This window comes from Biomphalaria glabrata, chromosome 9, assembly GCF_947242115.1.
Source record: "Biomphalaria glabrata chromosome 9, xgBioGlab47.1, whole genome shotgun sequence".
Lineage (NCBI taxonomy): Eukaryota > Metazoa > Mollusca > Gastropoda > Planorbidae > Biomphalaria > Biomphalaria glabrata.
In genome coordinates, this window is record NC_074719.1 from 1,864,033 (window position 1) to 2,107,825 (window position 243,793).

The following is a 243,793-nucleotide window of genomic DNA, read 5'->3' on the forward strand; positions in this document are numbered from 1 at the left end:
CGTTCAGAAACACACGAGGTTGAAATACCGGTTGATAGTTTAAAAAAAAACAAAAACAAGAAGTAGCCTTATAAAAGTGTGGACTCACCCTTGAGATTGGACATACGCCTGGACAGGATGCTGAGCCGGACAGTCAGCCATCCATTTTTATCAGCTGGGACATTGACCATGATGACGTGAACCTCCTGGCCGGAAGTGGAGGTACTGTTGCTCTCGCACGTACTGCCAGGCTTCAGACTCCTGAAGCTCGACGTCACGTAGCGAGACTGGAAGTTGTCGACAATCTCGCATTTTGCGAAATCAAAAGGTTCTGGAGAGGACAAACAAGATAAGCGTGAACAGGTTTTCAAATAAAACTTCATAAGCAAGGTTTAACACAATATTAGCACTCATTGCCAAAAAAACATGGTTTAACACATTAGCACTCATTAGCAAAGACATGGTTTAACACAATATTAGCACTCTTTACAAAAAAACATGGTTCAACACATTAGCACTCATTAGCAAACACATGGTTTAACACAATATTAGCACTCATTACCAAAACACATGGTTTAACACATTAGCACTCATTAGCAAACACATGGTTTAACACAATATTAGCACTCATTAGCAAAAAAAACATGGTTTAACACATTAGCACTCATTAGCAAACACATGGTTTAACACAATATTAGCACTCATTAGCAAAAAAAACATGGTTTAACACATTAGCACTCATTAGCAAACACATGGTTTAACACAATATAAGCACTCATTACCAAAAAAACATGGTTTAACACATTAGCACTCATTAGCAAACACATGGTTTAACACATTAGCACTCATTAGCAAACACATGGTTTAACACAATATTAGCACACTACCAAAAAAAACATGGTTTAACACATTAGCACTCATTAGAAAACACATGGTTTAACACAATATTAGCACTCATTACCAAAAAAACATGGTTTAACACATTAGCACTCATTAACAAACACATGGTAACGCAATATTAGCACGTATTACAAGCATATGGTTTGACACAATATTAGCCCTCATTAGCAAGCACAAGGTTTAACACAATATTAACGCTTTTTTTAGCAGGCACATTGTTTAACACAAAATTAGCACTCGTTAGCAAGTACATGGTTTAACACACAATATAACCATAACACCCACTCTTCCAAAAAAACACGAAAACGTCTGGAACCAAGACCAAAAAAAAAAAAAAGCACAAAATCAAGCGCCTATTAAGTCAGCGTGGCTTCATTAACCTTTTAAAAACAAGATTACAAAGACAGTTTGTGTGGAAACACAAACTCAAAATCGGCCCCCCGAAGTGGTCCACCCAGGCAGGCTTCAATATTTTCAGAAAGAACATCCAAATGAAATTATATCAAAGACAAATGAGAGATAAGAATAGATAAAGAAGGTTGACAGATCTTGTGTAGTGCCCCAACGGTACAGCAGATCAAAGGATAGGTGCAAGTGAATGCAAAGTTAGATGTGAACCTTGCCTAACTAGTTCCCCTTTCAGACGTTGTGGTCTATAGGGCAGATGATGTAAAGTTCATCTGTTTATGTGGCCTACGGTTAAGGGGGTGTCATGTAGCCAGCACAACGACCAACCGCCTTTACTCTTCCCCAACTAATATCAGGTACCCATTGGAGCTGGGTGGACTCAGAGGCGCCTAAGGATTCCGAAGTTGAAAATCCCAGTCTTCACCAGGATTCGAACCCGGGACCCCCGGTTCGGAAGCCAAGCGCTTTACCGCTCAGCTACCGCGCCTCTCCTGGCCTAACTGAAATCTTATAATAGATGTAATTGTTTTGAAAAGGCTCAATCTCTTATCAAATGCTCAAAAAAAAAAAAGAATGCATTTCCGCAATAAAATTTTTTTTCACGAAAATGACATTTACAAGATTACTATTCGTTTTAACTTAGGTTTAACTTATAATGCATACTAATTAGCTTTTTCTCTTTAAAAAAACTGCTTGCATAACTGATTTTAAAAATTAGATTTTTTCGCTTTCCGAAAAAAAAAAGTAGCCGTTGCATCAGAACTTTGAATGTTCTAAAATATTGTGATGTCGGATTTTCAATATCTTTTCTAGTTTACGAGATCTAAACGGGACAGACGGACAGACGAAAAGACATTTCGCACAAAACTAATAGCGTCTTTTCCCCTTTCGGGGACCGCTAAAAAAAAGTGAACTCATTCACAAGTTAAAAATCAGCCAACATTTCGCAATAATCAGAATCCAGATAGTTCTAGGTGTATTTCAATATCATGTTTTTTTGGTATAGAAAAACTGGAAGAACGAAGAGAATTCTTGGTCGATTGTGTTTGGTTCCACGACAATTCGTTCACTGACATTTCGTTCACCGACAAATCGTTCACCAGACATTTCGTTCACCAGACATTTCGTTCACCCGACCTATCGCTCACCGACAACTTGCTCACAGACAACTTGTTCACCGATTACTTGTTCACCGATAACTTGTCCACCGGCAGTTGGTTCACAGACAAATCATTCACTGGATTGTAATATATTGTTAATATTATATATTCTAGTTGCGTGTTTAATTTGTTTACATTAAAACTTTTGTAGCTATTATCCCCCCCCCCCCCAAAAAAAAAATTTTAATTGCTAGAGATCGGGCCTAATCTGAGTTTTTTTGTTAATTTTGTTATTTGTTTATTCTTTGTTAATGTAGTCTAGCAAGCAATTATTTTTTTATTTTTATTTGGAACTACAATTACAGCAACTACAGTTCCAACATGTCATAAGACCGGTTTCAGTCGCTCTCAATTTGATTCGTGCCCGTGGTTTAAATCCTTGCCAATTTTCCATGTTTCTGGACGACATTGGACACGAATTTGATTGTGTTCTCTACTACACAGAAGTCCGCTGGCTCGCATGTCATAAAGTATTGAAGAAAATTGTATCGTTTCTGAACATGAAAGGTGAACCTGTTGAACATTTTCAAACTGACGAATGGGTTCGGGGTTTGGCATTAGTAGTTGATCTCACTGGTCACCCGTAAGACTTGAATTGGAAACTTCAAAGTGAAGGCAAAATTGTGACAACTGCGAGTAATCATGAGAAGTGATTTCAAGCAAAATTAGGACTGTGGATATGTAGAGAAAAATCTTGTTCACTTCTCAACATGTCAGGAACTAAAAAGATTAAATACGGCTGCAACATTTGATATATATGTCTTACACCTGGAATCGTTAGTAGAAGCTTTCAATGACCGTTTTCTTGAATGCGTTTCATACGAGAAAGAATTTTTGAATGTGCAACTAGAGTTGATAGAATAGCAGAGTGTTTGTTGAAATCGAAGTACATAGAATTGGCTGTGCCAAACTTTTACAGTTATTTACCCTGAACGGTACGTTTAATAGCGGAAATTTGCAGCCAGAATTCTAGCTATGTTTGCAAGCAATAATCTCTGTGAGCAGTTCTTTTCCATAATGAAATCTACAAAGGCACCTCCCCGTCCAAGATTATCTGATCAAAATTTGTCATCAGTGATGAGAGCGTCAGTGGCGAACAAACTTCAACATGACATTATATCCCAGAAGGAATGTCAAGCATCAGGACAAAGAAAATAATGCGTAATCATTTTCAATTACGAAATAGTACTACACATTTAGCTAAGAGACAGATACACCATACATTATTGTATTCTATTGTATTATTTGTAATTTACATAAAACTAGTAGGCTGTTTTGCAACTGATTTTTTGGCTGCGGCCCCTCAGGTCATGGTAGGTTTTTTATGTGGCCCATACACCTTAATGAATTTGACATTCCAGATCCGTACCATATGATGTGCACGCTGCACATTTGAATGATTACATTATTTAAATAATTACATTATTTAGTTATTTTTCTAGTGTATGAAACTGTTTTAAGCTTTTGACAATCTCAACTTCTCCAATTCCCTCCCTTAGTCCTATGTCATTCTCCCTCGCTGTCCGATAATCAATACCCAAACCAAGCGCTTGAGTTTGAAAGTAAAAAAAAAAAATACAACAACATGAAATGATCTACTTTCAACTCAATTAACCCAGTTTCTCCAAACCACTCAACGCTTCAAGGCCACGGACTCGGTTGAGCCGGCACTGGCGTCAGTTATGTAAATAAAGAGATAAAAAAAAAAAAACTCGGGTCTTTCAGGGGACGCTATGATGGAGGAACGCAATACGTAGCTTTGTTTTGTTGGCGCTGGTTCATTGGGTTGCTGTTTTTGTTTGAACGGCCAACGGTCAGGTGATAGGGTGTTTTTTTTTCTGTGTGTTTGTGTGCGGATGTGTGTGTGTGTGGGTTCGCAGGTGTGTGTGTCACTTAACCTATCACGCAGTTACGCACCTAATTAGAAAAAAGGGGAGGGTATATTATGTACTTTACGATTGAGTGTATTGAAGTTTAAATTCTCGAAGACTTAGCTTTACTAGGTACCAGACATTGTATTGACCGCACAATACCTTCGTAAACTGTAAAATAAAAAAAATAATTATTAAAAAAGTAAAGTTCCCCTTTCAGACTTTGTGGTCTATAGGGCAGATGATGTAGCGGTCATCTGTTTCTGTGGCCAATAGTTAACAAGAGTGGCATCAAGGCCAGCAAAACGACCAACCGCCTTTACTTTTTTCCCCACTAATGTCAGGTACCCATTAGAGCTGGGTGGACTCAGATCCCGAAATTAAAAATCCCAGACTTCATCAGGATTCGAACCCGGGATCCCCGGTTCGGAAGCCAAACGCTCTACCGCTCAGCCACCTCGCCTCCTCTCGTATACTGTAGCCCAAGGGAAAAAAAATGAACGCCTTGTGTGATACAGAGTCTTTCATGCAGGGATAGGTCCCAGGAGGAAGAACAGACAGACAAGGAAAGAAATGGGTGGACAACTTTAAAGACTGGACGAACTGACCGTGGAAGATACTCTAATCATGGGAAGCGACAGAGCGTAATGGAGAGAGACGGTTGACAGATCATGTGTGTTGCCCCCAACAGGGAGGGGATGTAATACATGCATGTAGATGTCTCAACATCAACCGTATATTTGTTCTGCTTTTAACTCTTTCTCTCTGTAATTATTTTTTCCACGTTTTGAAGGAATTCTTCATTTTGCTCATGACTATTTCACTACCCCTGTTATGATTGGGCTTCAATAGCTTTGTTGTTTGTTATCGGAAAATGTTGTATTTGGTATAGAACTAATTGGAAATGCATGCTCTTTATTTTTATAATTCAAAGTCAAGTTTTTACAAATTAAACATTAATTTAATTTAATGAGGTCAAAATCAACGATGGTATCGTCGATTAGGAGAGAAAGAATTAATTTAATCTGTGAGGTACGTGTGCAAAGTGATCCAAGAAGTCGGAGAGAGAAAAACGCGAGGGAGTGTGTTGATCAAAGCTTCGTAAAAAAATGGACTGTAGTGTAATTACAAACTCCGTCCGGAAAAGTCGACAGCACTTGTCGGGCTTCCAAAATACAACCACTACAGTTCATTTGAGCGACGAGACTTTGGTTGATGTGGTGAACTGCTCACGAGAGTGTCGTGGAGCCAGCACAACGACCTTCCCTTTCGCTCCACTGCACATTCAATCCGGTTTTTACAAAAAAAAAGTAGGTCAGAAAAGAGTTATAAATGAATCGTAACTATCTTATCAACTAAGTCGTCCCTTCCTACCAGAAGATAATTACGTCCTACGCGTATCCGTGTGTCAATGCAGTCATGCATGTCAATTTCAGACTTAGAACTCATTGGTTTTTCTGTCTGATTCAGGCAAAGCTTTCATTTGAACAACTGACCAGTTGTGTAAATAAACAAGTACACTGACCAGTTGTGTAAATAAACAAGTACACTGACCAGTTGTGTAAATAAACAAGTACACTGATCAGTTGTGTAAATAAAACAAGTACACTGACCAGTTGTGTAAATAAACACGTACACTGACCAGTTGTGTAAATAAACAAGTACACTGACCAGTTGTGTAACTAAAACAAGTACACTGACCAGTTGTGTAAATAAACAAGTACACTGACCAGTTGTGTAAATAAACAAGTACACTGACCAGTTGTGTAAATAAACAAGTACACTGACCAGTTGTGTAAATAAACAAGTACACTGACCAGTTGTGTAAATAAACAAGAACACTGAGCAGTTGTGTAAATAAACAAGTACACTGACCAGTTGTGTAAATAAACAAGTACACTGACCAGTTGTGTAAATAAACAAGTACACTGACCAGTTGTGTAAATAAACAAGTACACTGACCAGTTGTGTAAATAAACAAGTACACTGACCAGCTGTGTAAATAAACAAGTACACCGACCAGTTGTGTAAATAAACAAGTACACTGGTCAGTTATGTAAATATAAAAAATAAACTGACCAGTTGTATAAATTAACCAATACAATGACTGCCAAAAAGGAATATTCCAAAGAATTATTTTTAAGAAATCGAGAATTATGGTAGTTTCTGGAAAGAGACATATCCGTGGTTCATCGTTAGTCACCTATTCAGGCCTCACGGAACACTAAGTTCCCGCGGAACACAGTTTGGGAAACACTGGTCTCTAAAGTCTACTTCCATTTATTTCTAGTAATACTTCAGTATATCAGGGCGTATTTCCGGTGACACGGTGCGTAGAGCCCTCATCTACGTCTTTTTATTTTCATCCAGTGTTTCCCAAACTGTGTTCCGCGGAACCCTTGAGTTCCGCGAGGCCTACGTAGGTGTTCCACGGACTACTGGAATGATTAACTAGTAGGCCACCACGTACATTAATCTCTCTTTAAAAAAAAAAAGCAAAGTCTGCTCCGCTAAATACTCAGAATGTGCGAAGTCTGTTATGGAAAAAAAAGGTTTGGGAACCGCCGCTTTCATAGCTCCGAGGAATTGAGTCAAAGCCCAAAATGAAGCCGTGTTAAATAAACCTAGATCTAGCTCGAAAAAATAAAAACAAAAACAACTTGCTTAAAGTACACCCTTATGTTTACGTGTGTGAGTGCGTGAGGTCGAGTGGGTGGAAGACAGTCGAATGAATTCTTTCAAGTAGATTAATGGCGTGCGCAGAACTTTGTGGGGACAGTATTTAGAGTAGGTCTTAATATCTTAAGTCGGCTAAGGTTCAGTGCACTTCCCCCGCTGTCAATGGGGCGTGACACCAAACAGGTCGCCGGCAAGGCTGGTGGGGGGGGGGGAGAGTCTCTTTCATCCTTCTCCGGCGCCCTAATGGTCTGAATGTTGAAATAGGTGAACCAGGATTAACAGGCGGTTTTGTGGTTCGACTGAAGCACACACACAGACACACACAGTCTCACCTAAATAGTGGCTTACTAAACGTCATGGTGACTGCTAAGAACCCACGCAAAGGTAATGTCAGTCCTCTACAGTCTTAGCTTGTACAAAACATGACTTATTCAATCTTAGCTCTACAGTACAACATTCCATTTGTACAAAACATGGCATATTCAATCTTAGCTCTACAGTACAACATTCCATTTGTACAAAACATGGCATATTCAATCTTAGCTCTACAGTACAACATTCCATTTGAACAAAACATGGCATATTCAATCCTTGCTCTACAGTACAACATTCCATTTGTACAAAACATGGCATATTCAATGTTAGCTCTACAGTACAACATTCCATTTGAACAAAACATGGCATATACAATCTTAGCTCTACAGTACAACATTCCATTTGAACAAAACATGGCATATTCAATCTTAGCTCTACAGTACAACATTCCATTTGTACAAAACATGGCATATTCAATCTTAGCTCTATAGTACAACATTCCATTTGAACAAAACATGGCATATTCAATCCTTGCTCTACAGTACAACATTCCATTTGTACAAAACATGGCATATTCAATCTTAGCTCTACAGTACAACATTCCATTTGTACAAAACATGGCATATACAATCCTTGCTCTACAGTACAACATTCCATTTGTACAAAACATGGCATATTCAATCTTAGCTCTACAGTACAACATTCCATTTGTACAAAACATGGCATATACAATCCTTGCTCTACAGTACAACATTCCATTTGTACAAAACATGGCATATTCAATCTTAGCTCTACAGTACAACATTCCATTTGAACAAAACATGGCATATTCAATCTTAGCTCTATAGTACAACATTCCATTTGTACAAAACATGGCATATACAATCCTTGCTCTACAGTACAACATTCCATTTGTACAAAACATGGCATATACAATGTTAGCTCTACAGTACAACATTCCATTTGTACAAAACATGGCATATTCAATCTTAGCTCTACAGTACAACATTCCATTTGTACAAAACATGGCATATTCAATCTTAGCTCTACAGTACAACATTCCATTTGTACAAAACATGGCATATTCAATCTTAGCTCTATAGTACAACATTCCATTTGAACAAAACATGGCATATTCAATCCTTGCTCTACAGTACAACATTCCATTTGTACAAAACATGGCATATTCAATCTTAGCTCTACAGTACAACATTCCATTTGTACAAAACATGGCATATTCAATCTTAGCTCTACAGTACAACATTCCATTTGAACAAAACATGGCATATTCAATCCTTGCTCTACAGTACAACATTCCATTTGTACAAAACATGGCATTAGAGCCATTAGAGAATGGAATGGGCTGCCTGAATCAATCAGGACAACCAACGACTATGCAGAGTTTAAGTCACTGATTACCATGCATGACTACATTAACACATGAAATGCCTAGGACGTAATTATCTTGTTTTTTGAAGCTACGTCTATAATATATAAGATAAGATACTCAGCATTAGAATATTCTATTTGGACAAAACAGGACACAGACCCTCAACTTCGCATAGCAGCCACAAAGGTACAAATCTAACTCTGATATGAACCGGGCCCCTAATACAGAACATTTCAACCAATAATAGCTATAGGGACCTAGTTATAACTATAAAGATATTGCTCCTACGCAATGATAAAGAAAAAAAAAAGTTAAAAATCAAATATAAAAAACAACAAGTAAGGCGTCCTAATGTTCTTGTCCAGTTTCCAAGTCGCGACTTTTTTTTTTTTCTCATCAAGAGAAATGACAATGGCCGAAGACGCTAAAAATAGAACAGGAGATGTGCAAGCCATGATAGCTCGCGCCTACTACTTCCGTTGAGTGCGCGCGTGTGTTAAGTGGGGCTAACACAAGAGATAGCCAGCCCGCCTTTAGACTGCAGCTCTTTAGTACACTAGTCCCCTGCGCTTTGGGTCAAAGACAGTGACCTTCTTCTAATCAGCCACTACTACACCAGTGGTTCCCAAACTGTGTGCCGCGGAACCCTAGTGTTGGCTTGAATAGGTGTTCCACAAACTACTATACTAATTAACTAGTAGGCCACCACTTGAAGTAAATCTCTCTTAAAAAAATAAGCAAAGTGTTCCGCTAAATACTCAGCATTTTCCAAGTGTTCCGTTATGGGAAAAGTTTGGAAAACAATGGATTACAAGATAGTTGTAAAGGCTTGCACAAAGTGAAACTCAAACCAAGCCATTTTCAATCGAACCTTCGATGAAGTTGGAGGCATGTTAGACTGAACACTATATATTATTATAGAGAAACAAAATGCGGATGCTCAATAGTTGATGATTACATGTTAATCAGGGACTTAAATTCTGCCCAAGTCACTGGTTTTCCAGACTGACTAAGGCAACCCATTCCATGCTCTAATAGCACTAGGGAAGAAGGAGTTTGTCCTAACGCATGTAATGCAGCGCGGTGTACTTTTTGTGCCTTTCAGAGTATTTTATTATATTTAGTTTTTGTATTTGAAGATTATGGTTCAGTGTTTTATGAATAATTGCTGCTTTCTTTTTGAGTCTTGTCCCCTGAAGGAAACACACACACACACACACACACACACACACACACACGACCAGCGCTTTATGAATCAGGCTTCTACGTACTTTTTGTTCCAGTGACGGCGAGTGACCTCGAAAAACCCTGACTGAAAGTTGGATAGAAAAACTTTCTTGACTTTTGACCCCCCGGTGTAACAGCACTACTACGCCATTCTCCGTTCCCTCAGCAGGGCCCATTGTCCATCCTGCCATCTTTGACTCTCGGTCTACTGATCTTCTCCATGTTCGGTCTTCCAGCCTTTTCCCCTTCCCACGAGGGTTCCAGTCCAGGGCCGGTTTGACGATGCTTTCTGTTGTTTCTCACTATGCATGCCCAATCCAAACCCCACTTCCGTTTTCGTCGGTTCTGGCGTTGACAAAGAGGAGTCGACCACTTCGTCCAGATCTGATCTAAATTCATCTTCGACCAGCGGGCAACTTGTATTTGACCCTTACTTTAGATTTGGAATCCAACCAACTTGACAAGTTCAACCATTGCAACTGGGAATCTAGCGTCCCTTCCAACCATATCAACTTTTTTGTTTTGTTCCAACAGGGGCTCAACCAGCACATCTGGTCACATCGGGGGGGATGGCTTCGTTACAAGGTAAATGTCATGAGAAACGGAGTCGAGGGCGAGAGAGTGCAGGCGCCAAGTTTACTCCCCGAAAGGTCAGAAGCAATATTCATAATGACAACTTTCACCGTGTGTACCCTGGACCCCCCCCTACACCCCCCTTCTCCCCTCCCCCCCCCCCAAAAAAATATTTGATACGCGCACTAAGACCACGTACTGTCGCCATGTTATCAAAGTAAGACGCGCCCCGTCAAGCCACAGATCTCCAACTGTCTGTCTTCTCTCGTTCACAAGGTTCGTTACCATGAAGAGGGACAGGGGGGGGGGGGGTTCCGAGATGGGCGGTGCTTACAGCGCTGGGTATTTTTAACTAGACTTGAGTATTTTTGGGACCTGTCGTGCATGTTATTTGTTCTATTGTTATGTGTATTTCTGTGACGTGTACTGTACATATATGAAGACAACTGTTGAGTTTGTATAGAGGACAATAAACAATTTAAATACGTTGTTCTTAGATTTCATTTTTAAACAGTAAAACACGAAACTTTAATATTGTAAAGAATTTAAAAATAAAACCTTATGTAAATGGTGTCAGATATGAAAGTAAAATGAATTAGTCATTTTTCAAACCAATAACAATATTTATTTTAAAAAAACAAGGCTAGTGATTCTTAGAGTATTAAAAATACCAATCTTCACAAGGTCGACACCTCATTTATTCATATTCTCAAACACCTATTTATATTCAGAAATAAGACGATATGAAAAAAATATATAACTAGTAATGCTGTATGGGCGTAATATAGTAATGTCCGTCGCCAAAAACACATGGGATATATGTTCACCATGGCACCACTTTGTGCAGACCTTATAATAATTGATTACGTTTCTATAAGGGCAAGTGCGATGAAAGTAATAAATAAGACAATTATTTTGTTGAACAGTTTATACAGATCTAGATTTAAAAGGAAAAACGTGTGTGTTGCGACCATATGCAGCTGTGGAGTGTGTGTTACTGATGTAACCAAGAGTAAAACTATGCAGGATAATTTGTTGCCACTAGCTCAACACATGCTGATGCAATCACGAGGAAGTATGTCGTAGTTCAGGTGTTAAATAGGAAAGTGAAAGTTGAACTTCCAGAAGACAAGCGAAAGACGTTTGACAGGAGGACGTGTGACAGAAAGACGTGAGACAGAAAGACGTGAGAAAGAAAGAATTGTGACAGAAAGAAGTGTGACAGAAAGACGCGTGACAGAATGACGCGTGACAGAAATAGGTGAGACAGAAATACGTGAGACAGAAAGACGTGTGACAGAAAGACGTGTGACGGAAAGACGTGTGACAGAAAGACGTGAGACAGAACAGAAAGACGTGTGTGACAGAAAGACGTGTGTGACAGAAAGACGTGTGACAGAAAGACGTGTGACAGAAAGACGTGAGACAGAACAGAAAGACGTGTGTGACAGAAAGACGTGTGTGACAGAAAGACGTGTGTGACAGAAAGACGTGTGTGACAGAAAGACGTGTGTGACAGAAAGACGTGTGACAGAAAGACGTGTGACAGAAAGACGTGTGTGACAGAAAGACGTGTGTGACATAAATACGTGTGACAGAAAGACGTGTGTGACATAAATACGTGTGACAGAAAGACGTGTGTGACATAAATACGTGTGACAGAAAGACGTGTGTGACAGAAAGACGTGTGTGACAGAAAGACGTGTTGTTTTATGTGCGTTGTCATTTGTTCACATGATCAATATTTGATGCTGAACGGTTGTATATTCTGTTAATAAAAGTTACAGTTTGGCTTATACAGAAGTTTGGTCGAGTTTTATTCTAGTTCGGCATTAAGAAACCTTTAGGAGGCGCGGCGGCCGAGTGGCAAAGCTCTTGGCTTCCGAACCGGATGGTCCCAGGTTCGAATCCTGGTGAAGACTGCGATTTTTTTTATTTCGGGATCCTCAGGGCGCCTCTGTGTTCATCCAACTCTAATGGGCACCTTGACATTAGTCGGGGAAAAATATGCGAGGGTGGTCGTTGTGCTGGCCACATGACCACCTCCTTAACCGCGGGCTACATCAACAGATGGCCTTTACATCCTCTGCCCCAATGATCGCAAGGTCTGAAACGGAAACTGAACTCTCTAGAAATCCCAACCACCTAAAATGGTTTCGACGGACTAGCTGTTCGGAGCCAAAGCTCTACGACCGGACATCGACACCAACGCTGGACATCTACGTGGACAACGCTGGACTTAACTAGATCGACCAGCCAAGAGGAAACACTAAAAGATCTGGCCAACACACACCAAAAAAAAAACACTAGGGTGCGGGATAGGAGCGTCCTCCTCCCGTTTCCAGCACTCAGATACTGGAGCGCATCACGGCAGCCATATTGGCCTCCCCGGTCCTTTGTGCGGAACATTAAACATGGCTGCAGCTTGTCAAGAGGAGGTAATTAGCATGTGTTTCTACGTCTTCTGGACTAGTCTCCCTTGCGCACGTGCCAAGAAAGGAAATTTAGGGGGGGGGGGGGGGGAAGGAGGGTGGGGTGGGGGGGGGGGGGAAGGAGGGTGGGGTGGGGGTGGAAGCAAGGGAAGAACGCCAGAAAACTGCGTTCAAGAAAATGGTTAAAGAAAAACAGAATCGTCGGAATTAGAGCCGAGTTCTAGGATAGATCAATATCGAGCAGCTAGACTGTAGCCAATAGTGAGACGTGTGCAAAGATGTCCTGTTTCCTAATGATTAGACGTGTGCAAAAATGTCCTGTTTCCTAAAGGTATCATTGTAATCAACGAATGGTACCGTTTGATCGTCTGAGAGCTGAGCCGAAGGCTCTTCGAGCTCTAAGTTTGAAAAAATGCATGTCAGAGCGCCAAACAGTAAAAAAAAAAAAAACCTGCGCGAACCGCTGTTCTGTCTGGAAGATACCCAAGTCAATGCCTATATAAAGCATTGCTATTTCCGACATAACTGGCCTCTGGACGCATGGGCTGGACATGGCCAAAGGGCCGAGTTTACCGTTAGCATCCGCCATCTTCCTATGTTATACCAAGCTAACCATGGGGGAACTCGCCATTAATGTAACGGTCCCTTTAGACATGCATGTTTTCACTCTTCAGATCGAGGCTCAGTCCACACACAGCACTTCCAAGCAGATGTTATGCACTTGACGACAAATATAGTTTAGTTTAGAGAGTAAGCAATCTATCGTGTGCAGCATGCTAGTGCATGGTGTGTGTTCGCTTTGAAAACAAAAAAATAAATGACGGCAATGTATTCAGACTCCCAGCTCCCTAAAATGAAACACATTTTCTAAATTGAAATTGTCCAGTTCACTTTCAGACCAGTCATGTGGATCTACACAGTTTGTAGTGATGTTTTGACTTCAATATTTTGTAGTGATGTTTTGACTTCCATATTTTGTAGTGATGTTATGACTTCTAAATTTTGTATTGATGTTTTGACTTCAATATTTTGTAGTGATGTTATGACTTCTAAATTTTGTAGTGATGTTTTGACTTCAATTTTTTTTTTTTAGTGATGTTTGGATTGTGAACAGATGTTTTTCAGGGCCAGAGAACACTGCGTCACGGCAAGATCTGGTCCGCGGGCCGTAAGTTGTTTTTCATCAATGAATTACGAGCCGTATTAGTAAGGTTCACATTCATCTTCAAGTGTGTACATTTCCTCTTCAAGTGTGTACATATCAACCAGTTCGTACAAGTTGACACAGATACTCACTAAAGGATCGAACGGTGGAATGAGTAGCAAAGGTCTTGTTTAGTCTACACACACACACACACACACATCTACCCCACACATCTGCCTTGACCAGGAGACCGCCTGCCTCACTGTTTAATGTTCTTAGCACCAAGACTTGACCTGTCTAATGAGGGGTCACCCCAGCTCTAGACCTGCACACCACCGACCTCACAGGTCATGGAGATCTCGTGGGTTCAACATGTGAAACAGTGACCTTTTTTTTTTTTTAACCACAGCAGGGGAGGTGAACGACCCGGAAAATACTGACTTGACACGTACAAGAGCGCTAGTGGGTTTTCTTAACAAAACAATTTGCCTATTAGCGAGTTAGTTCAATGGGAGGTTACTATAACATGCACTTATTTCTGGTGTACAGAATATAGAAAGTGTTGACACTCTATTTTAAAATTGCGTCATAGTTTTGTGAGCACTTTCCAGCAGTATAATAAATCACAAATCTAAGCTCTTTGCTTGCAACCATAGACTATATATATCTAGTCTATGCTTGCAACTGAAAAGTAATTTTTATCCTTCAGATAACCAAACTGTTTCTCTAACGGAACACTTCGCACTGAGTACTTAGCGGGACACTTTTTTGCTAATTTTTTTTTTTAGAGAGATTAATTCACCTGGTGGCCTACTGATTAATTATTCCAGTAGTTCGTGGAACACCTAATCAGGATGGTCTAACTAGTAAAAAGAATAGTTACCCTTGTAGACCTTGTGGTCTATAGGGTAGATGATGTAAAGGTCATCTGTTTCTGTGGCCTACGGCTAACGGGGGGTGTCATGTGGCCAGCACAACGACCAACCGCCTTTACTTTACTCCAACTAATGCCCAGTACCAATTAGAGCTGTGTGGACTCAAGAGGCGCCCAAAGATCCCAAAATTTAAAATCCCAGTCTTCACCAGGATTCGAACCCTGGGACCCCCGGTTTGGAAGTTAAACACTTTACCGCTCAACCACCGCGCCTTCCTGATGGAAAATTATTTTGACAACAGTTCTCGACTTCGGCATTACTACAATACTTTAAAAAAAAATGGAAGAGTTATGCAATTTGGTGCCTGGAGCTGGTTGTGTCGTGAGGTTGCAGTGTTTGCTGCAGAGAGCCTGGAGAGGAGAGAGAGAGAGAGTCGTCACAGCATAGCACAACATCGAAGTCCATACAAATGATTGAAGTCTTAACCTCCGAACGAAATACTCAAGTCATAACGTCAAGTCACAACGCCAACACACACAATATCCCACAGTGCAGCGCAGGAAATAATTTCTACCGAGCCTCTCGAGAATCAATGTACAACAGGGCCAGCTTTAGGCATAAGCAAACTAGGCAGCCGCCTAGGGGCTCCGCCTCATATATGTGGTGTTTGTGCTTTTTAAAGAAAAAATAGCGGAACTTGTCTTCAATTTTTTTGTTGAAGTACACTAGGTTTTCAATAATTGCATACTTTTTTTTTAAATATTTTTTTTTCTGTTTATTTTGTATTTTTCTATTTCATATGGGGAGCCACCAAATTCACTTCGCCTAGGGCCTACAATTATCTTTGGCCGCCCCCCTGTACACATATTTATATTTAGTGGATAAAACGTGCAATTAGTTCTGTTTTAAAAGACATTAACGTAACGACACTAAGAGGAAGTTCTTCTATCAGAGCACTAGGGCCCTACGTCTACTTGCCTAGCTCTAAGTCTCTACTATATCAGAGCAATAGGGCCCTACTTCTACTTGCCTAAGTCTCTACTATATCAGAGCACTAGGGCCCTACGTCTACTTGCCTAAGTCTCTACTATATCAGAGCATTAGGGCCTACGTCAACTTGCCTAAGTCTCTACTATATCAGAGCACTAGGGCCCTACGTCTACTTGCCTAGCTCCAAGTCTCTACTATATCAGAGCACTAGGGCCCTACGTCTACTTGCCTAGCTCTAAGTCTCTACTATATCAGAGCACCAGGGCCCTACGTCTACTTGCCTAGCTCTAAGTCTCTACTATATCAGAGCACCAGGGCCCTACGTCTACTTGCCTAAGTCTCTACTATATCAGAGCACCAGGGCCCTACGTCTACTTGCCTAGCTCTAAGTCTCTACTATATCAGAGCACCAGGGCCCTACGTCTACTTGCCTAGCTCTAAGTCTCTACTATATCAGAGCACCAGGGCCCTACGTCTACTTACCTAAGTCTCTACTATATCAGAGCACCAGGGCCCTACGTCTAATTGCCTACCTCTAAGTCTCTACTATATCAGAGCACCAGAGCCCTACGTCTACTTGCCTAAGTCTCTACTATATCAGAGCACTAGGGCCCTACGTCTACTTGCCTAAGTCTCTACTATATCAGAGCACTAGGGCCCTACGTCTACTTGCCTAGCTCTATGTCTCTACTATATCAGAGCACTAGGGCCTACGTCTACTTGCCTAAGTCTCTACTATATCAGAGCACTAGGGCCTACGTCTACTTGCCTAAGTCTCTACTATATCAGAGCACTAGGGCCTACGTCTACTTGCCTAGCTCTAAGTCTCTACTATATCAGAGCACCAGAGCCCTACGTCTACTTGCCTAAGTCTCTACTATATCAGAGCACCAGAGCCCTACGTCTACTTGCCTAAGTCTCTACTATATCAGAGCAGTAGGGCCCTACGTCTACTTGCCTAAGTCTCTACTATATCAGAGCACCAGGGCCCTACGTCTACTTGCCTAGCTCTAAGTCTCTACTATATCAGAGCACCAGGGCCCTACGTCTACTTGCCTAGCTCTAAGTCTCTACTATATCAGAGCACCAGGGCTCTACGTCTACTTGCCTAAGTCTCTACTATATCAGAGCACCAGGGCCCTACGTCTACTTGCCTAGCTCTAAGTCTCTACTATATCAGAGCACCAGGGCCCTACGTCTACTTGCCTAGCTCTAAGTCTCTACTATATCAGAGCACCAGGGCCCTACGTCTACTTGCCTAGCTCTAAGTCTCTACTATATCAGAGCACCAGGGCCCTACGTCTACTTGCCTAGCTCTAAGTCTCTACTATATCAGAGCACCAGGGCTCTACGTCTACTTGCCTAAGTCTCTACTATATCAGAGCACCAGGGCCCTACGTCTACTTGCCTAGCTCTAAGTCTCTACTATATCAGAGCACCAGAGCCCTACGTCTACTTGCCTAAGTCTCTACTATATCAGAGCAGTAGGGCCCTACGTCTACTTGCCTAAGTCTCTACTATATCAGAGCACCAGGGCCCTACGTCTACTTGCCTAGCTCTAAGTCTCTACTATATCAGAGCACCAGGGCCCTACGTCTACTTGCCTAGCTCTAAGTCTCTACTATATCAGAGCACCAGGGCTCTACGTCTACTTGCCTAAGTCTCTACTATATCAGAGCACCAGGGCCCTACGTCTACTTGCCTAGCTCTAAGTCTCTACTATATCAGAGCACCAGGGCTCTACGTCTACTTGCCTAAGTCTCTACTATATCAGAGCACCAGGGCCCTACGTCTACTTGCCTAGCTCTATGTCTCTACTATATCAGAGCACCAGGGCTCTACGTCTACTTGCCTAAGTCTCTACTATATCAGAGCACCAGGGCCCTACGTCTACTTGCCTAGCTCTAAGTCTCTACTATATCAGAGCACCAGGGCCCTACGTCTACTTGCCTAGCTCTAAGTCTCTACTATATCAGAGCACCAGGGCCCTACGTCTACTTGCCTAGCTCTATGTCTCTACTATATCAGAGCACCAGGGCCCTACGTCTACTTGCCTAGCTCTAAGTCTCTACTATATCAGAGCACTAGGGCCCTACGTCTACTTGCCTAGCTCTAAGTCTCTACTATATCAGAGCACCAGGGCCCTACGTCTACTTGCCTAGCTCTATGTCTCTACTATATCAGAGCACCAGGGCCCTACGTCTACTTGCCTAAGTCTCTACTATATCAGAGCACCAGGGCCCTACGTCTACTTGCCTAAGTCTCTACTATATCAGAGCACTAGGGCCCTACGTCTACTTGCCTAAGTCTCTACTATATCAGAGCACTAGGGCCCTACGTCTACTTGCCTAAGTCTCTACTATATCAGAGCACTAGGGCCCTACGTCTACTTGCCTAAGTCTCTACTATATCAGAGCACCAGGGCCCTACGTCTACTTGCCTAAGTCTCTACTATATCAGAGCACCAGGGCCCTACGTCTACTTGCCTAAGTCTCTACTATGAATCAAGGTTTATAGGCAAATGTTTAGATCTACTTGTTAGGATACTTATGTTATAAGACCCTTGTTTTTGTTTTTAAATGAATTGCGTAATTTTATTTTTTCGGTGTTTATTTCTCATTGTGCTAAATATTCACCAAATCATGGGCCTGCAGATACCGGGTTTTGAACCTCTGCCACTGTGCCACGACCAGTCGACAGCGATTGTTTAACAGCACCGAAATCAGCTAAGCTGTCCGAGAGCTCGTCTTTCAGGTCTTGTCTTTTCAATTTTGTTACAAACTGGTGTAAAGACTTCAGACAGTTGTCTTTTAAGATTTCCACCGCACAGTTCGACCTAAACGCACCGACGACAATGCGAGTTACCCCCCCCCCCTCTCTGGTAATTGTTATAACGTCCCGTGTCTTCTACTCCTGCAATGTCTTCTTCAATCAGATTGTATTTAAGCGCCCCAACTGAAAGCGCCCTATCTCGGTGTGAATTGATTGAATAAACGTTGTCCAGGGTTACACGGGGAACACAGATGTGCGACTACCTCCCCTGCCCCCCCCCCGGGGCCCCCAAACACACTGACCACACAGACGATGAGGTGTGAATTGATTGGGACAGCTTCTTAGATTGGGTCCAAACATTCGCTCAGAACACACACACAAAAAATATTTTGGCATTAAAGTGAATGTGTGGGATCAAACATTCGGCCACTGTCCATCTTCCCCCCCCCTCCCCCACCAGGACGCAGACCTGGTGAAAAGTTATAAGCAAACATAAAGAAATAAAAGTGACTATAAAGCGGCAACAATTCCAGTCATTTGTTTCAAGAACACTTATTAAGTCCGCCATGTTGATCTAGTCTAGTTCGTTCTTTTTTTTTTTGTTTGTTTAACAAAGCTTCTATTAACTCACTCCGTCCGTCTGTCTGTCTGGGTGGGTCCTTTTTTCCCCCACTTCCTATTCTCGGACCAAGTTGAAACTCTGCAACTATTTATTTTCGATGACTACCACAAGAATCAATTTTTTAAAAAGTAAATAATCAATTGGTGCTAATTACTTTTGTTTACTATAGAAAAAAAAAGGGAGATTGACATTGAAAGCCTGAGATAAATGGCTGCAATTGAACTCAATATACGCTTGGGTTTTTTTCTAAGTTTTTTTTAAACATTGAAATGCTGAGATAAATGCGGCAATTGAGCTCAAATATAAGCTTGGGTTTTTTTCTAAGTTTTTTTTTTTTTAATAAGGTGCTTGTTTTCTTTGACGTGTAACGTCCTAAGACTTAGCGTGAAATTGATCATGAAAAGTGAATGCTACGCTTTATGAGCAATTAGCGGAAGTCAGGAGTGATGCCTTTATTAGCATCACTAATTGACAGACGGATGCAGTTACCTGGCGGGTGGGTCACGTGATCTATGCAGCAGACGATAGGAAGAAAATGACAGCCGACTGCGCCAGGCATTCATTAAAACGGACTATCAGAAGTGATCTACTTGTCATGTGGACACGCTTTTTTACAGCAAGACACTTGGGAGCGCAACTAACAGTGATGGCTCTGAGACTGTGATAGAAATTTGTAAAACATCTGCCATGGAAAAGATCCGACTCCAGCCCCCCCCCCCCCCCAGTATAAATAAACCGATTTGAAGTTCTTGTCCAAGATGGTCGTTCTCCTAGAACAGGGGTTCTCAACCTGTGGGTCGCGACCCCTTTGGGGGTCGATTGACGATTTGCCAGGGGTCGCCTAAGACCATCGAAAAAATGGATTGTTTTTCTCCATTCTTCTATAGCAGTGTGTGTATGCGGAGGGGGGGGCGGTCGCGACAGAGTGGGGGAGGGATTGTAAAAAGGGGTCGCCGAGCCTAAAAGGTTGAGAACCGCTGTCCTAGAACTAGCTAATGAACAGCAAACAGTAAGCAATCAACTTTAGAACTTCATTGAAAAAAATAAAGTCAAGTCAACTTTTTAACAGTTTCACTGAAAAATAAAATGTTCCTGATATTTTTATTTTTTTTACTTATTTTCAACAGAAGGTCGTGTGGTATGCGCTCTAAACTGTTGTCTCGTTGGTTCCGGATTCGTTCCCAGTCCGCCATCCACTGTCGTCTCGTTGGTTCCGGATTCGTTCCCAGTCCGTCATCCACTGTCGTCTCGTTGGTTCCGGATTCGTTCCCAGTCCGTCATCCACTGTCGTCTCGTTAGTTCCGGATTCGTTACCCTTCCGTCATCCACTGTCGTCTCGTTGGTTCTGGATTCGTTCCCCTTCCGTCATCCACTGTCGTCTCGTTGGTTCCGGATTCGTTACCCTTCCGTCATCCACTGTCGTCTCGTTGGTTCCGGATTCGTTACCCTTCCGTCATCCACTGTCGTCTCGTTGGTTCTGGATTCGTTCCCCTTCCGTCATCTACTGTCGTCTCGTTGGTTCCGGATTCGTTCCACGTTCGCCATAAACTAGGACGTAATAGTCTTCATTTAAGAACGTCCGGGACGCGAACAAGTCGATGGTCAAGAAATACGATTTAACTAATGATTCTGATAACGGGTCAACTGAAACTTTGCATAAAATGTAACTTTCTGGCGTAAGGTTCACACGCCATGGTTGAGTGAAACTGGTCTCGACTTTTGTGTGGTACCGTACATCGTCTGCTACCATATATCGTCTGCTACCGTACATCGTCTACTACCGTATATCGTCTGCTACCGTACATCGTCTACTACCGTATATCGTCTGCTACCGTACATCGTCTGCTACCTTTCATCGTCTGCTAATGTATATCGCCTGCTACGGTATATCGTCTGCTACCGTATATCGCCTGCTACCATATATCGCCTGCTACCGTATATCGTCTGCTACCGTATATCGTCTGCTACCGTACATCGCCTGCTACCGTACATCGTCTGCTATCTTTCTATTTTATTTCTTCTGCGTACGCACGGCTGTAAGACAAAATCCTCAAGGATTAAATAAAAAAAAATGTTTCTTTATTTACAATTAATATTATTAAAGCGAGCAACTGCTAAACCTGGGCATCTTTAACTTCCATTGTCTCATTAATGAAAGGCACATTCCTCGTCCCATATGCTAGGACAAATGTGTACAAATACTCCTTCTTCCCTAGTGCTATTAGAGCATGGAATGGGTTGCCTGAGCCAGCCAGGAAAGCCAGTGACTTCGCAGAATTTAGGTCATTGGTTAACATACATGTCTAAATGCATGACGCGTAGGATATAATCAAGTAACGTCTGTATTTTATAAGATAAGATAAATTGAATGATTCTAAAATGTTTGCTTGTCCAGACACAAAACCTTTAGGAGAGATCAGAGAACTAAAACAATAACACTGGGGGGAGGGGGGGGGAGAAATATCTGAATTCAAAAGCAAGATTGAGTGTGTGTGAAAAAGAGGAAGATTGAAACTGAAGGGGAAAAAAGAGAGAAAAGAAAGAAAGAAAGAGAAAGAAAAAGAAAGAAAGAAAGAGAAAAAAAAGAAAGAAAGAAAGAGAAAAAAGAAAGAAAAAGAAAGAAAAAGAATGAAAGAAAGTAAAAGAAAGTAAAAGAAAGAGAAAGAAAGAGAACAAAAGAGAGAGGGAGAAAATGTAAGTGAAAGAAATCGATAGAAAGAAAGATTAAATGAAAAAAGAGAGAAAGAAAGACAAAGATAGAGAGAGAAAAAAAGCGAAAAAGACATAAAGAGAGTGTAAGAAAGAGAATGAACGAAAGAAAGCATGAAAGAAAGAAAGAAAAAGAAAGAAGGAAAAAAAATAGAGAAATAGAGAACGAAGTGAGTGACAGTTAACCACAAGGACCACTCCCTGGGTCGATCAGATGTAATGTTAGGAATGTAGGTCAATGACCGAACCACTGACCCAGGTGTCGCTAGGTAAATGCCAGCCCTGCTTGGAATGTTGCTGACAAGAGACGGGGGACAAAGCGGCGGGGGAGCCGCGAATTCCATAACTGTTTACTTTCGATCTTAATTCCCAAAAGTAGAAACCTAGAGTCCTATAAACAGCCTCAGAGAAATCGACCTCATATTTACAACGAAGACATCATCTGCAGCTAAAGGTCACGGTTGACGCGTCTAAATATAGCCACACAGGGGAGATAAATGAAGCGAAACGAAAGCCTAAAAACGACCAAAAAAAAAAAGGGTGAGGGCAGGATGAAAGAATAAAAAAAAACAACTGTTGGTGTGGCCATGAATGAACTGTGCGTATTAACCAGTGTGGCGCTTTAAACAAGAGACTAGTCACCATGAAATAAACATTAATTTGCGATACTTTAGGAAGATACATTTACAAAATTTTACAAGCAACAAATGATACATAAAAACATCGTACTGTAAAAAATCAATGGACATTGCATAACAGTCCCACTGTTCAATCAGCTGAAAAGGAAACTGAATCCCGATCCAAGGTCCTTGTTTAAAAAACAATAAACAAATTAAACAGTCTCAATGTACGGATGCATTATGGTAATGGCAGATAGCAGTCTGCCCCTCAGCTATTTAAAAAAACTAATATTCACTTCATGTTACAATTAGCTGACCACAATAGACTCTCAGGCAAATCTCCGTTAGTAACAGGGGGATGGTTCACTGTGTCCCGGCTATGGTAGCTCTGCCCTGTGTGGCCTCAAGCCAGAGTTTCGTCAACTGTAAATAATTGTATAGCAATGTCCAATTATATTGGTCCGAACAAATGGAAAATCAGTTTGACTACAATAGTCCACCTCAGCAGTACTGATGTAACAATAACAATATAGATGCAAACATGAACAATATTCACACACACACACACACAACCAGCGCTTTATGAATTAGACTTCCATGTACTTCTCGATAACAGTGCATGACCTTTCAACACCCTGACTGAAAGTGTTATAAATGAGAAGCATATGGTTCAGAGTAGCTTTTGGTATTAAGCTGACAAACTGACTTATTTTTAACTTCCGTTACAGAAGTGAGAACCACCGTAAATCCAAACACTTCCTTATTGTGCCCTCATAAGATATATTCTACAGCCACATTACCACGTGACCTTAGTGTATTTAAGAATCAAGTTCTTATCTTGGCCTGGATTATGTAGTGGGGCCAAGGACTGGCCCTTGAACCCTATTTGTTTATCCATTCATCTTGTAAGAAGAACAAGTTAACTAATATCTAACATATAAAGTAGACTGTAAGGTGTATGTATCTAATATATAAAATAGACTGTAAGGTGTATGTATGCCCTTTAAAGAAATCAAAACCGTCTGACCAATTTTGATGAAACTTGACATGAATGTTCCTTAGATAATAGCGGTGATCTTAGGATATGTTAAGGTGCTCTACAACAAGACAGTTTACTAGATTTTAATCAAAGAGGCATCTTGACATAGATTTCAACTATTAAAACAGCATATATGCATTTTATTATTTATATATATTGTTATGACTTTGCCATGCGCACCGCCATCCAAGATAGTGCAGAAAGAAGGTACGCACTATCAGTGACCAGACAAGTCGGATGTTGACATAAGAGACTAACGATTTCCGCCCAAGGCTAGAGCCAATATGGAGATGCTGTACTCAAGGCAGATGCCCTTTGTGTTTGTCATGTCTCTATGTAAATAAACGTCTATGTCCTCGTTGAGTTGCCTCACTTAAGTTATTACAATTGGTTGTCAGAAGTGGGATTATAGGCAACTCAACGAGAGGAGGTAGGATTTACAATGGCAGCTTTGAAACGATTAGACCAACTCTCAGTTAGAGAGCTTAGGAAGGAACTTCGTAACCGATATGAGATAATTGGTGGTACCAAGGAGGTGCTTACAGCTCGTCTCCGGCAAGCCTTGATAGATGAAGACGAAGATCCAGATACCTACTTATTTGAAATTGAACCGGAGATTTATGAGCTTATTGGCAAGATAAATGAAGCAATGTGTGAACAAATTAACAGTATGGGGAACAAGGTAGATAAAATGGTGTCTCAGCTGAAAGAAGGAGTAGACTCGTTGGTAAAGGAGCAGTTGCCTGTAGACTCGTTGGTCAAGAAGTTGCGTGGTCAAGACTGTGGTTGCACAAACAGTGGTGACGGAGACGCTGGGGATTTGAGCGCCGTCTGTGTCTGTGTTGTGGGCAAGTTTTCTGGTTGTGACTTTCAAGACGAGAAACGTGACAATGATTGCTGTGATGATCTCAACGAGATGTACCGAATCGAACGAAAAGTGACAAATGAAGAAACTGAAGACTGTTACGTGCCTGAAGCGTTTGTTCCTGTTGTACCTGTTACCAGTACCTTAACTGAAGACTGTTACGTGCCTGAAGCGTTTGTTCCTGTTGTACCTGTTACCAGTACCTTAACTGAAGTCTGTTACGTGCCTGAAGCGTTTGTTCCTGTTGTACCTGTTACCAGTACCTTAACTGAAGACTGTTACGTGCCTGAAGCGTTTGTTCCTGTTGTACCTGTTACCAGTACCTTAACTGAAGTCTGTTACGTGCCTGAAGCGTTTGTTCCTGTTGTACCTGTTACCAGTACCTTAACTGAAGTCTGTTACGTGCCTGAAGCGTTTGTTCCTGTTGTACCTGTTACCAGTACCTTAACTGAAGTCTGTTACGTGCCTGAAGCGTTTGTTCCTGTTGTACCTGTTACCAGTACCTTAACTGAAGTCTGTTACGTGCCTGAAGCGTTTGTTCCTGTTGTACCTGTTACCAGTACCTTAACTGAAGTCTGTTACGTGCCTGAAGCGTTTGTTCCTGTTGTACCTGTTACCAGTACCTTAACTGAAGTCTGTTACGTGCCTGAAGCGTTTGTTCCTGTTGTACCTGTTACCAGTACCTTAACTGAAGTCTGTTACGTGCCTGAAGCGTTTGTTCCTGTTGTACCTGTTACCAGTACCTTAACTGAAGTCTGTTACGTGCCTGAAGCGTTTGTTCCTGTTGTACCTGTTACCAGTACCTCAACTGATGTCTGTTACGTGCCTGAAGCGTTTGTTCCTGTTGTACCTGTTACCAGTACCTTAACTGAAGTCTGTTACGTGCCTGAAGCGTTTGTTCCTGTTGTACCTGTTACCAGTACCTTAACTGAAGTCTGTTACGTGCCTGAAGCGTTTGTTCCTGTTGTACCTGTTACCAGTACCTTAACTGAAGTCTGTTACGTGCCTGAAGCGTTTGTTCCTGTTGTACCTGTTACCAGTACCTTAACTGAAGTCTGTTACGTGCCTGAAGCGTTTGTTCCTGTTGTACCTGTTACCAGTACCTTAACTGATGTCTGTTACGTGCCTGAAGCGTTTGTTCCTGTTGTACCTGTTACCAGTACCTTAACTGAAGTCTGTTACGTGCCTGAAGCGTTTGTTCCTGTTGTACCTGTTACTAGTACCTCAATGAGCCGGACGGAGCAAGACAACGTTGGGTCTGCGTTCAAGCCTGTTGCTGTGGACTTTAAAGACCTCTGCCTATCTGCCGGTGCTCACGAGGGAAATTCGAAGCTTGACAACAGCATCCAGAAGTTTAGCATGAACTGTACGTGCGGCGCTTCACACATAGAATTTAGATGCCAAGAAAACCACCAACAGCGCATATGTACTTCTACCATCATCATCGACATTGGCATAGATGAATGTCAATCAAATCACTCTAAATCTGAGCTGTCAAGAGAAAGACATTTTCCACTTGAACCTGAAGAGACCTATCTTCTGGACGTAAGACTGTTGTCTGAGGATGACTTCGGTGCATTGGACTTTGCTTGCAACGTGGCTGCAAGCGAACCTGAAGCTCCCTTGAGAGGCGTCTGTCGGGAAGGTCTGCTGAGACAGCGTCTCCGATCAACGGCTGTGCTGAAGAAAACAGTGCTCGACCCTATCTCTTTGTGTGGCAAACGGCCACGTCATTATCGCAACAACAGCCTGGTCAACTGGAGAAAGAGAAAGCGGCACTGGAAGAAAACAATGCGGATGGCCTAGTGGGGAACACGCTCCCTGCCGCCTGTGGCTCCCACTGATCGACCTCCACCTGAACTGTCAAACCTCAGCTGCAGTGTTTCTTTTCGGGACGAAAAGTGCTAAGACGGGGGCAATGTTATGACTTTGCCATGCGCACCGCCATCCAAGATAGTGCAGAAAGAAGGTGCGCACTATCAGTGACCAGACAAGTCGGATGTTGACATAAGAGACTAACGATTTCCGCCCAAGGCTAGAGCCAATATGGAGATGCTGTACTCAAGGCAGATGCCCTTTGTGTTTGTCATGTCTCTATGTAAATAAACGTCTATGTCCTCGTTGAGTTGCCTCACTTAAGTTATTACAATATGTTGTAAAATGTTTTACATGTTTCGGATGTTCCTTCCTAGTCCAAACCTCCCGCAGGACGACGGGGGATGGTAGCGGGCAGGGTTTGAACCCTCGACCGTCGATAAATCCGAACGACAGTCCAGGGCGCAAACCGCACGACCAGGCAGCCACACTAGACATATGTTACCCGCGGGTCTTAATTTGCGTATCACTGTCGATATAGTCACTGAGAGTGTTTTGTAAACAATTAAACGAAATAATAATGTAAAAATAGTATGAATGGAACTATCAAAAAAGCTAATCAACTTAAATCAAATAAAAACATTTGCTTGTAGGCCTACATATATTTGATAAAAATTTGAAATGAATAGACTTAATTTTGTATGTTCATGTATTAAAGTATAAATGGATCTTAGTTAGACATAGGTCTAGATCAAGACTAATCTAGAGTAGATCTAGATCTAGACTAATCTAGAGTAGATCTAGATCTAGACTAATCTAGAGTTACGTATTGGCTTGGATGGAGTTCATTCTGTGCGTGTGTGATAGCTTCGCTCTGCGCATGCGTGACCTTTTTTTTTATTTGATGCTATTAATGAAGGAAACTATTAGAATATAGCGAACGAATGTATGAAAAATGCTCTGCGCATGCGTGACCTTTTTTTTTATTTGATGCTATTAATGAAGGAAACTATTAGAATATAGCGAACGAATGTATGAAAAATGCTCTGCGCATGCGTGACCTTTTTTTTTATTTGATGCTATTAATGAAGCAAACTATTAGAATATAGCGAACGAATGTATGAAAAATGCTTTAGAAAAAGAAATTTGAAATTGAAACTTGTTAAAATTAGATCTAGATCCTTTCGATCTTTTCTCATGTAAACATGGTTAAGGCCTAGATCAATGAAGTTATAATGCTTTCATTGCGTTGGTCAACTTTTTTTTTTTGAGGGTCTTAAGTTTGTTTTAGGGCTACAATACATACACTACGGTCTAAGTTAGTACCCAAGGTACATTTTCCTAAGTTTTATCAAGATTGGTCAAACGGTTTTGATTTCTATTCGGCAGATACATACATACATACATACGCCTTACTTTCTACTTTATAGTATAGATATATAAAACAGAACGAAAGAAGAAAAAAAAAACGAGCAAAGCCAGTAAAAGCCAATTGTACCCAATGACTACCAGACTGTTAACAGTACTGTACTCCATATTTTGTTTGGTTTGTCCCCCCCACCTTCCCCCCCCCCTTAAGTTGGCTTGACCTGAACTATGTGCACTGATGTGAGGACTGTATAGCTGGGGAAAACAATGTGCCCATCACATCAGAGACAGATGTCTTAGAGATACTTGGTGCAACAGAGAAACACAAGAGATGCGTCGAGATGTTTCTTCACAACAGCGACACACACAAATAGATGTCCCGAAATATTCGACGACGTCTGCTGAACCTGAGCACCGGAAGCCACGTGATAAGTGAACAAAAAAAAGGCGGTCCAATCATTTTCGTTCAACACCGACAGCCTCGCGTTATAAATACCAGCAAAACAAACAATTTACATTGTCAATTATCAAAAGATATAGTCCCACAAGTATTTAACAATTAGCAAGGCGACACATGTTATTTTATCGAAACTCTCCAATGGTAACAAAAACAAAAGTAACAAGTAATAATGTTGACATTGTGTTTATGTAGGAGTATGTGTTGTTAGCATGCAGAGTTGTTCCCCTTAATAAGAAGGTTCGTATTGTTGATGTGCAACCTGTGCATAGTTAAAGTGTGTTATTAAACAGTCTGGTGTGTCCAGCGTCTATTATTGGCGTCCCTTATTGAGTTTAGTGTTCTTTAGTGTAATTATTAAGCTTATAAGTGTATCATTATTTAAGCTGACAAACTTTCTGATATAATTAGATAACCCTAAATATTGTTACTATTTAATCTTTAAACCACCGCTACTTAGACATGGTTACGGAAAGAAAAAAGAATAAAGAAAAAAAAAGAACGAATGATTTAACTCTTTCCCACTGTAATTATTGTTTCACGTTTTGAAGGAATTCTCTATTTGCTTATTACTATTTCACTACCCCTGTTATGATTGGGCTTCAATAGCTTTGTCGTTGGTTTTCAGAAAATGTTGTATTTGGTATAGAATTAAAGGGGAATGCATGCTATTTTTATATAATTCAAAGCCAAGTTTAAAAAATTAAACATTAATTTAATTTACTGAGGTCAAAATCAACGATGGTATCGTCGATTAGGAGAGAAAGAGTTAAATCAAGAGCTAGTGATTCAAACCAAGAGCTAGTGACACAAATCAGAAACTAATGATTCAAATCACGAAATAGTGATTCAAATAAAAAAAAACTAGTGATTCATATCAAGTAATTGTTACCCAAATCAAGAACAATTTAAGTCATTGGTAAACGTGCAGTTTGATGCATGACGCGTAGGACGTAATTATCTTTTTTTTTTTTTGAAGTATCGTCTGCATTTAATAAGATAAGATGGTAAGACTAGTTACTCAAATCATACTGAAATCAATACCGCCTGTCAAGATCTATTCTAAATCTAGTTCAACATGTCCAAAACAAACACAAACAAAAGGCTCAAGAGAATCAACGATCACTACACAACAAAAACATATCAACAAAATACTACAGAACATTAGCAACGTCAAGATGTTTTCCTCCAGACTTTGAGCAGACGAGAGCGGCGCCCGCCCTAACTGCAACTGCACTTGTTAACGGTGCAGCTACGTCACAAGAAAGCGATCCTATTGATCCTATACATGCCAGTGCCGTCACCTTAGGACAGGGGTTCTCAACCTGTGGGTCGCGACCCCCTTGGGGGGTCGATTGACGATTTGCCAGGGGTCGCCTAAGACCATCAAAAATAAGGATTGTTATTGTCTATTCTTCTATTGCTGTGTGTGTCTATGGGGGGGGGGGGGTTCGCGGCAGAGTGGTATATTGTAAAAAGGGGTCGCCGAGCTTAAAAGGTTGAGAACCGCTGCCTTAGACTTCCATCCTAGCTTTCAAAATTTAATCAACCCCCCCTTTTCCCCCTAACAAAATGCTAAACAGAAGTTCGTATCAAAGCACTTGGTCAGACAAATGCTTTAAAAAAAAAAAAAAAAAAAACTAGCACATCCCCGCCCACACACTTAGAGACTGGACATTAGTAGGACTGCTGTCCTTAACCAGATGCGACAGTCACTTCTAAGTGCCTTGCGTGGGTTGCAAGGGGAGATGGAAGCAGAAGTGGCCAGGGAAAGATTGGTCTGTGTTGTCTCATGTCTCATCCTATGGTAGGCCAAGATGGCGTTCAATTTTTCCTGTATTCTCTTTTCATCATTTTTCCTGTATTCTCTTTTCATCATTTTTCCTGTATTCTCTTTTCATCATTTTCATCTATTCTCTTTTCATCATTTTCATCTATTCTCTTTTCATCAGTTTCATCTATTCTCTTTTCATCAGTTTTATCTATTCTCTTTTCATCATTTTCATCTATTCTCTTTTCATCAGTTTCATCTATTCTCTTTTCATCATTTTCATCTATTCTCTTTTCATCATTTTCCTCTATTCTCTTTTCATCATTTTCCTCTATTCTCTTTTCATGAGTTTCATCTATTCTCTTTTCATGAGTTTCATCTATTCTCTTTTCATCAGTTTCATCTATTCTCTTTTCATCAGATTCATCTATTCTCTTTTCATCAGTTTCATCTATTCTCTTTTCGTATCTTTTCCCTCTAATCTTTTCATAATTTTTCTTTTTTTTTTCTCTAATTTCTAAAAAAACTCTAATTTCATCAGAGAGCCAAGCTTGAGTGTAACAAATGACGGGCGCCACAGATATCAAGGGGGTGGTGGCAGCACCTTCTGTACACGTATCTGCACCTGAATTCCTTCCACGGAACCCATCCATGCAGGGGCGTAACTAACCGTGACCTCCCCGACCGTGACCTCTTGAACGGTTCGAACCAATGTACCTCCACGATCTAAATCAAGACGTTGCAAGAATTCAAATACGTGTGTATATTAAAAGGTCATTAGAGGTCATTAGTCCAGTCGTCCAGGCTGTGACGTCAGTAATTAGAAAGTGTTTGAAGCTATTGATTACTAAGAATTATTCTGAACTGAGCTGCATAAAATACCAACATCGTGATAGTATTTAGTATCATTTCAACCAGAAACAAATAATAATAATAATGAAGTGAATAATGATGATAATAATTCGCTGATGGACCAAAACATCTCAGGAAAAAAAAAATAGAGTTGAAAACTTAATTTTTTTTTTTTTTAATTTTAAAACTTTCATATTGTTTTGTTTTTTTTCTTTTTTTTTTAGATTACAAAATATATAGATTTTATCAAAAGTGAAGATTTTTTTCTTGACATCATCAGACCAAAACCAAATCAAAATGGCGTTCATCTTTTCGTTTCTCTATAAAATATGGTTTAATACAAAAAAATTCATTTTTCTCTCCTCTAATTACATTTAGTCACCTTAGGGAATAGTCGGTCACGTGATTTCAGCGGAAACACCTTAAAAAGAGGCATCTCGGGATGAGAGGGGGAGACAACTAGAGGGTTAAATACAGGAAACCAGAATTCAGAAGTTTTGAGCCCTGGTCCTCCACCAAACGGTTCCTAGAAACACAAGCTTCAAAGGTGGTCAGAGTATAACATGAAACCATGACATCGACGTCAAGTGTCTTTAGCACGTTTGAGGCAGTCTACATACCAGAGGCAAGGGAGCACGCGCAGAATGGGTCACCCAAAGAAAAGCTGGACAGCGTCAAAGAATGGGCCAGCCTCTTATTTGCTATCTTGCTAAGAACAGCTGCTGACCGGGACTAACATCCAAATGCCGAAAGTCAACTGACAGATGATGAAGACATATCATCTACTAGAAACACTAGTAGAAAAAGAGATTAGATAAGTGGACAGAGCTTGAAAAAAAAAAAAAAGCCAAAATGTCGTTCGCCTAATTCGCCAGTTTGCTGGAAGGGAGAGAAGTAATTGAAGAAAAGAGTGAAGAGAGAATGAAGAGCAGTTAAGAGAAAAAAGAGAAAAGTAAAGAAAGAAAGAGTAAAGAGAAGAGAGGACAGAAAAGAAAGCATAGAGGAGAAAAGGCAATGTGTCATAGTTCAAAGGCAACAGCTGCAATGTGTCATAGTTCAAGTACAACAGCCGCAATGTGTCATAGTTCAAGTACAACAGCCGCAATGTGTCATAGTTCAAGTACAACAGCCGCAATGTGTCATAGTTCAAGTACAACAGCCGCAATGTGTCATAGTTCAAGTACAACAGCCGCAATGTGTCATAGGTCAAAGTCAACAGCCGCAATGTGTCATAGTTCAAAGTCAACAGCCGCAATGTGTCATAGTTCAAAGGCAACAGCCGCAATGTGTCATAGTTCAAAGGCAACAGCCGCAATGTGTCATAGTTCAAAGGCAACAGCCGCAATGTGTCATAGTTCAAAGTCAACAGCCGCAAAGTGTCATAGTTCAAAGGCAACAGCCGCAATGTGTCATAGTTCAAAGGCAACAGCCGCAATGTGTCATAGTTCAAAGGCAACAGTCGCCATGGGTCATAGTTCAAAGGCAACAGACGCAATGTGTCATAGTTCAAAGGCAACAGCCGCAATGTGTCAGAGTTCAAAGGCAACAGCCGCAATGTGTCATAGTTCAAAGGCAACAGCCGCAATGTGTCACAGTTCAAAGTCAACAGCCGCAATGTGTCATAGTTCAAGTACAACAGCCGCAATGTGTCATAGTTCAAGTACAACAGCCGCAATGTGTCATAGTTCAAGTACAACAGCCGCAATGTGTCATAGTTCAAGTACAACAGCCGCAATGTGTCATAGTTCAAGTACAACAGCCGCAATGTGTCATAGTTCAAGTACAACAGCCGCAATGTGTCATAGTTCAAGTACAACAGCCGCAATGTGTCATAGTTCAAGTACAACAGCCGCAATGTTTCATAGTTCAAGTACAACAGCCGCAATGTGTCATAGTTCAAGTACAACAGCCGCAATGTGTCATAGTTCAAGTACAACAGCCGCAATGTGTCATAGTTCAAGTACAACAGCCGCAATGTGTCATAGGTCAAAGTCAACAGCCGCAATGTGTCATAGTTCAAAGCGTAGTTTGAAACCTGCTAAACTGAAGCGTCATCTTGTAACAAATCAAAAATGAATTAAAAGAAAAAAAAAAGTAGTATTCTTTACACATCCAATCAAACTAATTTTTATAGCAATGCATCCTTAGTGAATAAAAAAAACAACAACTCTAAATGCTTCATACACTATTGAATTGCGAATAGAGCTGAGCCAAAAATTGCACACTGAGAGTTTGAATATTCCAGCGGCTTTAGAAACAAGCGATTGGGGCAAACTAATCATGCTGTATCGGAGGTCCGCAAATATCGTAGGGCTTGAAAAGGGGGTACCTTAACTGGACAACTTTGAGAACCTTTGCTCTGATGCTAAAAATGATATAAATACACTTTTGGTATCTCATTACAGGTCTGCGTGGTGAGTGAAAGAACGGATCAGCACTGAATGAAAACAGGTCTCAGTTTTCCCGTCATTCAATGTCTTATTAACCTGACTCCACTGCGTGAGAGTTCTTCAATAGCTCTAAACTTCCGATGAGACACATCACAATTTCCTAGGGTTTTTATTGCAAACGAGAATTTTAGATTAAGGCAGCTATTATTGTCATATATCATCTTGCACAGGAAAACATAATATTCAATTTCAATAACATGGGCAGATCGAATCTCTTGAGGCATGCGGAGTTAAGCGTTGAAATCACGACCGTTTCTTAACGGCCAGACAATGGTTTTAATTCGATCACTAAAAAGTCGAAGAGCACTGGGCAACGGTCATGGACGTTTGTTTTGTTGGTAAAATGTTTTTGATGTATTTTCAGAGTTCAAGTCCAGGTCTGCATGACGTGACAGCGAGCTATTGGTCTCCACTGCCCACAGGTTACGACGTCGCAGGTCAGTGTTGACGCCTGCTATAACGGAAAAAAAAAATAAAAAAAAAAAATACAGACCTTCATCAACAGATGCCTGAGAAATATCCTAAAAATACACTGGTATGACAAAGTAGAAAACACCAAACTGCGGGAGATGAGTGGACAGAAAAATATAGAGGTGCAGCTCTTAGAGAGGAAGTGGAGATGGATTGGTCACACCCTTAGAAAAGATACCAGCAACAGAGCTAGGCAGGCCTTAGAGTGGAACCCCCAGGGAACAAGACGCAGAGGAAGACCAAAAAGAACATGGCGACGCAGTGTACTTGAAGAAGCAGAGAAGACCGGGAAGAGCTGGGACACCATCAAAAAGCTAGCAAGAGACCGTGGAGAGTGGCGTGTTTTTGTCGAGGCCCTATGTTCCATGAGGAACTCAAAGGAGTGATGATGATGATGACAACGATTGTTGGTCGGTTGTAGACGCCAAAACACTGAATTTCTGAGCTTCAGAATAAAAGAAAAGGCACTGATCGTAATGAGGCGTGACCTCCGTGACCTCGAATGCGTCGAATAGGGGGGGGGGAGGAGGGGGAGGGGCTTACAGCCTTTCGCCAGACCCCCTTTACCCCATATAACATATGCGAACGTATATTGTGTTGGTTCTATTAAAACATTGACTCTTTCTCTCCGTAATTATTTACCACATTCTGGTGAAATCAACGCTGGTATCGTCAGTTCGGAGAGAAAGAGTTAAGAAAACATTGCTTTAAGCGCTTCCGCGACGTGGCTTATGCAGCAAAGTCAAACGGAGGTAACTCTCAAATAACGAAATCCAATAAACACAGTCGAAAGGCCAACAATAGAAGCTAGTCGACGCTTGATGGCGAATGTCGAACAAGACGTTTAGTAATAACGAAGGGATCCGTCGAATGTCGTCAAGCTAAGTCTCTATGTCCATAAAAACCCGCCTATCTCTCTAAAACCTTCAGAAGTCGTCTGTTTACATTTCGCTCTTCTTCCTAAAATCCGAGTCTTGTTTTTTACAAGTCGCGTCATTTTCGCAAAGTCAAAGCTTTATAATCGTACCACAATGACAGCTAATTGTTTCTCTAATTTTAATTTTCTTACAGTATGCTAAGAGTCTTCTCAGAGTCCAGAGTCATGTGATTGGGTCATCTCGTCCCAGATTGAAACGAGCGACACTGGTGATTTCTCACGTCATCAAGCCACATCGCCACGGCCCAGGTCAAGGTTATAACGTCACACTATTTCTCAACATAAATGTTTTATAAATGGACAAGAGATATTCACCACTGACAAACGAAATGTCGCAAATGTCACAAGGCGATATCTTGCCAGCACTGATAAAAGAAATGTCGCAAATGTCACAAGGCGATATCTTGCCAGCACTGATAAAAGAAATGTCGCAAATGTCACAAGGCGATATCTTGCCAGCACTGACAAACGAAATGTCGCAAATGTCACAAGGCGATATCTTGAATCAATTCAACCTGACAAAGCCTTAAAGAAACGCGCGGGTCCACCGGCGGATCATGCAAGTGAGTACAAGTTCAGTTGAAAACTGCTGAATAACTTGTCAGACTTATACATCTGTATCTATACTCTTTTAGAACAGTGTTTCCCAAACTGTGTTCCGCGGAAACTTAGTGTTCCGCGAGGCCCGAAGAAGTGTTCCATGAACTACTGGAAGAATGAACTAATAGGCCACCACCAGAATTAATCTCTCTCGGAAAGAAATAAGCAAAAGTGTTACGATAAATACTCAGAATGTGCGAAATGTTCCGTTAGAGAAAAAGTTTGGGAACCACTGTTTTTAGAACACGACATTAAATATGTTGATCAGTGCATGAGTTAGATAGAGACTTCAAGAATCAAAGAGATGGGAAGACTTAGGATGGGTCTCAGTACAACGTTTGCGTTATAGCTTTCATTTCAATCCAAACTTACGCTTAAGCTAATCACGAGAGCAGAGAGCTGGCAGTGAAACTTAATTAGAAGACCAAACACAAATAATTGGCAGACGTAAGGAAATGTTTTTACATTAGTTTTAGTTTTATCTCTGTGACTCTAGTTGACAAGAAACATCGACTCACTAATTGGCAAGAAACATCGACTCACTAATTCACAAGAAACATCGACTCACTAATTCACAAGAAACATCGACTCATTAATTGACAAGAAACATCGACTAACTAATTGACAAGAAACATCGACTCACTAATTCACAAGAAACATCGACTCATTAATTGACAAGAAACATCGGCTCACTAATTCACAAAAAAAACATCGGCTCACTAATTCACAAGAAACATCGACTCACTAATTCACAAGAAACATCGACTCACTAATTCACAAGAAACATCGACTCACTAATTCACAAGAAACATCGACTCACTAATTCACAAGAAACATCGACTCACTAATTCACAAGAAACATCGACTCACTAATTCACAAGAAACATCGACTCACTAATTCACAAGAAACATCGACTCACTAATTCACAAGAAACATCGACTCATTCATTGACAAGAAACATCGACTCATTCATTGACAAGAAACATCGACTCACTAATTCACAAGAAACATCGACTCACTAATTCACAAGAAACATCGACTCACTAATTCACAAGAAACATCGACTCACTAATTTACAAGAAACATCGACTCACTAATTCACAAGAAACATCGACTCGCTAATTCACAAGAAACATCGACTCACTAATTCACAAGAAACATCGACTCACTAATTGACAAGAACCATCGACTCACTAATTCACAAGAATAATCGACTCAATAATTGACAAGAGACATTGACTCACTAATTGACAAAAATAACATCGGTTCACTAATTCACAAGAAACATCGACTCACTAATTGACAAGAGACATTGACTAACTAATTGACAAAAAAAAAACATCGGCTCACTAATTCACAAGAAACATCAACTCACTAATTCACAAGAAACATCGACTCACTAATTGAAAAAAAAAAAACATAGACTACCTAATAGACAAGAAACATCGACTCACCTGATGTTACGAATGAAAAACACAAAAATGTCGCCAAAATTGTTGACGCACAAATACTCCATGGGAAATACAACAATCGCATCATGGCCCTGATCTTTGGCAACACTAGGGCACATGGGCGTTCATCTTTTCAAAGCGACGACAGCTTCTGTGAAATAAAGGAAAGAGACATCGGATAAAACAATCAAATTAGAAATACCAAAACCAAAACTTAAATCAAATACATAGAAAGACACAAAGCTAAAAGCATGTTTCGTATTTCCACATGCTAGGACAGATGCGTACAAGTCTTCCCTAGTGCCAGTAGAACACGGCAACCAACGTCTAAGCAGAGTTTAACTCATTCTCTCCTAACTGACGATACCAACGTTGATTCTACCAGAATGTGGTAAATAATTACGGAGAGAAAGAGTTAAGTTTCTAGTTAACACGCACGATGCTAACATTTGTATATATTGCATTTGACATCTAAAAAAAAAAGGGGGGGGTGTCTTTGAGATTTTGTTTTTAGGTTAGGCATTCGTCACTTCCCTCAACAATGCTGAATGGGAAACTAGATTTAACCAATCGTATCGCTTCATTCTTACAGTGGCTGTTAGGCTTAGTGAGGGCCTAGCCCAGAGCTAAGGTACAGTTATACATATATATAGATCTCATAGCATTAGGATAACAAACTCGAGAAGAAAAAAAGTAACATTTTCATCTAAGCCCCTAACTATCCCAAAAAGTAAATAGATCGTGTGTGTCTGACTGATTCTAACAAACTGGTCAGTGTAAGGCTAGTCGAGATTACGTGTAGTCGGTCATCGGGTCATGACAAGTCAACCAAGCGATTGTGCTTGTTGTGTGTTGAGTGGTCAGGCGAGAAAATACACACTGCCATGATTAATCAAGCGTGTACATCTACTCTTAACACGTATTTTCTCCCTTTGCTTACGAGATCTAGATCTAACTGCATAGACCAAGATCTATTTCTTTGAAAACATTGTAAACCTTACTGTATGGTTTTCCGTTATACTGTAATTGCAATAGATTAAATTAATAGGTCTATGTGACGTCGAAAAGAAACCCGGTGAAAATCTGACCGTTATGGATGCGCAGAAAAAATACGTCAGAAAAACATCAATGACTAAGTTATTATTGAAAATAAAATAAAAAGAATAATAAATTCATTTTCTGTAAATCAAAACACATATCAACATGGTTACAAAGACAGTTTGTGTGGAAACACAAACTCAAAATCGGCCCCCAAAGTGGTCCACCCAGGCAGGTTATCAATATTTTCAGAAAGAACATCAAGACAAATGACAGAGAAGAATGAAGAAAGAATGTTGACAGATCTTGTGTGGTGCCCCAGCGGTCCAGCAAACCAAAGGATAGGTGAAAGTGAATGTGAAGTTGGATGCGAACCTGGCCAAACTGATATCTTATAATGAATATCTAATTGATCTAATTGTTTTGTAAAGAGCAAATATCTTATTCAAATCCTCAAAAAAAGAAAAAAAAAACATTTCCGTAAACAAAAAAATTATAATAAGTATTATTTTAGTTAAGAGTCCTATGATGTGTGTGATATCCTGCAGTTCACGCGATAATATGAAAAACTACTTATTAATTGTTGTTTTAAATTATGTTTAACTTACATGCATACTAAATAGATTTTTTCTCTTTAAAAAAAAGTAAACATCATTTTTTGGGTAAATGTAGTAGTTAGTAGGACAGAACTTACATAACGTAGCAATACAAATGTTAAAGAAAAATGTTTTGACAAAAATCTAAAACTATTTGCATAAATGTGTTAAAAATATGGAAAATGGTCGTCTCCCCTACTACAGAGCCTCCCGTCTTTGTCACTATTGATAGTGAAAAGTTGTAAAAGTGGTGTATTAAAAAAAAAAATACTTGCATAAGTGATTTTAAAAATTAAATTTTTCGCTTTTAGAGAAGAAAAAAAGTAGCCGTTGCATCAGAACTTTAAATGGACTAAAATATTATGATGTCGGATTTCACAATCTTTTTTAGTTTACGAGATACAAACGGAACGGACGGACAGACATTCCACACAAAACTAATAGCGTCTTTTCTCCTTTCGGGGGCCGCTAAACATCGTCAAAACCATCGGAGTTTCCCTTTAAGCAATATGTATTGAACAAATTCATCAACTTAAGATATGTGTTAAAACTGAGTTCCCGGTAGCTGTTATGTTCCAGAGGAAGTCTCCATCAACAAGATTTTAGATAGACAGTTATTTGATGTTCTTAAGCTAAGTGCTTGTTTAACGACATTGTAAAAAACAATCTATTTTTAGCAAATATGCACATACATGTACACCTAGAAAATGTGTTTAAATATCTCTATCCTCGAAGTATGCTCAGGGCGCTACGGTGTGCAACTTCTATCAGACCAATGGGGAAAGGGGGTATTCTGAGAGAAGGCTTTCGGGCTGCCTCTATGCGGTCAGCTCAGCTCGAGTCGGGATTTGAACTCAGCCCTCTCGATAGGTAGCCAAGCTGTTTTAGCCTCTCAATCGCACATCCCTCCTCTAGAAATTAGTCTTCACCTAACGCAGAGATGCAAAAGGAAATATCATTCAGTATATTTGTGTCGACATTTTGTTTTCGTAAGTCAAACCCTGAAACTCTAGACCAGGGGTTCTCAACATGTGGGTCGCGACCCCCTTGGGGGTCGATTGACGATTTGCCAGGGGTCACCTAAGACCATCGAAAATATGGATTGTATTTGTTTACTCTTCTATTGCTGTATGTGCATGTCGGGGGGAGGGGGTCGCGGCAGAGTGGGGGGGGGTTGTAAAAAGGGGTCGCCGAGGATAAAAGGTTGAGAACCGCTGCTCTAGACCGATGTTAAATAGAACGCGATATCTATTTATTTTTATATAACGAAATACATCGGGCTACTAGAGCATATAAATTAATTAGCCTGTAAACGGGCACATTTATTTTATGACCTACAATGTAACGCGTGGACACACAGCAGTGTACCTTAATAGATGTAGTAGACCATTGGAATTATCATAATAGATATTACAGAGAAAATGGACACGTTCGTTTAATAATTACACGACTATTATTAGCAGTAAGTCCGACAACTCTGACCCTAAAAATTGTATTTTAAGCAGTAAAAAAAAAAACAACAACATGAAACAAAATAAGAATTATAACACTGCAAGATGATTCCGTTTCCTATAACACAATATATAAGATAGGAGTCTAACACTTTTGTTCTCCGTGTTGTAAGTCAATTTTTTTTTCTATATGTTGTAAGTCATTTTTTTCCTATATGTTGTAAGTCATTTTTTTCTGTATGTTGTAAGTCAATTTTGTTTTCTATATGTTGTAAGTCAATTTTTTTCTGTATGTTGTAAGTCAATTTTTTTCTATATGTTGTAAGTCAATTTTTTTCTATGTTGTAAGTCAATTTTTTTCTATATGTTGTAAGTCAATTTACTTTCTATATGTTGTAAGTCAATTTACTTTCTATATGTTGTAAGTCATTTTTTTCCTATATGTTGTAAGTCAATTTTTTTATATAATATCATCTGCAAGCTACGACTCTTTTTTTTTTTCTAGCATCCAACATGTACATACTTTGTTTTCCTTCACAGTACCGACATTGAAATGACCAACTGACCACTGCTTGGAAAAAATGTAAATATATTTTTGAGCCAATCCCGCTAACAATTTCACTCTATGCCAGTGAACATCGCTACCTTGTGTCTCTTGAGACCGAGTGTTTCACTAATTATTTTTTTTTCAAACTGGCTGCTCTTGGTATGACATGACAACAGCATAGACACAACAACTGAATGCTCACAATTAAACATGTATACCACTTATCGAGATCTAAAAGTGGTTGTCCTTAAGCGAAACTTTGACGTGACAGACTCGAGACATACAGATTGTTATACGAGCGCTCGAGGCGCGGGATGCAATGCTAAGAAAGGCATCGGTCACAAAGCATCATGGGTGCCTTTTCAAATAATTAAGCGCTGAAAAGCCCAAGAATACACAGAGATTGGATGCAGGACTATTTTCTTGGGCGTAGGGTGGACGGAACAAGGGGTCAAGCAATCGAATTCACGAGCTAAAGTATGTTTAAAAGGGCGGAAGACGCATTATAAAATGGGCCCGCCAATTAGACGTAACAGATACTAAAAATCTAAAACTTTTTGCTTCAACAAGATGACGATCGACTGCGTGCTTCTAACAACTTACAACTTCGTATGTATTTGTTGATGGGAAAAACCAATGTTAACAACTGCAAATAGCGTATTCCACGGATTTTCACACTGGCATAGCTAGGAATTTGCCATCATTTGGGTGACCGGGGGGCTTGACCTCTTTGGGGATCCCTGATTTTTGCGTCATATTGAATGTGAAAAACAATTGTGAACACTCATTTGGGGGCCCGGGGGTGGGAATTTTAAAATTATTTCACCCCCTTCCCCAAACAGCTGCACAGGCATAGCTAGGAATTTGCCATCATTTGGGTGGCCGGGGGGGGGGCTTGACCTCTTTGGGGGGTCCCTGCTTTTTGCGTCATATTTAATGTGAAAAAACAATTGTGAACACTCATTTGGGGGCCCGGGTGGATTTTTAAATAATTTCACCCCCTTCCCCAAACAGCTACGCCACTGCATTTTCCACAAACCAGCGCTAAACATTTCACTGTGTTACAATATAGTCCAAAGAAGGATTGACGACATGATTTAGTATGTGATTTCTCAAAATCATCGGAATTTTTTCTAAACAGCTTAATGTGGACACAAAGCTTTTCTTTAGCTTATGCAAGATTTGCAAAAAGAAAAAGAAAATTCCAAGATTTGTTAATTATCTAACTATTTGTAAACCAATACGACAGGTGAACCGTTATTTACTGAATGAAATAGAGTCTCGTGTAAGCCATACTCTTTGATTAATTTCGTTTCTGTTGCTGCTGACACTCTGCTCCGAGCATGGTAGAAAGATACATAGGCTTTCGGGTAGTCTTAAAACAAGCTGTAACCAAAGTATATTCAGTACGGAGGCGCGGTGACTGAGCGGTTAAGCGCTTGGCTTCCAAAGCGGGGGTTCAGGGTTTGAATCCCGGTGAACACCGGGATTTTAATTTCGGGATCTTTGGGGCGCCACCCAGCTCTAAGGGGTACCGGAGATTAGATGGGGAAATTAAAGGCGGTAGGTCGTTGTGAAGGCCACATGACACCCTCATTAACCGTGGGCCACGGAAGCAGATGACTTTTACATTCTTTTTTGAAGTACCGTCTGTATCATATAAGATAAGAATAGATCACACGGTCTGAAAGAGGAACTTTACTTCTACTTAATTTTGTGTCCTTCATATTGACCATTTAGTGGCAAAAAAAGTCAAACTCTCTAATTAAACTAATATTTAATGTTCTAAAATAGGCCATCGATGGCCACTTTAAAATAATGTAATAAATGTAATGGTAGATTGATGAAATGAACTGATAACTACAAACATATATTATGAATAGCATAAAAATTAATAACATAAGACAAGTGGCTTCAATACTATGTACTAATAAAACTCTGGTATCTGTTAACATAATAAACAATAAAGACATAATCAACAATACAGCAATTAATCACCCATGCCAATCAGACCACCACGGCTACTCCATCCTCCATGCACTGGACCCAGCGCCGCAGACTGCATAAGAGTTCAGTACCGCTGTCCATGTCAGCTGATGCCAATCACTGCATGTCGCACATTGTCTTGCTGACTACGCCACTGTCGCTAACATCTATTCTGTGTCTCTACGCTTAGACTGCCACATGCTCAAGACTGCCACCCAGACTGCCATCTACCGCCTTCGGACTGTGACTGACATTGACTCTAACTCTGACTACGAACTGCCTGTCACTAAGACTGTCACTCTAAATTGACAAATAATCAAGATATCGCTAACAACTCGCTAAGCGCCATTCTATTTATTCATAATCAACTAACATCTAATGCTAGATCTATAACGAATAAAAACATTTGTTGTTACCCTGGTCCCTTAGAGTTAATTCACTACATGTTGTCTCTGGCAAACAACTCACACCCCAATGTTTGTATGTGTCGTTCACCAGAAAGCGCCTAGCACCCGACACACGCCCCTGCTAACACTACATGGCGCTGTGTCCCGACTGACCTAAACACTCTCTATATATAGGGGAGACCCTAACCCACGGCTAAACCAACGCTACTAAATCGTCCGTGTCTGTCCCGACCTACGGGTATCGAGTCGCCCTACAAGCTATACATCTAAGTGTCACACCATTCCTACCCTTTGTCTGTACTCTGTCAAGTCTGTCGGTGAGCCGTGGAAACACCTTACAAAATAATTAACTTTGCTCACACACACACACACATATCTGTGACAGCAAACATCTTTAATTTGCTTGGATTACAAGACCACGAGCAGTTAATACAATCAAAAAGGAAAGCCTTTAGTCAAAAATTATTCGCTTCACTTTGAATGGGCAGTGACGCAGTAAGTCGGTTATCTCATGGCCCACGTTTAAATCGAGGTATATGCTCTCTTGATTCAGCGAAATCGACGTGTATGCTCTCTTGATTCAGCGAAATCGACGTGTATGCTCTCTTGATTCAGCGAAATCGACGTGTATGCTCTCTTGATTCAGCGAAATCGACGTGTATGCTCTCTTGATTCAGCGAAATCGACGTGTATGCTCTCTTGATTCTGCGAAATCGAGGTGTATGCTCTCTTGATTCAGCGCTGGCATTTCCGGAAAACCAAGACAATGTTTGGCGACACAATTTGACTAAAAACATGGCATTGCCTATATTTCTGATAAATTTAGCAAATGTTACTAAGCTACAAAGTAACTAATTAAATCTCATCAAAATTAAAAGCATAACATCTGCGTTTGTTACAAAACTTAGGAAGAGGAGAATGTTCTCAGTTTCAGAATCTTCCGAAACTTCAAAACAAAGATGCAGATTGACTTACTAACAGACAGCACGTATTGGCTCTTCATGCAGACCTGAACCAAAGATTTGAGAACACTCTTCACTTGGATATTTCAGAATTTTGAACTAATTTGCGTGTGGACAAACAGAGTTCCCAAACACAGATGAACCCATATTAATACAGGAGTAAAAAGTGACCATTTCAGACCTTGCAGACGATGTTAAGGTCATCCGTTTCTTTGGCCAACGGTTAGCGAGCAGGGTGTCATGTGGCCAGCGCAACGACCAACTGCCTTTACTTTTCACCAACTAATGTCAAGTACCCATTAGAGTAAGCTTTTGCGGTATGAAGGGAGAGTAACCTGTTATGAATTACGGGCACGTAATGGACTAAAATGCGCCGATGCGCCAAAAAAACTCAAAACTCATGCTCAGAGTTGGGTGAACTCTGGGGCGCCCGAAACAAATTTCGAAATTAAAAAATCCCAGTCTTCAGCGAGATTCGAACTTCCAGACTCGTCCCCTGATACGGGAGTAGCTTGTTGGATTATCAACACATGATCAACTTAAAGTAATATTGAGCATGGAAACTATATATCATGACAACAAAAACATCTCCATTTTGTATGTTGCATTATGGGTTATTGTAGTGAAGCTGACTGCCTTACCGTCTTCGGATTGGGTAGAAAGTAGATTCAGTGTCGTAATGAACCTCGATCAGAAGAAGAAGAAAAAAAAAAGATGAATCCAGAGCATGATGGGATTTACAATTGCTAGTCACAAATACACTCATCACGCTCGTCCCAGACATTTAATTGTACTCCAAACAAACGTTTTAATTTCATGCAAAGGTTTTATAAAATGCTATCATCTAACTTTTTCACCGGGGAGTCCTTGAGCAAGTTTTGACTATTTAAAAAAAGGGCCCATTTATCAAAAAAGTTTGGGAACCACTGGGTTATATCACCAAAAAAAGGACTAACAACGATTAAGAATCCTAACAACAATTTAGATTACTAGGATGAGCCATACTGATATATGCAAATAGTGCAATGTTTTACTATGCTTATACCTGCAGTATTCTAAGTTTTAATATCACTGCCTAGCAATCTGAATATTACAAAAGACTTTATAAAATTGTAAATGCTGCTAGTTAGGTCATAACAACTGATCGAGAAAACTCTTTGAAAGAAAGTAAAAAAAAATAGATTTAAACATAGAGAGAAAACATAAAACTTGCACATTTTACCACCACAGAAACGAGTCAAAAAAAAAAACAGACACAAGGGCTCTTTTGTTTCCCCTGGCAATCAAAACATTGAATCCAATCCAACTTTTTGGTGAAACTTTCCCACGTAACGTCTGCGTGAGAACTGGTATGAGCGGTATATTTCATTTGCTATTTTTATCATGGTTTGTTATGTGTAAAACCAATGTCCCCAGGGACAATAAAGATATTATTACTTATATTATTATTATTTATATTGTTATTATTTATATTATTATTTGTTATGTTAGAAAAGAAGGCGCTGCCAGGGCCGAGTTTTGTTAAAGAGGAACAAAATTCATCGTAGTCCCTTTATCAGTTTCCACCGAGGAATTTTCTGGTGATGTGGCAGGTCTGCAGAAGTACCGCCCTCTGACAGGCAACGAGGATGTTCCTAGGAATGCCAAGGGCCTTGAAGGTATCTGTGAGGTCGGTTGTTATTATCCCCGCGGTTGATATAACAATGGGGTATATTGTTTTATTATTATTTATATTAAGAATAGTATTTATATTAATGAACTAGCCATATGTTACCCGCGGCCCGCGGGTCTAAATATGCGTGTCACTGATATAGTACATTAGAATAGTTTGTGGGAAGCGTGGTCGAGAGGCTGAGTACGCTTTAACTTGGCTTGGCTACCTATGAAGGGGGCTCGAGGCTCGACACCCGACTCGAGTTGAGCTGTGTTTACTGAGCACCTAAAGGAAGAACGGAAACAAATGCGATTGGACCATAATGCTCTGAGCTTTCTATACGCATGAAAGTAGCGCTATATAAAAGCTGTAATAATAATTACAAACAATTAAACAAAATAATAATGTCATAAGAAAAGCGAATGCGTGAATGTATAAATGGTTTGAATAGTGCTATAAAATAGCTAGTCGACCTAATTCCATTTTTGCTACAAAAAGATTTGCTTGCATATATATTGAGATCTATAGATCTAGAATCTAATATAGTTTTTGACCTAGATTAAACATTTGTTTAAATTAAGTAAAATAATCTACTATCACTAAACACTCATGATCTATCATTTTAAGATTGAATTTAAGGTTCAATAAGTTTATTAATTATTTTATGTTGGTATATTTAGATCTAAAAGCGCGCGAATGTAATTGTTTATATAACATTGTTAGTTTAATTTTATGCAGCTCTAGACTTAGAATCTAAACAATTTGAATGCCACAGTAGTCTAGTCAATAAATAAAAACTTTGAGCCTATTATAGTAAAAGACTATAAACACTGTGATGTGAGCTTGTGTCGACCTAAAGTTGACCTAAATACTTTAACTGTGTTTTATTCATCATTTCGTAGCTAAGTGTGATGAACTGGCCGAAGGATTGTATTAATAAGTTGATGAATTCATATGGAATGAGCCATAAATGTGACGATCACACTTGCCGGGGATTATATTATCAAACTTGACAATTCATTGAAATGAAGAAAGAAACATCTCTCTGTATTTTCTTAAAACTTCTTTAATAACTTCTCTAACTTTCACATAAAATTAACTTCTCAATTCAATAACAATTTGACTTGATACTTCATAAATAAAACTTAAATGAAACATGAAACTTCACTTAGTATAGCATTCAACTTCAACTAATAAAACTTTTACTAATGGACCCGCTAATATCACAAAACTTACAACCATTACTAATCGGGGGACTGAGCGAGGACCATCGCTCTACAAGAACCACTACTATGCGAGGACCCCCGTCAAACTGACTTTCCCCTAATTTATACTTTCTTTGATCGTACGTTCCAGAATCATGGAACCTTCTCAGATAATTATTTCAGTAACTTTGACCTTCTAGAAGCTGACCTGTGCTATTTTTTCCATTAACCCTTTTCTTTGAATGGATATCTAAAATTAACTTGTTTACGCTGGACACTTGCACTGGTTTGAACTCGCTTCTAGAAACTGGTCTAAATAGGTCACAGACTCGACTCGTGACACTAGGTTGCTAAGAGATCTAAATGCGTATAAGTAAATCTTTAAAAAAAAAAGGTAAATTGAAAATAAAGACTTAAAATTAAACCGAGTCGGTAACTGTAGGCTTAAATGCTTTAAAAAAAAAAACAAATTGGAAAATAAATTGTATTATGTAAGTAGTTTATCAGTTTTACAATATGCCTTTATAATGCGCGATATTATGACCTCTGACGATCATTTCGTTCGTATCACTGCGCGATATAATGGTGCCGCAAGTTACGGAAAAGTTTGTCAAGACGTTTAAAGCTATTAACATTTAGAGCGAACGATTTTATGTAAAAAAAAAAAAAATGTTTTGTAAACTCAAATTTGAAGGTTAATGTGCATCTAATAATGAAATGAATAGACACGTATTTGCATTTTCATGTGTAAAATAACAAAATAATGTTTTCTTGAATGATAGCTAATTAAGATCGAGAGATTTTCATCTCTGCGCATGCGTGACCTCTCGGTCTTGTCTCATCATTAAGACACAGCATGTAAACATGGCCTAGATTTATAAGATACAATACTTTTATAGAGTCGGTCAATTTTTTTTTTTTTTTTAGGGTCTTAAGTTTGTTTTAGGGCTTCAATATATATACACTACGGTCAAAATTAGTAACATTATCAAGGTCAATGAAACGGTTTAGATTTCTATACGGGGACATACATACATAAATACATACATACATACGCTTCACATTCTACTTTATATATTAAATATTATTTATATTATTATTATGTTAGAAATGAACGAGTAGTCATTCTCTGGCGCTGCCAGGGTCGAGTTTCGCTAAAGAGAAACAAAATTCATCGTAGTCCCTTTAACAGTTTCCACTGAGGAATTTTCTGGTGATGTGGCAGGTCTGCAGCAGTACCGCCCTCTGACAGGCAACGAAGATGTTATTATTATTATTATTATTTATATTATAATTATTAATATTATTATTATTTATATTATAATTATTTATATTATTATTATTATTTATATTATTATTATTATTTATATTATTATTTATATTATTATTATTATTTATATTATTATTTATATTATTATTATTATTTATATTATTATTATTATTTATATTATTATTATTATTTATATTATTATTATTATTTATATTATTATTATTATTTATATTATTATTATTATTTATATTATTATTATTTATATTATTATTATTATTTATATTATTATTATTATTTATATTATTATTATTATTTATATTATTATTATTTATATTATTATTATTATTTATATTATTATTATTATTTACATTATTATTATTATTTATATTAAGATTATTATTATTATATGTTATTGGAAACTGGTTAATGAAAGCTAGCACATTTTAAGTTACAATATTGAGTTATATAAAAAGAATATTCAAATATCTTAGTAGAATTCTACTGAAAAATGATATGCTCTGTTTTGCGGCCCCCGAATAGGCAAAAATCCGCTACTTGTTTTGTGCATGTCTGTCCGTCGGCCGACCGGTTTTTAGATCCCAAAAAAACAGAAAAAGATATTGAAAATTTGATTTCAGGATATTTTGAGGCTTGCAAAGTTTTAGTGGTTCCGCTACTTTTTTTTTATCTAATAAAGCCGAACGGTTTAGTTTTAAGACTTAGATATTGTAAGCCCTTATTTTAAATATAAAAATACACCTATTTCAAATCAATTTACAGAGCGCTGTTAGAAAACAAAATGTAGGCTCCAGGCGCTGTGATAACATTACAAACACAAACCCAGGCGCTGTGATAACATTACAAACACAAACACGAGAGTTGAAATGACAAACTAATTTAAAAGGGTTTTGAACAGATAGGTCTTCTTGAATGTAGTGAAGCATGTTGTCTATTTGTGATCCTTTTGTGGTAAAATAAATGTAAGGGAGATTATATTAACAAAGAAAATCATTGTGTATTTCTTGGTGGCATGATTCATGCATACATTTTTGTCAATTGTCAAAATAAATATATACGTACTGCTAAGTAATGTCACGTGGGTGTATAAGCTACTAAACGCGACACGACAAAATAGCGAGCTACAAAACAGCACCTGAAAAACACGCCAGCATAATGACACACAGAATAATACCCCGAGACCTGTCCGATTCGCGAGATGGACTTTCACAGAGTGATGTTGTAAGGCACGTCACGTAGAAACTCCATCCATTTCTATAGGGCAGTACTGGATTGACCTACATGCAACAGAAGATATAGTTTAGCACCCTCACTTGCTTGGGGGGGGGGCTCACGAATATGGTTCCAGATCATTTTCAACCTTTTTGAAGCGAGAGCCAAGGGAAAAAAATGCGTCACCAGTAGGAATCAAATCTCTAATAGCTTAGTGCAAGCGCAAATCCGGTCCTGTCCCTACGTTGTCAACGCAGCTGCCAGACCTCCAAGTTGGAGGTACCCTTGCTTGCAGTTTTGCACAGGGCCTCCCCCTTAATCGGGGGCCCCAACATTTCAAAAGATAATTTTTTTTTTTACCAAAATATGCATATTAAACACAATAAGGGAAATACGATGTTTAAGTTCTCCATTTCTTTACAAACATGGCTTACTTTTAGATCTATTCGTATTAAGTCGGGAGGATAGGAGGGGCCTTCAAAAAAAAATCCTGCTCTGGGCCTTCATTTGCAAAAACATATATATCACAAACGGTCAGCGCTATTTTGTAGACGCTATTTTCTCATTCGCTATTTGTATCTTATCTTATAGATTACAGACGTTACTTCAAAAAAAAAAAAAAAAGAAGATAATTACGTCCTACGCATTTCGTGGGCCAAGCTAAGTCAAGCATGTTAATCAGTGACTTAAACTCTGCTAAGTCGTTGGTTTTCCTGGCTGATTCAGGCTACAATCTAATGGCACTATCAAGTAACTAGCTACTAATAGTCTACAAAAAACATCAACGCGTTTTACTGTCCATTGTCTGTGTTGTTTTTAATTAAAATTAATTACTATTGATAGTCCAACACGTTAGTATCAAACACGCACGCAGTAATCCGAGGCGGCGCTATGGCGGCTGCTGACACTTTGATCGACGGACGGCGAAGAGCCAGAACTTGACTCGAGAAACACCGTTTTGATGTTGAAACGACATTCCAGAAGAAAAAAGTCATGGCAGATTGTTTGCCGAGAAACAAACAAACAAACAAACAAAAGAACAAACAAACAAACAAAAGACTAGAACAAATTGATTTTGAAATACACGCACATGATGTCATGTAATGAATGTACACTATTGTACAGAGGTTCTCAAACTGGTTTGACCCGCGGACCCCTTTATAGAGTCAAAACTTACCCTAAGTGAAAAAGTTACATAAATGCCTAGTATACAAATTATAAATGTAAAAAAAAATGTCTACTGTAGTGCAGATGTTCTCAAATTTTTTTGACCCGAAGACTCCTTTATAGAGTCAAAACTTACCCTAAGTGAAAAAGTTACATAAATGCCTAGTATACAAATTATAAATGTAAAAAAAAATGTCTACTGTAGTGCAGATGTTCTCAAATTTTTTTGACCCGAAGACTCCTTTATAGAGTCAAAACTTACCCTAAGTGAAAAAGTTACATAAATGCCTAGTATACAAATTATAAATGTAAAAAAAAATGTCTACTGTAGTGCAGATGTTCTCAAATTTTTTGACCCGAAGACTCCTTTATAGAGTCAAAACTTACCCTAAGTGAAAAAGCTACATAAATGCCTAGTATACAAATTATAAATGTAAAAAAAAATGTCTACTGTAGTGCATATGTTCTCAAATTTGTTTGACCCGAAGACCCCTTTATAGAGTCAAAACTTACCCTAAGTGAAAAAGTTACATAAATGCCTAGTATACAAATTATAAATGTAAAAAAAAATGTCTACTGTAGTGCAGATGTTCTCAAATTTTTTGACCCGAAGACTCCTTTATAGAGTCAAAACTTACCCTAAGTGAAAAAGCTACATAAATGCCTAGTATACAAATTATAAATGTAAAAAAAAATGTCTACTGTAGTGCATATGTTCTCAAATTTGTTTGACCCGAAGACCCCTTTATAGAGTCAAAACTTACCCTAAGTGAAAAAGTTACATAAATGCCTAGTATACAAATTATAAATGTAAAAAAAAATGTCTACTGTAGTGCAGATGTTCTCAAATTTTTTTGACCCGAAGACTCCTTTATAGAGTCAAAACTTACCCTAAGTGAAAAAGTTACATAAATGCCTAGTATACAAATTATAAATGTAAAAAAAAATGTCTACTGTAGTGCAGATGTTCTCAAATTTTTTTGACCCGAAGACTCCTTTATAGAGTCAAAACTTACCCTAAGTGAAAAAGTTACATAAATGCCTAGTATACAAATTATAAATGTAAAAAAAAATGTCTACTGTAGTGCAGATGTTCTCAAATTTTTTGACCCGAAGACTCCTTTATAGAGTCAAAACTTACCCTAAGTGAAAAAGCTACATAAATGCCTAGTATACAAATTATAAATGTAAAAAAAAATGTCTACTGTAGTGCAGATGTTCTCAAATTTGTTTGACCCGAAGACCCCTTTATAGAGTCAAAACTTACCATAAAGTGAAAAAGTTACATAAATGCATAGTATACAAATTATAAATGTAAAAAAAAAAAAGGCTACTGTGGTGCAGATGTTCTCAAATTTGTTTGACCCGAAGACTCCTTTATAGAGTCAAAACTTACCCAAAGTGAAAAAGTTACATAAATGCATAGTATACAAATTACAAATGTAACAACTAAATTTTGTTAAAGGGTTTATCGCAATCGTAACTTTTGTTTACAACAAAATGTAAACAAATTAATGACTCGGTAAAACGTGGTGACATTTGAGATGATTTCGATTACGCTCGGCTCAGTGTTTGTAAATAGCGACCGCAAATCTCTACGTGCACCAGTTTCTAGCCGTTTCAACTACGTCACTGAATCTACGTTCTACCAGAAGACGGGAAAGCAGTCAACGACTTCTGTACAATGACCAACAATGCCGGATATAAAATTGGAATCTCGTTTTCGTAACTATAAATTGCGGTCTCCTGGTGCAAACATTGCTTTTAGGTTCCTTGTTTGTTGTTTTTGTTTTGTTTTGTTTTGGATAGTTCAGCAAGCAGCTTCAGTATTAGTATGGGTTCATCTGTGATTGGGATCTTGAGTTTTGTCCACACGCAATTGAGTTCAAAACTTTGAAATATCCAAGTGAAGAGTGTTCTCAAATCTTTGGTTTAGGGCGACATAAAGAAGTACGTAATAGACATGTCAAATAGCAGTGAGGGGGCCAGTGGATTATTATTCAAATGATCCGATCGAATAAACTGGCTTTAAGAAAAAAAAAAAATTATACAATTTTCATCTTTATTCGGACCTCATACGGTCGTCACGCGGACCCCTGGACAACAGTCTGATAAACACTGCTGTTATATTTTCAGACTATGTTGACTTGTATTGTAGTTTAGTACATTATGTGAAAGAAGATTTCAAATGTTTTGTCATTTCGTAGATCAATGCATTTGTCTGTTTCGTCTATTGTTTACTCAAAACCCTTGAAAGTCTAAAAGAATAAGGTCTTATTACATTATAAATAAACTTGAGATAGAGGATTAAATTAGTAAATGAACAGCAACTGTACAGCCAACCCTATGGTAGTCCGAGGTTTTCAGTCATCAGACATCCCCCTCAGGTGCATTAAACGTCAGAATATCAAGAGTCAGCGGAAGAGGTCATTTTAAAAATTAGGACTTATGTGCATCAAACGAAAGAAGTTTTTAATTCTCTGACAATAATAAAAATAAAAAAACGCCAAAAGAATCAGCTATGTAGGGGGATCTATTAAACCAAGCATCCTTAGTTATATGTACTCAGTAACACACGAAGGGTGATTCTATTAAATCAACCATTACTAGTTGTATGTACTCTGTAACACACGAAGGGTGATTCTATTAAATCAACCATCACTAGTTGTATGTACTCTGTAACACACGAAGGGTGATTCTATTAAATCAACCATCACTAGTTGTATGTACTCTGTAACACACGAAGGGTGATTCTATTAAATCAACCATCACTAGTTGTATGTACTCTGTAACACACGAAGGGTGATTCTATTAAATCAACCATTACTAGTTGTATGTACTCTGTAACACACGAAGGGTGATTCTATTAAATCAACCATCACTAGTTGTATGTACTCTGTAACACACGAAGGGTGATTCTATTAAATCAACCATCACTAGTTGTATGTACTCTGTAAAACACGAAGGGTGATTCTATTAAATCAACCATCACTAGTTGTATGTACTCTGTAACACACGAAGGGTGATTCTATTAAACCAAGCATCACTAGTTTATGTACATTTGTAGAGCGTTTCTCTTAAACCAAGCATCACAAGACAATTTACTCACTGCATTTTCTAATTAGGCTTTCAAAAATTTTATAATTTTGCTACAATATACCCAAAATGTATATCCCATGACGTACTTAGTTTAAAAAAAAAATTAAAAAATAAATGCATGTACTTATGTTGTTGCAATTGAAATCACCGATACCACTCAGGTCTCGATACTGTGTAATAACGGTTTCGCGGGAAATACACGCTGAGTAATTAACAGGAGTAGCATACAACAGGCGCCTATTGTAGTCAAAGGCACACTGCATCGAACAAACACAGACAGTTAGTGCTATTCAAAATTCCTTTTCAATATCGCCAGTATTGTGCTAATGCAAAATAAATCAATCAATAGGATGACATTCACTTATGGTCTTCTGAAAAAACGAGCATTCCTTTTTCCTGATTTAGATATCTTGTAATACTTGTTCTAAAAGAAAGGTTATGATAAAGTAGTTTTCTGTAAAACAAACACAGAGAGAGAGAGGGAGGGAGAGAGAGGGAGGGAGAGAGAGAGAGAGGGAGAGAGAGAGCCCTATGAAACGTTCCTTCCAAAAAAAAAAAAAGCGGGGGTGGACTAGTGGTAAGACGCTTGGTTTCCGAAACGAGATGTCTCGAGTTCCAATCCTGGGACTTCGAATTTCAGGATTTTAAGGGCGCCCCCGAGTCCACGCAACTCAAGTTAGGTACATGACTTTAGTTAGGAAAAGTAAAGGCGGTCGGTCGTTGTGCTGGCCACATGATAGCTTCGTTAACCAAAGGCATCAGAAACAGATAAGCTTTACATCCCCTGTCTTGTACAACACAAGGTCTGAAAGGGGAACTTTTTTGTTTACTTCTAAACAACAACAAAAAAAAAACAAGATAATTACTCCCTAAACTGTTTTCCATGTCAGTACTGTGTAAGCGTGTCCGTGTGTTTATCTAGTCGTGCATGTTAATTGGAGACTTTAAACAGGCTCTAGAGGCACTAGGGAAGAAAGAGCGCTTGTAAGAATTTGTCCTAGCGTATGGAATGGTGTACCAGCTTTCTAGACCTTCGGAACTCTTTTGTGTTTCTTTTTCGGAACTCTTTTGTGTTTCTTTTTTCTCTTTGTCATATGTTTAAATATTGAACGCAAATATATCGGGCTGTTACGCTCCCTACATTGCTCTATGCCTCAAAAACGTGAACAGCATACACAAGACATGCACACACACACAAATGAACCACTTGATCTGCCTCTGAAAAAAAAAAAACTGAATGTTAAATGGCAAGACAAAATACCGATGAGCGGGCCTGCAAAGCACCCACCTGATGCAGTCTCAGTTGCAATGGGCAGACCACGGTATGGAAGACTACCACATCTTTAAAAGACTCTTTTGTGGTCAATTAAAGAAAATTGAAGCGATCACAGAGTGGACAAAGAAAACGCTTCAGGAACACCCCCAGAGCTTCTCCTGACCCGCACCTGGAAGACGGAAGCATATGATAGAGCAGTGATGCCCAGCCTAATTCGACCTGCGGGCCAATTTAATTTCCAACTCTCGTGTCGCGGGCCACATGACCGAAAAGATACCAAAAAGAAATGAAATGGAACTACAACTATTTTATTAGAAACACGTGGATCTAGCACTGACATTAATTAGTGAGATGTTTAAAGTTTATCTTCTTTTATACCCTTCGGAAAAATGGCTTCATTTCTCTACTTAAAATGTGAGCTACAGTATATCTAACTTAACCGTCTCTTTTTGGCAACTATATTCAATCCTATAATCTCTAGGCGTGGTTTAACAATATTTTATTCGCGACTCAATTCAAGAATGCTTCCATATTTGTTTCTTGTTTTTTTTTTAAACAACCATACTTTCTTTACAAATCAAATACATTGGCTTTTTTATCATGTTCCACAACAAAGTAAAGATCCGATCACTTTTCCTGTTAGATTATACATCTAGTCCCATTTCATAAACACAATGTTAAAGGTCATGGGACCAATCCATCAGAGAAAAAGTTAGGGCGCAATCGTATGTAAAAATAACTTTATCTACCCTTTGGAGAGGGGATTTTCTACACTTTGTGCCGTCGTTTCGGCGGGCCGGATGGAACCACTTCGCGGGCCGGATCTGGCCAGTGGGCCGTATTTTTGGCATCACTGTGATAGAGCATCAAAGCGTCGCGATGTGAAAACTGACGCACAAATTGCTGAGGAAAAGAGAACTGCGCTGGCAGAATAAAGGCGTCAGAGAAAAAAAAAAAAAAGCAAGGCCAATGACACTAGCTCCAGCTGGAATAACCTGCCCAGTGTGCAGCCGAACATTCCGGGCTCACATAGGTCTCACCAGCAACATGAGGAGGTACAAAACCCCAGTGCAAAAGCCCTCAGCCACCTGGGTAACAAACCACGTTGGACGAACTATATAGATCTATATATATCATTATTTAGATCTACTTTGGGTTTATACTGATTTGTAGTCTAAATTGAATCAATATTTTCGAAATTACACTATCATTGTCAAGAATCTAGACTTCATTCTCAATATCTAATCTAGATAATTGTAGAATTTATGCCTAATGCCGTAGGCCTAATCTACTTGACTAGATCTAGATGAAATCTAGTAGATCTAGATCGAAATAAACATTTACTGAACAGGTAATAATAATAATAATAATAATAATAATAATAAGTCGAGTCTACTGAACATCTGCTGTACTGGGATAGGCCTATTCTGACCGACAAAACGGTAGATTTCAATCGCCCGGATCTGCTGTTCATCGATAAAAAAGAAAAAACCGCTACCATTATCGATATCGCCGTACCACTGTCTCATAATTTAAGAAAAACTGAGATAGAAAAACAAAGAAAATATGGGAACCTAGGCTTGGAGATTAAGCGTCTATGGAAATTGTCCAAAATAACAATATACCCCATTGTTATATCAACCGAGGGGATAATAACAACTGACCTCACAGACACCTTCAAGGCCCTTAACATTCCTAGGAACATCTTCGTTGCCTGTCAGAAGGCGGTACTGCTGCAGACCTGCCACATCACCAGAAAATTCCTCAGTGGAAACTGCTAAAGGGACTACGATGAATTTTGTTTCTCTTTAGCGAAACTCGACCCTGGCAGCGCCAGAGAATGACTACTCGTTCATTTCTAACATAATAATAATCTTTATTATCCGTAAGGAAATTTGTCTTACAATTTGTGCATTACACCAAACAAAAAACATTATAACTATAAGAAACCAAAGTGTACATTGTATAGTATAGTATTATTTTCTTTTAGACGCTGAGTTTAGATTTAGAATATAGATTCTCAAGATCCAATCTATGAATAAGTATTAAAAAAAAATAATAATAAAAAAAAAATTACGAAACGAATCCATGCTAGATCGATCACCAAATTTATACTTTGGGTCAATTCTAGTTCTAAATTAGGTACCCTGTTAAAATAAGATTTACAGCCTATAGTCTAGAAGTAAATCTCTTCTGTATTTTTTAGACATGAAATAGGACTATATATAGAGAGATCTAGAGAAAGATCTATTTAAATCTAGAGAAAGATCTATTTAGATTTATAGAAAGATGTATTTAGACCTAGATAAAGATCTATTTAAATCTAGAGAAAGATCTATTTAGATTTATAGAAAGATGTATTTAGACCTAGAGAAAGATCTATTTAGATCTAGAGAAAGATCTATTTAGATCTAGAGAAAGATCTATTTAGATCTAGAGAAAGATCTATTTAGACATAGAGAAAGATCTATTTAGATCTAGAGAAAGATCTATTTAGACATAGAGAAAGATCTATTTAGAGTTTGAGTTTTTGGGACAATTTAGACAATGTCGTGCCCGTAATCCTTCAAGGATTACACTCCTTTACAAGAGCTAAATTCCATACAGTTAAATCATTAAAAACAAGGTCTATTCACAGTTAAAATAGTAAAGGTAGTAAACATTTAATAATTATTAAAAATCTTATGTAAATATTATAGGGTCACAATTTCACAAATCAGACCTTCGTAGTCAACCCCACCTCCCGGACAAAGCCCAGTATCTTCCCTGGGTCGACATTGTCGAAGTGTTTTTAAGTTGTGCGCTCTAAAAAAAAATTTCCCAAACATCCTGGTATCTGGGGCAATCAATGAGGATATGATCCACAGTAAGGCGAGAGTCACAGTACTATCTAGAGAAAGATCTATTTAGATCTAGACAAAGATCTATTTAGATCTAGATTTATTATCGAGTTCTTTAGATTTCTCTCAACAGGTGGTTGATAGAGTGTACATTGTATGTTTGTAGATCTAGATCTATCAAGTGGTCAAATGTATAATTCAAGTTTACCAAATTATAGGTCTAGTCAACAATAGATCTAGATATCTATATAAAAAGTGTAGATTATATTATTGTCAAATCTTATACCTGCCTTAAACTTAAAAACTAACACATGTGAATCTATTTGAATTAATTACTTAAGTCTTGTTACATCTCTAGATCTGTTTGGCCTTGGATCTAGATCTACTCTGGATTTAGATATAGAGATCTAGATCTAGATAGGTCTAGAAGTATTGATAACATTTCTAAAATCCTTGTCTAGAATATATGGACCGGTAACTCGAGGAGGTCTTAACAAGATACATCTCTAGAATCTAGATATATCCTTTCTAGCTAAATTATAGATCTAGATTCTAGATCATTTTTTAAAATTAAAAACTGGTCTAGACCTCTAGATCTAGTCTAGATCAAGAATATACATTAGATAAGGCTTAAATCCAGAGGCGTAGCTAGAAAGGGGGGGGGGAGAATTTGAAAATCCCCCCCTGGGCCCACAAATGAGTGTTTTTATACATAAAATATTAAATATTACTCAAAATGCAGGGGCCCCCAAAGAGATCAAGCCCCCCCCCCTCCAAATTCAAATAATGACAAATTCCTAGCTACGCCAATGATAAGCTCAAATCAATCTTAATGTAGAACTCTACTACACAATACTAATAATAGTAATATAGATCTACTAATATAGCATACATATATATATAAGATAAAACCAACATCAAAATCATTAAAATCTAGATTAGTTGACTCTACTTGTATATACATCGTAATTCCAACTAGAAAATATATATTATGAGATTCAATATGGATTTAGAAATCTAGATAGGCCTATATTATAGAATCTAGTAGATCGAGATGTAATAATAATCTATATCTAGATCTAGAATTAATAGTTAATAGTAAATCTACATCTAGAATTAAAAGTTAATAGTAAATCTACATCTACTAGATTCTATATGATGATGATCTAGCCACCCTCTATATTCTATGTAGAAAAAAAATAGATCTAATGTAGTCTAGATTTAGAATTTTTTTTAGATCAATGTAGATGTAGTCAATGTAGATTCTACATTTCTCACTTGTTCTAGAATTCTAGATCTAGAATAGACTAGATCTAGATTAGATTATTCTAGATTAGATAATTATTTGATAATAGATTATCATCTAGATATCTAGATCTATGCAAAATCTTTAGTGTCAGTTTAAAAACTATAAAACTAATCTCCAATAAAAAAAAAAAGAATCATACTAAATAACATAAACAGGTAGGTCTAGATCTAGATTTAGATATCAAATAGTCGACATACCAACCACGTTTTAAGGGAACTCCATCGCTTAGCCACCAGCGCAGTGAAAACGATGAACGAGGCACTGAGAAGGGATAAGCGAATCGTTTGGTGTTCAATGTATTTAAAAAATCCCAGAAATGCTAGAAATAAACCAGATCTAGACGAAACTTTCAAAAAAAGCAAAAACCGTTTTCTTCAGCCTGACGTTGATCCAGAGATTCTAATCTATATCCAGTATGAATGTACAAACACAATAGAAACACACACAAATAGTAAATCCACACAGAATCAATGCTTCAGTATGCAGAGACTAAAATGCAAACACGGGAATCGGAGAGAGCCAAACATTACAGTGTGTGTTGTCATTTCGCTGGGAGCTTAATTAACCCCACTCCATATAAGGGTAACTGACGTCACGACCTTCGGAAGCAGTGCCACCTACTGAATGTAAAAATAGGTCAGTGGGTTGGTCTATCTCGCGAGGAATGGGTTCTAAGCCCTGGTAAACAAAACACACTGCTAACGCAATAAAAACGAAGATCAATTTTATTTTGATGTACAAAGTTGACTCTATTCCAATGTGGATTACGCTTGAAATAGATTCTTCTCCGCCATCATGTATTTTTACTTAAAAACAACGCTCGCGCTGCCAACATAACAAGAGGGGGGGGGGGGAGGAAATAATTTGACCTACTTTTATCCAGGTAATTGGGTCTTGGCAAGCAACTTGTTCTGTTATTGTATTTTTTTTTTTTCCTTTCTCCCTTTAAAATTTGTGTTAAAAATACAAACGGATGATAAGGACTAGGAAGGGCAGATGGTGATCTAGATCTAAACACTAAAAAGTTAGTGGGAAGTGAAAGCAGTTTATTTGCTAAATACTTTCATAATTAAAATGGTTTTAATATTATTTTAATACTATCATCGTTTTTTGTAGGCAAGGGTTGTTGTTTTTCTCAAACAAGGGGTCACACGCGAGGTGTTCATGCGACCCGTATTTAATATTTTAGTGTTAGATTTGTTTATTTTTAATAAATTATTATTTTTAACAATAACCAGTATAAAAATGTTAATATTTTTAAAAGTTGTATCTAATTAAAATATTTTTTTTTCAAGTTACAATGGTCTTAATGGGTTGTTGTTTTTTTAAGAAAGAGTATGTTACGAACATTATATGCTAAACATTTATGTTTATGAGGAAAGTGACTCATTTTAATGGAAAAATGTAAAAAGAACGAACTTTTTTTTATTGCGCAATGCTTTACTGAACTAATGTTGGAATGAGGCTCGCGCACAGCTTGGCAGTGAGCCCACAATAAGCCTCTGTTACAGAAAAATGGCATAAATACACGTCAATTTTTTTTTTCTAAATTGGAGTAAAACACCTTAAGAATTATCGATGGAAGATGTTCACGGTTCAAAGGAATGAATTTTAAATGGCAAGCAGATAATTTACTGGTGCTGATTAGTTGTAACCAAATCTGTTCCCGAAAAACTGTATTATTAATAAATATTTGATGAATACAACAGAATGCAAAGTCATAATTCGTAAGAAAAAGCATTAATTATCAATTAATATACAAATTAGTCATTATATCTCAATCTGCTACGAAGTTAAATATTCTCATAGGATTAATCTTTTAAATAATTTGTCATTGTTTTAAATTCTTAATGTTATAAGCTATGTATTTTATTTTTAATCATTTGTACTTAAAGTATTAATAGCATGTATGGTGAAGCTTATAAGGATAGAATGTTATACCATGTTTATTTCCACGATTGATCCCATTAGAATTAATGTATTTTAAATTGTAACTACTTTAATTGTAACTTTTTTACTTATGAAAGCGGGTAGGGAGGGGGAGCCCAATAAAAAGGCAAATAGCCCCATAAAAGGAGTCGGAGCGCCCCCCCCCCCTAAAAAAAAGAAAAGAGGCAAAAGGCCCCAGGATTCCTAGGATGTAAAAAGCTCGAAAACTGCAAGCTAAAAAAGCTAAAGTATCCTTTAAAAAAAAATAACAAATAGAAGAACAAAAAAATGCACTAATTATCATTCTATAATGAAGCCTGTATCTTATCTTTATCTTATCTTATATAATACAGACGTTACTTTAAAAAATGAAGATGATTACGTCCTACGCGTCATGCATTTAGTCTTGCATATTAACCAATGACCTAAATTCTGTCAAGTCATTGGTTTTCCTGGCTAGCTCAGGCAACCCATTCCATGCTCTAATAGCACCAGGGAAGAAGGAGCCTGTAATGAGTCTAATGTGAGCCATACACCGAGCGTTGCCGGGCTTAAGTATGTGTTAGCCTGGGCAGGGCCTTTGTTGAGGCCCCAACACTATTTTAAAGACTTGATTGAACACGTAGGCTATTTAATTAACGCCAGAGTAAAAACACATTGAATTACTTGTCCATTTAATCTTACATTAATTCGTTTCGTTTTATTTAGCATCCTTATTTTTAAGTTTCTTTTTTTTTTCTTTTTGGTGGTGGTCCTCCTTGGAGGATGAGGCCTTGGAGAGGCTGCACTGTTTTGACTTAGGTTCTGGAGAGGCTGCACTGTCGTAACTCAGACCCTGGAGAGGCTGCACTGTCGTGACTCAGACTCTGGAATATGCCGATAAATATTGTCCCGAGTTCAAAGTAAAATACTGTTTTGACTTAGGTTCTGGAGAGGCTGCACTGTCGTAACTCAGACCCTGGAGAGGCTGCACTGTCGTGACTCAGACTCTGGAATATGCCGATAAATATTGTCCCGAGTTCAAAGTAAAATACTGTTTTGACTTAGGTTCTGGAGAGGCTGCACTGTCGTAACTCAGACCCTGGAGAGGCTGCACTGTCGTGACTCAGACTCTGGAATATGCCGATAAATATTGTCCCGAGTTCAAAGTAAAATACTGTTTTGACTTAGGTTCTGGAGAGGCTGCACTGTCGTAACTCAGACCCTGGAGAGGCTGCGCTGTCGTGACTCAGACTCTGGAATATGCCGATAAATATTGTCCCGAGTTCAAAGTAAAATACTGTTTTGACTTAGGTTCTGGAGAGGCTGCACTGTCGTAACTCAGACCCTGGAGAGGCTGCACTGTCGTGACTCAGACTCTGGAATATGCCGATAAATATTGTCCCGAGTTCAAAGTAAAATACTGTTTTGACTTAGGTTCTGGAGAGGCTGCACTGTCGTAACTCAGACCCTGGAGAGGCTGCACTGTCGTGACTCAGACTCTGGAATATGCCGATAAATATTGTCCCGAGTTCAAAGTAAAATACTGTTTTGACTTAGGTTCTGGAGAGGCTGCACTGTCGTAACTCAGACCCTGGAGAGGCTGCACTGTCGTGACTCAGACTCTGGAATATGCCGATAAATATTGTCCCGAGTTCAAAGTAAAATACTGTTTTGACTTAGGTTCTGGAGAGGCTGCACTGTCGTAACTCAGACTCTGGAATATGCCGATAAATATTGTCCCGAGTTCAAAGTAAAATACTGTTTTGACTTAGGTTCTGGAGAGGCTGCACTGTCGTAACTCAGACCCTGGAGAGGCTGCACTGTCGTGACTCAGACTCTGGAATATGCCGATAAATATTGTCCCGAGTTCAAAGTAAAATACTGTTTTGACTTAGGTTCTGGAGAGGCTGCACTGTCGTAACTCAGACCCTGGAGAGGCTGCACTGTCGTGACTCAGACTCTGGAATATGCCGATAAATATTGTCCCGAGTTCAAAGTAAAATACTGTTTTGACTTAGGTTCTGGAGAGGCTGCACTGTCGTAACTCAGACTCTGGAATATGCCGATAAATATTGTCCCGAGTTCAAAGTAAAATACTGTTTTGACTTAGGTTCTGGAGAGGCTGCACTGTCGTAACTCAGACCCTGGAGAGGCTGCGCTGTCGTGACTCAGACTCTGGAATATGCCGATAAATATTGTCCCGAGTTCAAAGTAAAATACTGTTTTGACTTAGGTTCTGGAGAGGCTGCACTGTCGTAACTCAGACCCTGGAGAGGCTGCACTGTCGTGACTCAGACTCTGGAATATGCCGATAAATATTGTCCCGAGTTCAAAGTAAAATACTGTTTTGACTTAGGTTCTGGAGAGGCTGCACTGTCGTAACTCAGACTCTGGAATATGCCGATAAATATTGTCCCGAGTTCAAAGTAAAATACTGTTTTGACTTAGGTTCTGGAGAGGCTGCACTGTCGTAACTCAGACCCTGGAGAGGCTGCGCTGTCGTGACTCAGACTCTGGAATATGCCGATAAATATTGTCCCGAGTTCAAAGTAAAATACTGTTTTGACTTAGGTTCTGGAGAGGCTGCACTGTCGTAACTCAGACCCTGGAGAGGCTGCACTGTCGTGACTCAGACTCTGGAATATGCCGATAAATATTGTCCCGAGTTCAAAGTAAAATACTGTTTTGACTTAGGTTCTGGAGAGGCTGCACTGTCGTAACTCAGACTCTGGAATATGCCGATAAATATTGTCCCGAGTTCAAAGTAAAATACTGTTTTGACTTAGGTTCTGGAGAGGCTGCACTGTCGTAACTCAGACCCTGGAGAGGCTGCACTGTCGTGACTCAGACTCTGGAATATGCCGATAAATATTGTCCCGAGTTCAAAGTAAAATACTGTTTTGACTTAGGTTCTGGAGAGGCTGCACTGTCGTAACTCAGACTCTGGAATATGCCGATAAATATTGTCCCGAGTTCAAAGTAAAATACTGTTTTGACTTAGGTTCTGGAGAGGCTGCACTGTCGTAACTCAGACCCTGGAGAGGCTGCGCTGTCGTGACTCAGACTCTGGAATATGCCGATAAATATTGTCCCGAGTTCAAAGTAAAATTAAAGATACTGGATTGTGGACGTCGTGTTTAAGGGTGATGTCATAGATGTTGATTTTTAGCGTATTATGATTTATTCCCTATTATTCAGGTCCATCATCACCAAGGAAAGGTACACATCGCATAATGTAAATGTGGATTGTACATAATGTATACCATTAGCTCGATACAGACTTCTCAAAGGTCTCTCTAGATCACACGGTATCTCAGACCTTGTCTACTCTGATTTATAGATATACTGAAAATATACGAACTGTGCAGCCATTGTCGCTGTTAAAATGTCGAAGTTTTTCGAATTACAAGGGGAGATTATCAAATAAATATTTTGAAACTTTTAACATACCGAGTTACGCGGCAATTTGATTGCTAGCTACTACATAAGACCAACTTAAAATTGTATCTTGACCTTGTCATTAAAAGAATTCATTAATAAAACATTTTTTTTTCAACTTAAGTCTTTTTATATTTGCAATTTTTCCGCGCCATCGATACAGTGTACAACTTTTAAGAGACCGCACATAATTATAATTTAAGCATACCATTAAATAATGTCAAAGAGTCATTATATGTATGAATGTGACCTATAAAAAGTACCAGACTCACCACACATAACACGAGCCACAGCCAACGGAGGTCACGCTCGAGCAAAGTTGTGTTTACTGAGGGCCCAAAGGCAGCACGGAAAACCTTCTTCTATATACCCCCTTTCCCCCACTGGTCAACAACTGAGATTGGACCATAGTGCTCTGAGCATGCTATAAGCATGGAAGTAGCGCTATATAAAAGCTATAAATTAATGTATAAATAAATATATTAGTATACTATATAGTATTCATAAAAGTGTAAATATATCTCACATTCAAGTTCACATCCGTTTCATTTTTGATTATGTTCAGACCTTCATTTGATATTTCATTAGCCATTCTGCACTACAGTTTCGAATGGGAAAGAAAGAATACATGAAAGTCAGAACATGCTCCAGCAGACAGATGCCTCATAACATAGTGCAAGTGAAAGATTCAAACTGTTTTACCTCAGTCTTTCACCTGTCACCTGTTTGGGACCCCCTCAACTCAAGAAAACATTAAGAAACTGGAACAGACACAAAATAAAGCAGTGAGATTCATATCAAACGAATATTCACATTTGACTAGAGTAACACCTTTAGTAAAATCACTAAATTTAGAACGCCTTCAGGATAGAAGACATAAGTAATGTAGCAATTATACATAAAACACTGAACCATAATCTTCAAATACAAAAACAAAATTTAATAAAATACTCTGAAAGAAACAAAGATAATGTCACATTCCTCGTTCCACATGCTAGGACAAATTTGTACAAATACTCCTTCTTCCCTAGTGCTATTAGAGCATGGAATGGGGTTGCCTGAGCTAGCCAGGAAAGCCAGTGACTTGGCAGAATGTAGGTCATTGGTCAGTATGCATTTTTAAGGAAGTTGTTTTGATCCGTGGTCAGTGTGCCTTCCATCCGATACTCCATGGTTGTGTCCAGTCTTCTGCTCAGGTCCTAATAAGAGTAGCTGACCGGAAGTCAGTCGTTTTAGCGCGGGCCAGTTCATCTTGACTCACTGATTCCTAAGATGGTGAGGTTGTACCTTTTCATTTCAGCTGCCACTTGCGCTGTCTTCCCAGTCTCATACATGGTCCGGACGTTCAGTATACTGATGGTGGTGGTGGTACTGGTAGAGAGGATGGTCATCTTCCTGTCGGCTTCCAAATGACTCTGGCTTTCACCGACATGCTTCATAAGCCTTCCAGCTGGAGGTCCTTCTTCTTCTCCCAGGCCCGTGACATCAGTTGATTAGCTGTTTGGTGTTGATGTAGCTGGTGGTTTTTCAGCAGGGTAGCTAGCTCTACGCCCAACCCTCTTCCTTTTTCAGCCGGGTTCGGGACCGTCATCCGCATACTTTTTTTGTCCTATCTTATGGATTAAGAAAATGTCCTTTATCTGGGTAATTTTTTTAGGTTATGTTTTATAGTAAAAAAAAATTAATAAATTTTACTTTACTTTTCCCTAACTAATGTCAGGTACCCATTAGAGATGGGTGAACTCAGAGGCGACCGAAGATCCCGAAATAAAAAATCCCACTCTTCACCAGGGATTCGAACCACGGTCCTCATTTCGGAAGCCAAGCGCTTAATCGCTCAGCCACCGCGCCTCCTAGTTTATATTTTGTAGTTTGCAGTTTTGATTGTTTTCAAATATTTTTAAAATCTGGGTTAATGGATAGCTAGGTACTTCCACCTAACAGCCAAATGCCAGTCACGTGTGACCATGCGAAACACTTTGACTCATCAAGCTTAACATAATCAAACAATGCTCACCAATGCCAATCACTGCCCACATAGTCAACCACTACCAACCAATTCCCACTAACGTCTCAACCACTGGTAACAATTGCTTACATTTTGGTAAAAATATATCAACCACTGGTAACAATTGCATACATTTTGGTAAAAATATATCAACCACTGTTAACAATTCCATACATTTTGGTAAAAATATATCAACCACTGGCAACAATTGCATACATTTTGGTAAAAATATATCAACCACTGTTAACAATTCCATACATTTTGATAAAAATATATCAACCACTGGTAACAATTTCATACAATTTGATAAAAATATATCAACCACTGGTAACAGTTTCATACAATTTGATAAAAATATATCCTAATTCTACTCTGGTTTAAAAGAAAAAAAAAGGGACAAAACTAGAAAGTGCATTTGTGTCTGCTGTAATGAAAGTTAGGTCACAGTGACCACGTCAGCACTTTAATCCAGGACTTTATATATGTGGTGGACATGTCCGATCAATTTATGTTGATGTCTGGAGCCAGCCCAGAGGCGTATCCAAGAATTGTTCAATTGTGATGGTTTCCTTTGATTATTCATACCTGTAGTTAAACGTGTGTAGGTGTTAAAAGAGACATCAGTATTGGAGGTGAAAAGCTAACTAGTGTTAACAACTTCAAATACCTCGGAGCTATTGTCTCAGATGAGGGAACAAAACCCGAATTATGGGCCCGAATAGCACAGTCCACAGCAGCCCTTTCAAAACTTAAAATAATATGGAAAGATAAGGCTTAGCCCTCGGCACCAAAATTAGACTGATGCGCTCCCTGGTCATGTCCACATTTTTATATGCTTGCGAGTCGTGGACGTTGAATGCAGAGCTTGAGAGGAGGATCCTAGCAATGGAATTGAGATGCTACAGAAGGATCCTAGGCATCACATTCAAAGACCGCATCCCAAACCAAGAAATCAAAGACAGGGTTACTGTAGCGATCGGAGCCCATGACGACCTGCTAACTATTGTAACAAGACGAAAGCTTAAAACCTTTGGCCACATTAAAAGATCTACGGGGCTCGCAAAGACCTTCCTTCTTGGAACAGTGCCAGGAAAAAGAAGAAGAGGCAGACAGAAAAAGCGATGGGAGGAGAACATTAAAGAATGGACGGGCCTGCCATTGAAAGAGGTTCTAAACAAGGCAAAAAAAAAAAAGGGAGGAATGGAGAAAGACGGTCGACAAATCTTGCCTGGTGCCCCAACGGTCCAACAGACTAAGGGATAGGTAACGGTAAAGGTAAATGTGTTACCAGCGTGGATGCGTCTCTCTATGTTTGAAACACTGAGGACACCTTGAATGACCTCTGATTAGGGTCAAGATTGAAAAAGACTCTTTCCTGGTAAGACGCTGGAAGGTTTTAGTCTAATGCCCTTTAATTCACGGACTGGTTGAGTTAATGGGCAGACAATTCTACATTGAGATAGTGCAGCACGGAGACGCTAGAAGGACAAATAATCCGATGGAGTTACCGGACGTCGAGTAGAGGGATTTGAACACCAAGACATGTGGGGCTCGCCCTATCTGCTCGAACCCTTAACCTTATAGCGCTCAAACTGACTATTAAAACACTTTCGGCACCCTACCAAATTACTTGTGGCGCCCAAACTGCCTTTTAAAACACTCTTGGCACCCTAGTAGGCTTAGTGTGGAGCCCAAATGACCTATTCAAACATTTTCAGCACCCTACCAAACGACTTGTGGCGCCCACATTGTCTTCTAGATTGCGTGTGGCGATCTGTCAGCATACTAGAGCAGTCCTGACGTCGCTTATAACTTTTTGTTTACCCCTAAACAGAATTCTAGTGGCTCCTCGTCGTCTTATGTTTAAATATTAATTTTGTAGAACTTAATCTATTTAAACTTTAATGAATTCCATTTTCAAGCTTAGGGCATGCTCAGAACGCTCTGGTCTAATCTCTTGTGTAGACTAGTGGGGGAAAGGGGGTGTCTGGGAGAAGGCTTGCGTGCTGCCTTTAGGCGCTCAGCTAACACAATTCAATAGAGTGGGTTTTCGGAACTCGAACCTGTTGTATAGGACGCCAAGCGTCTGACACATACAGCATCGTCTGACCAAGGCTGTTGAACTGTTGGACTGTTGAATTGTTCTGTTGAACTGTTGGGCTATTGAACTGTCGGGCTGTGGAACTGTCAGGCTGTTGAACTGTTGGGCTGTGGAACTGTTGGGCTGTTGAACTGTCGGGCTGTCGAACTGTCGGGCTGTTGAACTGTTGGGCTGTTGAACTGTTGGGCTGTTGAACTGTTGGGCTGTTGAATTGTCGGGCTGTTGAACTGTTGGGCTGTTGAACTGTTGGGCTGTTGAACTGTCGGTCTGTTGAACTGTCGGGCTGTTGAACTGTTGGGCTGTGGAACTGTCGGTCTGTTGAACTGTTGGGCTGTTGAACTGTTGGGCTGTTGAACTGGCTATGAAACATGTAGTAAATCAAATACTTACAATAAACACGATACAGCCATTAAAGGAATGCCAAATTAAAAATGGTAAATTGCAAAATCGTTGCGATTAAGTTTTTTACATCTAGATCTAGTTTGAATCTGGGACTTGCTGTCTTAGTCTGTAGGATTCAAAACGATCGAAAGCCAGTAGGTGTCGCCCTTATCTTGACAGGAAACCTTACAGTATACAAGTCACGCGTAGACTGGAGACTTGGCAGTAACTTGGCAGATGATGATTTAAGAAGAGAACTCTTATATAACAAGTTATACATTAGTAACCAGAGATACATCTTTAGTAGACTGACCTTGAGGGGAACAAACAAAAATGTCGTCACTGAGATATTTATAGTTTTTTTTAACTTCCTGCTGCCAGATTGCTCTTCTAGTCAAAGTAAATTTATAGTGAACTAAACATTTGCATGTTTGTTACATATTAAACAATAAAAGCTGTAAGAAAAAAAAATATTTATTTATTATTGGGAATTATTTTAAGTTAATAACTAGAGTGTTACAAGCAGGGCCGGATTTGCTACCTAGCACGTAGAGCCACACCTTAAAAACATAAGGAGCCTCTACCAATAGGAAAAAAAAAGCTTTTCAAATTTGCATACTCATTATGAATTAAAGAAGGAAAATGCGATAAAATGTAGACCACTTTAATGTCTCATTTTAGTATAATTAATTAAGATCATTTTCTTTGAAATCCAGCATATGTAACTTCAATCATAGACTTCCTTCAGTAGTAAAATAACTATGATTCAACTCGAAGAAACAACTGTTGTTCATCTAGTAGAAACGACTATGGTTCATTTCGTAAAACTGATTCATCTCGAAAAACAACTATGGTTCATCGCGAAAAACTACTACGCCTCGTAAAACTGGTTCATCTCGCTAACGACTATGGTTAATATCGTAAAACTGGTTCATCTCCAAAAACTACTTTGGTTCATCTCGTAAAACTGGTTCATCTCGAAGAACGACTATGGTTCACCTCGTAAAACTGGTTCATCTTCAAAAACTACTTTGGTTCACCTCGTAAAACTGGTTCATCTCCAAAAACTACTTTGGTTCACCTTGTAAAACTGGTTCATCTCGAAGAACGACTAGGGTTCATCTCGTAAAACTGGTTCATCTCGAAGAACGACTACGGTTCACCTCGTAAAACTGGTTCATCTCCAAAAACTACTTTGGTTCACTTCGTAAAACTGGTTCATCTCGAAGAACGACTAGGGTTCATCTCGTAAAACTGGTTCATCTCCAAAAACTACTTTGGTTCACCTCGTAAAACTGGTTCATCTCGAAGAACAACTAGGGTTCATCTCGTAAAACTGGTTCATCTCCAAAAACTACTTTGGTTCATCTCGTAAAACTGGTTCATCTGGAAGAACGACTACGGTTCATCTCGTAAAACTGGTTAATCTCCGAAAACTACTTTGGTTCATCTCGTAAAACTGGTTCATCTCGAAGAACGACTACGGTTCACCTCGTAAAAGTGATTCACCTCGAAGAAAGGAGATGAAAGCCTGAAAAAAAAAGGCAGGGACTCAACAAAGATACGAACACACAACTTAATAAAGTATTCATAAAGACACAAAGATAAAGACACAAAGATAAAGACACAAAGATAAAGTCACAAAGATAAAGTCACAAAGATAAAGACACAAAGATAAAGACACAAAGATAAAAACACAAAGATAAAAACATAAAGATAAAAACACAAAGATAAAGACATGTTTCTTATTTCATAAGCTAAGACAAGTTCATACAAGTTCATACTTTATTAGTGCAAGTAACGGATTACCCGAACCAGATTTGGAAAACAAACGTTTAAGTCTCTAATGAACAAGCACGACTAGATTAACTAGCGTAGGACGCAATTATCTTCTGTTAAGAAGGAACGTCTTTAATTTATAAGATAAGATAATACTGTCAAAGCTTTCACTTAGTTAAATTAGGTACTTATTTACAGGTGACTGGTATTATTTTTGCATTTACATACACACATTTTTAATGACATGCATTTGAAAATCATATTTGGTTCATGACTTCCTGCATAAACTTAACCTTCATTCAAAGTTTGAACTAACGCAATATCAATTGGAATAACAAGTAACAGAAATCTGTTTGTTTGGGTTTTTAATCCTATTGCTACTAAAATCAGATTGATCGGATAGGATCTGAAATACTGAATGAATCTGTTGGGATTGTGTGGTCCGTGTGGTCCTGTGTGGTCCTGTGTAACAGGTACGTGGGAGAGATAATACTGAACAGAAATTGTAAGCCAGGTTATAAGGATCATGTTGACCTAATCAATGACCACTATTGGGAATGTCGGACACTAATATGGGGCCTGTGGTTGGTCAAGCGTAAGATGGTATGTACATGTTTTAGTTAGCATTACTTGCGCGTGGAACTAAACCATCCAATCCTCGAGTAGGATACATATTTGAAACGTGGCTTACAGCCAATAAGCTAAGAGCTCTCATTTGTCTTCAAGTTTTGGCAGTTTTCATGTTCATCTTCTCTCTTTGCGACCTGTTTAAAAACCTTATTTTTCAATTTCAGCATTTCAAAGACACTAACTAGTGTCATCCCTTGACCCGTCATCTTAGACTTGCATCATAACAAAAAAATGACTTCTGTATGCAAACGAATTTCATTTTAACCCGCTGTTTACTAACATACTTCGAGGCTCAAAGAGTCTTCAATCAAATCAATAAATCACAAAGTTCGCCTAGTTGGCAGCACCATCGACATTTTTTTTTTTGACATTTTACTAAAAACAAAAATAGACATCAAACATTAAACTAATCAAGGTCAAGGCCAATTTTCAAGAGGCGAGTCTGAATGTTCTTCTTAAAAGTGGTGAAGCAGGTTTGTCTGAGTTCCAAAGGGTGCGAGTTCCATGCCTTTAAATCATGTACGAAAAAAAACAACATTCAGGACCGTTGGTATTTAATTAAAAAGAAACGACCAGAAGGGGAAACTACTTGAAAAGATCTTAACGGAACAAGTGGTGTCATATATTTCTGTAAGGTTCAAGGCCGTTTCATCAAGGTTTCTGCATTTGCAACAAAGTAGTGCCAACTTGCAGTCCATTCTGCGCTCACTGGTGGGCCTAGAATAGAGAACTCAGGTGAACTGTCTCCTGTGCCGTCCGATTGGAAAGAATCTTAACTTAATCTTAATTCCTTGGGGCCCCTAAGCTGTAGTCTGTTTTGGCTCTAGGTGTATGTAATATACATATATATCTAGTTCGTCCATCGTGGTTCGATGATGACCACTTTGTCATCCAGGGGTCTGAGGGCTTTTTTTAGGGGGGGGGTGACAAGTGACTTGCGCTGGAATATGGATTAAAGTGAGGAGGATTCGCGCAACACGTCGACCTCACTCTCTCGACCTCACTCTCTCGACCTCACTCTCTCGCCCTAAAGCCCGTCCTTTTCCGGAAGCAAGATTTGGTCAAGACGTCCGGGGACAAGTTTGGGTGCAGTAGATGACCAGAGACTATTTATATGCCTTGTCCTGCTCTTGAGTGCTCCAGAACACTGTGCTGGTACTTGCCTTTCTGTCCGATTAGTCTAGTTTTGTGACGTTACGCACAGGCCGCCAAGTCCAGACTTCACATGCTAGGTTTGACAGAACCTCAGTGTACTGAGTGCCATGGACACTTCAGATACCCTCTACCTGGTTTAGCCGGCCAGTCAAAGCCGTTTCCGGGGTGTGGCCGCTGCGCATGCTACAGCTTCTGGGAGCCACAGATGAGAGTTGGGTACCGAGTGGGGACCAAGAGTGAGCCAAGCTACCCTCAAAAAGAGGGTACGACTGCCTGTCCACTAGAGGTGCTACCCCTCCTAGATACCCCATACACCCCGCCTCTAGGTAAATCCGGCCCTAACCGTCACGCTCTACAAGTGCTTAGTCACAAGTAGGTCACGCATGACAGAGTTTAGGTCATCGTCTGCTGCTACGTGTATAGAATAGAGAAACGACGAATGTGTAGCCACAGTGGGGCAGTGGTACGAGCATAGGCGGAGACTCAAAAGCTGGGTGAAAGAACATCCACCCGGGGTCCACCCCTGATCTCGTGTACATCTGCTCGCGTTTGGTACGAGCATAGGCGGAGACTCAAAAGCTGAGTGTAAGAGCTCTCTTCGTGTCTTCCAACACCCGTCCCTGACCTCGTGTACATCTGCTCGCGTTAACATTAAGTCCGTTTGCCTGGAAGAGGTAAGACACTTAAAGAGTGGCTCAACAAGTGACATTCTAATTACCAGGTTTGAGATTAATTAGCAGCGCGTGAGACTCCAGAACGAGTTCGTGAAAGAAGCAAAAGTAGTTTGTGTGTGTGTGTGTGTTAGTGTGTGTGTGTATGTTTGAGTGTGTGTGTGGGTGGGAGGTCGGATAAAGAAAAAAAGAAAATGTCAACAAAGGTAAACGCTGAATACATGTTAATCTATCATCTCTATATATAATTCTCTTCTTCTCTCAACAGTTTGGACGAGAAGAAGAAGTAAAGGAAATATCACTCTTTTATTTCTGCGGATATTCACCCCACGAAAAAACAAGAGGGAAGGGGTAGAACAAGTAGTGTTCACCGGTCACTACGGATGGCTGCCTGGTCGTGCTGTTTGCGCGCTGGACTGTCGTTTGGATTTATGATATGATATGATATGATATGATGATATGATATGATGATATGATATGATGACATGATATGATGACATGATATGATGATATGATATGATGATATGATATGATGATATGATATGATGATATGATATGACGATATGATATGATGAAATGATATGATGACATGATATGACACGGTATGATATGACATGATATGATGACATGATATGATGACATGATAGGATGATATGATATGATGACAGGATATGATCACATGATATGATGATACGATAGGATGATATGATATGATGGTATGATATGATGACATGATATGATGAAACCATATGATGATATGATATGATGACATGATATGATGACATGATATGATGACATGATATGACGACATGATATGATGATATGATATGATGATATGATATGATGATATGATATGATGATATGATATGATGACATGATATGATGGCATGATATGATGAAACAATATAATGATATGATATGATGACATGATATGATGACATGATATGATGATATGATATGATGACATGATATGATGACATGATATGATGACATGATATGATGACATGATATGATGAAACAATATGATGATATGATATGATGATATGATATGATGACATGATATGATGAAACGATATGATGACATGATATGATGATATGATATGATGACATGACATGATGAAACGATATGATGATATGATATGATATATGATGATATGATATGATGACATGATATGATGACATGATATGATGATACGATATGATGATATGATATGATGACATGATATGATGACATGATATAATGATATAATGATATGATATGATGATATGATATGATGACATGATATGATGACATGATATGATGATATGATATGATGATATGATATGATGATATGATATGATATGATGAAACGATATGATGATATGATATGGTGATATGATATAGTGACATGATATGATGACATGATATGATGATATGATATGATGATACGATATGATGACATGATATGATGACATGATATGATGAAACGATATGATGATATGATATGATGACATGATATGATGACATGATATGATGAAACGATATGATGATAAGATATGATTATACGATATGATTACATGATATGATGATACGATATGATGATATGATATGATGATATGATATGATGATATGATATGATGATATGATATGATGATATGATATGATGACATGATATGATGACATGATTCGATGATATGATATGATATATGATGATATGATGAAACGATATGATGAAACGATATGATGATATGATATGATGATATGATATGATGACATGACATGATGACATGATTCGATGATACGATATGATGATATGATATGATATATGATGATATGATGAAACGATATGATGAAACGATATGATGATATGATATGATGATATGATATGATGACATGATTCGATGATACGATATGATGATATGATATGATATATGATGATATGATATGATATATCATGAAATGATATCATATGATATGATACGATGACATGGAATGTCAAGAAACGATATGATATGATATGAAATGATATGTCATGAAATGAAATGATATGATATGATATGAAATAGTACGATATGATATGATAGTTCATAAATAGCATTTAGATGTAACCAAACTGTCATTGTTACATATTAAGTACTATTTTAGTGAACATGCATTATTCACACATAGATTACTGGCTTAACATAAACGCACTCCTTAGTCACAATCCGGGTTCACACTGCCCACAACCAAACACTCTCCATACACAATGACCAAGTGTGGCTCTTAGAAAGCCAACAGCCTACGCTTCATTTGAGTTATTAATGTAAGGGAAATAAGAAGTATAAACATTCAGAATTAATCGACTTTTGTATTGTTCGAGTGACCTCCCTTGTCACTCTTTCTTTTTTAATTTTAAATGACTCAATGGAAGTAAAAGATAATTTCGTTTTGTTACTTTTTTGTTTCAATTGAAAACTTGATTTCTATTTTTACAAAGCTTTTATCAACTCCCTCAGTCTGTCTGTCTGTCTGTCTGTCTGGTACAACATTTGTACACGTTATTTCTACCACTTCCCTTTCTCAGATAAGGTTGAAACTTTGCAAAATTATTCATTATCTTATCTTAAAAATAAAATATAGACGTTACTTCCAAAACGAAGATAATTACGTCTTAAGCGCTCTTAGGTCAATCTAGTAGTGCATGTTAATCAATGACTTAAATTCTGACTAGTCATTGGTTTTCATGATTAGCTCATTGCACTTGAATAAAACGTAAATAAATTTGTTTTTTTTTTAATTGACTTAATAATTAGGCTAATTAGGGTTATGAATAAATGTATGCACATAGAAAAAAAGAGTTTAAATAGTGCTTAAAAACGGAATACTTTGAATAAACATATTGGGTCTTATTTGCAAATAAAGAATCAATTTTGGTAAATTTAACCTTTTGTGGTTTTGATCTTAAAAGGTGTAAGTAGTTCTAGACACAAGGAATGTAATAACTGGTTAAATAATTTCTACAGCATTAAAACCTTAAGGATATTAATGCACTATTTATAGAAAATAATACACAATTTAAACTTAGACCACATTATTAAAAAAAAAAAGACTGAGCAACATACTAGATCTATTTTTAACTGACTGACCTGGATTAGGCGGTAAATTATGAAACAATCCCTAGACTATCAGACCATGATATCATTAAAATAGACAGATAAATGCAGTAGCCAATATAAAACCCAAAAGAGAAATCTTACTCTGGAACAAATGCAACCAAACACAACTACACCAAGCTGCATTAAACTTTCAACAAACATTCTTATCAGAAAAAGACATGAACTAACCGGTTGCTGACCTCTGGAATTTCATTAAAAACTATCTTAAAAACATTATTTAAAAAATCATATACGAACTAGACAGTCATCAAACAAAATAAATAAATGCCGGCTTTTTAAACAACAGAAACTTTGCGGACAGGAAAAGAACCTATTTTTTTTTTAAATTAAAGAAATTAAGGCAGAAGGAGTCCATAAAAAGTACATTCAAATCAAAGACCAAACCGAAAAAAAAAGGTAGCAGACAGCATCAGAGCGAATACATAAATACAAATAAAGTACTATCAGAAGACAACAATAAAAACTTTTTTGGTCATACATTAGATCTAAGAAAGATGGAAACGACTGTAATGACACAATAGGAAGACGCGTAGAAGTTTGGGTTTAATTGGGTTTTTTTTTCCGGAGTGACGTGACGAATAATTAAAAAGTAAGAACAGAAATAGAAGAGTAACGGATAAGGACGAAAGACGATCAAGATAGAGGACGACAAGGACTGTGCCCTTTCTTATTCATTAAAATTTTTTTTTTTTTGAAGTTCTCAGCCGGAGTTATTCAATTTATTTATTAACTGTTCTGTTGATTCCATCTAAAACGAACTCGCAAACAACATCTGTATTCATCAACACATCGACCATCAACACAACATTAAAGTTATCCTATAACAAGAATGAAACTAAAGATAATAATTGCACTCAACTGTCACCGTCAGCCACAAGAGACAAAGACATATTAATACATTTAAACCCAGTAGAAAACATAAGGGATATAAAAACTATTAACAAGTATAAACCAACGCCCTGTGAAAATTCGAATTTCTTCACCAAGATTCGAACCCATTAACCCAAGTTCGGAAGCCAAGCGCTTTACCGCTCAGCCACCGCGCCTCCTCCCAACTAATGATCTGTGATAGTACACGTCTTGTTGAAAGGTTTAGAACAGAGCTCAGAAAACAAGGAATTGTCATTCATTACAAAGAATGTATTGATATAAGAAGTCAAAAAAAAATCTTATGCCACGAGTTCATTAATAAAAGTCTAATACCAGAACAGGAACTGAAAGTTTGTAATGTAATTTTAGAAATAGGAAATTTCCACTGCTGCTGACCAAGAAAAGCAGAGAGACGATTACTCCAGCATTTACCGCGGCCAAGTGCAAACTGCAAAAAGGGCCGGATTTTGAATTGAAAAGGCCCTAAGCTTATTTTTTTTTATGTCATTAATTTCAATTCGTTTTGGAAATGGTTTTAAACAACATATTTTGTCATCTAATGCCTGCGTTGACTTAAAGATTTAGGAAAAGGCTTTCTATTATATATTTTTATTTAAAAATTAAAATGCAATCGCAGACAAATTATTCCTGGCAGTACCTGTAACAACCATGTTAATTATGCACAACCTCGCGACAACGAATTTTACAAAATCAAAACATTGTGAAAAAAAAAATAACTGCGGTATAAATATTTGTCTTTTATCTCGGTATAAATAACTAGCTGATACTCATGCTACGCTACGGTTTAAATAGTTAGTATACATCTCTATTTAGAAATGAACACTTTTAAGCCCCTCAATAAAACGGCCCGTATTACAACGCTATCCAACAGATGACATAATTTTCTAGCCCTCAAATCCTGTAGGTCCCTTTTCGTTTTTTTTTCTCTTTCATCCTACAACTTTAGGCCCCCCAGTTGTAGCCTTCCATCTCCCTGCAGTATAATGCCCCCAACATATACACACTTTTTTTTTCTCTTTCATCCTACAATGGAGTATGCACAAACACTTTAGCCCCCCCCCCAGTTGTAGCCTTCCATCTCCCTGCAGTTTAATGCCCCCAACATATACACACAACATTTTCAAATGAAAGAACAAACAACATTATTCTCAACTTATTATAGAACATTCTCTACATATTTATTTGTATTTTGTCGGTTAGGAAAAGGAGCATGATACAGTTTGGTGTCAGCGGCACTTCCAAGGTGTAGGACTGTGTGTCAACATTCAATTCATGATGCAAATGCACTGTGAATGTAAATACTAAATAAAAGGTCAGAAATAGTGCCTCGTCTGCTGGCTAACTCGAGGGCACGAAGGCTGAGTGGTTAGTCGCTTGGCTTTCGAACCTGGAGTCCTGGATTCGAATCTGGGTGAAGATTGGGATTTAGAATTTCGGGATTTTAGGGTGCCCCTGAGTCCACCTAACTCTAATGGTACTGAATTTAGTTATGGAAAGTAAAGGTGGTTGGTTGTTGTGTTGTACACATAACACCCTGCTCGTTAACCGTTGGTCAAAGAAACAGATGACCTTCAAAGAAAACTCCGATGGTTTTGACACTTTTGATAGAATATGTGTTTTAACTTACAGATACGGAATGCATTATTCTTTTCATTTCAGTAATAACTAATTGATGTTTTTCTGACGTAATTTTTCTGCGCATTCAGAAAAGGTTAGATTTTAAATTGTTTCTATATGACGTCAGAATAGCCCAAATGCGTAACCTACATATATCTGACCAGGTTGTTAACACCAGTGGACTCGCAGCCTATTCACCTTTTCGGCAATGAGGGGTATGGATGAAAACGCCCCCCCCCAAGAGTTAGTTATTATAATGCCTTGAGCTCTAAGTGATTGTAGATGTAGACCTAGATCTCAGTAGTAGGGCCTACTGGTATGATGGTATCTAGTATACGTCTTGGCACCATGTATCCACGAAAGATGTGTGCTACTAACATTTGTTGCACTGAAAATGGTGTACTTATATATGTTTATTTTTGCCCCCCTTCGATTTAAATCTTTAGAAAAAAAAATGTGTCATAATTTTATAAAACTTTATTGACTTTAACGAAAAGACATACAGTGAAGTTTACAAAAAGAAACAGATCTAGGTCTTAGCAGATCAAGATTTTGTAAGCTAAGAATAATATACGTGTTAAGAGTAGATCTACATGCTTGACTAATCATGTCAGTGTGTCTCGCCTGACTACTAAACATACATCGCGTGATCGTCATGTCATGACAGTCTACACATAGCCTACTAAAGTTCTAGCCTTACACTGACCACTACTGACCAGTTTGTTAGAATCACCCGGACACACGATCTATTTACTTATTGGGACAGAGAGTAAATGAAAATGTTCCTTTTTTTTTTTTATCGATTTATTTATCGTAATGCTTCTAGATCTATATAACTGTGCCAGAGACTATCATATTGCCATAGACTAGGCCGTCACTAAGCATAACATCCACAGTAGGAATGAAGCAATACAATTGGTTAGATCTAGATTCGCTTGTAGTAGTGCTCTGTGCAGTGACGTATGCCGAGGCCCCCAAAAAACTAAACCAAAAAAAAAACGTTTTTTTTTTAGATGTCAAAAATTTAATAATTTATTAAATATAAATATAGCTAAGCATTTCAATTTTAAAATTTTAAATGTTTACTAATACAACATTTTACACAGAAATCTGTAAATAAATCAAATGTGAAAATAAAAACATCGGAGATTCCCTTCAACGTCAACTGCCATAAAGATAGCAATGTCAGAAAGGGAAACTTTACCCTTTTTTTTTTTTACTCCCTGCCAAATCACAATGGTCCTGTCACAGTCCTGTGCATGCTTGCTAAAGTGTAGCAGAGCGAGACAGTGGAATATATGGGGAATCCCCGCGTTTATACTTTTAAAAAAATAATTAGATATTACACGCTCTGTTTCAATTATAAAATAATAAAAAAGATATTCATTGTTATCGATCGATAGTACATTTAAGCATGTGACAATCTGATCATTAAAACACAGAAACACATAGACACCTAAATATCTTATCTTATATAATACAGATGTTACTTCAAAAAAGAAGATGATTACGTCCTACGCGTCATGCATTTAGTCATGCATATTAACCAATGACTTAAATTCTGCCAAGTCACTGGTTTTCCTGGCTAGCTCAGGTAACCCATTCCATGCTCTAATAGCACTAGGGAAGAAGGAGCATTTGTATAGATTTGTCCTAGCATATGGGACGAGAAATGTGCCTTTATCTTTATGTCTTTCAGAGTATTTTATTAGGTTTTTGTTTAGTATTTGAAGAATATGTTTCAATGTTTTATGTATAATTGCTATTTACTTTTGAGACTTCTGTCCTGAAGGCTTTCTAAATTTAGTGATTTTACTAAAGGTGTTACTCTAGTCCAGTAATGCCCAACCTAATTCGACCCGCGGGCCATTTTAATTTCCAACACTCGTCTCGCGGGCCATATGACCTAAAAGCTACAAAAACTAAATGAAATTGTTCGGAAACTATTTTGGTGAAACCTGTGAATTTAATACTTAATTAATAGATTATTTGACAATTATATTTTTGTACGATTCAAATAAATAGCTTCATTTCCCTACTTAAAATGTAAGCAACGACTCACTTTATGGTCTCTTTCCAATGTATCTTCCAATCTCTAGTCGAGGTTTAACAATCTTTTATTCGTGACTCAAACTCAAACAAAGAATACAGCCATATTTATTTTATAATGCCCTTTTTATGTTGTTGTTTTATTAGACAGCCACACTTTCTTTATAAAATAAATATGTTGGCTTATTATCATGTTCAACAAAAAAAAAAAAAGTAAAGATATGTTCACTTTTCCTGGTAGATTCTACATTCAGCGTCCCATTTCATAAACACACAAATGTTAAAGGTTATGGTATCAATCCATCAGAGAAAAAGTGAGGGCCCAAACGTAGGTAAAGAGACATTTTTTCAACCTTTTTTTTTTGTTTGGAAGGGGGATTTCTACACTTTGTGCCGGGTGAAACCACACCGCGGGCCGGATCTGGCCCGCGGGCCGTAATTTGGGCATCACTGCTCTAGTCCAATGTGAATATTTAAATTATGGATTAACATGCCTGACTAGGTGCATGCCGCGTAGGACGTAATCATCATCTTTGTTTCAAGTAATGTATGTATTTGATAAGATATGATAAATAATAATTAAAATCGTTTACTAAGAAGGATTTAGGACGTTCAATTCTCGCTCATAGGTCCTGTATAACCCAACACTACTGTAATTCAGTTTAGAAGGTAAAGAACCGCTATGGACATGTCCGGTGCCTGACCCTAAACAGTGTACTTTGGCCCCGCTGCTTCCTGGACATGTATTAGTTGTGTAAGTCATCTGAGTTTGATCAAATTTGATGTTGTGCTCCCTCACCCTGAAGCTTTCCTCCAACTGACCGACACTGACCTGCTTAGAGCATCCGTGAGGATGTGATACTATGAACGTCAACTTCGATTTGTCCCTATAAGTGTCCCTTACCCTTTCCCAAAGGAAATAATATTGCTCCATCATTTTATAAAGCTTCGTCCCCAGTGTCGCGTCACAGGTCACGTGTTTCAACAGACACACGTCTCGCTTGATGTTTACAATATAAATACTGACTTTATCAAGAATGACCACTGGGCTATTTTGGTCATCATAAAATAGTCTACATGTCGTGTGGCCGGCCTCTATGTCATCAAAAACCACATGTGTGGCTGTGCTGATAAGTATTTCCCACCAGACCTTGCTGGGGTTGTCTGAATGTCGACATTTTTCACAAGGACATTTTTTGTAGTTTCTCGAAAGCTGATGTCCACTAACAACACTCAATTCACTACCAAGTCCATTATATCCACGTCCATCAATATATTTATTCACAGCCATCTGTCCACTCCCTGTCCTCGGTAGACAACTATCTCTCCTTTCATAGAATGGATATTTAAGCCTTTTGCCAGGCCAAAACTGTGGTCTGCGCGGACTGACCTTCGCAACACTAATTCTAACAGTCAGGTCAGCTGTAGATTTAATCAGTTTTAACAAATCATTGTCATGATAATCTTCAGGCAGGTGTGTTAGGTTTAAGTTGGCTATAGGAATGAACTGAGAATGACCTGGGTTTTTAATACAGTTTGCATAGTGTGAATGTAAATCAACTTCTCCACCTTCAGATACTTGAATCTCATGGTCACCTGTAGAATATACAATAAAAAATTGCTATGTTAACTACTTATGTTGGTAAATTAAATTTAGTGTAAGCTTGAATATATTACCTTTATAACCTTAAACCTAGTGTAAATCTCATAACATACTATTTCTCAGTTCAATTTGTCGAAATTTGTATTAAAATTTTCTCGTTTGGGCAGGGTTTAAATCCACGAAGGTGGATTGGGGAAGGATACCTTTTTTTTTAACCACCAGTTTAGAGCCCGGAAATTTAATGGCTTGACCCTTCACTAGTCTCCAGGGCTGATCAGTTCAGCATAAGCTGTAGACGCCGACAGACACAGTCTCTACACCAGACGAGCGTGCAGGGTCTATGTCTATCAGAGCTAGCATTTTCCCATAACCGCACCAGCAGAGCCCTGCACCAGGAGAGCGTGAGTTTTTGCTAGGACCGCACTTCCCCGTGGTGGAGGCTGTCCAGACCTAAGCAAGCAGTGCAGGACATGAGCCACTGTTTTGTTGGCTCATATTTCTCACGACTATGACCAAATTTTGATTCACGGTGCCCCCCGCTGCGGGGAAGAAGAGGAAACCGTGCCTCATATTCTGTTTGACTGCCCCAGACTTGTTGATCTCGACAGGTCTGGGAAACCCAAAAATTCTCGACCTGTATGGCGACATTTATGCACTACGCAAGACAGCTGGGTTTCTGTCCAGGGCTTTTGCAAGAGAGAATTTGAGCCTCTCAAATGGAGTTTGATGATGTTGATTAAACACTTCTTGAGGGTGGGGGCTGGCTGGTCGTGTGGTATGCGCTCTAGCCTATAGTCTCGGTGATCCCGGGTTAGAATTCAGCCCTCTGCCATTCTTCGCCCCGTCCTGCGGGAGGTTGGACTATGATGATGTAATTATCACCTCTGAAGGTAAGGTACAATCAAAACAGGTCAACGAAAGGACAACGCTTAGTTAAACTTGTGGAAGAAAATAGATGGATTAATGTTGTGCTATCGTTACAACAAGGCAAAAGGTTCATTACTTACCACATATTATTAAACAATCATTTGCCACTCTAGTCGACTGATTCTCACTGTCTTCTAGTTGCTAAATGATGGAAAAGAAATAATGTAGCAAGCAAAATTATTTTAAAAAGCTTATCTAAAATACTATATCTACCAATAATGTACAAGTTATCTTATCTTATCTTATATAATACAGACGTTACTTCAAAAAAGAAGATGATTACGTCCTACGCGTCATGCATTTAGTCATGCATATTAATCAATGACTTAAATTCTGCCAAGTCACTGGTTTTCCTGTGACGTAAATCAAGGGTGATGATACTCCAATAAAATGTTTCAATGCGCTCTAATGTACACCTTCTTTTGAACACAAATTTACATTTTTTTCTGCTCTGCTTCTAGGTGCCCATCCTTATGATGATGGATAAAGTTTTTACACTTTAATATAATATTAACACTGTAGCAATCCAGAGAAATAATTGAACTTACCATCTTAAATGTATTCCTTGATTGTTGATTCACTAAGAAGTCTTATCAAGCAACCACTTTGAGCCAATATATCTTTTATTTATAGTGCTCCAATCTGAACCACAATTGTTAGGGGATTCTTTTACTAGCTGACGAAATTCTGGTCAGGATCCAAGTGAATAAATGGGCCAACAAAAGCTGAATGGGTTAACCCTGTTCTATTTTAACTGCCTGCTGACGTAATATTCTAATTACATGGCAAAAAAAAAATCAATTAGAAATATTTACATTAAAAAGAAACGCAATGAAGAATACTATTATAACCCCGCCCTCGCGTTGATGGTGCGCAACAGCACACCGTTCAACTCGAGGGACAGACGACATATTGATTCGGGAGGTCGAACTGTTTTAGATCTGGTGGAAGCGATCTCAAGGTTTGGGAGTCTGAGCTGTCCGGGACCAAACGTGATACCTGCGAATTGCATAGAGGATCTGGCGCGGGACTGTGAAGTGTGTCGGTGGTCTGTACCGATATGGTCACGGAGGTCACGTCTGTACCGATATGGTCACGGAGGTCACGTCTGTAACGATATGGTCACGGAGGTCACGTCTGTACCGATATGGTCACGGAGGTCACGTCTGTAACGATATGGTCACGAAGGTCACGTCTGTAACGATATGGTCACGGAGGTCACGTCTGTACCGATATGGTCACGGAGGTCACGTCTGTACCGATACGGTCACGGAGGTCACGTCTGTACCGACTGCATGGTCTTGCGGTATGCGTGCTAAACTGCTGTTCGGTCGTCTCGATGGTTCCGGGTTCAAACCCTGCCCGCTGCCATCTCCCTTCTTCCTGCGGGATGTTTGGACTACGAAGTAGATTATCTTCAACTGATGAAGATACGAAACTTGTAAAATATTTACAAAACAAATTTTTTTTTACAAATACCATAGGAGGGTTTCGAGTCAAGCAAGTATCTTTATACTAGAATAGACCTGCATTTATTGACAGTAGATTGTTAATTGACTAGATTTTTTTCTTTAGAAAAGCCAAAACCTTAACCGAGATCACTATTTCCCAATGTAATAAAAATTGAAAGTAAAACAAACGAACAAAATATGAAAACATTAGAGATTTAATGACTATGGAAGTTATCTAAAATATAATATTCCCTGTAGCTATATCAACCGAACTGACACTGAAGATACATTAGAGGAGATAGTGACAACTGACATTATTATTATTATTATAGCTCTTATATAGCGCTACTTTCATGCTTATAGCATGCTCAGAGCGCTTTTGGTCCAATCTCATTTGTGGACCAGTGGGTGGGAGGGGGTATCTAGGAATTGGTTTTCCGTTTTGTAAACGGATATGGCCGGGATGCCAAAGGAAGGACCTTTGACCTATTTTTCAGGAACCAAATTTATGAGAAATTACAGAACTTGCCCTTGTGAAAAAATGGCAACAATTAGACACACCAAACAGTGTCTGGTGGGAAATAATAGTCCAAACAGCCACACATTTGGTTTTTGATGACATAGAGTCCAGACACACTAGCTGTAGACTATTTTATGATGGCCAAGATAGCCCAGTGGTCATTTTTGATAAGCCTATATTTTATTTTTTTTTTATATAGAAAAAGATGTTTTGTTTGTTTTACATGTTTCGGAGTTGAAGATAGTTTACTTCCTAGTCCAAACCTCCCGCAGGACGACGGGGGATGGGAGCGGGCAGGATTTGAACCCTCGACCATCGATAAATCCGAACGACAGTCCAGTGCGCAAACCGCACGACCAGGCAGCCACCCCATGATGAATGTGAGTTATGTTACGTCAAGTGTAATGCTTCATTAGGAGATAAACTTTTCCAAACAGAGAAGTCATTTCACTATATCTGGATGAAAGCCACAACAATAAAGTACTGGAATTGGTCAAAGCTAGTTTTTATAGTTTCTTATCCTCACGGATGCTACCGACAGGTCAGTCTAGGTCAGTTGCTGGACAATGAGAAGGTTAGTGAAGTGAATAACTCTTTTGATATGACCAAGTTGACTTACACCACAGTTACATGTCCAGGGAGTAGTGGCGCCATTGTCCACTATTTGGGATTTAATACTGGACATGTACACAGTGGATCGATACATTCTAAAAAAAACAAACTTCAGTGCTGTTGGTTTACAGATGAAGTTACCAATAGAGCAAAATTAGACTAATAGTATTACTTCGAACTAGAATTTATTACAATATTTGTGTAAAGGTTTTGACAGTGTTCACTCCATTTCAGTTTGTTGTCGATGATTGTACCAAGGTATTTATATTCTTGTACTTGTTCTACGGTTTGGTTGTTTATCTGAATTTCTGCAAGATGGCCGCCTTTATGTTTCCTAAAATCTATTATAATTTCTTTAGTTTTCTGAACATTTAAAATTATCTTATGTTATCTATACACCATTGGTAAAAAATGTTCATTGTTGAATGGTACAGATTTTCGTCACCTGCAATAAGGCCGATGATTGCTGTGTCGTCAGCAAATTTTAAGATGGGAGTGTCAGCTGATAGGCTCTGAATGTCATTTGTGTATGTGGTATGCACTACTGGTGACAGGACGCACCCCTGCGACGTTCCAGTGCTAAGCTCTCTCATGCCGGACACATGCCCGTTCACTTTTACATATTGTGGGCGTTTGATAAGAAAGTTTAGAATCCAAGCTTGTATGTTTTTGCTAACGTTCAATTCAGAAAGTTTTTGTATCATGCGAGGTGGTTGGATGGTGTTGAATGCGGATGAAGAATCTACGAATAATACTCTGGCGTAGTGTCTCTGAGTATCAAGATGATGGTATAGACAATTCAGCATGAATAGTATGGCATCTTCTGTACTTCTTGACGGTTTGTAAGCAAACTGGTGCGGGTCAAGACGTGTTTCGACTTCTTTCAATAGATGTTTTAAAATCATTTTCTCCAGGCACTTCATTGGAATTGATGTAAGTGCTACGGGACGTAGATCGTTGTTGGAAGCAATGATCTTCTTTTGGGTACTGGAATTATTTCAGACGTCTTCCAAATGGAAAGTATTTTGTGCGTTTGCCAGGACTTGTTGAATATAGCACAAAAGATATAAGCCAGTTGATATGTGTAGCCTACTGGGCCAGTGGGTCTAAAACCGATCCTTGGGGTAATCCGTGATTGAAGATTAAGCTTGCTGAGACTTAACCACGATATATTGGGTGCATTAAGTCAATTTGGATCCGAGTCAGTTCACAACGAGATGCCAAAAGTAGCTGAGAATCCTTCCATTGAGTGTCTGTAGTGTAACGGAATTGTACATTTTCTGCGTGTGTCCAGCGTGCCAGAAGGTCATGTCCATTGTGTGTCTTATCTTATATGATACAGACGTTACTTCAAAAAAAAAAAAAAAAAGAAAATGATTAGGCCTATGTCCTACGCGTCATGCATTCAGTCATGCATATTAACCAATGACTTAAATTCTGCCAAGTCAGTGGTTTTCCTGGTTAGCTCAGGCAACCCATTCCATGCTCTAATAGCACTAGGGAAGAAAGAGCACGTGAGATGTGTTTATGTTTGTGTGTCATGAGAGATGTGTTTATGTTTGTGTGTCATGAGAGATGTGTTTATGTTTGTGTGTCATGAGAGATGTGTTTATGTTTGTGCGTCACGTGAGATGTGTTTATGTTTGTGTGTCACGTGAGATGTGTTTATGTTTGCAATGTTATCACAGCGCCTTGGGCCAACATTTTGTTTGTAAACAGCGCTCTATAAATGAAATTATTGTTATTATGTGAATGTGGGACCGTGCGGAACAAAGCCAAGTATTTGGAAATTCCCGGAAAGTTGTGCTAGTCCTACTACACTCGAACGTAGTCAGATTTCAAGCTAATGAACTTTGTAGCTGTTGGGACCAAAAAAAAAAAGGAATAAGATCAAAGTCATGTGACTTATTGTGCATCTTTAAAATAAGACTCGGGGTTGGCAGTCTTCTTTGACACACTGAGACTGTCAGAAAGAACTTTGAAAGATGACAGAGTGGTCAAGCTGTGAGGGATGGCATGTCATTTCTGATCTGCTCGACTTTGCAAATGAAAAAAATTATTAAGAGTCAGGAATAGATGGAGGCGCGATGGCTGAGCGGTAAAGCGCTTGGCTTCCGAACTGGGTACCTGGTGAAGACTGGGATTTTAATTTCGGGATCTTCGAGCGCCTCTGAGTCCACCCAGCTCTAATGGGTACCTGACATTAATTAAGGAAAATAAAGGCGGTTGGTCGTTGTGCTTGCCACTTGACCCCCTAGTTAACCGTAGGCCACAGAAACAGATGACCTTTACATCATCTGCCCTATGGAGCACAAGGTCTGAAAGGGGAACTTTACTTTTTTCGGAATAGATGGCGGTAATAATTCTTTATTTGCGATCTGTTAGGCGCTTCCGCCGTGTCGAATGCAGATAAACATAGACATAAATAAATATAGACTGGCCAATTAAAGAGTTTTATGAAATGAAAATTTGTGACTTGCAATTTTGTGTACTTTATTATAAAGCATTTATGAGCAGTATAAAAGTGCTTTTTTAACTTTGATACACACCTATATATATTGTATATAAGGAGGAAGTGTAGATTTGTTTAATCTCTAAGAATGAAGATCATGCAACTTTTCAGAATTCGGAAATCCGAATACAATAGATATACATGTTTTCAAGTTACATGAAGTTACTTCCTTTTTCCAGTCTATGTTTATTTATCTCTATGCAGATAAACCAAACGGAGGTAACTCTCAACGAAATCCAATAACACCGGCGAAAGACCGAACAATCACTATAAGTTAGTCGACGCTGATACTGAATGTCGGACGAGAAGTTTGATAGTAACGAAGGGATACGTCGAATCCGTCTAGGTTCATAACAAGCTTCCTATCTCTAAGGCGTCCTAAAGTCGTCTGTTTACATCGGCTGATATTTCGCTATCTCTCCCTAAAACCTAGTCTTGTTTTTACTAGTCACGTCATTGTCTGCAAGTCAAAACTTTCCCTATTTCCAAAACAACTAATTCCTAAATCGTGCCATAACAGATCTATAGGGCAGACGATATAACATTTCGGCAGTGATACTAAAAAAGGCTCCTTGAATAAAATGTCAGAGGTTTCGATATTATGAATAAATGTGTATACAATCAGTTAATAAGTTTGAAGCTTCGTGTTAAATACTTCATTACTTGAGTGAATCTAGTATTTAAATTAAGTTATATTGTAAGTTGATAGAATGTGTTCATTCTTTTCATACTGGGGATTTCCAATGTCTGTATTTTTAGAATGCCCTTGAGCCCACCCAACACTATTGGCTGCCTGGTCGTGCGGTTTGCACTCTGGACCGTCATTCAGATTTATCGACGGTCGAGGGTTCAAACCCTGCCCGCTCCCATCCCCCGTCGTCCTGCGGGAGGTTTGGACTAGGAAGTAAACTATCTTCAACTCTGGAGGAACATCCGAAACATGTAACACATTAATTACTTAACACTGTACAGTAAAAGCAGCTAACCGTTGGCATAGAAACGGCCCATAAATCATTTTACCCTAAGGACAGCAAGATCTGAAAGAGATGCTTTACTTACTTTATTGTGAGATCCACATCTAGTAATTCCAAAAACGTGAGAAACATGCTATTTTTTTATATTTTATTGTTTTAAACACATGTATTGTTTTTGTAATTTAAATTATATGTCCATAGCTTTGTAACATCGCAGCACATCGTTGAGAAGCGTCAAGCAGAAAAAAAACAATTCACGTCTCCTGATAAATTAAGGCCATGACCTTGACCTTGTATCTACCATTTGTGTATACAAAGAAGCTTGAGGCCAACAAAACTGGATCGAAATTATTTAGAAAAAAAAGCAAAAAAAAAAAAAAAAGCTCTCAGATTAAAAATCAACAAATTTATTTAGATAAAACTCTAAATAAAAGTCAACAAAAAGTAGGTCAGTTTTCTGACTGCGACTCTCTTCCTAAGGTGTAGAACTCCTCGTTTGGCATCATGTTGGCCAGGAAGGCCATTCTGTTGGACAGGGAGCAGAAACTGACCAGGGCCCCAATGTCCCAGGCATCTTCTCTATCTAGGCCATAGTTCTGTAGGTTCCCAAAGTCTCGTTCTGTCAACTGCTCACATTTGGTCAGTTTCATGGCAAACTGAAGGATAGATTTTTGTCTGTCATCAAGGTCTGCTGTCTCCCAGTTGGCAGCGATCTGCGAAAAGCAAAAGTAGAAATCTATTTCCCGGAACAAGAAGAAAACTTGTCAAGACAAACTAACAATACATTTGTAGATAAAATGTCAAGTATTCTTGTTTTCATTAATTCTGTTCATGGTATTCAGCCATATAGAGGCACAGTGGCAGACCGGTAAAGCGCTTGGTTTCTGAGCCGGGGGTTTGAATCCTGGTCTAGACTGGGATTTTTTATTTCGAGATCACTGGGCACCTCTGAGTCCACCCATCTCTAATGGGTACCTGACATCAGTTGGGGAAAAGTAAAGGTGATTGGTCGTTGTGCTGGCCACATGACACCATTGTTAACCGAAGGCCAAAAGGTCTGAAAGAGGAACTTTACTTTTTTATTCAGCCATATAGCAGAAGCTTTTTTGCCCCCTTTCTCTGATGTCCGTTTGAAGTAAAACAGATATTTAATTCTTTTTATCAGATTATTATGTTAAGTTTATCACTTTTTTTATTTCCACAATTGTATACTAAAGGTATACCTAACCCTAACCTGAAGCGTCAGTGCATAAAATGTTTGTCTAAAAAGTTGTCTTCGTGGTAAAGCACTTGGCTTCTGAAATGAGAGATCCTGGGTTCGAATATCAGTAAAGATTGGGATTTCTAATTTTGGGACTTTTAGAGCACCCTTGAGTCTACCCAATTCTAACGGGTACCTGACATTAGTTGGGGAAAGTAAAGTGGTTGCTGGCCACATAACATCCTTGTTAATCATCAGCCATATAAACATATGACCTTTACATCATCTGCCCTATAGATCACAAGGTCTGAATGGGATACTTTAAACACTTTCTCAATACTTCCAACTTTTTTTCTTGGTGACTGACTATCTTGCTGAACTGTTAGTGTTAGTCTTTCAAGTTCTTGGTAACCAGAATGATCATTTGATTGACTGATCATTCAGTGTGTGAATTACAATAGTACTTTTATCATCATCTTTCTCCATACAACAGTTGTTTACAAAATGGGATGGCATCATGTTGTTTACTAAATGGGATGGCATCATGTTGTTTACTAAATGGGATGGCATCATGTTTACTAAATGGGATGGCATCATGTTGTTTACTAAATGGGATGGCATCATGTTGTTTACTAAATGGGATAGCATCATGTTTACTAAATGGGATGGCATCATGTTGTTTACTAAATGGGATGGCATCATGTTTACTAAATGGGATGGCATCATGTTGTTTACTAAATGGGATGGCATCATGTTTACTAAATGGGATGGCATCATGTTGTTTACTAAATGGGATGGCATCATCATGTTTACTAAATGGGATGGCGTCATAATGTTTACTAAATGGGATGGCATCATGTTTACAAAATGGGATGGCATCATGATGTTTACTAAATGGGATGGCATCATGTTGTTTACTAAATGGGATGGCGTCATGTTGTTTACTAAATGGGATGGCGTCATGTTGTTTACTAAATGGGATGGCGTCATGTTGTTTACTAAATGGGATGGCATCATGTTTACAAAATGGGATGGCATCATGATGTTTACTAAATGGGATGGCATCATGATGTTTACTAAATGGGATGGCATCATGTTGTTTACAAAATGGGATGGCATCATGTTGTTTACTAAATGGGATGGCGTCATGTTGTTTACTAAATGGGATGGCGTCATAATGTTTACTAAATGGGATGGCATCATGTTGTTTACTAAATGGGATGGCATCATGTTGTTTACTAAATGGGATGGCATCATGTTGTTTACTAAATGGGATAGCATCATGTTTACTAAATGGGATGGCATCATGTTTACTAAATGGGATGGCATCATGTTTACTAAATGGGATGGCATCATGTTGTTTACTAAATGGGATGGCATCATGTTTACTAAATGGGATGGCATCATGTTGTTTACTAAATGGGATGGCATCATGTTGTTTACTAAATGGGATGGCATCATGTTTACTAAATGGGATGGCATCATGTTGTTTACTAAATGGGATGGCATCATGTTTACTAAATGGGATGGCATCATGTTGTTTACTAAATGGGATGGCATCATGTTGTTTACTAAATGGGATGGCATCATGTTGTTTACTAAATGGGATGGCATCATGTTGTTTACTAAATGGGATGGCATCATGTTGTTTACTAAATGGGATGGCATCATGTTTACTAAATGGGATGGCATCATGTTTACAAAATGGGATGGCATCATGATGTTTACTAAATGGGATGGCATCATGATGTTTACTAAATGGGATGGAATCATGTTGTTTACTGAATGGGATGGAATCATGTTTACTAAATGGGATGGCATCATGTTGTTTACTAAATGGGATGGCGTCATGTTGTTTACTAAATGGGATGGCATCATGTTTACAAAATGGGATGGCATCATGATGTTTACTAAATGGGATGGCATCATGTTGTTTACTAAATGGGATGGCGTCATGTTGTTTACTAAATGGGATGGCGTCATGTTGTTTACTAAATGGGATGGCGTCATGTTGTTTACTAAATGGGATGGCATCATGATGTTTACTAAATGGGATGGCATCATGATGTTTACTAAATGGGATGGCATCATGTTGTTTACTAAATGGGATGGCGTCATGTTGTTTACTAAATGGGATGGCGTCATAATGTTTACTAAATGGGATGGCATCATGTTGTTTACTAAATGGGATGGCATCATGTTGTTTACAAAATGGGATGGCATCATGTTGTTTACTAAATGGGTTGGTATCATGTTTACTAAATGGGATGGCATCATCATGTTTACTAAATGGGATGGCATCATGTTGTTTACTAAATGGGTTGGTATCATGTTTACTAAATGGGATGGTGTCATGATGTTTACAAAATGGGATGGCATCATGTTGTTAACTAAATGGGATGGCATCATGGTTAGAAAGACCTTTCATCATCCAATCACAACTTGGATTGGTTGCTCTTTATATAGGGTCCCTGCTGGCCTTCTAGAACCAGACGGAAAATCGCTCGACCATTCTTGTTATCATGTGACTACATCCCTCGTGACGCTCCTGAGCTCTACTCACAACACAGATTCTTCTGAACTGTCTTGGCTGACCATTGTAACTTGTCACGGTTGACCACTCAAGCACTGGCCTGGGGCGATTTGCGTCAGCTGTATACACACATACCACTACCCCCATCTGTGCCACCACCAGGTTTATTACAATATCCAAATTAATCTAGGCTTATCTGATAAGATAGTCTAGGCTTACTTGGACAGCTAATATAGGCTTACCTGGTCAGCTAATATCCTATTATGAGAACAAAGACGGAAGTAGGCGCTGTGTGCTATAATGAAGTAGGTACACTTGTTTGCAGCACTGACCGCTATACTAATCATCTCTTTGTCACTTTGACTGAGGTGGCCTAGGGGATTGTATACAATGCATATTTAGAACACCGAACAACCACTAAAGAATTTCAAAGTTATATTTTTATTTGCAACACATATTAACAAATATGTCACAATTGAATAAACACAATTTAAAAAAAAAAACAGGTACCAAAAACATGTTTTAAATATACTTACTGCCCATTCTTTCTTCCATAAGAGTTTCATAATATGTAACATAGGCTCGCATTTCATTCGGTCTGTGGGATAGTGCTTGATAGACATTGGGAACAAACCCTAACTGATGTAAACAAAAAAATACATAATTTACATGTTGGATATTTTTGTATTATAAATTTGTAGACAGTCAAAGATGAAATGTATGTTTAAAGGCAGGCCTACCTAAAGATTGTTACTTTTTTTTGAAATATTAAAAGTAGCTCCAAACTTTAACTTTGTCTTTCGATATTATAAATAGCTTTTAAGTGAACTTTCACCTTCTCTCGTGTTTCCTCCATTAATCGCAGCATATCTTGTGGCATTTGAGACTCTTCTGTGACTGAAAAGTAAGAAATGGAGCTTTTTGAAACCCTGTCAAATCTTGGCCTCGTTATTGGTCTTAGTGTTTTTCTCCTGAAAGAGAATATTCGGATTTTGCAATTTAAAGTAAAAAAAACAAACAAATAAGCTTAATAACAGCAACTTAAAAAACGATTAAAAAAAAAAAAAAGAACAAAATACTGCTTAATATACAAAAGGTCAAGAGTCAAGTGTTCTTATTCTCATTGGAAGTTTGTTCTGTAATTAACCAACAGGAGAAATGTTAAATATTTGAAAAGCTGATTTTGTAAAAATTATTTAAAACTTTACAGAATCAATTCAATTTTTTTCAATCTATTTATAGTCTGCTAAAACCATAGAAAGCCAGCCTAGATTCATTCATTAAGATTTGTGGCAAAAAAAAATATGATAAACCTCCAACTAATAATGTAACCAATACTTCTTAACAGTTTTTATATTTTTCACTAACAGAATAATATAAACATTCATAACCTTTCAATTTCTTCTGCCTGAAGACTAAAGTGAACTCCAGGGTGCTTCAACCGGACATGTCTTTTCAAATTGCTAGTATTTCCATTTGGCAAAGCTAAAACTTTATTGCAGTAACTACACAACACTTTCCCGCTGTCGAGCTTTTTGAATATGGACCAGCACAAGCTCCGCTTTCGTAAATGTCTGACATTCTCAGTTTGCTGGGGAAATGAAATATAAAAGGTCATGAAATCAAAGTGAAAATTGCTGTTTGAAGGGGGGATGAAATTTAAATGATCATGAAATCTTAGTGAAAGTCTCTGATAGCTGGAGAAATGAAATGTTTTGTTAAATGTTCCTTCTGAGTTGAAGATAATGTACTTTCTAGTCCAAACTTTCCACAGGAATGGCGTATGAACCCAGGACAGTCGAGACAACAGCATGACAGTCCATCACAAATACTGCACGACCAAGATCGTGAAATCAAAGTGTTAATCTAAACTTGCTGGGTATATAGAAATGAAATATCTTGAAATCAAAAGTGATAGTTTCAGCTGGCTCGGAAAGATTCAGGAAATGGAGACTTTTGATAGTTTAGAAGCTTAGAACAAGTAGTGTATCACATGGTTATTGATGCAGATCTTGGTTTTTGAGTATTCTTAATGAAGCTCTTTTGTTTGATATATATAATGGTCCTGGGTTTGAAACTCTATTGAAGACTAGGATATAAAATTTCAGAATTTTTAGGGCCCCTTTGAGTCCACCCAACTCTAATAGGTATCTGAATTTAGTTGGGGGAAAGTAAAGGCAGTTGGTTGTTGTGCTGGTCACATGACACCCTGCTCATTAACCATTGGCCAAAGAAAAAGGTGATTTTAACATCAACTGCCCTATAGATCACAACTTTAGTGTACTTTCGTTTTTTTTTTTAAACATTTACTATTTACTATGACAGAAGGAGGCCAACTATGCAGTTCTGTTTCACGGTTTAAAAAATTTTTCTTTTTGCAACATTTAAGGCAGTAGTTTCACTGCTTCTCCTCTAGAAGAACAATAGTGCATTTCTTTGTATTTATCTCATTTTCATTCGAAAGTACTGCACAGCTCATTCCTAATCATCAATTTATAGCTTCTTCAATGTTTAGAAACCATGTCAAATTATTCAAATGACATTTACGTTAAAGAGTTTAAGACATTTAAATGAACATTTCAGTCCAAGTTTTTTTTTAAATATACATGTGCAGTATGATAAGAATTATGAATGGGTATGGGAAGATTTATGCATAACAGAGTGGAGAGGGTTTATGTAGACTAAACATTCACCAAATTATTTAAATAAGTATCGCATCCTTACAAAGAAGAGTGAAACTGCAACAGCGTCTGCTGATTGTAGATGCCCAACCAGTGACCGCAGATGTGTGGTCAAGGATTGGCCACTTTACAAAGAAGAGTGAAACTGCAACAGCGTCTGCTGATTGTAGATGCCCAACCAGTGACCGCAGATGTGTGGTCAAGGATTGGCCACTTTACAAAGAAGAGTGAAACTGTAACAGCGTCTGCTGATTGTAGATGCCCAACCAGTGACCGCAGATGTGTGGTCAAGGATTGGCCACTTTAGTCACATGAAACGTTGCAAAGGGAATAGGTCATACCGCAAGACATAAAATGCCACAGATAGCATCCTTACAAATAAGAAATTCCCTTGTCTCAGGTATAAGCCCAGGAAAAGTGAGAGAACATTGTATTGAAGAGTAACTGAGAAAATATGGACTATACATGCAGGAAAGTTGTACTTACACTTTGATCTTGGTCTTCAAGGGAACTTATTCTCTGATCACTGTCCTCAAGATGCACATGGTTATCTGCCAGACCTTCTTCTTTCACGACTTCTTCAATGGAACTTATTCTCTGATCACCGTCATCATAGTCTGTGTGATTATCTGCTAGACATTCTTCTTTTACGACTTCCTTAGGTATGATATTAAACGGCTCAATGGTAGCTATACATTCCCCATCACTAGATGTCTGGGTAGTAATTATTATTGTTGCTGCCTGGCTGCAATCAAATAAAAAAAAAAAATTACAAAAAAAAAAAAAAAACAAGAAAAACACAAGAGAAAAAAATTTTTTGACTTAAAACTTCTTTCCTAAGACATGGCCGGAATTATACTACTAGGCTTGTGACATCATGGGAAAAAAATAGCAAGAACTAACATGTTATGCACTCAGGAGGTCTAAAATAAAATCTTATGGTGGAACTATAATCCATAAATTTCTTTATGGTTTTCTATTGCATTTACAGGTCAAGGTTGTTGTTCGCCTCCTTTCATCAAATAATGCCTATGGTTCGTCTTGCAGACCACTTTTTATGTGCAGCCGTATTCTTGAGAGACATTCCCATCCACATATTTTTTCTGATAGAGGAGCTCTGGTAAAAAAGCTTGCCAAAGCAGGCTTTTCTAGTTGAGGTAAACATACGAGGATGCACTTTAGAAAATCGGTTTGTTTAATTAATACTATTATGTTTGTCGGATGTGAGGCTAGGCTATATAAACTGCTTGTTTCCTATCAATAGGGCTTGCGTTTGAATCCTAAGTCAAGAAGAATTGTGTTTGTGGCAGCACTGAAATCTTCTCCTAGATATTTCCTCCCTCAGATGTCCACAAAAGATATTGGATCACAGTGCTCTGAACATGCATATACCATGAAAAATGCACTACACAAAAGCAATTTTTTTTAAGTTTGGATTAGACATAATTTTGTGATTCTAAATAGTAATTTGAATTTGTGCATTTATTATAATTAGATTTATTAATTAAAGTGTTCTGAATTTTTATTCTTGGGTTTATCTGTGTTTTGTCTTATAAATTAATATGTTCTTTTAAAGAAGAAGATGACTCATTTCTTTTGAAGTTATTTAAGACAAGGACAAGAAATCTGCATGAATAGATATAATCACAACAGAGAATATACAGAATCATAATAATAACATCAAATTGACATTTCCATTATTAGGTGAATGCAGAAGAAAATGAATGTCCGTATCTTTTTTTAAAAGCCTCACCTTTCCTGGTACCGGTATTCAGATTGAGAATTTAGGTTTATTTCTGGGTGTTTTGTTCTCAGGTGCCTTGCCAGATTACTTGTTGAGCCACCAGCATAAGAGAATTCTAAGTAACAAACGTTACATTTGGCTCGATTAGGCTCAGTTGGCGAGAAGTACGACCAAAACAAACTTTTAAATTTCTCATTGACCATCCTTGTTTTGTCTAAAAAGTTGTGATAAAAAAAGTAAAAATAATTTTATAGGGAATATAAGCAACCCTCCTTTTTTTTTTTAATCTTTAATAATCCATAACTTTATTTAATTTATATTAAGTGCAGTAGGATCTCAATTTATTTTCTATTGCTTCTGGGTCTATTAATTTGGTCAATATGAGAAGACTTGTTAGATTTCAATTTTCGACACAAAAAAGTCAATTTGCTCCACATAGATGAAGTTTTCAAAAACATGGTAGATTTTATGCGTAACATTAAAATTGTTCTTTTTCATTAACATTTTTGGCCTAAATAGAAATCCTGGGATTGAAAGCGGGGATAAGTTTCCTATTTCCAAGAAATTCTCCCAAAATCTGCATCTTTAAATGTCTTATTTGATACTCTCAATAAATCTGGAGGAGCCTGCTCTTACAAACTGACAGAATAAGGGATTAAAGGCGGACAACTGCATGATGCCTCAAAACCAGTTTGCTTTGAGATAATTACTCATTACTGTCATTTATCTCAAGATGGCAGGGTCTATAAATAGCCCTCGTTTAATATATTATATATATATATATAAAACTAATGCCAGTAATGGTTTTTATCAAATTTATATTACAAAAATGTATCACTGTAATGATTGTCTGTCCACACAGTGCACACTACCACCGGACATAACTAGAATGTCTAGATCTAGTCAGCCAACCTAGTGACCATACTACCCTCAAGATCTAGCGTCTAGACTAGAATCTAAATCTTATGAATCTATTTAAAAAAAAAAAGAGTCAAATCAACCAAAGTAATCACTGAATGATTCTTGCATACAGTGAACTAATCAGAGTTGTGACTACATGCGTGCGCTATTTTTACATCAATCAACGGAAGTGGTATATCAGTGTGGTTGAATCAAAGGAGTAAGTATCTGCGATAAAGATTGAATCAATCATTGAATAAAATATTTTTTTTTTAAAGAAGTCAAGTCATTTAGACGTTGATGAAACCTTATAAATTTTTAAGCCAGACTCGATATTTTTAGACTACATCGTTTTGATTTAGATCAAGGTAGTTTTAAATATTAAGTATTTTTAGTGTTAAATAATTCAAAGATAGACCCTGAAAGAACAAATTAACTTTGCATAGGCCAGTGACAGAGACAGGCCTGTATAACTGAAGACCATTAAATTTGAGAGTAGTACCCCTTGATAAAGATCGATAATCTAGAGAATCTAGCCTTTCTAGGATAGGAAAGTCTAGATCTAGTCTCTATACTGACTATACATAGATCTATAGAACCTAGACTGCTTTGTTATAGATATCTTGAATAAATGTAGACTAGATCTGTAGAATCTAAATCGTTGGGTGACACTGCAGAATAACTCAGGAGTCAGTATGATAATGAATGTTGAGTCTGAGTATAATTTTAATTAAATCAAATCAATTTATCATGATTGAGTGACAAATCAGTATCAGCATCAGTGTATCAGTCATAAATATCATATAATTTTATAATAAATTAATAAATATTTGATATTATAGATCATTAGATGATAATAATCATCATAATAATATTGATATGAAATTTAATAATTCAAATATATAATAATAATAATACAGACTCTTAGATCTAGTTTTGATCTATCTAATTAAAATTAAATCTAATATTAATTTAAAAAAAATAATATAACAAGTCAAGTATATATATATATATATATATCTAGACCTAGGCTAGATCTAGAAATCTAGAGTTTTAATAATAAAGACAAGACCATACAACTATAAAAAATTATAAAAATTAAATCACTGTAAGTGTTTAAATTTTATTGAAATTTTCTAGTACAACTAGATTCTACTAGTTACTAGATTCTAGATCTATAAAATCTATATGTAGACTGTATAATACTATAGATCTATATACTTATATAGATTCTTAGTGATTCTAGATCTATCTATTGAAATCTATTATAATTATGAGATTTACTTTAGTATCTAGACTATAAAAATAGTAGACTATAAATTGTGTGTTTATTCTTTTATCGAGTCCAGAAATTGAGAGAGTGCTCAGCGAGTCTTAGGAGGAGGTGTGTTTTTTATATTTTGTTTTACATCTATACTTTAGATTAGTTTCAACTTAAGCGTCTGCTAATTTAGACTATTATATCTTGATCTAGACCCAGTAGTCTAGACTAGTAGGCCTAAGATCTCTAAGACTGTCACTGAGACAGTAGCGATTCTATATATATAGATTTAGATATATTTAATTTATTTTTATACAGACTAATGAGACACATGTATGTCACATACAAAATAATCATAAACAACTTATTTGTCTGGGATTATATTTGAGGAGAATCATTAGATAAATATAATATTAACTCTTTTAGTGCATATTATTTGGATAGAATAATAGAGTTTTCTAAGACAAACAAAATTCAAGTTTTAACAGTATTTGGTATCTCGCAATTGCTTTTAAAAGATAGATTCTTAAGTAATCCTCCATGAATATAGAAGCTGTTAACCTGATTTGACTTAAAGCCAAAACAAATTGTAACACATTTTACTGTTTTACATTTACCAATTCCTATTTTTTTTTAAAGTTCTCATAGACAGAGACGTTAAATATTCATCACAAATCTATATTCAAATTCAAAAAATATATTTTAAAATGTATGGGCCTGTCTCATTATAGAATAACTTTTCAGCTGGATTTCACAGTAGTATATCAATATAGCAATGCCGCGTCAATTGTCTCACTAACGTTTACAATATAAACTCAATGGAACTCAAACGCTAGTAATTGTAGCAAAACTGGGAATGACACTGGCTTAAAGATACATAGACATCTTCTTCTAAATAATGACACCAACAATCCAGTACTCATAAACTAGCATCAATACTCCTAAGCTGGCATCCTATAAAAAAAACAGCAGAATTCTAGCATCTAGACTTAAACTAAAAATTACAAATTGATTCCACCTAGAAAATAACTACTTATCAATGCCACTGAACAATGACTTCAATGGTTAGTTTTGCTTTGCTTTATAGTTTTCTAATAAGATTTTTCTGGGAAGTTACATAACTATTGACCCTTTCTGACCTTCTATCTTACTAAAGGAAGCTTTTTTTAAATTCTGCCAACTTGGTTCTAAAGATCAATATCTTTTCAAGGTCTTAAAGACTTTTCAGCCAAACAATAAACTCATATCTTGACCCCTATTTCCTTTCATGTTTTTAACACATACTGGTAAACGATGTGATTATTTTCCTGGTCAGTTCTCATTTGCTGATATAGTTGCTATGTGTGGGATTAAGCATGACATCACAATGAATTATATCTCTGCTGATTGAATAACTGTTTGTTAATATGTATTTATAAATTTTATATAGCGCTACTTTCATGCTTATAGCATGCTCAGAGCGCTTTTGGTCCAATTTCATTTGTGGACCGGTGGGGGGTATCTAGGAGTTGGTTTTCCATGCTGCCTTTAGGCGCTCAGTAAACACAACTCTGCCCGAGTCGGGTGTCGAACCCCGAGCACCCTTCTAGGTAGCCAAACCAAGTTCAAGCGCACTTAGCCTCTCGACCACGCTTCCCACTAATAATAGTAGAATAGAGTCAAGATCTGGAATCTTTTCTGTTATATTCTTTCCATCATGATTTTCCTATCATGTTTTTCCTCACCATTGTAAATTTACATGCACATAAGTTGTGTCATTTTGTTTTGGGGGTTTCTTCCTTTTTTAGCTGATTCTTGAAGCGGACTTGCCTTAATTCTCATTTTCTCTCCTCCCTTTTTTTGTTTCGTAAAAAAATAATTCGGCTGGGTTAACACTTTTCTAGCCTGATTTTCTTTTAAATATTTCACTGACCACAAAGGATGTTTTTTTTTAATTGACATAATAAAAATGTGGAATTCTTTACCTTACACCCCGTATCTCTTTTCGAGTCAGCGTGTAACACTAACATCAACTCACATGTTTCTTCTTCTAGTCAGATGATCTTTGTTCACCATTCTTGGCTTCGTTCATTCACCTCTTGTGCACCTAATTAAAAAATTCACAATAAAGAAAAAAATGTTTCTAATGTGATGGTCATTGCATCATCTGTAAAAGTGATCATTACCCCCCCCCCCCCATCTGTTTTAATTTAGTAAGTAAATTTTAGGTCTAACTCCCATTCAATCTTCTCCCAGTAAGGTAGAAAAGGATGTTGTCTTCTTTATACCTGGCCCTACTTGAATAATTTTTATTTAGTATGTTGCAGGTTCCTGCACAGACAATGTGCAGCTTCAAGACTTTATTCAGAACTTTATTAGAGAGAAAGTGAGTCTCTCAATCCTTAATTCAAAGAAAGTTTAAGCATCACGATGATTTCAAATATTTTGTTTTTTTAAGTTTTCGGTTGTGGTGCGGTAGGTTCAACATCTAACCTTTCCGGTCGAAACAGTCTATCCATGTTTAGAATCAATACCACACCTCATAGATTCAGTGTAATAAAGCTTTAGATGCTTGTGGTGCGGTAGGTTCAAAGTGTTGTAGACAGAAAATTGTGCTATCTTCTCTGCTAATTCATCCATTCTTGGCATGGGATAGGCGTCTAACAGCATAAATCTGTTGATTGTCTGGTTATAGTCAATGACCATACTTCTTTTTTGCCTCTCATTGGCTGTTATTAAAACCTGTGCCCTCCAGGGGGGATTTTGAAGGTTCTATTACTTACAAACACTAGGGCCGACAATCGAAAAAACAAATTCTCGTCACCAGTTTTCTTGTCTTTTAATGAATTGTTAGGAACAGTTAGAATACATCAAATATTTTTAGCTGATTTTTAAGATAACAGCAGCATTATATAATAGGACCCTGCCCTCCAAAAATAAAGTTTTTTTACCATCAAAAACAATATACACACAATGATTTTGCAGAGTTTAAAGTAAGTCGTTAATTATCTAGCATGATTAGATCAACACATAAATACAATTCATTTCTTCATTTTTGAAGGAGCATAGATAGATCTGTAATTTATAAATCCAGTGTTTTCTATTAGGGAAGAGGAAGGGGTGTGGTATATGTAATAACTTAAAAATTTAAGTGTAATGAAACAACAAATACTAGTATGCCAATAACATGGCTTTATTCGACAAAATTAGACTACAGTAAACAGTGAATGAAACCAGCACGTCTGGCATAACACTGATGCAGTACTATACACACACACACTGGACAACAAACACACACACTGGACATGACCTTCTGACACGCTAGACCAGGGGTTCTCAACCTGTGGGTCGCGACCCCCTTGTGGGTCGATTGACCATTTGCCAGGGGTCGCCTAAGACCATCGAAAATATGGATTGCTATTGCCTACTTTTCTATTGCTGTGTGTGTGGAGAGGGGGGTCGTGGCAGAGTAGGGGATTGTAAAAAGGGGTCGCCGAGCTTAAAAGGTTGAGAACCGCTGCGCTAGACGCACGCAGAAAATCAACTCAGTTACACTACATTAAGTCAACTTTCATTTCACATTGCCTTTTTTCTTTCCTCTCTTTTTTTTTGTTTTTGGACTTGTCATAAGCACTGGTACCACAATTCACAATTGGTATTACTGTCAATGTTGCACTAGATCTCATTAGACTCTGGTCTATGTTGTGTGACACTGTTTGTCCATTTGCATCATTACTAATAATGTTCACTACACTTTGACATCATGTAACTGAATTATTTGAAAGATTAACTGTTTTAGTCTGAGCTCTATAAGTAATTGTTTTCTTTTTTTTTTTTTTTTTTTTTTTTTTTTTTTTTTTTTTTTTTTTTTTTACTCATTTCTCTGTGAGCCTTTCATTTTATACAATACAAGCTGTAGTTAGATCTCTATCAAGCTTAGACATTTTGTGTTGTACATCTTTTAGTAGTAATTAAAATGAGTGTCATGGAGAAGTAAGAATTTAAAATCAGTTCACTTGATTGTTTTTAATCTTTTCGATTGACTACTGTATCTGTATCTTGATTGTTTTTGTCTACTCTGATTGATTATTTCATCAGGTATGCCAGGCTCAAACAATGTCATTCTTCAGGAAGAAAAAGGGTATCAACCAAAGAAAGAGAATTCTCTCTTTTGTTTTTACATACAATTTATCTAACATTTTTTCATTTTTTTTTTCTCAACAATTTTTTTTGTATGTTTTCTCTGTCCTAATACAGTTGACCTTTAGAATGTGATAATTATAAAGCTTTATTCTTATTAATTAAAAAAAACACAACTTTTGTATGACGCATTTATCTTGCTATAGCATACTCATTTAGTTATATTCCAATCTGTTGTGGGGCTGGGGGGTAATAAGGTCTCATTGTGGCCTTTAGGGCGTCAGCTAACACAACTCACCTTGAGTTGGGGTTTGAACTTGAGCCACCTTGTTAGGTAGCCAAGCAGTTTATGACACTCAGCCACACATTGTAGAAATTCATTCAGAATTCTGAAGGTCAATTAGATTAAAATTCAACTGGACTGCATTTTGTTGTGTTTAAAACATGTCTGACTTCTCCTGTAAACATATTGAAAATAAATCTTCTTTGGGCTTACATTAAGCTTGACTAACCCATCCATGTTCTAGCATTTTTACTATGCAGTAAAAAAAAATAAATCGTTATAAAATATTTAATGTATTGAATGGCTTTCATTATGTTGGCCATGATTTCAAATTTAACTGAATATTGCAATGAAAATATTAAATAAAAAACTATAGTTTGTGTGTGTGTCATAGTCATCAGACTGTGGTATAAGTATATCTTCTTTTAAAAATATCTGAGATTATCTCACATTTACCAAAGTTAGTATCACACTTGTTGTACAAATGCCTTTAATGCAAATTAAAGATCATTCGAAATTTACTAATGTCAATCTATTATATAATGTACACATCCAGAGTAAACTTGTAATGTTCGTGAATGTAACATACAGTCATCAGTCAGTCTTATTCTAGAATGACAATAATTTTTCTTCCTTAAATTTTTCTGTTACAGAGAATCATCGGTCATTACAGCGCTGGAGTTTATCACGCCACAATTTTATATATATGTATTTTTTAATAGTAAATAGATTTTCCATGTATATTTTTATCTGGGTACTCACTAGACTCTACTATGTGATAACTGGAATATTTTAAATTAAGACTTTTATGTAAATTACAAAAACTAAAAACTATTCTCTCCTTGGTGTCTAAATAAGAATCCTTTTTTTCTTTTTTTTTGTTGCAATGTTTGCATGCAAACTCATTGATCCAACTCTTATTTGGCATGCTAGTATTGGCTTGATATCTCATCTGGCATGCTAGTTATGGCTTGATATCTTATTTGACATGCTAGTTATGGTTTGAAAGGAATATTTTGATAAAATAAGTCTATACTCGGAGGTCTGACTCTAATGTAATTTTAAGACGCATCCAGAATGCAAACTGGGACAATTAAAAACCTGTACAAAGGGGCCAGATTTTTATATTAAAATGACAAGTATTAAGATTAAACTGTGGTATCGGAGTAAGGCGCAGTAAACTATGACTAATGATGTACTCAAAACACTGAAACTAAAATATTTTTTTTTCAAATTTTAGAAATTTATTTTTGTAATAATCTCTTTTATTAATAGCAATTTAGAGAAACATTTTTCTTAATGTTTGCTCTGTAACCAGAAACAGGATCTTGTATGATGGCTGTAACATAAACCATATTGTGAACTTGCAAATTTACTTATATAACTACCATTTTCTTTGTGGGAGATTTTAAAAAACTAATAATTCTACTGTCATGTTGTGGTTGTTAAATGCTTGTGCTTTATTTAATGAGTATATAATATCAAACCTAATACGCTCATAATACATAAACAAATGCTTCATTTCATAGGCCTAATTATTTTTTTATTTATTTTAAACAAGTGTCTTTCAAGTTTTAATTATAGTTTTAATTAGAATTTTATATTCAAACTCCCCCACACCACACAAAAAAACTAAATGTACATACCATTCTTACAACAAATTATTTTATTATAAACAATATAACTTTTAACTACTCACATTTATTACTTCTTAGGTGGATCCACCAAGGACAGCAGTAGAAAAACTGATTCAAAAAATAAAATGCCGCTGTTTCGCAGACAGAGTGAGAAGTGCCGTAAACGTCAGCAGGATCAGGAACTACTGGTAACCCAGTTTTATGATTTAGTTGACAAATTATTGTTTTTCCAAATTCTGCTCTAGAGTATATCAGGTGGAAAATGTTCTTTACAAATACAGTAATAATAATAATGATAATAATAATTACACCAACAAAACATTATAACTATAGAAAACCAAAATATACATTCACACCAGTCTCACTCATAATTTACATGCAAAATGTTTATACCTGATAGTTTCTATTTAATAATTTGATTGCCAGTGGAACAAAAGAGTTATTTTGTGTCTGTTTGTGTTGCTATCGGTGTCTTGTATCTCTTTTGTGATGGTAAAATCACAAAATCCTGACCCAATGGGTGACTTTTTTATTTCTAGAATCTTTTTAGCCTTTTTATGAATGTTTGTCTCAAACAGCTGCCCAAATGTGGTTTGTTTTTTTTGCCAATGACTTTACCAGCAGCATTTAGGATTTTCTGGAGTTTATTTTTATTTTTAATGTTCAGTTTGCCGTACCAGGCAGTGATATTAAAACTTAAAATATTGCAGATGTGAGCGTGATAAAACATAGCCAAGGCCTTTCAGCTAACATTAAATGAGGACATTTTTCTAAGTAATCGTAATCTTTGCTGCAAATTTTTGCTCATATATTCAGTATTTGCAGTAAAATTTAATTTATTGTCTAAGATAGTACCAAGGTGTTTAAAAGTTTTCACTGTTTCAATGGTCTCTCCGGTGACAGTAACAATATCCTTTTCCTTCTTTTCCCTACGAAAATCTATTATCATTTCTTTGTTTTTTTTGGTTTAAGTTGTATACATCACTAACCACTTAGATGTTCTCTGTCTGCTAAGTCATATGTGAAATTTTCACTTTGTTTAAAACGTTTGTTTAAACTTATGCTTTTATATAGTTTTGAAAGGTCAAAGTGCAATGGGATAATGGCGTCTCCATATTTTTTGTAACCCTACATTTTCTCGTAATAAGAAATGGATTTACAATTAGTAGATTTTAGTTCTCTTTTAAAATAGTATCTCAGTACACTGTTTAAGTAAATTAAACTATTTTAAAGTTTTATTATTATTTAATGTTATGTAAGTAAAGGTCCCCCATTTCAGACCTTGCAATCTATAGGGCAGATGTTAAGGCCATCTGTTTCTATGGTCAACAGTTAACAAGCAGGGAGTCATTTGGCCAGCACAACGACCAAACCGCCTTTACTTTCCCCAACTAAAGTTAGGTACCCATTAAGGCATTAGAGCATGGTGGACTCAAGGGTGCCCTAAAAATCCCGAAATTCAAAATCCCAGTCTTCACCGAGATTCAAACCGAGGACCACAGGTTCAGAAACCAAGTGCTTAACCACTCAGCCACCATGCCCCCTATGTAATGCTATATAAAACATTTGTTGAAATGATTGATCAAGACATTGTTGTTATTCACCCCAGGCTCAACAAGATCCTGAACCCAGATTTGATTTATCCTCTTGTGAACTAGTTGAGGTTAGTATGAGGAGGTATTTGTTTTAAGTTAAGAAAATAACCTTTGAAAAAGAATATAATTTTTAAGTGTGCATTTTCTTATTTGTATATCAATGTAAATGTTGTCAATAATGTCTTATGTTTATGTTGATTTTCTTGTAGTCTAGTTTTGCTTATGTGGATTAGGGCTTTATAGCAAAGTCTTCAATAGTCAAGCTAAATTGAATTGTGTTTCAGTCAAAGGTGGTTGTCTGGTTGTATGCTATACCCTCTAGACCAATGACTTGGCAGAATTTAAATCATTGGTTAACATGCATAACTAGATATGTGACATGTATGACGTAATCATTTTCTTTTTTGAAGTGACGTCTATATTTTATAAGACAAGATCATCACAAGTCTTGAGTTTAAACACTGCATAACACCATCCCCTGAAAGAGGTTGGGCTAGGACGTAATCATCTTCATTTCTGAAGGAATGATGGGAACTTAAACTCAAGTCAAGGAAATGAGTAATGTCATTGCCTAGTTCAGAATCTAATTAAACCATTTCATTCTCTATAAGGAATGACTCAGACACAAAGATAGGAATTTAGGATGCTAGTTTGAAAAAACAGTGTTACCTTGTTTGCGATGCTTAGATAAAAGTACACTTGACTATAATTAAAAAAACAATATAAAATATAACCTGCCATTGGTAATTATTAACATGCCATTGGTAATTATTAACATGCTAATGGTAATTATTAACATGCTAATGGTAATTATTAACATGCTATTGGTAATTATTAACATTCTATTGGTAATTATTAACATGCTATGGGTAATTATTAACATGCTATGGGTAATTATTAACATGCTATGGGTAATTATTAACATGCTATTGGTAATTATTAACATGCTATGGGTAATTATTAACATGCCATGGGTAATTATTATCATGTATGTTTCAGGTGCCCTCAGGCGTCTATGCTATCTGCAAGGTCTTACAGAAACAGGTGAGTGACAAGTCAATGAATGACTTTAAAAAAATATTCCCATAGTGATAAACTTTATTAGGAATACAATATCTATACTTGGTGTATCCAAATCACTCACCTCTTCGAACCTCCTACTCTACCATATCACTAGTAGTAATAGTATTATTATCTTCCTTTAGTAGGCTTGGTGGGCTTTAGTCTTTTTTTTTTTTTTAGATATGAGGGGGGAAGGTATTTAGGAAGATTTCCGTGCTGCTTTTAGATGCTTAGCAAGAGTCAAAGCTAAAACTACACAGAGAATAAAAAGTTTCTTGTATGCATTAAGATTTTAAATTGAGCCCATTCAATTAGCCGGCCACACAGCGTCTGCCACTTAATCTAAGTGTTGTATTAGTGTGTTTTTTTTTCTAAAAACTGTTCCATTGGTTGACTAGCTTGAAATTATGTAAGCCCTCTAAATGCTACTTTATTCAAGTGTTGTATTAGTGTGTTTTTTTTTCTAAAAACTGTTCCATTGGTTGACTAGCTTGAAATTATGTAAGCCCTCTAAATGCTACTTTATTCAAGTGTTGTATTAGTGTGTTTTTTTTTCTAAAAACTGTTCCATTGGTTGACTAGCTTGAAATTATGTAAGCCCTCTAAATGCTACTTTATTCAAGTGTTGTATTAGTGTGTTTTTTTTTCTAAAAACTGTTCCATTGGTTGACTAGCTTGAAATTATGTAAGCCCTCTAAATGCTACTTTATTCAAGTGTTGTATTAGTGTGTTTTTTTTTCTAAAAACTGTTCCATTGGTTGACTAACTTGAAATTATGTAAGCCCTCTAAATGCTACTTTATTCAAGTGTTGTATTAGTGTGTTTTTTTTTCTAAAAACTGTTCCATTGGTTGACTAACTTGAAATTATGTAAGCCCTCTAAATGCTACTTTATTCAAGTGTTGTATTAGTGTGTTTTTTTTTCTAAAAACTGTTCCATTGGTTGACTAACTTGAAATTATGTAAGCCCTCTAAATGCTACTTTATTCAAGTGTTGTATTAGTTTATATTTTTTTTTTTTCTAAAAACTGTTCCATTGGTTGACTAACTTGAAATTACGCTAGCACTCTAAATGCTAGTTGATTGTAGTTTTCTATTTTCCACTTGAAATAAAATATTTGCCTCTGTTCATCTCTTCAGGTTCTCTTACTTCATGACAATTGGTTGCATGGATTATCTGGTGGCGGAGACATCACAGACCTGAGTCTTCTTACTGTAAGTCAACCTTCATGAATTGGACACAAATATAAAGATTGACTTTCAAATAGGGTTAAAAAGAAAACTGAACACAGAAATGAACTAAATAGCCCATTATGTTCATTTTTGTTTCTGTAGTTGAATACATAATAAACTGGAAAGAAGAGCCTTTAAAAAGGGATTAAAAAAAAGAGATTTAATTAATACTTGTGTTGTCCGTCCATCCCAGTGGCACTAAAGCCCATGAAACACCCTGCGCTGCTAGGATGGTTGCCTGGTTTTGTGGCATGCACTATGAACTATTAAGTTGGGTTGCCTGAGTCAGCCAGGAAAACCAGTGACTTGGCAGAATTTAAGTCATTAGTTAACATGCATGACTAGATGCATGACGCGTAGGACATAATCATCTTCTTTTTTGAAGTAACGCCTGTATTTTATTAGATAAGAAAAGGAGAACTTGATGGTACCAGGTTTCAAAACTGCTGTCTTGTAGAATTTTAGGGCTAGGATCTACAATTCTGAAGGAACATTTAAAATATGTCAATAAAAACAAAAACAACTTCTGTCTCTTCCAATCTCTTCCAATCTCACCGGAACTTTGTTATTTCCATGCTCATACTTTAAGTTGTAGGGCTGATTATACGTTAAGCCTTCCTCTTTGTGGTGTCTTGTTTTTCTCCTATATACATGTGTACTATTTCACCTTTCTATTCTCTGACATTCTTTCAAGGTGACCTGCCAGATGTAATGTGTTTTCTGTTTTCTGGGTTTGTAAATTGTCATTCATGTATTCAATATATATCTTCTTCTTAGTAAAAGCCCTTTATAGTTATGTTTAAAATTTTTTGTTGGAGATTGATTTAGTTTCATTAGCAACTTTGTGTACTTGTGTATTTAGTGTCCAAGTAAATGACAAACTGAAATCACAGTACCCAACTTAGTCAAAGTACTCAAAGTACCTTCTAGTGACCCAACTTCGTCAACGTACTCAAAGTACCTTCTAGTGACTTCTTAACTTGGTGTACCAAAAACCAGTCCTTTAATTCTAACATTATGGCAGCTGTATCTTAAAATTGAATAAAAGAATTATTATAATAGCTTTTTATATAGCGCTACTTTCATGCTTATAGCATGCTCAGAGTGCTTTTGGTCCAATCTCATTTGTGGACCAGTGGGGGGAGGGGGTATCTAGGAGTTGGTTTTCCGTGCTGCCTTTAGGCGCTCAGTAAACGCAACTCTGCCCGAGTCGGGTGTCAAACCTCGGGCCCCCTTCTAGGTAGCCAAGCCAAGTTCAAGCGTACTTAGCCTCTCAACCACGCTTCCCACTAAATACATACATAATTTAAATACATACACCCACAAAGAAATAAAAGCACTGAAAATTATACTTTCGTGGCCTGCATATTTTCTTGGTCGTATTTACTCATACAACTTTTTGTAACTCCCAGAAACTTTGTTACCGTTAATATAAAAAGGGCTGTGTTTCTTTTCCCTGTGGATTTAGTTGCTCTTTCAGTACTGATCTAGCTACTAACTAGCTACTACTTTGACTCAATTACCAAACACTCATTCTGACTAGCACCACAGTTTGTTTTGGATTGAGTTTATCTGGATATTTTTGTTTTCCAGGTTCTAGATTTACACAGCAATGAACTGAAAGTGTTACCAGAAGAGATGGGAGCCTTAGTCAACTTAAAGGTGAGGACAAATTAGTTCTTTTCTGCTATTTCTGAACCAAATTGCATTGATTGATTGACTGATTGAAATGCTGTCAACAAGTATAAATAAAACAGAGAAAACAGGTTATGTTATGGTTATTTAACACATAAATTTTTTTATGATTACTGATTTCATATGGAAGTTAACACAACTTTTTTTCGGTCTATAAACCAAATAATTCTCAATAGTTTGTTCTTTTGTAAGACAGTGAAGTGTCTAATTCTTTAAATTAACAACTCTGTATCTTCATTTTTAATTGGACAAAATCTGAACAAAATCTGACATAAAAACCACAGCCTGATTTGACCTCAACTCTTGAGTTTCATTAGAGATGAAGGAAATAGTGCTTCAATATTTGAATTTGTAAAAATGTTTTAAGCATTTAGTGCCAGCTATTGTCCTATTTTCTTTTTTAACTTAAATTTTAGGATTGGTAAAAGGTTTATAAAAGTTTGAATTTTAGATGAATTTGTGGATACTTTTCTGTGACTGTGATGGGCCACTGTATTCACAACATTGCACCACACTAGTGTCAAGCATATCAGTTTTGTCTATGTCAAGTCTTGTTTCAGAATCAATTGGATTAAATGCTTAATTTCTCAATCTTAAGTACTGGGACTGATCGGACACAAAAGTTTGGAGAATGCTGATAAAATGCCTCCTTGTCTTATAAGCGTGGTCGAGAGGCCAAGTGCGCTTGAACTTGGCTTGGCTTGACTACCTAGAAGGGGGCTCGAGGTTCGATACTCGACTCGGGCAGAGTTGTGTTTACTGAGCACCTAAAGGCAGCGCGGAAAACCAACTCCTAGATACCCCCTCCCCCCCCCAACTGGTCCACAAATGAGATTGGACCAAAAGCGCTCTGAGCATGCTATAAGCATGAAAGTAGCGCTATATAAAAGCTATAATAATAATAATAATTGTTGGATTGACTTCTAACATTGAGTTATGAACAAACTGATCTGATTCCTTTTGTTTAGATATTAGATGTTTCTGACAACAATTTAAAAGATCTGCCCAAGTCTTTGTCTGAGATTCCATTTTTACAGACTTTAAATTTAAGAAGTAAGTCTAGCCTCAATATATTATGCATAGTTTAAAGTGATTAATAATAATAATAATAATGTCAATGTCTGCGATTCCAAAGATTAGGGATGAGTTAAGTGTTTCACATGACTATGCGTATCCATATGAGATTTTTTTTGGGGGGGGGGGGGGGGGTTTGATTAACTAATAATGCTTACCATATAACTTCTGTTGACTAAGAAATTAGTGGATGGTTCTTATACAGTGGGGTAGCTAGGGTGGGGGGGGGGGGGAGCGGGGAGAACCTGACCCTTACTTAAGAGGTCCCCAAAATGAGTGTTTTTTTTACATTAAAATTAAATATTATGCAAAATGCATGGGCCCCTAAAGAGGTCAAGTCCCTCGGGCCTCCAAACAATGGAAAATTCCTAGCTATGCCCCTGTTCTTATGTACATATGTCTTGATATAGAGTGATATGGAGTGGAGAGAATTTGAAAATCCTCCTGTACCCCTACTTAAGAGGTCCCCAAAATGAGTGTTTTTTACATTAAAATTAAATATTATGCAAAATGCATGGGCCCCCAAAGAGGCCAAGCCTCCCCCTGGGGCCCAGAACAATGGAAAATTCCTAGCTATGCCCCTGTTCTTATGTTCATATGTCTTGATATAGAGTGATATGGAGTGGAGAGAATTTGAAAATCCTCCTGTACCCCTACTTAAGAGGTCCCCAAAATGAGTGTTTTTTACATTAAAATTAAATATTATGCAAAATGCATGGGCCCCTAAAGAGGTCAAGCCCCTCGGGCCTCCAAACAATGGAAAATTCCTAGCTATGCCCCTGTTCTTATGTTCATATGTCTTGATATAGAGTGATATGGAGTGGAGAGAATTTGAAAATCCTCCTGTACCCCTACTTAAGAGGTCCCCAAAATGAGTGTTGTGTTTTTTACATTAAAATTAAATATTATGCAAAATGCATGGGCCCCTAAAGAGGTCAAGCCCCTCGGGCCTCCAAACAATGGAAAATTCCTAGCTATGCCCCTGTTCTTATGTTCATATGTCTTGATATAGAGTGATATGGAGTGGAGAGAATTTGAAAATCCTCCTGTACCCCTACTTAAGAGGTCCCCAAAATGAGTGTTTTTTACATTAAAATTAAATATTATGCAAAATGCATGGGCCCCTAAAGAGGTCAAGCCCCTCGGGCCTCCAAACAATGGAAAATTCCTAGCTATGCCCCTGTTCTTATGTTCATATGTCTTGATATAGAGTGATATGGAGTGGAGAGAATTTGAAAATCCTCCTGTACCCCTACTTAAGAGGTCCCCAAAATGAGTGTTGTGTTTTTTACATTAAAATTAAATATTATGCAAAATGCATGGGCCCCTAAAGAGGTCAAGCCCCTCGGGCCTCCAAACAATGGAAAATTCCTAGCTATGCCCCTGTTCTTATGTTCATATGTCTTGATATAGAGTGATATGGAGTGGAGAGAATTTGAAAATCCTCCTGTACCCCTACTTAAGAGGTCCCCAAAATGAGTGTTTTTTACATTAAAATTAAATATTATGCAAAATGCATGGGCCCCTAAAGAGGTCAAGCCCCTCGGGCCTCCAAACAATGGAAAATTCCTAGCTATGCCCCTGTTCTTATGTTCATATGTCTTGATATAGAGTGATATGGAGTGGAGAGAATTTGAAAATCCTCCTGTACCCCTACTTAAGAGGTCCCCAAAATGAGTGTTTTTTACATTAAAATTAAATATTATGCAAAATGCATGGGCCCCTAAAGAGGTCAAGCCCCTCGGGCCTCCAAACAATGGAAAATTCCTAGCTATGCCCCTGTTCTTATGTTCATATGTCTTGATATAGAGTGATATGGAGTGGAGAGAATTTGAAAATCCTCCTGTACCCCTACTTAAGAGGTCCCCAAAATGAGTGTTGTGTTTTTTACATTAAAATTAAATATTATGCAAAATGCATGGGCCCCTAAAGAGGTCAAGCCCCTCGGGCCTCCAAACAATGGAAAATTCCTAGCTATGCCCCTGTTCTTATGTTCATATGTCTTGATATAGAGTGATATGGAGTGGAGAGAATTTGAAAATCCTCCTGTACCCCTACTTAAGAGGTCCCCAAAATGAGTGTTTTTTACATTAAAATTAAATATTATGCAAAATGCATGGGCCCCTAAAGAGGTCAAGCCCCTCGGGCCTCCAAACAATGGAAAATTCCTAGCTATGCCCCTGTTCTTATGTTCATATGTCTTGATATAGAGTGATATGGAGTGGAGAGAATTTGAAAATCCTCCTGTACCCCTACTTAAGAGGTCCCCAAAATGAGTGTTGTGTTTTTTACATTAAAATTAAATATTATGCAAAATGCATGGGCCCCTAAAGAGGTCAAGCCCCTCGGGCCTCCAAACAATGGAAAATTCCTAGCTATGCCCCTGTTCTTATGTTCATATGTCTTGATATAGAGTGATATGGAGTGGAGAGAATTTGAAAATCCTCCTGTACCCCTACCTAAGAGGTCCCCAAAATGAGTGTTTTTTACATTAAAATTAAATATTATGCAAAATGCATGGGCCCCTAAAGAGGTCAAGCCCCTCGGGCCTCCAAACAATGGAAAATTCCTAGCTATGCCCCTGTTCTTATATTCATATGTCTTGATGTAGAGTCATATGGAGTGGAGAGAATTTGAAAATCCTCCTGTACCCCTACCTAAGAGGTCCCCAAAATGAGTGTTGTGTTTTTTACATTAAAATTAAATATTATGCAAAATGCATGGGCCCCTAAAGAGGTCAAGCCCCTCGGGCCTCCAAACAATGGAAAATTCCTAGCTATGCCCCTGTTCTTATGTTCATATGTCTTGATATAGAGTGATATGGAGTGGAGAGAATTTGAAAATCCTCCTGTACCCCTACTTAAGAGGTCCCCAAAATGAGTGTTTTTTACATTAAAATTAAATATTATGCAAAATGCATGGGCCCCTAAAGAGGTCAAGCCCCTCGGGCCTCCAAACAATGGAAAATTCCTAGCTATGCCCCTGTTCTTATGTTCATATGTCTTGATATAGAGTGATATGGAGTGGAGAGAATTTGAAAATCCTCCTGTACCCCTACTTAAGAGGTCCCCAAAATGAGTGTTGTGTTTTTTACATTAAAATTAAATATTATGCAAAATGCATGGGCCCCTAAAGAGGTCAAGCCCCTCGGGCCTCCAAACAATGGAAAATTCCTAGCTATGCCCCTGTTCTTATGTTCATATGTCTTGATATAGAGTGATATGGAGTGGAGAGAATTTGAAAATCCTCCTGTACCCCTACTTAAGAGGTCCCCAAAATGAGTGTTTTTTACATTAAAATTAAATATTATGCAAAATGCATGGGCCCCTAAAGAGGTCAAGCCCCTCGGGCCTCCAAACAATGGAAAATTCCTAGCTATGCCCCTGTTCTTATGTTCATATGTCTTGATATAGAGTGATATGGAGTGGAGAGAATTTGAAAATCCTCCTGTACCCCTACTTAAGAGGTCCCCAAAATGAGTGTTGTGTTTTTTACATTAAAATTAAATATTATGCAAAATGCATGGGCCCCTAAAGAGGTCAAGCCCCTCGGGCCTCCAAACAATGGAAAATTCCTAGCTATGCCCCTGTTCTTATGTTCATATGTCTTGATATAGAGTGATATGGAGTGGAGAGAATTTGAAAATCCTCCTGTACCCCTACTTAAGAGGTCCCCAAAATGAGTGTTTTTTACATTAAAATTAAATATTATGCAAAATGCATGGGCCCCTAAAGAGGTCAAGCCCCTCGGGCCTCCAAACAATGGAAAATTCCTAGCTATGCCCCTGTTCTTATGTTCATATGTCTTGATATAGAGTGATATGGAGTGGAGAGAATTTGAAAATCCTCCTGTACCCCTACTTAAGAGGTCCCCAAAATGAGTGTTTTTTACATTAAAATTAAATATTATGCAAAATGCATGGGCCCCTAAAGAGGTCAAGCCCCTCGGGCCTCCAAACAATGGAAAATTCCTAGCTATGCCCCTGTTCTTATGTTCATATGTCTTGATATAGAGTGATATGGAGTGGAGAGAATTTGAAAATCCTCCTGTACCCCTACTTAAGAGGTCCCCAAAATGAGTGTTTTTTACATTAAAATTAAATATTATGCAAAATGCATGGGCCCCTAAAGAGGTCAAGCCCCTCGGGCCTCCAAACAATGGAAAATTCCTAGCTATGCCCCTGTTCTTATGTTCATATGTCTTGATATAGAGTGATATGGAGTGGAGAGAATTTGAAAATCCTCCTGTACCCCTACTTAAGAGGTCCCCAAAATGAGTGTTTTTTACATTAAAATTAAATATTATGCAAAATGCATGGGCCCCTAAAGAGGTCAAGCCCCTCGGGCCTCCAAACAATGGAAAATTCCTAGCTATGCCCCTGTTCTTATGTTCATATGTCTTGATATAGAGTGATATGGAGTGGAGAGAATTTGAAAATCCTCCTGTACCCCTACTTAAGAGGTCCCCAAAATGAGTGTTTTTTACATTAAAATTAAATATTATGCAAAATGCATGGGCCCCTAAAGAGGTCAAGCCCCTCGGGCCTCCAAACAATGGAAAATTCCTAGCTATGCCCCTGTTCTTATGTTCATATGTCTTGATATAGAGTGATATGGAGTGGAGAGAATTTGAAAATCCTCCTGTACCCCTACTTAAGAGGTCCCCAAAATGAGTGTTTTTTACATTAAAATTAAATATTATGCAAAATGCATGGGCCCCTAAAGAGGTCAAGCCCCTCGGGCCTCCAAACAATGGAAAATTCCTAGCTATGCCCCTGTTCTTATGTTCATATGTCTTGATATAGAGTGATATGGAGTGGAGAGAATTTGAAAATCCTCCTGTACCCCTACTTAAGAGGTCCCCAAAATGAGTGTTGTGTTTTTTACATTAAAATTAAATATTATGCAAAATGCATGGGCCCCTAAAGAGGTCAAGCCCCTCGGGCCTCCAAACAATGGAAAATTCCTAGCTATGCCCCTGTTCTTATGTTCATATGTCTTGATATAGAGTGATATGGAGTGGAGAGAATTTGAAAATCCTCCTGTACCCCTACCTAAGAGGTCCCCAAAATGAGTGTTTTTTACATTAAAATTAAATATTATGCAAAATGCATGGGCCCCTAAAGAGGTCAAGCCCCTCGGGCCTCCAAACAATGGAAAATTCCTAGCTATGCCCCTGTTCTTATATTCATATGTCTTGATGTAGAGTGATATGGAGTGGAGAGAATTTGAAAATCCTCCTGTACCCCTACCTAAGAGGTCCCCAAAATGAGTGTTGTGTTTTTTACATTAAAATTAAATATTATGCAAAATGCATGGGCCCCTAAAGAGGTCAAGCCCCTCGGGCCTCCAAACAATGGAAAATTCCTAGCTATGCCCCTGTTCTTATGTTCATATGTCTTGATATAGAGTGATATGGAGTGGAGAGAATTTGAAAATCCTCCTGTACCCCTACTTAAGAGGTCCCCAAAATGAGTGTTTTTTACATTAAAATTAAATATTATGCAAAATGCATGGGCCCCTAAAGAGGTCAAGCCCCTCGGGCCTCCAAACAATGGAAAATTCCTAGCTATGCCCCTGTTCTTATGTTCATATGTCTTGATATAGAGTGATATGGAGTGGAGAGAATTTGAAAATCCTCCTGTACCCCTACTTAAGAGGTCCCCAAAATGAGTGTTGTGTTTTTTACATTAAAATTAAATATTATGCAAAATGCATGGGCCCCTAAAGAGGTCAAGCCCCTCGGGCCTCCAAACAATGGAAAATTCCTAGCTATGCCCCTGTTCTTATGTTCATATGTCTTGATATAGAGTGATATGGAGTGGAGAGAATTTGAAAATCCTCCTGTACCCCTACTTAAGAGGTCCCCAAAATGAGTGTTTTTTACATTACAATTAAATATTATGCAAAATGCATGGGCCCCTAAAGAGGTCAAGCCCCTCGGGCCTCCAAACAATGGAAAATTCCTAGCTATGCCCCTGTTCTTATGTTCATATGTCTTGATATAGAGTGATATGGAGTGGAGAGAATTTGAAAATCCTCCTGTACCCCTACTTAAGAGGTCCCCAAAATGAGTGTTGTGTTTTTTACATTAAAATTAAATATTATGCAAAATGCATGGGCCCCTAAAGAGGTCAAGCCCCTCGGGCCTCCAAACAATGGAAAATTCCTAGCTATGCCCCTGTTCTTATGTTCATATGTCTTGATATAGAGTGATATGGAGTGGAGAGAATTTGAAAATCCTCCTGTACCCCTACTTAAGAGGTCCCCAAAATGAGTGTTTTTTACATTAAAATTAAATATTATGCAAAATGCATGGGCCCCTAAAGAGGTCAAGCCCCTCGGGCCTCCAAACAATGGAAAATTCCTAGCTATGCCCCTGTTCTTATGTTCATATGTCTTGATATAGAGTGATATGGAGTGGAGAGAATTTGAAAATCCTCCTGTACCCCTACTTAAGAGGTCCCCAAAATGAGTGTTTTTTACATTAAAATTAAATATTATGCAAAATGCATGGGCCCCTAAAGAGGTCAAGCCCCTCGGGCCTCCAAACAATGGAAAATTCCTAGCTATGCCCCTGTTCTTATGTTCATATGTCTTGATATAGAGTGATATGGAGTGGAGAGAATTTGAAAATCCTCCTGTACCCCTACTTAAGAGGTCCCCAAAATGAGTGTTGTGTTTTTTACATTAAAATTAAATATTATGCAAAATGCATGGGCCCCTAAAGAGGTCAAGCCCCTCGGGCCTCCAAACAATGGAAAATTCCTAGCTATGCCCCTGTTCTTATGTTCATATGTCTTGATATAGAGTGATATGGAGTGGAGAGAATTTGAAAATCCTCCTGTACCCCTACCTAAGAGGTCCCCAAAATGAGTGTTTTTTACATTAAAATTAAATATTATGCAAAATGCATGGGCCCCTAAAGAGGTCAAGCCCCTCGGGCCTCCAAACAATGGAAAATTCCTAGCTATGCCCCTGTTCTTATATTCATATGTCTTGATATAGAGTGATATGGAGTGGAGAGAATTTGAAAATCCTCCTGTACCCCTACTTAAGAGGTCCCCAAAATGAGTGTTTTTTTACATTAAAATTAAATATTATGCAAAATGCATGGGCCCCTAAAGAGGTCAAGCCCCTCGGGCCTCCAAACAATGGAAAATTCCTAGCTATGCCCCTGTTCTTATGTTCATATGTCTTGATATAGAGTGATATGGAGTGGAGAGAATTTGAAAATCCTCCTGTACCCCTACTTAAGAGGTCCCCAAAATGAGTGTTGTGTTTTTTACATTAAAATTAAATATTATGCAAAATGCATGGGCCCCTAAAGAGGTCAAGCCCCTCGGGCCTCCAAACAATGGAAAATTCCTAACTATGCCCCTGTTCTTATATTCATATGTCTTGATGTAGAGTGATATGGAGTGGAGAGAATTTGAAAATCCTCCTGTACCCCTACCTAAGAGGTCCCCAAAATGAGTGTTGTGTTTTTTACATTAAAATTAAATATTATGCAAAATGCATGGGCCCCTAAAGAGGTCAAGCCCCTCGGGCCTCCAAACAATGGAAAATTCCTAGCTATGCCCCTGTTCTTATATTCATATGTCTTGATGTAGAGTGATATGGAGTGGAGAGAATTTGAAAATCCTCCTGTACCCCTACTTAAGAGGTCCCCAAAATGAGTGTTTTTTTACATTAAAATTAAATATTATGCAAAATGCATGGGCCCCTAAAGAGGTCAAGCCCCTCGGGCCTCCAAACAATGGAAAATTCCTAGCTATGCCCCTGTTCTTATATTCATATGTCTTGATGTAGAGTGATATGGAGTGGAGAGAATTTGAAAATCCTCCTGTACCCCTACTTAAGAGGTCCCCAAAATGAGTGTTGTGTTTTTTACATTAAAATTAAATATTATGCAAAATGCATGGGCCCCTAAAGAGGTCAAGCCCCTCGGGCCTCCAAACAATGGAAAATTCCTAGCTATGCCCCTGTTCTTATGTTCATATGTCTTGATATAGAGTGATATGGAGTGGAGAGAATTTGAAAATCCTCCTGTACCCCTACCTAAGAGGTCCCCAAAATGAGTGTTTTTTACATTAAAATTAAATATTATGCAAAATGCATGGGCCCCTAAAGAGGTCAAGCCCCTCGGGCCTCCAAACAATGGAAAATTCCTAGCTATGCCCCTGTTCTTATATTCATATGTCTTGATATAGAGTGATATGGAGTGGAGAGAATTTGAAAATCCTCCTGTACCCCTACTTAAGAGGTCCCCAAAATGAGTGTTTTTTTACATTAAAATTAAATATTATGCAAAATGCATGGGCCCCTAAAGAGGTCAAGCCCCTCGGGCCTCCAAACAATGGAAAATTCCTAGCTATGCCCCTGTTCTTATGTTCATATGTCTTGATATAGAGTGATATGGAGTGGAGAGAATTTGAAAATCCTCCTGTACCCCTACTTAAGAGGTCCCCAAAATGAGTGTTGTGTTTTTTACATTAAAATTAAATATTATGCAAAATGCATGGGCCCCTAAAGAGGTCAAGCCCCTCGGGCCTCCAAACAATGGAAAATTCCTAACTATGCCCCTGTTCTTATATTCATATGTCTTGATGTAGAGTGATATGGAGTGGAGAGAATTTGAAAATCCTCCTGTACCCCTACCTAAGAGGTCCCCAAAATGAGTGTTGTGTTTTTTACATTAAAATTAAATATTATGCAAAATGCATGGGCCCCTAAAGAGGTCAAGCCCCTCGGGCCTCCAAACAATGGAAAATTCCTAGCTATGCCCCTGTTCTTATATTCATATGTCTTGATGTAGAGTGATATGGAGTGGAGAGAATTTGAAAATCCTCCTGTACCCCTACTTAAGAGGTCCCCAAAATGAGTGTTTTTTTACATTAAAATTAAATATTATGCAAAATGCATGGGCCCCTAAAGAGGTCAAGCCCCTCGGGCCTCCAAACAATGGAAAATTCCTAGCTATGCCCCTGTTCTTATATTCATATGTCTTGATGTAGAGTGATATGGAGTGGAGAGAATTTGAAAATCCTCCTGTACCCCTACTTAAGAGGTCCCCAAAATGAGTGTTTTTTACATTAAAATTAAATATTATGCAAAATGCATGGGCCCCCAAAGAGGCCAAGCCTCCCCCTGGGGCCCAGAACAATGGAAAATTCCTAGCTATGCCCCTGTTCTTATGTTCATATGTCTTGATATAGAGTGATATGGAGTGGAGAGAATTTGAAAATCCTCCTGTACCCCTACTTAAGAGGTCCCCAAAATGAGTGTTGTGTTTTTTACATTAAAATTAAATATTATGCAAAATGCATGGGCCCCTAAAGAGGTCAAGCCCCTCGGGCCTCCAAACAATGGAAAATTCCTAGCTATGCCCCTGTTCTTATATTCATATGTCTTGATGTAGAGTGATATGGAGTGGAGAGAATTTGAAAATCCTCCTGTACCCCTACTTAAGAGGTCCCCAAAATGAGTGTTGTGTTTTTTACATTAAAATTAAATATTATGCAAAATGCATGGGCCCCTAAAGAGGTCAAGCCCCTCGGGCCTCCAAACAATGGAAAATTCCTAGCTATGCCCCTGTTCTTATGTTCATATGTCTTGATATAGAGTGATATGGAGTGGAGAGAATTTGAAAATCCTCCTGTACCCCTACTTAAGAGGTCCCCAAAATGAGTGTTGTGTTTTTTACATTAAAATTAAATATTATGCAAAATGCATGGGCCCCTAAAGAGGTCAAGCCCCTCGGGCCTCCAAACAATGGAAAATTCCTAGCTATGCCCCTGTTCTTATGTACATATGTCTTGATATAGAGTGATATGGAGTGGAAAGAATTTGAAAATCCTCCTGTACCCCTACTTAAGAGGTCCCCAAAATGAGTGTTTTTTACATTAAAATTAAATATTATGCAAAATGCATGGGCCCCCAAAGAGGCCAAGCCTCCCCCTGGGGCCCAGAACAATGGAAAATTCCTAGCTATGCCCCTGTTCTTATGTTCATATGTCTTGATATAGAGTGATATGGAGTGGAGAGAATTTGAAAATCCTCCTGTACCCCTAATTAAGAGGTCCCCAAAATGAGTGTTTTTTTACATTAAAATTAAATATTATGCAAAATGCATGGGACCCCTAAAGAGGTCAAGCCCCTCGGGCCTCCAAACAATGGAAAATTCCTAGCTATGCCCCTGTTCTTATGTTCATATGTCTTGATATAGAGTGATATGGAGTGGAGAGAATTTGAAAATCCTCCTGTACCCCTACTTAAGAGGTCCCCAAAATGAGTGTTGTGTTTTTTACATTAAAATTAAATATTATGCAAAATGCATGGGCCCCTAAAGAGGTCAAGCCCCTCGGGCCTCCAAACAATGGAAAATTCCTAGCTATGCCCCTGTTCTTATGTTCATATGTCTTGATATAGAGTGATATGGAGTGGAGAGAATTTGAAAATCCTCCTGTACCCCTACTTAAGAGGTCCCCAAAATGAGTGTTTTTTTACATTAAAATTAAATATTATGCAAAATGCATGGGCCCCCAAAGAGGCCAAGCCTCCCCCTGGGGCCCAGAACAATGGAAAATTCCTAGCTATGCCCCTGTTCTTATGTTCATATGTCTTGATATAGAGTGATATGGAGTGGAGAGAATTTGAAAATCCTCCTGTACCCCTACTTAAGAGGTCCCCAAAATGAGTGTTGTGTTTTTTACATTAAAATTAAATATTATGCAAAATGCATGGGCCCCTAAAGAGGTCAAGCCCCTCGGGCCTCCAAACAATGGAAAATTCCTAGCTATGCCCCTGTTCTTATGTTCATATGTCTTGATATAGAGTGATATGGAGTGGAGAGAATTTGAAAATCCTCCTGTACCCCTACTTAAGAGGTCCCCAAAATGAGTGTTTTTTTACATTAAAATTAAATATTATGCAAAATGCATGGGCCCCCAAAGAGGCCAAGCCTCCCCCTGGGGCCCAGAACAATGGAAAATTCCTAGCTATGCCCCTGTTCTTATGTTCATATGTCTTGATATAGAGTGATATGGAGTGGAGAGAATTTGAAAATCCTCCTGTACCCCTACTTAAGAGGTCCCCAAAATGAGTGTTGTGTTTTTTACATTAAAATTAAATATTATGCAAAATGCATGGGCCCCTAAAGAGGTCAAGCCCCTCGGGCCTCCAAACAATGGAAAATTCCTAGCTATGCCCCTGTTCTTATGTTCATATGTCTTGATGTAGAGTGATATGGAGTGGAGAGAATTTGAAAATCCTCCTGTACCCCTACTTAAGAGGTCCCCAAAATGAGTGTTGTGTTTTTTACATTAAAATTAAATATTATGCAAAATGCATGGGCCCCCAAAGAGGCCAAGCCTCCCCCTGGGGCCCAGAACAATGGAAAATTCCTAGCTATGCCCCTGTTCTTATGTTCATATGTCTTGATGTAGAGCAAGACTTTTGGTCACTCACTATGTTGTTATGTCTTGATTCACAGTAAAGTTTTTGCACTCAATATCTTTTGTCTGCCAGAGAATAAATTCAAAGTGTTCCCAGAGCCAGTGTTGAGACTGAAATGTTTGAGAACCCTGGACATATCATTGAATGAGGTAGACACCCTGCCAGTCAAACTGTGTTATGTCAAGGCTCTGGAGATGCTTGTGTTAGATGCAGAGAATATGAAGTTTCCAACACAAGGTTAGTTGCCTGTGACACATTTTTTTTTTTTTTTTGCTTGATTAGCAGTAGAGTTTAGAACTGACCAACATTGAACAAACAATAAAGGGAATAGAAAAACACATAATAGAAAATCCCATTTCTAAAAACTTAGTATTTGTTTCTGCAATACCAGAAGATCATAATCTTTACCTTTCACACACTTGGTCCTCACTTCCCCCTTTTTTATTCATTAGTATTGTAGGTCTGCACACATCTTCTCACTTGTCCACACATCTTCTCACTTGTCCACACATCTTCTCACTTGTCTACACATCTTCTCATGTCTACACATCTTCTCATGTCTACACATCTTCTCACTTGTCTACACATCTTCTCATGTCTACACATCTTCTCATGTCAACACATCTTCTCATGTCTACACATCTTCTCATGTCTACACATATTTTCACTTTTCAACACATCTTCTCATGTCTACACATCTTCTCATGTCTACACATCTTCTCATTTCAACACATCTTCTAATGTCTACACATCTTCTCATTTCAACACATCTTCTAATGTCTACACATCTTCTCATGTCTACACATATTTTCACTTTTCAACACATCTTCTCATGTCTACACATCTTCTCATGTCTACACATCTTCTCATTTCAACACATCTTCTAATGTCTACACATCTTCTCATTTCAACACATCTTCTAATGTCTACACATCTTCTCATGTCAACACATCTTCTCATGTCTACACATCTTCTCATGTCTACACATCTTCTCATGTCTACACATCTTCTCACTTGTCTACACATCTTCTCATGTCTACACATATTTTCACTTTTCAACACATCTTCTCATGTCTACACATCTTCTCATGTCTACACATCTTCTCATTTCAACACATCTTCTAATGTCTACACATCTTCTCATGTCAACATATCTTCTCATGTCAACACATCTTCTCATGTCTACACATCTTCTCATGTCTACACATCTTCTCATGTCTACACATCTTCTCACTTATCTACACATCTTCTCATGTCAACACATCTTCTCATGTCTACACATCTTCTCATGTCTACACATCTTCTCATGTCTACACATATTTTCACTTTTCAACACATCTTCTCATGTCAACACATCTTCTCATGTCAACACATCTTCTCATGTCAACACATCTTCTCACTTGTCCACACATTGCCGTGACCCAATTTGTTTCATGGCTTAAATTTCTCTAGCCTTTTTTTTTATGGCTCAACCTCCATAATTATAGCATGCTCAGTCTGCTTTGGTCCAATATCTTTTGTGGGGCCATTATCAGTGTCATGATAGCTAGGGTGAGTTTCTTTCCAGGATAGTGTAGTTGTTACATTATAGGAAAATGAAAAAATTCCCAGTGGTTAGCACTAATTTTAACCACTTTTAGCAGACCTGAGACCAGAATGGGGTGTGCACATACATAGTACAACACAACCCAGTAATAGTCCATACTATAGTGAAACCTTTTGACAGGACCTAAGTTGAAGACCTGGCGCACCTCTGATTGTTGGGTAAATTCCTTTCAAATAGCAACTGGAAAAATGGCATTAAGGTGCCGATTCCCTGCTGGACTTTTTTACTTTTTTTACTTTTAACAGTTGGGATTCAAACTCATGTCCCCTTGATAGGTGGCCAAGCGTTTTTTTTTGGCCACTCAGCTTTGCTATATATAAGAGCTTTAAAAAATACAAGAAGCCTATTGGAAGATGTTTTTTACAGACTTTATTTTATAGCTGAAGGAATAGACATTCATTTAAAGTTGTTTTTGAATGAGGTGGTTGTCTGTGTTTTTATTTATCAGTCCACATATAGACAGTCTGTTTTAACCTATTGATGTATCAATTTTTAGTTTTATGTTGTAATTGCATTGAGTTTTTGTGATATTCTTTTAATTTGCTAACATTCTGTCTGTGTGATCATACATTTCTTTATATTCATGTCTTCTATCGCCCAGTATTCAATTTTTGTTCTCTTCTTGTGCACAGAGATTTGCAAGAAAAGTACAGCAGCCATCATGATGTATCTATGTGGCCGTAAGTCAATAATTTTGTTTCACACATCAATGTGCACAGACATGCTAATAGGGTAGGTTTCCTTCTTCTGCTATGTACCATTGGACATCAGTTTTATTCTTCCACAACCCACACCAACCGTCTGGCCGTCTAGTGTTTTGAGTGAATCTGTGAAATGTATGTAGGTCATCTCTGCCTACTTCTTTGGTGTCTTTTCTGCTAATCCATGTAGCACTGTTCATTGTAGCACTGTTCATTGTAGCACTGTTCACTGTAGCACTGTTCACTGTAGGATTTGCTAGTGAAAGGATATAAGACATTTTGTAATATCATCTAAGTTTTATTAAATCCAAATAAAATAGTTGTCCATTGATTGGTATATTATAGAATGCGATGCTAGAGTTGAAATCAGCAAAACCTGATTTATTCACTGAGAACCTTAAGAGTAAACAGAATCATGTCCCAAAGGGAAAGACATGATGCTAAAGACACAACGCCAAAGATATGACCCCAAAGACATGATGCTAAAGACATGATGCTAAAGACATGACCCAAAGACAAGAGCCAAAGACATGATGCTAAAGACATGACCCCAAAGACGTGACACCAAAGATATGACCCCAAAGACATGACACCAAAGACATGATGCTAAAGACATGACACCAAAGATATGACCCCAAAGACATGATGCTAAAGACATGACACCAAAGACATGATGCTAAAGACATGACACCAAAGATATGACCCCAAAGACATGATGCTAAAGACATGACACCAAAGACATGATGCTAAAGACATGACACCAAAGACATGATGCTAAAGACATGACACCAAAGATATGACCCCAAAGACATGATGCTAAAGACATGACACCAAAGACATGATGCTAAAGACATGACACCAAAGATATGACCCCAAAGACATGATGCTAAAGACATGACACCAAAGACATGATGCTAAAGACATGACACCAAAGATATGACCCCAAAGACATGATGCTAAAGACATGACACCAAAGACATGATGCTAAAGACATGACACCAAAGATATGACCCCAAAGACATGATGCTAAAGACATGACACCAAAGACATGATGCTAAAGACATCTTCATAAACACTGAAATTTAGCTTGTGCTCATCTTTGATGACAATGGACAAGCTTCAGTAACTCAGCCTCACATTTCCCTGTATAGATTAGCATCTCTTGAACACCATTTCATGTGGTGACAAAATGTCAAGTCTGGTAGTTATAAACTGATAAAGCCAATGACCATTTTTGAGCTTTTTCCTGTGTGCATCTAATTCCAAATACAAATGGAATCCAGATAATTCTAGCTGACATAAGTGTTAACTTCAGCGTATTTAGATTCTCTTCATTGCTTTCAGTTTTGTCTGCATTGAAAAGAGGGCTCTATCAAACTCAATCTTGGTGCAGTCTATTTGAATAAGTATGAAATACCATCACCATTGAACAGTTGACTCTTAAGGGAATCCATATTATTTAGTGATTTCCAATGCTGAGGTGTCATTCAAACTCTTAATGTGAAGTCTTTTTATGAAGTGTTTTCTCAGAGAACACATGACTTCAAGGAAGTTGGTAGGGGCATTTTAATAGGGAATAAGCTGATTATCAAACAACTCCTGTCTCTGTTTATTCACTTTGATAGAAATGTCAATCCCCAGGAATTCTAAATATTTAGCTCTTATATTCTTTCATTTCTTGGTAGTGGATTGTAAAATTTATTTTATTATGATTCAAAATGGTTGCAATATATTTGTGTCTTATAGAAGCAGGAATAGAATTTGAGCATCCATCTAAATATTGGCTGAAAATAGAAGCTGCCAACAAGGGACTTAAGTCATCCACTAGTGATAACTATCTGAATGTAGCAGAAATAGAAGCTCAAATGATGGTGAGTCTTGCCCAATTTATTCCCCATAGTTTGTGAAACATCAGATCTTTTTGTGAAACATCACATCTTAAGTGAAACATCACATCTTTTTGTGAAACATCACATCTATTTGTGAAACATCAGATCTTTTTGTGAAACATCAGATCTATTTGTGAAACATCAGATCTATTTGTGAAACATCACATCTATTTGTGAAACATCAGATCTATTTGTGAAACATCACATCTATTTGTGAAACATCAGATCTTTTTGTGAAACATCACATCTATTTGTGAAACATCAGATCTTTTTGTGAAACATCACATCTATTTGTGAAACATCAGATCTTTTTGTGAAACATCACATCTATTAGTGAAACATCAGATCTTTTTGTGAAACATCACATCTATTTGTGAAACATCAGATCTATTTGTGAAACATCACATCTTTTTGTGAAACATCACATCTATTTGTGAAACATCACATCTATTTGTGAAACATCACATCTATTTGTGAAACATCACATATATTTGTGAAACATCAGATCTTTTTGTGAAACATCACATCTATTTGTGAAACATCAGATCTTTTTGTGAAACATCACATCTATTTGTGAAACATCACATCTATTTGTGAAACATCACATCTATTTGTGAAACATCACATCTATTTGTGAAACATCACATCTATTTGTGAAACATCACATCTATTTGTGAAACATCACATCTATTTGTGAAACATCAGATCTATTTGTGAAACATCAGATCTTTTTGTGAAACATCACATCTATTTGTGAAACATCAGATCTTTTTGTGAAACATCACATCTATTTGTGAAACATCAGATCTATTTGTGAAACATCACATCTTTTGTTAGATCTATCGATTTACTTTTACATAAATTTTCATATGACATACCAGAAACTTGAGCCACTAGCAATTTTGTCTCAACGTACTCCGATGGTTTATTTGAAATTGGACATGGGGTCTGTTTGTTTATTTTACATGTTTCGGATGTTCCTTCAGAGTTGAAGATAATCTACTTCCTAGTTGAAACCTCCCGCAGGATGACAGGGGATGGCAGTGGGCAGGGTATGAATGATTCAACGACAGACCTGCACACATATTGCATGACCAGGTAGCCATCCTGCAGTCGAAACTGGAACAGACACAAAATAGAGCAGTGAGATTCATAACAAACGAATATTCACATTTGACTAGAGTAACACCTTTAGTAAAATCACTAAATTTAGAAAGCTTTCAGATAGAAGACTCTAAAGTGCAATTATACATAAAACACTGAACCATAATCTTCAAATACAAAAACAAAATTTAATAAAATATTCTGAAAGACACAAAGATAAAAGCACATTCCTCAGACAAGTGCTCCTTCTTCTCTTCCCTAGTGCTATTAGAGCTTGGAATGGGTTGCCTGAGCTAGCCAGGAAAACCAAGTGACTTGGCAGAATTTAAGTCATTGGTTAATATGCATGACTGAATGCATGACGCATAGGAGGTATTCATCTTTTTTGAAGTAACATCTGTATTATATAAGATGAGATAAAAATGCTCTACTAGTGAGCTGTCATTTGATTTATGGTATGCAGGTGTTGAACCATAATATATTTTCCTGAAATATTGTTTGAACAAAAATTAACCAATTCAAATAATGTTTGTTTCACATCTAATAACTTGGCAGTCAAAAATGAGTCTGACTCCTCTAACTATATAGATTTAATTTCTGGGAAATTTTTGTTTGTATTAATGTTGTTAATTCTGCTTCGAACATTAGAATTACAGTATGTCTATTTTCTCTATTCTCCAGGAAGGTGTTAAGGCATATCAAAATGCACAGGTACATACACTTTTTTTTAAAAAACTGAAAAATTGCTTTTTTGTGTGTGATTACAACAGATAAAACGAATAGATATTTAGCATAATACTACACTACTATTAAACTAATGTTTATTGACGAGCTAATGAAATAGTACACCAATATTTGACTAGTACTTAATGGGTCGGTGAACAAAATGCAACAAAAATATTTCTTTTCCAGGATCAGAAAAGGAAAGATGTCGAGCGTTTGGAGAAATTTCTTCAATCCGAGAATGAGGCTCAGGCGGAGCTAGCAGCGAAGGCAGCCTTTGAACAGCGTTTACTTTTGTCATCTATAACACAGGTTGGTCTTTAAACAGGCTGCGCTACCTTGTCTCTTGTCTCTTTCGATAGTTCACGTCGAGATCATCACAGGCTTCTAGCTTAGTTCACTCATGCTAAACTGAATAGATATTGAACAAGGCTGCTATCTTGTGAAGAGTTTTATTGTAGTACTTGGCACTGACTGGAGGCGCGGTGGCTGAGCGGTAAAGCGCTTGACTCCCGAACCGAAGGTCCCAGGGTTCGAATCCCGGTGAAGACTGGGGTTTTCGTTTCGGGATCGTTGGGCGCCACTGAGTCCACCCAGCTCTAAATAGGTACCTGACATTAGTTGGGGAAAAGTAAAGGCGGTTGGTCGTTGTGCTGGCCACATGACACCCTCGTTAACCGTAGGCCATAGAAACAGATGACCTTTACATCATCTACCCTATAGACCAGAAGATCTGAAAGGGGAACTTTACTTTTTATTTTTTTTTTACAATTATAAACATCATCATCATCATTGGCCTCCTTCAGTCGTAGGATGACTATGGTTCATCTCAGAGCTAAGTGAGATGAAAGCCTGGGCATTGTTTATGGTCGGAACGATGTTGCCCACACAGCAGTTCCCCCCTCTCCGCGCAGCTGATGTGACTAAAGGAATGGAATATCCAATACAGTTTGGGATCAGTAGTGCTGCAGGATCTGCCAGGCTGTAGCACGGTGTGCCACAGTTTGCCTAAGGGTCACCAGCTCCTGATTTTTCCTCAGGGTTGTCTCCCGAAGCCTTTCCCGTGTTTGGGTAAAGCCGCAGGGCAGCGGAGGTTTGGATATAGAGTTTTCCTTCTCCTATATGGGTAGCCAACCAAGGCTAACGAGCCCCTCCTGCCCGAAGCTTACTGGTTTAGGCGCCAGTTGCTCCCCTTTGCCCCTTCTCCTGTCTGTGGTAACGGTTCCGCCAGGCTCAGATACTGAGCCACACGTGAAGACCAGGAGTTGGACAGGTTGTCAGAGGCTATTTGAGACGCATGCCATTGGAAGCACTTTATAGGTAATGATGGGCTTAAGACCATTACCACTTCCAGCGTTAACAACCTTGCGGAACCTTAACAACCTTGCGGAATTATTAACATACATAGACTATATATATTATATCACAGGATCACTATCTAGTTTCTTTGTTAAGAAAAGTCCTGTATGCTGGAGTAGGGTACATATTTCTGGGCATAAATTCAAAATATTTGTATACAATCTTTGACATAATATTCTTGCCCCCTGACATCAATAACCGCCAGACATGTTCTTTGACTTAATGTCTTTTGGTATTAATAAGTTTTTCTGGGTTTTTGTGAGACTGCCAAGACTTGGGTATTTATGTTGTTTACTTGTTGAATTTCAGTTCTCAGATCAAGACTGCCAAGACTTGGTGGATTTGAACAGCAGAAAGGAAATGGAGAAGGAAGAGTTTGTGCAATATTTAAATGAAAGTAGGTCAATGGTTGAATAGTACCTACAATAAGACTTTAATCTTCGTTATATTCACACTTCTGTAGTCATTTGTGGTAGTTTTTTATATATTTTTAGAGTTACCCCTCTTTGCTAGGGTATGTTCATGATTTTTCCAAGTTGGAAATAGGAACTGTTGGTTTAAATTTCTACTTATACGCTGGCCATATGTTCTAAGTGAGGTTTCTATCTGTTTGAATAATGTATGAAATTGTGTGTGTGTGAACTACATCTTATATGTTAGCAATGCTTTAATAAGCATACATTCTGTTTCGTTAATAAGCCATTCAAGTTTTTATATCCACTTGTCTGAAATGAATTTTCCAGTTGAACATGGTGCCAGTACTCTATTGTCTAAGATACTAGACTACAACAAGAAAACCAAGGAAACAGAGAAACTGATGCAACAGATGGAAGAAGAACGGTAACAATTTTTTTTTTTTTTTCTGTGTCTGTAGTTTGGATAAAATATTTTCATCTTTGAAAGTCTTTGTTCATCTACAAATGTTCTAGGCTGCTGGATTCTGTTAATGAAGAACCATGAACAAGAACAAACTAAAGAGACATTTAAAGAGACAATTATTTCAGAACTCTGCCAACTTAACAACGAGCAACATCGCTTTTCCCCTCTATCCCTAAAGAGTTAACAAATATCTTCCGTGAAAACACCCCTTTCCCCTCAGCTGTCATCATGTCATAAAAACCCATCCCGTTGTTCTAACAATACTTGTAAAACACTAAAAATAGCATCACTGAAGCTCTCCAAGATCAGAGTTAGTAAAGGATAATATAAGCATTCCCAAACATGCATTGCACTGTGTTGCAGACTTGTTTGAGACTCACTGTGACATGAAGTGATTTTGTAGTCACTTGATTATCTTGTGCCTTTAGCATGGAAAAAGTTATCCGTTTGTAACTGAATATGAAGTGAAAACCTCAGTAACTTCTTGGCCTTTGTAGAGTAAGGATGTAAATGTAGTTCTCAGCTGCAAGATGTATTTTGTAAAGTTTAGTTTATTCTGGACATGGAATAATAATTGTATCTTATGATGTTGATATTTGTGCCTTTGTGGCTAGATTAGCCAAGATATATTTACTTAATAAATTTGTCATCTGCTACCACCTGCCTTTATTCAGTGTATTTAGTGAGTTATGTCTAATGTGCAAGTAGTAAGTTCTTCGCGCTAGCAGAAGTCAACAAGTACAAGAAGTGAGACCAGGTCCATTAATACAACATAATGTTGAGAAACTACACACTCATAAAACCCAGCAGATGTGTTACACACTTGCTACAAAACAACCTGAAATTGAAACTTCTGACTGTTATAGTCAAGTAATAGTTAGTCACTTCTGTTGACTACAGAGGGAAAATAGTTACGAAGAGGAAATTTAAATAAAATTTTAACTAGATAAGAAATCTAAGAATTTGTGCTTTCAATCATTGAAGGCTTAGTAACTTGCAAATGTTAGGTGTTGACAATGTAACATTTAGACGAACAACAAAAATACAAGTACTCTTCACTTTGCTTGACTATTCCTACTCCAGTTCCAGGTGTTCCTACTCTGGCACTAGATGTTTCTCCTCCAGCATTCAACCTATACCATTAAATGTGTATGTTCTATTTGTCAGCTTTAAAAACTTCCAAAGCTCAGACCTGTCATTTATTTCAGAATGAGAGAAGAAGATTGGCTGAAAGTTCGGTGGGAGGAGCTACAGAATATTAGAAAGAATGAAATTTTGAGTAAGTGTTTTTATTGGTCTAAAGAGTTAAAGTGTATCTTGACATTATTATAGATTCTTCTTCTTCTTATTGAAACTGTCAGGTAGAGCCTTCGGCTCTTGGAACTCTAAGCCAGCAAAATTGAACAAGAGCTCCCTTTCACGACCTGAATGAGAACAGTGTACACTGTTCTGTCTGGTGGGTGTCAGACTCACGGCCAGAGATAGTGTGCACCAAACCCCTGCCATTTTCCTTTTCTATACCAGGCTAACTGAGCAGGACACGCCATTTATTATGCTCCTTGAGGAACGGCGCCTGGATTGTGACAAGGTTGTGGGAGCTTTTTTACAACTCCACACATTGCAATGAGGATGCTCTCGCAGACCCTTAGGCACCCCCACGGGAGTCTTGTTTTACTACCCTTTAGCCTAATCGTTTCCTCCTAAGATCATTTCCACATGGGCGCCACTGTTAGGCAGGGTAGCATGCCCGGGTAGCCATAGATAAAAGCCAATTACCCAGATACCCAAAACATAAAATCTAATAGTAGGCTTTCACTTTTGATATTTAAGTAATGGTTTCTAAAATCTGAGAGTCTCCTAAACCAGGAAGTATCTGTAAACTGTGCATCACAATCTTGTTCATTTCTTTCATGTTACTTATGAACTTTGAACTCAGGTGAAAGTTTCCTTCACGTCTGATCCATTAAATTTCTTGCATGTTTCTGTTCAGATGACATGAAGACAATGTTGATGGAGTTCGCTCTGATGGAGTCGACAAGGCAAGATGTGGAGCTGATGAAAGGCGTGACTATCAGAGAAGCCTTAGATCAGTAAGTTTTAAGTTTTAGATCTTCCAGATCCTTTTTTTAGGCTTGAGTTTTTCTCTTTTTTTTTAAATAGAAGGGAAGGAACTTTTGATTTTCTCTTGAATGACGAGATGGCTGGAGTTATGTCAAGGGAAATAATAGCTTGAATGATTTGTTTTATGGCATTTATTCATGTTCTAGTTTTACACTTTTCTTACTAATATATTGAGTCTTTCCTATAATGTCATCTAAACACCATAGGAAATACTGCACTTTTTTCAACTAGCCACTCTGAAACAGTGACACTTTATTATTATTATGTTAGAAACGAACGAGTGTTCATTCTCGGCACTGCCAGGGTTGGGTTTTGTTATAGAGAAACAAAATTCATGGCAGTCCCTTTATCAGTATCCACTGAAGAATTTTTTGCTGATGTGGCAGGTCTGCAGCAGTACTGCCCTCTGACAGGCAATGTGAATCTTCTTAGGAATGTTAAAGGCTTATTATTATTATTATCATTATTATTATTATAAACTAAGTCGAGGTTTGAATGACAACTGGTGATCTATTTATTTAATTTTGTATACTTTTTATTTAAAATACTAAATGTTTAGCATTTATTTTGTAAATAAAGTCCTTATTGATCTTCATGCCATCAAATAAATAAAATATTGGCTACAACTTGCAGTGGAATCTGGCCAGATTGAGATTCTTGCTGTAGCTCACACCCAATGTTCATTTTTAAATATATTTATTTCATTTTAGTTAAATTACACATTTGTACTGATGAATAAAAACAGAATTATAAAGGTTTCCCTAATCTAATTTTTGGCCCCTAAAATAATTTTAAGTGTACCACAAGACAACTAAATAATTTATTTTAATTAATGCTTGGTCAGGCTCCAGTTTGTGTAACATTTTTTTTTGTCTAGGGAAAACTTTGAAGTTGGCCAGATGCACAGTCTAATTCACTACAAGGATCTAGAGAACAAGAAAATGGTGGCCAAACTGGCAGAGGAAGTATGCATTACATTAACTTCAATTTATACATTTTTATGAAAGCAAAGGATTAACAATTGGAATGATCTTTAACTACACAGGAATTATAGTTAGCAACTTTGTCATTTTTGAATTTTAAATTGTAGCATAATTAACAGTTAAGGCTCGATGTTTTATTTCTTTGAGATGCTTAAAACCTGGTCTGTTTACTTGCATAATTAATGGAGAAATGTTTCCTCTCGTTCATGTAGGAGGAACTCCAAAAGGCAGCGTTTGAAGCCTTGTTGATATCCCAAGATATGGTTCATGCTCGAATCAGGTCTCAGATTGTTTTGATTGAATCTGAGTTGGCACAACTGACTGCGGTAGAGATGGACAACAGAGCGAAACGCATGCAGCATGAAATTGTAAGAACCGAAATATTTCTTTTTAACTTGTTTTTCCACATTTTATTTGGGAATCCATATAGAAAGGTCAAGCCTCATTTAAAAAAAAAATCACTTTAAAACTTTTCATGGCAATGAAATCTTTAATAACATACTTCTCTAGGCTTGCATTGTGAGTTGATACTGAGACTAAGAAGTTAAGTAAAGTAAAAGTACCCCTTGCAATCTATGCAGGCAGATGATATTGTTATAAACCTGGTGGTAGCACAGATGGGGGTAGTGGTGTGAGTGTAGTCAGCCGACGCAAATCGCCCCAGGCCAGCGCTAGACGAGCGGTCAACCGTGACGAGCTACGACGGTCAGCCGAGACGAGTGTCAACACGGCGGTTCGGGAAGGATCGACGGCGGTCCGGGAAGGATCGACGTCGTGAACAGAGCTCAGGAGCGTCACGAGAGTTGTAGTCATCTGACCACCTAGAAACGTCGAGCGGCGTTCTGTCCGGTTCGAGAAGGCCAGTAGGGACCCTATATAAGAGCGGAGGTGTCGCAGTCAAGACGGTTCAGAAAGCGGGTTCACGACAGGAGTTCAGAACACGGTCGACTACAGCACAGTTCAAGGGTGTGGTTCTGTACGGAGCATTACGACGGTTCAGTGCGGAGTACTGTCAAGTACAGTTGAGACGAACGGCGTCTTGATCTTGGTCTGTGATCGAGTCCGACACAACGAGCCCAAGTGTGTGAAGTCTGTCCCGAACTGTTGAACCCAGTGCAAGCCCGGAACGAGACGGATCGGCCAGTGCAAGACTTGATACGGTGGAACGGTGTTATCGGAGAGATATTTGTTATCGCAGAGCTATTTGTACTGTTCTACGTGCTGCCAATTGTACAGTATTGGCTGTTATTTATGGACATTAAACCTTTACGTTATTTTGGAGCCCTGACTTGTCAAGTTCTTTAAGTTGGTGGTGTATGGTGCAGTTTGCAGAGAGCCTGGATAGTGAGATTCGTAACAATATGTTTCTATGGCCAACTGTTAAGACTGGTGTCATGTTGCCATAATGTACGGCCAATCGCCTTTGCTTCCTCAAGTCAGGTGCCTGTCAGAGTGGGTGGAGTTAGGGGCATTTAAAATTCCAGAAACAGTCAAATATTTAAACTTGAGACCTTTGCTTTGGAAGCAAATCTCTTTAGCACTCTGCTCTCATGAGCTGACCTATATCTCTTTAGCACTCTGCTCTCATGAGCTGACCTATAATAGTCTCTTTACCACTCTGCTCTCATGAGCTGACCATATCTCTTTACCACTCTGCTCTCATGAGCTGACCTATATCTCTTTACCACTCTGCTCTCATGAGCTGACCTATATCTGTAGATCTAAATTTCATTCAAAATATGTGGGACGAAATGAGTCAAATAAAAAAATAAGCAAAGATTAACTGTGACAATCTAGTCCAGTGTTCCATTAAGGTAAACACTGGACTAGAGATAAAGTTAAATGCCAAGTGCCGCAGTTGTTGGGGTCACCAGGGCAAGCCAGTTCGCAAACCCAGTTGTAGACAATCTCTTACATGTGGTCAAAGCCTGTGTCTCATCGTTGTGTTTTGATTGGTTAATCTTAGATCGCAATGTGCCTGGACTTAAAAAAATTATTTTTTTTAATAAACAGAATGTAGTGGCAGAGCAAAGAATCGCATTGTCAGCCATGCTGTCCCAGTTATTGGAAGAATCAGAGAAAAGAAAAGCCGAACTGAAGAAGCGATTGGTGAGTGGTTTATATTCTTTGTTAGTATATATGGATTTTGTCAGTTTTATATAAAACCAGTTTAATATTCAGTTTGTTTAGTATGCATTGATTTTTTAATTTTAGTTTTCCATTGTCAAGCCTTGCTAAGGAGTTAGAGTTATTTTGTTCTATTTACTGTGTCTATATGAGATTTAAACAGAAAACATTTGGTTCTGCCATTCTGTGGAAACAATCAGATGATTGTCAGACAAAATAATATGTGGGATAATACTGTGCATGAAATGTTTAAACTCTATGCCCTGTGTCCTGATTTGCTGAAGTTGTACACATTTAATGGTTTTGGTTTTCTAATATTTGAATGCATGCAATGTTATATCCATCCATCCCTCCATCCCAGTGGCGCTACAGCCCATGGAGGGCTCTGGCTTGCTTTAACACATCCCTCCATTCAGATGGCTGCCTGGTCGTGCGGTTAGCGCTCAGGACTGTCATTCAGACTTACCGATGGTCCCGGGTTCAAACCCTGCCCGCTTCCATCCCCCCGTCGTCCTGCGTGAGGTTTGGACTTGGAAGTAAATTATCTTCAACTCTGAAGGGACAACAGAAGCATGTAAAACATTGTACAAACAAACATTTTACAAACAAACATTTTACAAACAAAGGGCCTTTCACCTCCATGCCCTAACCCCAAGCTGTCGTAGATCTGCTTCCACATTCATCGCATTCAGGGTCTGCCTTTGGGTTGCCTTTTGTTTTTTTGCCTGTGAGTTGGGCTAGCGCATTATATCAGATTCTGAACAAACACTTGTTATGCTTTATAAATGAGAATGTCTTTGATTCCAAAGATTAAGGATAAGTGCAGTGTTTCACATTATTACACAAACCCAGTTGTGATCCGCATATTTTTCGCATCTCATTTAGACAGAGCCATTGTCTACCCATGGTCTATTTTAGTTTTCTTTATAAAGGTAAATTTTTTAAAGAAAAATTGTCAATGGTTCAAATTTGATTTATGACAAAAAACAACCAAAGAGTACACTTGCAGTTTCATTTTTGTTTGTGTGTAGGATATAGTTTACTTATAGGATATAGTTTACTTATAGGATATAGTTTACTTATAGGATATAGTTTACTTATAGGGATATAGTTTACTTATAGGATATAGTTTACTTATAGGATATAGTTTTCTTATAGGATATAGTTTACTTATAGGATATAGTTTACTTATAGGATATAGTTTACTTATAGGATATAGTTTTCTTATAGGATATAGTTTTCTTATAGGATATAGTTTACTTATAGGATATAGTTTTCTTATAGGATATAGTTTTCTTATAGTTTTCTTATAGCACTTGTTGATTCAACTTAGATTGAACATAGATTGTTTAGTTTTATCATGGCAATGAATGATTGTTCATTGTTTAGTTTTATCATGGCAATGATTGATTGTTCATTGTTTAGTTTTAACATGTCATTGATTGATTGTTTATTGTTTAGTTTTAACATGGCTTTGATTGATTGTTCATCTCGATTAAATTTATTATTTATTAGCTACATCTGTAATGAGATATAATGTCATTTCGTTGTGCTATAAAATACTATCTATGAATATACATAATCATCTTCGTTTTTGAAGTTGCGTCTGTATTGTATGAAATAGTATCTGTGAATACACATAATCATCTTCTTCATTGAAGTCACGTCTGTACTGTATGAGATAGTATCTGTGAATACACTTAATCATTTTCTTCATTGAAGTCACGTCTGTACTGTATGAGATAGTATCTGTGAATACACATAACATCTTCTTCATTGAAGTCACGTCTGTACTGTATGAGATAGTATCTGTGAATACACTTAATCATTTTCTTCATTGAAGTCACGTCTGTACTGTATGAGATAGTATCTGTGAATACACTTAATCATTTTCTTCATTGAAGTCACGTCTGTATAAGAAATCTGCCCTGTTTCTCTTTCTGTGTTTAGATTGAAATGGAAGAGCAGAGGGAAGATGGTCAACAAGATTATTGGCTGGCTCAGTTCCAGAGGCTGCTAGATTGGAAGCCTCAGTCCCTCATTGACAAAGTAAGTAATTAACATGTTGATGAATGTGGCAGTGCTAAAGATGCTACCTCTCCCCAGTAGCACTAACAAGTTGATGAATATGGCAGTGCTAAAGATGCTAGCTCTCCCCAGCAGCACTGACAAGTTGATGAATGTGACAGTGCTAAAGATGCTAGCTCTCCCCAGCAGCACTGACAAGTTGATGAATGTGACAGTGCTAAAGATGCTAGCTCTCCCCAGTAGCACTAACAAGTGGATGAATGTGGCAGTGCTAAAGATGCTACCTCTCCCCAGTAGCACTAACAAGTGGATGAATGTGGCAGTGCTAAAGATGCTACCTCTCCCCAGTAGCACTAACAAGTGGATGAATGTGGCAGTGCTAAAGATGCTACCTCTTCCCAATAGCACTAACAAGTGGATGAATGTGGCAGTGCTAAAGATGCTACCTCTCCCCAGTAGCACTAACAAGAGGATGAATGTGGCAGTGCTAAAGATGCTACCTCTACCCAGCAGCACTAACAAGTGGATGAATGTGGCAGTGCTAAAGATGCTAGCTCTCCCCAGCAGCACTGACAAGTTGATGAATGTGGCAGTGCTAAAGATGCTACCTATCCCCAGTTGCACTAACAAGTGGATGAATGTGGCAGTGCTAAAGATGCTACCTCTCCCCACTAGCACTAACAAGTTGATGAATGTGGTAGTGCTAAAGATGCTACCTCTCCCCAGTAGCACTAACAAGTGGATGAATTTGGCAGTGCTAAAGATGCTACCTCTCCCCAGTAGCACTAACAAGTGGATGAATGTGGCAGTGCTAAAGATGCTACCTCTCCCCAGTAGCACTAACAAGTGGATGAATGTGGCAGTGCTAAAGATGCTACCTCTTCCAAATAGCACTAACAAGTGGATGAATGTGGCAGTGCTAAAGATGCTACCTCTCCCCAGTAGCACTAACAAGTGGATGAATGTGGCAGTGCTAAAGATGCTACCTATCCCCAGCAGCACTAACAAGTGGATGAATGTGGCAGTGCTAAAGATGCTAGCTCTCCCCAGCAGCACTGACAAGTTGATGAATGTGGCAGTGCTAAAGATGCTACCTCTCCCCAGTAGCACTAACAAGTGGATGAATGTGGCAGTGCTAAAGATGCTACCTCTCCCCAGTAGCACTAACAAGTGGATGAATGTGGCAGTGCTAAAGATGCTACCTCTCCCCACTAGCACTAACAAGTTGATGAATGTGGTAGTGCTAAAGATGCTACCTCTCCCCAGTAGCACTAACAAGTGGATGAATTTGGCAGTGCTAAAGATGCCATCTCTCCCCAGCAGCACTAACAAGTGGATGAATGTGGCAGTGCTAAAGATGCTACCTCTCCCTAGCAGCACTAACAAGTGGATGAATTTGGCAGTGCTAAAGATGCCACCTCTCCCCAGCAGCACTAACAAGTGGATGAATGTGGCAGTGCTAAAGATGACACCTCTCCCCAGCAGCACTAACAAGTGGATGAATTTGGCAGTGCTAAAGATGCCACCTCTTCCCAGTAGCACTAACAAGTGGATGAATGTGGCAGTGCTAAAGATGCTACCTCTCCCCAGTAGCACTAACAAGTGGATGAATGTGGCAGCGCTAAAGATGCTACCTCTCCCCAGTAGCACTAACAAGTGGATGAATGTGGCAGTGCTAAAGATGCTACCTCTCCCCACTAGTTAAGCATTAAAGACTCTTCCTTGTAAACTTGTACCTACCACTGTGAAAAGATTGTAAAATTTGTCAATTAAAGCACAATATTTTATGCGTTCTTCAGTGTACTGAAATTCTAGTCTAGTTTTCAATCTACTATTTTCTACAAAGATTTGTTTCTGTATGTTTGAAAGTTTTTCTATATTTTTTTTTTATAGTGAACCAATTTTTTTTAGGAATTGAGACTTATTGAATTCTTTCAAACAGGAGAGTCAGCTAGAGTTTGCTGTCAAGGACATACTGATTACCTCTGGGGCAGAAGATTACATTCCTCTATTTGCTCGACACCGCATCACCATAGAGACTATGATGACCCTGTCAGAGGATGACCTCAAACAGATGGGTGTTCACGAGCTGGGTCTGAGAAAGGCTGTCCTGAAGAACATTGCCTGCCAGCAGACGGGAGAGAAAACAGCCTTGGAGAAGGTTAGGGAGAAAACCAGAGTAAGTTTGAGACATTTATCAGCTTCTAATTCCAGGCTTCGTCACTTCTAGTCGGATAGTCATTCCGAGGGCAAACATGTTCTTTATCTTATCTTATCTTAAATGATACGTTACTTCAAAAAAAAGATGATTACGTCCTATGCGCCATGCATTTAGTCATGCATACTATTAACCTTTGACCTAAATTCTGCCAAGTCATTGGTTTTCCTGGCTAGATCAGGCAACCCATTCCGTGCTCTAATAGCACTAGGGAAGAAGGAGCTTTTTGTACAAATTTGTCCTAGCATATGGGATGAGGGAATGTGCCTTTATCTTTGTGTCTTTCAGAGTATTTTATTAAATTTTGTTTTTGTATTTGAAGATTATGGTTCAGTGTTTTATGTATAATTGCTACTTTACTTTTGAGTCTTCTGTCCTGAAGGCTTTCTTTACCAGAGGACAGACAATAGGGGGCCTGTTTTCTGTAAGAAACAAGGAATTGAACTCTCGCTCTGTCCATCTATTATTATGTTCATCTTGTAGATAAAACATCACAAAAAATGGCTTCTATAAATCAGTTTAAAATTTAGATAATTTTTTTTTCAGTTTGTACAGATATTTAGCTGAGTACTTTAAAAATAAATTTGATTCTCTGATTTGTCTTACTGCTTTGACCTGTTTTATGACTGTAAATATTATTCTCTTTGACACGCTAGGAGATGTTTGTACCAGTTCGCCCAGGTCTGCCTTCAGCTTCAACAGCAATCCAACCATCGGCTCCGATAGCTTCTCCTGATGGATTGCCCTCTCTGCCAGACTCCCTACTGCAAAGGCAGTTGTCCGTCACGGCTAGAGGATTGCATTCTGAGTGTTCTATTTGCCTTGATAACCAGGTATGAGTAGAGATTGTATTTTATGCTAATTAGTTCATCAACTGTCATGGGATGTGCATTGTAGGAATTGTATTATATCAAGGTCCAGTAAAATTTACCAATATCATTAAACAGTTATATGATGACTCATCATGTCAAGTAACACACAATGGTAAGCTGACCAACCCTTTTCAAGTAAAAACAGGAGTACGACAGGGATGTATGCTTGCGCCCTTGATATTTTTGCTGGTGATTGATTGGGTCATGAGACAGACAGTCTTAGATAACAAAAGCGGCATACAATGGACACTAACACAACATTTAGAGGACCTGGATTTCGCCGATGACATCTGCCTCCTCTCCCATACACAACAAAATGCTCAGACCAAACTGACCAGACTCTCAGAAATAGCGAAAAAGACTGGACTTCTAATCAACAAAAAGAAAACAGTTATGAGGATCAACAACAACAGACAGGAGAACCCAATCATGCTACAGGGAGACAACATCCTTGATACGGGCCACGCCACTTATCTGAGAAGTAGAGTTGGTAAAGACGGCGGAGCTGATGATGATATACTAATTCGGATCAATAAAGCTAGGTCTGCCTTTTCAACTCTTCAAACAATCTGGCGCTCTAAGGCACTATCTCTACATAACTAAATACGAATCTATAATACAAACGTTAAGTCTGTCCTTCTATACGGTTCAGAAAGTCACTAAAACAAATATGGAAAAGCTCCAGACCTTTGTTAACAGATGCCTTAAGTTAAGTCTGTCCTTCTATACGGTTCAGAAACTTGGAGAGTCACTAAAACAAATATGGAAAAGCTCCAGACCTTTGTTAACAGATGCCTACGCCGGATATTAGGAATTATGTGGCCAGAAAAGATAACTACAATCGATTTGTGGGAGAGAACTAGACAAAAGCCCATAGCCCAAGACATCACAAAACGAAAATGGAGCTGGATAGGACACACCCTGCAAAAACCAGCTACTAATGTTGCAAGGCAGGCACTTGACTGGAACCCACAAGGAAAGAGGAAAGTGGGCAGACCCAAGCAAACCTGGAAGAGGTCAGTCATCAGTGAAGCTGAGGGTACTGGAATGACATGGGAGCAGATGAAGAAAGCTGCTCAGAACTGAGTTTGATGGAGAGGTGTGGTTGTGGCCCTATGCTCCCCTGAGAGTACACAGGATTAAGTAAGTAAGGTCCAGTAATATACTTGATACTAGTTTGTAGAATGTCCATCTTTTAAACGGTAGGAATGCTTCAATACATCACATCAACAAAAGATCTGTTTTAGACACATTTGGAGACTTCATTCTTAAGATGAGCTCTTTGGCCAAGATTTTCCTTAAACAGCAATGCTCAATGTAAGCCCACAGGGCATAACCAGTCCTTGAGCCCCTCCAGATTAGTGCAGGAAGTAAGGATGCTCCAGAAGAATATAGGGAAGAAAAAGTAAGGTTGGGCCTTCACTGACATCTAACATTCGGTTGAGGCAACTCTATCTGATAGACCTCTAACATTTGATTGAGGCAACTCTATCTGATAGACCTCTAACATTCGATTGAGGCAACTCTATCTGATAGACCTCTAACATTCGGTTGAGGCAACTCTTATCTGATAGACCTCTAACATTCGATTGAGGCAACTGTATCTTATAGACCTCTAACATTCGATTGAGGCAACTCTATCTGATAGACCTCTAACATTCGATTGAGGCAACTCTATCTGATAGACCTCTAACATTCGGTTGAGGCAACTCTATCTGATAGAACTGACAAAAGCATATTTTAAAAAAAAAAATAATCCTGGGGTAAAATGTAGTGACCACAACCTAAACACAGGAACAAATGTGAACAAAAATGTGAAATATGACGCTTATAAAAGATATTTCCCTCTTGTATGTTTAATCTATTTAAATATTTGTCTCCCTACAGTCCAACATTATATTCCTGACTTGCGGTCATGTATGTTGCTGTGCCACCTGTGCGACGCCGGTCAAGGAGTGTCCACTCTGCCGAGCACAGATTTCAGCCAAGATTCGAATCAGTCTGCCTTCTACATGAGTTTCAGCCAAAGTTGAGTTGACCTACTTGCCTACCGTTGTAATTTTATACTTGTAGCATTTCACCTGACCTTTGACCTCCACTCATATGAGCTTGTCAGATATTGTAATCATCTTACGAATAGATTTAGATGTCCTACTGGTTGATTTATTAACAAATTGTAAAACTTGTAATGTATTTTAAGTATATTTTGGCTATTCTGCTAACAGGTGCACCAATTTAATTAGGCTGCCTTGGTTTTTTTTAAAGCATTGATTTATTGATCAGCATAAACTTACTCTGCATGGACTGATTATCAATCAGATGAAACCAAATGTGTACAATCACATACATAGCACCCTAAACCTGGCTGTATTTTTAGAGATTTCATGAATTTTGAAATACTAAAGCGCCAGTTTTTTTTCATACAAATCTAAAAAGTATTTTAAAAAGATATTGAGTGCAAAGTAGTGGATTGGTAGTGTGTAGACTACAATAGCATGCTGCTAGTTACTGATTAGATTATTTAGAATGAATTGTAACCATTTGCTTGATTAAGGATAAGCTTTTTAAACAAACAAATGCGTATGTTTAATCTTACCATAGGTTAATTGAAACTTTGACCAGATCAAAAGATTTTTCTTTTTTTCAAAGTCTCAGCTCATTATCACTAGAAGACTGCGCATTCACTTGAGTTCATATTGACAAGAGTTGATTTGTTTTAACTTGGTTTGAGACGATGACATCATTCCAGCTGAAAAAAAGGTCTTTTAGCTTCATTCCATGTCACCCTCAAGTTTTACTCCTATTTCCTTCGGTTCATTGGTCCAACAGTTTTTTTTTTATTTATTTAGCTAGATACAACTTGACACATGAATTGAAAATAGAATTAAAAGCCTTACTATATTGACTGGAAGCCATTTGTGTATAATTAAAACATCTACTTTGATTATATAACTTTGTAGTCTGTCATTTGAGTTTGAAAACATACCGAATGAAAAGGGTTATATCTTTCTTTAAGCCTTATCTATTTTCTGTGTTCTAATTAAATTGTTCGTTACGTTGGACTTTGTTACAGAGTCTAGAGATTTTTGTGTTTTATTTATTCTTATTTTATGATTTTAGTTAAGCCAAATTTTGTTTTGAATTTCCTTTTAATTGTAGTACACTTTAAGTGATTGTTTACCAAATTGAGGGTTTATAGACAGCAGCAACTTTGGATGTATAGAAATTTATACTGCGGACACTTTGTAAGGTTTGACTTTATGTATTGATTGTTGGATCTAGGTTCCGCTGTGTTCCAATGGTCGACAAACAATTTGGTACTGAAACCGTTAAGTTATATCTTTTTTTTAGTTTTCTGATGTGAAGAGGTTCATTCTGGTACCAGTACTTAAAAAAATGATTTGGTTATGATTCGGTTGAATTCATTATGTGTTGACATTGACTTTTGAGATTAATATTATTTGTTATATTAATATTATTTGTAAAAAATGTACTATTGGTCGTCATAAGTTATTCAAATGTTTTTTATGTATTCTGCAATAATCTGGGTTTTACTAAGTTTTTAATGTTTTCATGGATTTCATTCAAACTTGTCTCAGTCAAACAAAGTTCATTGTGCTCATAAAGTTAAGATCCCCTTTCAGACCCTGGTAGATGATGTTAAGGTCATTTGTTTTCGTTGGACAATGGTTAACGAGCTGGGTATAATGCAGCCAACACTACGACCAACCACCTTTACTTTTCTCATTTAAAGTCAGGTACCCAATAGAGCTGGGTGGACTCTGGGGTGCCCTAAAGATCCTGAAATTCCAAATCCCAGTCTTCACTGAGAATCCAACTTAGGACCCCTGGTTCAGAAGCTAAGCGCTTAACCACTCAGCCAACATACCTCCATACATTGTGACCATTGTTGAAAACAAAAAATATTAGTTTGTATTCATTGCTCGTACATGCAACATAAACTATTGACTAAACAGATACAAAGATAACAAGTTAAATGCTTAGAGATACAAGAGTCTAAGAAAACATCTATCAGTGGTTTTCAATTAGCATCACCAGTATTGAGAAAACATTTACAGATTATAGGTCACATTATTGTTTTTTTTTCTTCCTAATTGAGATGACTGTGATGTGGAATTTTGCCCTTAAAACAATGCTTATGTTGTATGATCTTATTCCCAACTATCTAGGTTCTAGAAGTTTTATCTTCTATTTGTAAAATGAACTTTTATCTTTGAACTTGTTTGAATTAAAATTTATCCATCAAATTCATTAGACAACTTGAATAGGTTTTTCTTTCTTTCTTTAAATCAATAAGATTTATCTTTAGATCAACAGTAGTCTTTCTTTAGATCAACAGTAGTCATTCTTTAGATCCGAAGTATCTATCTTGAAATTAATAGTATCTAGTGACATTTTTGGTTACTTGATAAGTAAGAGCTTTCCTGGCCACCTAGTGCTTACTTAGAGACAGGTTGTCCCTGTTTTCGCTTTCCTCTTTTCGACTTCCTATGGCTGACTTTGGTAAATGTGTTTCGTCTTGTCTAAGGATATGTCCTGCGAATCTCATACAACGTTCGGTTGCCACTTCACTTAGAGGGCGACTGCCTGTGCAGGAAAGGCTTTCTTAATTGGTGACATGAAGTTGGTATGTTATTCCAAGGATCTTTCTCAGCCATCGCTGATGAGCCAAGTGCAGCCTCTTTTCGACCTTTGTGGATGACTTTCGTGTCTCTAAAGCATAGGTGGATCTATGATGTCGAAGGATCAGGACAAATAGTCGCGGGATGACATATTTTCTTGCCATTTTCCAGAGTGACGCTATAGAATGCTCTTTTTTTAAATCCACAAAACTGATCATCATCTTTGGTTTGTATTCCAGGCTTTGCTCGAGGATGTTTTACAGGAAGCAGCAGAGCTTGATCTACAGGTACCTCTGTGGAAGCCTGCTTGCTTGATTTTCTCTTAGTTTTTAATCTGTGACCTGTTGTTGTCATGCAAATGAGGCTAACTTTTAAAAAAAAAGCTAAATTAGCTATTTTTTAAGTTTCTCTTTTCTAAGTGATTGTTTTTGGATATTTTATTCATCACTAAAAAAAAATGTTGTTTTCTAAACATTAAGAATGGACTTAGCAAAATTTTGCTCTGAATTTAAGAGAAATTGTTTACTCTGCCACTTCAATGTCTCTTGTTAAATAAACATTTTCTCAATAGATTTATATATCCTCGATGTACTATTTTATTTATTTTGCTCTGAATTTAAGAGAAATTGTTTACTCTGCCACTTCAATGTCTCTTGTTAAATAAACATTTTCTCAATAGATTTATATATCCTCGATGTACTATTTTATTTATTTTGCTCTGAATTTAAGAGAAATTGTTTACTCTGCCACTTCAATGTCTCTTGTTAAATAAACATTTTCTCAATAGATTTATATATCCTCGATGTACTATTTTATTTATTTTGCTCTGAATTTAAGAGAAATTGTTTACTCTGCCACTTCAATGTCTCTTGTTAAATAAACATTTTCTCAATAGATTTATATATCCTCGATGTACTATTTTATTTATTTTGCTCTGAATTTAAGAGAAATTGTTTACTCTGCCACTTCAATGTCTCTTGTTAAATAAACATTTTCTCAATAGATTTATATATCCTCGATGTACTATTTTATTTATTTTGCTCTGAATTTAAGAGAAATTGTTTACTCTGCCACTTCAATGTCTCTTGTTAAATAAACATTTTCTCAATAGATTTATATATCCTCGATGTACTATTTTATTTATTTTGCTCTGAATTTAAGAGAAATTGTTTACTCTGCCACTTCAATGTCTCTTGTTAAATAAACATTTTCTCAATAGATTTATATATCCTCGATGTACTATTTTATTTATTTTGCTCTGAATTTAAGAGAAATTGTTTACTCTGCCACTTCAATGTCTCTTGTTAAATAAACATTTTCTCAATAGATTTATATATCCTCGATGTACTATTTTATTTATTTTGCTCTGAATTTAAGAGAAATTGTTTACTCTGCCACTTCAATGTCTCTTGTTAAATAAACATTTTCTCAATAGATTTATATATCCTCGATGTACTATTTTATTTATTTTGCTCTGAATTTAAGAGAAATTGTTTACTCTGCCACTTCAATGTCTCTTGTTAAATAAACATTTTCTCAATAGATTTATATATCCTCGATGTACTATTTTATTTATTTTGCTCTGAATTTAAGAGAAATTGTTTACTCTGCCACTTCAATGTCTCTTGTTAAATAAACATTTTCTCAATAGATTTATATATCCTCGATGTACTATTTTATTTATTTTGCTCTGAATTTAAGAGAAATTGTTTACTCTGCCACTTCAATGTCTCTTGTTAAATAAACATTTTCTCAATAGATTTATATATCCTCGATGTACTATTTTATTTATTTTGCTCTGAATTTAAGAGAAATTGTTTACTCTGCCACTTCAATGTCTCTTGTTAAATAAACATTTTCTCAATAGATTTATATATCCTCGATGTACTATTTTATTTATTTTGCTCTGAATTTAAGAGAAATTGTTTACTCTGCCACTTCAATGTCTCTTGTTAAATAAACATTTTCTCAATAGATTTATATATCCTCGATGTACTATTTTATTTATTTTGCTCTGAATTTAAGAGAAATTGTTTACTCTGCCACTTCAATGTCTCTTGTTAAATAAACATTTTCTCAATAGATTTATATATCCTCGATGTACTATTTTATTTATTTTGCTCTGAATTTAAGAGAAATTGTTTACTCTGCCACTTCAATGTCTCTTGTTAAATAAACATTTTCTCAATAGATTTATATATCCTCGATGTACTATTTTATTTATTTTGCTCTGAATTTAAGAGAAATTGTTTACTCTGCCACTTCAATGTCTCTTGTTAAATAAACATTTTCTCAATAGATTTATATATCCTCGATGTACTATTTTATTTAGCCTGGCCAAGTTTATATTAGCTCTAAAGTACCCATTATAGAAAAACTTTGTCTCTCATATCACAAGGGTGAAATGAAAACTTTCTGAACAGTATTATTTATAACATATATCATTGAATCTTAATTAATATGCAAACCAAAACAAACCCAGACACTTCAGTTTCTGAACATACTATCATATTAAACATTATCCACATATTTATTGTCAAGAAAAAAAATTAAACATGGATTTGACTGTTTCTTATGTTAATCACTCAGTTTGGCTGTGATTTTGTATTGTCTCCCTTTATTTATCTATTTGTATACAATTATTCCCCTTGACAACTGACTTTCATTTGACTTGGGGCTCACATTTCACATGTATATTATTTATCAAACTTGTTATCCTGTAGTTTTAGTAGATTTTTTCTTTACAACAGCTCATAACTTGTAAATTAATTATCATGTTTGTGTAGAGAGAAATTATTCTTTTTAACGACACAGGTAATGTCTAAATCCAAGTTGTAAATTTAGTTTGCCGTTTATGAATATAAAAGAATATATTTGTCTCCTAGCTCAAGCTCAAACAATAAGAATTCCATTCATCATCTTTAACTTGAACCTAACTAAAGGAATTTGTAGTCATTAATTAGCATATGGTGTTAGCCACCATTGTTTCAATCTCTCAGTGTAGGGTTAGAATTTAAATTTATAATTGTAAAATGTGGGTAGGAAATCTAAAACAGGTGATGAGTGCTGGATGGGTGAGTGCTGGATGGGGATGGGTAAGTGCTGGATGGGTGAGTGCTGGATGGATGAGTGCTGGTTGGATGAGTGTTGCTGGATGGATGACTGCTGGATGGGTGAGTGCTGGATGGATGAGTGCTGGATGGATGATTGCTGGATGGGTGAGTGCTGGAGGATGGGTGAGTGCTGGAGGATGGGTGAGTGCTGGATGGGTGAGTGCTGGATGGATGAGTGCTGGATGGATGATTGCTGGATGGGTGAGTGCTGGAGGATGGGTGAGTGCTGGAGGATGGGTGAGTGCTGGAGGATGGGTGAGTGCTGGATGGATGAGTGCTGGATGGGTGAGTGCTGGATGGGTGAGTGCTGGATGGGTGAGTGCTGGATGGGTGAGTGCTGAATGGATGAGTGCTGGATGGGTGATTGCTGGATGGATGAGTGATGGATGGGTGAGTGCTGGATGGATGAGTGATGGATGAGTGCTGGATGGGTGAGTGCTGGATGGGTGAGTGCTGGATGGATGAGTGATGGATGGGTGAGTGCTGGATGGATGAGTGATGGATGGGTGCTGGATGGATGAGTGATGGATGGATGAGTGATGGATGTCCTTTTCATGGAAACAAGTTACACTTCTTATAACATGGCAGTAAGTTTGTGTCCATGGGTTCATGGCATTGGAATAGGTTCAGCTGGTAGGTGCCCTGACATGGCTTTTGGTTCAAGGCATTGTAATAGGTTCAGCTTATTCTAGCTCTGACATGGCATTGGGTTAATTGCATTGTAATATGAATGTTATCTGCCATCAAAAGTCTGAAGAGATCAAAACTTCTTTGAAATTTTCCTTGACATTAGCGGGGTACACTGTAAGAAGCAACCTGTACAAAATCAATGTGTTCTCTTGCCAGAGTCAATCAAAATATAAAGAAGTTTTTTTTGTTTCTGTTTGTAGAGAGTGTATGTACTTCTATCTTATTAGTGTCTGCCTTTAATTGAAACTTTTTATTAAAGGAGGATTGTCACCCCTGTTGTCTTAGTTGTGCACCAAATACAAGTGCAATATTGCCTAAGCACAAAGACAGAACGATCTCTTCCCCAAATGTTGTTCTCATTGCTGTGTACAGTTCAATGATTCACAGACATTCACATTAGAAATACTTTGTATGTACAAGCAGCTCAAACTGATACAGGGGTAATTAAAAGATTTATGCGAATCTACAAACAGTTGTTCTAATTCAGTTCAGAGAACACTTTTATTCATGATTGATTATAAAAAGGTGTACATGTCCTTGCATATGGAACATCAATGAATTTTTCACTTCATTTGTTAGCATTAGTATTTAGTGCAGAACTCTTTGTTAATGCACAAGTCTTGGAGGTACTATCTAGATTCTCTGAGACTGATCCCACAGTAAAATTAAAAGTACTCCAACTCAAGATTCAATAAGGTAATTAGAATAGGAAATAATCCTCCAATCAGATGGGTCAATGTATACAAAGATATATTGAAACGTAATTTCTGTTTGAACAGTTTGTCCAACTATTTATTATATCTCAATGTTTCTGTTTGTTTTGAAAGTGTTTTGATTCTATTTCCTGTTCCAATGTTTTCTTTTGTAACAGCACTTTGATGTCTCACTTGTTTTTGTTTTTTTTTTACTTTGTACACAAGAAATAAATAAAAAATGAAAATTTTATTTTTTTTGAGTTGTTTTCTTTGCTAACATTTGAGAATGGAAGGCTGCACTCTGAGCTGTCTCAATGGTCCCATGTTGGAACATTGCCTGACCCCGGCATATGGGCTGGGATGTGATAATGTTAACTCTTCTGAAGGAAAATCTTAATGCATGAATGGTGTATAAAAGAAACAGTAAATATACATTCCCTCTAGTTGCAGTATGTGTCTGTACTAAGGCATTGGTGTCACTATGGGGCTAACACCAGCCCTAATGAGCCCACTGTGCTAAGGTAGTGCTAAGGTAGTGTTGTCACTATGGGACTAACACCAGCCCTAATGAGCCCACTGTGCTAATGTAATCATTAGCAAACAACTAAAGAATAGTTTAATAAGTCTAGAGATTCAAAAAGTGTATTTCTGATTATGTTACCAGTCCAACAACTATTTGACATTTTTAGCAAAACATGACTATGTGTAGTTCAAATCAAGTAACGAGAAGCGGATAAATGCTTTGTACAAAATAAAACAAAACTCATTTCAATCGGTTGTAAATAAGTTCAGAAATCTGATTGGTACAACTGACATCTCTTAAAAATCTTTGAACTTGCCGTGTATCAGACAAAAAACTGGCATCTAACATTCAGACAATAAAAAGGTAACAGAAATGTCTCAATCGCTTCAATTCCAAGTGTCATTTCAAAGTAGGGTGGGGGTTGGGGGGTGACGCAATCTGCCGTTGTTACAGAAACATTTCCTCGGCACATGACCTGACTGTGAAGAGACAAAAGCTGAGCTGGTTTGGTCGTTTTGTGAAACACGACTCACTGTCAAAAGTCATCTTTCAAGGTCCAGTGGAGCGAGCATGAAGAAAGGGTCGTCCAAAGAAAAGCTGGCTGGACAATGTAAAAGAATGGCCTCTCTCTCTCGATACAGGAACAGCTGCGGACAGGAAAAAATGGAGGGAGCATCCCTATGACAAAAGGGAAAGATGAGACGATGAGTGACATCTGGAGCAAGTAAGTTTGAAACAGTCGACACACTTATTCATTTCTTGGCCAATCTGCACTAGAACTGAGGTCACACCATAAGGCCAGAGCCTCCCCATTTTGTTCCTTAGTTTATAAAAACATTAGCATTTAGGTCAAGTCAGTGCCTTGCAATTCTTACGTTCTAATGTTTATGGCACATTCTTACGTTCTAATGTTTATGGCACATCTGCACAATCTGGGCAATGTCGTGACTAGTTCACTGAACCCTCCAAGATCATTTTACTGACCACATTGTTAACTTCTTAAAGATCTCAAAATGATTTTAACTTTCTTCATTGACACCAGAAAAAAATAACCAGACTTCCTTACAGGAACAAATTTAACACAAAAAAAAACTTGTACAAAAAAAATTCATATCTTCATACATCAAATTAACTTAATATGGTTATTAAAAATAATTTCTGTTAAAAAAAAACACAACAACATTCGTGTAAAAAGTTAAGAATATCAAAATATAACATGTCGAAAATGTTGGGATAACAATTTTGGAAAGCACCATCAATAACCATCATCATTGCACCATCACTAACGATCGTCCAATTACCAATCTACCTGAGTAGCTAACACAGTCTGAGTACAAGTAGCTAGCAGCCTGGTTGGTGTCAATCATTCCAGTGTTTGAGTATTTGTGCAGCTTGTTGCAGTGTACTGTCCTTCTGTGAACAGCAATAATACAGCAAAAGCTTTACATTGGGTAACACTGCATGCAGCTATTGTGAATGACTCCATGTTTAGCCCTCGTCATAAAATGTTTATTATTACATATTAAATATTATTACATATTACCTTAAGTAGCTGTAAGACTAAAGTAACTCTCAAGACTAAAGTAACTATTGGAAGATTCACAATTTAGTCTATTGACAGATGAAACAGAAACTGGACTAATAAATCTAGTACCCTAATGCCATGCTAGTTTTAGAAACAAGATCTTGACTAGCAGTGTTTTCATTACAAAGAGAAGATAACTTACCTTTATAAAACAAAACCTGACATAGTTATCTACCATGTGCTCATGTTCCTTACTGTAGAATGCAGTTGGTGGAATGACAGTCAGTTTCTGGGGAAAACCAAGCCAAGAGTTAATTTCTAATGTTTCATTCCATATGCAGATCTTTGTTTTTAACTGCCAATACTAATAGTGATATAAATGTGATGAGAGAAATTCTTGGGGAATAAAGTTCAGTTCAACAAAACTGTATCAAGGGTATCCGTTGGAGACAGACTTGTGTTTAACTTTTTTTTTAAGCTTCATTTTTGTAAAGATAAAATGAAGTATTTCTGGTCTGTACTAGAGGTTCTCAATCTTTGAAATCACTTTGAGCATGGTGGCAGAGCAGTGAAGCACTTGTCTTCTGAGCTGAGAGGGGGTCCTGAAATTGATTTGGAATTTCTAGAATGCCCAAGAAACCACCCAACTTTTAATGACTTACGTTATGAAAGTAAAGGTCATTGTGCAGGCCACATGATACCCTCATCGGCCATAGAAAAAGATGAGCTTTACGTTGTATTTCCCTATTTATTTAGTTGTATTCCCCTATTAATCGCAAGGTTGAAAAGTATACCATTATTTGTTTTTACAAATCAAAAAAAAAAAAGGTGCCAGTGAAATCTTTGACTTGCAGACTACCTGGAAGAAAGGTTGAAAAATGCAATTCTACTCTATACTATGCACATAGTTCTCTTGATGGATAAAATCAATTTTAAAAAGAATCTGTTATATACAAGAAAGAATTCACCAGCGCAAACATAGCAGTGACATTATTTGTCATTTACCTTATTGATAGTCATCCATTTGACAAATCTGAAATCTTTGGCTTCATCACTCTCTGGTAAGTCAGACACTGAAACAAATAGAACATTTGGCATTGCTCAACTACTACTAACATTACAGAATGGTATGTCCTCTGGACTGTTGCCCCAGTAGTCCAGGGTTCAAATCCTAACCGCTGCCCTCCCCATCGTCCTGCAGGAGAATGAAAATCCCAAAAGACAGAACATCCCAAAGAATGTAAAACAAAAACAAACACTCGAGTAACCTGTTGAACTGAATGAATAGGGAAAGCTTATCAGCAACAACTTTAATCAATTGTTAACATCTTTGAAGCAGTCATATTCCTGACAGCCCAATCTTAGAAAAACAACTATCTGTAAAAATGAGTGGCCATGACACCATCACATGTTTGTTCAATGTTTAGCCTTAATCCTAGATGACAAATTTTCTTCTGAAAGCCAGAAGCGATTCTTTAAAACTAATTTCCAAGTGAGTCCCCTGCTTGCAGACCAGCACTCCTCATAGCAGCCAATTTTATGCAATGCTGTTGCCTTTTCAACATGAATCCTAAACTAGTGAGAACTCTAAAGTTTACATATGCCATACTAGCAATTTTGAACTGACCCAGATTTGAATAATCTGCCATCATGAAGTATCCACCTTGAGGGACCACAGGTTTCATGCCAACCTCGGCAAGAACACTGGCCAAGTAATCTCTCTTGGGTTGGAGCTCTTTAGCCAGCGAAGTGAGATAACTTTCTGGAGTACCGAGACGAGATATTTCCACCTCTAGGCCCCTTGCTACAGCTTCCTGTAACCAACATAAACAACAAAGACATGAACAAGCCAAAGTGATGCTGATTTAACAAGCTAAATTGATGCTGATTTAACAAGCCAAACTGATGCTGATTTAACAAGCTAAATTGATGCTGATTTAACAAGACAAATTGATGCTGATTTAACAAGACAAATTGATGCTGATTTAACAAGACAAATTGATGCTGATTTAACAAGACAAATTGATGCTGATTTAACAAGACAAATTGATGCTGATTTAACAAGACAAATTGATGCTGATTTAACAAGACAAATTGATGCTGATTTAACAAGACAAATTGATGCTGATTTAACAAGACAAATTGATGCTGATTTAACAAGACAAATTGATGCTGATTTAACAAGACAAATTGATGCTGATTTAACAAGACAAATTGATGCTGATTTAACAAGACAAATTGATGCTGATTTAACAAGACAAATTGATGCTGATTTAACAAGACAAATTGATGCTGATTATGAATGAAAAAGCAAAATGACAACTAACTTCAACAGCACCTCTATTGAAACATAAGTAAACAAAAACCAAAATAAATAATCTGAAGATGTTTAGATATAAAAGATCAACACTATAAGCCCTTCTCAACATAAGGGATGATTGTGGTCTAAGAATAAGTGGAGGAAGACAAGACTAGTCTGGAAGAATGAAATTTTATTTCAAGACTTTGGTCAATCTATCAATTGTTTAAAGTAAAGAACTATAAACAAACTTGTAGAGAGCTGGGTCATAACCTTTGCTAGCAGTAAATTATTCATACTTTGTAGACTCTATTTAGAACCACATTCTATGAGGTAAGTAATGGACAGAAGAAAGAGAAGCATGCAAAACAGATTGCGAGATGAAGCTGTTGCTGAGCCAATCAGCTTTTTGTGAGCCTTTAAGATAAGATAAGATAAGATAACTTTTATCGATCCAATCAAATGGAAATTCGGTTTGACTACTACTTTACCTAAAACAGAGAACTAAAACAGATGGTAGAAAGTTGTGAAGATCAACAAAAAGGTTACTTGATTATCACCCACTCCTTTCCTTCTAAATATCTATTCTGTGTTCTTAGGTACTTTTAATCAATGACGAAAAGTAAATATATCCTCTCTTTCTTCTTTACTACAATGTTAGACATTCCATCTGAATGTTAAGTTAAATATACCCCACAGAGACTGCAATGACATTAATAAAGGCAAAAGTTAGAAAACAAACTGACCTGCATTGGTGTTGGGCAGGTGTATGAATAAAGCCTAAAGTTAGAAAACAAACTGACCTGCATTGGTGTTGGGCAGGTGTATGCGCAATTTTGGTGCATGATCTGTGCACAGTGCACCAAGTGTTTTGGCCCAATGGTCCATCCTAGCTTCCAGCCAGTCACACTGAAGGTCTTACCAGCGCTACCAATAGTCACTGTACGCTCCCACATGTCCGGTAAAGTGGCTAAAAACAATCAAATCAACAAAAACAATATAGTCATTAAACAATGAGTAAATGAGTTAACTTCTGTAAGCAAGAGAATGAGTGTTTTAAACGTACAAAGGAACTTTATATGTTTATCATATCACAGCAATAATGTCATTAAAATAATATTTGGCAAACAGTATTAGACCTTTTTTTTCACAAAAGAAGCCTACTGTAATTCAGGGTAAGGAATAGACTTTCACACAAAAGCTGGAAGATCAAGAATTTGCTGATGACATAGCCTTATTATCACACAGACTACAGGATATGCAAGAAAAGGTCACAGCTTTAAGTGAAGTAGGAAAAAGGATAGGCCTCGAAATAAACCACCAAAAATACAAATCGGAGCCATAGAACTGGATTCTCAGACTATAGACCAAACAGATAGTTTTATATACCTTGGGTGTGTAGTCAGTGTATCAGGTGGAACAGATGAAGACATTAAATGTCCTATAAGTCTAGTGCATAAGACATTTACACAGGTAAAACCAACCTGGAAATCTCTTCACATCTCAAACAAGACTAAACTAAGAATCTTTAACTCTAACGTCAAGACGGTCCTACTGTATGGTTCTGAAACATGAACAACTGAAGCAACAACAAAAAAAAGTACGGACCTTCATCAACAGATGTCTGAGAAATATCTTCAAAATACACGGGTACGACAAAATAGAAAACATCAAAATGTGGGAGGTGAATGGAAAGAAAAATATAGAGGTGCAGATCTTAGAGAGGAAGTGGAGATGGATTGGTCACACCCTTAGAAAATATACTAACAACAGAGCTAGACAGGCCATAGAATGGAACCCCCAGGGAACAAGATGTAGAGGAAGACCAAAAAGAACATGGCGACGCAGTGTACTAGATGAAGCCGAGAAGACCAGGAAGAGCTGGGAAGCCATTAAAAAACTAGCAAGAGACCCCGGAGAGTGGCGTGTTTTTACTGAGGCTCTATGTTTCATGATGATGATGATTAGATCTCTTTCTCTTGTCTTGAGATCAATCAGCTGATAGTGAGCCTGGTATGAGCTAAGGAAATAAATACCAGTTGCTTAGTGCTGGTTACCATAACAGATTAGAAGTTAACACTTGGAATGAATTCATAAGAACTACAGGGTCTCAAAGGAACCTTATAAGTTTTTCATATCACTGCAATTCAGTTCAGTTAAGAATGTAATGTCATCAAAATACTAAACAGTATGGGACTTTTTTCTATTGTCTTCGCAATGTCCAGTCCAATGCCTCACCTATTCTGACATGTCTGTTGTCATCATATGTCATCCACTCATACACTTCATCAGCTATGCACACAACATCATGTTTCTTACATAGGTCAGATATGACTTGTAACTCTTCTTTTTTGAAAACCTTAAAAAGAAAAACAACATTTATTAGATTAAAAGCTGCTTATTTTAAGTTTGTTTTGAAATTATTATCTTACGACAAAACCAAAATGAGAATATCTTTTACGCAGAAAACTTGATGCTAGCAAAAAAAAAAAAAAAAAAAAAAGAGACCAATCATTATAGACACCCTAACCTGCAATGTCACAACTTATGAATAGTGGAGACCAATAGCTCTAGCCACATCACAGGACTGCATAGTGTACAATGCAGCAATGAGCTATTGGTCCCCACTGCCCACAAGTTGCAAAGTCACAGTTCAAGTGTTGAAGTCTTCTCTACTGAATGGTCTCGGCAAGAAGAGATAAATACAAGGTATCAGAATAAAACATTTTAATTACTTGCGTATTTATTTTCACCACATGCTTATTTTTTTTTTTTTTGTAGTTTGAATTCAACAACAAACTTGGGATTTGTGATGTTAATGTTAAAATAGTCAGGGTTGTGGTAAACATTTCTTATTATGAAGATATCCTAACATTTAAAACTACAGTTAGTAGACAAATTTGATTTATCTTTCTATTAATTGACCAATATCTTGAAATAAACTCTGAAGGTGATTTTATGTGACAGACTTAAATTTGAGCTTAATTTGTGTTTACCTTGTCCAGCAGATTATTACGAGAGTCAAAATTTGTGTTTACCTTGCCCAGGGGATTGTTAGGAGTGTTGAGAATGATTAATTTAGTTTTGCTGTTAAACTTGCTGCTCAGTTCACTCTCATCCAGCTTCCAGTCTGCGCTGGACGTCACTTGACCAGCTGCTGTCTGTAAACACATTAAATATTGGTCCGATAAGCATGACTAGTTCTATCTTGCTCAGCTTAGAAGAAGACGAGAAGGAATAAAAAATGATTTGGTGTGTCAAAAATGAAGAAAGTGAAACTGTCTTTTACTACCACAAATAACAAAGACAAAGCAAATACTTTATAATGATTTAAAACGTAAATTTATGTATTTATATATATATATATATATATATATTCTGTTGTATAATTAAAATAAGATTATTTTAAATTTATAATTTAAAAACTATTTTTGTATATGCTGAACAAGTCAAAGTGTTCTGTAACTCAAAAATTCCTGTCATTAAGTGTCGCAGTTATCTATGTAACTGTATAGTAGAATTATTTCTCTAATTGATAGTGCGGCGTTGATCACTATATTGATGACGTCATTACACTTTTAATATTTTCTGTGTAGACTAGAGGACTGAGTTTTTGTTGCTTGTCACAACTTCTAGTGACGTAAATTTAGTGTGTGTGTGATTTGCGTCATTTATCGTCTAGTACAGTCTCTCCATTGTTTTGTACGTTGGTACAGATAGACGTGTTTTGAGAGCTCTGGAATTTCTCCTTGGTTTTTGTTATTGGATAGCCTTAGCATTTGCCTTGGACATTTTCTTGTTGGATTATCTTGACCCCTGTTTAGGGTGAGTTTTATTTTTCATTGTATAGTTTTTCTATTTGAATTCGTTCGTATTTGTAAGTCTATAATTAGACTAGATATAGATGATTAGAAGAATCCTTTCTTTTATCTTCTATAGGGTTTTAGCGTCAAGACTAAGTTTTAGTCGTAGTCTCAGTTGAAGACTCTATTTCAAGTATTAGTGTCAAGTCTATATGTTAGACTCTGTGTCAAGTCTCAGTGTCAAGACTTGTTTATTCAGTCTCAGTTCTATATTGAGAGTACAACTTTAGGTCTACAGTACTACAGTCTACAGGACTGAGGTCTTTCTCTCAGTTGGTCGTCTGGTGTGCACGTTGATTTGTACATGAGTCTGAGGTTCAAGATTCCAGACTGCGGGTTGCAGTGGTCAGACCTGATGGTGTAGTGTCAACTATGAACTTCTACTTTTTGGAATTGTCGTCAGTGGACAGTACCTGATCTAGAGGCTAGATCTACATATATTACCAGTTGTTGTTTTTGAGATTGAAGGACTATGTGATCCATTGAATTACTTATTATAGTTAAGGTAATATACTATGTGTTTCATAATTATATGAATGTTCTGTATCTAATGAGACTAACTGGATCATTGTAGATTACATATTTTTACATATTGATATTTCATACTATTATTATCAGTCATCATGAATCAGTCATTTGTAAATATATCACAAGAATAAATTTTATTGTTATTTACATCATACACTTAGTTTATTAGTTTATCTACAACTATATGTGTATGATGTGCTTGTCAGGCTGAACTTGAGCCAAAATATTATAAGTTCAGAAAATAATAACAATAATACAAATTGAAATAATATTTAATATTAATAAATATTTGCATTGGAAATATATAATAATAATTTGATAAATACAAGAATACAAGAACCTGACATTAAGTTTAACTTATCTTCTTATCTTATAAAATACAGATGTGACTTCAAAAAAGGTCAATCTAGTCATGCATGTTAACCAATGACTTAAATTCTGCTAAGTCATTGGTTTTCATGACTGGCTCAGGCAGTCCATTCCATGCTCTAATAGCACTAGGGAAGAACTGACATTATTGAATCATGTCCACTTTATGAATATTGGCAGATTTTTATTGATGCAGAGATTTAGTCTGACGACTTTCGACGATTCCCTTCATTAAGCATTAAACGTCTTGATCGACATCGTTTTATCCGCGTCGATTACCTTTATATTGTTGGCCTTTCGCCTGCGTTGTTTCGGTATTTAAGTATAAACTCCGTTTGACTTATCTGGCAAAGAGTTGGCGCGGATGTGCCCAACAATATTAATAGAAATATAGGTACTACGGTGTAGTTTTTTCTATTCAGCCGAAGCCGAATATAGCAGAATAGTGAAAAATTGCAGAATATTCGTCTGAAGCCGGAGCGACTATCCCCCAGTGCACCCCTAGTAAAGACACATACAGTATTATTATTGCTTAACTTACAGGCCTGAGTGGTACAAAGACAGGTACTCCACAAGCTGCTTTCACCATTGGCATATAACAGTCGAAAAATGGCTCAATAATTATCACCTGCAATTTCAAGCAAAATGAGAAAATTAAAAGCTAGAAGTTTTGAAAAAAAGAAAGATTTTAAATAAGTTCAAAGAAAAAATAAATAAATAAAAATAAGATTTATTCAAAACAATGCCTTCATCAAAATATAAAATAGATTTCTCTTTTTCTTCATCCTAGATGTAAGGTTAGTGGGTAGGAGCTAGTATTTATACTAAAAATAAACTTTATAAAAATGGTATGTCATTATAAATTCTGTCATTATAAATCCTATCCTTATAATCTTAAGCTGATGTTCATTTGCTGGCCCTATCAGGATAGAGATACTATAAATAGAGACAAAAAGTCATTCTCGTCTCATTAACAATGTCCACTGAGTAATGGAGACTTATTACATAGCGGTGCTAACAATGTCCACTGAGTAATGCAGACTTATTACTTAGCAGTGCTAACAATGTCCACTGAGTAATGGAGACTTATTACATAGCAGTGCTAACAATGTCCACTGAGTAATGGAGACTTATTACATAGCAGTGCTAACAATGTCCAGTGAGTAATGGAGACTTATTACTTAGCAGTGCTAACAATGTCCACTGAGTAATGGAGACTTATTACATAGCAGTGCTAACAATGTCCACTGAGTAATGGAGACTTATTACATAGTGGTGCTAACAATGTCCAGTGAGTAATGGAGACTTATTACATAGCGGTGCTAACAATGTCCACTGAGTAATGGAGACTTATTACATAGCAGTGCTAACAATGTCCACTGAGTAATGGAGACTTATTACATAGCAGTGCTAACAATGTCCACTGAGTAATGGAGACTTATTATGTAGCAGTGCTAACAATGTCCACTGAGTAATGGAGACTTATTATGTAGCAGTGCTAACAATGTCCACTGAGTAATGGAGACTTATTACATAGCAGTGCTAACAATGTCCAGTGAGTAATGGAGACTTATTACTTAGCAGTGCTAACAATGTCCACTGAGTAATGGAGACTTATTACATAGCAGTGCTAACAATGTCCAGTGAGTAATGGAGACTTATTACATAGCAGTGCTAACAATGTCCAGTGAGTAATGGAGACTTATTACATAGCGGTGCTAACAATGTCCAGTGAGTAATGGAGACTTATTACATAGCAGTGCTAACAATGTCCAGTGAGTAATGGAGACTTATTACATAGCAGTGCTAACAATGTCCACTGAGTAATGGAGACTTATTATGTAGCAGTGCTAACAATGTCCACTGAGTAATGGAGACTTATTACATAGCAGTGCTAACAATGTCCAGTGAGTAATGGAGACTTATTACATAGCGGTGCTAACAATGTCCACTGAGTAATGGAGACTTATTACATAGCAGTGCTAACAATGTCCAGTGAGTAATGGAGACTTATTACATAGCGGTGCTAACAATGTCCACTGAGTAATGGAGACTTATTACATAGCAGTGCTAACAATGTCCACTGAGTAATGGAGACTTATTACATAGCAGTGCTAACAATGTCCACTGAGTAATGGAGACTTATTATGTAGCAGTGCTAACAATGTCCACTGAGTAATGGAGACTTATTATGTAGCGGTGCTAACAATGTCCACTGAGTAATGGAGACTTATTACATAGCAGGTCTGAAGCAGCACTGTCCTTGGATTGGTTACAAAAATCTTATTAGGTATATATATATGTCAGTACCACTTTGGCTGCTCTCATAAAAGGGAATAGTATTCATTTCTTCACTGTCCATATTCTCGGAGTTCTCACATATTTTGTTCCCTTGATTTGGTTTCAGTTTTTAAATATTAAATAATGTTACTGCAATGTCAATGATTAATGTTCATTTCTCTTATAAGTCAATGAGGAGAAGATATGGTTGGTTAAAAAAAAAAATCTAATATCTTGTATGTCAACAACAGCCTGTCAAGTAAAGACAGTAGTTGAAAGCTTCAAGTATCTCCTGGAGCAAGTCCTGTAGGCTGGAGGTGTATTTGTATCAATTAGGTCTTGGGTTCAGGCAAGATAATTTTTTAAAATTATTTGTGGAATTTTCAAATCCCTTTAATAGACATTTAGGTTATCCCTTTTATAGACATGTAGGTTATCTGGAAGCAGGTTTACTTTATTTGGATTGAAATTCGCGCCTTTTAGTTTAGCTGCCAAGGAAAGATAATCCTAGACTATAATTACCTCATCACCGGGGTTCACTAAGCCTTGGATAATACTAAACAAAGATCCATAGCCTCCAATTGAGATCAATATTTCTGTCATTGGATCAATCTGTCGGCCAAATATAGGCTCATAGAGCTGGGCTAGTGCACTGACCAGCCTTGGATGACCCTGGTGAGGAAAAATGTTTACAAAAATGAGTTTTGCATATTTGACTGCTCATATGTAAATGTGAGGAACAACAATTAATTAACTGATTGGTTAATTTTTTTTAATTGATTCATGTCTTGTAAGGTTCAATGAATGCCAAGTTTTAACTTGGTCAGAGAATGGGAAATAGGAGAAAAAAAACATGTTCAAACTTTTCACCAAACAGACTGAGTGAGTTGATAAGAAAAAAAAAAAAAAAAGTAAAGTTCCCCCCTTTCAGACCTTGTGGTCTAATAGGGCAGTTGATGTAAAGGTCATCTGAATCTGTGGCCTACGGTTAACGAGGGTGTCATGTGGCCAGCACAACGACCAACCGCCTTTACTTTTCCCCAACTAATGTCAGGTACCCATTAGAGCTGGGTGGACTCAGAGGAGCCCAAGGATCCCGAAATAAAAATCCCATTCTTCAGCAGGATTTGAACCCGGGACCCCCGGTTCAGAAGCCAAGCGCTTTACCGCTCATCCACCGCGCCTCAGAGTTGATATAAGCTTTGTAAAAATAGTCTGTGCTCTAAATCTATAGCTTTGGTGAGATGCTCAGATCTCTTGAGAAAATCTGTTAGACAACATTTATTAGAATGTCAGCCAAGAAAACCAACGACTTAGCAGAGTTCAAGTTCCTAATTAATACGCATGACTAGATTGACAAATGAAACATGCAGTGCATAATTATCTTCTCCTTTGAAGTACAGTCAAAATTTATAAGATAAGAAGATTAGTGATGCTGTCTTTGTAGGTGATACCTAACAATGCTTCTTGGAGTCAAAGGTTAATGAGGAATTCAGTATTTCCTGTGGTGACACCTAGTATCCCACTAAAGCATCTATTTCCATTAGTGTCCAGGATTTGCAAGCATACAAAATACGGCCATGACAAAGGAGCACATCAATCTGATTTTATTACAACGTAACATAGTCTATACAAAGTTAGACACATCTCCCTGAAAGTATTAATAAACTTCCCAATGAATGTCAAGGTCAGTGGTAAAAGACAGCTGTTAAATGTACAATGAAACACTCAAGGTTAGCTGCCTAGTCATGACATATCTGCTCTGGACTGTCATCTGGATGGTCCCAGGTTTGAACCCTGCCCTGCCACCATCCTCTAGTAACCTACAGGTGGTTTGAGCTAGGATGTAATAATCTACAATTCTGAAGGAACATCCAAAACATGAAAAAAAAAACCCAAAAAAAAACCCCAATAATACAACAAAGTTTCCCCACAAAGAATGTGGGATTGACACTTGTATTTGTGAGCTCAAAACTGATTCTTTTGACACGAAGATATGAGTGTTGGAATTAAAGAAAATAGTAAGACGAAAAAACAGACAAAGACATCAGAATGTGATCAGTTTTTTTAAGACCGAAATTAAATCTACAATACTCTACATGTTGATTGAAAATGAGCTTTCTCAACATCATTAGCTCCCCACATAATACTCAAAACAGGTTTTTGACAAAGTTATTTGAACTGTATTTATTTATTTACTTCAGTAGAGAAACATGAATGGTATAAATATTAATTTGTTTTATTTAAAAGGTTTTGTTTTTTAACTTTTATCTTCCATAAACATGACTTAATTTGACATTGAAGATTCTGTAGAATGCTAGCAAATATATTTAGTTATGGAACTTAATACTTTTCTGGGTTTTTTTTATCAGCACACGTCACTAACAAACGATAAAGTGGAAAAACAAAAAAGAAAGTACAACTTACAAAGCTTCGAGTGTATTGGTGCACTCCAGGAGTGTCACTGCAGACTGCGTCTTTTAAACATTGTACAACATGTTCAGGGGCCATGAAATCTGGAAAACCTTGACCTAGATTCACTGACTTCTGCTGCACTGCCAGCTTGGAAATGTCAACCCTAAACAAACAAACAATTAAAATAGAACTCTTTTTTTTTTTTAACCTACAGTACTAGAAACTTAAAACAATCTTTAAAAAAAAACCCAGAAGATTCTGAAAGTTTATCACTGCATTTAGTAGAATAGACAGGTTGTTGCATTGAAAATTTCAAACTAGATGCAACCTAAAATCTAATGGTCAGGATATATAATAATTTAATCTGGAATAGTTCTACAGCAAATAAGACCAAACAAAAAAAGTAAGTTACTTCTGAATGTTCAAGAGATAAGTTTAGAATCTAAATCATCTGGCATTTATGACAGATACTTTTTTATTAAACAGAAACTTCAGGACCAATGCAATTAAATGTGAATTGTGATTTACATAATTACGAGTAAAGGGTGAATTCACTGAAGCCTGGGTGTTAAATAAAGAGTTAGTCAGTTGAACTTAAATACCAGTAATTGGCAATCTCAGTAGGAGATCAAAAGTGTGTGACAGGCCTAGATCTTGTAGTTGTATGATGGCTGTCTGACTTTGACAGATTACTCAGAAGATGTTTGATTTTCTTGAATCAGTGTATGAGATGTCTTTCAACTACTTATGAACAAGGCCTACACATTAACTAGATGTTAGTCCAGATGTTAGATACTTGAATAAAGTTAATGCATAAAGGCCACAGTTAAGTCTCTGTCTGTAATAAAATGTCGTCAACTTAGATTCCTTACACCAACTGACTAATAATAACATAAATAAACTAAAACTCAGTAATCCATGATGCCACTAAATGTCATGTTCAAAGTTTGCCAATTATGGTGGGTCCCCTGTACTAAGTGTCTAATAGTGCTTAGTGAAATAGTTTAGTCTACTAGCCTGTGGTACATCACATCAATTACTGTCTGAAGTTTCACACAAATCATTCCTACTATGGAGCTACTATGTGAATATTTCTTACAATACTCCATTATAACGTTAATAAATATATGCTTCAGAAGAATTTTTAGTTCATTTTAAGTAAGCTGTTGTTCAATTGTAATTCCCCATATTTTCATAACTATTAAATTATCTACCAATCAATCATATACAAAAAGACAGACACCAATTAAATAATATCAGGTGACATATCTCATGTCTGTACATTACACCCAGACAAGGTGAAACTGCAATATTTGGGTTTCACATAAACCCAGATTCAAATCAGATTAACAAAACTTGAAGATGAATGAACGCTTTTGATATAGTGGCATCATTTCTTAAGATTCTTTTTACAACTTTTCTTTGCTCTGCAATAAAACTAATATGTAATTACTCTCTATCGCATTGTACTACGCCTACAAAAAAAAAAAATAATTTTACTATAAAGTAAAAAAAAAAATCTCTTTCACGGCTAAACAGATTTTTTTTTCCCCTTACCAGACATTTTTCTCAGTGCCCTGAATCCTTTTTGCAATTTCAAACTTTTTGGACGTCATCTTCTGTAGACACACAAATAAAATGAGATTAAAGTGAAATAGTGCACGTGATCAACTTATCTTCTTATCTTATATAATACAGAGGTTACTTCAAAAAAGAAGATGATTACGTCCTACGTAACTAGTGAAACCAACAATAAACTAGTGAGACCAATAAACTAAAGAGACCAAAATGTGCTGAATTTTAGCTTTCCTCTAGCAGCACTTCACTTTGTTACGTTTCACTGGGTAGTAACATCTGTGTAACAAGAATGAGAAGATTGTTTCATGCAGTCAAAGCCTGACCTAATTAACAAGACACACACCCAGCACACAATGAAACAGACAAGAGTTGCTAGATGTGTACCAAGGGCAACACATTGGATCCATTGTTGAAGCACAATAGAAAATAATTCAATAAGGTTCATCACAAACTGCGGCCATAAGGTGCAACTCATAACTGTGGTGGCAATAGGATGAGAATAAACAGAATGAGTCAATAAAGAGAATAGGTCAATAAACAGAATGAGTCAATAAAGTGAATAAATCAATAAACAGAATGAGTCAATAAACAGAATGAGTCAATAAAGAGAATAAGTCAATAAACACAACAAGTCAATAAACAGAATGAGTCAATAAAGAGAATAAGTCAATAAAGAGAATAAGTCAATAAAGAGAATAAGTCAATAAAGAGAATAAGTCAATAAAGAGAATGAGTCAATAAAGAGAATGAGTCAATAAAGAGAATAAGTCAATAAAGAGAATGAGTCAATAAACAGAATAAGTCAATAAACACAACAAGTCAATAAAGAGAATTTATAAGTCAATAAACAGAATGAATCAATAAAGAGAATTTATAAGTCAATAAACAGAATGAGTCAATAAAGAGAATGAGCCAATAAACAGAATGATTTAAAGAGCTTGCATTGTAATTAGTGTTGAACAAAATATTCCAACTAGATTATCATTTAAAATTTCCAAGGTTCCTCAACCTTGTTTGAACCATTTAAAGTATCCTTAGCCTTAATCAACTACCATTTCATAGATATACATATAGAAATAAAATTTTTATTTTAATAGCCCTCTAGCAGTAAAGCTCTTTTTTTCAAACACCTTAAGATTAGATTAAGAAATACTGTTCTAAAGAATTCCTTGAGAATACATAGGGAGACATTATATATATATATATATATATATAGGGTGTGTCAAAAAAATGTATACACACTAAACTGTCATAGACAATTTATTTTCAGTTCTACAATGCTAAATTTTTGGACATGGAAAGCTTAATGTCCAATACTGTATATATTTGAAAGTAAATAGCTTGTAAAGTTTGCTTTAAAGATAACTTCTTTTCTCATCTTATTAATCAAAGATGCAGCATTTTAATAATTAAATGATTTAACATTGCTTATAAGTAAATTAAAGTTGGTCTTTTATTTTCTTTTTAAGTAGCTTTCAAATCATTTTCTTTCCTTGCACTGGAACTCATTAGCAGAAACATTAATTGTGAAACAAAAATCTACAACTTACATTAAGCAGAGTCTAGTTCTACAACTTACACTTGGCAGAGATTCTAGTTCTACAACTTACACTAAGCAGAGAGTCTAGTTCTTAAACTTACACTAGGCAGAGAGTCTAGTTCTAAAACTTACACTAAGCAGAGAGTCTAGTTCTACAACTTACACTAAGCAGAGAGTCTAGTTCTACAACTTACACTAAGCAGAGAGTCTAGTTCTACAACTTACACTAAGCAGAGAGTCTAGTTCTACAACTTACACTAGGCAGAGAGTCTAGTTCTACAACTTACACTAAGCAGAGAGTCTAGTTCTACAACTTACACTAAGCAGAGAGTCTAGTTCTACAACTGACACTAAGCAGAGAGTCTAGTTCTACAACTTACACTAGGCAGAGAGTCTAGTTCTACACTTACACTAGGCAGAGAGTCTAGTTCTACAACTTACACTAGGCAGAGAGTCTAGTTCTACAACTTACACTAAGCAGAGAGTCTAGTTCTACAACTTACACTAAGCAGAGAGTCTAGTTCTACAACTTACACTAGGCAGAGAGTCTAGTTCTACAACTTACACTAAGCAGAGAGTCTAGTTCTACAACTTACACTAAGCAGAGAGTCTAGTTCTACAACTTACACTAAGCAGAGAGTCTAGTTCTACAACTTACACTAGGCAGAGAGTCTAGTTCTACAACTTACACTAAGCAGAGAGTCCAGTTCTACAACTTACACTAAGCAGAGAGTCTAGTTCTACAACTTACACTAGGCAGAGAGTCTAGTTCTACAACTTACACTAAGCAGAGAGTCTAGTTCTACAACTTACACTAAGCAGAGAGTCTAGTTCTACAACTTACACTAAGCAGAGAGTCTAGTTCTACAACTTACACTAAGCAGAGAGTCTAGTTCTACAACTTACACTAAGCAGAGAGTCTAGTTCTACAACTTACACTAAGCAGAGAGTCTAGTTCTTTAATTAAGTCATTAATTTATCATCAAGAAATTTATTTTTAAATACAAGTTTCAAATTCCTACCATCAACATGAATTTGTAAATATTTTATTGGAATAAAAAGAGACACAAATAAGGAGATAAAGATGATGACCTGATTCTGTTAGATTTAAGATCCAGTCCATTCTATTAGTACCTGACACAAGTTTCAGGGAACATTAAGCAACTATGTAAATAGGTCAATAGGTCATGAACTCTGGTCAACAGGTGTCCAGTGATAACATAGCCTATATGCTGGCTCATTAGTTAATTACAGTAATTTTAATGAACTTAGTGGGGTAGGCATAACAACATAAACCAAACATAGGCTTTAACAGTAATTGGCATGTGCCAGCACATCTAGATTAGGTTTAACATTTGCCAGCACATCTAGATTTGGTTTAACATGTGCCCCTGTGACATTTAACCAGGTTATCAATAAGAGATAATTTAATAAGGTAAACATTAGAGATGTGACAGCAGTAAAGAAGTTCACGTCTAGATAAACAATGTCAACTAATGCTATCTAAAGTGGTTCTCAAATTTTGGCTGTTGATGCCCCGCTAGTTTAAAGTAAGACAAACTATTGTAACTAACTATATCTATTTAGTTAAATTAGGACTTCTGTTATACTTCCCTAGTTCATGGGGACCATTGTTTACAATAGCAGTTGCTATTTTTTTTTAGGTCTAACATGTAGGAATTAAGGTTAAGCATTAGATGTTAAAAGCTTTTTTTTTATAGGAACATTTATATACAAGATAAGATATAGTGCTTTATTTTACTTATAACTTATTACTAAGACTAAGACTGCTTTATTGATCCCTATGGGAATTAGTTGTGATTACAAGGACTCGTTTCTCATATAAAGACAACACAACAGAAACATTCACATAAATAGAACAGACACAACCTAAAGAGTTCATTGAGTGACTGCATACAGGCTTGAGTTACAAAGAGACTTGAAAGCTGAGTGGTAAAGAGGATTCTGAACCAAAGATTCACAGCCTGAAGAATGTTGAAGATTAGGATTTTCAACTTCATGATTTTTTAAAATGTCAACACAAGGGTAATGGGTCAAATGTTTTGTTTAATGTTTTACATGCATCGGATGTTCCTTCAGAGCTGAAGATAATTACTTCCTAGTCCAAACCTCACGCAGGACGATGGGAGCGGGCAGGGTTTGAACCCGGGACTATCGATAAGTCCGAGCGACAGTCCAACGCGCAAACCGCACAACCAGGCAGCCATCCTTGAATGTACCGTGACATTAGTTGGGGAAAATAAAGGTGATTAAAACTTTTGCTGGCATGGACCACGTGGTCTTAGAGGGTTACTTTACTACAAACACATGAATGAAATATACATGGTTCCTTTTTGTCTTGAAAGAGAATTGATGCGTCCAGATACATCACTGGTTTTAGTTTCTCCTTGAGTCAAGGCAAATCTAGAGTGACTAAACAAGCAGAAAAGTTGGCCACAGTTTCACATTTCATGCCCATAGCCCAAGACATCACAAAACGAAAATGGAGCTGGATAGGACACACCCTGCGAAAACCAGCTACCAATGTTGCGAGGCAGGCACTTGGCTGGAACCCAAAAGGAAAGTGGGCAGACCCAAGAAAACCTGGAAGAGGTCAGTCATCAGTGAAGCTGAGGGTACTGGAATGACATGCGAGCAGATGAAGAAAGCTGCTCAGAACCGAGTTCGGCGGAGAGGTGTGGTTGCGGCCCTATGCTCCCCTGGGAGTACACAAGATTTAGTCAAGTAAGTCACATTTCATGCACATGTTAGGGCTATCTGATAGGGCAGCTTTCTTTTTCTTTCTCTTGTCTAAGTCTGCTTTCTTTCTATTGATCTTGGAGAGGTTCGTACCAGCACACACAGTCTGTCTCCATTTGTTCCAATCTTGTGCCAATTCATCCCACATGCTTTCATTGATCTATTCAGTTCTCAGATATTGCAGAATCTATGTAGGTTAGTCTTGGGAAGCCCTTAGGTCTGCCTTCTTCAGCAAGTCGGATACATTTTTTTTATTGATTCATGTGTTGTCAGCGAAAATTTCAACTTGATCTGAGAATGGGAACTGGTAAAAATAACAAGTCAAAGATTTAGACCAGACAGAGAGAGAGAGAGAGAGAGAGAGAGTATCCTACAATGAGAGACAAACATAGACAGAAAAAAAAACACAGATTCTATAACTTCACTAAGAGTCTATGTCTCTCTATATATAGTCTAGTTTGTGGACTTTTTGTTGACATAGTGCCTTGAAGAGTTCATTTGCTGGATCACTCAACAGGTTTGTGGTTCTCAAGTATTGAGAGCTGGGTCTATCATAACATGAGCTGCTACTGAGAAGCATTACAATATATGTGAAAGTTGAAAGCATTATTTTGTTATTCTAATTGGAATGAATATATTTATCAAAACTAAGTTTCATAAGTAAATCTACTTTAAGTAATACTTTAGGACTTCATTCTAATTGGAATGAATACATTTACCCAAACTAATTTTTAAAAGTAAATCTACTTTAAGTAATACTTCAGGACTAGGCTTTTATTTTTTGCTCAGAGTCCTTGAACTTGCAATGTTTTTAAATTAATTTAATGAATCAATACAGAAAATAAAGTTGAATATGGAATCGACACATTTTAAAAGACAGAAAAATATGTCACTAATATCTTATTCTCTAAAAATGGATGGCTGTTTAGTCAAGTGGTATGAGTTTTGGGCTGCTGTCATGATGGCCCTAAGTTTGAGCCATAGCAGCTTCCATCCCCTGCCGTCCTGCAGGAGGTTTATGAATATAACATTAGAAAAATAAAAAAAACAAGAACAAAAGGAGGAAGAACTCCACATTTACAACTATATCTCAACAATGTATATGATGTTTTTTTTCCTGTTTTTTATATCATACACAATGATTAATTACCAAAATTAATTGACTATATGGTAAATTTTAATGTCGATTCATGTTTTGTTAGGTAAAATAAATAATTGTTTAAAGTTTCAACTTGATCTGAGAATGAGTGTGAAAGAAATAATGTGTACAATTTTCTGATGTGACAAAACCCCAAATATTTAGCCATATCTCTGAATAACGAAGAACTAATTACCCTTATTGGTATCAAACGAAATAATTAATTACCATTAACTAATTGACTGATAATTATCTTACTGATTCATGTATTATCCTTGACAATGAATAACTGTGCTAAGTTTTAACTTGATCAGAGAATGGGTGCGGGAGAAATAACGTGCTCAAACGTTTTACTAGACAGACAGAGTGAGTTGATATAAGATTTGTAAAAATTAAACAAGAATGATTTTATGTGGCTTATAGTTTAAACACCAAGCATGACATTGACAATACAATCTTCATTCTTGCATTTTTTAGAAAAAATTTATTTTATTTTAGATCTAATCAATACTGAAAATTAAATTCTCTGTTGAGCTTTTGTATTACTGTCATCATGTCTCTTGATGTTTAGTGCGTAATTTAAACTTTATGTTTTTGAAACGAGTCGGCTGCCTGATAATGTTGATTGCCTTTTGGACTGTCATTAAGTGGTCCCCGCCTGCCATCATTCCGTCAAATGTTTGGGCTAGGGTATAGCCATCTTAAATTTCAGATTAAAGATTTAAAGATTCAGATTTAAAACATATAAAACAAGACAAGCAAACAATTTATTTAAACTTTATGTTTTTGAAACGAGTCGGCTGCCTGATAATGTTAATTGCCTTTTGGACTGTCATCAAGTGATCCCCACCTGCCATCATTCCGTCAAATGTTTGGGCTAGGGTATAGTCATCTTAAATTTCAGATTAAAGATTTAAAGATTCAGATTTAAAACATATAAAACAAGACAAGCAAACAAATACTGACAAAATGTTAACATGTCACAATTTTTTTTTTTCAATGTCAACATGTCGAAAATCTTTTTACCAAGCCCCAGAAAAACTTCTTCTCTGTTATTACATGTTACAGATGTTCCTTCAGATTTGAAGATAATAAACATCCTAGCCCAAACCTGATAGCAGGCAGGGTTTGAACCCTGGAACATCAAGACCACTGAATGACAGTCCAGAGTGCATACCACATGACCATGCACATGCAGCTTAACAATATCTAGATCAAGTTCTAATATCTTTTTCATTTTTAAAATAACAAAAAAAATCTAGAACTAGACTCCACAGTACTTAAGTACTCCATAAAAAAAATATTGAGAATCACTGATTTCGAGATCTAGATTACATAATTGTAACATGTTCAGGCTCTGACATGTAAGTCAGGGCAGTCAGTCACAGTCAATATCTAGCTTATATATTATGTTCTTTTCAAAGTGATTCAAACATTGAAGAAAATTTTTTTAACAAGAGCACTACTTAGATATATGATATAAGTAAGTTTATTAGTATTAGATCTATTAATTAGTTAGAAATAACAGCATACTAGATCTAAGTATTAACTTAGATTTTTAGATCTAGTCTAGATCTACTTATCAGACTCATCTAGACTAGAAGATATAGAATTATAGATCTAATAGATTGTCTAGAATAAATAGATCATGAATGTAATGAAGTAATGTAGATAGTATAGATAAATCATTTAATGTCATAATTATTTAATATTACTTATAAATACTAAGTCACCTTTTCCCGCACAGTACTGGTAGAAAAGAAACTGGAGCAAATACGCTGAACCAAGCCATCAAAGGTTTGTTTCCTTAGCCTTAACCCAGTTAAACTTGTTAAGGGTAACAATTTACTGGCAGTGCCAGTACAAAACCTCCCCAGTCTTGTAGACACGTTACACACTGACACTGCGTGCATCCAAAACTGTAAATAGATCTAGATGTAGATCTATATTTTAATTTATTTCTAAGTAAAGATCTAGATTCTATAAATATTAGTATATAATCTAGATTTTAAGTCTAAAGGGCGATTTCAGCATAGCTTATTACTATACTTATACTATAGTCTATGATAGTTGACTTATACTTATAGATCTAGCTAGAGTCTAGTAATAGATCTAGCATCGATATTTTCCAAGATATGATTAAATCTAGATTCAAAAGATCTATAACAATAATGAATAATAACATCAAGGATCTAGATCTAGGACTAATCCATGTATAATCTAGTCTACATCTACTCTACTGACTGATAACACTAGTCCAGAGTTTCGATGATTTGTTGACATAATTATAGTATGATAATGATAAAAGGTCAAGTTTTTACAAAAAAATTATATAGGTTAGTGAATAATTGATCAGTGATGTCGAATTTAATAATTTTCAACCAGATCTTGGGATTTTAGTCTAATCTATCAGTCTTTTGCTTTACTGATGTAGATCTATATTTCTATATGATTATATCTCAAAATTCTAGATATAGTGTTTAGCGTGTGTTAAATGGGAACATGAAATACTCATATTTGATGACATGAGAAGAAGCAATCTAAACAAAATGGTGCATTTTCTGCACTAACTAGATCAAATTGCCGTGTATGAAATAAATTAATTGGATTCACTAGTTTGAGGTTTAGGCCTACATCTGAACTAGACAAATCGTTCACCTGACAATTATCTTATCTTATATAATACAGACGTTACTTCAAAAAAGAAGATGATTACGTCCTACGCGTCATGCATTTAGTCATGCATATTAACCAATGACTTAAATTCTGCCAAGTCACTGGTTTTCCTGGCTAGCTCAGGCTTTGTTCAATTTGTTCATGACACCCACCGGTCCGTCTAAGCCAGTGTTTCCCAAACTTTTTCCTTAACGGAACACTTCGTACATTCGGAGTATTTAGCGGAACACTTTGCTTATTTTTTAGGTTGGAATTATTGTTGAAATAAAAAAAAATAGCCTAATAAAACCATATTATAAATTAAGCATTTTTTTTCAAGTAGAAAACTAAAATATATACTAAAATATATACATATATGATATAATGATATATCAGGGGCGTATTGGGTGACAAAATCGGCCCATAAAATATATACTGTGTATGTGGCATCCAATTGGATGGCTGCCTGGTCGTGCGGTTTGCGCGCTGGACTATCGTTCAGATTTATCGATGGTCTCGGGTTCAAACCTTGCCCGCTCCCATCTCCCGTCGTCCTGAGGGAGGTTTGGACTAGGAAGAAATTATCTTCAACTCTGAAGGAACATCCGAAACATGTAGAACATTCCGGGAATGTATTACCGATTATACCTTTCCTCAAGAGCATTATGTAAAGTTTAGTAATGTAACTATAGAAGGTGATTAGCTATATGAATAATAAGAATGAATATTAGATGATTTTGAAACTATCTGATAAGCTATATTACTAAATGAATAAAGTATAACACTTGGATTGGGGAATCTCTTAATATAAACACTTTACTTATTTTTTAGGTTGGAATTGTTAAAATTAAAAAAAAAAAACATATTATAAATTAAGCTTTTTTTTTTTAAAGTATAAAACTAAAAAAAAATATAGATATGATGTATTCCTGCTACCATATTATCCATATACATTAACATATAGGTCTACACGTACATGAAGATCCTCCATCATTGAACATATTATTTATGATTCAGTTTCACTCCTCGTCAGTTTCTCAGGCCTATGGACTTCTTTAAACAAATACAATTCTTCATCCTCCATTAGTTAGCCTCCCATCTCACAAGGTCATGTGGGCGGGCGTGGTGGCTGAGTGATTAAGCGCTTGGCCTCCGAACCTGGGGTTTTGGGTTCAGATCTTGATGAAGACTGGGATTAAGATTTTCGGGAATTTTTAGGGCGCCCCTGAGTCCGCCCAACTCTAATAGGTACCTGACTTTAGTTGAGGAAATAAAGGCGGTTGGTCGTTGTGGTGGGTAACATGACACCATGCTTGTTAAACGTTGGCCATAGAAACTGATGACCTTAGCACCATCTGCCCTGTAGAACGCAAAATCTGAAAATGCAACTTTACTCACAAGGTCGTATATTGCTTTCTCAATAATGTAAACCTAGTTTGACTGAATGCAACTTAGACAGCACACACAACAGAACATGTCCACTTGTTTGAAGGTAATTAAATATCCTTACGTTCAGTAAAACAAATGCTGTCAAAATTGTTTCTTATTTCAGCAGGGCTTCTTTGTATTTCGATTTCAGTCTATATTTTTGTCGTCTTAGTACTAGTGTTTCTTTTGGCTTTGAGCATGTTCATTCATAAATGCTGTCACCATAATGCTGGTGAATATCTAGTACTTAAAATAAAACGTGAATAGTTTTGCTACATTTTAGTCACACTTCCTTCCTTCCTTCCTTTTCCTTTCCTTTCCTTTCTTTCTTTCTTTCTTTTCTTTCCTTCTTTTCTTTCTTTCTTTCTTTCTTTTCTTTCTTTCCCTTCTTTCTTTTCTTTCTTTCTTTCTTCCTTCCTTCCTTTTCCTTTCCTTTCTTTCTTTCTTTTCTTTCCTTGTTTCTTTCCTTCTTTTCTTTCTTTCTTTCTTTCCTTTCTTTCTTTTCTTTCTTTCCTTTCTTTCTTTTCTTTCTTTCTTTCTTTCTTCCTTCCTTTTCCTTTCCTTTCTTTCTTTCTTTTCTTTCCTTGTTTCTTTCCTTCTTTTCTTTCTTTCCTTTCTTTTCTTTCTTTTCTTTCTTTCTTCCTTCCTTTCTTCCTTTCTTTTCCTTCCTTCCTGCCTTCCTTTCTTTTTCCTTTTCCTTTCCTTTCTTTCTTTCTTTCTTTTCTTTCCTTGTTTCTTTCTTTTCTTTCTTTCCTTTCTTTCTTTCCTTTCTTTCTTTCCTTTCTTTCTTTTCTTTCTTTTCTTTCTTTCTTTTCTTTCTTCCTTTCTTTTCCTTCCTTCCTTTCTTTTCCTTTCCTTTCCTTTCTTTCTTTTCTTTCCTTGTTTCTTTCCTTCTTTCCTTTCTTTCTTTCTTTTCTTTCCTTGTTTCTTTCCTTCTTTCCTTTCTTTCTTTCTTTCCTTTCTTTCTTTTCTTTCTTTCCTTCTTTCCTTTCTTTCTTTCTTTCCTTTCTTTCTTTTCTTTCTTTCTTTCTTTCCTTCCTTTCTTTCTTTCCTTTCTTTCCTTACTTTCTTTTCTTTCTTTCTTTTCTTTCTTTCTTTCTTTCTTTCTTTTCTTTCTTTCTTTTCTTTCTTTCTTTCTTTCTTTCTTTCTTTCTTTCTTTCACAGGATTCCAGCAATAGTTGTTTTTGTTTTGTCTTACTTATTTTCTTCTCTTTTTTTTTTCGATTCTTTTGCATTTTGATTCCAACCAACGCATTGCCACACTGTTCAAGATAATAGTTGTGATTTGTGAATGACTTCGTAGCGTGGCCATGTCGAGATCATGCGACAACTCCACCAAACCAATAAGAATTCGTATGTGACTGATTGGAATCCGCAAGGAAAGAGGAAAGTGGGCAGATTCAACTCATTCAAGCAAACCTGGAAGAGGTCAGTCCTCAGTGAAGCTGAGGATACTGGAATCCAAAAAAACAGGGGAGCAAACTGCTCAGAACTGAGTTCGGTGGAGAGTTGTGGTTAAGGCCCTTTGCTCCCCTGGGAGTGCACGGGAAAAACCATGCGACTTAGGCATGTTATCTATAGCACTTGGGACGTTGTTGTTGGTTCCTTTATAGATTTATCCGAATATATTCACACTAACGTCAATTTCTACAAGAATTAAAGGTTTATTCTTTAGTATGTAAAGGAATTGACGTCTACTAGAAGAACTATACACAGATGTTGGATATTTACGACAATGCTTTAGATAAGTAGCAGACTTTAGAGTGTAAAATAATTTGTTTTGTTTTTTTAAATCAAGACGCTCAAAGTGTTGCTTTTAAAGAGAATATTATAAAATCTAGCACTCAAGTTACATATGCTAGTGGCGGCTACACACAATCAAAATAACATTCACATGAAATAAAAACAAAAGGCAGCCATAACAACAGCCTTAACCCTTAAAACGCGTGGGGTAGTTTAGCCTCTAAACATCAGACTAGTGTTTGCACTCATTGTAAAACAGTTCAGCACTTTAAGGGTTAACACATCTTAGATCAATGATCTTGCTTTTCAAAATGTGCCCACTTTACGCGCCACACTATGGAACTCTGGTTAAATCGCAGTGTAAATGTGAAGTTTGAATGGCTCTTTTTATGGTGGATGACTATCTGAATGAAGTTAAACCCTATTCATGATTATTTCCCTTTTCTTTGCAGATGAGCTGCTACGTATTGACGTCTAAACTATTCTAGATCCAAGTTTTAATTTTTTTGACGTATCAAAACTTTAAAAGTCAACATTGTTTCATAGTTTTGTGATGGCTTTACTCAGCACTGAAGAAGCCAAATATTTTATTCAAAATATTCTGCAACTAAAAAATGTCCCAGAACTGCCAATACAAAATCTATCAAATGACGACAAGTTGAACTTCATCCACTCCATACTTTCACGATATCTCGAGACTGAGCCATTTCAAAGCATCACTCTGATGGCAGTTGATCTCGACAAACGCAGGAGGCCAACCTGGCAGGAAATAAAGACGGCCATGTTTGCTTGTCGTGGAGGTCTGTGCTACTCTCAAAACGCGTTCATGTTTGCGTTGTTGACAGCGATTGGCTTAGACGTCTCCATGACGCGCGGGACGTGTGTGAATCCTACAAATCAACACAATAATCACCTTTGTCTACTGCTACACGGGCTGTTTTCTCCAAACGACACTTTTCTCGCAGACGTGGCCATGGGCTACGCTATGCCGCGAGTTATCTCCCTTGATTTTGAAACCGAGTCACCGGAATATACTGACTCGTTTCAGACGTACAAATTTGTGAAAGATGGCGACACTGTTGTTTTCAAAGGAAAAACAAAGAAGTCTATACGTGCGGGGGATATTCAAACTGCCGACGTGCAATTGGAAGGTGATGAAAATGCAGATGCTGATGACAAGTTGTCTTCTGCTAGAGAATGGAAAACTCGTTATCACTTTACGCTTTCAGACCTTCATAAAGAACTTGAAACTCTAGATTCAGATTTTGACATGATTTACACAGATGTGACCAAACTGGTGTTCCATAGTAGCCCTAGAAGCATGCATTGGCCGGGAGGTCGATTTTTTGCCATTATCGAACTAGAATTTATTACAGAGAACAGCACGCGCACGTTAGTTAAAACTAACATTAGTCAAAATTTACCGGGCGACGTCAAACCAAGAGTTCATTCCGTTGACTTCGCTTGTCCCGCAGAAACAGGAAATGACGTAGATAATCTTATGGAACGCCTCGTTGCTATGTACGCCAAATATTTCCCACAGTTTGAATCATGGGAAGTAAGAGCTGCCGTTGAGAACTGGAAAAAAATTCGCAATTTTTCCGGAACAAATCTACACGATTTAGATCAGTTGTTAACTGTCCACGTCTATAAAAACATTGCTACAGAAAACTGAGACCTCGATTTATCTTTTTTTTATAAAGCTAGAAAAAAAAAAACAAATAAAAAAAAAAACACTTAAATTTGGATCTAGCTTTAAACAAGAAACAAGCAAAAATATTACAAATAATTTTTGAAAAAAAGGCTTATATAAGAACAGCTTTATATCTAAAACTGTATCTCTCAATAATGTAGAATTTATTTCTCCTTTTCGATAGTAAAGTACCCCTTTCAGACCTTGCGATCTATGGGGCAGATGATGTAAAGGACATGTTTTGAAATCAAACATAACTAATTACTAATTTGACTAAAATTGACTAATTGTTTTTTTTTTTTTTTTTTTGATTGACTCATGTTTTTCATATAGGCCTATATTTCAATTTTAAAGTCTACCATTCTTCCACATGATTAAGCAGCTAGCAGATACTCAACATGGAGTGGTTTCTTTAAGCAGATAATTTGTAAATTTAGAAAATGGCTTAGTTTTCGATTGCCAGGACTCCTGATTAGTCCAGTATTTCAAGTGACCACATTATAGTGGCAGGCGTTAGTAAGCGGAGACCTTGATAAGGAATTTTTGTGAAGACCACCCTAACCTTTTTCAGACTTCACTATGAATTCACTTGAAAATATTTTTTTTAAAATCTAAAAGAACTTTATGCTGGAGAACAAAATGAATAGAGTATTTATACATTTAATACCGTTTACCGTATTGTCTTATATTTATTATGCATATTTAGTTGTGTTGTTTTCTTTTTGTATGTATGTTATGTCTAGGTTGTTTTCCACTATACATACACTACCACTCTAGTATTGCTGAGGTGGACAAATGTAGTCAAACTAAATTTCCATTTTTTTAGAACAATAAAAGTATTTAATTTTATCTAATGATCTGTGTAGCTTTGTTTGGCGTGACAGTTAATTTTTTTATTTATTTTTTTTTTTTGAAATAGAAATATTTAGTTTCACCTCGTAAGAGAGAGAGAGAAAGATAGAGGGAAAGAGAGAGAGAGAGAGAGAGAAAGAGAGAGAAAAAAAGAGAAAGAGAGAGAGAGAGAGAGAGAGGGGGAGAAAGAAAGAGAGAAAGCGAGAGAGAGAGAGAGAGAATACGCGCAAAGAAGAGATTGAAGTAAAGAATCTCAGATGGCTTGCCTAGGCACCGAGTCCATTGCACTGGCGGGGATGTAAAAAAGCTCCAGCAAAAATGTTTCCCCATGTGCTTGGCCTTTAGTCACGCCCCTAACCCGAGCATCTAGTGGTCGAGCTATCGGTAATAATGATCTAAACAAAAAATGTACACCTGCTTGGATCCTGCACAGAACAGTTAGTTCAGAAAGGCCGATGGAGGTCAACTTCCGCGGGCCTAGATTTCCAAGAGTGTTCGTCTCCAGTCTTAGGACTATTTCAGTTTCCTTTTAATTAAAGATTATAATGTCTATTAATTTTAATTATTAAAGATTATCATGTCTATTATTTTCATTATTAAAGATAATCACGTCTATTAGTTTCATTATTATCTTCTTATCTTATATAATATAGACGTTACTTCAAAAATGAAGATGATTACGTCCTACGCGTCATGCATTTAGTCATGCATATTAACCAATGACTTAAATTCTGCCAAGTCACTGGTTTTCCTGGCTAGCTCAGGCAACCCATTCCATGCTCTAATAGCACTAGGGAAGAAGGAGTATTTGTACAAATTTGTCCTAGCATATGGGACGAGGAATGTGCCTTTATCTTTGTGTCTTTCAGAGTATTTTATTAAATTTTGTTTTTGTATTTGAAGATTATGGTTCAGTGTTTTATGTATGATTGCTACTTTACTTTTGAGCCTTCTGTCCTGAAGGCTTTCTAAATTTAGTGATTTTACTAAAGGTGTTACTCTAGTCAAATGTGAATATTCGTTTGTTATGAATCTCACTGCTCTATTTTGTGTCTGTTCCAGTTTCTTAATGTTTTCTTGAGTTGAGGAGTCCCAAACGATTATTAAGTATATTAGTTTCATTATTAAAGATTATTAAGTCTATTAGTTTCATTATTAAAGATTATTATGTCTATTATTTTCATAATTAAAGATTATTGCGTCTATTATTTTCATTATTAAAAATGATCACGTCTATTATTTTCATTATTACAGAAAGCTCCTGGCAACTTCAATAGTGTCATTGGCTTAAAGAAATCGACTATTACTAGATCCACTAATAATTCATCACTTGTAACTCCCAAGACCTGCATAACAAAATGTCTTTACTGACCAAGGAAGAAGCACTATATTTTATAGAAAATGTTTTACAAGTAAAAGATATTCCTAAGTCAACAATAAAAGATTTACCAACTGAAGAGAAATTCAATTTTCTACATACCATACTTTCACGATTTCTCGAGACTGAACCATTTCAAAGCATCACTCTGATGGCAGTTGATCTCGACAAACGCAGGAGGCCAACCTGGCAGGAAATAAAGACGGCCATGTTTGCTTGTCGTGGAGGACTGTGCTATTCTCAAAACGCGTTCATGTTTGCGTTGTTGACAGCGATTGGCTTAGACGTCTCCATGACCCGAGCTACCTGGCCATGTGCTGAAAACCAACCCAACAATCACCTTTGTTTTCTGCTACATGGGCTGGCCTTTCCCGATGTGGATCACCTTGTGGACATAGGGGCTGGCTACTCTCTACCTAGAGTTATCTCCCTTGGATTTGAAAAGGAGTCACCGGAATTCACCGACTCTTTTCAGACTTACAAAATCGCGAAAGAAAGCGAAAGTAAATGTGTTTTTAACTTAAAAAACAAAAGATCTCGTTCGAATAACACAGAACCAGCAGACGATCAAGATGTTGAGATTAAAGAAGGATCTTCATTTAGAATATTGTCAGATGAAGTCGACGAGTGGTCGGTATGCTATTACTTTAACCCATTAGAGCGTTATCAAGATCTCGAGCCTTTGTATCCAGATTTTGATAATGTATTTACAGATCCAACCAAATTATTATTTCACAGAAGCCCGAGGTGCATGCACTGGCCAGGAGGTGAATTTTTGGGAATTGTGGAATTAGAATTTATTACCGAGGATGAGGAACACACACTGATTAAAAAACATGTTAGTCAGATGGTAAGGTCAGACGACAAAGCAAATGACACTGACATTGAGCGGGCTCCTCTTGGAGAATGCAATAACAAAAGAAATGTTATGGACGCTTTGGTTGCCATGTACGCCACCTACTTCCCTCAGTTCCTCTCAGGGGAAGTAAGAGCTGCCATTGAAAACTGGAAAGCGATTACTAACGATATAGGGAGAGAACTTAATAAAGTTGAACATTTATGTCAAGAACACTTGAGTAATCTTTCATGTGAGGATAAACACCAGGCTTCGTTATAAAAATATGTAATGGACTAGGTTTCTCTCTAATAGAGCATTTTAATACTCAAAACCTTTTCTCTTTCTTAATATAGCTGTCTTCATTTCCGAAGACAATAATTGCAATACAATTTCACAGATGATATTTGCAATAAAAATCTAATGGATTTCCACGTTTATATGCTAAGCTATGTATAATTAAAAAAATACAACCTTTCAATATCATGTTTTTAATTTATATATGCATCTTATCTTATAACACACAGACGTCACTTCAGAAAGAAGATGATTACGTCCTACGCGTGTTCCTATTTCATTCTTGTCTTATATTTTAACCAGTGACATAAATTCCGCCAAGTAATTGGCTTTCGTGGCTAGCACTAGGGAAGAAGGAGTATTTGTATAAATTTTTCCTAGCATCTAGAATGAGGGATGTGCCTTTATCTTTGCGTCCTTCTGAGTATTTTTATTAGATTTTGTTTTTGTATTTGAAGATTATGGTTCAGTGTTTTATGTATAATTGCTAGTTTACTTTTAAGTCTTCTATCCTGAAGTAAAAGGGGCCAGTGTAAAAGAGAGTTTTAACTTTTTAAATATGTAAATGCATTCCATCTATTTATTGTTATTGACCACATTTCTGATATGTCACCTACTACAAAAGGACCAGTGTAAATTATCGTTTTGTATTCGAGATTAAATGTGACACACAGACGGACTGACTGACTCCTTACACCAAACAGTGTAATCTTACCTGGAAGGAGAGTCTCTAAATAGCATTGATGTATTTATAAAATTATAAAATAAATTTTTTCGGTACAGTTTTTACTCAAATTTTTGCCGTGTTTAAGAGATACGTTGTCAGAGTAATGCATGATGAAGTCTGAAGGGCTTAGCTTTCAATGTCTCTCAATCACTTACTCTGTTTGCCTCTTTTTCTTTTCTCTGGTACAGTTCCCTGCAGAAAGGTCTTTGCGAGCTCTGAGAATCTCCTGATATGGTCTTACAGTTTTAGTTTGCGTTTTATTAAAACAGTGTCAAGTCACCAGAGGCGGCCTTAGCGGGTGTCATATCACAACGAGACCACTGGCAGGGGCGGACTGGGTGTTAAAATCGGCCCAGGCATTTCTATACATTCGGCCCACAAATTGTATATCGTATGATTGACATCCATTTCTAAGTCTACCTGTCCTCAAAAATTGTTCTGTTAAGTTTGATAATGTATCGAAAACTGAACGCATGATACAATGAAATTTTTTAAAGAAATACAGTAGGCCTTATGTTGCTTTTTAATCGCTTAAAGTGTGGGCCCAAAAAAGGATGAAGCCTACTAGTAGCACTGTCTACGGATGTAGACTATTACATTATTTGGGAAAATGTATTAGATTAAATTAGCGTTACACCGTAGAGTCTGTAAAATGTTTCTTTTTTTTAAACACGACGCTCAGAAGGCTTTTTATAAGAGAATATTATACAACTTTATAAGAGAATATTATACAACTTTATAAGAGAATATTATACAACTTTATAAGAGAATATTATACAACTTTATAAGAGAATATTATACAACTTTATAAGAGAATATTATACAACTTTATAAGAGAATATTATACAACTTTATAAGAGAATATTATACAACTTTATAAGAGAATATTATACAACTTTATAAGAGAATATTATACAACTTTATAAGAGAATATTATACAACTTTATAAGAGAATATTATACAACTTTATAAGAGAATATTATACAACTTTATAAGAGAATATTATACAACTTTATAAGAGAATATTATACAACTTTATAAGAGAATATTATACAACTTTATAAGAGAATATTATACAACTTTATAAGAGAATATTATACAACTTTATAAGAGAATATTATACAACTTTATAAGAGAATATTATACAACTTTATAAGAGAATATTATACAACTTTATAAGAGAATATTATACAACTTTATAAGAGAATATTATACAACTTTTACAATTCAATGCGTTATATAGTGGCATTTACGAGACCCTTCAGGTGACCTTAAGGGCCCATTTGGGTACCGGCCCACCGGGCATTTGCCCGAATGCCCATATAGCCAGTCCGCCCCTGGTCACTGGAGGCATGCACACTGACCAACGACATCGCAGCCTGAGGACAGTTTTTTTTTAGACCACTAGCTCGTTGCTACGTCTCAGGTCGTTCCCTCATGCGCCACCGCCTAAAGCCGCCTCTGAAGTCATCGTGGGGGGCCCCAGAGAACCTGTTTCCGATTTCCTCTTTTGTGATAGGGTCTTTGTTTGGGAATCCTCGGTTAGGATTCAAGATTTGTAAACATGCCAGATTGTCTCCATGACCAAAGAGCTTATGATAAGGGTTTCCCCAAACTGTGGTTGGTCGTTGTGCTGGTCACATGACACACTGATCGTTAACTGAGGCCAAAGAAACAGACGACTTTTTACATCATTTAGTCCATAGATTATCATATTATCTTCTTATCTTATCAAATACAGACGTTAATACAGAAGATGGAAGAAAAGAAAGATATATTATCAAGATTATCATATTATCTTCTTATCTTATCAAATACAGACATTAATACAGAAGAAAAGAAATATATATTATCAAGATTATCATATTATCTTCTTATCTTATCAAATACAGACGTTAATACAGAAGAAAAAAAAGATATATAATCAAGATTATCATATTATCTTCTTATCTTATCAAATACAGACGTAACTTCAAAAAAAAAAGATGATTACATCCTACGCGTCATGCATCTAGTCATGCATGTTAACCAATGACTTAAAGGCTGTCACGCTTAAGTTTGTAGGTCAAGGCAAGTTGCAAGAATGTGTCGTCGCATGATCTGGTAATCATGAGTGCAGCTCCCACGTGTATGAGTTTGGCTAGGGGACAAAAAAAGGGCGGCAAAAGGGAAGGTGAAGGCTGAAGATAGCGAGAGCGTGGGAGGAGTGTTATAGAGGCTTTGGGAGGAATAGAGTTAAAGTTTTGTGAGCTATAGGTTAGTTTAAAGTAAATAAATGGCAGTGGCGTAGCTAGGAAAACGCCATCATTTGGGGGCCGGGGTGAGTCTTGGTCTCTTTGGGGGACCCCTAAAGTGAGACCCGGGGGGATTCTCAAATACTTCCCCCTCCCCTCACCCCAGCTACGATACTGATAGTTGGCTAGATTTATTTGATCATTACTAATATTACAGTATGCTGTATCTGAATCATATTTACTGTGTATATATTTTTCGTTTGAAGTTTGAGTTTCAAAGAATTAAACGAAATAAAATAAATACAGTGTTATTTATTATATCTTAGTGGTGCTCGTCTCTCTTTCTCTCTCTCTCCCTCCCTCCCTCCCTAGCTCGCGATATCATGGCAACTATTTGTGCAGTAAACGATTTCTATTTATGTACAGAAAATATTTAAAGAAATTTTGGTTTCAAACATAAATATACTATATTTTAATAAATATTATTAATATAAATGCAAAATCCCTTTTTTTTTTGGTTGTAGAATTTTTATGATAATAAGTTTAAAAAACGTTTTTATTTGAGTTTTTGGTCCTCTTCTAGAAAAGTTGGCCCATCACAGGTCAAGGTCATACTAGAAGTATTATACAAAGTTAGGGTTAGGGTTATTTAATAACGCTGACTTAATGTATTCACCTAAGTTCACCAACTCTTCGTACCATCGCCTCTCTGCAATCAATGACCGGTGGTCAAGGCTACACCCGATGCAATAACACTACCAAGTGCCCAGCATACTTTCGAGATCCCTAAGAACCACAATCTGCTGTGCCGTTTGAAATGTCATCAATGTTCATTTTGTAACAAGTAACGACAGAAATGAATATTATTTTCTAAAATAATTTGACAGATTTGTTTGTAATGTTATGTCATTACCATAAACTTATTCAAGATAAAACCAAAAAAAAAAAAAAAAACACAAATTTCGCACATGACCATTTCCTGCGGACTTGGGGCAAGCATTTGTACTCTCATCGCGAGCTGGCTGAAAATGGCCGGCCATTTCGTGCATTGGCTGGTCAATGGCAAACAATAATGGCCAGTTGCCATCCGATTGTGAATTAGCGAATGTCGCATTCTGACTGTAATATTTATATTAAAATTGAAATTTCAACCTTGATTTCAATTTCTGATACATTCACACGCATTTTTTTTTTCATCTAAAATTTTTTTTTCAACCAACTAAAAATTATGCAAATTTTAACACGTCACGCTTGACTGCACAAGATACCAAACAAAATAATTGATTACCAATAGTTTTATTTTTATTGATATTGTGTGTTGTCAGGTAAAAGAAATAATTGTGTCTAATTTCAGCTTGATCCAAGATTGGGTGATAACGTGTAGAAACTTTGACCAGACAGACTGACAGAGTGACTGACGGAGTGAGTTGATATAAGCTTTGTAAAAACAACGTCACAGTTAATATACGGGAAAAAAAGAAATGAAACAATGTGCAGAATTTATTTTTTTAATTAAATTTTGATCATCGTCTAGCAATCGTCTTCATCTTCTGGGATTTCGCACAGAAAACGGGTTGGATAATCTGGAATAGTGTAATAACAGAGATCATCCACAGCCAACCACCCTGGATCGTTGAACAGGTAGAGACAGTTTCGTTCGGTTCCCCATTTCCTACTTTTGATTAAAAATGATGGCACCAGTTCGTTGGTGGTTCTATATCTCCAAACCTCTTCTTCAGCATTGTCCGTTGCTCCGATCAGAACCAACCGGAATCCGCTAAACTTTTTGATAAATGCTGCGATGAAATTAAATTCGTCAAGGTCTTGAATCTCTGCCAGGTATCCTCCGTACAGGGCGCAAGTCGCCATGGCTTCCTCAGATCTAGAGATCGGATCTTGTTGGGAGAGATAATAACGCCTTCCTTTATAGACATCAGATCTTTGAAACAGCCAACGTTTTGATGACTCCAGCCTTGACCTTAACCTCTCAAGGCTTCGGCACCTTGAGTCGTCACAGAGAGATCGTTCAGTTCTTTTGCTCCCAGTTATAGCACGTGATTCCAAGCCGTGCGCCCAATCTGGAGACATTTATACAATATTAATTAAGCTACTGATATTTTACTTTAATTGTTTTTTCAAATGGCAATTATTACTCTTAATTAGATTATTATACCGTTAGATCGTCTAAGAGCTGAGTTGAAGACTCTTCGAGCTCTAAGTTTGAAAAAAAAACAACCTATTTGAGCGTCAAACAGTAAAAAAAAAAAAAAAAAAACCTGTCCGAACGACCGTTCTGTCTGGAAGAGACCCAAGTCAATGCCTATATAAAGCATAACTGGCCTCTGGACGCATGGGCTAGACATGGCCAAAGGACCGAGTTTACAGGGAGCCTCCGCCATTTTCCTATGTTATACCAAGCTAACTGTGGGGGAACTCGCCATTAATGTAACGGTCCCTTGAGAACGGCGCATGGATTATCGACAGGGCCGTGGGAGCTCTCTTTCAACTCCGTCCGTGCAATGGGTCCACTCCCGCCTACCCGTGGGCATCCCCACGGGAGTTGTGTTTCGCCATTCATTTAGCCTAGCTACCCCCTCAAGTAGCCGTTTCCACCCAGGTGCCACGATGAGGCAGAACAGCGTACCCGGGGATTATTATACCAACATTTGTTATAGAACATTCAGAAGAATCAACTCAAACGCAATAGGCGCCAGTGGGTTAATTAAAGTTCCGTCACTCGTACGCTAGGCATACACTAAATATATATTAACCATAGACATAAATAAATATTGACTGGCCGAAGGAAGTAACTTCGTGTAACTTGAAAACATGTATATCGAACACACCTATATATATTGTACATAAGGAGGTAGTGTAGTTTTATTTATCTAAGAATGAAGATCATGCAATTTTTCGTACTTCGGAAATCCGAATACAATAAATATACATGTTTTCAAGTTACATGAAGTTACTTCCTTCGGCCAGTCTATATTTATTTATGTCTATGACAAAACTACACTGCCTCCTTATTTACAATATATATATAGGTGTTTGGCTGAAATAGATATGAATACTTAACTTTTATACTGCTCATAAATGCTGTATAATAAAGTACACAAAATTGCAAGTCACAAATTTTTCGTTTCATAAAACTCTTTAATCGGCCAGTCTATATTTTATTTATGTCTATGAGTTTTGTTTAATCTCTAAGAATGAAGATCATGCAATTTTTGATAATATCGGAAATCCGACTACAATAGATATACATGTGTTCAAGTTACATGAAGTGACTTCCTTCGGCCAGTCTATATTTATTGATGTCTATGAAATTAACACTCTAAGTTATATACGTCTTTAAAAGCCTGTGACAAGAGCAGTGACTGATAATAATAGGCCTCATGATAAGGCTTGTCTTCGAGTCTGAAGATTAATAAGGAATGCAGTATTTCCCGTGGCTGCGCAGCCCCAGCTGTGACCTATATATTTTGCCACATCCAGGACAAGCATAACCATTGTCCGCCGGTGGTCGATTAAGATTTTCTTTTCGCCGTCTGTGTCTGTCCTCGGCAGCAGATTATTGGGGGGGGGGGTTGCAAATGTGTATCCCGCCGTGATTGATAGTGATTCGCTCAATGTAAATCGCGGGACCCAAGCCAGGCGCAGGGCCCAATCGGAGCAAACCGTCAAATCGGCCTAGGGCCGGCCCTGTATATAAGTATGTGTTGTAAAATGTTTGTAAAATGTTTTACATGTTTCGGATGTTCCTTCAAAGTTGAAGATAATTACTTCCTAGTCCAAACCTCCCGCAGGACGACGGGGGATGGGAGCGGGCAGGGTTTGAACCCTGGACCATCGATATATCTGAACGACAGTCCAGCGCGCAAACCGCACGACCAGGCAGCGACTTGAGCACCGAGCATTCACGTGTTAAATGTTTATTATACAAGTATTATACTTACGTGTCAAGAACAATGCTCCCATAACAACACAGATCAACATAGCTTGTACTGACGGATGCATAGTTACGACTATCCCAAGTCTTCTTCTTTGTAGAAATGAATGCGATCGCTTTGCAATAGAATTGAATTTTCCTAAAAATAGAACAAAGAAAAATATCAACGACATAAATCTAGATAAACAAGAACAATACAAAATATTTTACAAATCTTAAAGTCATTCTCTTTTTAACGCATTGCTGTCCAAATGACAAAGTAAATCTTTTAGCTAAATGATACTCAAATGACAAAGTAAATCATTTAGCTAAATGATACTCAAATGACAAAGTAAATAATTTAGCTAAATGCTGTCCAAATGACAAAGTAAATAATTTAGCTAAATGCTGTCCAAATGACAAAGTAAATCATTTAGCTAAATGCTGTCCAAATGACAAAGTAAATCATTTAGCTAAATGCTGTCCAAATAACAAAGTAAATCATTTAGCTAAATGCTGTCCAAATGACAAAGTAAATCATTTAGCTAAATGCTGTCCAAATAACAAAGTAAATCATTTAGCTAAATGATACTCAAATGACAAAGTAAATAATTTAGCTAAATGTTACTCAAATGACAAAGTAAATCTTTTAGCTAAATGATACTCAAATGACAAAGTAAATAATTTAGCTAAATGTTACTCAAATAACAAAGTAAATAATTTAGCTAAATGATACTCAAATGACAAAGTAAATAATTTAGCTAAATGATACTCAAATGACAAAGTAAATAATTTAGCTAAATGCTGTCCAAATGACAAAGTAAATAATTTAGCTAAATGCTGTCCAAATGACAAAGTAAATCATTTAGCTAAATGATACTCAAATGACAAAGTAAATAATTTAGCTAAATGCTGTCCAAATGACAAAGTAAATCATTCAGCTAAATGCTGTCCAAATGACAAAGTAAATAATTTAGCTAAATGCTGTCCAAATGACAAAGTAAATCATTTAGCTAAATGATACTCAAATGACAAAGAAAATCATTTAGCTAAATGCTGTCCAAATGACAAAGTAAATCTTTTAGCTAAATGATACTCAAATGACAAAGTAAATAATTTAGCTAAATGTTACTCAAATGCCAAAGTAAATAATTTAGCTAAATGATACTCAAATGACAAAGTAAATAATTTAGCTAAATGCTGTCCAAATGACAAAGTAAATCATTCAGCTAAATGCTGTCCAAATGACAAAGTAAATAATTTAGCTAAATGCTGTCCAAATGACAAAGTAAATCATTTAGCTAAATGATACTCAAATGACAAAGAAAATCATTTAGCTAAATGCTGTCCAAATGACAAAGTAAATAATTTAGCTAAATGCTGTCCAAATGACAAAGTAAATCTTTTAGCTAAATGATACTCAAATGACAAAGTAAATAATTTAGCTAAATGTTACTCAAATAACAAAGTAAATAATTTAGCTAAATGATACTCAAATGACAAAGTAAATAATTTAGCTAAATGATACTCAAATGACAAAGTAAATAATTTAGCTAAATGCTGTCCAAATGACAAAATAAATCATTCAGCTAAATGATACTCAAATGACAAAGTAAATCATTCAGCTAAATGATACTCAAATGAAAAAGTAAATAATTTAGCTAAATGCTGTCCAAAAGTCAAAGTAAATCATTAGTTAGATAATTCAAAATAATAATTTCACTGAAAAATATTTTAGAGCAAAGACAATATTTAACACCGTTTGGACATGTCGATAATAACCTCAGGATACATTTTATTGTACGAAAAACAACTCAAAGAGAATGCTCAATGAAATTTATAATAGAAAAGGATTAGACTAGAACATTCTTACCCTCTCAAACTATGTTGTGAGTGACAGAGACACGAATAGGGTAGAATATATAACCCTAGCTTTGAAATAATGACTTGTGGTAAGTTTTGAATGATTTCATTTGATTCTCTCCCGAGTGTACAATCTGTTGTATCAGTTCAATTAATTTCAACTTTAGAAATTCAGAATTAAAAACTTTACAATTTTGCTGACTAGATTGGACTTGTTAGAGCATCGGTTCTCAACTTTATAAATTCGGCGATCCCTTTTTACAATTCACCACTATAGGGCGACACCTCCCCCCCCCCCCAGCTATGATATAATTTTGTTTTCTTAAAACTAAGTAACTTTTCTTTTGATAATGTGATACAATTGTGGTCATAGCGTAAATATATGCTATAAATTAACAAAGATTTAGGTGACTCCAGTATGTCACTATACTTAATCTTACGTATATTTTTGCTTACAAATAAATACAATGTTATTTTTATGACTAGCACTTATTTACTTTTCTATTGCATACCCACCATAGTCAACACATTCACCACATTCACCATATTCACAACGTTCACCTGACTAGCTCAGGCAACCCACTCCATGCTCTAATAGCACTTGGGAAGAAGGAGTATTTGTACAAATTTTGTCCTAGCATATGGAACGAGGAATGTGTCTTTATCTTTATAAGTATTTTATTTTTATTTTACTAAAGGTGTTACTCTAGTCAATTGTGCTTATTGCGTTTGTTATGAATCTCACTGCTCTATTCTGTGTCTGTTCCATGTATTCGTGGCAGCGTTATTAATGAGTTTAAATTTCTATGATGTCTCCATCTGTTTGTATCTTCTAATAAGTGCAAATTGGATTTCAAAAAGCTCTGGGAAGTACGATGTAATTTAGCCCAAAAGCTTTGCGCATATTTTCTTCCACAGATATTTTTTTTCCTTCTATCCGTTTGTTGGGTCAATTTCTTTATATAGGCAAGTTGGCGAGATGTACATCCGTCCAATTGTGTGTGCTAAGTCTGGGAATATATTGGGTAGGATCGGGTTTCGTTTCCGACCAACCGAGACATTATTTATCTTATCTTATATAATACAGACGTTACGTCAAAAAAGAAGATGATTACGTCCTACGCGTCATGCATTCAGTCGTGCATATTAACCAATGACTTAAATTCTGCCAAGTCACTGGTTTTCCTGGCTATCTCAGGCAACCCATTCCATGCTCTAATAGCACTAGGGAAGAAGGAGTATTTGTACAAATTTGTCCTAGCATATGGGATGAGAAATGTGCCTTTATCTTTGTGTCTTTCTGAGTATTTTATTAAATTTTGTTTTTGTATTTGAAGATTATGGTTCAGCGATTTATGTATAATTGCAACTTTACTTTTGAGTCTTATGACCTGAAGGCTTACTAAATTTAGTGATTTTACTAAAGGTGTTACTCTAGTCAAATGTGAATATTCGTTTGTTATGAATCTCACTGCTCTATTTTGTGTCTGTTCCAGTTTCTTAATGTTTTCTTGAGTTGAGGGGTCCCAAACAGAGGATGCATATTCTATTATTGGCCTAACCAAGGTTAAATAACATTTTAGTTTTATGTTCTTATTTGATTTATAGAAATTTCTTTTAATAAATCCTAATGCTTTGTTTGATTTTTTGATAGTTTCATCAATATGTGGATTCCATGACAGTTTTTCATTTATTATAACACCTAGGTATTTTGTGTTTTTAGTCTGTGTTACTGGTTTGCCATGAATAAGATAAGTGGAATTAATTTGTTTTAGTTTTTTTGTTACTCTTAACAACTGACATTTTTCTGGGTGGAAAGGCATGCTCCAATTTGATTCCCATTTCTGTAATTCATCTAATTCTCTTTGTAAAATATCTGTATCTTGTGTTGTTTTTATTGTTCTATATATTATGAAATCGTCTGCGAATAATCTGACTTTTGTTCCTGAAGTAATGCAATTTGGTAAATCATTTATGAAAATTAAAAATAATAGTGGACCTAAGACTGTTCCTTCAGGTATGCCTGAGTTTACTGTTATTGGTGTTGATTTAGAGCCATTTATTATTACAGTTTGTTCTCTCCCTATCAGAAAATCTTTAATCCACTGATGCAATGGACCATCAATGCCAAAATATTTTAATTTTTAAAGCAAACTATGGTGGTGAACTTTATCAAAAGCTTTGGAAAAATCTTTAAGATAGCATTTATTTTTTCATTTTACTAACAGATCAAACAGAATCATTTTCCCAAATCTGGTCAAACTGAATCATTTTCTCAAGTCTGGTCAAACTAAATCATTTTTCTAAGGTCACCTCGTTAAAATAGATGTTTCCAGTACTTCCTCGTTTGGGTATTTTACACAAAATCTGGAAACTTTTTTGTGTACGTGACATAATTATCACTTGTCTCGCGTAATCAAATCCTTCACTTTTCCCGGTCAGCAGATGTTCTTTACAAGATTTAAGAGAGAGTCCATTCTTTTGCGTTGTCCAGTCAGTTTTCTTTGGACAACTCCCATTTTTTTGTGTGTTTCCTCTTTCTACCTCTACATCTCTCTACCCTATCTCTTTCTCCTTATTCCTCTCTAGGTGGGCTAGTAAAAAATAACAACAACCTCTCTAGGTGGGCTAGTAAAAATAACAACAACCTCTCTAGGTGGGCTAGTAAAAATAACAACTACCTCTCTAGGTGGGCTAGTAAAAATAACAACTACCTCTCTAGGTGGGCTAGTAAAAATAACAACCACCTCTCTAGGTGGGCTAGTAAAAATAACAACTACCTCTCTAGGTGGGCTAGTGAAAATAACAACTACCTAATCTAATTTGTAACACAAATTTTGAACTGATGTGTATCGGCGTAAGTCACTCGTAGTGTAATTTATCAAGCCCTAACAGATGCTGTCAACCCTATAAAGTTTCTATCCATGTATTCGATTCCATTTGAATTAAATATTTATATTGTTGCAAATAAATGGATTTTAATTCACCAAGACCTTCATTAATAATTAAATAGACGCCTACCTTAGAAGCTTGAACTTTTAAAAGTAATTATTTATTCTATTGAACAAGCAGACATTAGTACAAGTTTGTCTGTTCATACAGTTGAAATCTTCAGTAGCGACACTAGAAAACGAATACTTGTCAACTCTACATTTGTGGGTTAGAATTGTGTTTTGTTTTAACTTTTAAGGTTTTTGTTTTCTTTTAAACATTTCGGACGTTTCTACAGAAATGATTATGACGGCTTAGTCCAGACGTTTAGCAGGACGCCAGGGGATGGCAGCTGGCGGTGTTTGAACTCGAGATAACTGAGATGACAGTCAGCGTGTTATACACGACCAAGTAGCCGCATAGGAGGCTTACAGGTGACAAGACACTTTGATTAAAGACAGATGGCATGACACATTGAGGACATACAGGTAACAAGACACTTTGATTAAAGACAGATGGCAGGACACATTGAGGACATACAGGTGACAAGACACTTAAACGAAATTCAGGTGACAAGACACTTTGAAGACAGGGGGGGGGGAAACTGCTGTATGGGCGACATCGTTCCGACCATCGACAATGCCCAGGCTTTCATCTCGCTTGTTCAAGATTAACCATAGTCGCTCTACAACTGAGGAGGGCAATCTATAAGCGGCCATATGACTAGTACTAACGGATTACTACATTAATCATTAATAGTATTGAACAAATGCTATTTTATGCATAGAACTAAGCGTAAGTTGTCTTTATTAGGCAGTGTTTTCTTTTATTTAGCAGTGAATGTAATTGGAATGACAGGTATAGTTGACATCAGCACAAGGCGATATCGAGGCTCGTGTCATGTCTTGCGAATTAAGCGTAGTGCTTGAAACTGTGTAAAAAGAGTTAAATAGATCTGACAGAAGCCAGTAATAATTAAAATACTCAAAAAAAAAAAATCATTATCACCATTACCCTCCCCCCCCTCTTCCTGGTCTATACACCTTACCCATCATCCTTGCCTACATCCTTCCTTTCGTTCTCCTAGCCCAGTGATGCCCAAAACCTAATTCGACCTGCGGGCCATTTTAATTTCCGACACTCGTGTCGTGGGCCACATGAACGAAAAGGTACAAAAAACGAATTGAAAATGACTTGAATCTGAAACAATTTGATTTGAAACCCGTGGATCTAGCACTTACATTAATGAATTGGACATTTGAATCTTATCTCCCTTTTTCACGCTCCAGAAAATGACTTGATTTCTGTCCTTAAAATATGAGCAACGATGTAGCTAGCAACAACTCATTTTCTATTTCAGTAAATATTCCCATCGATTCTCTAATCTGTAGGTGTAGTTAAACTATCATTTATTTGCGGCTTAAATCAAGAATGTCGCCATATTTGTTTTAAAATGCCGTTTAGGGCCTACATGTTTTTTCCTTGTAAAACAGTCTTTCTTTACAAATCAAAGATGTTGGCTTATTATCATGTTCCACAAAAAGTAAAGATCTGTTCAGTTTTTTTTCTGGTAGATTCTACATTCAGAGTCCAATTTAATAAGCTTACAAATATTAAAGGTCATGGTACAAATACATAAAAGAAAAATTGAGGGCCCTAACATAGGTAAAGATACATTTGACAAGATTTTTTTTTTTTGTGGATGGGGGATTTTCTTCAATTTGTGCCAAAATTTCCGTGGGCCGGATGAAACCACGTCGCGGGCCGGATCTGGCCCGCGGGCCGTATTTTAAGCATCACTGTCCTAGCCTAGCCCGCTCCCATCCCCCGTCGTCCTGCGGGAGGTTTGGACTAGGAAGTAATTATCTTCAACTCTGAAGGAACATCCGAAATAAGTAAAACATTTTACATTTTCACAAAATATGAAGGTCGCAACTGGTCTGAGTAATTTCTATGACAAGCATAATACCTTGAGCCTTCATTTTGTTTGTTGACAAACAACGCTCTATATATTAAAGTATTATTGTTATTATTAATACGGCCTACAACGATACTTCAAAAAAAATACCAAATTATGTCAAAGATAAAACTTTAAAACTTGATCATGTTAATTGTAATTGTATTTCCCCCTTTTCCCATAAGTTTCAGTACAATTAAGTTTCTCTGTATAGATAAAAGTCTTCCAAAATAAAAAATGGGGTAATTGATATGCTATAGTCATTTTTAATCAACAATAAGAAAAAAACAAAAACTTCTGGAAACAGAAAAATGGTTCCTGGTCGAGTTTGTCAAAGCGACAACATTTTATTTATTTATATTCAAAAAATCCTGGCCATTGTAGTACTGGTGCTCTCTATGCATGCATCTATCTGATAAAAAGAAAACATTCGCATGACTGTTTGGATCACTTCTGGTCTCAGTTGGCCCACTTGTTGAAAGATGGCCTGGTGCGAATGTCACGTGGGAATATCCGGCCCACGTTGGCCAGGTAGTGGCCTTGCGCAAATTTGTGGAAAATGGTGTTGCTGACGCCAGTGCACTGGTCGATCTGGCGTTGTATCTGGTCCAGTAGTTGGCGCCTTCTGGCCTGGCCCACTGCGTTCCTGTGGTCAAAGTTTAAGGTGTTCAACACCTGGGGAGGAAAAAGATTGTCTAATAACAGAAAAGAATGATATTACAAACTCATGTATCGAACCAGTGTTGTCCAACCTCTTTCAGACTGAGGGCCCTATAAGCCTACACTTCGGACTGAGGGCCCTATAAGCCTACACTTCGGACTGAGGGCCCTATAAGCCTACACTTCGGACTGATGGCCCTATAAGCCTAAACTTCGGACTGAGGGCCATATAAGCCTACACTTCGGACTGAGGGCCCTATAAGCCTACACTTCGGACTGAGGGCCCTATAAGCCTACACTTCGGACTGAGGGCCCTATAAGCCTACACTTCGGCTGAGGGCCCTATAAGCCCACACTTCGGACTAAGGCAAAGAAAAGTTCGTTCTATATTTAACACAGTTGTAATGCACTATATTGGTCTGCTTTAGTCGTGAAGAGTCTATGGATCATTTCGAAGAAATGAGATGAATGCCTGGGGGGGGGGGCATTAGCTATGATCAGAAGATGTTGCCCACACAGCAATATCCCTCTCCACGCAACTGATGTTTCCAAAGGAATTGCAAGTGAAGATACAGTGTGATCGACATCGTCTTATTATTTCTCTGCGATGATCCAAAGTCGATTTGACGCCATAACAGGAAAAGGAATATCGAAAGACTTAACGTAACACATCTACAATGCCATATCCCTATCCTATCAAACTGAACCTGAATTTGTTCCAGGAAAGTACACTTCAGGGTTTCAAACTTTTCTTTCAAAGTGTTAAACGCCATGGTTTGGTTGTTGCCGTCCACAAAACCTTCATTGATCTGTTGACAGAATGAACAGCAGCCGTTATAAATACAGAAGTGAAACAGTTGAAACCTTTATCTCATACTAACATTTTAATTTCAGATATGCCTTCAAAACTAACATGTCAACAAACTACCCCCCCCACACACACACACACAAAGCCAACAGTTTTAACAAACTACCCAATTTTTTTAATCAACTATTCAACCAACTACTCCCCCAAAACCAACAGTTCAACCAACTATTTCCCCAAAACCAACAGTTCAACCAACTATTTCCCCAAAATAAACAGTTTAACTAACTATTTCCCCAAAACCAACAGTTAAACCAACTATTTCCCCACAATCAACAGTTCAACCAACTATTCCCCCAAAATCAACAGTTCAACCAAATACTCCCCCAAAATCAACAGTTCAACCAAATACTCCCCCAAAACCAACAGTTCAACCAACTACTCCCCCAAAATCAACAGTTCAACCAAATACTCCCCCAAAATCAACAGTTCAACCAACTATTTCCCCCAAACCAACAGTTCAACCAACTACTCCCCCAAAAACAACAATTCAACCAACTATTTCCCCAAAACCAACAGTTCAACCAACTATTTCCCCAAAACCAACAGTTCAACGAACTACCCCCCAAAAACCAACAGTTCAACGAACTACCCCCCAAAAACCAACAGTTCAACCAACTACCCCCCAAAACCCAACAGTTCAACGAACTACTCCCCCAAAATCAACAGTTCAACCAAATACTCCCCCAAAATCAACAGTTCAACCAAATACTCCCCCAAAATCAACAGTTCAACCAACTATTTCCCCCAAACCAACAGTTCAACGAACTATTTCCCCCAAACCAACAGTTCAACCAACTACTCCCCCAAAAACAACAATTCAACCAACTATTTCCCAACAGTTCAACCAACTATTCCCCCAAAATCAACAGTTCAACCAAATACTCCCCCAAAATCAACAGTTCAACCAAATACTCCCCCAAAACCAACAGTTCAACCAACTACTCCCCCAAAATCAACAGTTCAACCAAATACTCCCCCAAAATCAACAGTTCAACCAACTACTCCCCCAAAATCAACAGTTCAACCAAATACTCCCCCAAAATCAACAGTTCAACCAAATACTCCCCCAAAACCAACAGTTCAACCAAATACTCCCCCAAAACCAACAGTTCAACCAAATACTCCCCCAAAATCAACAGTTCAACCAAATACTCCCCCAAAATCAACAGTTCAACCAACTGTTTCCCCCAAACCAACAGTTCAACCAACTACTCCCCCAAAAACAACAATTCAACCAACTATTTCCCCAAAACCAACAGTTCATCCAACTATTTCCCCAAAACCAACAGTTCAACGAACTACACCCCAAAAACCAACAGTCCAACGAACTACCCCCCAAAAACCAACAGTTCAACCAACTACCCCCCAAAACCCAACAGTTCAACGAACTGCTCCCCCAAAATCAACAGTTCAACCAAATACTCCCCCAAAATCAACAGTTCAACCAAATACTCCCCCAAAATCAACAGTTCAACCAACTATTTCCCCCAAACCAACAGTTCAACGAACTATTTCCCCCAAACCAACAGTTCAACCAACTACTCCCCCAAAAACAACAATTCAACCAACTATTTCCCCAAAACCAACAGTTCAACCAACTATTTCCCCACAATCAACAGTTCAACCAACTATTCCCCCAAAATCAACAGTTCAACCAAATACTCCCCCAAAATCAACAGTTCAACCAAATACTCCCCCAAAACCAACAGTTCAACCAACTACTCCCCCAAAATCAACAGTTCAACCAACTACTCCCCCCAAATCAACAGTTCAACCAAATACTCCCCCAAAACCAACAGTTCAACCAACTACTCCCCCAAAATCAACAGTTCAACCAAATACTCCCCCAAAATCAACAGTTCAACCAACTACTCCCCCAAAATCAACAGTTCAACCAAATACTCCCCCAAAATCAACAGTTCAACCAAATACTCCCCCAAAATCAACAGTTCAACCAACTATTTCCCCCAAACCAACAGTTCAACGAACTACCCCCCAAAACCCAACAGTTCAACGAACTACCCCCCAAAACCCAACAGTTCAACGAACTACCCCCCAAAACCCAACAGTTCAACCAACTACTCCCCCAAAACCAACAGTTCAACCAACTACTCCCCCAAAATCAACAGTTCAACCAAATACTCCCCCAAAATCAACAGTTCAACCAACTATTTCCCCAAAACCAACAGTTCAACCAACTACTCCCCCAAAAACAACAATTCAACCAACTATTTCCCCAAAACCAACAGTTCAACCAACTATTTCCCCAAAACCAACAGTTCAACCAACTACTCCCCCAAAAACAACAATTCAACCAACTACTCCCCCAAAACCAACAGTTCAACGAACTACCCCCCCCCCCCAAAAAAAAAAAAAAAAAAAAAAAAAACAGTTCAAAGAAGTGCCAGCCAAAAAAGTGTCTAAAGGGCAAATAGATACTTAAGTGTTAAGAGAGCTAAGGTAATCAATACAATATTAAACAACTTTACAAAGTCTTCTCTCCTATTGTATATCTTCTCCAAATGATTGCTTTATCAACCAATTGGCCCCGTACTTCCAATCAAAGTACAATTAAAAAGAAATAGGTAGCATCAATGGTGACGTTGAAATCAGGGCATGTCGCACCAAGCCAAAGCTAGAACCACAGATTTTTTTCTCAATAAAATCATATTGATAGACATAGAGTAGAACAGGAATACTCAGAGAGAGGGAGAGAGAGAGAAGGGGGAGAGAGAGAGGGAGAGAGAGAGGGAGGGAGAGAGAGAGGGAGAGAGAGAGGGAGAAAGAGAGAGGGAGAGAGGGAGGGAGACAGAGGGAGGGAGAGAGAGACAGAGGGAGGGAGGGAGGGAGAGAGAGTGTGAGAGAGAGGGAGAAAAAGAGAGGGAGGGAGAGAGAGAGTGTGAGAAAGAGAGAGGGAGAAAGAGAGAGGGAGGGAGAGAGGGAGAGAGAGAGTGTGAGAAAGAGAGAGGGAGAAAGAGAGAGGGAGGGAGAGAGAGGGAGAAAGAGGGAGAGAGAGAGGGAGAAAGAGAGAGAGAGAAAGAAAGAGAGAGGGATGGAGAGAGAGAGGGAGAAAGAGAGAGGGAGAGAGAGAGGGAGGGAGAGAGAGAGGGAGAAAGAGAGAGAGAGAGAGGGAGAAAGAGGGAGGGAGAGAAAAAGAGGGAGAAAGAGAGAGAGAGAGAGAGAGAGAGAAAGAGAGATGGAGGGAGAGAGTGTGTGAAAAAGAGAGAGGGATGGAGAGAGAGAGTGAGAAAGAGGGAGGGAGGGAGAGAGAGAGAGAGGGAGAAAGAGAGAGGGAGGGAGAGAGAGAGTGTGAGAAAGAGAGAGGGAGGGAGACATAGAGGGAGAAAGAGAGGGAGAGAGAGGGGGGAGAGAGAGAGGGACAGAGAGAGAGGGAGAAAGAGAGAGAGGGAGGGAGAGCTGTCTTTCTTTCTGTACTGGAAACCACAGCGCAGTTCATCTCAGATATAAAGTTTAGGACTTATCAGAACTCTCCCACTTGATAACGAGAAAGAAGGACTACTCACGCCATGCAGCTTGTAGAAAAGCATGTGTAGTTCTTTAGTACAAGCAGCATTCTCTTTCACTATATCATCAAGTGTTGAGATCTCATGCCAATCACAGTAAGGCTTTTGGAAATTGACTAGATGAATCCTGCAAAATGAAGTCATTTAAATGCAATGGTACATGTCGTGCGCAGCTATGGTATTTTTTTAATTATTTGTGTGTGTGTGTGTACTTTGCACTTTTTTTTTCCGCGCACTTATTGACATTGAACACAGTCGTTGTGTGGACGTTATTCTTCGGGAGCCTTTGGTCATATCGATTTTATTTATATATAGTAGATCGTTTGTTTGTTATAGTTCTGTGAGTAGCGGTTATTGAGTTTATATATATTTGTCTTTTCTTAGGGACTTTTGATTTTTTGCTTTCTTCTAGACTAATTAAATCGTCGAATAACAACAAGTTACAAGAGTGATGGTGTGGCAAGTTAGTGCCTGCTCTGATTTTCCGGTGAGACGCCTAATGATCGGTTGTACCTGTTGGTTGTGAGGCGTTCTGTCCCCATTTCAATTTTTTAAATAATCCCATATTTCATTAATTAATTAAATTCGTTTCAGCGCTTAGCTTTGAAATATTACTTTGACTTCCCACTACTTTATGATCTCATAGAGTGTCATTACTTAACAGAAGTAGTGCTAATACATTGTGGCTTTAAACGCTAGAAATAGTTGGAGTTGATTTGACAAATATGACTTTATACTGAAATTTGATTTGTTTTGTAGGCGAGTTCTTTATAGGAGTGGTAAAGCGCTTGGCTTCCGGGTTTGAATCCTGGTAAAAACTGGGATTTTTAATTATGAGATCTTTATGGATCTTTCTGAGTTCTCCCAGCTCTAATGGATACCTGACATTAGTTGGGTTAAGTTACGGCGGTTGGTCATTGTGCTGGCCTAATGACACCCTCGTTAACCGTGGGTCACAGAAACAATATCACCAACCACTCTCATAAATCATGCTTACCGACAATTCTATTGGTCCAGACAGAGAGCTTATTAACACTGGTACTACATTTAAAGGTATTATTATCAACACACACATACACCAACACATCGACCAGCCTCGCTCCCTAAAATGACCAATGTTCGCTTTTAAACTTCTCTTCTCCTGACCAGAGGCGAACTGGGTCTCAAAATTGGTCCTTGGCAATACCATACATTGTTACAGTTTGATAATGCATCGAAAACTGAGCACATCTATTCATAATCTCGTGTCTGGATATTTAGGCACCCGGAAATTTAGGTACCGGATAATTAGGCACTTTTTGACAAAGCGGAAAATTAGGCACTTTTTTGGACCTTGAGTGTACATGGTTGAGTGAACAGCAGTGTGTCAGGACTGTGTGTAAAAGGAAGTCAGTTTTAGAGAACAAGTGGCTGGAGTAAAGAACAGAAATAGAGACTAATAAAATCATTGTGTTTATTGAAGCTCATGTTGGTTTAGTGTGTCTATTACAATTACAAAAGATTTGCTAGACAATCGCATGCATTACACTGTAATGTTTGACATCTTTTGTAAATGCAAATACATAACCAATCACAACGATAACTGGTGCTCCTTTTAAAAAAGATTATACTTAACATATTTTAATGCGTCTAAGGGGCCTTACTGTAATGTCAAGAGGTTCATTCAACTCGGGGCTATAAACTACTATAAAGCCAGTCCTACCCTGCTCATTCAGTCGTAACGACTATGTTTCATCTCGTAGAGCACCTCTTCATGTGACTGCTGAAAACTTAAAAACACCACAAAAAAAAAAAAAAAAAAAAAACTTACTTATCCCCATTCTTGATGCCCATATCTCTCAGGGCCGGTGACCAGGGGCCCATGTCCGGGTTCTCCCAGGTTAAATCCTTGTAGTAATACTTCTGGTCCCGAGGGCGGAGTCCAGTTTCACACGTGATCTTCTCCGCAAGGTGGCGCATGCTGATGCGGTCGCCATTCTCGTTCTCCGCCAACTTGAGGCAGACTGGAAACTGCCGCCTTCCATGGACGATGGTCAACTTCAGGGGCGGCTCATCGAGCACTAGTTTTCTGGGTCGAATGAACTAAACATACAAACAAAGGAACAACGGTCTAAGTCAAGTAGGGCCTTCTAGTTTACTGGGTTGACTGAACTAGCATACAAAAGATGGTCTAAGTCAGAAGAGTCTAAGTCAGGGGAGGTCTAAGTCAAGTAGGGCCTTCTAGTTTACTGGGTTGACAGAACTAGAATACAAAAGATGGTCTAAGTCAGGAGAGTCTAAGTCAGGGGAGGTCTAAGTCAAGTAGGGCCTTCTAGTTTACTGGGTTGACTGAACTAGAAAACAAAAGATGGTCTAAGTCAGGGGAGGTCTAAGTCAAGAAGGGCCTTCTAGTTTACTGGGTTGACTGAACTTGAATACAAACAATGGTCTAAGTCAGGGGAGGTCTAAGTCAAGTAGGGCCTTCTAGTTTACTGGGTTGACTGAACTAGAATACAAAAGATGGTCTAAGTCAGGGGAGGCTCGTCAAATAAGGCCAAGTAATTTTCTTGGTCGAATGAACAGACATAAGCAATCAATAAAGATTACTTTTTAAAAAAAGCTTACTGCTATTTATCTGAAAATGGCGGGGTTTAATAAGTACTAATAAACTAATTGATTAATTTTTGGATTGATTCGTGTATTGTCACCGACTCTGAATAATTCTGCAAAATTTCAACTTGATCCGAGAATAGGAAGTGGGTGAAGAGACGTGTCAAAGCGTAATAATGGTATTAAATCCATATATACATCCATTTCTCTCTGACTTATTCCCCTTATATCATTTTCAAACAAAATAATTAATTACCAATAATTAATGTACTGATTATGAATTCTTTTGATTGATTTATGCATTGCCGTGTTCAATAAATAATTATGCAAAGTTTCAACTTGATTCAAGAATGGGAAATGGGAGAAAAAAAAACATGTTCAAGCTTTTTACGAGACAGACAGACAGACGGACAAAAATCGTAGATCTACATAGTAACAGATGCTCATCAAGCAACAGTTTTTTTTAAGCAAATGGACTCTCCCTAAAACAAGATGGATGCCTGGTCGTGTGGCGTACGCTCATTTTTATTATAGTCTCGATGGTCGCGGGTTTGAACCCTGACAGCCATTCCCTCTCCCCCCCCCCCCGGGCCGTACCGAGGGAGATTTAGGCAAAGATGTGATAATCTTCTATCCTGAAGGAACATCCGAACCAAAAGTTAAACAAAAGAAACACGATGGTTTCAGCTTTAATGGCAGTTCGAAATGAAACATTTACAAAATGGAGAATTGAAATAATAAATAAAAAGAAACACTAATTGGTCAGCAGGTAAAGATTGTTTTCTTCTAAAGCCTACGTGATGGATGTTCCTTTAGAAAATAAAGGTCATCACATCCTTGCCCAAGCCTTCTTCAGCACGGCAGGATTTGAACTCTGGACCAACGTGACCACAGATCGAAGAGCCCCTAAAAAAGGTCAAGCCCCTCCCAGACCACCAAACCCCTCGCTACGCCACTGCTCAGTGTGCTATGGTCCAATCTCTTTTGTGGACCAGTGGGGGCTGGGGTGTCTGGGAAAAGGTTTTCCATGCTGTTCTAGGACCAACTGAAGAGTTGTTTTTTTGTTCGAAATTGAGATAGCGATTGATTTGGTTAGTTAACACAGCTCTCATCGAGTCGGGTGCCGAACTCAAGCCTCCAAGCGGTGTAAGCCTCTCGACCACTTTTAGGCTGTGTCTTCTGCAGGTAAATCTAAACGGAGGTGACACTCAAATAACCAAATCAATGAAAGGTGAAAGGTCAACAATGCAGAAAATACTCGACGCTGATGAACAATGTCGAATAAGAAGCTGAATATGACATGAAGGGAACCATCGAATGTCGCTAAGTTAAATATCTACTCCAGAAACTAAAACCGACCTCTCTCTAAAGCTGCCAAGAGTAGTCTGTGTTTACTTTCGTTACACTTTAAATCCCAGTCTTGTTTTTTTAATAGTCACATGTCGCTAACGTCAAAACTTTCCTTTTGATGAAACAAATAACTTTTCGCGCCAAATTCCCAATCGTGTCCTAACATCTAATAATTATTTATTTCATATACTAACTTGACCTGACAAAGAACCAGGCTTTTAAATATAGCAATGTCAGGATACATCTATAGCACTGATAATTGTTAATCGGTTATATGTGAAGCTATATTATCTATTCATCTATCATTCCGGGCTCACATAGGTCTCACCAGCCACATGAGGAGGCATAAAACCCCAGTGCAAAGCCCTCAGCCCCCTGGATGACAAAGTGGTCATCATCGAACCACGATGGACGAACTATATATCTGTCTGACACACAATTGAGACCAAATAAAAAATCCTCTGCCGAGGACAGACTAATTACGGACAATGGTTATGTCTGCGCTAGTAGTAGCAAAATATGTAGGTCGCAGATGGGGCTTCGTAGCCACGTGAAATACCGCAAATTATTCTTCGGGCTCGGAGACAAGCCTTAAAACTGTCTGACGAGAGAAAAAGACTTAATAAAGTTTAGACTAAACATTTATGTTTGTTTTACATCATTCTTTACAATTGAAGTTATATCAGAGACGTTACGTCAACAAAAAAAAAAGAAGATAATTACGTCATAAGCATTCATCTTCTTATCTTATATAATACAGACGTTACCTCAAAAAAGAAGATGATTACGTCCTACGCGCGTTTCTAGGTCAATATTGTCATGCATGTTAACCAATGACTTAAATTCTGCCAAGTCACTGGTTTTCCTGGCTAGCTCAGACAACCCATTCCATGCTCTAATAGCACTAGGGAAGAAGGAGCATTTGTACAAATTTGTCCTAGCATATGGGACGAGGAATGTGCCTTTATCTTTGTGTCTTTCTGGGTATTTTTATTAGGTTTTGTTTTTGTATTTAAAGATTATGATTCAGTGTTTTATGTATCTATCTAGATCTAGACTAAAAGAAGTCAATTAAAAAGCATACGATTATGAATACTGGATCTAGAATCTAGGTGATAATCATGATCAAATAAAATCTAATAGTTTTGTTCTGTTATGACTTATCCGGTCTAGTTTAACTGTAACAATAAAATGAAAGCGTGAGTATTCATTAATCTTGCCTACCTGAGTGTGCTCTGAAGTCAGGGACGGGAGTTTGATGATGCTACGGTTGACCGCATTGGCCATATTTGACAACATTTCTGCGACACTATTTTACAGCTGTTTTCAATGCTTTTTTTTTTTGGGCAGACTCACAAGCCGCATCAAAATACTTCCGTTCAAATGTAGCTCCATTTTTGATTGCGTTCTGTGTATAAAAAGTATGCCTTTGCACATCATTATAATCCAAAATGAGCCGGGCTAAATTCACAATTACCCGTCTGTTGGGGCAACACATATAATCTGACGACCCGTCTCTCCTTTCCTGCCTTTTTCTTAAAGCTTATCTTCTAGTCCGAAGATTAATGAGGAATGCAGTATTTTCCGTGGCTACGCAGTCCCAGCTGCGACCTACATTCTTAACCACATCCAGCGCAGACATAACCAGTGATCGATTTAGATTTTCTTTTCGCTGTCTGCGCCTGTCCTCGGCAGTTGCATTTCTTTTGGTCTCAAATGTGTTTTCCGCAGCCTTTGTACATGACTTTCAGCCGTCTTGTTCCGAGGCCGCAGTTGAGTATCTTTTGGTCTCAAATGTGTTTTCCGCAGCCTTTGTATGTGACTTTCAGCCGTCTTGTTCCGAGGGCGCAGTTGAGTATCTTTTGGTCTCAAATGTGTTTTCCGCAGCCTTTGTACACGACTTTCAGCCGTCTTGTTCCGACGCCGCAGTTGAGTTTCTTTTAGTCTCAAATGTGTTTTCCGCAGCCTTTGTATGTGACTTTCAGCCGTCTTGTTCCGAGGGCGCCTGCAGGCTGTTGCAGCCAGCCGCTCTCTTCTATGTCAGTTGAAGCAAGTTGGCGCCTAAGCTGGTCTTTAACTCTTTCTCTCCGTAATTATTTACCACATTCTGGTGGAATCAACGCTGGTATCGTCAGTTAGGAGAGGAGTTAAAGCGTTTTCCTGGGGCACCTCTGATACGTTGACCACCTTTCAGCTCACCGAAAAAGGACTTTTTGGAATACGTTCGTCCTCCACACGGGAAACGTGCGATGCCCAGCGTAGCTGTTAGACCATAAAAAGTCAGGATAAGAGTATCTTTCATAGACAGGCCCGTCCATTCCTTAATGTCGTTTACCCATCGCTTCCTCTTTCTGCCTCTCTTTCTTTACCCTGGTGCTGCTCGCTGCAGGAACGTTTTTGCTATCTCCGAGAATCTTGTTAGATGGCTGTACAGTCTTGCGATTTTTGAAGACATCAAAAAAAAAAAAAAAAAAGGGGGAAATAATTGAGAACTGTAGAGGGAGAGAGTAAACACAGTTGCTGGCCCTTAACTGTTCACCATCATGTCTCTGGTATTTGTGTGTTTTTTTTTTTTTTTCTAGAGAAATATGCCTGCTTCATTGATTACGTCTTTCGAGTATTCTTTGAAGTCAAATTGAACTCATTGTTTTTCTGCAGGACGCTGGCATGACGTCTGTATTTTATAAGCAGGGCCGGCCTTAAGCCACTGCAACCTATGCGACCGCAGTAAGCCCCGCACTTTCATAGGCCCCGCTCTAATAGTAGGTGTAAATTATTAAATTAAACAATTTTAATTTAAATATAATATTACAGGGTTTCCGCGGCCTCCTGATTTTTCAGGGCCTCCTCGAAATTTCCTGAAATTGCAAAGTATACACGAAAAAGTCCTTGAAATCTCCTGAAATTATTAAAATCTTCTGAAAAATAGACAAAATTGTCATTTTGGGGTGCCAATCGTACTAGCGATTAAAAAAAAAAAGCGGCATTGTCCGCTTTCATTTAATACTAATGTATTGCAAAGACGAATGTATTTTCTAATACAAAATCTAAATTTTGAAATTATCCTTATCCCTACCCAGACAGGGCCCCGCGCAATCCGTTTCGCATAGGGCCCCGCAATTGTTAGGACCGGCCCTGTTTATAAGATAAGATAAGATGACATGTAATGGATGATCCGTTCCGTACCACATCCAAGAGTTAATTATTCACACACTGGGAAATTAATTAAACATCAAATAAGCTTCCTATCACACTCAGGCCTTTAGAAGTGTAACACGCTGAATGTGTAATGCTGTAAAATGCGTGGGTTCGTGTGTCCACTTAGCACGCAACGAACATGAACAGTAAACAAAGTCGATCTTGAGCAGACAATAAGACGTTCATTCAATAATAATAATAATGTAGGCCTACTGCACTTCTAGTCGTTTCACCAAAATATCAAATTGCAATATAACTACTCTTGACAAGATGGCGGCTTTGTGTTTACAGATGATTTGTACAAATGCTCCTTTTTCCCTAGTGTTATTAGAGCATGGAATGGGTTGCCTAAGCTAGCCAGGAAAACCAGTGAATTGGCAGAATTTAAGTCATTGGTTAATATGCATGACTGAATGCATGACGCGTAGGACGTAATCATCTTCTTTTTTGAAGTAACGTCTGTATTATATAAGAAGACTAGCTCAAGTTTTATTTCAAACAATCCAAGGGCTATTTAAAAAGATGTCAATTCTAATTTATTGAATCATACTTTCTCCATCTTTAGTGTTTTTAAACAATAATTTTCCAGAACACTTTCTTGGACGTTCAGTCTTGCTACTTATTAGCAATACAATCTCCAGGTTAGTTGGTGGGTGGGGTAGAAGAAAACAACTAATAAATTCAATTTAGTTTTGGGAAGTTTCATTGCTACATAAACGTGTACATTTGTAGAGAACAAAGTTCTCTCTCGAGAAAGTTTTTTCCGGAAAATTAATTACATGTATGTATGAAAAAAAGAAATATTTTTTTGGGCTTAATATTTGTAACATTTTTGTTGTATATATAGTTTTTCAAAACTCTATATTTAAAGACGCATACATTTTTTAATGAAAATATTCCAAAACAAATGTGAAATAAACATTAATAAGACGTAATTATAAATAAACTAGACATATGTTACCCGCTACCCGCGGGTCTTTATTTGCGCATTACTGTCGATATAGTCACTGAGAGTGTACTGTAAACAATTAAACGAAATAATAATGTAATAAGTAAAGCGAATGTGTCAATGTAAAAATAGTGTGAATGAAGCTATCAAATCAGAATAGCTAATAGGCTTAAATCCATTTGTTCAAATTAAAACATTTGCTTGTAGGCCTACATATATTTGATTAAAATTTGAGATGAATAGACTTAATTTTGTATTTCATGTGTTACAGTATAAAGTAGATCTTTAGGTAGACATAGATCTAAATCTACACTAATCTAGAGTTAAAAATGGCTTTTATAGAGTTCATTCTGAGTTGCGAATGCGTGACCTTTTTTCATGAATGAATATAGGCCTATCTCAACACGGCTTCGCAGCTTTATTTAGCGAACAGCGAACGAATGTATTAAAAATGCTTTAGAAAAACAAATTTGAATGTTAATTTGATTAAAATATGAAATGAATGGACAATAATTAGTATGTTTATGTGTTAAAGCATAAAACTATCTTTGCGAAAAGAAGTTTTATTATCTTAGAGTTCAATAAGAGTTTTAGACCTAGGCCTAGGATTATAGACTCAGTAGAGAGATGTGTTAATGTGTAACCATTTGGTAATGTCTAATGAAAGGATGTTCGCCAGACATTACCCGCGGCCTGCGGATCTAAGTTTGTGTTTACTAATCTAGTGGATTGGATTTAGATGTATGTTAAACTTAACTAATGATCCGTTCAAGTTTTTTTCTCTTTCGCTACGAAAATAAAATTAGGTTTGCGAAAATGGGATTAACGAAATGAATGGACTTAAATTAATATGTTTATGTGTTAAAGTATAAAACTATCTGTGCGAAGAGAAGTTTTATCATCTTAGAGTTGAATTAGAGTTTTAGATCTAGGGATGGGATTATAAAGTAAACAATTAAACGAATTAATATTTAGTACGCGATTCATTACGGAATTGTCTAATGAAAGAATGTTCGTCAGGAAATCTGTAGTCACTGATATAAGGAACTAATTTATGTAAAAAATGCTTTTGAAACACAAAATTGAAGGTTAATTTTATTATATAATGAAATCAATGGATCTTCTTTTGTATTTTCATGTGTCAAAGTAAAAAACTATCTGCGCAAAGTGTATTTCTTAAAATTAGATCTAGGTCTAAATCCTTTCTATCTTTTCTAATGTCAACATTGTAGACATGGCCTAGATCCATAAAATACTATAGCTGTAATAGAGTCGGACAACATTATTTTTTTTTTAGGGTCTTACGTTTGTTTTAGGGCTACAATACATACACTAAGGTCTAAGTTGGTACCCAAGAAACATTCCTGCCAAGTTTTATCAAGATTGGTCAAGCGGTTTTGATGTCTATAAGTAACATACATACATACACCACACATTCTACTTTATAATATAGGTAACAGCAGTATCAACTATATCTAATATACTAAGTCCTCAGGAATATATATATATATATATATATATATATAACTTCTCTTATTTAATCACGTCCGCATCACAGAGGGTAATAATAAACCTTAATAATACGTATCCATCTCTAAGTACAGAAAACAACTATTAGAAATACGTGTACTGTCTCAAGTCCCACAAAGGAGTCTAAGTAATTCTCTCAACTCACTTACGGTTCCTACCGTCCGCAACGGACAAAAAGATACTACTCTCTTCAAGTGACCAAAAGATAATTCTGACCAAAAGTCAATTTAGTCATTCCTACTTCCTGTTTCTATATCAGGAGTTTCACGTGTCTTTTCACCCTCTTAACGCATCCACGTCCAGACCATATAATACTGTTGAGCAGTCAAGGTTGCTGAGAAGTTGTACATAGTTCATGATCAAATACACTGTTCATTGTAATATACCCGCTGGAGTTCATCAATTATAAAGCCATAGTCGCAGATATAGGAGCACTAGCGAGTGGCCCAAACAAGATCAGTTTTTCCTGTTCATTACAAAGAGCGAAGATCCAAAATTGTTCATAGTTAATGATTGTGTTGGACCTTTTTAGTTCGTGATCAAATGTTTTTTAGCGGCCCCAGAAAAGGGGAAAAGACGCCATTTGTTTTGTGTGGCCTGTCCGTCCGTCCCGTTTAGATCTCAGAAACTAGAAGAGAAATTGAAAATCTGACATCATGATATTTTAGATCATTCAAAGTTCTGATGCAACGGCTACTTTTTTCTTTTCTGAAAGCGAATAATCTAATTTTTAAAATCAATTATGCAAGCAGTTTTTTCATAAAAATACACCATTTTAACTACTATTCACTAATTATAGTAACAAACACTGGAGACTTTTTTAGTAAGGGAGATAGCTGTTTACCTTTTTTTAAAAAACACATTTATGTAAATGGTTTTAAATTTTTTTATCAAAAACTATATTTTTTTTACAATTGTATTGCTAAGTTATGTAAGTTCTGTCATACTAAATATTTACAGTTTAAAAAAAGTTAACTTTTAATTTTAAAGAGAAAAAATCTAATATGCATATAAGTGGAACATAATTTTAAACAACAATTAATAATTAGTTGTTTATATTATCGTGTGAATTGCAGTGCGGCACCATATATTCGAAACACTGAACTACAGAATGGGGAGAATTTTTTTTCTTGAGGCTTTGAATAAGAGAATAACTCTCTACAGAACAATTTGATCAATTAAATAATCAGTATATGGCATAAGTCAGGCCAGGTTCACGGCTAATTTCACATTCACCCTGGACCGTTGGGGTACCACACAGGATCTGTCAACCTTCTTTCTTCTCTGTCATTTCAAACTGATATTCTTTCTGAAAATATTGGAACCTGCCTTTTTACCTGCCTGGGTGGACCACTTCGAGGGGGCCCATTTTGAGTTTGTGTCTGTCTTTGTAACCTTGTTTTCTTTCCAAACTGAGACAAGTCCATTTCTTGAGCAATAAACTTTTAATTTCAAACTTGAAAGCTGATGTAGAGTTACATTATACAATTGGAACAACTGGCATGAGACAATAATAAACAAAGAGTAACAAGACGACATGAGTGAATAAAACATTGCAAGAGATTCACACAAAAATGGTAGTCAATGATTATAAGGCTTCACCAATGCTGATCCAGTAACACAGACAAGAATCCCTTGCAACCAAGTTGCACAGTACAACACAAAGCATCAAGACATCTTTCTATACATACATTTTTTTTTTAAAAACCAAACCTGTAAGGCCCTGCGGTGGCTAGTAGATAGAACACAGAGCGTACAACGGAAGGTCTGTGCTTCAGGTCAGAGGTAAATGAAACCCAGAATATTCTAATACAGAGGTCAACATTTGGCTTTGGGTTCAAAGGCCAAATGTATATAAATTAATTTTAAAAAAACCCAACTAAGTTCAAAAATAATAATAATTAAAAAAATAATAATAATTAAAAAAATAATAATAATTAAAAAAAATAATAATAATTTAAAAAAATAATAATTAAAAAAATAATAATAATTATAAAAAAAATAATAATTGAAAAAATAATAATTAAAAAAATAATAATAAGCATTAAACACTAAACTACATTCTAGATCTAATAATATTACCAATGTATTTGTCAATGACATTATGACCATTGACATGACCACAGTCCGTTTTGATTTGCTTAGCATACCATATTTATAGTTTCAATACACAAACAAACGAAAAATTACTTCATAGACCTGACTTTCAAACTGTGCTAGATGTCTCTGACAATCATATAACCAAGAAACCTGACAAACTAACATCTTAGAAATGGCATCACAGAACTAACATCTTAGAAATGACATCTGAGAATTAACATCTTAGAAATGACATCTCAGAACTAACATCTTAGAAATGGCATCTCAGAACTAACATCTTAGAAATGGCATCTCAGAACTAACATCTTAGAAATGAGATCTCAGAACTAACATCTTAGAAATGGCATCCCAGAACTACCATCTTAGAAATGGCATCTCAGAACTAACATCTTAGAAATAGCATCCCAGAACTACCATCTTAGAAATGGCATCTCAGAACTAACATCTAAGAAATGACATCCAAGAACTAACATCTTAGAAATGGCATCTCAGAACTAACATCTAAGTAATGACATCCCAGAACTAACATCTTAGAAATGACATCTCAGAACTAACATCTTAGAAATGACATCCCAGAACTAACATCTAAGAAATGACATCCCAGAACTAACATCTTAGAAATGACATCCCAGAACTAACATCTTGGAAATGAGATCTCAGAACTAACATCCTAGAAATGACATCCCAGAACTAACATCTTAGAAATGACATCCCAGAACTAACATCTTAGAAATGACATCCCAGAACTAACATCTTAGAAATGACATCCCAGAACTAACATCTAAGAAATGACATCCCAGAACTAACATCTTAGAAATGACATCCCAGAACTAACATCTTAGAAATGACATCCCAGAACTAACATCTTAGTAATGACATCCCAGAACTAACATGTTAGAAATGACATCTCAGAACTAACATCTTGGAAATGAGATCTCAGAACTAACATCTTAGAAATGACATCCCAGAACTAACATCTCAGTGAGTCTTTTTTTGTGTGGTGCCCATAATTATAAATCAGATTTAAAAATCACTGGAAATTATTTTCAAGCAAAAAAATAATGTGTTAAAGTCACTGGGACTTTTTGTTCTTCTTTTAATACATACAACATTAAAAAAGTGCCTTTTTAAAATAATAATTGTATGCATAAGTCTTGCATAAGTTTACCAGCATAAATACAATTATCACACATACACAATAAGAAATAGAATTTCAATGTATAAAAATGTGAATATTTTGATATTGACCGGACTTCGTATAAAAAAATAAATGTGTAGCAGGAAGACCAAACAAAGAAATAACATAACTTGTTTTGACGAGCCCTGAGCTGCATTCCGAGCAGAAAAAAATCTCTCTCTCCAAAAAAAGGGGGCACATTTAGAGTTAAACAAAATAAAGCACTTGAAGTAATCAGATCCAAAAAAAAAATAAATATGCAAGCTGCAGTTCTTTGAATAAGATGAAAACAAGAGTTCCGCATAACAATATTTCAGCCTATCCTCTTGTCTAGTGACCTGCTAATGTGTCAATGGCACAACACTCACTAGTGCTTAGAAATGGACATGGTGTAAGTCAACGTATGGCACCTCACTGTAGTGTTCAAAGGCTCAGAACAAGTGTCAATGGAAACATTTTAAAATCAATATTTAAAAACATACATCAAACAAAATGAAAAACCTAATCTTTAAATCAGAGAATGTTTTTATGTATAATTGCATTTTTCAAATAATAATCAGTAACCAAAAAAAAAAAAAAAAAAAGAAATTGGCATGGGTCACTGAGAGAATGACATTTTGTTAAGAGGTGAATCAATGGCAATGAATGGTTTACAACTCTTGAAATGCTTGCATCATGGAGGTAAATAAATGTGAGGATGTCAGAAGAGCTAGTAAAAGTAAAAGTCAAGTTGCCCTTGCAGACCTTTTGGTCTATAGGGCAGATCATGTAAAGGTCATCTGTTTCTATGGCCCATGGTTAACATTTACTTTTCCTTAACTAATGTCAGGTGCCCATTAGAGCTGGGTGGACTCAGAGGCGCCCAAAGATTCCGAAATTAAAATCCAAGTCTTAATCAGGATTTGAACCCAGGACCCCCGGTACAGTAGCTAACCGCCTAACCACTTAGCCACCGTGCCTCCTAGAAGAGCTACTAGACAGCATCAATTTTATTGAATTTGTAAAGTATTATAATATTACATATAACGTATATTCTACTATTCAACTGTCTTTGTCAGGAACATTTTAAAGTGTTAATAAAAACCAATTGGGCAAAAAATACACATGCCATGGAGTGTGTGTTTGCCTAGTAAGATTATCACATAGAGTGGACAGAAGACAGTAAAGGTCTGATTGTAGGCTAGTTGAGAACAGTAATTTTTAAGAGAGTTGTAAGCTTTGAAAAAAAAAAATCAACATCATGTAATTTAACTTGTGTTATAATATATTTTATATATATATATACATATATATATATACAATATATACAGTCATGTGAAACACTGCACTCATCCTTAATCCTTGAAATTGGGGACATTGCCTTTATTATTATATTTAATACTCTGAGATCGAAAGCTGTAAATTTTTGTTACTAAAAATCAAGTTTATTTTGTTTGTAAAGGAAGCTTTTCTGCTTTAGTAAAGTTAAGTAGAATGCCTTGGGCTAAGTTGGGCTAGTATGGAGCAACAACTAACCATGAAGGAAAACTGATCTTGTGCTAGATAACGGAAAAGAATATACATCACTGGTGTTTACATTTAAATTAGACACAAAATATACTGATGTTTGTGCTTGAATATACATCACAGATGTTTTTGTTCTAACTGGACACAGAGAATATACATCACAGATGTTTTAGACATATTTAGATGCTTGAAAATGACATGTAATAAATATACATCACTGATGCTTGTACTCAAACATAACACACAAAAAAATCTTTACATTCTTGAACAAATAATATTACCTTTCATCAGTTACATTATGACGGAGATAAAAATAGTGTTAAAAATGTTAGTTCTAAATAATCCCAAGCAATGAACCATAGAGTTAAAAATGATTCTCTATGTCAGCTGAAGTTTCTTCTTCATGTAATGAAAAGCTTAAGTATGGATGTATTTAAAATATCCGCTGTGTACACCGCAAGAAAACAACAGAGCAAGTCAAGACTACAAAACTTTTAACTGAACAGAGCTGACGATTCACCAGGTTTTCTGTTCCTCTCTCTTTATGATCTATAGATAACTTCTAGACCCTAACAAGGACGCCAGGGCTGCAGCTACAACAACGTAGAAAACAAAAGCTTTGACTCTGTTTTTCATCCCAGATTTTGATATGGTAATAAATCAAACAGCAACATTTTAAAACACCATTAAAGTAAAGTTAATTGCAGAGGTAAAAATCAGTTTTGACTGTTCTACATTTGATCAATCTAAGCATCCACTTTTGCTTATGGGGTATTTAGTTAAACTGTGAAGAAGAGCTACCAGCGAAACCTCTGAAAATTAACATACAAATGAGCCAAACATATTGTCTTCAAGCTGGATATGAAAGGACTTGTATGTTTTTGTTAAACAACATATACAAAACAAAGGGACAACCCAAAACCTAGGTTTACAGATCTATGGCCGATATTGAAAATACACTTTTCATTTTAATATTGAGCGATAGCATGATGATCAGCTGACTTCTTCACACGACTTGTTTAGTTGCTTTCCGATATTCCTTAGAATTGAAGATTATTAAATCTTAGGCCCAAAACTCCCACAGGACGGGGGTGGTAGGGTGGGCTTAAACCTGGAACCATCAAGATGACAACACATGCTATCCAACAAAGCAGCCATCTTTCATATAAATTATCCATTTAACTAAAAACAAACCAAAAAGAGAGAGGCGATACTTTCAGTGTACTAGACGAAGCCGAGAGGACACGAAAGAGCTGGGAAGCGATTAAAAAACTAGCAAGAGACCATGGAGAGTGGCATGTTTTTACTGAGGCCCTAAGTACCATGATGAATACAAAGGAAAGATGATGATGATTAATTATAAACATCGCAAGATTGGAGCTTCTAATACAGTACTAGTGCACTGATTTGATTTAAGCACTCATACAAAATAAATAAAAATCATGATCACTCTCTACCTAGATAAAAAAAAAACTTCCCCCATCAACAAGCTTTTTTAGAGACCAAAGTACCCAGAAATAAGCTTTGAGAAAAAAATAGTATTAAAAGATTCCTTCTCTAGCATCCGACGACTTTTAAATGGAGAAAAAAACTATTTTTGAACAGGATACTTAACTCTTTCTCTCCGTAATTATTTACCACATTCTGATGGAACCAACGTTTGTATCGTCGGTTAGGAGAGAAAGAGTTAAGGTTACATAACAGCTCTGCACTACTTGCTGTAATCAGTTCATAAAAGCAAGTACAAAATGTATATATATATATATATATATATATATATAACAATAGAACATTACTGAATTTTTACAATATATATATATATATGCAAGTTTATAATATATATATAATATAAATATTTATATATTATATATTTACATTATAGAGAAGACACAACAAATATATAAATGTAAAAAAAAAAATTAAGTAATAGGTGGCCTTGATTCACAAAACATCACCCACGCCACTGCAGCTAAGTCCAGAGCTCAAGGTGCCACTGTGCACATGCTGAGACCACCATCTCCCCCACCAGCTGTAGCCCAGGAAGTAGACTGGGGCCCCAGTGCAGCCTGGGCAGGTGCCAGCAGTGTAAGTGAACCTGTTTTTAAAATTGAACACACCCACCTGGTAGACATTCTTCCACTGGCCGATGCTCACTTGCTTGAGATATCCATGTGGGTGGGACACCACAAACGTGAGCTTGTCAACATCTCTGCTAGCCTTGTACCTGTCGTGAACGTCCCACATCAGCTCATCAAAGAGCTCCACCGTCTTCTCTAAGCGCTCCATTAGAGCCACATCGCAGGAGACGCAGATCAACAAACACCTGTCTTCCACAATATTTACATTATCTACCGTAATTTTGTCAAGGGAGACCACAGGGCTGTCAGGCGTATCGTAGAAAAGTCTGCAGGATGAGCTCCTGACTTCTTCGTCATCAAATACCAGGCTAGTAGCAGTCAGGAGCTCAGCTTCCCACCAAATCGTACAAGGCACGTCCGACTGTTGACATTTATGACATGTACACGCTGTGTGATCTTTCTTATGTTTGCCGTCAAACTTGTTATAACCATTGTCATATTTGATAACACTTCTGATTCTGCCACTTCCAGTTCTTATAATTTCTCTCTCTTTCAACCCAAAGCAGGGATAAGGCACTGTTGATTCAGGCCAAAACTCTGGCCGGTATGGACTAACTGTGTTGACTTGTATTCTCACAGTCAGTTCTGCAATAGCCTTGACCAGCTCATGCAATACATTTGTATCCCTATAACCTTCAGGCAGATGTTCTAAGCCGAACGTGTTTACAGGTATAAAGTTAGCGTGTCCTGGGTTTTTTGTGCAGCCTTCGAAAAGTTTTTCCAGAGCACTTTCACACCCATCATAAAACTGACTTTCATGTTCACCTGAAGAAAAAAAAATGTTTTGTTTAAACTAAATAAAATTAATGTGACAATAGGCATCTTTGACTGAACGAAAAAAAGGAAGACCTGTCAAAGTAGGTCAAAAATATAAGGAGCTTTGTTTTCATTACTTTTATCTCTAGAAATTTCTCAACACCGAAAGAGGCATAAGACAAGGGCGTATCTTATCCCCATTTCTCTTTTTTATACTAGCCATTGACGATGTAACAATTAGTTAAAAAAAAACAAAAAAACATGCTGCGTTAGGTATTCAGAGGCATAAAAAAAAAACTGATGCAGAGGATGTAGCATTACTAGATAATACAATAGAATGTATACAAGAGAATATATAGAAAAACTTAACAAGAGACACACCCCAAATCAGCCTCTGACTAAATCTTGATAAAACAAAGTTACACATATTGATTACAGGTCAACAAGTACCTTATCTTATCTTATATAATACAGACGTTACGTCAAAAAAGAAGATGATTACGTCCTACGCGTCATGCATTTAGTCATGCATATTAACCAATGACTTAAACTCTGCCAAGTCACTGGTTTTCCTGGCTAGCTCAGGCAACCCATTCCATGCTCTAATAGCACTAGGGAAGAAGGAGTATTTGTACAAATTTGTCCTAGCATATGGGACGAAGAATGTGCCTTTATCTTTGTGTCTTTCAGAGTATTTTATGAAATTTTGTTTTTGTATTTGAAGATTATGGTTCAGTGTTTTATGTATAATTGCTCTTTACTTTTGAGTCTTCTGTCCTGAAGGCTTTCTAAATTTAGTGATTTTACTAAAGATGTTATTCTAGTCAATTGTGAATATTCGTTTGTTATGAATCTCACTGCTCTATTTTGTGTCTGTTCCAGTTTCTTAATGTTTTCTTGAGTTGAGGGGTCCCAAACGGAGGATACCCACCGCCAACACAGGGCATACATAGCTTGAACAAATAGAGCCTCTATTTCGGCAGCCTTATCACAAGCGATGGAGATAGGGAAAGCAGGAGATGTCAAAACATGTTTACCACAGTCAGCCATGCTATTGAATTAAGATTATTACATCCTAGCAACCAAAGAGAGGAAAGTGAAAACAAGTTCATCCCACGCATAATCTAAGACATAAAATCCATGGGCACAAGCTGGCAAGAGACTGGAAAAAGTGGCCAGTGTCTGATTTCTATGGAGAGAGTTTGCTAGCCAGAAAAATGTCAGTTGTTAAGAGTAACAAAAAAACTAAAACAAATTAATTCCACTTATCTTATTCATGGCAAACCAGTAACACAGACTAAAAACGCAAAATACCTAGGTGTTATAATAAATGAAAAACTGTCATGGAATCCACATATTGATGAAACTACAAAAAAATCAAACAAAGCATTAGGATTTATTAAAAGAAATTTCTATAAATCAAATAAGAAAATAAAACTAAAATGTTATTTAACCTTGGTTAGGCCAATAATAGAATATGCATCCACTGTTTGGGACCCCTCAACTCAAGAAAACATTAAGAAACTAGAACAGACACAAAATAGAGCAGTGCGATTCATAACAAACCAATATTCACATTTGACTAGAGTAACACCTTTAGTAAAATCACTAAATTTAGAAAGCCTTCAGGACAGAAGGCTCAAAAGTAAAGTAGCAATAATACATAAAACACTGTACAAATACTCCTTCTTCCCTAGTGCTATTAGAGCATGGAATGGGTTGCCTGAGCTAGCCAGGAAAACCAGTGACTTGGCAGAATTTAAGTCATTGGTTAATATGCATGACTAAATGCATGACGCGTAGGACGTAATCATCTTCCTTTTTGAAGTAACGTCTGTATTATATAAGATAAGAAGATAAGATAAGAAATGCCAAATTCACAGGAGGACATATCTCTTTAACAGTGACACTTTTACATATATATATAGGACCTAAGTCTAAGTATCTCTTTAACAGTGACACTTTTGTGTATCAGAATATGAAAAACAAATATATACCTAATGTTCTTTCAAACAAATTATTTTGACAAAATTAGTTTCAATTTACTGTGACATACCAATGCAGGTAATTTCCATGCCCTGGTCTGTGGAAGTAGAATGGAACCTGTTTTCTTCTGATCTGGAAAAGAATATTTAACAATGAGAAATGTTTTGCAGGGGAGGCATTGTCAAGTAATAAGAAGTTTTAAATCCAACGGTTTTAGGTTTCTTTTAAAGTGGAAGTAACATCTGTATTTTACAAGATAAGATAATATAAGTGGTGCTTTCTTAATGCTGGATTTTAACTCAGTCACAAGTTTATTGTGCCACATAGAAATCCTAATAAAAGAAGGTACAATAATCAACTCACAATGGCTAAATGAGACATTTTTAGGGCAGGAAACTCAAGTCTTAGAATAAGTGAATATATGTTTAAATTAAGGTCTATAATCCTGACCTAAAAGTCCTGTGATGGATATTATTATCAAGATTGAACAAGCCTTTATAAATCTATTATATCTCAGTGAAAGCTATAGCCTCATTGATACATTTTTTTCTCACTGTAATAGCCCAACTAATTAATGTATATCTAGTAGTAGATCTAGATCTACTTTGTCTTTGACAAATTATAATTAATATAATTCAGAATATTTGTTTATTCAAATCACATTTCATGACATCCAGCAAAAGAATCGAAACTTGTATTTACTTATTTTATAAATTACAGGTAGATGCAAAAAAAAAAAACTGTGAGATTTAAAACTATAACAAATGAAAATATTCACTTTCGATTAGAGTTTACAAAACTAAAATCACTCAATTTAGGGACTCTTTATATATTAGGACAGAAGGCAAAAAAATAATTAGCAAAATTTTTTTTTTTTTAAATCCAGTCATTGATTAACATCATGCATAACTAGAATAGATCTAGAATTCTAGATCTGTATAGTAGGGAGGTGAAATTCCGGAACTTCCGGTGTCCAAAAATGACGTAAAATCTTGAGACAGACGTCGTACCGTGTTGATTTTTTCCCATCTAATAGTACATGTGTCGTCTGGCTATATTCCTACCAATTTTCTGATCGATCCATCGTCAAAATTGTGCAAACTTAAAGAAAAAAAAAACACTGACCTCAACGGACATTTTAGTTTTTAATTATTTTTTTTTAGAAGATATTGTATTTCACCAACATGTGAAATTGTAGTTTTAGAAACGATTATTTGTTTATTTCATCAATATTTACATTATAACCAAGTGAAGTTCATAAATATCAATGAAATCAGCTTTGTGAGCTAGAAATTTACTTCTAATACTAGATATACTATTAAATTTCATATTTAGTAAGTAGATCTATCGTCTACGAAACTCGATTCCAACTTTTTTCAAGCAGAGGAGGTTCTTATATTTTGAACACTTCATCAAATTCCCCTTCCTTGAACGCGTCACTTTTTTTGTTTGTAATTCATTTGTTTTTATGTTTGGAGCAAAAATCGATGATTCGGGACTGCGCATGTCCAATTTAAGATAAGTAAAAGTTCCTGTAATTTTGTTCCGTTGTTCCAAAGCAGATGGCAGTTTTTTTTAATTCTCGGTAACCATGTATGTAAAACTGTTGTTTTAACCTCCCCCGGCAATTCATACCCATATAAGGGATGAGGGCTATATTATGAGCTTGTTTAATCGTAGGCTGATGAGCATATCAAAATAAGCTTCCAAACATCTTTAGAAAGACATTCCAATCACATTTATACCATTAGCTGTTAAATAAAATTAATAAAGGGGGTTGTCCAAACAAATAATAATGAATTCAGCTCATTCTACTTCATTTGGACAAGCAAAATCATAATAAGAAATATTACTGGGATTAATAAATCTATGATTTTTTTACAATGAATAAACATGACCTAGATCGAGATATCTAGAATATATAATTTATGAATGAAAGAACATGTGTGGGTTGCTAATTTGAAGCCAGAGACCATGCCCACTGTAGGTGATCACGCCAGATGAGCTGGCAGTGAGGAGAGGTATACACTAAGCGTGTAGTGTCACAAACTATCCGACAGGCAGTGGAGGGAAGGGGGAGAGAGTCATGAAAAGACAAAGAAAAGCATGGGGATGTTAAGGTGTAACAAAACGAACATCCAAATTATGAAAACAAGAGGGTCCTTGGATGGGAATTAAAAGAAAGACAGAGAGAGAATACATGTAGCCTAGTTGAAAATATCATGTTTATTCAATTATAATAATTAATTTATAGAGATTTATTTCTGTCTGTTTCTACACATAGATTATATAAGTAGGCCTATATAAATAAATAAACTATAAACGATATATATATATATATTATATATATATATATATTATAGCACTAGTGAATGGTCCAAGTTGCAGTCCGCACTATGGTATGAACGGGTGTGGATGACACTTTTCAGATCCATCCTTCGGGTGATGCAGAGGTCAAGCTGGTGCCACCTTTTTGAGCGTGGGTGCTGCCAAGAGACTTTATGGCGTTCCTTGCCAGAGAAGAATGTATTTGTTACACACAGTTCATGAGAGCTACAGAACTCGAGTAGCCTTTGGCCATTGTCATTTATTTTGCCAACACCATGAGGTCCCAAGCATTTTGGCCATGCATCATTTCCATCACCAACACGGGCATTAAAGTCTTCATTTATATAGAGGTGCTCGGATTTTGGAATACTTTTAATTACGTCCTCTAGAGCTTGAAAGAATCTGTCTTTGTCCTCTTCTGGTGCAGCAAGGGTTGGTGAGTAAGCACAGATTATATTAACTTTGCCTTGCGGTGATGCAAATTTCATGTGCGCTACTCTTTCATTGCCAATGGGAAACATTGCAATGCAGGGGATGAGACTGTTTCTTATTGCGAAGCCGACGCCATGTATTCTAGGGCTTTGTTCTGGTTTTCCTTGCCAGTAGAATGTATAGTTGCTTCCTGTAAGAGATCCACTGTCTGCCAGTCTGGTTTCTTGCAGGCAGGCCACATCAATGTTTAGTCTGCTGAGTTCTCTGTCGATGATAGCTGTTTGTCGCATGTCGGTGACGAGTTCAGGGTCAGTATTGAAGCCGGGACACATTGTCCGTATGTTCCAGCTTGCTAAACGCATTAATGTTGAGGGTTTTCTTATGATTTTATTTGCAGGTGCGGGTGAGCAGCTTGCTTTTTGATTTTGTCTTAGCACCAAGCACCCAGTGGTGCGGCAAGCTGTGGTGGGATAGCACTTTATTGTCAGAGGGCTGCTCGGCTTAAGGCAGGCAGTAGCTATCCAGTGAGGCTAAAAAGCCCCTCCTACCGTCAAGAGTGGTCCCTGGCGTTCCAGCTTACGCCAATCAGCTAGGAACTTATCACCGGTAACTACCACTCTCCGTGTTTTTTCAAAGACATTACTGTCAGAGATGGAGTGACCTCTCCATTGCTGGGGGAAAGCCTGGGCGGTAAATTTGCGAGTGCTGGGCTGCCCACACGCCAGCACACGCCTCTCTTCCATACTGACCGGGTCCAAAGGGATGGCGAGCCATCACAATTTGGGGACAGGTGGCTGCAGGAGTTTGCCAGAGAGCAGTAGTCTTACTACTGTCCCCCGCCTACGGGGCTCCAGGACCGGATTTTCTGTTAGGGTTTACTCCCTTAGCCTTAGACCTTACAGGGACACACACACAAGGCAGTGCGGCTATTGACCTATAGCTAGGGGTTTGGTTTGTGGGCAACAGGGCGTGTCCGCACGCCGACGGGCCATGCCTGCCTCACATCTTGGGGCCAAACCTCCTCCGAGACCCTTGCAGTTTAGCCTGAGGCTTCGAAGCCTCAGTTTCCATCTGCCACCACGAGGAGGTACTGCATAGGACTTGCTGTGGAGAGGCTATGTACTGGCAAGAGAGACTTACAAAATTGCTCCCCTTTCACAGATGCTAGCCAGCGGTGGCAACAAGTTAAGCTACCACACTAGACGCTTCACACAGCCATTGGACAGATTCAAGCTACTTCTCAAGAAGGCTTACACTTCCACTCAACCCAGAACTAGGCGAATTAACGTCAACCATGTAAGTGACCCAGAGAAGTGTGCACTCTTTGGCGAGCTCCTGAACAGTTCAATCCCCTCGTTAAGTGATGAAGAAGACATCTCTATCAGATGGGAGAAATTAAGAGACGTAATCTACAGTTCGGCAATCACCGCCTTTGGGCCTCAAAAACACAAAAATGTAGACTGGTTTGAGGCGAATCTATCGCATATGGAAAATGCATCGAGAAAAAACGATCTGCACACCTCGCTCATAAGACAAAGCCTAATCCAAAATCTTTGAAGGCCTTCAAAAGTGCTAATAAAGAGGCGAAACAAATGGCTAGAAAATGTGCTAACAACTTTTGGAGGGATACCTGCAACAGAATCCAAGACAGTCTCCACTCAGGAAATAGCAAAGCTCTATTTGATGTCATTAAAGCGGCCCTGGGTCCAACAGTGTCTAAGCCTGCCCCCCTTCTATCCAAATCAGGAGAAAAAATTACAGATCAAACCAAGCAGCTAGAAAGATGGACAGAACACTACCTCGAAGTCTATGCCACGCGGAATACAGTAGATGATGTCGCCCTGGCTTCTCTACCAGATCTTGCAGTACTGGAATGCCTAGATGAGCTTCCGAGCCTTAGTGACCTCAAAAAAGCAATTAACTGCTTAAAAAATAGAAAATCTGGGAGCGATGGTATCCCAGTGGAAGTAGTGAAAGTCAATGAATCACTCCTGCTCCCTGAACTCTATATTCTCCTCTGCCGCTGTTGGGAAACAGGTCATGTCCCACAGGACATGCGTGACGCAACTATAGTCACAATATACAAGAACAAAGGGGATCGGAGTGACTGCAACAACTATAGGGGTATCTCTCTCCTCAGTATAGTGGGCAAAATCTTTGCTAGAGTGGCACTATCCAGGCTGCAAGTGATAGCTTCTAGAGTCTACCCAGAGTCTCAGTGTGGATTCAGGAGCGGTAGATCCACTATAGACATGATATCTTCTCTACGACTACTGCAGGAGAAATTCAGAGAGATAGACAGACCCCTTTACATTGTTTTTGTTGATCTGACTAAAGCCTTTGACATGGTCAGCAGAAGTGGCCTTTTCAAACTCCTGAGGAAAATAGGTTGCCCTCCCAAACTACTAAAGTTAATTGAGTGTTTTCATGAGGAAACTAAATGTACTGTCAAATTCAATGGAGCCCAATCAGCACCTTTTGAGGTTTGCAGTGGTGTCAAGCAGGGATGTGTGCTCGCACCTACTCTGTTTGGCATATTCTTCTCCTGTCTACTGCATTATGCGTACAACGACATAAACGAAGGTGTGTTTCTCCATACAAGATCCTCTGGAAAACTATTTAATGTTTCAAGGCTGCGGGCAAAAACCAAGGTTAGGAAGCTACTCGTCAGGGAACTCCTGTATGCTGATGATGCAGCTATTGTGGCTGTTTCTGATATTTAGCTACAGTCCATGGTTGACAAACTATCTGCTGCTTGCCAGAAGTTCGGCTTAAACATCAGTCAAAGCAAGACTAAGATACTTGTCCAAAACACAAACACTGCACCTCAAGTAAGCATTAGAAATTGTTGATCACTTTTGTTACCTTGGCTCCATCATATCCAACAACACTCTACTGGATAAAGACATAAACAACAGGATAGCTAAGGCAATGGCCACCATGTCACGGTTGCAGAAAAGAGTCTGGGACAACATATTGCTGACTAGCAGTACTAAAGCCCTAGTCTACCGGACCTGTGTGTTGAGCACCTTGCTGTACGGAAGTGAAACATGGTCAACCTACTCATGGCAGGAAAAAAAGCTGAATGTCTTTCACCTCCGATGCCTAAGGCGGATCTTTAAAATTAGGTGGCAAGATAAGATAACCAATGAGGAAGTGCTACATAGAGCAGGATGCCAGGACATCCGCTCTGTAATCAGCAGCTGACGCCTTGGCTGGCTTGGCCACGTTCGTAGAATGCCAGTAGGTCGACTTCCACAGGACATCCTGTATGGCGATCTAATAGAAGGCAGGAGAGCCGCTGGTCGCCCACTCTTACGTTAAACGGATGTATGCAAACGCGACATGAAGCTCTTCAAAATCGACACTGGCAACTGGGAAGAGGTGGCACTGGACAGATCCACATGGAGAGAGAGCATAAAGGAAGGGTCACAGATTGCAGATGTCATACACCACAGAAGCAGAAAGAAGGGTGAAAATGCAACGGCGCCTGGTGATTATATATGCCCAACCTGCCATCGCAGCTGTGTATCAAGGATTGGCCTCTTTAGTCACACAAGAAGTTGCAAAGGGAAAAGATCGTCTCTCGAGACATAAAATGCCACAGATATATATTATAATATATATATATATATATATATATTATAATATATATATATAGAATTAAATATAGATATAGTCTAGACTAGTCTAGAGAGAGAGAGATTAGAGAGAGGCAATATACTATAAATACATAATGCAAAAGTGAATCTTTTAATACTTTACAATCTAAATAATTTTTAATTAACACAGATATAATTTATTAGCAAAAACATAGTGGTGTTTACTGACGGTGCTCAGTGTGCGCTGAAGGAGAAAGCAAAAAAACTGCGTTCAGTATTAGTATAGGACAGTATAGAATAGTAGCATGAAGTGACCTAATATATTTTAAAATAAAACCTTGAATATGAGTGCTAATTTCAAACCAAAGAAACACAGCTATTTTTATAGCCGTTTAGTACTTTCGTTGCTGAATAAGAATTTGCTTTCAGTTTTTTAGTAAGTTAACACTTAAGTTAAACTGTCACCAAATAAAAAAATAAAATAAAAAATTGACCTAGTTCCCAAAAGTCGGTGTTCAGTTATAAGAATCTACCATAGTTCCCCAATTACCAATACGGTGTGCCTTAGCTTATATAAGAACCTACAATAATAGTATAGTGTATTATATAGTGTATGGTATACATCATACTTGTAACATGATTAGATTCCATCTATCTAGATTTAGGTAGTACTACACTGACTAGTACTACTAATAGTAGATCTAGTTATCTAGTCTAGTAGTACTAGACTGTAAATCAGTCGTCTCAGTGTAACTACTTACTACAATCTAGAATCTAGACCTAGAATAGAGAGCAAGGCTTCTGAACTGAGGATTCAAAAATTCGAATCCGTCCCTGTATGTGGTTAGCATCTGTATAGATCTAGTAATCACTGTAATTACTGTAATGATCATGGACATGATGTAATCATTGTAATGAGAAATGTCATTATCATTAGTAATGTATGTCTTATTCATGATGTAAATTGTAATGTTATTAGTAATGACTAATATATGTCTTATTGTTATTCATTCAATTATTCACTACAGTGAGTATATTAAGTGACTATAAACTTAATAAACTATATTTATTCAGTGACCAGTCTCGATAAATTTCAGCTTTCTATTACTTTACACAAGTGACAATCTAGAATCTAGGAGTAGGTACTCTCTAATCTATGGCCTCCTTAGACTAAAGTTAGATCTATAAAATGTAAACAATACCATTGCATAGTATAAGTAGTATAACTAACAGACATAAATCTACCTTAATACTTCCATCGCATGCCTGTTAAATGTTAGATCAAGATCTAGATCTAGATATCTAGTCTATATGTTTCTTTTACAACGTAACAACACGACATCAGAGGGCGCTACTAGGTATTGTGTTGTTGTTGTTGTTTTGTATTGCCGCATAGTACTTTTGTATAAAGTCTTTAAACTCTTACTGTAAATTTAGATACCTAATTTTTCTTTGTTTCCACATAGATCTAGATTTCGATCTAACATTCTTTTTCTAAAAACAGCATAAATAGAACTTAATAAGCAGCATTTTTAAAGGCATATTTTTTAAAAATTAAAATAGTCTGTGGGTTATAAGTTGTCTAAAAATGAATAGTTTAATTTTGACATTACATTTGCCTGACCAATAGATTTAGCTCATCAAAAATTCGCAAATTTGTTCTCACATTTTAAACGAACTTCGCAATATTAGACATATATTTGTGCTCATAAAAAATAATTAATAATGTTCTTTGTCTCTATCGACTGTCCGCGGCTGTGGATTGTTCTTTATCTCTAACGTCTGTCCTCGGCTGTGGATTGTTCTTTGTCTCTAACGTCTGTCCTCGGCTGTGGATTGTTCTTTGTCTCTAAGGTCTGTCCTCGGCTGTGGATTGTTCTTTGTCTCTAAGGTCTGTCCTCGGCTGTGGATTGTTCTTTGTCTCTATAGCCTGTCCGCGGCTGTGGATTGTTCTTTGTCTCTATAGCCTGTCCGCGGCTGTGGATTGTTCTTTGTCTCTAACGTCTGTCCTCGGCTGTGGATTGTTCTTTGTCTCTAAGGTCTGTCCTCGGCTGTGGATTGTTCTTTGTCTCTAAGGTCTGTCCTCGGCTGTGGATTGTTCTTTGTCTCTATAGCCTGTCCGCGGCTGTGGATTGTTCTTTGTCTCTATAGCCTGTCCGCGGCTGTGGATTGTTCTTTGTCTCTATAGCCTGTCCGCGGCTGTGGATTGTTCTTTGTCTCTATAGTCTGTCCGCGGCTGTGGATTGTTCTTTGTCTCTAACGTGTGTCCGCGGCTTACGAAATTATGACTCTTGCTAGACAACTCTCATAAAAAAAACTATATCTGTGTGTGTGTTTTATGTACTAAGTTTCTATTTGATTCATTTAGTTACAAATTAGTATAGCGATACGTTGATAGCAATAAACATTTTAAAAGTGAAAAAAAAACAACAAAAAAACTGAAAATGTAAAAATAGAAATGGGTGATAGAGAGCAAGGCTTCTGAACTGAGGATTCAAAAATTCGAATCCGTCCCTGTATGTGGTTAGCATCTGTATATATGGGCTGTCGTTAATAGTTACCTATGCACGCGCTAAATTGTACGTTATTAGGGGGGGCCTACTATACATCTAGATTAATCTGCACCAATAAATTTTGGACTAAATTAATCTGCACCTAAATATCTTGGCTTAAATTAAACTGTACCTATAAATCTTGGACTAACTTTATTTGTACCTATATATCTTGGACTACATTGATCCTTTAAGCGAAGATGAAGAATAAGCTGAGATCTTTTTTGTTATGTGAATTCAATTCGAAATTTCATTGCGCCCAGACAAGAAACGTCTGAACTTAAAGACACGCCTACATGTTGAATGGTATCATTGAGAAATTGACATTTTGGTAAGCAGAGATATAATAGATTGTCCCAGCACTCAAACCACTTTTCTATTTATCTCTTTTTTTTTATTGTAGCCAGAGCATGATGGAAACTTACAGCCTGCTCGGTGGGTGGTGTTTGGCCTGCCTGGTGGGCCAAGGAGTCTGCAACAGTGTAGCCAGTCACACCTATGTGACTTGGTACCCACTGCATTATTATAGGGTTAGGTTAACCAGTGCCGTAGCGTTGTTTTATGTTATGAGAAGCCATGATGACAGTGTCGATTTTGGGGGGCATGGTCCAGGGCTTGTGGTAAATTTTTTGAGTCAGTGACCACAACAGTCTGTGTTGCCCTCAAATGTCCCGAGTTGAGAGTCAATGGCTTTTAAGGCCTCACAGGCTGCCAGGGTCTCCGCATCAAAACTGCAAACACTACCACATGGTCCAAAGATTTAAACTGAGAGCCAAGAAAGTTAATGTAGGATCCCGTGTGGTAGCAGCTTTCACAATGTCTTCTCTTTCCAGTGTGGTAGCAGCTTTCACAAATGTCTTCTCTTTCCCGTGTGGTAACAGCTTTCACAATGTCTTCTCTTTCCCGTGTGGTAACAGCTTTCACAATGTCTTCTCTTTCCAGTGTGGTAGCAGCTTTCACAAATGTCTTCTCTTTCCCGTGTGGTAACAGCTTTCACAATGTCTTCTCTTTCCCGTGTCGTAGCAGCTTTCACAAATGTCTTCTCTTTCCCGTGTGGTAACAGCTTTCACAAATGTCTTCTCTTTCCCGTGTGGTAACAGCTTTCACAAATGTCTTCTCTTTCCCGTGTCGTAGCAGCTTTCACAAATGTCTTCTCTTTCCCGTGTGGTAGCAGCTTTCATATAGAACTTTTTTTTTTCTTCAGCTATTTCTACATTTTTAATTTTTTTTTTTGGGGGGGAGGGGGTTTCGAGTTTTATTGTAAATTGTAAGCAGTAATTACGAGTTGATTTAAAGTCAAGACATGGCTGTCTCAAGGCGTCCTGTCTCAAGGCGTCCTGTCTCAAGGCGTCGAACTGCCGTTTTGCCATCACTGTAAAATGTCCCATGTTCTTCATTTCTACAACCGCCTTTTCTTGGTTCAGTTCAAACCACTCTGTGTGAAAACAGCCTTAGTTTAAAGTTCGCACTACGCCCCACCGTTTGAGTTATTTGCAGAACAAGAGTTGATCCAAAACAATCAAATTACTAATCTTATCTTATCTTATATAATATAGACGTTACTTCAAAAAAAGAAGACGATTACGTCCTACGCGTCATGCATTCAGTCATGCATGACTTGAATTCTGCCAAGTCACTTGTTTTCCTGGCTAGCTCAGGCAACCCATTCCATGCTCTAATAGCACTAGGAAAGAAGGAGTATTTGTACAAATTTGTCCTAGCATATGGAACGTCAGTGCATAATTATCTTTGTGTCTTTCAGAGTATTTTATTAAATTTTGTTTTTGTATTTGAAAATTATGGTTCAGTGTTTTATGTATAATTGCTACTTTACTTTTAGGTCTTCTGTCCTGAAGGCTTTCTAAATTTAGAGATTTTACTAAAGGTATTACTCTAGTTAAGTGTGAATATTTGTTTGTTATGAATCTCACTGCTGTATTTTGTGTCTGTTCCAGTTTCTTAATGTTATCTTGAGTTGAGGGGTCCCAAAAGGAGGATGCATATTCTATTATTGGCCTAACTAAGGTTAAATAACATTTTAGTTTTATGTTCTTATTTGATTGATATAAATTTCTTCTAATAAACCCTAATGCTTTGTTTAATTTTTTGATAGCTTCATCAATATGGGGATTCCATGACAGTTTTTCATTTATTATAACACCTAGGTATTTTGCGTTTTTAGTCTGTGTTTCTGGTTTACCATGAATATGATAAGTGGAATTAATTTGTTTTAGTTTTTTTGTTACTCTTAATAACTGTAATTTTTCTGGGTGGAAAGACATGCTCCAGTTTGATTATCATTTCTGTAATTCATCTAATTCTCTTTGTAAAATTTCTGTATCTTGTGTTGTTTTTATTGTTCTATATATTATGCAATCGTCTGAGCGTGCGCAAGAGCGTAGTAGCAGAATCTCGTCTTGTTTTTCTAAGTACTATTCGTGCGCCGTTGTTCTGGATACGTTGCAGCTTGGCTATTTTGTCATCGGGTATACCTGCTAGCACGGCGTTGCAGTAGTCAAGGCGGGAGAGTATGAATGCCACAGCTAGCGTTTTTTTTTACTCCGTTGTTAGATACGGTCGGATCTGGCCTAATCTGCGAATCTGCAGATAAAGACCCTTGCAAAGCTGACTTATGTGTGGGTCGAAAGATAGTGTTGAGTCGAAGAAAACTCCAAGATTCCGCACTACATTAGGAACAATACATATAAAATGCTTCCCATGTAATAAGTCTCCATAGCGTCTGAGGAGTCAAACTCCTGGCTTTAAGATTTGCCTCTGTTAGCAATAACTGGTGCAAAGAGACACAGGCCAGTAAACACGCCTTAGAGGGGCTCGTTAACCTAGCCCACTTAGTAGAGGGAATATTTAGCACTGAACCTCTACTGCAGACTTACAGCTACACCCAAGCATGGGAAAGGTTTCGGAAGTCAACCCCGAGGAAAAATCAGGAGCCGATGACCCTAAGCAGCTTACAGCACACAGTTCTACGCTCTGGCAGATACTGCGACGTCGCTGTCCCTAAACTATACCGACACTTGCCGTTATTTTGGGCGGATCAGCTGCTTGTGGAGAGGAAGGAACTGATGTGTGGGCCACATCTTTCCAACCATGCCAGACATTCATCTCATTTCGATAAAATGTTCCGTTGTAACTTCGCTTCTGGCGGGCATAAATATCTGTATGTTTGAATGTTTTTAACTTTTTACAAAGCTTATATCAAGTCACTCTGTCTGTCTGTCTGTCTGGTAAAAAAAAATTGTACACGTTATTTCTCCCACACCCATTCTCGGATCAAATTGAAACTTTCCACAATTATTTATTGACACAGACAAGACATAATCAATAAAAAATGTACCGATTTGTCAATTAACTACTGGTACTTAATTATTTTGTTTGATTAAGATACCAACAAAGATAGGACTAAAGATGTCGGGTTTCATCCCCTTAGGTAATTGAACACGTTATTTCTTCCACACCCACATTCTCGGATCAAGTTGAAACTTTACACAATTGTTTATTGTACCTATCAAAACATGAATCAAATTAGTTAAATAATTATTGTTTTTCTTTTACTTGATAAAGTAAATCTACATTTTTGAAAGCTATAGTTGTAAGAGTTCTTTCCCTTTATCAACATTTAGTTATGACTTGTATGTGAACACCAAACACACATTAAGGAATACACAAGGGAAGTAAACAAGTTAGAAAGCAAACAATTGTTTCCAGGTGATCTATTTAGCCGTTGTTTATTTTACAATATCTTAATCTATCTCCATCTATTCTCATATATCCTCTCTTTATCCTGAAGTAAAGCTCAACCCTTAATGCATCACTAGGGGCGTATCCTCTGTGCTGCTGTTATCCAAACTTTCTTCAGAGCTGCGTTTATCCACACTTTCTTGAGATCTGCGTTTATCCACACTTTCTAAGTCTTCCACACTGACTGACTCCAGAGAGCGTGAATTAAAGTCTTCCACACTGACTGACTCCAGAGAGCGCGAGTCAAAGTTCTCCACACTCACTGACTCTTTGTTGCTTCTCTTGCCGGGGAAACCTGAGGATAAGATACTAAAGTATAAGTAACTGAATTTTAAAAAACTTGAATTTTTCACATACAGAGAGAGAGAGAGAGAGAGAGAGAGAGAGAGAGAGAGAGAGAGAGAGAGAGAGAGAGAGGGAGAGAAAGATAAATATATATACATATATTCTGCCCATCTGGTAGATTATTCCTAAAATGTATTTATTTCCTTTGCTACTGGTATATATATATATATATATATATATATATATATATATATATATATATATATATATATATATATATATATATATATATGGGAGAGAGAGAGAGAGAGAGAGAGAAAGATAAGGAAAGAGAATGAGAGAAAGAGAGAATAAAGAATTTTAAATTTCGATAAACAGAAATATTCGAAGTTAGATGTGATTACCTGACCCTTACGTAGTATGCTACGATAATTATAAGTTGTTCCCCTTTCAGACCTTGACATTTAAAACTCGTCTGCTTCTGTGGATCACGGTTAACAATGGTGTCGTGTGGTGTCGTGTGGCGTCGTGTGGTGTCGTGTGGTATCGTGTGGTGTCGTGTGGCGTCGTGTGGTATCGTGTGGTGTCGTGTGGTATCGTGTGGTGTCGTGTGGCGTCGTGTGGTATCGTGTGGTGTCGTGTGGTATCGTGTGGTATCGTGTGGTGTAGTGTGGCGTCGTGTGGTGTCGTGTGGTATCGTGTGGCGTCGTGTGGTGTCGTGTGGTGTCGTGTGGTGTCGCGTGGTCAATACAACGATTCCCCCACCCCCACCCCGACTAATGTCAAATACTCATTAGACTTGTTGTACTTTATATGCTAGATTGGAATTTATAAGACTAAGACTAAGACTGCTTTATTGATCCTTACGGAAATTTGTTGTGATTACAAGGACTCTTTTCTCATATAAAGATAACACAACAGAAAAATACACATAAATACAACAGACACAACATAAAGAGTTCATTCAGCGACTACACACAGGTATCTTGGTGCTTTTCATGTTCCCTGATCAATGAGTGGCGGTGATAGAGTCTGACCGAGTGAGGTACGAACGAGTTTTTGTACCGCTCCGTTCTTGTTTTGATTGACAGCAGTCGCCCACTTCGCGACGACCTGACGTAGTTCTGATGGAGCGGGTGGCCGTTGTCTTCCAAGATTTTTTCGATTTTTCTTAGGCATTTTTTTTTCAAAAAGTTCCTTTAAATGTGGTAATGTTGTGAGTGTAATTTTTGAATTTAGTGAATCAATATTTTTTTTTTTTACAAAGCTTGCATCAGCTAACTCTGTCTGTCTGTCTGGTAAAATAATTGTGTGCTATCTCTCCCAAGTACATTCTCGGATCAAGTTGAAACTTAAAACAATTATTTATCTTGCTAACAAAACATGAATTACATTTAAAAAAATAAAAAATTAGTCAATTAATTATTGATAAGAAATTATTTTGTGTTGATAACAAAAATATGGAAAGAGATAAAATTTACAAGAACTCTATTTCTATATTCTAAAATATGGCTTGCTTTTAGATATAAGTATCATTTCAAAGCTTACGTCTGCTTACTTCATCTGTCTGACTGACTGTTTGATACCAAATTTTTTAAACGTCATTTCTCTAAATTTCAATTCTAAAAATAAGTTGAAAATTTGCACTTTACATTGTCCTCAAGAAAACATGAATCAATAAATAAATTAACCAAATTAAATAACTGATTAGCGGTAATTGATTTAGTTTGATATAGAAAAAGGGTATCAAACAAGGGAAATAAATTGTACTTTACTGATGTAGTGGTATAATTTGATTAAGCCCCATTTACACTTAGTAGTTCGACGCTTTAAAGTTTGCAGCTACCAATAGATAACTATAAAGTCTTTTTTTTTCATAAGTGATTCACTGGCACAGCGGTTAGTGTGTTAGCATGAGGAGGCTTTAGCTCTTGAATTTGAATTCATGTCTTTCAACTTTTTAATATATATATATGTAAAGCGATCACGGTAACATTCACACAGATACCCTTCTTTCTATCCACCCACCCCCTGTTTTCTAACTAGTCCAGACAGATGATAGAATCATAGCGCATTGAGAAAGCTAAAAGCATGGAATCGCGCCAAACAAATACAATTGATAAAAATATCTCTAATCGCTCAGGTTTAATTATGTTCGTCTAGACCTATTACACATTTAATGACATGACTGATCAAAACTAACTGATACAACTACACATAATGTAAGATGTTTTTTTTTTATTTTATGCTCTTGTTTCTCTCCAAACAGAAAGACAGACGTCTATCTACTGGGCTACTTACCAGGCAGAGCGAGGGCCTGTACGGCCAGGCAGACGACAAGAACCAGAACTAGTGTCATCTTGAACAAGTCCAAAACGTCTGCTTTGATTGGGCGATGAAGAAAATCTCTTTGAAACAGAAATTTCATTATACAGTTTACATTTAAATGCAAAAAAGGTAAAGTTAAAAACAGTTGAAAATTGGCAACTCTTGGTATGCATAGTTAATTTAGTCGGAGGATACGGCCTGCGAACATCATAAGAGGCTCTGTCACAACCTGTCGACTCCAAGTTCGGCATAGGATTTCCTTGTTTGAAACCCGATCTATATAACTGACTCCTGAAATTCGTCGTAGCCATTTTAGTTGAGCCACAATTTTGACAGATGACTTTCATGTCTCACATGCGTATGTTGTAGCTGGAATGACGATTGTGTTGAGAAGGTGTATTTTTTTCTCGAGTCCAATGGCTTGGCTTGTCCAAATAGGCGGCAGCCTTTGGAAAATGCCCCTTGCCTTTCCTATTCGGCACGCTACATCTTGGTAGGCATCTTCATCATTTTTTATGATGCTGCCAAGGTACGTGAACTTGTCCAGCTCTTCAAGCTTTGACTCGCCTAAGTCTGACGGGGGCACCCTTTGCCTTATATCCCAGTCGCAAAATTGTACTCCTATCCAAGTTTATGCGGAGGCCAATTAGGGTGCCTCTCTAATTAGGGCGCCTCTCTAATTAGGGCTGTCCGTCATTTCTTGTATGCATTTATTTGTAGCAACGAGTAGTGCAACGTCATCGGCAAAGTTCAAGTCCGTCATTCGGTTTTGTTCACGCCATTGAGGCAGTCTGATTCATTGCTCTCCTCATTATGTTGTCGATGCCTAGAAGGAAAAGGAAGGGAGATAAGATGCACCCCTGTCTCACACCTGTCTGGATCCTAAAAAAAATCACCTTAACCTTTTTCGGAAATAACAAACGATAACAATTGAATATAACGTCTCTACTGCAAATATCAGAGCAACGCCCTACACAAAACATTTCATGATCGTATCGTATCGCATAAACTTCCCTGCGTATTGGAATGATAATTTATTTCGTTAAAATAATGCAAGGATTTCAGCCTGCGCTATTTTTTAAAATGATAATTAACTCGAGCTAACTAATAAACTTTTTATGCTAAATTTTGTCCACAGTGGCTCATACGTCAATTACATATACAAAATATTACGTTTGAAATATAGACTCAACACAGAAATATGAAATATAAGGAACACATGTACATAAGGATTAATATATTGGGACTAGATCTCAGACTATCAATGTGGTAGTTTATGGCTCTATCAACTTGTCTCAAAATCAAGTGAACATGTAAGACCTAACACAGGGAGTCCTAACAAAATCTGTGCAAGTTGATGATAAGTGTGTCACAGCCTCGTTTGAGACTCACTGTGCCATGAAGTGATTGTGTAGTCCCTTGATCATCTCGTGCCTTTTGCATGTAAAAGCTAACGGTCTGAGACTGACCACGAAGTGAAAACCTAAAGCTAACGGTCTGAGACTGACCACGAAGTGAAAACCTAAAGCTAACGGTCTGAGACTGACCAAGAAATGAAAACCTCAGTTGTTAATCTGTCCTTGTAGAGTATGGACATAAATATATGTTCAGCGGGAAGTATGTATATTGTGAAAAGCTAATTCTGAACATGAATTCTTTACTATGGTTGTGATTGTACATTGTTCCTTAACTTTTACTACCATATTAACAAAGTTATTTCTACTCAATAAATTTGTAGGCTGCTACCACCTGCCTTTATTCAGTGTATTTAGTGAGTTATGTCTAATATGCAAGTTTTAAGTTCATCGCATTAACATAAGTCAACAAGTACAAGAGTAAGAGAGACCACGCCCATTAATACAATATAATGTTGAGAAACTACACACTCATAAAACCCAGCAGATGTGTTACAAAGTTAACCAAAGAATAGTTTATTATAAGACAGGCCTTAAAGAAAGTAAAGGAGACATACACTCAATTCTACAGAGCAATACATCTACACACACAGTACACTACATCTAACATCTACATCTGCAGAGCACTACATCGACATTTACAGAGCACTAAATCTAACATCTACATCTGCAGAGCACTACATCTAACATCTGCAGAGCACTACATCTACATCTACAGAGCACTACATCTAACATCTACATCTGCAGAGCACAACATCTAACTTCTACATCTGCAGAGCACAACATCTAACATCTGCAGAGCACTACATCTAACATCTACATCTGCAGAGCACTACATCTAACACCTGCAGAGCACTACATCTAACATCTACATCTGCAGAGCACAACATCTAACACCTGTAGAGCACTACATCTAACATCTACATCTGCAGAGCACAACATCTAACATCTGCAGAGCACTACATCTAACATCTACATCTGCAGAGCACTACATCGACATTTACAGAGCACTACATCTAACCTCTACATCTGCAGAGCACTACATCTAACATCTACATCTGCAGAGCACTACATCGACATTTACAGAGCACTACATCTAACCTCTACATCTGCAGAGCACTACATCTAACATCTACATCTGCAGAGCACTATATCGACATCTACAGAGCACTACAGCTAACATCTATGTCTGCAGAGCACAACATCTAACATCTGCAGAGCACTACATCTAACATCTACATCTGCAGAGCACTACATCGACATTTACAGAGCACTACATCTAACCTCTACATCTGCAGAGCACTACATCTAACATCTACATCTGCAGAGCACTACATCGACATTTACAGAGCACTACATCTAACCTCTACATATGCAGAGCACTACATCGACATTTACAGAGCACTACATCTAACATCTACATCTGCAGAGCACTATATCGACATCTACAGAGCACTACAGCTAACATCTATGTCTACAGAGCACAACATCGACATTTACAGAGCACTACATCTAACATCTGCAGAGCACTACATCTAACATCTACATCTGCAGAGCACAACATCTAACATCTTCAGAGCACTACATCTAACATCTACATCTGCAGAGCACATATAACTTCTACATCTGTAGAGCACTACATATAACATCTACATCTGCAGAGCACAACATCTAACATCTACATCTGCAGAGCACAACATCTAACATCTGCAGAGCACTACATCTAACATTTACATCTGCAGAGCACTACATCTAACACCTGCAGAGCACTACATCTAACATCTACATCTGCAGAGCACTACATCTAACACCTGCAGAGCACTACATCTAACATCTACATCTGCAGAGCACAACATCTAACATCTACATCTGCAGAGCACAACATCTAACATCTGCAGAGCACTACATCTAACATCTACATCTGCAGAGCACTACATCGACATTTACAGAGCACTACATTTGACATCTATATCTGCAGAGCACTACATCGACATCTAAAGAGCACTACAGCTAACATCTACGTCTACAGAGCACAACATCGACATTTACAGAGCACTACATCTAACATCTGCAGAGCACTACATCTAACATCTACATCTGCAGAGCACAACATCTAACATCTTCAGAGCACTACATCTAACATCTACATCTGCAGAGCACATATAACTTCTACATCTGTAGAGCACTACATATAACATCTACATCTGCAGAGCACAACATCTAACATCTACATCTGCAGAGCACAACATCTAACATCTGCAGAGCACTACATCTAACATTTACATCTGCAGAGCACTACATCTAACACCTGCAGAGCACTACATCTAACATCTACATCTGCAGAGCACTACATCTACATCTGCAGAGCACTACATCTAACATCTGCAGAGCACTACATCTAACATCTACATCTGCAGAGCACTACATCGACATTTACAGAGCACTACATTTGACATCTGCAGAGCACTACATCTAACATCTACATCTGCAGAGCACAACATCTAACATCTTCAGAGCACTACATCTAACATCTACATCTGCAGAGCACATATAACTTCTACATCTGTAGAGCACTACATATAACATCTACATCTGCAGAGCACAACATCTAACATCTACATCTGCAGAGCACAACATCTAACATCTGCAGAGCACTACATCTAACATTTACATCTGCAGAGCACTACATCTAACACCTGCAGAGCACTACATCTAACATCTACATCTGCAGAGCACTACATCTACATCTGCAGAGCACTACATCTAATACCTGCAGAGCACTACATCTGACATCTACATCTGCAGAGCACTACATCTAACACCTGCAGAGCACTACATCTAACATCTACATCTGCAGAGCACAACATCTAACATCTGCAGAGCACTACATCTAAAATCTACATCTGCAGAGCACTACATCGACATTTACAGAGCACTACATCGACATCTACAGAGCACTACAGCTAACATCTACATTTGCAGAGCACTACATCTAACATCTACATTTGCAGAGCAAGCACTACATCTAACATTTACATCTTCAGAGCACTACATCTAACATCTACATCTACAGAGCACAACATCGACATTTACAGAGCACTACATCTAACATCTACATCTACAGAGCACTACATCTAACTTCTATATCTACAGAGCTTTACATCTAACTTCTACATCTACAGAGCACAACATCTACATCTGCAGAGCGCTACATTTAACACAGGCTTACCTTGTCAAACTGGAGATGGTGTAACTGGCATGCGAAGTATGTGCGTTATATAACTGAACTTTGAATTAATGAACAAGATAATGTAACGATATAAGCCATTCATCTCTCATTAGTGTTTGACATCTGTCTATTGACCAGGCTTGCAATATCCTTTCCACACAAACACAGACATACAGGGGCGTCATGGGCATATCTGGCGCCCGTTGCATGGCACTTTATTGGCGCCCCTTTTTCTAGAAACATCACATAGTATTATAGACTTATGTATAGCTTAACCTCCCTCAGGATGGCACGGGATGGCGGGGGGCAGGGTTCAAACCCTGGACCACTGAGACCACAGGAGAGGAGAATGTTAACATTATTTTTTCTTTTGGATTCTTAAAACCAACTAAGAACTAAACAGTTTGAGTCTAGTGTGTTTCAGCACGGTCAAATGTATTACAAGTGATGTTCAGTGGACGCTTTTTATGTAAACAATAAGGAACACAAGATGTCTTTCTGAACACAAGAGTCTTTCTGAACACAAGATGTCTCTCTGAACACAAGATGTTTTCTAAACACACGATGTATTTCTGAACACAGGTATTATCTTTCAGTCAAGCCCATCATAAACACACTTGCTCAACTTCCTGGAATGTATCCCAAGCTTTCTTAATTTAAATCTGACTTGCGCTTTTATTCCTAAGAGAAATAGTCTGGTAGCGACAGAGACCACAGGATGATGAATTCCCTAAGCTTAAAATACAGGCAAACTCTTGCCCCCCCCCCCCCCCCGCGGAGCTTACAGACCCACTAGCTGGATAACAGGGGGAGGCGCCTATATACTTTTTTAGGACTCAGAGGTAAGCCATTATTAAAAGTTTGAGAACCATTGTTTTAGGCCCGCGCTCTTTTTGTTACTGGAAGAGATAGGTCCTCAAATATTTATTCAAGAAATGTTACTGCGCTTGTTCGTAAGAGCGAACGTACCATGTAAAATGTTCAATGGTATAAATTGTATTAATTGGCATGATTGGAGCAATTATGTTTTAAAGTTTAATATCACCACTGTTATATTTAAACAAGGTTGCAAAGACAGTTTTGTGTGGAAACACAAACACACGGGAAGGTAAAAAGGGCAGCTTTCAATATTTTCAGAAATAATATCAGAATGAAATTCTATTCAGAAGTGGTCCACCCAGGCAAGTAAAAAGGCAGCTTTAAATAATTTCAGAAAGAATATGCAGAATCCAGCAGACCAAGGAATAGGTGAAAGTGAAGGGGAAGTAAGATGAGAACCTGGCCTAACTGATGTCATATATATAATGAATGGCTGCCTGGTCGTGCGGTTTGCGCGCTGGACTGTCGTTTGGATTTATCGACGGTCGAGGGTTCAAACCCTGCCCGCTCCCATCCCCCGTCGTCCTGTGCGAGGTTTGGACTAGGAAGTAAACTATCTTCAACTCTGAAGGAACATCCGAATTATGTAAAACATTTTACAAACGAAAATGAATATCTAATTGATCTCAATGTTTTGTAAAAGGTCAATCTCTTATTCAAAGCCTCAAAAAAAAAAAAATTACGTGTTCTGTGTCGACAGTGCACAATTGTAGTTCACGCGATAATATGAAAAACTACTTATTAATTATTGTTTAAAATTACGATCCACCTATATGCATACTAAATAGATTTTTTCGCTTTAAAAAGAGATTAAACATTTTTTTTTGGTAAATGCTGTAGTAATTATGACAGTAATTACTTAACTTAGCAATATAATTTTTAAAAAAATCTAAAGCCGTCTGCATAAATGTGTTACAAAATGGTAAATAGTTATCTCCGTTACAAAATAGCCTCCTGAGTTTGTTCCTATAATGAATAGTTCTAAGAAAAATGTTGTATTTTTATGAAAAAATTGCTTACATAATTGATTTTAAAAATTAGATTTTTCGCTTTCAGAAAAGAAAAAAGAAGCCGTTGCATCAGACTTTGGATGGTCTAAAATATTATGATGTCGGATTTTCACTATCTTTTCTAGTTTAAGAGATCTAAACTGACGGACTGACGGACGGACAGACAAACAAACAGAACAAATAGCTTCTTTTCTCCTTTAGGGGGCCGCTAATAAATCTAAATCTAGTTTTAAAAATCTAGATAAAGATAAAAAAATCTAGATCTAATGTAAAAATTCTAGATTACATCTAAATCTAGCTAGAATGTCTGTTTTTTAGTTAGTTAGAAGAGCAAACAAACATTCGTTGGCATTGATTAGTTTTTCACAAAAACATCCGGAACAATCAATTATAGATACTTAAAACTATTGCGATGTTTTGGAAGAAACTTTAAAGGTTAAATCAGATTTTCAAAAGCTTTTAGTGATTTTTTATATGTAAACGTAACGGACAGACCTACCGACAGATAAAAATAAGCAGTTTTAATCCTTATGGGGGCACTGAACAAAAAAATCTGATTATTAAAATATTTTGAGGAAATTAGTTTAGCAACATGTGTTGCCGCGGCCGTCACGCTACTGCACGAAATATGCTGCATAAAAAGTCCATTTTAAAAAATGTGCGTGATATTTACATACAAAGTTCATTCTTAGCTTTTATAAACAAACAAAAAAGTTTTCTTTTAATTTTAGCAGCTAAGTTGACCTGAAAATACACTTTGTAACATATTTTTAACATTATCTCCCTTACATTTATGTTTAGGAATTGGTGTATTTTTATGAGAAAAAAAAAAAACTCTTGCATAATTAATTTTATAAACTAAACGGTTTGCTTTTAGAAAACAAAAAGTAGTCGTTGCACCTAAACTTTTTGAGCCGCATCGCATGGT

General features: G+C 37.3%; 10 protein-coding genes and 2 long non-coding RNA genes across 30 annotated transcripts in view; 5 read left to right on the plus strand and 7 right to left on the minus strand.

The window, feature by feature from the left end:
* Window positions 1-59,327, minus strand: part of LOC106058042 (transforming growth factor beta receptor type 3-like) — a 161,537-nt gene extending 102,210 nt beyond the window's left edge. Inside the window, exons 1-3 of the mRNA XM_056040473.1 lie at window positions 58,978-59,327; window positions 36,747-36,894; window positions 89-310 (exon numbers count right to left, since the gene is read on the minus strand). Of these exons, the coding sequence (XP_055896448.1) occupies window positions 89-310; window positions 36,747-36,831 (307 nt within the window). The 5' untranslated portion in view covers window positions 36,832-36,894; window positions 58,978-59,327. The remainder of the gene's footprint in view (window positions 1-88; window positions 311-36,746; window positions 36,895-58,977) is intronic.
* Window positions 59,328-78,054: 18,727 nt separating this feature from the next.
* Window positions 78,055-83,749, minus strand: LOC129928010 (uncharacterized). The gene is made up of 3 exons (XM_056039790.1): window positions 83,628-83,749; window positions 83,160-83,220; window positions 78,055-82,145 (listed from the first exon to the last, which is right to left on the minus strand). The coding sequence occupies exons 1-3, from the start codon at window positions 83,628-83,630 to the stop codon at window positions 81,142-81,144; spliced, it is 1,068 nt and encodes a 355-aa protein (XP_055895765.1). The 5' UTR covers window positions 83,631-83,749; the 3' UTR covers window positions 78,055-81,141.
* Window positions 83,750-89,539: 5,790 nt separating this feature from the next.
* LOC106076615 (uncharacterized) lies at window positions 89,540-98,426 on the minus strand. 5 transcript variants are annotated; one of them, XM_056040183.1, is made up of 8 exons: window positions 98,339-98,426; window positions 97,317-97,521; window positions 96,050-96,308; window positions 94,274-94,473; window positions 93,718-93,853; window positions 93,419-93,521; window positions 93,125-93,255; window positions 89,540-89,861 (listed from the first exon to the last, which is right to left on the minus strand). In XM_056040183.1, exons 2-8 carry the CDS (start codon window positions 97,508-97,510, stop codon window positions 89,598-89,600), a joined length of 1,287 nt encoding a protein of 428 aa, XP_055896158.1. In that variant the 5' UTR covers window positions 97,511-97,521; window positions 98,339-98,426; the 3' UTR covers window positions 89,540-89,597. The 5 variants fall into 5 exon arrangements, with proteins under 5 accessions (XP_055896158.1, XP_055896157.1, XP_055896156.1 ...); XM_056040182.1 differs by having other exon boundaries at window positions 98,321-98,419; XM_056040181.1 differs by having other exon boundaries at window positions 98,309-98,392.
* Window positions 89,858-97,146, plus strand: LOC129928058 (uncharacterized). 2 transcript variants are annotated; one of them, XR_008779649.1, is made up of 3 exons: window positions 89,858-90,016; window positions 96,555-96,720; window positions 96,828-97,146. It is a non-coding gene; the product is annotated as an uncharacterized LOC129928058 (long non-coding RNA). The 2 variants fall into 2 exon arrangements; XR_008779650.1 differs by lacking the exon at window positions 89,858-90,016 and adding an exon at window positions 94,665-94,761.
* Window positions 98,427-98,715: 289 nt separating the features above from the next.
* LOC106062713 (E3 ubiquitin-protein ligase LRSAM1-like) lies at window positions 98,716-151,622 on the plus strand. 6 transcript variants are annotated; one of them, XM_056040171.1, is made up of 25 exons: window positions 98,716-98,896; window positions 99,552-99,591; window positions 103,546-103,588; window positions 105,586-105,695; window positions 107,117-107,170; window positions 108,102-108,146; window positions 109,304-109,378; window positions 110,990-111,058; window positions 112,060-112,144; window positions 123,694-123,858; window positions 125,860-125,907; window positions 127,675-127,799; window positions 129,603-129,632; window positions 129,834-129,956; window positions 131,313-131,400; window positions 131,747-131,843; window positions 133,091-133,161; window positions 133,873-133,972; window positions 134,881-134,968; window positions 135,199-135,354; window positions 137,000-137,095; window positions 139,064-139,162; window positions 141,084-141,320; window positions 142,016-142,192; window positions 144,119-151,622. In XM_056040171.1, exons 3-25 carry the CDS (start codon window positions 103,564-103,566, stop codon window positions 144,245-144,247), a joined length of 2,292 nt encoding a protein of 763 aa, XP_055896146.1. In that variant the 5' UTR covers window positions 98,716-98,896; window positions 99,552-99,591; window positions 103,546-103,563; the 3' UTR covers window positions 144,248-151,622. The 6 variants fall into 6 exon arrangements, with proteins under 6 accessions (XP_055896146.1, XP_055896145.1, XP_055896148.1 ...); XM_056040170.1 differs by having other exon boundaries at window positions 99,557-99,591; XM_056040173.1 differs by lacking the exon at window positions 99,552-99,591.
* Window positions 149,907-150,407, plus strand: LOC129928154 (uncharacterized transmembrane protein DDB_G0289901-like). Its single transcript, XM_056041092.1, has one exon. The coding sequence runs from the start codon at window positions 149,907-149,909 to the stop codon at window positions 150,405-150,407; it is 501 nt and encodes a 166-aa protein (XP_055897067.1).
* A 376-nt stretch (window positions 151,623-151,998) lies between the features above and the next one.
* LOC106080176 (kynurenine aminotransferase-like) lies at window positions 151,999-176,370 on the minus strand. Of its 5 annotated transcripts, none has more exons than XM_056040178.1 (12): window positions 175,822-176,370; window positions 166,732-166,793; window positions 165,187-165,337; window positions 163,282-163,431; window positions 161,021-161,107; window positions 158,758-158,880; window positions 157,958-158,078; window positions 156,523-156,689; window positions 155,048-155,234; window positions 154,426-154,493; window positions 153,623-153,709; window positions 151,999-153,308 (listed from the first exon to the last, which is right to left on the minus strand). In XM_056040178.1, exons 1-12 carry the CDS (start codon window positions 175,837-175,839, stop codon window positions 153,255-153,257), a joined length of 1,275 nt encoding a protein of 424 aa, XP_055896153.1. In that variant the 5' UTR covers window positions 175,840-176,370; the 3' UTR covers window positions 151,999-153,254. The 5 variants fall into 5 exon arrangements, 4 of the variants coding, with proteins under 4 accessions (XP_055896153.1, XP_055896152.1, XP_055896155.1 ...); XM_056040177.1 differs by lacking the exon at window positions 175,822-176,370 and adding an exon at window positions 173,924-174,443; XM_056040180.1 differs by lacking the exon at window positions 175,822-176,370 and adding an exon at window positions 169,385-169,536.
* LOC129928057 (uncharacterized) lies at window positions 159,304-160,262 on the plus strand. Its single transcript, XR_008779648.1, has 2 exons — window positions 159,304-159,544; window positions 159,659-160,262. It is a non-coding gene; the product is annotated as an uncharacterized LOC129928057 (long non-coding RNA).
* Window positions 170,009-186,265, plus strand: LOC106068314 (uncharacterized). Of its 5 annotated transcripts, none has more exons than XM_056040187.1 (3): window positions 173,548-173,673; window positions 178,470-181,669; window positions 181,817-186,265. In XM_056040187.1, exon 3 carries the CDS (start codon window positions 181,921-181,923, stop codon window positions 183,055-183,057), a length of 1,137 nt encoding a protein of 378 aa, XP_055896162.1. In that variant the 5' UTR covers window positions 173,548-173,673; window positions 178,470-181,669; window positions 181,817-181,920; the 3' UTR covers window positions 183,058-186,265. The 5 variants fall into 5 exon arrangements, with proteins under 5 accessions (XP_055896165.1, XP_055896162.1, XP_055896164.1 ...); XM_056040188.1 differs by lacking the exon at window positions 173,548-173,673 and adding an exon at window positions 173,921-173,987; XM_056040190.1 differs by lacking the exons at window positions 173,548-173,673; window positions 178,470-181,669 and adding an exon at window positions 170,009-171,037.
* A 1,262-nt stretch (window positions 186,266-187,527) lies between these two features.
* On the minus strand, window positions 187,528-190,119 carry LOC106078762 (uncharacterized). The gene is made up of 2 exons (XM_013239768.2): window positions 189,993-190,119; window positions 187,528-188,111 (listed from the first exon to the last, which is right to left on the minus strand). The coding sequence occupies exons 1-2, from the start codon at window positions 190,051-190,053 to the stop codon at window positions 187,564-187,566; spliced, it is 609 nt and encodes a 202-aa protein (XP_013095222.2). The 5' UTR covers window positions 190,054-190,119; the 3' UTR covers window positions 187,528-187,563.
* Window positions 190,120-196,958: 6,839 nt separating this feature from the next.
* On the minus strand, window positions 196,959-228,785 carry LOC106071122 (uncharacterized). The gene is made up of 7 exons (XM_056041501.1): window positions 228,654-228,785; window positions 221,117-221,178; window positions 218,288-219,069; window positions 203,578-203,849; window positions 201,768-201,894; window positions 198,083-198,184; window positions 196,959-197,390 (listed from the first exon to the last, which is right to left on the minus strand). The coding sequence occupies exons 1-7, from the start codon at window positions 228,665-228,667 to the stop codon at window positions 197,175-197,177; spliced, it is 1,575 nt and encodes a 524-aa protein (XP_055897476.1). The 5' UTR covers window positions 228,668-228,785; the 3' UTR covers window positions 196,959-197,174.
* A 4,891-nt stretch (window positions 228,786-233,676) lies between these two features.
* On the minus strand, window positions 233,677-236,455 carry LOC106071121 (uncharacterized). Its single transcript, XM_056041956.1, has 2 exons — window positions 236,306-236,455; window positions 233,677-234,014 (listed from the first exon to the last, which is right to left on the minus strand). Exons 1-2 carry the CDS (start codon window positions 236,430-236,432, stop codon window positions 233,782-233,784), a joined length of 360 nt encoding a protein of 119 aa, XP_055897931.1. The 5' UTR covers window positions 236,433-236,455; the 3' UTR covers window positions 233,677-233,781.
* Between the last annotated feature and the right edge of the window lie 7,338 nt (window positions 236,456-243,793).

Bases quoted from the DNA above. Each gene is read 5' to 3' on its own strand.
- LOC129928154 (XM_056041092.1), top strand. From the start codon at position 149,907: ATGTGGGTAGGAAATCTAAAACAGGTGATGAGTGCTGGATGGGTGAGT.
- LOC106080176 (XM_056040177.1), bottom strand. From the start codon at position 174,103: ATGCACGCAGTGTCAGTGTGTAACGTGTCTACAAGACTGGGGAGGTTT. The intron at 166,794-173,923 runs GTGACTTAGTAT...GTGTGTCTACAG, and splicing joins CCAGTACTGTGCGGGAAAAG to AAGATGACGTCCAAAAAGTT. The intron at 154,494-155,047 runs GTCAGTTCAAAA...TATTTGTTTCAG, and splicing joins GGCAGATTATTCAAATCTGG to TGTCTGACTTACCAGAGAGT.
- LOC106068314 (XM_056040190.1), top strand. From the start codon at position 181,921: ATGTCTTTACTGACCAAGGAAGAAGCACTATATTTTATAGAAAATGTT.
- LOC106078762 (XM_013239768.2), bottom strand. From the start codon at position 190,053: ATGCATCCGTCAGTACAAGCTATGTTGATCTGTGTTGTTATGGGAGCA. The intron at 188,112-189,992 runs GTAAGTATAATA...AAATGTCTCCAG, and splicing joins GGGAGCATTGTTCTTGACAC to ATTGGGCGCACGGCTTGGAA.
- LOC106071122 (XM_056041501.1), bottom strand. The intron at 219,070-221,116 runs GTATGTCACAGT...TTTTTTCTTCAG, and splicing joins CATGGAAATTACCTGCATTG to GTGAACATGAAAGTCAGTTT. The intron at 201,895-203,577 runs GTAAGTTTTTTT...TTCATTTTGCAG, and splicing joins GGCATCAAGAATGGGGATAA to GATTCATCTAGTCAATTTCC.
- LOC106076615 (XM_056040181.1), bottom strand. From the start codon at position 98,336: ATGCAAGAATCATTCAGTGATTACTTTG. The intron at 93,854-94,273 runs GTTATGAATGTT...ATTCTCTTTCAG, and splicing joins CAGGCAGAAGAAATTGAAAG to GAGAAAAACACTAAGACCAA. The intron at 93,256-93,418 runs GTAAGTATATTT...ACAATCCCCTAG, and splicing joins TATGGAAGAAAGAATGGGCA to GCCACCTCAGTCAAAGTGAC.
- LOC106062713 (XM_056040171.1), top strand. From the start codon at position 103,564: ATGTCATTCTTCAGGAAGAAAAAGG. The intron at 105,696-107,116 runs GTAACCCAGTTT...TATTCACCCCAG, and splicing joins AGCAGGATCAGGAACTACTG to GCTCAACAAGATCCTGAACC. The intron at 125,908-127,674 runs GTAAGTCAATAA...TGTGTCTTATAG, and splicing joins CATGATGTATCTATGTGGCC to AAGCAGGAATAGAATTTGAG.
- LOC129928010 (XM_056039790.1), bottom strand. The intron at 82,146-83,159 runs GTAAGTAATGAA...TATATTCTACAG, and splicing joins TGATTGTTTAATAATATGTG to GTGACCATGAGATTCAAGTA.
- LOC106071121 (XM_056041956.1), bottom strand. From the start codon at position 236,432: ATGAAATTTCTGTTTCAAAGAGATTTTCTTCATCGCCCAATCAAAGCA. The intron at 234,015-236,305 runs GTAAGTAGCCCA...TCTTATCCTCAG, and splicing joins ACAGGCCCTCGCTCTGCCTG to GTTTCCCCGGCAAGAGAAGC.